At 37.6% G+C, this 288,358-nt stretch overlaps 1 protein-coding gene and 1 pseudogene across 2 annotated transcripts; both read left to right on the top strand.

Moving 5' to 3' along the window:
* Nucleotides 1-111,910: 111,910 nt before the first annotated feature.
* GABRA3 (gamma-aminobutyric acid type A receptor subunit alpha3) lies at nt 111,911-266,634 on the top strand. Of its 2 annotated transcripts, XM_027097958.1 has the most exons (9): nt 111,911-112,117; nt 139,828-139,949; nt 179,138-179,205; nt 188,944-189,164; nt 207,693-207,775; nt 229,011-229,154; nt 246,303-246,455; nt 250,295-250,506; nt 265,234-266,634. In XM_027097958.1, the coding sequence occupies exons 1-9, from the start codon at nt 111,939-111,941 to the stop codon at nt 265,567-265,569; spliced, it is 1,518 nt and encodes a 505-aa protein (XP_026953759.1). In that variant the 5' UTR covers nt 111,911-111,938; the 3' UTR covers nt 265,570-266,634. The 2 variants fall into 2 exon arrangements, with proteins under 2 accessions (XP_026953759.1, XP_026953760.1); XM_027097959.1 differs by lacking the exon at nt 246,303-246,455 and having other exon boundaries at nt 111,957-112,117; nt 265,234-265,576.
* Nucleotides 195,679-195,779, top strand: LOC113615541 (uncharacterized; annotated as a pseudogene).
* Nucleotides 266,635-288,358: the final 21,724 nt, after the last annotated feature.

Raw genomic sequence — 288,358 nt, 5'->3', positions numbered from 1 at the left:
TATGCATACAGTGAAAACCACATGCCTTTAATAAACAAAACGATGAATTTTGACAAAAGGATACATTCATGTAACCATCACCCAGATTGAGATAAAGAACATTCCATGATCCCTGAATATTCCCTTGTGCCCCTTCCAGTCACTGTCCCTCCTACGTCATTATTCTAACTTCTCTTATTATAAATAGTTTTGCCTGTTCCTGCACTTCATATAAATGGAATAGTAGATTGTGTACTCCTCTTTGATCTCACTTCTTTTGTTCAGCATCACATTTTTTGAGATCTATGCAGGTTGCTGTATTTATTAGTAGTTTGTTCTTTTTAATACTAACTAGAACACCATTGTATGACTGTACCATAGTTTGTTTATCCAGTTATTGCTATGGACTTTGTTTTTTCCCCATTTTTTAGCTATTATGAATAAAGCTGCTATGAACTTTCTTATATAACTTTTTTGTGAACATGATTTCCTTTCTATTGGTTATATACCTATGAGTAGAATTGCTTGACTGTAGGTATAGTTGTATGTTAAAATCTATGAGAAACTGCCAAAGAGTTTCTTAAAGTGGTTGCACCATTTTAAACTTTCACCATTCATGTGTGAGAGTTTTGCTTCACATTCTTGACAAGAGTGAATATAAATTAATCTTTTATCCATTCTAGTGAATGTGTAGTGATACTTATTATAGTGTTAATCTGACATTCTACAATGACTAATAATGCAACTTTTTCAGCACCTATTGGCCATTTGTGTATCTTTATAGATCCTCTTTTGTGCAGTGTCTATTAAAATATTTTGCCATTTTTGTTACTTATAAATCATTTTAAACTCTAGTATAAATGTTAAAAAAAAGTATAACTACAATAATTGTTTAATGGATGCACAATGTAAAAAAATGTAAATTGTGACATTGAGAATATAAAATGTGTGTGGTGGAGAAAAAGGCTAGAGTTTTTATATGCAAGAGAAGTTAAGTTGTTATTGGGTTAAAATAGGCTATTATAACCATAATAAGTTTTATGTAAGTCTCATGGTAACCACAAAGTGAAAACCCACAGAAGATACACAAGAGATAAAGAGAAAGAAATCAATGCATACCACTACATAAATCATTAAATCATAAAGGAAGATAGTTGGAGATGAAGAATGGAATAGTGGAACTCCAAAATAGCCAGAAAACAGTTAAGAAGATGGCAATATTAAGTTCTTCCATATCAATAATTACACAAATGGATTAAATTCTCAAATCAAAAGACACAGAGTTGCTGAATGGAAAAAAATCCGAGACTCAACTCTACACCACCTGTAAGAGATTCACTTCAGCTTTAATGATACACATAGGCTCAAAGTGAAAGGATAGAAATAGATATCCATGGAAATGGTAACCAAAAGAGAGCAGAAGTGGCTATATTTATATCAGATAAAATAGACTTTCAGACAAAATTGTTCACAAGAGACAAAGAAGGTCACTATATAGTGGTGAAAGAGTAAATTCATGAAGAGGATATAACAATTATAAGTATATATGTACAGTAAGTCCCCTACATACAAACTTCAAGTTGCAAACTTTCAAAGATGTGAACGTGCATTTGCATGTCCAATCACGTAAGTTAGTTCACATGTCTGGCGTACATTGTCATGTGTGTGCATCCTCTACAAGTGGTTGTCCTTTTGTGTACTTTACTGTACAGTACTGTATAGAGTACAGTAGTACAGTATCTTTATTTCAAGCCCAGGCTATCTGGAAGCAAGTGTAAAAGCAGTGGTGATGTAGCTGGTACTGCTCAGAAGCGCCAAGGGATAATGATGGAATTGGAGGCCCAGAGAAAGGATGAAGAGAGACAAGAGAAAGGAGAAGTAACTGCAGAACTGAAGAGATTCACAACGCAGGAAATGGCAGGGGGATTTTCTTTATTTGAGGAGGCACTGTTAGTTTTTGAGGCACAGGACCCACAGGACCCAAACATAGAATGGTACATGAAGGTTGCAGTAGCCATTCAGAATGCAATCCAGTGCTACCATGTCCATCTATGATAAGAAAAAAAGAGCTACTACCCAGACAGCACTGGATCATTTTTTCAAGAGGGTACATAGAATTGAATCTAGCAAGGAACCAGAACCTGTGCCATCAATGTCAGGCATGAGTGACATTGCAGCTTGCCCTCTTTCTCCTATTTCTAATGATCCTTCACCTCTACCATCTCCCACCTCCTCTCCCTCCTCCAGTCAGTAACTCTTCTTGTCTGTTCCTTCGATGCCAGCCCCTGGATGCCAGCTGTTGTACTGTACTACTGTACTTTTCAAGGAACTGTACTGTAAGATTAAAAATATTTTCATTATTTTTTGTGCTTGTTTTTTTATGTATTATTTGTGTGAAAAGTATCATAAACCTATTACAGTACAGTACTATATAGCCGACTGTGTTAGTTGGATACCTGGGCTAACTTTGTTGGACTTAATGAACAAATTGGACTTACAAACACGCTCTCAGAACAGAATTTGCTTATATGTAGGGGACTTACTGTACCCAACACTGGAGTGGTTGAATGTTTAAAACAAATATTAACAGAACTGAAGGGAGAAATAGCAAGAAAATGACAGGACTTCAATACTCCACTTTCAACATTGAACAGATCATCCTGACAGAAAATCAATAAGGAAACAGCAGACTTGAATTACACTGTAGAACAAATGAACCTAACAGACATATCCAGAACATTCCATCCAACAGCAGCAGAATGCTCATTCTTCTCAAGTGCACATGGAACATTCTCTAGTATAGATCATATGTTGCACCACAGAGCAAGTCTCAACAAATTTAAGATGATTGAAATCATATCAATATTGTTTATGTCCACAGTAGTATGAAACTGGAAATCAATAATAGCAAGAAAACTGGAAAACTCACAAATGTGTGAAAAATAAACAACACACTCCTGAAAAGCCAATAGGTCAAAGAAGAAATCAAAAGGAAAATCAGAAAGTATCTAGAGACAAAAGAAAATGGAAACACAACATACCAAAATATATGGGATGCAGCAAAGGCAGTTTTAAGAGGGAAGTTAATAGTGATAAACACCTACATTAAGAAAGAGAGATCTCAAATAAACAACCTAATTTTACACCTCAGGGAACTAGAAAAAGAAGAACAAACTAAACCCAAAGTTAGCATAAGGAAGGATATAATAAAAATGAGAGCAGAAATAAAAACAGTAGAGACCAGAAAGGGAGAAATAAAAACAATAGAGACCAAAAAAATCAGTAAGCCCAAGAGTTAGTTTTTTGAAAAGATAAACAAAATTGACAAATATTTATGTAGATTAAATGAGGGGGGGAGGAGACTCAAATAAACACAATTATAAATGAAAGAGGAGACAGTAAATATTGTGACTGATACTACAAAAATATATACAAAGTATCATACTGTAATGAATAATTAGATACCAACAAATTGAATAACATAAAAGAAATGGATAAAGTCCTAGAAATATACAACCTACCAAGACTGAATCATGAAGAAATAGAAAATTGGAACAGAACAATAATGAGGTGGAGATTACAGCATTAATTCACTGAATCTTAACAAATATGTAAGGAAGGATTAAGGCCAATCCTTCTAAAATTCTTCCAAAAAATTGAAGAGGAAGGAACACACCAAACATTTTTAGACCAGTAATACCATGATGCCATTGCCAGATAATTAGACTTCAAAAAAAGCAAACTATAAACCAATATCTCTGATGAATATAGATACAAATATTTCAACAAAATACTAACAAACCTAATTCAACAGCACGTTAAAAGGATCATACACTGTGATCAAGTTGGATTTATCCCTGGTAGGCAATGATGATTCAACATATGCAAATCAATAAATGTGATAACCACATTAATAAAATGAAGGGTAAAAATCATGTGATTATGTCAACAAATGCAGAAAAATCACTTGAAATAATTCAACATCCTTTTACAATAAAAACTCCCAATAAATTGGGTGTAGAAGGAATGTACCTTAACATAATCAAATCCATGTATGAGAGACCCACAGCTAACATAATACTCAATGGTGAAAGATTGAAGGCTTTTTCTCTAAGATTGGGATAAGTGTGCCCACTCTCACCATTCCTATTCAATATCGTACTGTAAATCCTATCCAGAGCAACTAGGCAAGAAAAAGAAATAAAAGGCATCCAAATCAACAAGGAAGAAGTTAAATTTTCTCTGTTTGCAGATGACATAATCTTATATATAGAAAATGCTAAAATTTCCACAAAAAATTATTAGGACTAATAAATGAATTAAGCAAAGTTGTAGGATACAAAATCAACAAAGATCAGTTATATTTCTGAACCCTAAAAATGAACTATCTGAAAAAGTAATTTAGAAAACAATCCCATTCACAATAGCATCAAAAACAATAATATTCTTAGGAATAAATTTAACCAAGGAGGTGAAAGGTTTATATACTGAAAACAATAAGACATTGATGAAAGAAATTGAAGAAACACAAACACAAATAAATGGAAAGATATCCCATATATATGGATCAGAAGAATTAATATTGTTAAAATGTCCATATGACTCAAAGCTATCTATAGATTCAATGCAATCCTTATCAAAATTTTAATGGCATTTTCACACAAATAGAAAAAAATTCTAAAATCCGTATGGAATCATCAAAGTCTCTGATTCACCAAAACAATCCTGAGAAAGAATATCAAAGATGGAGGCATCACACGTCCTGATTTGAAACTATATTACAAAGCTATAGTAATCAAATCAGTATGGTACTGGCATAAAAACAGACACATAGACCAATGAAACAGAACTGAGAGCCCCAGACATAAACCTATGCGTATATGGTCAACTTATATTTGACAAGGGAGCCAAGAATACTCAATGGGGAAAGGATAGTCTTTTCAATAAATGGTGTTGGAAAACCATGTATTTCATGCAAAAGAGTGAAAGTGGACCCCTATCTTACACCACTCATAAACATTAACTTGAAGTGGATTAAATCTTAAATGTAAAATCTGAAACCATAAAAGTTCTAGAAGAAAACAGAGGGAAAAATCTTCTGGACATTGGGGTTGGCAATGAATTTTTTGGATATGACACCAAAGCACAAACAGCAAATCAGAAGTCAACAAATGGCAACACATCAAACTAAAAAGCTTCTGCACAGCAAAAGAAACAATAAACACAATGAAAGGCAGCCTACAGAATGGGAGAAAATATTTACAAACCATAATATATCTGATGAGGGGTTAAAATCTAAAACATTAAAAAAAGCTTATAGTACTCAATAGTAAAAACAAAACAAATAATCCAGTTAATCGTGGGCAAAGGACCTGAATAGACATTTTTACAAAGAAGACATACAAATGGCTAACAGGTACATGAAAAGGTGTTCAACATAAAAAATCTTTAGGGAAATGCCAATCAAAATTACAATGAGATATCAGCTCACACTTGTTAGAATGGCTTTTATCAAAAACCAAGAGATAACCAGTTTTGGCAAGAATGTGGAGAAAAGGGAACTGTTGTGCACTGTTGATGGGACTGTAAATAGGTGTAGCCATCATGGTAAACAGTATGGCAGTTCCTCAAAAAATTAAAAATAGAACTACCATATGATTCATCAGTTCCACCTCTGGGTACATATTTGAAGGAAGTGACATTAGTAACTTCAAGAGATATCTGCACCCTAATGTCCATTGCAGCATTATTCACAATAACCAAGACATGGAAACAACCTAAGTGTCTATTGACGAATGAATGGTTAAAGAAAATGTGGTGTATATATGCAATGGAATATTACTAAGCCATAAAAAAGAAGGAAATCCTGATATTTATGACAACATGAACGAACTGTAAGGTCATTATGCTCAGTGAAATAATCAGGCAGAGAAAGACAAATTCTTGTATGACCTCACTTATATGTGGAATCTAAAAAAGGTGAACTCATTGAAACTGAGGGTAGATTGGTGTTTGCCAGGGGCTGAGCAAAAATTGAAAAGGAGAGAACACTCCTAAACTCGTTTTGTAAGGCCAGCCAGATAAGCACACTACAAGGAAAAAAACTGTAGACCAATATCCCTGATGAATATATTGATAGATGCAAAAATTCTCAACAAAATATTAGCAAACTGAATTCAACAGTGCAATGAAAGGATCACACACCATGACCAACTGGGATTTATCCCTGGGCTGCAAGAATGGTTCAACATACACAAATCAATAATTGTGATAAACCACATTAATAGAATGAAAGACAAAAATGATATGATCATCTCAATAGATACAGGAAAAGCATCCTTTCATGATAAAAATCCTCAACAAATTGGGTATAGAAGGAATGTACCTCAACGTAATAAAGGTCATATATGACAAACCCTCAGCTAACATCGTACTCAACAGTGAAAGATTAAAAGCTTTCCCTAAGATTAGGAACAAGACAAGGGTGCCCACTCTCACCACTCTTATTCAACATAGTACTAGATAGAAGTCCTAGCTAGAGCAATCAAACAAGACAAAGAAATAAAAAACATCCAAAAAGGAAAAGAAGAAGCAAATTGTCATTATTTGCAGATGATATAATCTTATGTATAGAAAGTCCTAAAGACTCAACCAAAAAACTTTTGGAACTAATCAAAAAGTTCAGTAAAGTTTCAGGATATAAAAATCAGTTGTATTTCTATAAACTAACAACATAATATCTGAAAAAGAAATAAAGAAAACTATCCCATTCACAATAGCATCAAAACCAGTAATATACTTAGGAATAAACTTAATCAAGGAAATGAAAGGTCTGTACAATGAAAACTAAAGGACTTTGATCAAAGAAATTGAATAAGACACAAACAAATGGAAAAATATCCTTTGTTCATGGATGGGAAGAATTAATATTGTAAAAATGTCTATACTACCCAAAGCCATACATGGATGCAATGCAATCCCTACCAAAATTCCAATGGCATTTTTCACAAAATAGTAAAACAATCCTAAAATTGCATGGAAACTCAAAAGACCCTGAATATCCAAAGCAATCCTGAGAAAGAAGAACAAAGCCAGAGGCACCACACTTCCTGATTTCAAACTATACTACAAAGTTGTAATTAAAACAAGATTTTTTTCTTTATCTTTGATTTTCTGTAGTGTGAAAATGATATGCCTAGGTACAGTTTTTTAACATTTTTCATGTGTGTTGTTCTCTGAACTCCCACATCTGCGGTTTGGTGTCTGACAATATTTTGGGGAAATTATCAGTCATTATTGTTTCAAATATTTCTTCTCTTCCTCTCTTACTTCTCCATCTGGTACTCCCATTATGCATATGTTACAATTTTTATAGTTGTCTCAAATCCTTGGATATTCTGTTCTACTTTTTTCAGTCTTTGCTTTTCAGTTTTGGACAAAATTTTATGTTGATATATCCTCTAGCTCAGTTTTTTTTCTTATCTGTGGCCAGTCTACCAATAAGCCCATCAAAGGCATTCTCCACTTCTGTTACGATGTTTTTGATCTCTAGCATTTATTTTCGGTTCTTTCTTAGAATTTCCATCTCTTTGCTTATATTGCCCATGTGTTCTTGCATGCTGTCTACTTTATCCATGAGAGCCCTTACATATTAATCATAGTTGTTTTAAATTCCTGGTCTGATAATTCCAACATCTTTTTCATGCCTGTTTGTAATGCTTGCTCTGTCTCTTCAAATTGTGTTTTTTACCTTTTGGCATGCCTTATAATCTTTTCTTGATTGTTGGATGTGATACACTGGATATAAGGAACTGCTGCATATAAGCCTGTAGAATTGTTGTGGTGAGATATGGGGGGGAAGGGAAGTACTATACATTCCTATGATTAGGTCTCAGCCTTTAGTAAGCCTATGTCTCTGCACTGTGAACTTCACAAATGCTTCTCAGTATTTTTCACCCCGCTTAGTTGTGTCAGGATGGCTAGAGTGTGATGGATTTGGGTATTTTTCTTTTTACACATAAAAGACCAGAGATGAGTAAAGTTGGATATTTCTCTTTCCCCAGGTCAGTTAGGCTTTGATAATCCTCCAGCAGGTTGGGCTCTGGTTAACTACATTCTCCTAAGGGCAGGCCTTATTAAGAACAGAGTACTCTGGTGTATTTCAAAATGGTTCCTTTGCCCCTCCTCCTGGTAGAGGAAGCAGGAGGGACTTTTTCTCCAATATTTATTGTGAGAACATGATTAAGTTCCTAGAGGTAAATTTCACAATATTGTGGAGGCTCCCCTATTACTGGGTGCCCCTGGAATTTTTAATTCTCATACTTGTCCACACTGAGCCTCCAGCAATTCATCAATTAACCCAGCATTGGATCCCCTGGCAGTTTCAGCTAGTGAGTCTCTACTGTGGTAAGCTTTAACTCCTTGTATTCGCCTCTCTGTCTCTCCAGTCTTGGAGGCAGAAGTTTGCCTTGTGTCCTCACCTTTCTTATGTATCCAAGAGGTATTGTTTTTTCATTTTGTTCAAGGTTTACTTTCTGTTAGGATGGAGTGATGACTACCAAATTCCCTACATGGAGAACGGGAAATTGGAGGTCCACCTTAACTTTTCAAAGTTTGCTTAGAGTCAGTGTTGCTGGATGTATTGATAGATCTTTTCCCTTAAATTTCAGCACTTTAAAGGTACCTTTTTTTCTGATGAGAAGTCAATGGTGGATTATATTATTGTTCCTCAGGCTGTTATTTTTTTCTGGATTATTTCAAGATTTTCCCTTAATATTTGGTTTTCGTGTAGCTTGACTATGATGTACCTGGGTATTCTGCTTGGGGTTCACTGAGCTCCTTGAATCTGTAAATTTATGTTTCATTATATTTGGAACTAGTTCAGGCATTATTTTTCAAATATTTTTCCTTCTTCTTCTTCTGTTTTTTGCCTTCTGGGACTCCAATTACATTTATGTTAGAACTTTGATATTATCTAACAGATCACTGAGTCTCAATCTTTTTCAATCTTTTCTGTGTACTTCAGATTGAATAATATCTATTAATTTGCCTTCAAGTTAATTTACTCTTCTTTCATTTTCAATCTACTATTAAGCCCACCCCATGACCTTTACTTTAGATTTTTAATTTTCAGTTCTAGAATTGGCATCTGTTGTTTCTTTTTAATTGTTTCTATACCTCTGATATAATTTTCTATTTGTTCATTAAAACTGTGTTTTCCTTTATTTCCATTAGTGTAGTTATGATAGATGACTTAAAATCCTTTTCTGCTAATTTCAACATCTGGTGCATCTTAGGGCTGGTCTCCACTAACTGCCTTTTCTCTTGAGTATAGGTAATATTTTCCTGTTTCTTTTTCTCCCCTAGCAATTTTGGAGTATACCCTAAATTTTGTGAATGATATATATATAGGATATCTATAGTCTCTTTCATTTCTCTATAGAGTATTGCTTTTTTTGTTTGTTTTAGTAGGCAATTAATGTGGCTGAACTGAAACACAAAACTCTCCTTTGTGGTGGGCAGCACTGAAAATTCTGTTTAATTTTTTCAGCTTTATTTAGGCTCTTTGGAATCTGTCACCACATGTATCATTTATGGCTCCATCAGCGATTTGGGCAGTTTATACACAGAATTGGGGTCTCCCACTCTGTAGTTCTCTCCATTATTGGATTTCTCTCATCGTTTTCCAGCTTCAGTTGTCATCCTGAACTCTGTCTTCTGGTTCTGCAAGCCACAAGGACTGTGAGCAGTTGTGTTACGTAGCCAAATATCACTGGCTTGTCAGAGCCAACTCTGCACCTCTCCTCTCAATTTCATGTTGATAGAATTGGCCAGGGTGGGAATATTTACACTATGGAAATTGGGAAATACTATGAATCAGGCTTTTATTTATTTTTTCCTGGAGATCCAGTTGTTAAACATTTAACAGCTGCAACACCTACTAGTAGTTTCTCTAGAATTTTAGTTATTGCTTTGGCCTGGGGCCTGCCCTCAGGCAGACATTTTTAAAAAAGGGCAAACTCACTTAGTATTGCTCCTTTCTTTCAATTGTCAACTCTTCCAATTTGTGACTACTTATGATTAATTTCCAATGCATTTGCATTATTGTTTTTTTGTCCAGAGTTTATTATTGCTATGTGCAGCATAATTGGTTTCATAGAAACTGCTCCACCACTACCAGAAGTGGTTCTAGTAAAATTTCTCTGTGGTTTGCAGTGAACTGAGAACATTTATGAAAATGCTATTAATTTTTAAGCTATTAATACAGCTAAAATTGTATGATTTAAATTATAATTTTTGTTATGAGAGTATCCTCATCTAACTTATTTGAATTAAAATATCTTTTCTTTTAAAAATGATGGTGCCCTAGATGGTTTATTTGTTTAGTATCTTTATCTGCCAAAAGCAAAACTTTGCCACTGTAGTGGGTTGAATAGTGTCTCCCAAAAATTCATGTCCACTCAGAACCTAAGGATGTGATCTTATTTGGATGTGTAGTCTGCAGAAGTAATTAGTTAAATATCTTGAGGAGAAATCATCCTGGGTTTAGGCTGGGACCTAAATCCTATGACTGCTGTCTTTATAAGGGAAAAAACAGGGAAATTTGGTCACACAGAGACAGAGGAGAAGACAATTTGAAGACGGAGGCAGAGATTGGAGTGATGCTTCTATAAGCCAAGGAATTCCAGGAGCCACCAGAAGCTGGAAGAGTCAAGGAAAGATTCTCCTCTAGAGCTTTTAGGGAAAGTGAGGCCCTGCTAACACCTTAATGTCAGACTTCTGGCCTCCAGAATTATGAGACAATAAACTTCTGTTGTTTTAAGCCACCAAATTTATGGTAATTTGTTATGGCAACCCTATGAAATAATACAGCAACCTATGACAGTTCATAATATTTCCTTTTGCCATTTCGCTAATCCAAATTCAATGGGCATTTATGCAAACAAATGTACAAAAAAATACGTACCTCTGCAGGAAGGAGTGTGCATAGTTATGTGCCCACATACACTTGTTTTATGTATAACTTACATGTTGCTTTGGTAGACAAAAATACTGTACCTGGGGTCAGCAGTCTGGGTGAGGGTCTTGGTTCTGTCACTAATTCACTATGACGTTGTGTGAGCTATATTTTTTCTTCAGGCCAGCTTCTCTTTTTGAAAAATGAGATGGTTATCTTTTTTTAAATTATTTTTTATTGCAGTGTAGTTGCTTTACAATGTTGTGTTAGTTTCTGCTGTACAGCAAAGTGAATCAGCTATACGTATACATATATCCCCTCTTTTTGGATTTCCTTCCCATTTAGGTCACCACAGAGCACTGAGCAGAGTTCCCTGTGCTATACAGTAGGTTCTCATTAGTTAGCTATTTTATACATAGTAGTGTATATATGTCAATCCCAATCTCCCAAGTCATCCCACCCCCCATTCCTCCCCTGGTATCCATATGTCTGTTCTCTACATCTGTGTCTCTATTTCTGCTTTGCAAATAAGTTCATCTGTATCATTTTTCCAGATTCCACATATAAGCGATATTATACAATATTTGTTTTTCTCTTTCTGACTTACTTCACTTTGTATGACAGTCTCTAGGTCCATCCACGTCTCTGCAGATTGCACAATTCAAAAAGATACATGCACCCCAATGTTCATTGCAGCACTATTTACAATAGGCAGGACATGGAAGCAATGTAAATGTCCATCAACAGAAGAATGGATAAGAAGATGTGGTACATATATACAATGGAATATTACCCAGCCATAAAAAGGAACGAGATGGTTATCTTTATGGGTCCTTCCAGCTCAGTGACTGAGCCTATGGATCCCTATCTCTCTATATACTCAGTATATGGGTATATGCATGTAGTCAGAGTGGAGCATGTGTGCCTCAATGAACAGAAGTAGAGAGTATTAGGATTTTTTTTTGGGGGGGGGACCAAACAGGATAGTGGTTTAGATAGAAATAGCACAACATGGGAAACATTTTAACTGCCTTCCATGTCCCAGTCACTACATACATATTGAGGTCAGTACACTAAACACACATAATAAAACACATGTTCAATCAGATGCCCTAAAGGACCATTTTGATTCTCTGACTAAATGGGCTGAAAAACCACAGTATGAGGGGTTTGATTAAGAAAACTTTTATGCTAATCATTATATATAGGTAGAAGCTGAATTTTTTGTTAGGAGCAGCTCTTTACACATATGTTCCTATTCATATTGCTCCTGAAATGCTCAAAAGGGAATGTTGTGTCAGTGTGATTTGGGGTCCCATTTGGGGACTCACCTTTTAAATTTGGTAGTCTATATTTCACTCTTCACAGATCAACAACTTCACCCGGAATTTTCCTGTCTTAGAGCCTAGATTGTTAGGTGTGAAAGGGTCTTTCAAGATCATGCACATCCATTGCCATTCATTTTACCATTGAGGATAATGAGGGCCAGATTGAAGAAGTGACTTGTCAAAGGTAATAGTCAAGTAATTTTCAGAGGCAGGACTGAAACCTAAGTTCCTTTATTTTATTCTCAGTCTAGGTCTTTTTCTTCCCCCTGTTGCATTGTTACTATACTTTACCCAGGTTTTTTCCCCCAGTGGGAATATAATTCTTTTATACTTTGAGTTAATTCATCTCCTTCCCTCTCTTCTTCCTCCTTGTGCAAACTCACACACTTACATACACCTATATTCCCTTCAGAGGTTTTTGAAAGGAAAGCATTGTGATTCTGCTGCTTGTCTGTTTTGCCTGGAGGTAAGCTCCAGCTGACAGTTCTGTTTTGGGTCTACACTTCTACTTAGTTGGGGGTGGGGGTGGCAGTTAGGTCATTGGCAGATCAATGTGGCCGAACCCTTTCTTCTTAGTGAAGTGGGAATGGCAACCTCTTTGATGTAATTTTTTTTAGCTCATTATCGTCCTCAGAGATGTATGTGAACAGACAGATTTGTCAAACCTTTATTTGGAGCCTGGGCTAAGAAGGCGCACCCAAAGGGATGTAAGGGAGACAGACCACTCATCTTCCGTCTTGGAGCAGCTAGCTAGTAAGCATCACATGTCAACTATGGTAATCCATACTTCCTTTATCCTCCTATTCGCTCTAACCCTTTTGCTCTCTTTCCCTTCCCTTTGCTCCCTCTGCTCTTCCCCTTCTCTCCGAGTTTCCCTCTATTTCTCTGCTGGATACCTTAAAGAATAAAATACTACTTTAGTCTTTCCTAAAAAAACACAGATCCAAACCTTTGCAGCGCTGTTTTCTGAGCCCCAGCACAGCCGCGTGCTCAGCACCAAGCAGTGGTGATTCCAAAACCAGCAAAGGGGGAGGGGAAGAGGGAAGGGAGGGGGGTGAGAGAGAGGAAGGGAGGGAGAGGGGGAGAGAGGGAGAGGGAGAAGCAGAGGGAGAGGGAGGGGGGAGAGAGAGCGAGAGAGAGAGCGTGAGCGCGCGCAAGCTAGCGAGCAAACCAGAGAGAGAGAAGAGAGAGAGACCCAGAGAAAGAGAAGAGGAAGCCGAGCTCTGTGAGGGCTGAACGTCCAACTTGTTTCAGTTCATTCATCCTTCTCTTCTCTCCGCTTCGGGGAAGTGACTGTGGCGTTTGGTAAGAAACATAGCTTTCCCTACTTCCCCCTCCCCCAAGCTCAGGTCTCCTTTAGCGATAGCATCTCTCCCCCGTTCTGAGAGTCTCCTTGGGTTGGCCAGCGAGGCGAGACACGCTCTGCAGCTGTGATGCTATCCTGGGTTCCCCAGTGGGGCTGGTGGAAACCCAGAGTCGGCATCTGGGCAGGGAGGCACAGGGGTAAAACCTGATTTGAGGAAGGGGGGTTGCGATGTGTTGTATGCGCTATTTGCTTCATTGTCAGTGAATTGTTTTGTTCCTCTTTGGAAGCAGGTCAGCATTGACCTTGCAAATTGCTTGGGGGGCCGGCAGCTGCTGCAGAAAGCCACTGAGTGGCCCCTAGCCAGAGCAGAAAGCACTGTCATGACCCCCCAGACAGCCCTAGGCACAGGGATGGGGTAATGGCTGGAGCTTCCTTTCTCCTTTAACTCTTTCTCTGCAGCTGCTTCTCATTGCTGGAAATGAGAAAGAAGGAGAATACCATACAGCCTCTTTCCCCATCTCCCTATTATAACTCCCCCAGATGCAAGTGAGTAGAAAGTTGTAAATAACTGTTTCCTTTGAAAGCAGGTTGAGACCTCCCCCCTTCCTTTAAGAGGCTCATTGTAGGGTTGGGCCTGAGTTCCTTCACAAACTTGGGAGGCTTCCCTTGCTTCTCTGTGGGAAGCCCCCATTGCCTGTCCACTCCCCATTCCAGGTAGATGAGCTGACAGACTAGACCAGGGATTCAGATATCCCACCCCATCCTACTGGCAGGCGTGGTATTAGGTCCAGCTGTGTCCTTGGGAGGGAAGAAACACCTGATGGTTTGTTTGGAACTGGATTTCCAGTTTGCTGCTCCTCTGGCTGTGGCTGTGGCTGGCATAGGCAGGAGGACTGGGGGAGGGGTGGCTCTTAGATTGAGAAAAAGAGAGAGAGAGAGAGAGAGAGAGAGAGAGAGAGGGAGAGAGAGGGAGAGAGAGAGAGAGAGAGCAGGGTGAAGAGCCAGGATTCCTGGTGTGAATGGTATGATTTATTGAGGGTCAGCAGGTTCTGGATGTCTGTAGCTATGCAAGGGTTGGCTAAAGCTCTTGTACTATAGCCCCTCTGAACTGTCAGGGGTAGAGATCTGGTTGCTTGATGGGGGCTTTTGTGAGTTGGCAACACTGCCATACCCATGGTTCTAATTATAACACCCACAATACCAATTGCTAACATTGTTGAGTGCTTAGAATGTTTTGGATCTTGGGCTGAGGGTTTAATATGAATTATTCTTACATTAACCCTATGAATCAGATACTATTTTTATCCTTGGTTTACTGATGAGGAAACTGAGGCACAGAGAGGTTAAGCAATTAAATGTCCTGACTGGGAATTAAAACACGGGCAACCTGGTTCCAGAATGCATGGTCTTGACCATTAAGCAGTACTGCCTCCTTGGGGAGAATTTTGCATCCTTGTACGTTAGGCAAGTGTAAGTATGGTAGGAAGGGTGCTGCTTGGCAATTTTTTTTGAAAGTAGTAGAATCCTTTGTGTAAAGTAACAGGAACTTAAGAGTGCAGCATAGTGGAGCCAGGCCTCATCTGGGTTTCCTGGAAGGGCTGGGTTTCCTTGGACAGCCTGCTTTCCTTGAAAAGAATGCCAGGAAAGACTTCATATTTCCACTGTCATAGCCTCATCCATTTCACATCCAGCAAAAGACTTCTTTGGGGACCAGATCTTTTTTTTTTAACATCTTTACTGGAGTATAATTGCTTTACAATGGTGTGTTAGTTTCTGCTGTATAACAAAGTGAATCAGTTATACATATACATATGTTCCCATATCTCTTCCCTCTTGCGTCTCCCTCCCTCCCACCCTCCCTATCCCACCCCTCTAGGTGGTCACAAAGCACCAAGCTGGTCTCCCTGTGCTATGCGGCTGCTTCCCACTAGCTATCTATTTTACATTTGGTAATGTATATATGTCCTTGCCACTCTCTCACTTCGACCCAGCTTACCCTTCCCCCTCCCCGTGTCCTCAAGTCCATTGTCTACATCTGTGTCTTTATTCCTGTCCCGCCCCGAGGTTCTTCAGAATCTTTTTTTTTAGATTCCATATATATGTGTTTTCATACGGCATTTGTTTTTCTCTTTCTGACTTACTTTACTCTGTATGACGGACTCTAGGTCCATTCACCTCACTACAAATAATTTCATTTCTTTTTATGGCTGAGTAATATTCCATTGTATGTATGTGCCACATCTTCTTTATCCATTCATCTGTCAATGGACACTTAGGTTGCTTCCATGTGGGACCAGATCTTTCTCTTATTTTCTGAGAGCTTAGAGTCACCTTGTTCTGAAAATTTTAGCATACTAAAACCTTGGAACTGGAAGGATCCCTAAAGTTTATTAAGCTTTACTTCTCCAACCAGTTCTTGAATTTGTCCTAAGCATCCAATTCATTGACTAATTTCTATTTGAACTCCCTGCAGTGACAGAGAGCTCATTAGGTGGCTCTTTCTATATTTAAGCAATGCTGATTGTCAGGAAGTAATCCCCATTATAGGCCAAGATCTGTCTCCCTGTAACTTCTATTCATTGGTTCTTTAGGACTATCTAGAACAAATTTGCTTCTTAATAATAGCTCCTCAGATAGTTGAAGACAGCCGTCTCTCTCCCCTCAAGGCTTGAATCTGAAGGGACCACAAGGAAGGGACCATCATTTGCCTCATTTTGGGGACTAGACTTTTATTAATATCGCCTATTATCCCATCCTCTTGGTTGTCAGCCACAAACTGGTCATACTGAGTTTTCTAAAGCAGCCTTGATATTGTATGTTCTCTTCCTTGGAAAAGCTTGCTATCTGGTATCAGGTGGACTGATGGAAACAAAAGAGGTCTCTGTTCTTTTCCTAAAAACCAGAAATCAGTGCTATTTCTTCTGAAGCCCCAGAATGTCCATATAGCAGCCAGGTAATAGGCATGTGGGAAGATTTGGGAAGAAAGGGTTAGGGGAAATTTTAAAGGAAAAACTTGAAATCATCATGATTCAAGGTTCACAGTATATAAAAGGTAGAAGAATAAATTGTTATATCGGAAAGTATCTTAGAAACAATGACATCACTGAGGGGATGGTACAGACTGGGATTGGGTGGAATAGAAGTGAGCATGCAGTGTGCTAGAGTGGAAAACTGACCTGGGTATTAGGAAAGTTGAGTTCTATTGCTAGCTCTGAAAAATTGCCATTTACCTTGGACACATGATTTTCTCTGCATGGATCTCAGCTTTTCCATCTATAAAATGATGAGGTAGACTTTATCACCAAGGGTTTCTTAGAGCTGCAATTCTCTATCTGAAGTAAATTGTAATACCTCAGGGCTCTAAGGGACTTCAGAAATCATCTAGGGTGAAATTTAATGTGCAAAAGAATGTGCAAAAGAATCCCCTGAGGATCTTGTTAAAATGTTAATTCTGATTCAGAGGGTCTGGGGTGGGACCTGAGTTTTGCATTTTAACAAGCCGACAGGTAATCCTTAACCTGCTGTTCCAGTGCTTTTCAAACTATCTTGGTGAAGGACCAGTTTTTAAAATTTTTCCAATCCATCACAGATAGTTACTTCAGTAAAATACATTAACTATGAATTGCTAGAAAAATAAAAGACATATAAAATATAAGCTCACATTTTATTGTTAGATTCAACAGACATAAAATTAATTTTTTTTCAAGTTGAGTTGCTACAACATTTTGTAAGTACATATTCTCAATTTCTGCCCTTGTATGTTTCTCAATTTCTGTACTTAAGTCATTGTTGCCTGGTAATAAAAGTTCATAGATAAGCACTGATCCTTGGACCACACTTTGAGCAGCACTGGTCTAGGCTACCTGCCCATCTAATTTAAGAGACCCGGATTGGGCCCAGTTATAATTTCTAAATCATCCCTGCCAGATGATCTTTCACCCTCAGGTTAAGTATCTCCTTTGATGGAAAACTTAATATCCTCACAAAGTAATATTACTTGGGTGTTGTGACTGCAATAAAGGTTTTTTAAAGCTTCTATAAATTCCACTCTTAGATTATATATTCCAAGCAAGTAGGGGGCTGTGTCAGTCTGGTTTATTGTAACATCAGCCACTATCCTAGTATATGGCATAGAGTAGGTGCTTAATAAGTGTTTGTTAAGTTAAAGGAACAGACCGGTTGGTGTTAGTTATGCCTTTTGGGGCCATATATTTATTTTTTAAAAAGGTACTTTTGTTTTCCTTCCAACATTTGGGGGGCAATATTCATCCTATTTTACAAATTTCTTATGTTGAATAGAAGGCAAGCTCACCTGTCCCAGATAGCTACCTGGCATCGCAATTTTACTTTGAATTATAGGAGGCCAGGGAAATATTTTTTACATTTTAAGTCTCAAGTTTTTACCTTTAACACAGTCATTCATCAGTTCAGTCGTTCAAACATGGTACTTGCTTATTTGGAGCTTATAGTTTAATGGGGAAGAGGTCATAAATCAGATAATCACACAACTGTGTTATTTTGGTCAGCAATAAATGTTATGAAGGAAAAGTACGGGGGGTAGGGCTATGAAAGTATATAACAGAGGAAATCTGATCTAGCTTGGGGTTTAAGAAAAGCTTCCTTGAGGAAGTAATATTAAGGCCGAGTAGAGACATGGGGGTGGGTCGGGGGTGATGGAGGGGGTGGAGCAGTTTTCTAGATGAAGGGAAGAGCATGCATGAGGGCCATGAGATAAGAGAAGCATAGTGAATTTGGAAAATTGAACAAAAGCTGGGGTGGCTAGAATGAGACACTGTAATGATTTTTGTCTTTATTCCAGAAACAAGGGGACTGATTAAAGGCTTTTCAGCAGGGTGACTGATATGACCTAAATCGAATACATTCAGTATAAGATTATTAAGTGCACACTATGGACCAAAGGCAATGTGGGAGATACAGACTTATTTAGGAATAGCTTCTGCCCTCCAAGATGACACAGTCAAGTAGGAGAGAGAAGAAATATACAAATAACTATAATACTATGAGAATGAGATCCACACTCATAAAAGAGAGGGAAAGGGCTTCCAGCCAAGCAAGAGTTTGGGGGATGGGAAAGGTGTTCTAGGCAGAGTCCAGAAAAGCAGAAGGCATGTATTGGGAACAGTTAGTTCAGTTGCACTGGAGAATGGTAAGTATGTGATAAATGTTTTGTGAGATAGTTGGAGGGCTTGACTATGAATAATATTGAATGCTAGCTTGGAAACTTAGGACTATGCTCTATATGTAGTGGAGAGGCAACGCCCTCATTTTATGTATGAGCAAACTGATCCTGGGAGGTGGAGTGACTTGATTTGACTGAGGTCACGCAGGTAGTGCTACTGCTATAGTCCGCCAAGAGGTGCTGGGTACAGTTGGAAAAAAATATTGGATTGGAGCTCTGGAAAGAAGTTAGCTGGAGAGAGTGATTTGAGAGTCATTGGTAAAGAAGCAGTACTTGAAGTAGAAAGAAGGGGTCTAAGGATTTCTTCTTTGGGGAATGCTTATCTTTAGGATATGGGAAAACAAAGATGAGCTTGTGTGAAGGCTACAAAGGCGGAGAGGTCAGACGTGGAAGGAAAATTAGGAGAGTACAGTATTATGAAAGAACCAAGAGAGGAGAGGCCTCATTCATTGATAGGACAAATATTTAGTATATACATATGATTGACTAAACATGGAACATATAATAGTGAGAAAAATAGACATGGTCATTGTCTCCTTGGGGCTCACAGTTTAGATGTGGAGATAGATATTATTCTATAAACTGTTGAGCTATATAATTATAAATTGCAATTAGTGTGTAGAGGAAAATGTACTGCTTTAAGAATGAAGGTGGTCAACATTGTTAGACTTTTCACCAAAGTTGACTACTGAAAAATGACACCCAGTACTAACAGTCTTCTCCCACTTTGATGCTCACAGTGCTTACTAACAGTTAATATTGGGTGATGCATATCCCTTTTGCAGATGTTCAACAGATGATAGTGCTGTAAGGAAAGGTTATATGTCATGTTGTTTAACTGAAACTCTCAATGAGCTGGTACTCCTCCCAGATCCCCCAACTTTCCCCATTAAACAAATTAGAGAAAGAGGCCCTTGATAAGAAAAAAAGTTATGAAGAATTAGATATTAAAGATCTCTCTTAAAATAGGATTTCAGATAGCCTAGTCTAGATTCTAGCCCTGACATGGCTGCTGACTTAGGTTCTTGTGACAAATCACTTGTCTTGTTTGGGTCTCAGTTTTCATAACTGTAAAATGAGGAGGGTTGGATTAGACCTGGATGATTTATAAAGACCCTCCCAGCTGTAAGTTTCTATGATTCATGCTCTATTCTATACTACATTCTCATGGTCCTGTGTAGGTAGTTCAGGCTCAGTCACTTATTTAAACAACACTAAGGATTTTATATGGAATTCTGAAGGTTGCTAATTTTGGTGGAATAATTCACAGGGTTTGGAAGAGTTCACAGGAAGGCCCTTTCCTTGTTCCATTCATGAGATTGCTGAAATCATGACTGTTCTGATAGCTAAGGAAAGAAATGACTGTATTCTAAAATCTGTAGTAAATCTGGGTATTGGATGATATTTCCACTATTGCTGGTTTGAAATAAACTAAGAGCACTGAAAAAAAAATGGTACAGGATACTGTGAAATAGAGGCAAGGTGATTATCTTATGTTCTTAAATGTAATGGTCCAGGAAGTCTCTTCCTAGGGGGAACATATATGGTGAAGGGAAATATTGGTTGGTAATAGAAAAACATTTTTTATATTTCAAACATGATTAAAGTATTGATGTTTGTACACAGTATGTCTCCTCACCATACACAGAAGGAAGAATAAAAACCTCCAGGATATGTATTTTGAAGGGTGTTTTTCTCTTTAAAAATGATTTCTTAAAAGAAATCAAGTATTACATAGATTTTTTGAAGGGAAGGGGAGGTGGATGGGGATGGAATTATGTAAGTGATCATAGCATAAAATAACTTTTTAAAATAGTATAAGAGGAGCTCATATGACATATATTTTGAGTATTTTCTATATGAGATACTTCAGTTTTCAGTATCACCCTTAATACATAATATCCAAATCTGGACCCAGTACTCAAGGCATGGCTGACCAGCACCACCATTAAAAACATTTTGCACATTTATTAATCTACCTTAAGGCTGTAATATCTACATTAAACTGCTTTTTTTTTTCTGGATATAACAATAGAACAGTCTCATAATAGAAAATTTGGAAAATGGAGAGAAGTTAACACAAATCACCTCTGAATACCTAGCCCCAAAATAACTTGCTCTACCTCCTTCCAGATGTTTCCATGTTTACATAATTGGGATCGTACCTTATATGTACTATTTTATATGTGACTTCTCCATTGGTATAATATTGTGAACATTTCCGCATGTGATTCAACAACCTTCAAACAATTTTTAACAGCTACTGTACATAATTTTCAGTTGTATAATTTATACCAAAATTATTTAACAGATCCCATATTGGTCATTTAAATTATTTTCAATTGTAAGTTATTGTGAATAGCCCTGCAATGTATCCTTTTCTACATAAATCTTTGATTCTTTGAACCTCACCTCATTCATGTCTTTATTCAATGTCACCTCTGCGTGGTCTTCTATAACAACTGTACATAAAAATGCAAACCCTTCTCCCTTAAAACTTACTATTTTCCTTTCTTGCCTTATTTTTTCTCTCTGGTCTGTATCATCACCTAACAAACTACATATTTTATTTATTTACTATCTTACTCCTTGTTTTAAAATGTAAGCCCTTCAAGTACAGGGATTCTTTTTTTCTATTTTGTGTATTGTTGTATCTCCCAGTACCTAGAACAATGTCTGACACATTGTAGATTCTTACTGAATACTTGTTGAATGGATGATTTTCTTAAGACGGGTTTTTATAAGGGGCATTACTGTGCCTAAGGCTATTAAATTTTTAAAGGTTCTTGATACATGTGTGAAGTTGTCTCACTGTATAAAATGGCCAATTTCTGCTAGTAACCCTATGCCAGTACAGGGTATCGTTAGTCTTTAAAAATCTTTGCCAATCAGACAGAATCAAAATGGTATCTTAAAATTTTAATATATTTCTTTTATTATAGTGAGCATGGATACTTTCTTGTGTTTCTTGGTCACTTTGTTTCCTTCCTACGAATGTATATTCATGAGCTGTGTACATTTTTCTTTTGAGAACTTCAGTGTTTCTCATTCATTTGTGTGGACAGATGTATACATTTAGTAGACATTAGACCTTTCTTCTGTGATATATGTGGAATATATTTTCCAAGTTTGTGTTTTAAATTAACTTTTATGCACAAATTAACTTTTATGTAATTATTTCTCTCTCTCTCTCATTTGTAATTGTTTCTGATAAGTTAATGTTTAAGAAGTTTTTCCTCATCCAAAAGGGAATAAGTGCTTAAATGGATTGTGTTTTCATTTTTCCTGCTTATGTTTAATTGTTTAATCCCCCTGGAATTTATTGTGGTGTGAGGTAATTTTCTAAATTGTTTTCCTCTTCAACTGTTTCACAATACGAAATATTTAATAAATCATTTTTCCCACTGTTGTGTGATGCCACATTTAATATATATAAATTGTTATATATAGTAGGTTCTCTTTGGGTTTTACCTGTTTTTTTCTTCTAGTTTGTCTCTTCTTGTCCTAGTTGCAAAGTTTAAACCTTATTGCAGTTGCAATTTTTATTACCTCAGTCCTACTTACTGTGTGGTCTCTAAGCCTCAATTTGTCTAACTGTATAGAGTGTATAATAGCAGTAACATTTATTTTATGCTTTTAATTTTGTGAAGGGGATCTCTCTATCTTTATTTCTGCTAATTGGTTATGGCTGGTATACAGGGAAGATGCTATTTATAATTTTAACTTATTTCTTCACTTTACTCAAATTTATTATTATAAATTTTATTTACATGTTTATTTTCTTTTATTTTTTAATTTTGAAGAATTTAAAATATTTACAAGGAAACTCAGAGAAGTATCTAAAACAATGAGCAAATAACCACATATACACTGCTCAGAATGAACAAGTGTCAGCATTTTGTCATTTCTGCTTCAGATATGTCTTAATGAAATAATGAAATAAATAAAACATTATAGATAAACTTTATCTTCCCTTTGAGTCTAGGCCCAGCTTCATTTCATTCTACATCCTTCCAAAATATAACATGCAGAGCCACCCACATTTGCTTATTTTTCTGTTTGGTCACTTTTTACTAACTGATTTGTAAGAATTCTTATATATTCTGAATACTATTTGTCAGTTATATATGTTGCATATATCTGCCTCTAGTATGTCACCTTGGCTTTCTAGTTTGTTTATGGGGGCCTTTATAATAAAGAAGTTTTAGATTTTCATTATAAATTTATCAATCTTTCCCTTCATGAATTGTGATTTTTGTGTCATATTTTCTTATCCCATGATTAAAAAAGATTTTCTCCAAATGTTCTTTAAAATTAAAAAAAATGTGCTTTACACTTACTTTTTTTTTTTTTTTTTGCGGTACGCGGGCCCCTCAGTGTTGTGGCCTCTCCTGTTGCGGAACACAGGTTCCGGACGCAGAGGCTCAGCAGCCATGGCTCACGGGCTTAGCCGCGCCGCAGCATGTGGGATCTTCCCGTACCGGGGCACGAACCTGTGTCCCCTTCATCAGCAGGCAGACTCTCAACCACTGCGCCACCAGGGAAGCCCTACACTTACTTTTTAAAACCGTCTGGATTTTACTTTTACATGTCATGTGAAATGTGGGTTGATTTTTTTCTATGTAAAATACCATTTGCTTCAATATAATTTATACACAACTGGTTTAGAATGCAGAGTCCATCATATAACTTAATTTCCATAGATACTTGCATCTATTTCTAGGCTGTCTACATGCTCCATTAATCCATTTGTCTACACTTGTGCTGCTTTAATTATGAATGCTTTATAATCAATGTTGATATTTGTAAGATCAACTTACTTTTCACTCTCTGCAGTTACCCACACCCACACCACTTTTCATGTTCTTTCTGAATTGTTTTATTTTTCGCCCTTTGGTCCCTTTAAATTAATTTTTAAAATAAGATTTTCAAATTCCAATAAAATCATGATGATTTTTCTTGGAATTTTATTGACTATGTAGAATGATTTGGAAAAGAATTGACAACTTTTTGATAAAGAGATTTACTATTTATGAATATTATATCATTATTATTTAAAGTCTATTTTTATAATCTTTGATAGAGATTTGTAATTACAAATACTCTTACATATAAGATATAGTCTTAGGCATCTTTAATTTTTCTATTCAGATTTATTAAGACATACTTCACGTGAAATAAAATTTACCCTTGAAAGTATACAATTCAAAGAATTTTAACAAATGTATATGATCATATAAGCATGACCACCACCACAATAAAGATACAGAAAATTTCCCTCACGTCAGAAGACTCAGTTGTGCCCATTTGCAGGCAATTATCTCCTACCACCTACAACCCTGGAAAAACTTTGATCTGTCTTTATAGTTTTGCTTCTTCTATAATATCATATAAATTGAATCATATAGTATGTAGTCTTTTGTATCTGGCTTCTTTCACTTATCTCATGTTTTTAATTTCATCCATGTTATTATATGCATCAGCAGTTTGTTCTTTTTTTTAAACATCTTTATTGGAGTATAATTGCTTTACAATGGTGTGTTAGTTTCTGCTTTATAACAAAGTGAATCAGCTATACATATACGTATATCCCCATATCTCCTCCCTCTTGCATCTCCCTCCCATCCTCCCTATCCCACCCGTCTAGGTGGTCACAAAGCACTGAGCTGATCTCCCTGTGCTATGCGGCTGCTTCCCACTAGCTGTTTTACATTTGGCAGTATATATAAGTCCATGCCACTCTCTCACTTCATCCCAGCTTACCCTTCCCCCTCCCTGTGTCCTCAAGTCCATTCTCTACGTCTGCGTCTTTATTCCTATCCTGCCCCTAGGTTCTTCAAGAACCTTTTTTTTTTTAGATTCCATATATATGTGTTAGCATACAGTACTTGTTTTTCTCTTTCTGACTTATTTCACCCTGTATGACACATTCTAGGTCCATCCACCTCACTACAAATAACTCAATTTCATTTCTTTTTATGGCTGAGTAATATTCCATTGTATATATGTGCCACATCTTCTTTATCCATTCATCTGTCGATGGGCATTTAGGTTGCTTCCATGACCTGGCTATTGTAAATAGTGCTGCAATGAAGATTGGGGTGCATGTGTCTTTTAGAACTATGGTTTTCTCTGGGTATATGTCCAGTAGTGGGATTGCTGGATCATATGGTAGTTCTATTTTTACTTTTTTAAGGAACCTCCGTACTGTTCTCCATAGTGGCTGTATCAATTTACATTCACACCAACAGTGCAAGATGGTTCCCTTTTCTCCACACCCTCTCCAGCATTTATTGTTTGTAGATTTTTTGATGATGCCCATTCTGACTGGTGTGAGGTGATACCTCATTCCAGTTTGATTTGCATTTCTCTAATGATTAGTGCTGTTGAGTATTCTTTCATGTGTTTGTTGGCAATCTGTATATCTTCTTTGAAGAAATGTCTATTTAGGTCTTCTGCCCATTTTTGGATTGGGTTGTTTGTTTTTTTGATATTGAGTTGCATGAGCTGTTTGTAAATTTTGGAGGTTAATCCTTTCTCAGTTGCTTCATTTGCAAATATTTTCTCCCATTTTGAGGGTTCTCTTTTCATCTTGTTAATGGTTGCCTTTGCTGTGCAAAAGCTTTTAAGTTTCATTAGGTCCCATTTATTTATTTTTGTTTTTATCTCCATTTCTCTAGGAGGTGGGTCAAAAAGGATCTTGCTGTGATTTATGTCATAGAGTCTTCTGCCTATGTTTTCCTCTAAGATTTTGATAGTGTCTGGCCTTACATTTAGGTCTTTAATCCATTTTGAGTTTACTTTTGTATATGGTGTTAGGGAGTGTTCTAATTTCACTCTTTTACCTGTAGCTGTCCAGTTTTCCCAGCACCATTTATTGAAGAGGCTCTCTTTCCTCCATTGTATATTCTTGCCTCCTTTATGAAAGATAAGGTGACCATATGTGTGTGAGTTTATCTCTGGGCTTTCTATCCTGTTCCATTGATCAATATTTCTGTTTTTGTGCCAGTGCCATACTGTCTTGGTTACTGTAGCTTTGCAGTAGGGTCTGAAGTCCAGGAGCCTAATTCCTCCAGCTCCATTTTTCTTTCTCAAGTTTGCTTTGGTTACTCGGGATCTTTTGTTTTTCCATACAAATTGTGAAATTTTTTGTTCTAGTTCTGTGAAAAATGCCATTGGTAGTTTGATAGGGATTGCATTGAATCTGTCAATTGCTTTGGGTAGTAGAGTCATTTTCACAGTGTTGATTCTTCCAATCCAAAAGCATGGTATATCTCTCCATCTGTTTGCATCATGTTTAATTTCTTTCATCAATATCCTATAGTTTTCTGCATACAGGTCTTTTGTCTCCTTAGGTAGGTTTATTCCTAGGTATTTTATTCTTTTTGTTGCAATGGTAAATGGGAGTGTTTCCTTAATTGCTCTTTCAGATTTTTCATCATTAGTGTATAGGAATGCAAGAGATTTCTGTGCATTACTTTTGTATCCTGCTACTTTACCAAATTCATTGATTAGCTCTAGTAGTTTTCTGGTAGCATCTTTAGCATTCTCTCTATATAGTATCATGTCACCTGCAAACAGTGACAGCTTTACTTCTTCTTTTCTGATTTGGATTCCTTTTATTTCCTTTTCTTCTCTGATTGCTGTGGCTAAAACTTCCAAAACTATGTTGAATAACAGTGGTGAGAGTGGGCAACCTTGTCTTTTTCCTGATCTTAGTAGAAATGCTTTCAGTTTTTCACCATTGAGGATGATGTTGGCTGTGGATTTGTCATATGTGGCCTTTATTATGTTGAGGAAAGTTCCATCTATGCCTACTTTCTGCAGGGTTTTTATCATAAATGGGTGTTGAATTTTGTCAAAAGCTTTCTCTGCATCTATTTAGATGATCATATGGTTTTTCTCCTTCAGTTTGTTAATATGGTGTATCACATTGATTGATTTGTGTATATTGAAGAATCCTTGCATTCCTGGGATAAACCCCACTTGATCATGGTGTATGATCCTTTTAATGTGCTGTTGGATTCTGTTTGGTAGTATTTTGTTGAGAATTTTTGCATCTATGTTCATCAGTGATATTGGCCTGTAGTTTTCTTTCTTTGTGACATCTTTGTCTGGTTTTGGTATCAGGGTGATGGTGGCCTCGTAGAATGAATTTGGGAGTGTTCCTCCCTCTGGTATATTTTGGAAGAGTTTGAGAAAGATAGGTGTTATCTCCTCTCTAAATGTTTGATAGAATTCGCCTGTGAAGCCATCTGGTCCTGGGCTTTTGTTTGTGGAAGATTTTTAATCACAGTTTCAATTTTAGTGCCTGTGATTTGTCTGTTTAGATTTTCTATTTCATCCTGGTTCAGTCTTGGAAGGTTGTGCATTTGTAAGAATTTGTCCATTTCTTCCAAGTTGTCCATTTTATTGGCATATAGTTTCTTGTAGTAATCTCTCATGATCCTGTGTATTTCTGCAGTGTCAGTTGTTACTTCTCCTTTTTCATTTCTAATTCTATTGATTTGAGTCTTCTCCCTTTTTTCTTGATGAGTCTGGCTAACGGGTTATCAATTTTGTTTATCTTCTCAAAGAACCAGCTTTTAGTTTTATTGATATTTGTTATTGTTTTCTTCATTCCTTAGCAGTTTGTTCTTTATTATTGTTGAGTCGTGTACCCATTCACTAGTTGATGGACATTTGGATTTTTTCTACATTTTGGCTATGATAAGTAATGCTGTAGTAAATGTTCTTGTACAATTTTTTGTTTGTACATATATTTACATTTAAATTCCCTATGACGGGAATTTCTAGGTTGTATAGTAATTGAATATCTGAAGTTATAATAAACTGTCAAACTGTTCTTCAAATTAGCTATACGACTTTGTATTCCTACTAGAGAGTCCTAGTTGCTCAACATTCCCAGAACCACGTGGCATTTTCAGTCATTTTTATTTAATAAACTTTACTTTTAGAAAAGTTTTAGATTTACAAAAAGGCTGATGAAAAAGTATGGAGAGTTACTTTATACCCCCGTCACTTTCCCCTTTTACTAACATCTTGCATTAATATGGTACATTTGTTACAGTTGATGAACTGACATTGATATAGTCATTAAGTGAAGTCCATAGTTTGAATTTGGGCTGATTCTTTGTGTTCCTCAGTTATATGAATTTTGACGAATGTATGTCATGTATTATAGTATCATACAGAATATTTCACTGCCCTAAATATCCTCTCTGTTCCACCTATTCATCCCTCCCTGTCTCCTGAACCCCTGGCAACCACTGATCTTTTTACTGTCTCTATAGCGTTGCCTTTTCCAGAATGTGATATTGTTGGAATCTTATAGTATATAACCTTTTCAGACTGGTTTCTTTCACTTAGCAATGTGTATTTAAGGAACTTCCATGTATTTTCAAGGCTTTGTAACTCATTTCTCTTTATTGAAAAATAATATTCCATTGTCTGGATGTACCATAGTCTTTTTTTCCCATTTATCATAGAAGGACATTGTGGTTGCTTCCAAGTTTTGGCGGTTATGAATGAAGCTGCTATAAACATCTGTGTGTAGGTTTTTGTGCAGATATGTTTTCAACTCATTCGGGTAAATACTAAGGGGCACAATTGTTGGATCACATGGTAAGACTATGTTTAGCTTTGTAGGAAGCTGCCAAATTGTCTTCCAAAGTGGCTGCACTGTTTTGCATTCCCGTCAGCAATGAATGAGAGTTCCTGTCACTCCATATTTTCATCAGCAATTGATGTTGTCAGTGTTTTGTTTAGCTGCTCTAATGGTTTTGTAGTGGCATCTCGTTGCTTTACTTTGCAGTTCCCTAGTGACATATGAGTTGAATATCTTTTCATATGCTTATTTGCCATTCATATATATTCTTTGCTGAGGTGTCTGTTCAGATCTTTTGCCTATTTATAACTGGGTTGTTTGTTTTCTTATTTTTGAATTTTAAGAGTTCTTAGAATATTTTGGATACAAATTCTTTATCATATATGTGTTTTACCAACATTTTCTCCAGTCAGTGTCTTGTGTTTTCATTCTCATAACAGTGCCTTTCTCAAAGCAAACATTTTTTATTTTAATGAAGTTCAATTTATCATTTTTTCTTTCATGGATCATGTTTTGGGTATTAAATCTAAAAATTCATCACCAAAACAAAGGTCACCTAGATTTTCTCCTTTGTTATCTTCTAGAAATTTTACATTTATGTCTGTGATCCATTTTGAATTAATTTTTATGAAAGGTGTGAAGTCTGGATCTAGATTCATTTTTGTGTTTGTGGATATCCAGTTGCCCAGCACCATTTATTGAAAAGAGTATTCTTTTTCCAGTGAATTGCCTTTGCTCATTTGTCAGAGATCAGTTGACTATATTTGTGGATCTATTTCTGGACTCTCTATTCTTTTCCATTGATCTGTTTGTGTATTCTTTCACCAATACCAGATTCTCTTGATTACTATAGCTTTATAGTAATTCTTGCCATTGTGTTGAGTCAGTCCTTTGATTGTATTCCTCTTCAGTATTCCTCTTCTTCAGTATTGCTTGAGTATTGTGGGTCTTTTGCCTTTCCATATAAACTTTAGAATTAGTTTGTTGATATCCACAAAATAACTTGCTGGGATTTGGATTGGGATTGTGCCAAATCTATAGATCAAGTTGGCAAGAACTGAACTGAACAATATTATATCTTCCTATGCATGAACATGTAATATCTCTCCATTTATTTAGATCTTCTTTGATTTCTTTCATCAAAGTTTTGTGGTTTCCTCATATAGATCTTATACGTATTTTTAAAAAATTTTATACCTATTTCATCTTTTGGTATTAATGTAAATAGTGCTGTTTTTAATTTCAAATTTCAATTCTTCATTGCTGGTATATAAGGAATTGACTTTTGTATATTAACTTTATATCTTGCCTCATCAGTCTTTTAATTTTAGCCATTCTAGTGAGTGTGTAGTGGTAGCTCATTGTGGTTTAATTTGCAGAACCCTATGACTCATGATACTGAACACTTTTCATATGCTTATTGGCCATCTCTATGTCTTTTTTGGAGAAATGTCCACTCAAATTTTTTGCCCAATTTAAAATTGGGATGTTTATACTCCTATTACTGAGTTGTAAGATATATATATATATATATATACACACACACACATACATATGTATATATATATATGACAATCCTTTAAAATATGTGTTCTGAAAATATTTTCTCCCATTATGTGACTTATCTTTTTATTTTCTACATGACCTTTCTATATGACTGACTTTTTGTATTCTGAGAAGTCTTTGCCTTAACTAGGTTCATAATCATCCTCTCATTTGTTTTCTTCCAGAATTTTATAGTTTTAGTTCTTTCATTTATGTCTTTGATGCATGTTTAGATGATTTTTGTCTTTGGAGCAAGATAAAGTTTGTTTTTGTAGTTTTCATTATATAGGTTTGAATATATTTTGTTAATTTTATTCTAAGTATTATATTTTTATGGTATTATAAATGACACATTTTCAACTTTTTAAGTATTTATTTAACTATAGTTGATTTACAATACTGTGTTAGTTTCAGTTGTACAGCTTCAGATTTTTTCCACTATAGGTTATTAAAAGATACTGAATATAGTTCCATACTATACAGTAAATCCTTGTTGTTTATCCATTTTATATGTAGTGGTGTGTATCTGTCAATCCCATATGCCTAACTTATCCCTCCCCCTCCCCTTTCCCCTTTGGTAACCATAACTTTGTTTTCTATCTCTGTGAGTCTGTTTCTGTTTTGTAGATAAGTTCATTTGTATCATATTTTGGATTCCACATGTAAGTGATATCATATGATATTTGTCTTTCTCTGTCTGACTTATTTCACTTAGTATGATAATCTCTAGGGTCATCCATGTTTCTGCAAATGGCATTATTTCATTCTTTTTTATGGCTGAGTGGTATTCCATTGTGTATATATACCACATCTTCTTTATTCATCTGTTGAGGGAAATTTAGGTTGCTTCCATGTCTTGGCTATTGTAAATAGTGTGTCTATGAACACTGGGGTGCATGTATCTTTTTGAATTGGAGTTTTCTCTGGATATATGCCCAGGAGTGGGATTGCAGAATCAAATGGTAGATCTATTTTTAGTTTATAAGGACCCTCCATACTGTTTCATAGTAGCTGTACCGATTTACATTCCCACCATCAGTGTAGGAAGATCCCTTTTCTCTACACTCTCTCTAGCATTTATTCTTTGCAGACTTTTTGATGATGGCCACATATTCTGACCCGTGTGAGGTGATACCTCATTGTAGTTTTGATTTGCATTTCTCTAATAAGAAACAATGTGGAACATCTTTTCATGTGCCTGTTAGCCATCTGTGTGTCTTCTTTGGAGAAATGTCTATTTAGGTCTTCTGCCCAATTTTTGATTGGGTTGTTTGTTTTTTGATATTGAGTTGTATAGCTGTCTGTATATTTTGGAAATTAAGCCCTTGTTGGTCTCATCATTTGCAAATATTTTCTCCCAATCCATAGATTTTCTTTTCATTTTCTTTGTGGTCTCTTTTGCTCTGCAAAAGCTTATAAGTTTGATTAGCTCCCATTTGTTTATTTTTGCTTTTATTTCTTTTGCCTTGGGAGACTGATCTAAGAAAATTTTGCTACGATTTATGCCCAAGAACGTTTTGCCTATGTTCTCTTCAAGAAGTTTTATGGTATCATGTCTTATATTTAAGTCTTTAAGCCATTTTGAGTTTATCTTTGTTATGGTGTAAGGGAGTATCCTAACTACATAGATTTACATGCAGCAGTCCAGCTTTCCCAACACCACTTGCAGAAGAGACTATCTTTTCTCCATCATATGTTCTTGCCTCCTTTGTTGAAGATTGACTATAGGTATGTGGGCTTATTTCTGGGCTTTCTATTCTGTTCCATTGATCTATGTGTCTGTTTTTGCACCAATACCATGCTATTTTGATTACTGTAGCTTTGTAGTATTCTCTAAAGTCTGGGAGGGTTACACCTTCCACTTTCTCTTTTTCCTCAGAATTGCTTTGGCAATTCTGAGTCTTTTGTGTTTCCATATAAATTTTATGATTATTTGTTCTAAGTTTGTGAAAAATACCATGGGTAATTTGATAGGGATCACATTAAATCTGTAGATTGCTTTGGGTAGTATGGCCATTTTAGCAATATTAATTCTTCCAATCCAAGAACATGGGATGTCTTTTCATTTCTTTGTATCATCTCCAATTTCCTTTCTCTGTTTTATAGTTCTCAGTGTATAGGTCTTTCACATCCTTTGTTAGGTTTATTCCTAGTTATTTTTTGACACGATTTTAAATGGGATCATTTTTTACTTTCTCTTTCTGATATTTGATTGTTTGTGTAACTAAATGCAACAGATTTCTGTATATTGATCTTTTATCCTGCTACCTTGCTGAATTCATTTATTAGTTCTAATAGTTTTTATGTGGAGTCTTTAGGGTTGTCTATATAGGGTATCATGCCATCTGCATACAATGAAAATTTTACCTCTTCTCTTTCAATTTGGATACCATTTATTTATTTTTCTTGTCTGATTGCTGTGACTAGGACTTCCAATATTATATTGAATAGAAGTGGTGAGAGTGGGCATCCTTGTTTTGTTCCAGAATTTAGTGGGAAGTCTCAGCTTTTCACTGTTGAGTGTTATACTGACTGTGGGTTTGTCATAAATGGCTTTTATTATGTTGAGATATGTTTCCTCTATACCCATTTTGGTGAGAGTTTTTATCATGAATAGTTGTTGAATTTTATCAAATGCTCTTTCTGCATCTATTGAGATGATTGTGTGTTTTTTGTCTTTTCTTTTGTTGATGTGGTATATCACATTGATTGATTTGTGTATGTTGAACCATCCTTGTGACCCTGAAATGCATCCAACTTGATCAAGGTGTATGATATTTTTATGTATTGTTGGATTCAATTTGCTAATATTTTGCTGACAATTTTTGGATGTATGTTCATCAAAGATATTGGCCTGCAGTTTTCTTTTTTGGTAGTGTCTTTGTCTTGTTTTGGTATCAGGGTGATGGTGGCTTCATAGAATATCTTTGGGAGTGTTCCTTCCTCTTCAGTCTTTTGGAAGAGTTTGAGAAGGATTGGTATGAGTTCCTCTTTGTATGTTTTGTAGAATTCCCCAGTGAAGCCATCTGGTCCTTTTGTTTGAGGGAGGTGTTTTTTTGTTTTGTTTTGTTTTATTTTACAAATTCTATTTCACTTCCAGTGATAGGTCTGCTTAAATTACCTGTTTCTTCTTGATTCAGTTTTGGCAGGCTGTATGTTTGTAGAAACTTGTCCATTTCTTCTAGGCTATCTATTTTGTAGTCATGTAACTGTTCATAGTAATTTCTTATGATTTTTTGAATTTCTGTGGTATTGGTTTTATTTCTCCTCTTTCATTTCTTAATTTGTTTGTTTGTGTCCTCTCTCTTTTCTTGTTGGTGAGCCTGGCCAGAGGTTTATCAATCTTGTTTAACCTTTCAGTAAACCAGCTCTTGACTCTATTAATTTTTTCTATTGTTTTATTTAAAAAAATTTTATTTTTAAAATTTGTATTGGAGTATATTTTCCTTTACAATGTTCTGTTAGTTTCTGCTGTACAACAAAGTGAATCAGTTAAATGTATACATATATCCCCTCTTTTATAGATTTCCTTCCCATTTAGGTCACCACAGAGCACTAAGTAGAGTTCCCTGTGCTCTACAGTATGTTCTCATTAGTTACCTATTTTATACATAGTAGTGTATATATGTCAATCCAAATCTCCCAGTTCACCCCACACCCCCTCCCCTCCTTGGTATCCATAAGTTTGTTCTCTACATCTGTGTCTCTATTTCTGCTTTGCAAATAAGTTCATCTGTATATTTTTCTAGATTCCACATATAAACAATATTATATGATATTTGTTTTCCTCTTTCTGACTTCTTTCACCCTGTATGACAGTCTCTAGGTCTATCCATGTTCTGCAAATGGCACTATTTCGTTCCTTTTTATGGCTGAGTAATATTCCATTATATATATATATACACCATATCTTCTTTATCCATTTATCTGTCGATGGACACTTAGGTTGCTTCCATGTCCTGGCTATTGTGAATAGTGCTGCAGTGAACATTGGGGTGCATGTATCTTTTCAAATTTTGGTTTTCTCCAGATATATGCCCAGGAGCAGGATTGCTGGATCATATGGTAGCTCTATTTTTAGTTTTCTGGGGAACCTCCATAGTGTTCTCTATAGTGGCCATATCAGTTTACATTCCCACCAAGAGTGTAGGAGGGTTCCCTTTTCTCCACACCTTCTCCAGCATTTATTATCTGTAGACTTTTTGATGATGGCCATTTTGACTGGTGTGAGGTGATACCTCATTGTAGTTTTGATTTGCATTTCTCTAATAATTAGCGATGTTGAGCATCTTTCATGTGCCTTTTGGCCATCTGTATGTTTTCTTTGGAGAAATGTCTGTTTAGATCTTCTGCCCATTTTTTTATTGGGTTGGTTAGTTGTTCGTTATTGAGTTTTATGAGCTGTTTGTGTATTTTGGAGATTAATCCCTTGTTGGTTGCATTGTTTGCAAATATTTTCTCCCATTCTGTAGGTTTCCATTACTCTAGGAGGTGGATCCAAAAAAGTATTGCTGCAATTTATGTCAGAGTGTTCTGCCTATGTTTTCCTCTAGGAGTTTTATAGTATCTGGTCTTACATTTAGGTCTTCAATCCATTTTGAGTTTATTTTTGCAAATGATGTTAGAGAATGTTCTAATTTCATTCTTTTACATGTAGCTGTCCAATTTTCTCAGTACCACTTATTGAAGAGACTGTCTTTTCTCCAGTGTATATTCTTATCTCTGTTGTCAACCTTTTTAAAAGTTTTTTTTAATTGAGATATAATTAACATATATTATTTTGTAAATTTAAGGTGTACAATGTGATGGTTTTATACATGTACATATTGTGAAATATTTACCAGAATAATATTAGTTAACACATCCTTCACCTCACAAAATTACCATTTTGTTGTTGTTGTTGTTATGGTGAGAATATTAAAGCTCTCCTTTCATAGCAACTTGTTAACTATAGTCACCATGCTGTATCTTAGATCCCAAAACTTATCCATATTATAACTGAAACTTTGACCAACATCTCCCCAATTCCCCTGCCTTTAGTCCTAGCCAAACCACAATTCCACTCTCTGTTTCTATTAGTGCAATGATTTAGATTACACATATAAATCCTATCATATAGCATTTGTCTTTGTCTGCCTTATTTTACTTAGCATGATGCCCTCAGGGTCTGCTCATGTTGTTGCCAATAGAAGAATTTCCTTCATTTTTATGGCTGAATAATATCCCATTTTATGTATATACCATATATTCTTTATCAATTCATTTGTTGATAGATACTTAGGTAGTTTCCATATCTTGGCTATTGTGACTAATGCTGCAAATGAACATGGGAGTGCAGTTATCTCTTTGAGAGTAATTTCATTCCATTGGATATATATGCAGAAGTCAGATTGCTGGATCATATGGTAGTTCTATTTTAATTTTTTGAGGAACCTCCATACTGCTTTCCATAGTGGTGAACCAATTGACATTTTCACTAATAGTTCATAAAAGTTCATTTTTCTCCACATCCATGACAGCATTTGTCTTTCTTGTCTTTTTGATGATACCTTTACAGATGTGAAATGATGTCTCCTTGCGTTTTTTTAATAACTGTCATTTATTGAGTATCTAATATGTGTTTTACATGTTTAATCTCATGTAATCCCCATAAAGACTCTTTAAAGTATGTTATTTTACAGATGCAGAAACACACGTGTAAAGAGGTGATTTCACCTCTTTCCCAAGGTCACACAGCTAGTTGGACTCAAGGTCATGTTTTAGTCCTAGTCCTATCTGCTTTTTGCCAAAGCCATGATTTAATCACGCTCCTCCTTCATGCCCCTTGTCTACCCCAACTCTAGCCACTCAACTCCTTGTGGTTTTGATTTTGCATTTCCTTAATGATTAGTGATGTTGAGCATCTTTTCATGTACCTTTTGGCCATTTTCCTATCTTCTTTGGAGAAATGTCTATTCAAGTTCTCTACCCATTTTTTTTTTTTTTGCGGTACGCGGGCCTCTCACTGCTGTGGCCCCTCCCGTTGCAGAGCACAGGCTCCGGATGTGCAGGCTCAGCGGCCATGGCTAATGGGCCCAGCTGCTCCGCGGCATGTGGGATCTTCCCGGACCGGGGCACGAACCCATGTCCCCTGCATCGGCAGGCGGACTCTCAACCACTGCACCACCAGGGAAGCCCCATCTACCCATTTTTTTATTGGACGTTTTTTCTTTTGCTATTGAGTTTTATGGGTTCCTTATATATTTTGGACATTAATTCCATATCAGATATACAATTTGTAAATATTTTCTCCCATTCTGAAGTTTGCCTTTTAATTTTGTTGAATATTTCTTCTGATGTGTAGAAGCTTTTTAGTTTGATGGAATACGACTTGCTCATTTTTGCTTTTGTTGCTTGTGCTTTTGGTGACATATCAAAAAAATCATTGCCAAGACCCATGTCAATGAGCTTTTTCCCTATTTTTTTTTCTAGGAGTTTATCGGTTTCAGGCCTTTTGTTTAAATCCTCAATCCATTTTGAGTTAATTTTGGGGAGTGGTGTAAGATAGTGGCTCAATTTTTCTGCATGTGTTTATCATTTCCCCACTGAGTATTCTTAGCTCCCTTGTCAAATATTTGTTGACCATGTATGTGTGGGTTTATGTTTACTTTTATGATTACTAAAGCTTTGTCCCTAGCCATCTCTATATATCTTAACTTTGCCAGTCTGGGTGGGGTGAAGTCAAGTGGGTCCTTCATGCAGTGCTCCAGAGACTGGAAGGTGGTCACTCACCCCACTCTCCCTTTTCCACAGAGGGGAACTCTTTCTTGCTGGGGAGCTCCCTCTTGGAACTGAGTAGTGCCAGCCTGGAGGACAGGATGATGCCAATAAAATGAAGCTGTTCATCCTTCCCTTTTGTACAGTTATTCCCTGGTTTTTTGTTCTATTTGTTGCTGGTTTCTTAAATTGACTCCTGAGCTCTCCCAGAGTCATTTTTGTTTATGGATAGCTATCTAATTGTTGATCTTTGTGGTGAGATGGAGCCTGGGGTTTCCTATTTTGCCATCTTGATGATGTCCTTAAAAGGGTTTTAAGTTACAGTTTCAATTTCTTTAATATTGTGTACTGTTCTGATTTTCTATTTAACTTGAATCCATTTTGGTAAGTTGTACGTTGCTAGCAATTTATACCATTTAATTATATTTTCAAATTAATGACATAAATTTTTTCATAATATCTTATATTTTAAGTATCTGTAGGATCTGTAGTTTATATCCTTTTTACATTCCACACTTTATTTGTGCTTTCTCTTTTTTTCTTCATTGGTCTTTCTAGAGTTTTATCAAATTTGTTATTCTTTTTAAGGAAACAATGTTTGGTTTTGTTGATCCCTTTGATTGTTTTCTGTTTCGTTTATTTCTGGTCTTATTTAATTCCTTCTGCTTTCTTTGGGTTTAATTTGCTTTCTTGTTTCAGCTTAATGAGATGATGCTTAGCAGGTGATTTTCAACTTTTCTTCTTTGTTAATATATGCTTTTAGGGTCACAAATGTTCCTCTAAGCATGACTTTAGCTGTAGCCCACAAGCTTTTGTATGTATTATTTTCAACAATAATTTGGTTTAAATATTGTCTAATTTTTAATGTGATTTTCCCATAGAACCAGGGTTATTTAGAAGTGTATTTCTTTTTTTCCCCATTTTTAACAGCTTTATTGAAGCTAAATTGGTATACAATAAACTACACATGCACAATTTGATATGTTTTAACATACTTATATACCCAAGATCAAGATAATAAACAACAATCAACATAATGAACACATTATATCCCCCAAAGTTTCCTCCTGTAACCCCTTTCCTCCCAAATCTAAAATTAAGTGTATTTCTTAATTTTCAAATGATGGAGCTTTTCTAATTGTCATTCAATTATTTATTTCTTGCTTAATTGCACTGTGGTCAGAGAGCATACTCTAGAATTTTCCACTGTTTGAAATTTGTTGAGAGTTGCTTCTTGGTCTACAACAGAAGTCAGCAAATTATGGTCTACATGCCAAATCTTGCTTATAGAATGTTTTTGTATGGCCCTCAATCTAAAAATGTTTTTTACACATTTAAGAGGTGGTTAAAAAAGAAAAATATACGATTGTGATCTCATGAGGCTCACAAAGCCTAAAGTATTTATTATCTAGCACTTTACAAAAAGCTTGCTGATCTCTGGCCTAAAATATGTTCAGTGCATGTAAATGTTTCATGTGTTTATGAGAAGAATATGTATCTGCAGTTGTTGAGTATAGTTTCCACATATGCCAGTTAGGTTCAATTTGTTAATGTTATTCAATGTGGTGTATCCTTACTGATGTTATTTTTTTCTCCTATTCCATCAGTTATTGAGAAAGATGTATTAAAATATCCCGCTATGATCTTGTATTTGTCTATTTCTGATTGTGGTTTTGTCTAGTTTTTCTTCGTCTCATATCTTACCTCATATCTTTTGATGCAATATTAGTTGCATACAAATTTAGAATTGTATATTTCTGGTGAATAGAATCTTTTATCATTCTGAAGCATCTCTTTTTATTGCTGGTAATGATTTTTGCCTTAATGTCTACTTTGTCTGATATTGATTTAGCCACACCAGCTTTCTTTTGATTGATTTTGTTTGGTGTATCTTTTTCCATTCTTCTATTTTCAACCTTTCTGCATTCTTATATTTTAGATGTGTATCTTGTATGTAACATATAGTCTTTGTACATTCAGTATGATAATATTTGCCTTTAATCAGAACACTTAAACAGTTTATATTGAATGTAACTATTAGTATATTTGATTACAAATGCACATTATTATAGAATGCTTTCTATTTGTTCTGATTTTTTAAGAGTTTACTAGGAAAAGGGATATTGAGTTTATGGGGATATGATGTCTATGCAAGATAGACAACATGGTGCATTGTGGGATCAGAAAGGAGGACCATGTAGCTTGAGATTGGTAGATGTGGTCCTGATGTGAATATAGGGCTGAAGAAGTAGTTCGGACCTGACCATGAAGTTAATTTGTGCCTAGGTTAATAATTTTAAATTTCCTTAAGATTACTCTGAAGGCTTTGAGGTATTTAAAGTGGTGAGGGAGCTACTGACAAAATGAGATTTTTGAAATGCTAAACTTGGCTGCAGTGTGTAGAATGGGTGAGGAGACAAAAGTAGATTCCAGGAAACCAGTTAGCATGATATCAGATATAAAGTAGATGCTTAGCAAATATTTCTTGTGTGAATGAGGCTTTAGCAGTGGTCAAGAGTGAGTTCATGACAGCTTGCACTAGGGTTGTGGTGGAACGTGTGAAGAGAAATAAATGTTTCTGAAAGGGGCTTAAGGGGTAAAATTGGTAGAACTTTAGGTACAGTAATATGGGTATGTTGAAGAGGGAGATGTGAAAGATGACGTCTAGGTTTCTGATTCTGCAGTTGGATGAATGATGGTACCATTTATCGAGATAGGGAATAATGGAAAAGCATTTGGTTTTGGAAGAATGCTGGGACACAGAGAAAATGAATTCAGTTACATGGTTCAAAAATAAAATAAAATAATGATATACAAAAGAAATTTTGCTCCTATCACAGTCCTTAGCAATTCTGTTCTCTTCCCCCAATCTTACAACAGCTAACTTTTAAATTAATGTATTAGTTATTCTTCCATAGTTTTAAAATGCAAATATCTTATTGTTTTACAGTGTATTTCTTTGATTACTCTTGAGGTTGAATATATGTCTATATGTTTATTATCCATTTGTAATATTCTGTGAATTTTTTATGCATATCCTTTGCTCAATTTTATATTTTGTTTCATTCTTTACTTACTGATTCATATTAGCTCCTTATGTGTCAGAAATATTAATATTTTGTTTCTAAATCTTAGTCTGTTATTTATCTCTAACCTTATTGATGAGATCTTTTTGCTACAGAGAAGTTTAAAATTAATACATACTTAAATCTCTTTCTTTTTATGGCTTATGAGTTTTAGGCTTTACTTAGCAAGCTCTTTCCCACCTGAAGAGTACATTCAGTATTTGTTAATTATGTGTAGTAGCATTATATTCCATTGTGCACAACGGGTCTCACATTTTTTCTAAATGGATAGCCATTTGTCCAGTGCAATTTATTGAACAGTACATAATTTCCTCAGTGGTCATAAACTGTTCCTTCATCTTACACTAAATTCCTATAAATACATGGATCTGTTTTTGGATCTCTCTGTTTAATTACAGTGATTCTTTTTTTCTATTTTTGCCCCAGTACTAAGCTTTAATTTTTTTAAAATTTGTTTTTTAAATAAGTACCTCATATGCAAAGGTCATAATCCAAAGGGTAAAAAGTGGTATATATTGAAAAATAAATCTCCTTCTCATTCTTACCCAAACAGCCACCCAGGTTTCCTCCCAGGAGGCAATTCCTGTTACCAGTGTTTTGGTGCATGTACATATCAACATGAAAATATTCTAGTACTACAATATTTTGTTAGATTTATAGTATGTTTGCTCTTCATTAGGTCAAATGACCTGTTATACTTTTTTTTTAAAGGTAGTTGCAAGCAATTCCTTACAAACTTTAAAATAAAATTGACAAGTTTTATTTTAAGGAAATGGTGTTGAGACTTTTATTAGGATTACACTGAATTATAAATAAACTTGGAAACATTGGTATCTTTAGCTAATTAGCACTCCCCAGCCAGAAACATGCTATGTTGCCATTAATTCAGGTCTCTTCAGTAATTTTTTTTGGTTTAAAGTAAGCTTTTTGATTAAAATATAACATACATAGGGAAAAAAAGCAAAATCATAAGTGTACAAATCAATGAATGTTTTTCAAAGGTACAAACCTGTGTACCACCATCTGGATCAGGAAATACAAAGAAATAACATCCCAAACCACGCCTTCATGCCTTTTCTAAGTCACTGTCCATACTCCCCTCCCCCAAAATAACTAATATCTTGATTTCTTATGCTACAGATTAGTTTCACCTGTTTTTGAACTTTATCTATAAGTGGGATAATATAGTATATACTCCCTTGTACATGGCTAGTAGCACTCAACATAATGTTTTTGACATTCATTTATGTTGTTATGCTAGCTATAGTTCATTAATTTTCAGTGCTGTATAGTAGTCCATTCTATAAATAAACCACAACTTATATATCCATTCTACTGTTGATGATGGAATTTTGATTGTGTCCAGTGTTACAATATAATGAGTAATATTTAGTAAGATATTTGTTTACAATTTGTTGCTGAACATATGTCTTCATTTCTGTTGTTTATATAACTAGGAATGGGATTGCTGGACCATAGGGTATGCATGCATTCAACTTATTAGAAACTGCCAAGGAGTTTTACAAAATTTTGCACCAATTTACACGTCTACCAGCAGTGTACAAGGGTTGCAATGACTCTCCATTCTTTTCAGCACTTAGTACTGTTAAACTTTGAAGATTTAGCCATCAAAATATGCATATTTTAGAATCTCATAGTAGTTTAAATTTGCATTTCTTTAACTGAAGTATAGTTGATGTATAATATTATATAAGTTAGAGTTGTACAATACAGTGATTCACAATTTTTAAAGGCTATATTCCATTTATAATTTTTATAAATATTGACTCTATTCCCTGTGTTGTACAATATATCTTTATAGCTTATTTTATACATAATAGTTTGTACCTCTTAATCCCTGACCCCTATATTGCCCCTACCCCTTCCTTCTCCCCACGAGTAACCACTAGTTTGTTATCTATATTTGTGTCTGCTTCTTTTTTGTTACACTCACTAGTTTGTTGTATATTTTAGATTCCACATATAAGTGATGTCATACAATATTTGTCTTTCTCTGTATGGCTTATTTCACTAGCATAATGCCCTCCAAGTCTATCCATGTTTCTGCAAATGGCAACATTTTGTTCTTCTTTATAGCAGAGTAGTATTCCATTGTATATATATACACCACATCTGTTTTTTCTACTATGCATTTTTTAATTGAAGTATAGTTAATTTATAATGTTTAGTTTCAAATATACAGCAAAGTGATTCAGATATATATATGTATATGTATATATATATATATATATATATATACTTTTTCAGATTCTTTTCCACTGTAGGTTATTACAAGATATGACTATAGTTCCTTGTGCTGTAATTAGGTCATTGTTGTTTACCTAAATATATATAATAGTGTGTATATGCTAATCCCAAACTCCTAAGCTATCTACCCCCCAATCCCACTATCCCCTTTGGTAACCATAAGTTTGTTTTCTATGTCTGTGAGGCTATTTCTGTTTTGTAAATAAATTCATATGTATCTTTTTTGTTAGACTTCACATACAAGTGATATTATATGATATTTGTCTTTCTCTAACTTACAGAGACTTAATATGATAATATGGTAATCTCTAGGTCTATACATGTTGCTGCAAATGGCATTATTTCATTTGTTTTATGGCTGAATAATATTCCATTGTATATATATATATATATACCACATATTCTTTATCCATTCATCTGTTGATGGACATTTATGTTGCTTCTGTGTCTTAGCTATTTCAAATAGTGCTGCTATGAACACTGGGATACATGTATCTTTTCAAATTAGAGTTTGCACCTTTTCCAGATGTATGCCCAGGAGTAGGTCTGCTGGATCATATGGTAGCATTATTATTAGTTTTTGAGAAACCTCCATAATGTTTTCCACAGCAGCTACACCAATTTACATTCCCATCAAGAGTGTATGAAGTTTCGATTTTCTCCACACCCTTGCCAATAATTTGTTATTTGTTTTCTAATTGATGATAGCCATTCTGACAGGTGTGAGGTGACAACTAATTGTGTGTTTTTTTAAAATTTGTATTAGAGTATAGTTGATTTATAATGTTGTGTTAGTTTCAGGTGTACAGTAAAGTGAATCAGTTATACATATACATATATCCACTCTTTTTTAGATTCTTTTCCCATAGAGGTCATTACAGAGTATTCTTTTTTTAACAACTTTACTGGAGTATAATAGCTTTACAATGTTGTGTTAGTTTCTGCAGTAAAACAAAGTGAATCAGTGATACGTACACATATATCCCCTTCATCTTGTATCTCCCTCACACCCTCCCTATCCCACCCGTCTACATGGTCACAAAGCACTGAGCTGATCTCCCTGTGCTATGCGTCTGCTTCCCACTACCTATTTATTTTACATTGGGTAGTGTATATATGTCAGTGCCACTCTCTCACTTCGTCCCAGCTTACCTTTCCCCCTCCCGGTGTCCTCAAGTCCATTATCTACGTCTGCGTCTTTATTCCTGTCCAGACCCTAGGTTCTTCAGAAACTTTTTATTTTTTTTTAGATTCCATATATATGTGTTAGCATACAGTATTTTTTTTTTTCTCTTTCTGACTTACTTCACTCTGTATGGCAGACTCTAGGTCCATCCACCTCACTACAAAAACTCAATTTCGTTTCTTTTTATGGCTGAATAATTTTCCATTGTATATATGTGCCACATCTTCTTTATCCACTCATCTGTCAATGGACACTTAGGTTGCTTCCATGTCCTGGCTATTGTAAATAGTGCTACAATGAACACTGTGGTACATGACTTTTCGAATTATGGTTTTCTCAGGGTATATGCCCAGTAGTGGGATTGCTAGGTCATATGATAGTTCTAGTTTTAGTTTTTTGAGGAACCTCCAGTGTTTTCCATAGTGGCTGTATCAATTTACATCCCCACCAACAGTGCAAGAGGATTCCCTTTTCTCCACACCCTCTCCAGCATTTAATGTTTGTAGATTTTTTGATGATGGCCATTCTGACCAGTGTGAGGTGATACCTCATTGTAGTTTTGATTTGCATTTCTCTAATAATTAGTGATGTTGAGCATCCTTTCATGTGTTTGTGGGCAATCTGTATATCTTCTTTGGAGAAATATCTGTTTAGGTCTTCTGCCCATTTTTGGATTGGATTGTTTGATTTTTTGATATTGAGCTGTATGAGCTGCTTGTATATTTTGGAGATTAATCCTTTGTCACCTGATTCATTTGCAAATATTTCCTCCCATTCTGAGGGTTGTCTTTTCATGTTGTTCATGGTTTCCTTTGCTGTGCAAAAGGTTTTAAGTTTCATTAGGTCCCATATTTTTATTTTTGTTTTTATTTCCATTTCTCTAGGAGGTGGGTCTAAAAGGATCTTGCTGTGATTTATGTCATAGAGTGTTCTGCCTATGTTTTCCTCTAAGAGTTTTATAGTGCCTGGTCTTACATTTAGGTCTTTAATCTATTTTAAATTTATTTTTGTGTATGGTGTTAGGGAGTGTTCTAATTTCATTCTTTTACATATAGCTGTTCATTTAATCCAGTACCACTTATTGAAGAGGCTAGCTTTTCTCCATTGTATATTCTTGCCTACTTTATGAAAGATAAGGTGACCATATGTGCATGAGTTTATCTCTGAGCTTTCTATCCTGTTCCATTGATCTATATTTCTGTTTTTGTGCCAGTACCATATTGTCTTCATTACTGTAGCTTTGTAGTATAGTCTGAAGCCACCAAGCCTGATTCCTCCAGCTTCGTTTCTCCTTCTCAAGATTGCTTTGGCTATTCGGGGTCGTTTGTGTTTCCATACAAATGGTGAAATTTTTTGTTGTAGTTCTGTGAAAAATGCCATTGGTAGTTTGATAGGGATTACATTGAAACTGTAGATTGCTTTGGGTAGTATAGTCATTTTCACAATGTTGATTCTTCCAATCCAAGAACATGGTATATCTCTCCATCTGTTTGTATCATCTTTAATTTCTTTCATCAGTGTTTTATAGTTTTCTGCATACAGGTCTTTTGTCTCCTTAGGTAGATTTATTTCTGGGTATTTTATTCTTTTTGTTGCAATGGTAAATGCTTTTGTTTCCCTAATTTCTCTTTCAGATTTTTCATCATTAGTGTTTAGGAATGCAAGAGATTTCTGTGCATTAACTTTCTATCCTACTGTACCAAGTTCGTTGACTAGCTCTAGTAGTTTTCTGGTAGCATCTTTAGGATTCTCTATATATACTATCATGTCATCTGCAAAACAGTGAGAGTTTTACTTCTTCTTTTCTGATTTGGATTCCTTTTTTTTCTTTTTCTTCTGTGATTGCTGTGGCTAAAACTTCCAACACTATGTTCAGTAATGGTGAGAGTGGGCAACTTTGTCTTATTCCTGATCTTATGGGAAATGGTTTCAGCTTTTCAGCATTGAGAACGATTTTGACTGTGGGTTTGTCATATATGGGCTTTATTATTTTGAGGTAAGTTCCCTCTATGCCTACTTTATGTATAGTTTTTATCATATATGGGTGTTGAATTTTGTTGAAAGCTTTTTCTGCATCTATTTAGATTAGCATATGGTTTTTATCCTTCAATTTGTTAATATGGTGTATCACATTGTTTGATTTGCATATATTGAAGAATCCTTGCATTCCTGGGATAAACCCCACTTGATCATGGTGTATGATCCTTTTAATGTGCTGTTGGATTCTGTTTGTTAATATTTTGTTGAGTAATTTTGCATCTGTTTTCATCAGTGATATTGGCCTGTAGTTTTCTTTGTCTGGTTTTGGTATCAGGGTGATGGTGGGCTCGTAGAATTAGTTTGGGAATGTTCTTCCCTCTGTTATATTTTGGAACAGTTTGAGAAGCATAGGTGTTAGCTCTTCCCTTAATGTTTGATAGAATTTGCCTGTGAAGCCACCTGGTCCTGAGCTTTTGTTTGTTGGAAGATTCTTAATCATAGTTTCAATTTCAGTGCTTGTGATTGGTCTGTTTATATTTTCTATTTTTTCCTGGTTCAGTCTTGGAAGGCTGTGCTTTTCTAAGAATTTGTCCATTTCTACCAGGTTGTCCATTTTATTGGCAGAGAGTTGCTTGTAGTAATCTCTCATGATCCTTTGTGTTTCTTCGTTGTCAATTGTTACGTCTCCCTTTTCATTTCTAATTCTGTTGATTTGAGTCTTACCCCTTTTTTTCTTGATGAGTCTGGCTAATGGTTTATCAATTTTGTTTATCTTCTCAAAGAACCAGCTTTTAGTTTTATTAATCTTTGCTCTTATTTCCTTCATTTGTTTTTCATTTATTTCAGATCTGATCTTTATGATTTCTTTCCTTCTGCTATGGGTCCTTTTTGTTCTTCTTTCTCTAATTTCTTTAGGTATAAGTTTAGGTTGTTTATTTGAGATGTTTCTTGTTTCTTGGGGTAGGATTGTATTGCTGTAAACGTCCCTCTTAGAACTGCTGTGGCTGCATTCCATAGCTTTTGTGCCTTTGTGTCTTCATTGTCATTTGTTTCTACGTATTTTTTGATCTCCTCTTTGATTTCTTCAGTGATCTCTTGGTTATTTAGTAGTGTATTGTTCAGCCTGCATGTGTTTGTATTTTTTACGTTTTTTTCCCTGTAGTTGTTATCTAGTCTCATAGCACTGTGGTCGGAAAAGGTAGTTGATCAAATTTCAATTTTTAAACTTTACCAAGGCTTGATTTGTTACCCAAGATATGATGTATCATGGAGAATGTTCCATGAGCACTTTAGAAGAAAGTGTATTCTGTTGTTTTTGGATGGAATGTCCTATAAATATCAATTAAGTCCATCTCATTTAATGTGTCATTAAAGCTTATGTTTCCTTATTTATTTTCATTTTGGATGATCTGTCCATTGGTGAAAGTGGGGTGTTCCAGTCCCCTACTATTATTGTGTTACTGTCAATTTCCCCTTTTATGGCTGTTAGCATTTGCCTTATTTATTGAGGTGCTCCTATGTTGGGTGCATAAATATATATTTTTTTTAGTATCAAGGGTTATTTTGTTTTGTTTATTTATTTATTTATGGCTGCGTTGGGTCTTTGTTTCTCTGCGAGGGCTTTCTCTAGTTGTGGCAAGCAGGGGCCACTCTTCATCACAGTGCACGGGCCTCTCACTATCGCGGCCTCTCTTGTTGTGGAGCACAGGCTCCAGACACGCAGGCTCAGTAATTGTTGCTCACAGGCCCAGTTGCTCCATGGCATGTGTAATCCTCCCAGACCAGGGCTCGAATCCGTGTCCCCTGCATTGGCAGTCAGATTCCCAACCACTGTGCCACCAGGGAAGCCCGGCTTCATAATTATTTACAACTGTGATATCTTCTTCTTGGATTGATCCCTTGATCATTATGTTGTGTCCTTGTTTGTCTCCTGTAATAGTCTTTATTTTAAAGTTTACTTTGTCTGATATGAGAATTGCTACTCCATCTGTCTTTTGATTTCCATTTGTACAGAATATCTTTTTCTATTCCCTCACTTTCAGTCTGTATGTGTCCCTTGGTCTGCAGTGGGTCTCTTTTAGACAGTATATATATGGGTCTTGTTTTTGTTTCAGCCCGTCTATATCTTTTAGTTAGAGCATTTAACCCATTTACATTTAAGGTAATTATCAATATGTATGTCCTTATTACCATTTTCTTAATTCGTCTGGGTTTGTTATTGTAGATCTTTTCCTTCTCTTGTGTTTCCTGCCTAGAGAAGTTCCTTTAGCATTTGTTGTAAATGTGGTTTGGTTGTGCGGAATTCTCTTAGCTTTTGCTTTTCTGTAAAGGTTTTAATTTCTCTGTCAAATCTGAATGAGATCCTTGCTGTGTAGAGTAATCTTGGTTGTAGGTTTTTCCCTTTCATCACTTTAATGCTGGAGAGGGTGTGGAGAAAGGGAACACTTTTGCACTCCTGGTGGGAATGTGAATTGGTACAGCCACTATGGAGAACAGTATGGAGGTTCCTTAAAAAACTACAAATAGAACTACCATATGACCCAGCAATCCCACTACTGGGCATATACCCTGAGAAAACCATAATTCAAAATGAGTCATGTACCAAAATGTTCATTGCAGCTCTATTTACAATAGCCCGCAGATGGGAACAACCTAAGTGTCCATCATTGGATGAATGGATAAAGAAGATGTGGCACATATATACAATGGAATATTACTCAGCCATAAAAAGAAACACAATTGAGCTATTTGTAATGAGGTGGATGGACCTAGAGTCTGTCATACAGAGTGAAGTAAGTCAGAAGGAGAAAGACAAATACCATATGCTAACACATATATACATGGAATTTAAGAAAAAAAATGTCATGAAGAACCTAGGGGTAAGACGGGAATAAATACACAGACCTACTGGAGAATGGACTTGAGGGTATGGGGAGGGGGAAGGGTAAGCTGGGACAAAGTGAGAGAGTGGCATGTACACATATACACTACCAAATGTAAAATAGATAGCTAGTGGGAAGCAGCTGCATAGCCCAGGGAGATCAGCTCGGTGCTTTGTGTCCACCTAGAGGGGTGGGATAGAGAGGATGGGAGGGAGATGCAAGAGGGAGGAGATATGGGGATATATGTATATGTATAGCTGATTCACTTTGTTATAAAGCAGAAACTAACACACCATTGTAAAGCAATTATACTCTAATAAAGATGTAAAAAAAAAAAAAACAAGATATGTCCTGCCAGTACCTTCTGGCTTGCAGAATTTCTGCTGAAAGATCAGCTGTTAACCTTATGGGGATTCCCTTGTATGTTATTTGTTGCTTTTCCCTTGCTGAGTTTAATATTTTTTCTTTGTATTTAATTTTTGATAGATTGATTAATATGTGTCTTGGCGTGTTTCTCTTTGGATTTATCCTGTGTGGTACTCTCTGCACTTCATGTACTTGATTAACTGTTTCCTTTCCCATATTAGGGAAGTTTTCAACTATAATCTCTTCAAATATTTTCTCAGTCCCTTTCTTTTTCTCTTCTTCTTCTGGAACCCTATAATTCGAATGTTGGTGCATTTAATGTTGTCCCAGAGGTCTCTGAGACTGTCCTCAGTTCTTTTCATTCTTTTTTCTTTATTCTGCTCTGCAGTAGTTATTTCCACTATTTTATCTTCCAGGTCACTTATCTGTTCTTCTGCCTCAGTTATTCTGCTATTGATTCCTTCTAAAGAATTTTTAATTTCATTTATTGTGTTGTTCATCATTGTTTCTTTGCTCTTTAGTTCTTCTAGGTCTTGTTAAACGTTTCTTGTATTTTGTCCCTTCTATTTCCATGATTTTGGATCATCTTTACTATCATTACTCTGAATTATTTTTCAGGTAGATTGCCTATTTCCTCTTCATTTGTTTGGTCTGGTGGGTTTTTACCTTTCTCTGTCTTCTCATTTTTCTTAACTTACTGTGTTTGTAGTCTCCTTTTCTCAGGCTGCTTGTTCATAGATCCTGTTGTTTTTGGTGTCTGCCCCCAGTGGGTAAGGTTGTTTCAGTTGGTTGTATAGGCTTCCTGGTGGAGGGGACTGGTGCCTATGTTCTGGTGGTTAAGGCTGGATCTTATCTTTCTTGTGGGAAGCACCACATCCAGTGGTGTGTTTTGGTGTGTCTGTGAACTTATGATTTTAGGCAGCCTCTCTGCTAATGGGTGAGGTTGTGTTCCTGTCTCTTTATTTGTTTGGCATAGGGTAGGGTGTCCAGCACTGTAGCTGGCTCATCATTGAGGGGAGCTGGATCTTAGCGTTGAGACGGAGATCTCTGGGAAAGCTCTCGCTGATTGATATTACATGGGGTGGGGAGGTCTCTGGTGGTCCAGTGTCCTGAACTCGGCTCTCCCATCTCAGAGGCTCAGGCCTGACACCCGCCTGGAGCACCAGGACCCCAGGTATGTGGGGAGTTTCTTTTTTGTCTTTGGGAAATCTGAAGTCTTCTGCCTGTATTTGGTAGGTGTTATGTAGGAGTTGTTCCACATATAGATGTATTTTTGATGTATTTGTGGGGAGAAAGGTGATCATGTCTTACTCCTCCACCATCTTGGAGGTCCTCTCATTACAGAGTATTGAGAAAAGTTCCGTGTGCTACAAGTTGGTCCTCATTAGTTACCTATTTTATATATAGTAGTGTGTATCTGCCAATCCCAGTCTCCCAAATTATCCCTTCCCTCACTGCTTTCCCCCCTGGTAACCATATGTTTGTTTTCTACATCTGTGACTGTATTTCTCTTTTGTAAATATGTTCATTTGTACCATGTTTTAGATTGTATGAATAAGTAACATCATATTATATCTGTCTTTTTCTGTCTGACTTATTTCACTCACTATGACAATCTCTAGGTCCATCCATGTTGCCACAAATGGCATTATTTCATTCTTTTTTATGGCTGAGTAATATTCCATTATGTGTATGTCATGTATGTGTGTGTGTGTGTGTATATATATATATATATATATATATATATATATCACATCTTCTTTATCCATTCCTCCATTGATGGACATTTATGTTGCTTCCATGTCCTGGCTATTGTAAATTGTGCTGCAGTGAACATTGGGGTACGTGTATGTTTTTGAATTTTGGTTTTCTCCAGATGTATGCCCAGGAGTGGGGTTTCAGGGCCATATGGTAGGTCTACTTTTAGTTTTTTATGGAACCTCCATACTGTTCTCCTTAGTGGCTGTATGAGTTTACATTCCCACCAACAGTGTAGGAGGGTTCCCTTTTCTCCACACCCTCTCCAGCATTTATTGTTTGAGTACTTTTTGATGATTGCCATTCTGACTGGTGTGAGGTGATACCTCATTGTAGTTTTGCTTTGCATTTCTCTACTAATTAGTGATGTTGAGCATCTTATCATGTGCTTGTTGGTCATCTGTATGTCTTTTTTGGAGAAATGTCCATTTAGATCTTTCACCCATTTTTTGCTTGGGTTGTTTGTTTTTTTCATGCATTTTACTGATGATTAGTGATGTTGAGCATCTTTCCATGTGCCTGTTGGCCGTCTGCATGTCCTCTTTGGGAAAATGTCTATTCAGGTCTTCTGCCCATTTTTTAATTGGGTTTTCTGTTTTGTGTTTTTTTATGTTGAGTTGTATGGGCTGTTTGTATATTTAGGATATTAACCTCTTTTTGGTCATATTATTTGCAAGTATTTTCTCCCATTCAGTAGATTGTCATTTTGTTTCATTGATGGCTTCCTTTGCTGTGCAAAAACTTTTAACTTTAACTAGGTCCATTTGTTTATATTTGATTTTATTTTCATTGCTTTAGGATATAGATCCAAAAAATTGCTACAATTTATTTCAAAAGATGTTCTGCCTATGTTTTCCTATAGGAGTTTTATGTTTTCTGGTCTTACATTTAGGTCTTTCATCCATTTTGAGTTTATATTTGTACATGGTTTTAGAGAATGTTCTAATTTCATTGTTTTACTTGTAGCTGTCCAGTTTTCTCAGCACCATTATCGAAGAGACTGTCTTTTCTCCATTTTTTCTTCTTGCCTCCTTTGTGGTAGATTTACTGACCATAAATGTGTGGGTTTATTTCTGGGCTCTGTATCCTATTCTATTTATCAGTGTGTCTCTTTTTGTGCCAGTACCACACAGTTTTGATTATTGCAGCTTTGTAGTAAAGTGTGAAGTCAGGGAGCATGATTCTTCCAGCTCAGTTCTTCTTTCTTAAGATTATTTTGCCTATTAAGGGCCTTTTGTGTTTCCATACAATTTTTAAAATTATTTGTGCTAGTTCTGTGAAAAATGCCATTGATATCTTGATAGGGATTGCATTGAATCTGTAGATTGCCTTGGGTAGTGTGGTCATTTTAATAATACTGATTCTTTCAATCCAGGAACATGGTATATCTTTCAATGTGTTTGTGTCATATTCAATTTCTTTCATCAGTGTCTTATAGCTTTTTGAATAGAGGTCTTTTACCTCCTAAGGTAGCTTTATTCCTAGGTATTCTTTTTAATGCAGTGGTGAATGGGAGTGTTTCTTTAATTTCTCTTTCTGATAGTTCGTTGTTAGTGTATACAAAGGCAGAGGATTTGTGTATATTAATTTTGTATCCTTTAAGTTTACCAAATTCATTCAACTACATTCATTCTAGTAGTTTTCTGGTGGTGTCTTTAGGATTTTCTATGTATAGTATCATGTCATCTTCAAACAGTGGCAGTTTTACTTCTTTTCTAATTTGGGTTCCTTTTATTTCTTTTTCTTTTCTGATTGCTGTGGCTAAGACTTCCATTACTATGTTGAATAGAAGTGGCGAGAGTGGACATCCTTGTATTTTTCCTGATATTAGAGGAAATGCTTTCAGCTTTTCACCATTGAGTATGATGTCAACTTTGGGTTTGTCATATGTAGCCTTTATTATGTTGAGGGATGTTGCTTCTATACCCATTTATTGAGAGTTTATTGTTTAGCCTCCAATTGTTTGTGTTTTTTTTTTTTTTCTGTGGTATGTGAGCCTCTCACTGTTGTGGCCTCTCCCATTGCGGAGCACAGGCTCCGGACGTGCAGGCTTAGTGGCCATGGCTCACGGGCCCAGCCGCTCCACAGCATGTGGGATCTTTTTGGACCGGGGCATGAACCCATGTCCCCTGCATCAGCAGGCAGACTCTCAACCACTGCGCCACCAGGGAAGCCTGTGTTTGTGTTTTTTGCATTTTTTCCCCTAGTATTTGATATCTAGTCTCAGTGTTGTGGTCGGAAAAGATGCTTGATATGATTTCAGTTTTCTTAAATTTACTGAGGCTTGTTTTGTGACCTTGTGTGTGATCTATCCTAGGGAATGTTCCATGTTCACTTGGAAAGAATGTGTATTCTGCTGCATTTGGATGGAATGTTCTACATATGTCAATTAAGTCCATCTAGTCAAATATGTCATTTAAGACCAGCGTTACCATCTTGATTTTCTTTCTGGATTATGTGTCCATTGATGTAAGTGGGATGTTAAGGTCCCCTACTATTATTGTGTTACTGTATATTTCTTCCTTTATGTCTGTTAATATTTGCTTTATATATTTAGATGCACCTATGTTGGGTACATATGTACTTACAATTGTTATGTCTTCTTGGATTGATCCCTTGATCATTACGTAGTGTTATTCTTTGTATCTTGTAACAGTCTTTATTTTAAAGTCTATTTTGTCTGATATAAGTATTGCTACCCCAGCTTTCTTTTGATTTCCATTTTCATGAAATACATTTTTCTATCCCCTCACTCTCAGTCTATGTGTGTCTTTAGACCTAAAGTGAGTCTCTTGTAGGCAGCATATATATGGGTCTTGTTTTTGTGTTCATTCAGCCACTTTATATCTTTTGATTGGAGTATTTAGTCCACTTACATTTAAGGTAATTATTGATACATGTGTTCTTTCCATTTTGTTAATTGTTTTGGATTTAGTTTTCTAGGTCTGTCTGTCTTTCTTTCTCTCTTTCTTTTTCTTTCTTTCTTTCTTTCTTTCTGTCTTCCTTCCTTCCTTCCTTCCTTCCTTTCTTTCTTTCCTTCTTTCCTTCTTTCTTCTTTTCTTCTCTTCTCTTGTGATTTGGTTACTATCTTTAGTGCTATGTTTGGATTCCTTTTTCTTCTTTGTGGGTATATCTATTATAGAGTTTTGGTTTATGGTTACCATGAGGTTTTTATATAGCAATCTCAAAATATACCTTGTTTTCAGTTGCTGATCTCTTAATTTCTAATGCATTTTAACAACCCTTCTTTTGTACTTTCCTCCCCACATGATTACTGTTTTTGATATCATATTTTACATCTAATTGTTTTGTGAATCCCCTTACTGCTTACTGTGGATATAGATGATTTTGCTCCTTTTGTCTTTTAACCTGCGTACTAGATTTGTGTGTAGATGATTTCCTACTTTTATTGTATGTTTGACTTTACTGATGGACTTTTTCATTTCATAATTTTCATGTTTATATTTGTGGCCTTTTCTTTTTTGCTTAGAGAATTTCCTTTAACACATCTTGTAAAGCTGGTCTGGTGATTCAGAACTCTTTTAGCTTTTGCTTGTCTGTAAAACTTTCGATCTCTCCATCCAGTCTGAACAAGGGTCTTGCTGGGTAAAGTATTCTAGGTTGTAGGTTTTTCCTTTTCATCACTTTAAATATGTCAAGCTACTCCCCTCTGGCCTACAGAGCTTCTGCTGAAAAATCAGCTGATAACTTTATAGGAGTTCCCTTGTATGTTATTTGTTGCTTTTCACTTGCTGCTTTTAATATTCTCTGTTTATCTTTTATTTTGTCATTTTAATTACAATGTCATGGTGTGTTCCTCTTTGGGTTTATTCTGTATGGGACTTTCTATGCTTCCTGGACTTGGGTGACTCTTTCCCAGTTTAGGGAAATTTTCAGCTATTTTATCTTCAAACATGTTCTCAACCCCTTTCTCTCTCTCTTCTCCTTCTGAGACCCCTATAATATGAATCTTTGTATGCGTGATGTTGTCCCAGAGGACTCTTAAACGGTCCTCATTTCTTTTAATTCTTTTTTTCATTTTTCTGTTCAGCATCAGTGATTTCCACTATAGTGTCTTCCAGCTTGCTGATCCATTCCTCTGTATAATTTAGGCTACTGTTGATTCCTTCTAGTGTATTTTTCATTTCAGTAATTGTATTTTTCATCTCTGTTTGGTTGTTCTTTATATTTTTAAACTCTTGTTAACAAACTTCTAACTTCTCTGTGCATCCATTTTTCTCCCAAGTTACTTGCTCATTTTTACAGTCACTACCCTGAACTCTTTCTCAAGTAGATTGCCTATCTCCACTTCACTTAGTTCTTCTGGGGTTTTATCTTTTTCCTTCACCTGGAACATGTTCCTCTGCTGCTTCATTTTGCCTAAATTGCTGTTTGTATTCTTATGTATCTGGTAGGTTAGTTACATTTTCCCCCCTTGGAGAAGTTACCTTGTGTAGGAGACATCCTGTGTGTTTCAGCTGTGCATTCACCTCTCGTCATCCAACCTATATGCTCTAGGGGTTCCCCCTATGAGGGCTCCATGGGTCCTTCTGTTGTGGCACACTGACTATGTGGGCAGTCTTATAGGCCTGATTGTTACCTTGCCTGGTTTGTTTCCAGGCACTGCTTTGTGGAGGTTTCCAGCTACTTGTTTTCAGGACTGGGTCATGAGGCAGCTGGACAGCTGACTTCAGAACCCCAGGGGGACCCAGGGTTAGTTCTGGCTCACTTCTTGGTGGAGTCAGAGTCCAAAAGATTCCAGGGCTGTTGCCTGTCCACTTGTGGGGTTAGTGCTGGACTACTACCAGACAGAACTGGTTCCTAGAATCTGGATGCAGGGTCCAGGGATCCCAAAGTTGGTGTCAGACTATTGGTGGGGGGACTGATTCCTGACATAGTTGAATTTGGGTTCCACAGTGTTCCAAAACTTGTGTTGGCCTGCTAGTGGGCCCTGGGACTGGTGCTTGCTCACTGGTGGATGGAGCTGGGTCCTGAATCCTCTGGCGGGCAGGGCCGAGTCCAGAGAAGGCTGTGGTCTCAGGAGGTATTTAGGCAGCCTGTCTCCTTATGAGTGGGGCTGTGTCCCCACCCAGTTGCCTGAGGCATCCCAGCACTTTTGTCTACAGGCTGTTGGGGGGGGGCCAAGTTGTGGTACTAATGAACTAGGGGGAGAATTCCACAATGGTGCCCACCAGCACCAGCATCAATTCAGTAGAAGGAGCTCTGAAGAAGCTGCTGCCAGTGTCTTTGTCCCCAGAGTGAGCTGCAGCTTCCCCTTACCTCTCCAGGAGACTCTCGAAGACCAGCAGGTAGGTCTGGTCTAGGTTCCTATCAAATTACAGCTTTTCCCTAAATCCCAGAGTGTGTGTTTTTGTGTGCAACCTTTAAGACTAAAATCTCTATTTCCCCCAATACTATGGGCCTCCTGAGATTAAGCCCCACTGGCCTTCAAACCAAGTGTTCTGGGAGCTCATCTTCCCAGTGCAAGACCCCTGGGCTGGAGAGCCTGATGTGGGGCTCAGAGCTCTTACTCCTGTGGGAGAATCTCAGTTTGTGAGTCACCCACCTGGGGGTATGGGACTTGACTATATCGTGAATTCACCCCTCCGACTTGTCTCATTATGGTTCTTTCTTTATGTATTTAGTTGTAAAAGATCTTTTCTGGTAGATTCTGGTCTTTTCATCAGTGGTTGTCCTGAAAATAGTTGTGGTTTTGGTGTGCTTGTGAGAGGAGGTGAGCTCAAGGTCTTTCTACTCCACCATCTTGGCTGATTCTATACTACATTTTCTTAATCCATTCATCTGTCAGTGGACACTTAGATTGTTTCCATGTCTTGGCTATTGTAAATAATGCTGCAGTGAACGTGGAGGTACATGTCTTTTTGAGTTAGTGTTTTTGTTTTCTTCTGATAAATATCCAGAAGTAAAATTACTGGATCATATGGTAGTTCTATGTTTAATTTTTTAGGGAACCTCCAAATTGTTTTCCAAAGTGGCTGTACCAATTTACATTCCCACCAAGAGTGCTCAAGGATTCTCTTTTGTCCAGATCCTCACCAATACTTTTTATTTCTTGTCTTTTTGATAATAGCTATTCTAAGAGGCATAAAGTGATATCTCATTGTGGTTGTTATTTGCATTTTCTTGATGATTAGTGATGTTGAGCATCACTTCATGTACCTGTTGGCCTTCTGTATGTCTTTGGGAAAATGTATATTCAGATTCTCTGCCCATTTTAAAATCAGGTTGTTTTTATTTTTGCTGTTGAGTTATATGAGTTCTTTATATATTTTGGATATTAACACCTTATTTGATATATAATTTGAAAATATTTTCTCCCATTCAGTAGGTTGTCTTTGCTTTTGTTGATATGCAGAAGCTACTTAGTTGGATGTATGTAATCCCTCTTGTTTATTTTAGCTTTTGTTGCCTTTGCTTTTGGTGTCAAATATGAAAAACCATTGCTGAGAAAGATGTCAGGGATTTACTGCCTCTGTCGTCTCCTAAGAATTTCATTGTTTTGCGTCTTACCTTCGAGTCTAATCCATTTTAAGTTAATTATTGTGAGTGGTGTAGCTAATGGTCCAGTTTTATTCTTTTTGCATGTAGCTGCCCAATTTTCCCATCACCATTTATTGAAGAGACTGTCATTTCCCCCCCTTATATATTCTTGGCTCCTTTGTCATAAATTAATTGACCATATATGCATAGGTTTATTTCTGGGGTCTCTATTCCATTCCATTGATCTATGTGTCTTTTTTTATGCCAGTACCATAATGTTTTGATTACTGTAGCATTGTAACATAGTTTGAAATCAGGAAGAATGATACCTGCAGATTTATTCTTTCTCAAGGTTCCTTTGGCTACTTGGGGTCTTTTGTGGTCCCACGTAAATTTTAGGATATTTTGTTCTATTTCTGTGTAAAATGCCATTGGAATTTTGATTGAGATTACATTAAATCTGTAGATTACTTTGAGTAGTATGGACATTAAACAATATTAATTATTCTAATCCATGAGCATGGATTATCTTTCCATTTATTTGTGTCTTCTTTACATTCTTTCATCCATGCCTTGTAGTTTTCAATGTGTAGGTCTTTCAGCCCCTTAGTTAAGTTTATTCCTGGGTATTTTATTCTATTTTAAATAATTTTTATTGGAGTATAGTTGATTTACAGTGTGTGTTAGTTTCAGGTGTACAGCAAAGTGAATCAGTTATACATATATTCACTCTTTTTTAGATTCTTTTCCCACATAGGCCATTACAGAGTATTGAGTAGAGTTCCCTGTGCTATACAGTAGGTCCTTATTTGTTATCTATTTTATGTATAGTAGTGTGTATATGTCAATCCCAATCTCCCAATTTATCCCCCTTTGGTAACCATAAGTTTGTTTTCTACATCTGTAGCTCTATTTCTGTTTTGTAGATAAGTTAATTTGTACCCTTTTGTTTAGATTCCACATATAAGTGATATCATATGATATTTGTCTTTCTCTGTCTGACTTACTTCACTCAGTATGACAATCTTTAGGTCCATCCATGTTGTTGCAAATGGCATTATTTCATTCTTTTTAATGGCTGAGTAATATTCCCTTGTATATATGTACCATATCTTCTTTTTCCATTCCTCTGTTGATGGACATTTAGGCTGCTTCCATGTCCTAGCTATTGTAAATAGTGCTACAATGAATATTGGGGTGTGTGTATCTTTTTGAATTATGGTTTCCTCTGTATATATGCCCAGGATTGGGATTGCTGGATCATATGGTAACTCTATTTTTAGTTTTTAAGGAACCTCCATACTGTTCTCCATAGTGGCTATACCAGTTTACCTTCCCACCAACAATGTAGGAGGGTTCCCTTTTCTCCACACCCCTTCCTTAGTTACATTTATCCCTGGCTATTTTATTCTTTTTGATGAAATTGTAAATGGTATTGCTTTCTTAATTTCTCTTTCTGATAGTGTATTAACTATAGAAACACAACAGATTTCTGTATATTGAATTTTTATCTTGCAACTTTACTGAATTTATTTATTAGCTCTAAAATATTTGGTGTAGTCTTTAATGTTTTTTATATACAATATTATGTCATCTGCAAATAATGACATTTTTACTTTTTCCTTTCCAATTTTGATTCTTTAAAATTTTTTTCTTGTCTAATTGCTCTAGCTAAGACTTCCAATATTATGTTGAATATAAGTGGTGATAGTGGGCATTCTTGTCTTTTTCGTGATCTTAGAGAAAAACCTTTCAGTTTTACCATTGAGTATGATGTTATCTGTGGGCTTGTCATATGTGGTCTTTATTATGTTGAAGTATGTTCCTCACTGGACCTTTAATACAACCAACTTTTGACTTTGCTGGACCTCCTTATTATAGATGTTTTATTTTATTACATTCTGATTATATATATTTTTTTCTTCTTTCTACTTTTAATTTGCTTTTATTTTACTATTTCAGAAGGAAAATTAGATTATAGACTTAGATCCTTTTTTTTCTTTTCAAATGTATGCATAAAAGGCTATAAATTTTTGATGGTAATAACTGTTATATCCTAGTTGTTTTCTTTGATGTATTTTTATTTTCATGCAGTGCAAAATATTTTCTAACTTAATTTGAGTTTTTTATTTCACCCATGCATTATTTACAAGTGAACTGCTTAATTTCCAAATTGTGGTGATTTTATAGTTATCTTCTTTATTAAAGATGTCTAAATTAAGCTGTTGTCAGAGGTCAAATAATATATTCTGATTTCAATACTTTTATATGAATTTAGGTTTGCTTCATGGCCCATTTGACTTAAATATATATATTTAGGTTAAGTAATTTAGGTTAAGTTTGCTAATCATTTCATTGAAATATTACATATATCTTTATTGAATTCTGATAGCCTAAAATATCAGTTATAGTTATTACCTCCTAAAATTCAGTCATTACATTTTTTTCAGTTCTAGAATATCTGTTCATTTTATAGATTCCAGTATTGTGTGAAATTTTCCATTGTATCTATTTTCTTAGAGTTAATCATTATCTTATAGTATGTTCTGGCATTTCCAGTATGAGGATTGCATCTGGGACTTTTTTAAAGTAAGTTTTTCTTTGTGAGTTTTAGCTCATCTCATTCATGATAATTTTTTGTTTGCATGCTGGGCATTTTAAGTGAAAATGGAAAAGGGCTTGGTTGATGCTATCTTTTAAAAACCTTTTTATTTTAAATAAAATTATAAATTCATGGGAAGATGCATAAATAGTATATAGAGCCCTCTGAAACTTTTAGACAGCTTCCACCAATGGGAGTTCTAATATGATTATAGTGCAATATTAGCTAGACTACAGGCCTCATTAGCATTATTGCAATTATATAAGCATTATAAGCATTATTGCAATCATATAAGCATATTTTGCATGTAATCATGTGTGTATGTATTTATGTAGTTCTATGCAGTTTAATCCCATGTGTAAATTTGTGTAACCACCACCACAATCAAGATACAGAACTAGAGTCCCTCCCATCAGGAAACATACACAAGCCTCTTAGATAGCCTCATCCACCAGAGGGAAGAAAGCAGAAGCAAGAAAACTACAATCCTGCAGCCTGTGGAACAAAAACCACATTCACAAAATGATAGACAAGATGAAAAGGCAGAGGGCTATGTACCAGATGAATGAACAAGATAAAACCCCAGATAAACAACTAAATGAAGTGGAGATAGGCAAGCTTCCAGGAAAATAATTCAGAATAATGATAATGAAGATGATCCAGGACCTCAGAAAAAGAATGGAGGCAAAGATTGAAAAGATGCAAGAAATGTTTAACAAAGACCTAGAAGAATTAAAGAACAAACAAACAGAGATGAACAATATAGTAACTGAAATGAAAACTACACTAGAATGATTCAATAGCAGAATAACTGAGGCAAGAACGGATAAGTGACCTGGAAGACAGAATGGTGGAATTCACTGCTGCAGAACAGAATAAAGACAGAAGAATGAAAAGAAACGAAGACAGCCTAAGAGACCTTTGGGACAACATTAAATGCAAGAACATTCACATTATAGGGGTCCCAGAAGGAGAAGAGAGAGAGAAAGGACCCGAGAAAATATTTGAAGAGATTATAGTAAAAAATTTTCCTAACATGGAAAAGGAAATAGCCACCCAAGTCTAGGAAGTGCAGAGAGTCCAATAAACTCAAGGAGAAACACACTGAGACACATAGTAATCAGACTGGCAAAAATTAAAGACAAAGAAAAATTATTGAAAGAAGCAAGGGAAAAACAAAAAATAACATACACAGGAACTCGCATAAGGTTAACAGCTGATTTCTTAGCAGAAACTCTACAAGCCAGAAGGGAGTGGCATGATATACTTAAAGTGATGAAAGGGAAAAACTTACAACCAAAATTACTCTACCCAGCAAGGATCTCATTCAGATTCGATGGAGGAATCAAAAGCTTTACAGACAAGCAAAAGCCAAGAGAATTCAGCACCACCAAACCAGCTCTACAACAAATGCTAAAGGAACTTCTCTAAGTGGGAAACACAAGAGAAGAAACGGACCTACAGAAACAAACCCAAAACAATTAAGAAAATGGTCATAGGAACATACATATCGATAAGTACCTTAAATGTGAATGCATTAAATGGTCCAACCAAAAGACACAGGCTTGCTGAATGGATACAAAAACAAGACCCATATATATGCTGTCTACAAGAGACCCAATTCAGACCTAGGGACACATACAGACTGAAAGGAAGGGGATGGAGAAAGATATTCCATTCAAATGGAAATCAAAAGAAAGCTGGAGTAGCCATTCTCATATCAGATAAAATAGACTTTGAAATAAAGAATGTTACAAGAGACAAGGAAGGACACTATATAATGATCAAGGGATCGATCCAAGAAGAAGATATAACAATTATAAATATATATGCACCCAACATAGGAGCACCTCAATACATGAGGCAACTGCTAGCAGCTATAAAAGAGGAAATCAACAGTAACACAATAATAGTGGGGGACTTTAACACCTCACTTACACCAATGGACAGATCACCCAAAATGAAAATAAATAAGGAAACAGAAGCTTTAAATGACACAATAGACCAGATAGATTTAATTGATATTTATAGGACATTCCATCCAAAAACAGCAGATTACACTTTCTTCTCAAGTGCACATGGAACATTCTCCAGGATAGATCACATCTTGGGTCACAAATCAAGCCTCAGTAGATTTAAGAAAATTGAAATCATATCAAGCATCTTTTCTGAACATAACGCTATGAGATTAGAAATGAATTACAGGGAAAAAAAACCCGTAAAAAACAAACACATGGAGGCTAAACAATACATTACTAAGCAACCAAGAGATCACTGAAGAAATCAAAGAGGAAATCAAAAAATACCTGGAGACAAATGACAATGAAAACACGATGATCCAAAACCTATGGGATGCAGCAAAAGCAGTTCTAAGAGGGAAGTTTATAGCTATGCAAGCCTACCTCAAGAAATAAGAAAATCTCAAGTAAACAATCTAACCTTACAACTAAAGGAACTTCAGAAAGAACAAACAAAACCCAAATTTAGCAGAAGGAAAGAAACCATGAAGATCAGAGCAGAAATAAATGAAATATAAATAAAGAAAAAAATAGCCAAGATCAATAAAACTAAAAGCTGGTTCTTGGAGAAGATAAACAAAATTGATAAACTATTAGCAAGACTCATCAAGAGAAAGAGGGAGAGGACTCAAATCAATAAAATTAGAAATGAAAAAGGAGAACTTACAACAGAGAGCGCAGAAATACAAAACATCCTAAGAGACTACTACAAGCAACTCTATGCCAATAAAATGGAAAACCTGAAAGAAATGGACAAATTCTTAAAAAGGTATAGCCTTCCAAGTCTGAACCAGGAAGAAACAGAAAATATGAACAGACCAAACACAAGTAATGAAATTGAAACTGTGATTAAAAATCTTCCAACAAACAAATGTCCAGTGCCAGATGGCTTCTCAGGTGAATTCTATCAAACATTTAGAGAAGAGCTAACACCCATCCTTCTGAAAGTCTTCCAAAAAATTGCAGAGCAAGGAACACTCCCAAACTCATTCTATGAGGCCACCATCACCCTGATACCAAAACCAGACAAGGATACTACAATAAAAGAAAATTAAAGACCAATATCACTGATGAATATAGATGCAAAAATCCTGAACAAAATACTAGCAAACAGAATCCAACAACCCATTGAAAAGATCATACACCATGATCAAGTGGGATTTATCCCAGGGATGCAAGGATTCTTCAATATATGCAAATCAATCAATGTGATACACCATATTAACAAATTGAGGAATAAAAACCATATGATCATCTCAATAGATGCAGAAAAAGCTTTTGACAAAATTCAACACCGATTTATGATAAAAACTCTCCAGAAAGTGGACATAGAGGGAACCAACCTCAACATAATAAAGGCCATATACGACAAACCCACAGCAAACATCATTCTCAATGGTGAAAAACTGAAAACATTTCCTCTAAGATCAGGAAAAAGACAAGGTTGCCCACTCTCACCACTATTCAACATAGTTTTGGAAGTTTTAGCCACAGCAATCAGAGAAGAAAAAGAAATAAAAGGAATCCAAACTGGAAAAGAAGAAGTAAAACTGTCACTGTTTGCAGATGACATGATACTATACATAGAGAATCCTAAATATGCCACCAGAAAACTACTAGTGCTAATCAATGAATTAGGTAAAGTTTCAGAATACAAAATTAATGCACAAAAATCTCCTGCATTCCTATACACTAATGATGAAAAGTCTGAAAGAGAAATTATGGAAGCACTTCCATTTACCATTGCAACATAAAGAATAAAATACCTAGGAATAAACCTAGCTAGGGAGACAAAAGACCTGTATGCAGAAAACTATAAGACATTGATGAAAGAAAATAAAGATGATACCAACATATGGAGAGATATACCATGTTCTTGGATTGGAAGAATCAGTATTGTGAAAATGAATATACTACCTAAAGCAATCTACAGATTCAATGCAATCTCTATCAAATTACCAATGGCATTTTTTATGGAACTAGAACAAATCATCTTAAAATTTGTATGGAGACACAAAAGACCCCAAATAGCCAAAGCAGTCTTGGGCGAAAAGTATGGAGCTGGAGGAATCAGACTCCCTGACTTCAGACTATACTACAAAGCTACAGTAATCAAGACAATATGGTACTGGCACAAAAATAGAAACAAAGATCAATGGAACAAGATTGAAAGCCCAGAGATAAACCCACGCACCTATGGTCAACTAATCTATGACAAAGGAGGCAAGGATATACAATGGAGAAAAGGCAATCTCTTCAATAAGTGCTGCTGGGAAAACTGGACAGCTACACATAAAAGAATGAAATTAGAACACTCCCTAACACCATAGACAAATGTAAACTCAAAATGGATTCGAGACCTGAATGTAAGACAGGACACTATAAAACTCTTAGAGGGAAACATAGGAAGAACACTCTTTGACATAAATCACAGCAAAATCTTTTTTGATCCACCTCCTGGAGTAATGGAAATAAAAACAATAATAAATAAATGGGACCTAATGAAACTTCAAAGCTTTTGCACAGCAAAGGAAACCATAAACAAGATGAAAAGACAAACCTCAGAATGGGAGAAAATATTTGCAAATGAATCAACAGACAAAGGATTAATCTCCAAAATATATAAACAGCTCATGCAGCTCAATACTAAATAAACAAACGACCCAATCCAAAAATGGACAGAAGACCTAAATAGACGTTTCTCCAAAGAAGACATACAGATGGCCAAGAAGCACATGAAAAGCTGCTCAACATCACTAATTAGAGAAATGCAAATCAAAACTACCATGAGGTGTCACTTCACACCAGTTAGAATGGGCATTGTCAGAAAATCTACAAACAATAAATGCTTTAGAGGGTGTGGAGAAAAGGGAACCCTCTTTCACTGTTGGTGGGAATGTAAATTGATACAGCCACTATGGAGAACAGTATGAATGTTCCTTCAAAAAGTAAAAATAGAACTACCATATGATCCAGCAATCCCGCTACTGGGCATATACCCAGAGAAAACCGTAGTTCCAAAAGACACATGCACCCCAATGTTCATTGCAGCACTATCTACAATAGTCAGGTCATGGAAGCAACCTAAATGCCCTTCGACAGACGAATGGATAAAGAAGATTTGGTGTATATATACAATGGAATATTGCTCAGCCAAAAAAGGAATGAAATTGGGTCATTTCTAAAGACATGGATGGACCTGGAGTGTGTCATACAGAGTGAAGTAAGTCAGAAAGAGAAAACCAAATATCATATATTAACGCATGTATGTGGAACCTAGAGAAATGGTACAGATGAACTGGTTTGCAGGGCAGAAATTGAGACACAGATGTCGAGAACAAACATATGGACACCAAGGGGGGAAAACCGTGGTGGGATAGGGATGGTGGTGTGCTGAATTGGGCGATTGGGATTGACATGTATACACTGATGTGTATAAAACTGTTGACTAATAAGAACCTGCAGTATAAACAAACAAACAAACAAAAATGAATACTAAACTTTCTTTTGGTTATTTGTATGGAAATATGTTAATATAAATGTTTCAGACATTACATGAAAAAAAAAAGATACAGAACTGTTCAATTGCTGCAGAGAAACTCCTTCTTGTTACCTCTTTATTGTAGCACCCACTATTTTCCACCTGTCTCTTTCCCCAGAAACCATTAATGTGCTCTCCATCTCTGTAGTTTTTTCAGTTTGAAAATATAAAAATATGTTTGTATACCATGTAAACTTTTGGGGATTGGCTTTTTAAAAATTAATGGACTTTATTTTGTAGAGAAGTTTTAGGTTTACAGAAAAATTGAGCAGAAAGTACAATGAGTTCCTATGTACCCTTTCCCCCTCCCCCACCAATTTCCCCTATCATTAACATCTTAGATTAGTGTGGTACATTTGTTACAATTGATGAACAACTATTGATACATTATTATTAACTAAAGTCCATAATTTTCATTTAGGTTCTCTCTTTGTGTTTTACAGTTCTATGAGTTTTGATAAATGTATAATGTCATGTATCCACCATTACGCTGTCACGCAGAATAGTTTCACTTCCCTAAAAACCCTCTGCATTTCACCTATTCATCTCACCCTCTCTCCTCCCTGAACCCCTGGCAACCATTGATCTTTTTAATCTTTATATCGTTGCCTTTTCAAGAATGTCATGCCATTGGAATCATACAGTATGTAGCCTTTTCAGACTGGCTTATTTTACTTTGCAGTATGCATTTATGGTTCCTCCATGGCTTGAGAGTTCATTTCTTTTCACTGAATAATGTTGCATTGTATCGATGTTCCATTATTTGTTTATCCACTCATCTGTTGATAGACATCTTCATTGCTTTCAATTTTTAGCAATTATGAGTATCGTTGCTATCAATATTCATGTGTGTACTTTTGTGTCTACATAAATTTTCAACTCATTTGGGTAGATACCATGGAGCACAATTGTTGGATCACATAGTAAGACTATGTTTAGCTTTGTAAATACCTGTCACAATGTCTTCCAAAGTGGCTGTACCATTTTGCATTCCCACCAGAATGAGTGAGAGTTCCTGTTGCTCCACATCCTTTTTTCAGCATTTGGTGTTGTCAATAGTTTGATTTTTAGCCATTCTAACAGATGGTAGTGGTATTTTATTGTTTTAATCTGCAACTTCCTAATGATATATGATCTTGAGAATCTTTTCATATACTTTTTATTATCTATATGTTTTCTTTGCTGAAAGACTGACATTTTGACTAAACATGATACACTTGAGATCCACCCAAGTTGTTGAATGATCAATAGTTGGTTCCTTTTTATTGCTGAGTAGTATTCTGTAGTATGGATGGGATGTACCAGAATTTGTTTAGCAGTTCACCAGTTGAAAGACTTTTGTGTTGTCTCCAATTTGGGGTTATTATGTATAAAGATGCTGTGAACATGAGAATATAGGTTTTCGTGTGCACATAAAATTTCATTTATTTAAGATATGCGATTGATAGTTTTTATGGTACATGCACGTTTACTTTCTAAAGAAACTACCCAACAGTTTTCCATAGTGCTTAAACTATTTTGTGTTTCAACCAGAATTGATTTTTAATTTTGTTTTCCATACTTTTAGGTAGCATATAAAGCTGCTAGCATTGCAACTTTTTAGAATCACAAATGGCTGTTGGATTTTGTGAAATTATTTTTCTGCATCAATTGACATGATCATATGCTTTTGCTTCTTTAGCATGTAGTTATTGACTGATATTCAAATGAACCAGCTTTGCATAACTGGAATAAATCTTATTCAATGTTCATGAATACTATCAGCCTGTAGTTTCCTTCCTTCCTTCCTTCCTTCCTTCCTTCCTTCCTTCCTTCCCTCCTTCCCTCCTTCCCTTCTTCCTTCCTTCCTTCCCTCCCTCTGTCCCTCCCTCCCTCATTTGTTAGTTTGTTTGTAATGCCTTTGTCCTTCGTTTGGTTTTGTGATTAGGACAATACTGGTCTCATGAAATGAGTTTGTTACTTTCTCTCCTCTTCTAATTCTAGAAGAGAATTTGTCAAATTTGTTCCATATCTTCTTTAAGTATTTGGTAAATTCTCTGGTGAAACCATCTGGCTAGGATTTCTTTATTCAAGGTTTTTTGATGAAAAATCAACTGATGATCTTATTGTGGATCCCTTACATGTGATGAATCACTTCTTTCTTGATGCTTTCAAGATCTTCTCTTTGTCTTTCAACAATTTGATTACAATGTGTCTTGGGGTGGATTGCTTTGAATTTAACCAACTTGGCATTTGTTGAGGCTCCTGGATGCATAGATTCATGTCTGTCTTTATATTTGGGAATATTTTGGCCATTATTTCTTCAAATGTTCTTTCTGCTCCTTGCTGTCTCTCTCCTCTTTATCTGGGACAATATTATGCAAATATCCCACAGGTCTCTTAGACTCACTTATTTATTTATTACCATTTTAAAGTGTACACCTCAGTGGCAATTAGTACATTCACATTGTTGTGCAACCATCACACTACTAGGTCCAATATATTATGTCACCTCCGTAGGAAAGCCCATACCTTGTGCTTCCTATTCTCCCTTTTCCCAGCTCCTAACATCCACTAATCTGCTTTCTGTGTCTATGGATTTACCTATTCCTGATATTTCATATCAATCAAATCATACAGAATGGTCTTTGTGTCTGTTTCCTTTCACTTAGCATGACATCGTTAAGGTTGGTACAGCATTTATCACTATTTCATTTCTACCTATGGCAATTTCTTTGTATGACAATGCCACATTTTATTTATCCATTCATCTGTTGATAGACATTTGGTTTGTTTTCATCTTTTGTCTATTGTGAATAGTGCTGCTGTGACCATTCATGTACAATTTTTTACTTACACCCTGATTTTGAATTCTTTTATTTGTATTCCCAGGAGTGTAATTGCTGAGTCTATACTAATTTTATGTTTACTGATTTCTACAGCAGCTTAATCTTTTTGCATTCCCAACAACAATATATGAGGGTTCCAATTTCCCCACATCCTTAAAAACAATTGTTATTTTATCTTCTTTTTCTTTATAGACATCTTAGTGGGTGTGAGATATTATCTAATTTGGTTTTGATTTACATTTTCCTAATGACTGTTTTCATGTATTTGTTGGTCATTTGTATATCTTCTTTGGAGAAAGAGCTATTCAGTTTCTTTGCCCATTTAAAAAAATTTGATAGAAAGCAGGAAGCTTTATGTGATCCTTTCTTAAACAGTTTTATTGAGATATAATTCACGTACCATAAAATATACACTTTGACCATGTTTTAATCAGGTTGCTTTTCTTTCTTATTGAGTTGTAAGAGTCCTTTTTATATTTTGCAGATACTAGATTCGTTTTTGTGTGTCAGCATGTCCACTTCTATTTATTCTTTTTTTAAAATTAGTTTTTATTGGAGTACGGTTGCCTTACAATGTTGTGTTATCCTCCACTGCACAACAAAATGAATCAGCCATACACATACAGATATCCCTCCCTTTTGGACTTCCCTCCCATTTAGGTTACCACAGTGCATTAGGTAGAGTTCCCTGTGCTATAAAATATGTTCCCATCAGTCATCTGTTTTATACATAGTATCAATGATCTATATGTGTCAATTCCAGTCTCCCAATTCCTCCCTCCCCATGCCTTTCCCCCTTGGTATCCATACATTTATTCTCTATGTCTATGTCTCTATTTCTGCTTTGCAAATAAGATCACCTATACCATTTTTCTAGATTCCACATATATGCATTATTATACAATATTTGCTTTTCTCTCTCTGACTTACTTCACTCTGTATGACACACTCCAGGTCCATCCATGTCTTTAGAAATGACCCAATTTCATTCCTTTTTATGGCTGAGTAATATTCCATTATATATATGTACCACATCTTCTTTATCCATTCCTCTGTTGATGGACATTTAGGTTGCTTCCATGTCTTGACTATTGTAAATAGTACTGCTATGAACATTGGGGTGCATGTGTTTTTTGAATTATGGTTTTCTCTGGGTATATATCCAGTAGTGGGATTGTTGGGTCATATGGTGTTCTATTTTGAGCTTTTTGAGCAACCTCTATACTGTTTTCCATAGTGGATGTATCAATTTACATTCCCAACAACAGTGTATGAGGGTTCCCTTTTCTCCACACCCCCTCCAGCATTTATTGTTTGTAAACTTTTTGATGATGGCCATTCTGACCGGTGTGAGATGATATCTCATTGTAGTTTTGATTTGCCTTTCTCTAATGATTAATGATGTTGAGCATCCTTTCATGTGTTTGTTGGCAGTCTGTATCTCTTCTTTGGAGAAATGTCTATTTAGGTCTCCCGCCCATTTTTTGATTGGGTTGTTTGTTTCTTTGATATTGAGCTATATGAGCTGCTTGTAAATTTTGGAGATTAATCCTTTGTCAGTTGCTTCATTTGCAAATATTTTCTCCCATTCTGCAGGTTGTCTTTTGGTCTTGTTTATGGTTTCCTTTGCTGTGCAAAAGCTTTTAAGTTTCATTAGGTCCCATTTGTTTATTTTTGTTTTAATTTTTATTACTCTAGGAGGTGGGTCATAAAAGTTGTTGCTGTGATTTATGTCAAAGTGTGTTTGGCCTGTTTTCCTCTAAGAGTTTGATAATGTCTGGCCTTACATTTAGGTCTTTAATCCATTTTGAGTTTATTTTTGTGTATCGTGTTAGGAAGTGTTCTAATTTCATTCTTTCACATGTAGCTGTCCAGTTTTCCAGCACCACTTATTGAAGAGGCTGTCTTTTCTCCATTGTATATTCTTACCTCCTTTGTTATGGATTAGGTGACCATAGGTGCATGGCTTTATCTCTGGGCTTTCTATCCTGTTTCGTTGATCTATATTTCTGTTTTTGTGTCAGTACCATACTGTCTTGATTACTGTAGCTTTGTAGTATAGTCTGAAGTCCAGGAGCCTGATTCCTCCAGCTCCATTTTTCTTTCTCAAGCTTGCTTTTGCTATTCGGGGTGTTTTGTGTTTCTATACAAATTGTGAAATTTTGTTCTAGTTCTGTGAGAAATTCCATTGATTGTTTAGGGATTGCATTGAATCTGTAGATTGCTTTGGGTAGTATAGCCATTTTCACAATATTGATTCTTCCAATCCAAGAACAACATGGTATATCTCTCCATCTGTTTATGTAATCTTTGATTTCTTTCATCAGTATTTTTTATTTTTCTCACTACATGTCTTTTGCCTCCTTAGGTAGGTTTATTTCTGGGTATTTTATTCTTTTTGTTGCAGTGGTAAATGGGATTGTTTCCTTAATTTCTCTTTCTGCCCTTTCATTGTTAGTGTATAGGAATGCAAGAGATTTCTGTGTATTAATTTTGAGGATACTAGATTCTTTTTTTTTAAGATTCTTATAAGATATATTATTAGCAAATATTTTCTCTCATTTGTCGATTGTCTTTCATTCTCTTGGTTGTGTCATTTGATGAGCAAATGATTTTAATTTTGATGGAGTCCAATTTATCTTTTTTTTCTCTTTTGTTCCATGTGATTTTGGTATTTCAAAGAAACCATTGCCTAATCCATGTTTGTGAAGACTTAATCCTAGTTTTTCTTCTAAGCATTTTATAGTTTTAACTCATATATAGGTCTTTAATCCTGTTTGGATTAATTTTTATATATGCTGAGTGGAAAGGATGCAACATTCGTCTTTTGTATGTGGATATCTGGATATCCAGTTATTCCAGAATGACTGTGTTCAATTTTCTTCATTCTTTTTGTTTTTTTATTTTTTGTCTTCAGGTAAGATAAACTTAATTGAACTATCTTCAAGTTTGATGATTCTTTTTTTCTGCTGGTCAAATATACTGTTGAAACTCTCTAGTGAATTTTTCATTCCAGTTATTGTATTTTTCAACTTCAGAATTTATAATTTTTATTTCTTTATTGATATTTCTCTCTTTGGTGACACATTGTTCTCCTGATTTTCGTTAGTTCTTTGAGCAGTTGATTTGAAGTCTCTGTCTAGTAAGAGCAATGTCTAGGCCTCATCTAGGACAGTTTCTGTTAATTTCCTTTTTTCCTGTGAATGAGCCATACTTTCTTGTATCTTTTCATTCCTTGTGGGTTTTTTTTTTGGTAAAGTGGACATTTTGAATATTATACTGTGTTGACTCTGAAGATCTTGTTCTTCTCTCTCCCCATGGTTTGGTTTTGCTTTTTGTGGGTTATAGTCTTTTTATTTGTTTAGTGGCTCTCGTAAACAATTTTCTAAAGACTGTATTCTTTATCCTTATGGTCACAGAAGTCTTTGTTTTGTTAGCTAGTTAGCTATTAACTTCACAGAAATTTACTTAAACATTGAGAACAAAAAATGTAATATGTTCTAGCTCTCCAGATTACCCCAGATTTGGAATCCAGACTCCCTACTCAGCTACTGCTAGTGCCCTGTCCATAGAAAAGGGGATCATCGTGTCATACTTCTTGTACTGCTGGATAGATTTGCGAGTTCTGACTTCTTACTTGGTTTCCCCTGCCCCTCACTGCTGGTCGTGGAGTGTTTGTAGAGGTTGGCTAGGGTAGGGCAGGTATTGTCAGTAAGTTTTCTTTATTGCTAGGCTGTCCCTTTTCTTGGTCCTTTGTCTAGAGAGAGCAGGCTTTTCTTAGGGCTTTTTTGGGGTCTACTTCTGTTGGTGGTTCTTGTTTGCAGGCTTTTCTAGTGCCTAGTTTGGAATAATTGGGAGGTAAAAAGAAAATGCAGGGACTCACTGTCATGTTGTTCCATAAGTCCCAAGATCCCTAGACAGTCTGCCTTTTTCTTTCCAAATCTCAGCATCCTCAAATGATTTTCTGTTGTATTAATGTCTAGTGTTTTAATTGTAATGATGTGGGAGAAATAGGTAGAAATGAATCTATTTTTGTCTGGTAACAGAAATCCTCTGTTATATTTTTTTAGAGTATTTACTTTAGTATTTACATTCTTGCATACAATTAAAGTGGAAGCAGATTACCTTAATCCAATCAAAGATTGAGATACTTCAAGGTGAGGTTTCTTTTTGTTTGTTTGTTTTTGCTGGTGGTTTGTTGCTTGTTTGTTTGTTTTGGTAAGGCGTGTATCTTTGTGACTCACCCTTACTCTTTGTGTAGTCCTTAAGCATCCTAGCTGAAATTTTGGGGGTTTATCAGGGACTCTTCACCTTCGTGGGCCTCAAGCTCCAAGAAAGTACTAATAACTCTGTTTAGCTTGTCATCATTTTAACATCCCTTTTCTGCTTGTGTTCTTCAGCATAGCCATTTGGAAATCAGTAATTACCTCCATGGAAAAATTTGGCTCAGATTATCAGACCCAATTTCTCTGCTCTTTTCCTTTCTCCTAAATCTTGTTTTTTAAATCTAAGTTGCTTGAATCCCTGAACTTTGATTTTTGTCTCACCATCTCAATGAGACTGTGGAAAGTTCTGTTAAGCTTCTTTATCTATCTCTTAGTAGCTACTTTCTGCCTAATTTTTAAATGTCTCTTAATTTTTTAGTGTCTCTCTTATTTAGCAGTCAGCTAATTCCTACAGGGGCTAAGAGGTGTAGTATGTGGGGCTCATGTCAGTGAGTTTCCCTTCACTCCAAGATCTTTGCCCCTCAGATTCTGTTTGCCTTGGTAGCTCTCTGATGGAATAACACACACACACACATATTTTACCACAATTTTCTAGATTTTCTCGGTGGGTGAGTTGGTCTGTTGTATAAAGTTGTTCCTCACAGTCATAAGAAGTTCTTAGTAAATTTTTATAGTTTTCTTTAATTAGATTTAAACATTTATTTTGTTATATGTATTTCTCAGTTTTTATAGCTTTGTTGCTAATATGAATTGTCCTTTTTACCTATTATATTTTCTAACTGGTTATTGCTGGTATTTACAAAAGATGTTGACTAAGTGTACCTGGATCTACAACTGGCCCATCTTATAATAAATTCTTTATTTATTCCATTGCAAACTGATAGTTTTTTCTTTTCTTTTCTAATATTTATTCATTTTTTCCTTAGCTTAATTCATTGCTATGATTTTATAATAATATACTAAAATAGTAGTAATGGTAACAGTTAGTTTTCTCTCCTTCCTCACTTTATTGAAAATCCTTTTAATGTTTCATTATAAAGTATGAAGTTTTCTGTAGACTTCATGTGAATATCTTTTATTGAATTGGGATTTTTCAAAAAAAATTCCTTCTTAAGACAAGTTATTTCTTTTAACAGGTCTAAGTATTAACTCTTGTAAACATCCCATTTCTTCTTGAAATCTCTTTCAAGTTTTCACTAAAATAAAACCTTCCTTCTTCAATTTTATACTTTGTTCTTTTCAAATCATGATTAATTTCTCCTTCTCCAATTGGCTAACAGCACAGTGGTTATGATGTTTTTTCAGTTATTTAGTTCTTCCTAAAGTAAATGTTAGTTATTTTTGTTTATACCCTTGAGACTTTGTGTCTTTTAAAATATATGTATCCCCATTCTTGGTACAGTATCTGTCCCATGCTATATAGTCAATGATTTTTATAGAATTAATTATCTCAATATTTTTGTCATGCTATTTGACTGTCCACATTCTTGTATTCCTTTGCTATTACCGAAGAATTGGTAGGGTTGGGGATTTCTAGTCCTAAGCAATGTTTAGACCTAGGGAAAGAAATATAAATATGGACCCAATGCTGCTTATGTTCCTGCGTTGTCCTCAGTTGATATTTCTCTGAACTGAATATTAGATCCAGAAGTTTAGTCATCATCTAGCTCAATCCATTCATATTACAATTAGGAAACTGAGACCCAGTATAGGAAGTCAGTTGCCCCAAACTCAGAGCTAATATAAAATCTATTCTATAAATTTATCTGTGTAGCAAAAAGAGATGGCATCATACAGACATTATCTTGTCTTTGCTCTGTGGTAATTGCTATGAATTCCCTACTGTCATTCCTCCTCTTGACATGTAGACAGTGTGCAATGGATGGGTAAAGATCAACATGTGCTTCAGGCATCTGCACATTCTACAGGAGAGAAAAAAGAGGTTTACTTTCATCAGCTTCTGGAATAGCAGATTCTGCCTTGGTTCACTATTTATATGTGTATGAACAGTATTCCTTAGTGGAATCCTGTACTATTGTGTTTATGAATTTGAACATGTAAGAGTACCTTGGCTAGACTTGCTTTTGTTCCTGCAGTTGCTTTCTAGCTTCACATATCATACTGGATTTATATCTGAGATTCTTGAACTTTGAAATAAAGCTGAATTTTAGAGCTTTTGGGAGGGTTTTGCAAGTGAGCTGAAGAAGCAGGAAGCAGAGAGGATTAATGGATTTGGCTGAAACCAGAACACTCTGGGTTTAAGAACAACACGGTTTTTGCACTTCAGACAGCTATATCAGATTTCTAAATCCCTAACTGCTGATTTCCACACAGCCTTATCCAAACCTCTATATCCTATAGTCTCCACTGCTCCCTTAAAGTGGTTCCCAAGTAGACCCATTGTGAAAATATGTTTCTTGTAAATACTCAGGATTCATTCCTAGAGCATAGGCCAACCCTGTGCTACATCGGAGGCATCAAAAACTTGGCCAAAAAGTACTTCCCATTATCCCAATAGCATAACTGAATTCTCACCATCATAGTAACTCCTTTAGGAAGTATTCATTTTTTAACTAAGCTATGGAAATAACACTTAACCAAGAGTCAGAAGTTTTGGATTCAGTCCCTCTCTGACTCTTATTAGTTACTGGTTTGTGACCAAGTAAAAACCTCTTCGTGTTTTTTTCTTTTTAACATCTTTATTGGAGTATAATTGCTTTTAAATGATGTGTTAGTTTCTGCTTTATAACAAAGTGAATCAGTTATACATATACATATATCCCCGTATCTCTTCCCTCTTTGTCTCCCTCCCTCTCACCCTATCACACCCCTCTAGGTGGTCACAAAGCATCGAGGTGATCTACCTGTGCTATGCGACTGCTTCCCACTAGCTATCTATTTTACATTTGGTAGTGTATATTTCTCCATGCCACTCTCTCACTTTGCCCCAGCTTACCACTCCCCCTCCCTGTATCCTCAAGTCCATTCCCTAGTAGGTCTGCCTCTTTATTTCCGACTTGCCCCTGGGTTCTTCATGACTTTTTTATTAGATTCCATATATATGTGTTAGCATATGGTATTTGTTTTTCTCTTTCTGACATACTTTACTCTGTATGGCAGACTCTAGGTCCATTCACCTCACTACAAATAACTCAATTTTGTTACATTTTATGGCTGAGTAATATTCCATTGTATATATGTGCCACATCTTTATCCATTCATCTCTTGATGGACACTTAGGTTGCTTCCATGTCCTGGCTATTGTAAATAGAGCTGCAATGAATATTGTGGTACATGACTTTTTTGAATTATGGTTTTCTCACAGTATATGCCCAGTAGTGGGATTGCTGGGTTGTATGGTAGTTCTATTTTTAGTTTTTTAAGGAACCTCCATACTGTTCTCCATAGTGGCTGTATCAATTTACATTCCCATAAAGAGTGCAAGAGGATTCCCTTTTCTCCACACCCTCTCCAGCATTTATTGTTTGTAGATTTTTTGATGATGGCCATTCTGACTGGTGTGAGATGATATCTCATTGTAGTTTTGATTTGCATTTCTCTAATGATTAATGATGTTGAGCATTCTTTCATGTGTTTGTTGGCAATCTGCATCTCTTCTTTGGAGAAATGTCTATTTAGGTCTTCTGACCATTATTGGGTTGGGTTGTTTGCTTTTTTGATATGAGCTGCATGAGCTGCTTGTAAATTTTGGAGATTAATCCTTTGTCAGTTGCTTCGTTTGCAAATATTTCCTCCCATTCTGAGGCTTGTCTTTTGGTCTTGTTTATGGTTTCCTTTGCTGTGCAAAAGCTTTTAAGTTTCATTAGGTCCCATTTGTTTATTTTTGTTTTTTTTTCCATTTCTCTAGGAGGTGGGTCAAAAAGGATCTTGCTGTGATTTATGTCATAGTGTTCTGCCTATGTTTTCCTCTAAGAGTTTGATAGTGTCTGGCCTTACATTTAGGTCTTTAATCCATTTTGAGTTTATTTTTGTGTATTGTGTTAGGAAGTGTTCTAATTTCATAGTTTTACATGTACCTGTCCAGTTTTCCTAGCACCACTTATTGAAGAGGCTGTCTTTTCTCCACCGTATATTCTTGCCTCCTTTGTCAAAGATAAGCAGACCATATGTGTGTGGGTTTATCTCTGGGCTTTCTATCCTGTTCCATTGATCTGTATTTCTGTTTTTGTGCCGTATCATACTGTCTTGATTACTGTAGCTTTGTAGTATAGTCTGAAGTCAGGGAGCCTGATTCCTCCAGCTCTGTTTTTCTTTCTCAAGATTGCTTTGGCTATTCGGGGTCTTCTGTGTTTCCATAGAAATTGTGAAATTTTTGTTCTAGTTCTGTGAAAAATGTCAGTGGTAGTTTGATAGGGATTGCATTGAATCTGTAGATTGCTTTGGGTAGTATAGCCATTTTCACAATATTGATTCTTCCAATTCAATAACATGGTATATCTCTCCATCTATTTGTATCAACTTTAAATTCTTACATCAGTGTCTTATAATTTTCTGCATACAGGTCTTTAGTGTCCTTAGGCAGGTTTATTCCTAGATATTTTCTTTGTTTTGCAATGGTAAATGGGAGTGTTTCCTTAATTTCACTTTCAGATTTTTCATCATTAGTGTATAGGAATGTAAGAGATTTCTGTGCATTAATTTTGTATCCTGCTACTTTACCAAATTCATTGATTTGCTCTAGTAGTTTTCTGGTAGCAACTTTACGATTCTCTATGTATAGTATCATGTCATCTGCAAACAGTGACAGCTTTACTTCTTCTTTTCTGATTTGGATTCCCTTTACTTCTTTTTCTTCTCTGATTGCTATGGCTAAAATTTCCAAAACTATGTTGAATAATAGTGGTGAGAGTGGGCAACCTTGTCTTCTTCCTGACCTTAGTGGAAATGGTTTCATATTTTCACCATTCAGGATGATGTTGGCTGTGGGTTTGTCATATATGGCCTTTATTATGTTGAGGTAAGTTCCCTCTATGACCACTTTCTGGAGGGTTTTTTTTCTTATCATAAATGGGTGTTGAATTTTGTCAGAAGCTTTCTCTGCGTCTATTGAGATGATCATATGGTTTTTATTCTTCAGTTTGTTAATATGGTGTATCACATTGTTCGATTTGCATATATTGAAGAATCCTTTCATTCCTGTGGTAAACTCCACTTGATCATGGTGTATGATCCTTTTAATGTGCTGTTGGATTTTGTTTGCTAGTATTTTGTTGAGGATTTTTGCATCTATGTTCATCAGTGATATTGGCCTGTAGTTTTCTTTCTTTGTGACATCTTTGTGTAGTTTTGGTATCAGCATGATGGTGGCCTCATAGAATGAGTTTGGGAGTGTTCCTCCCCCTTCTATATTTTGGAAGAGTTTGAGAAGGATAGGTGTTATCTCCTCTCTTAATGTGTGATAGAATTCGCCTGTGAAGCCATCTGGTCCTGGGCTTTTGTTTGTTGGAAGATTTTTCAGCACAGTTTCGCTTTCAGCACTTGTGATTGGTGTGTTCATATTTTCTGTTTCTTCCTGATGCAGTCTTGGCAGGTTGTGCTTTCTAAGAATTTGTCCATTTCTTCCAGGTTGTCCATTATATTGGCATAGATTTGCTTGTAGTACTTTATCATGATCCTTTGTATTTCTGCTGTGTTAGCTGTTACTTCTTTTTCGTTTCTAATTCTATTGATATGCGTCTTCTCCCTTATTTCTTGATGAGTCTGGCTAATGGTTTATCAATTTTGTTTATATTCTCAAAGAACCAGCTTTTAATTTTATTGATCTTTGCTATCATTTCCTTCATTTCTTTTTCATTTATTTCTGTTTTGACCTTTATGATTTCTTTCTTTCTGTTGACTTTGGGGTGTTTTTATTCCTCTTTCTCTAATTGCTTTAGGTGCAAGGTTAGGTTGTTTATTTGAGATGTTTCTTGTTTCTTAAGGTAGGATTGTATTGCTGTAAACTTCCCTGTTAGAATTGCTTTTGCTTTATCCCATAGGTTTTGGGTCATCGTATTTTCATTGTCATTTGTTTTTAGGTATTTTTTGATTTCCTCTTTGATTTCTTCAGTGACCTCTTGGTTATTAAGTAGTGTATTGTTTAGCCTCCATGTGTTTTTATATTCTACAGATTTTTCCTGTAATTCACATCTAGTCTCATAGCATTGTGGTTGGAGAAGATACTTGATATGATTTCAGTTTTCTCAAATGTACCAAGGCTTGATTTGTGACCCAAGATGTGATCTATCCTGGAAAATGTTCCATGAGCACTTGAGAAGAAAGTGTATTCTGTCGTTTTTGGATGGAATGTCCTATAAATATCAATTAAGTCCATCTTGTTTAATGTATCATTTAAAGCTTGTGTTTCTTTATTAATTTTCATTTTGGATGATCTGTCCATTGGTGAAAGTGGGGTGTTAAAGTCCCCTACTATGATTGTGTTACTGTTGATTTCCCCTTTTATGGCTGTTAGTATTTGCCTTATGTATTGAGGTACTCCTATGTTGGGTGCATAAATATTTACAGTTGTTATATCTTCTTCTTGGATTGATCCCTTGATCATTATGTAGTGTCCTTCTTTGTCTCCTGAAATGGTCTTTGTTTCAAAGTCTATTTTGTCTGAAATCAGAATTGCTACTCTAGCTTTCTTTTGATCTCATTTGCATGGAATATCTTTTTCCATCCCCTCACTTTCAGTCTGTATGTGTCCCTAGGTCTGAAGTGGGTCTCTTGTAGACAGCATATATATGGGTCTTGTTTTTGTATCCATTCTGCAGGTCTGTGTCTTTTGGTTGGAGCATTTAATCCATTTACATTTAAGGTAACTATTAATATGTATGTTCGTATTATCATTTTCTTAATTGTTTTGGGTTTGTTATTGTAGGTCTTTTCCTTCTCTTGTGTTTCCTGCCTAGAGAAGTAAGTTTAGCATTTGTTGTAAAGCTGGTTTGGTGGTGCTGATTTCTCTTAGCTTTGGCTTGTCTGTAAAGGTTTTAATTTCTCCATCAAATCTGAATGAGATCCTTGCTGGGTAGAGTAATCTTGGTTGTATGTTTTTCCCTTTCATCACTTTAAATATGTCCTGCCACTCCCTTCTGGCTTGCAGAGTTTCTGCTGAAAGATCAGCTGTTAACCTTATGGGGATTCCCGTGTATGTTATTTGTTGTTTTTCCATTGCTGCTTTTAATATTTCTTCTTTGTATTTAATTTTTGATAGTTTGATTAATATGTGTCTTGGCGTGTTTCTCCTTGGATTTATCCTGTATGGGAATCTCTGTGCCTCCTGGACTTGATTAACTATTTCCTTTCCCATATTAGGAAAGTTTTCAACTGTAATCTCTTCAAATATTTTCTCTGTCCCTTTCTTTTTCTCTTCTTCTGGGACCCCTATAATTTGAATGTTGGTGCATTTAATATTGTCCCAGAGGTGTCTGAGACTTTCCTCAATTCTTTTCATTCTTTTTTCTTTATTCTGCTCTTCAGTAGTTATTTCCACTATTTTATCTTTCAGGTCACTTATCCATTCTTCTGCCTCAGTTATTCTGCTATTGATCCCTTCAAGAGAATTTTAAATTTCATTTATTTTGTTGTTCATCACTGTTTGCTCTTTATTTCTTCTAGGTTCTTGTTAAACGTTTCTTGTATTTTCTCCATTCTATTTCCACGATTTTGGATAATCTTTACTATCATTATTCTCAGTTCATTTTCAGGTAGACTGCCTATTTCCTCTTCATTTGTTTGGTCTGGTGGGCTTTTACCTTGCTCCTTCATCTGCTGTGTGTTTTTCTATCTTCTCATTTTGCTTATCTTACTGTTTTTGGGGTCTCCTTTTTGAAGGCTGCAGGTTCTTAGTTACCATTGTTTTTGGTGTCTGTCCCCAGTGGCTAAAGTTGGTTCAGTGGGTTGTGTAGGCTTCCTGGTGGAGGGGACTAGTGCCTGTGTTCTGATGGGTGAGGCTGGATCTTGTCTTTCTGGTGGGCAGGTCCACATCTGGTGGTGTTATTTGGGGTATCTGCCTTATTATGATTTTAGGCAGCCTCTCTGCTAATGGATGGGGTTGTGTTCCTGTCTTGCTAGTTGTTTGGCATAGGGTGTCCAGCACTGTAGCTTGCTGGTCGTTGAGTGAAGCTGGGTCTTTGCATTGAGATGGAGATGTCTGGGGGATTTTCGCCATTTGCTGTTACATGGAGCTAGGAGGTCTCTTGTTTACCAACGTCCTGAACTTGGCACTCCCACCTCAGAAACACAGCCCTGACGCCTGGCTGGAGCACCAAGAACGTGTCATCCACATGACTCAGAAGAAAAGGGAGAAAAAATAGAAAGAATGAAAGAAGGTAAAATAAAATAAAAGAAAGTTATTAAAATAGAAAATAATTATTTAAAAAAGATTTAAAAAAAGGAAGAAAGAAAGAAGAGAGCAACCAAACCAAAATAGAAATCCACCGATGATAACAAGCACTAAAAACTATAGTATACAAAGAAACAAACAAAAAAGGACTGACAGAACTATCGGACAAATGGTAAAAGCAAAGCTATACAGACAAAATCACACAGAGAAACATACACACTCAGAAAAAGAGAAAAAGGGAAAAAATTATATATCATTGCTCTCAAAGTCTACCTCTTCAATTTGGGATGATTTGTGGTCTATTCAGGTATTCCACAGATGCAGAGTACATCCAGTTGATTGTGGAGATTTAATCTGCTGCCCCTGAGGCTGCTTGGTGACATTTCCCTTTCTCTTCTTTGTTCACGCAGCTCGTGGGGTTCAGCTTTGGACTTGGCCCTGCCTCTGCGTGTAGGTCACCTGAGGGCATCTGTTCTTCGCTCAGACAGGACGGGGTTAAAGGAGCAGCTGATTCGGGGGCTCTGGTTCACTCAGGCCGGGGGGAGGGAGGGGTACGGATGCGGGGTGAGCCTGCGGTGGCAGGGGCCTGCGTAACGTTGCACCTGCCTGAGGTGCGCCGTGCATTCTCCCGGGGAAGTTGTCCCTGGATTACGGGACCCTGGCAGTGGCGGGCTGCACAGGCTCCCAGGAGGGGATGTGTGGATAGTGACCTGTGCTGGCACACAGGCTTCTTGGTGGCTGCAGCAGTAGCCTTAGCATCTCGTGCCCGTCCCTGGGGTGCACAGTGATAGCCGCGGCTCGCGCCCGTCTCTGGAGCTCCTTTAAGCAGTGCTCTTAATCCCCTCTCCTCGCATACCAGGAAACAAAGAGGGAAGAAAAAGTCTCTTGCCACTTCAGCAGGTCCAGACTTTTCCCCGGACTCCCTCCCGGCCAGCCGTGGCGCACTAACCCCCTGCAGGCTGTGTTCATGCCGCCAACCCCAGTCCTCTCCCTGCGCTCCGCCCAAAGCCCGAGCCTCAGCTCCCAGCCCCCACCCGCCCCGGCGGGTGAGCAGACAAGCCTCTTGGGCTGGTGAGTGCTGGTCGGCCCTGATCCTCTGTGCGGGAATCTCCTCACTTTGCCCTCTGCACCCCTGTTGCTGTGCTCTCCTCCGTGGCTCCGAAGCTCCCCCCTCTGCCACCCACAGTCTCTGCCCGCAAAGGGGCTTTCTAGTGTGTGGAAACCTTTCCTCCTTCACAGCTTCCTCCCACTGGAGCAGGTCCCATCCCTATTCTTTTGTTTCTGTTTTTTTCTTTTTTCTTTTGCCCTACGCAGGTACGTGGGGAGTTTCTTGCCTTTTGGGAGGTCTGAGGTCTTCTGCCAGCATTCAGTAGGTGTTCTGTAGTGGTTGTTCCACATGTAGATGTATTTCTGATGTATTTGTGGGGAGGAAGGTGATCTCCATGTCTTACTCTCCCGCCATCTTGAAGCTCCTCTCCTTCTTTGTGTTTTAGATTCTTATTCATTATATAAGTTGGAAAATTCTTAACCGGCTTACCTATAAGGGTTGTGATAAGGTAAAATCTGGTAATGAATGGTAAAATGTATCATAAGTGTACAGATAGAATTTACTATTAATATAACATCACTTGCAACTATTTATTGGATGCCCATTATATGCTGTATAAATATGCTATTTATGCTTATAAATGAATTCTGTCTCTCATTTTATATATAGATTTTATAAATATATATATTATACTTATATATATAATTTTCTCATTAAATCAGCACTCAATCCAAAAGAAACAGCTATTATTATCCTCCGCTTAGATAGAAGAAACTAAGTATATTAGTTTCTATTGCTGATGTAACAAACTGCTACAAATCTAACAGTTTAAAACAACAGGGACTTCCCTGGTGGTCCAGTGCTTAAGACTTTGCCTTCCAATGCAGGGAGTGTGGTTCGATCCCTGGTCAGAGAACTAAGATCCCACATGCCTTGCAGCCAAAACATAAAACAGAAGCAGTATTATAGCAAATTCAATAAAAACTTTAAAAAATACATTTTTTTTTTGGTCTCACGATTCTGTACGTCATTAGTTTAGTTGATTGAGCTGGGTCCTTAACTTAAAGAGCCTGACAAGGCTGAAATAGAAATGTTGTCAGGACTGCATTTCTTTTTTTGGAGGCTCTGAGAATTAATCTGCTTCCAAGCTCACTCAGATTATCAACCAGTTTCAGTTCCACGTGGTTGTAGAACTGACATCCCCATTTCTTTGATGGCCAGAGGTCTTTCTCGGCTTCTTAACTAGTTCCATCTATAAAGTCTCTTTGACCATGTAACATTATCATATTCACAGGTATAATTTCGAGGGGTGAAGATCACAGGGACCAAAGTCTTGCTACAACACTAAGAGAGTCACTTTTATTTCATTTTAATGTCTATATTCTTAACCAGACAACTAATAATCATATTAATAAAGCAAATTAATGAATGTGAGTAAATATTTCATACACTTCAACGTGATGTGTGTATACACGTACGTTTGTATATATCTCCTCTCCCCTCAAGGGGAGAGATCTTCCCTTACCCAACTTCTCTGCCCCAGATTCTTACTTGCAGTGTTGAGGTTCCCACTGTATGGTATTCGTTTTAGCTCTCCTATGTAAAGATCTTGATTCCTACTACAGAAGATAGCATTGGGCTGTTTAATGATTTAGTTGTCAAATAAGTTAGCCACCAGTGTTCACTTGGATTATAGATGTAGGGGTTCTCAGAAGAGCTTCAAAACTATTCCTGTAGAATTTCACTGTCTTCCTCCCAGCTGTTCCAGAATTACTGCACCACATTTGATTCCAACTTCTTTCTCCATTTACCAACATCAATTTTGCTTTCTTACTCCGTTTTACCCTTTTAGAGCCCAATCTGCACCCAGCAAGCAGAATTCTCTAATATGCAGATATGTTTGTGTTACAACATCCTTCAGTGATTTCTCTTTGCTCTAAATATCAAACCCAAGCCCTTTGTAGTCGTTTGCAAGACCATGCATGAACTGATCTCTGCTTACATCTCTGGCCTTATTTCTAGCGCCTCTCCTCCTTTCTTTCCTTGTTCCAGAAGTACTGAACTACTTTCATTTTTCCAGCAGAGCTTGTTATTTCACCGTTTTTGTTCTTCATGTGTGATAGAAAATTCTTCCTCTTTTTTTTGTTCCACTCTGAGCTTCATGAGTTCATCATTTAGGTTTCTGTTTAAATGTTACTTCTTCTGTGATATCTTCCTTTATTCCCCAAATCTCATTTTAAATGTCTTTTCTTTTTTTTTAAATGTATTTTATTGAAGTATTGTTGATTTACAGCATTGTGTTGATTTCTGCTGTACAGCAAAGTGACTCAGTTATACATACATACATATATATATATATATATATATATATATACACATATACTCTTTTTCATATTCTTTTCCATTACGGTTTATCATAGGATATTGAATAATACAGTAGGACCTTGTTGTTTATCCATTCTATATGTAATAGTTTGTAAAATGTCTTTTCTATATTTTCACAGCACTCTGTATTTTCCCTATCATTGTATTTTTTTATCATACTTTACTATAATTTCCAGTTCTCCAGTAAACTGTTTTTCTTCCAGTAAACTATCAACTCCTTGAAGGTGAGCATCATGTCTATTTTGTTGAATGTTGTGTTGTCAGAACTTAGCACAACTGAAATATTTTGTTCCGAACATGAATAAATGAATAAAACTTGTGTCTGCTCAAGCATTTTCTCTCCTAGTCTGAGTGGGTGTGATGGTACATCTCTACTTTCTTAAGATACAAGAATTGGGACTGGGGTTAACCCTTCATAATCTGTCTGTTGTCCCTGCTCTGATTTGGATGGTCTTTACTAGACTAGGAAGTTGGCCTCTTGGGAACTGTGCTATAATATGACCAAATTCTCGTTCTCTCCAAACCAGCATTCAAACTTTTCTTGTGCCTTCTGAGACTTAAAAATTTTTCCCCTTGCCGGGTGACTATATATTGGTATATCATGACTGTCTTCACAAGTGTCTCACATATAGTTTCCTATACCATGGTTCTTCACTTCTTTTCTATGTTCTTTACTGTGGTCATCTGATCCCCTTCCATGTTTATTTGCTTGTGCACTGTGGTATTCTGAGCAGACAGCATAATTGTATGCTTTTATACTTAGGACCACCTACTCCCACCATTTGCTCATGCATCATCACTGTCTAAACATGTCTTTTCATATATTTTGACCTCCTGCTTATGAATCTCTGGTTTATTAAAAAATATGTTATGATCATTTACTTCCACCTAAGGACTATCTGCTCCAATACCATGTTTGTTTGCTTCTGCATTATGGCTCTCTCTGTGGAATTGTGGACTTAGGTTCATGTATGATGATTGCTTCATTATAATTATCTGATTCTGCACCTTTACTATGGCCTTTGGTTCCTGCTTCATTGTCTTCAGCTTTTTTTTAAAAAAACCATGGTTACTGTTAACAGTGACTTTAATGTTCCTGAAGCATGGACATCAAAACAAACAAATGGCATGTTTGGTTGCATAACATGGTCAACTGCTAATATGTTATAGTCATTTGAGCATTCGCTATAGCCACCTACTCCTGCACCATAGGCACCTTCTTCAGCAGCAAGGTGATCGGTGCATATGCTGAGGTTTATGTGTCATGGTGGTCTGAACTTAATCATAGTATAAGTTCCTATACCAAGGCATACTATGACTTGAGCACATACCATGATCATCTTGGCATAAATCATAGGAAAATGATCCTATATTTAAATTATATCTGTGGTTTCCTTCCCCTGCAGTATGGTTTTGCCACTCTAATGTGAGTTTCTATACTTCAGGCATCCAAGCAAGCACCACAGTCTTCTGTTCCTGAATCATTAGTATCTCTTCCTATATAGTAAGAGCTTATGCACATGGATCTGAACCATGATCATGATGTCATTATCATGATTTTTAAGCATATGTCAGTTATGTCTGCCCATGTATCATGGTTATTTTAGCGCTTACCATGGTCATTTCTTGATATCATGATTCTTTGAGTAAAGCCAGGGCCTATAGCTTTCATGTGTACAACTTACATTGTTTATAATTTACCTTATGTTCACCATGACATTGTATAATTATACAGGAATATTAGGCCACTGTCATATGATTACTAGCTCATGAATCATTATTTTCTTGACATGCTACATTAAACTTATATGTCAATGCAGTCTTCGCATATACAATGTTAACTACAGTCACAAGATAGATACTTGTAAATGACTACTCTCTACTTCTGACAGATGACTGTCAGCACATTGTACTGTGGCTATCTACTCATATAATGTGGCTGAGTGATAATATTTGAAGGTTTTCTGAGTGTGCATTTTGTTCAAGTGGTAAAACTACAGAGAGACATATTTATATATAATACAGTCATTTAAGCATGCACCATGACTTCTTTTTTTGCAATAATACCATTTCTATTAGTTTTCTAGGGCTTCCGTAAGAAAGGGTGGCAAACTGGGTAGTTTAAAACACAAAGAAATTTATTTTCTCACAGTTCTAGAAGCTAGATAGTCCAAAATCAAGCTGTTGGCAGGGCTGTATTCCCTCTGAAGGCTCCAGGAAAGGATTCACCCTTGCTTCTTCCAGTTTCTGGTAATTGCAGGTATTCCTTGGCTTGTGGCATCATTATGCCAATCTCTACCTCCATCATCACATGTCATTCTCTCCTTTTCTGTTTGTGTCTAAATTTCCCCCTTCTTATAAGGACACCAGCCATTGGATTTAGGGCCCACCCTAATTCACTATGACCTCATGTTAACTTGATTACACCTGCGAAATCCTATTTCCAAATAAGGTCACATCCGCAGGTACCAGGAATTGGAACTTCAATGTCTCTTTTTTGGGGGGACATAATTAAACCCATAAGAGTATCTATACTTGAAGATGTTTGCTTTCCAAAAAACTTTTCAATAATATTTATAATTTACTTAAAAATACTCTAAAATTTTTAGACATAATGAAGCACTAAATAGAATTTTCAAAAGTACCAAAATTGATACAATGGTGCAATCTAGACTTAGAGTCCATCTTGCTGTAAGATGTGATGTACCTACTAAAGTGAGAAAACAATATTTTGGAAAATATAATGATTAAGACAATGAAATTCCAATCACTATCAACTAATATTCAACTGTTTCAACATTTGTTTTTATACTATGGCTTTTTAATTAGGCATTATGTCCATCTGATTAAGCACCACAGTTTGTTTGTTCATATACTCCTGATGTTTGAGCTTCATCTGTGTCATAATTGTCATATTGGGCAGCATTGTTACTAACTCATGTATCACTCACATCTGCCTCTATTTCAGCATTGCTTTTTGCTCCTATACCATGTCCACCTGCCCCTGTATTTTTTTTAACATCTTTATTGGAGTATAATTGCTTTACAATGTTGTGTTAGTTTCTGCTTTATAACAAAGTGAATCAGTTATACATATACATATGTTCCCATATCTCTTGCATCTCCCTCCCTCCCACCCTCCCTATCCCACCCCTCTAGGTGGTCACAAAGCACCGAGCTGATCTCGCTGTGCCATGCGGCTGCTTCCCACTAGCTATCTATTTTACGTTTGGTAGTGTATATATGTCCATGCCACTCTCTCACTTTGTCACAGCCTACCCTTCCCCTTCCCCATATCCTCAAGTCCATTCTCTAGTAGGTCTGTGTCTTTATTCCCGTCTTGCCCTTAGGTTCTTCATGACCATTATTTTTTCTTAGACTCCATATATATGTGTTAGCATATGGTATTTGTTTTACTCTTTCTGACTTACTTCACTCTATGACAGACTCTAGGTCCATCCACCTCACTACAAATAACTCAATTTCATTTCTTTTTATGGCTGAGTAATATTCCATTGTATATATGTGCCTCATCTTCTTTATCTATTCATCTGTTGATGGACACTTGGGACAGCTACATGTACAAGAATGAAATCAGAGCACTCCCTAACACCATACACAAAAATAAACTCAAAATGGATTAAAGACCTAAATGTAAGGCCAGACACTATCAAACTCTTAGAGGAAAACATAGGCAGAACACTCTATGACATAAATCACAGCAAGATCCTTTTTGACTCACCTCTTAGAGAAATGGAAATAGAAACAAAAATAAACAAATGGGACTTAATGAAACTTAAAGGCTTTTGCACAACAAAGGAAACCATAAACAAGATGAGAAGACAACCCTCAGAATGGGAGAAAATATTTGCAAATGAAGAAACTGACAAAGGATTAATCTCCAAAATTTACAAGCAGCTCATGCAGCTCAATATCAAAAAAACAAACAACCCAATCCAAAAATGGGCAGAAGACCTAAATAGACATTTCTCAAAAAAAGACATACAGATTGCCAACAAACACATGAAAGAATGCTCAACATCATTAATCATTAGAGAAATGCAAAGCAAAACTGCAATGAGATATCATCTCACACCAGTCAGAATGGCCATCATCAAAAAATCTAGAAACAATAAATGCTGGAGAGGGTGTGGAGAAAAGGGAACCCTCTTGCACTGTTGCTGGGAATGTAAATTGATGCAGGCCCTGTATTTTTTATATTTTCTTGTGATATGTCCTATATCATCATTCATGCCTCATATTTTGGGGTTATCAGAATATACATCATGATCAAATGCTCAAACACAAGAGGTGGCTGTTCATGTATAATAGCCATCTGAGCATATGTCCTGGGGTCTTATTTTGCACCATTGTCATCTTATCCTTGACTGCAAGAACTTGATTCTATATTGTGGATATTGGATCATGATGTGCATCTGAATAAATCGCTCAATGTTTATTTGCTCCTGTCCAGCTGTTTGTGTATTGTATGTGTTTATATATATATATATATATATATATATATATATATACACACATACACACACACACACACACACACACACACATATATATATATATATATATGAGATGGATGTTGCTCATCCATCATGAGTATGTAAAAAAGAAGCAGCATGATCTTATGTGTAGGGAATGACGACTTCTATAACATGGATGTTAGCTCTTGGATTGTGGTCATTAGCTCCTGCACAATGATTGCTTCTTCCATATTTGCTGTCTGCTCCTGTACCATGTCTGCTAAATGTATCACAGCTGTTAGTTCATATAATGGCATAGTTTGAGTGTATAATGGGATAAAATAGGAATTCTGGTTATTCACCATGATTATTTAAAATAAGGCATTATGTCCATCTGAGTCTCCTTTTGTACCATTGTCATCTCCCAGACCAAAGTCATTCATTATTTGTATCGTGATTTTTATTACATACCATATCTATTTGAGTAAGAATTATATCATGACTTATTTCTACACCATGTACATCTGCACCTGTATCATAATTGACAACTTATGTCCTATAGGCATGTGGGTGTGATCTGCTCTTGGACCAATGCCATACATTCTGATAATTCAGAACAGTCATCTGAGTAGTTTTTCACGCCGTGGTTCTTTCCTTGTGTACCATACCAGTGCCCTCTTTCATATATGAATTGACTCATCCTTCATGATAGTCTAAACATGTATAATGGATTTCTGTTCATATAATGTTTGAAGTTGTACTATAGATTTCCACTTAAAATACTATGCTTGTGTGATAATACACTATCAGTCTGCTCTTGTACTAAGAATACTTTGTACCATGTATATTAGTTTGTGCACCATGGTTTGCTATTGCAATGAATTTTCTCTCCTTTGTCTTCACTGTCTACTCCTATAATTTGGGTGTGAGCTCATGTTGCAGGATCTTCTGTGTGTGCATCATGGTCAAATGCTCAGACTCCTTGGTGGCTGCTTATGCACCACGGATGTTTGAGCATGTGCTATGGTGTCTACTGTTGCAACATTGCCATCTGCTTCTGGAATAAAGCCATTCATTATTCTGTTTTTAATGTATATCAGAAGAATCAAAGAATATTGTCATTTATTGTACTATTTAAGAGAATGGATAGTGGAGCCAAAATGACTGGATTTGGATCTTGAATTATCTACTTACAAGATGTGAGATCTTGGACATATCAGTTTGCATCTCCATGTTTCATATTCTTGCAAAATGATAAAAATAACACCTCATAAGATTATTTTGAGAATTATATGAGTTATTATACATAAACATTTCAAATACTGCCTATCATGTAGTAAGATATATGTGGTGCTGATAATGATGATAATACTGTATCCCTTGATTCTGTATCATGATGTCAGCTCAAATTCTGGGGTTCTCTAGGTGTGCATCATGGTAAACTGCTCATATATTTGTGATAGTGTTTTACAAAAACATGATATGAGCATATGCCATGGGGTTTCCCTTTGAATCATTGCCATCTGCACTGTCCTATTAGCTCCTGCACTACCATTTCTTTTCTTCCATCATCACTATCTTTTCTAATATACTTGTTCATCTGCCCCTATATTGTTGTTATCAGCTCATTTTCTTGGAATGTCTGGGTGTACGTCACAGTAAAATGCTCAAACGTTGGTAGTTCTTCATGTACCATGACTGTCTTACATGTGCCATGTTACCCCCTCTAGCATTATTACCATATACTGCTGGCCTAAAGAAAATGTATTCAGGTATTATGTTTCCTTTATTCATATGCCCAGTCCATTTGAGCATATTCCATGACATGTCTTTTTGTTCCTGTATCACATCCACATTTTTTTGTATTATAGGTTTTTGCTCATGCACCATGCTTGTCTGACCATGCAGCATGCTTGTCTGCTCATACTCCATGGTTCCTGAGCAGGAACTGTCATTGCTTACTGCTCTACAGGCAAATGGTGTCTTGTGCATCATGTATATCAGTTTGTGTTTTATGGTAATTTGCTCCTATTCCATGGCTCTCTACTCTTCAATCACTCCTGCCTTTTCCTGCACCTTGTCTGTATATTCCAAAATGATAGCTTTTAATCTTATGCCATTGGTTTGCCTGAGTGTGCATCACAGTCAAATGCTCAGCCTCCTAGTGTGGCTGTTCATGCATCTGATTGTTTAAGCATGTACTGTGACTTCACCTCTTTCATCATTGCCTTCTGCTCCTAAACTAAAGGAATGTGTTGTGTCTTTTAAATTACCAACAATATCCATTTCAGGAAGTATAGTGGCATGTCTACCTGCTTTTGTGTCTTCATTTTCAATTCATGTCATGGAGTTGTATAGGTAAGCATCATAATCAAATGCTCAAATATTAGTTGTGGCTGTTAATGCAACATGGTCATATAAATACTTGGTGTCAGGTTTCATTTGGCATACCTGACATCTACTCATGGACAAAGCTATTCACTCCTTACCATGACTTTTTCTGTAAGGCACAATACCTAACTGAGTAGCAGATATGAGCAGTACAACACGGTTTTCTTCTCAGAAAACAAGTTTGTGTACCATATCCTGTCTCATAGCTCCTGTGTCTTGACCACTATGACATATTGTAGTGTTTTTGTTTACTTGCGTACAGCATGATCAAATGATCAAACACTACTGATGGCTTTCATCAACTGTTGTTATCTGAGCGTGTTCCATGATTTCTCTGTTGCTATCTGCTTCGGAAACAATCATTCATGTATTGAGATGATTTGATCATGTACCATATCCCTCTGTGATGTTTCCACTCATGGTTATTTTTTACTCTACCTTGTCTCTTGGCTCTAAATTGGTGTTGGCTCATTATCCATGGTAGTATGAATGTGCATAATACATTTTACTATTTTACTGTGTTTGAAATTTTACTACAGTCTTCTATTCATTCATCATGTGTGTGAAAATGCACATCATTGTCTGCTTTGTAATAAGAATGGAAATTTCTGTACCATGAATATCATTTTGTATACCATGATTATTTGTTACTTCAATGTGTTTGCTTCCTCCTTCGTCTTTAGTATCTACTCCTATACGCTGGATGTCAGCTCATGTTGCAGGACCTTCTGAGTGTGCATCGTAGTCAAATGCTCAGACTCCTGTGGTGGCTGCTCATGCACCACGGATGTTTGAGCATGTGCTACGGTGTCTACTTTTGCTACATTGCCGTCTACTTCTGGACCAAAGCCATTTGTTCCTGTACTCTGTGTTTTTAATCTTGTACCACGTTCATCTGAGGAAGCATGGTGCCATCAGTGTATATGCAAAGTGCTGACTCTGAAGTTAGAATGCTTGTATTTAATCCCACTTTGCCATTTAAGCTTGATGTCTTTGAGCAAGTCATTCCACCCCTTTGTGTCTGTCTCTGTTTTCTCAACTGCAAAATAATGATAATAATACCTACCTCATAGGGTTGTTGTGAGGATTCAAAGAATTAAATGTAAAATGCTTAGGTTAGTGCCCGTCATGTGATAAATGCTAAGTATTTGTTGATAATATTAAATTACTATGTCTCTTTGTTCTTTATCGTGATTGTCAGCTTGCATTCTGAGATTAGTTGTGCATCTCATTCCCATGCTAAATTACTGGGGGTGGCTGTCCTTTTAACATGATGCCTTGATTTCTCCTTTTGCAATAGTGTCTCTACTTCAACAAAGCCATTCATTGCTGTGTTGTATTCTTCATTACTCATCCATTACATCTCCCCTAGCAAGAATAGCATAATAATTGACAGTACCATTTCTACCTGTACCTGTATCATAATTGATACCTCACATTTCAAGGTATATTAGTGTGTATGTATCATGTTCAAATACTCAAACACCTTTAATTTTTTTTGTATTGTGGTCATCTGAGTATATATCATGGTGTCTCCCATCATTACCATCTGCTCCTGGAACAAGTAATTCCTTCGCATATTGTGCTTTTCGATCATATATTGTGACTATCTGTGCAATTTCCACTATGTGATTGTTTTCTTTGTACCATTCTGTCTTCTCTTACATATAGGTTTTGGCTCATTTTTCCATGGTAGTCTGGACATGCATAAGGAATTTATGTTCATATACAGTGTATTGGGTTATACTACAGATTTATGCTCATACACTATGATTCTGTGAAAATTAAGTCATTGTCTACTTCTGAATTGAGAATATAATCTTCTGTATCATGAATAACAGTTTATTAATTGTGACAGCATTGAGTTTGCCTATATCTCCATCATCCTGGATATCAGCTCATGTTTCCTGGATTATGCCTTGTGGTCAAATATTCTGACTACCATGGTAGATGCTCATGTACCACAGATTTTTGATAGTGGGCTATGTATCTACTTATGCAACAGTGCTTGCTATGTGTATCAGCAATATAGCCATTAGTTACTTTGCTGTGTGTGTGTCTTTTTTGGTCTCCTACCATGTCCATCAGAGGTAGCATAGCACCACTTATGTATATAGTGAGGTTAGATGTACAAGTCACTTCCTATCTTTCTGCCTTAGTTTCCTCAATCCTAAAATAATGATTGTTATGAGAGTAAAATTACTATATGTAAATATAATATGCTTGTTGTGAGAGTAAAATAGTTATTATAAGTAAAGTTCTCAGTTGCTCGCATACAGTAAGTACTAAGTAAGTATACATTTATTATTATCATCATCACGGTCATTATTATTATACTAGTACTGTTTTCTTTTGTTCTCTATCCTGAGCGATAGGCTGTGTTCTGAGATTATCTTGGTTTACATTATAGTCAAATGATTAAGCACTGGCGGTATCTTTACAACACACAAATGTAGTCTGAGCATTTGCCATGATGTCACTTATGGGGTCATTGCCATGTGCTCCTAGACCACTCCATGTTATCTTATTTTATAATTTCCTAAATATTGTACCATGTTAGTAAGTATTATTCTATGGCTTTCTCTACCTACCATTTCTAACTGCTCTTATAACATACTTATGTGTGCCTTAACCATGTTATCTGTTATGCTCACATACCATGGTTTTCTGCATATGACAATGGAGACACGATGACCCAAAACCTATGGGATGCAGCAAAAGCAGTTCTAAGACGGAAGTTTATAGCAATACAATCCTACCTTAAGAAACAGGAAACATCTCCAATAAACAACCTAACCTTGCACCGAAAGCAATTAGAGAAAGAAGAACAAAAAAACCCCAAAGTTAGCAGGAGGAAAGAAATCATAAAGAACAGATCAGAAATAAATGAAAAAGAAATGAAGGAAATGATAGCAGAGATCAATAAAACTAAAAGCTGGTTCTTTGAGAAGATAAACAAAATTGATAAACCATTAGCCAGACTCATCAAGAAAAAAAGGGAGAAGACTCAAATCAACAGAATTAGAAATGAAAAAGGAGAAGTAACAACTGACACTGCAGAAATACAAACGATCATGAGATTACTACAAGCAACTCTATGCCAATAAAATAGACAACCTGGAAGAAATGAACAAATTCTTAGAAATGCACAACCTTTTGAGACTGAACCAGGAAGAAATAGAAAACATGAACAGACCAATCAATCACAAGCACTGAAATTGAAACTGTGATTAAAAATCTTCCAACAAACAAAAGCCCAGGACCAGATGCTTCACAGGCGAATTCTATCAAACATTTAGCGAAGAGCTAAAACCTATCCTTCTCAAACTCTTCCAAAATATAGCAGAAGGAGGAACACTCCCCAACTCATTCTATGAGGCCACCATCACCCTGATATCAAAACCAGACAAAGATGTCACAAAGAAAGAAAATTACAGGCCAATATCACTGATGAACATAGATGCCAAAATCCTCAAAAAAATACTAGCAAACAGAATCCAACAGCACATTAAAAGGATCATACACCATGATCAAGTGGGGTTTATCCCAGGAATGCAATATACGCAAATCAATATACGCAATTCAATATACGCAAATCAATCAATGTGATACACCATATTAACAAATTGAAGGAGAAAAACCATATGATCATCTCAATAGATGCAGAGAAAGTGTTCGACAAAATTCAACACCCATTTATGGTAAAAAGCCTGCAGAAAGTAGGCATAGAGGGAACTTTCCTCAACATAATAAAGGCCATATATGACAGACCCACAGCCAACATCATCCTCAATGGTGAAAAACTGAAAGCATTTCCACTAAGATCAGGAACAAGACAAGGTTGCCCACTCTCACCACTCTTATTCAACATAGTTTTGGAAGTTTTAGCCACAGCAATCAGAGAAGAAAAAGAAAAGGAATCCAAATCGGAAAAGAAGTAAAGCTGTCATTGTTTGCAGATGACATGATACTATACATAGAGAATCCTAAAGATGCTACCAGAAAACTACTAGTGCACATGACATAATCATGTCTACTGTTATAATGCGATTGCCATTTCCCATGTTATAGAAATAAGTTTATGTAGCAAATTTATTTCATTTTGAACCCCCTTTTTATAGTTTCCCATTGTTTCTGTCAGTTTCTCTATCATATCCTTTTGCTCTCAGCATGTATTTTGAAGTTATTTGATTGTACATTAGAAACTCAAATACCAGTGATATTTGTTCAAACCCCATTGCTATTTCAAAATATATTGTGTTGTTTTCCTCTTTACAGTATTTCCATGTGCTTTTGCCTCCAGATATTTCTTCCTGTATTGTAGTTCTTTAATTTTTATTTTATATTGGAGTATAGTTGATTAACAATGTTGTGTTAGTTTCAGGTGTACAGCAAAGAGATTCAGTTATACATATACATGTATCTGTATTGTAGGTTGTTTTTCTATCTTATACCATATCCATGTTGAACAAGCTCTAAACCATGTTTCTCTGCTCCTTTAAGTTTTTGATCATTCATGATGCTTTTCTGTGCATAGTCCATATAATATCACAGTTTTCTTAGCATGAACTATTAGAGTTAGATTCTGTACTAAGAATACCATCTTCTATATCTTAGACCATGCATTAGCTTATGCATGCTGTTTTCAGATCCTGCACTGAGGTGTTCTTTCCCTCCATCACTGATGTCTACTCCTATACCAGCTACCTATATCATGGCAAAAAGGTCATTTTGCAGAGTTGTCCGAGGGTGCGTTGTGATCATATGGTATTCGTGGTCTCTTTGTGCATCATTGTCATCTGTTCTATCCCTTCATCTATCAATTACTGCCTGCACTTGTGACATCTGCTCTATCCCTTCATCTATCAGTTACTGCCTGCACTTGGGCCATATGGAATCTCTTGAATCATTGTTCCTCCTATATAATGACTGTCAGCTCATGTTGCAGGGCTTTTTGATTGTGTATCATAGTCAAATGCTCAGACTCCAGTAGTACCTCTTCATCATGCACTGTGGTCATTTGGGCATATTTTTTTACAGGCTTTTTATTCATGCTGCCAGATTGTTTTCAAGGAAGGTTGCATAGTTTTATGCTCTCATCAACAGATACACACACACACACACACACACACACACACACACACACACACATATATATCTAGGATTCCTGTCTTGTCCTATCTTCAACCGAATTGTTTAGCATTTAAAAACATCTTTTTTTCATTTGATAGATGGAGTGGTGCCTCATTGCTTTAATTACATTTCTTGAATCAATATTAAGACTAAATTTTTAGAGAAATATATCAATATAATCAACATTCTGAAATTTGTAGCATTTAACTGGCATAGTACTTATTTTTCTGAATTTTAAAAATATGAGATATAATATATATATATATAGAAATATCATATAATGATACACACCGTTTAAGAATAATTATAATTATTATAAGTATAAAGTGCACATCTGTACAACCACTATCCAAATCAAGATCTACAACATTGTGGGTACTCCTGAAGCCTGTAATGAAACTATTTCTTATCTCAACCTTTTCTTTCCCCACCAGAAGTAATGACTATCCTGGATCTTACTTGTTTTTCTTTATAGCTTTATCATGTATATCCAAATGTAGTTTAGTTTAGCCTCTTTTTGAATTTTATATGAATAAAACCATACTGTGTTCCTTGCTCTGTTTGCTTAACATTAGGTTTGTGATATGTATCCAAGTTGATGCATGTAATTGTACTTCTTTCTATTTCATTGTTATATGGTACTCCATTGTATGAATATACCATGATTTATCCATTTTATTTTAAGGTGGACACTCAGGTTGTTTCCAGTTCTTTTTTTAGAACAGTGCTGCCATGAAAATTCTTTTACATTTACAATTATCCTAGTGCATTTGCACATAAGTTTTTTAAGGTATACATCTAACAGTGGAAATGGTGGATCATGGGTATATGTATCATCAACTTTACAATCTAATGCCAAACTGCTCTCCAAGGAGGCTGTAACATTTTATACTCCCATCAGCAGTGTAGGAAAATCCCTGTTGCTTCATATCCTTGCCAAACTTGGTGTTATGAGACTTTAAAATTTTTGGCAACCAATGAAGGTGTAATGAAAACTTATTGTGGCTCTAATTTTCCTTTCCATGATTACTAATGAATTAAGCATCTTTTCTTAAGGTAATGACAATTTGGAGTTCCTCTTTTGTGAAGTACCTCTTCAAATCTTTTGTCCATTTTTGCTATTGGATTTTCTCTCTTTTTCTTATTGTGTTGTAGGAATTCTTCATATATTTTGAATAATGTTTCTTTAAGAGATATATGTGTGGTGTGTGACAAGACTATACCATTCTATGCTTGTTCTTTACTCTTTTTCTTGCATCTTTTGATGAACAGAATTTTGAATTTTAATATACTCTAACAATTGCTTCCTTCATGGTTAGCGCTTTATATATGTTTAAGAAATACTTTCTCCAACTTTGTGAAGTTCATTCTGTTATGTAGTCTTTATAGTTTGGGCTTTCATATTTAGGTTTTCAACCCACCTGTAATAAATTTTTGTATGCTATGGGTAAGACTCTAATTTAATTGTTGTATAAGGTATGAAAATAACCAATTGTCCTACAACAATTTATTGAAAATCCTGTGTTTACCAGACAATTCTTCAGTGCTAACTCAGTCATAAATCAAGTGTTCATATATGCATGGATTTGTTTTTGAACTCTCCATTCAATTCCCTTTGTTTTTTTTTTCCTGGCATTAATACACTTCTACCCCAATTAAAATTTTTAAAAGCAGTCGTCTTATCGGTGGATCAAATCCTTTAATCTTATTCTTCTTCAAGAATTCAAAAAACTATTCTTGGTTCTTTGTATTTCCATATAAATTTTAGAATAAGCTTGTCAAGGCTGACCAATTAATCAGTCAAAAAATAAATTGAGCAGTATTGACATCTTGAAAATACTGTATTTAAAGTTATATTTCTGAATAAAATTCTATACTTCTATCACGTGGAGGCTTTGTACATCATTTGTTAGATTTATTCCTAGACCTAGGTACTTAATTTTATGCTACTGTATGTATAATTTTTAAAATTCAGTATATAATTATTTGTCTTTAGAATTTTATTGATTTCTGTATATTAATTTTATATCTAACTATCTTGATAAACTCTCTTACAAATTCTAATAATTTATCTGTTGATTATCTAGGATTTTCTAAATAGACATTCATATCATATCCAGGTAATGAAAGTTTTATTCCTTCTTTTCCAAACTTTATCTCTTTTCTTCTTATTGTTTTACTCTACTACCTGAAACTTTCAATAGAATGTAGAATAGGAGTTGAATCACGTTCCTGATCTCAAAGGTACGGTTTTCATAATTTATCCCTTGGGTATTTTGCTTTCTATAGGTTGTTTTGTAGATACCTTTCATCAGATCAAATAAATTACCTTTTACTCTTACTTATATTGGTATAACTTAAAAAAATCTGTTGATGTAGATTATATTAGTTATATTAATAGATATTCTCATATTCAACTAACCTTGAATACCTAAGATAAAAACAATTTGACCATGATGTATTATTCATTTTAAATATTGGATATAATTTACTAAGTTTCTTCTGAATTTTTGCCAGTAATTTTCTTTCCTCATGCTGTCATTGTAAGGTTTTGGTATTAAGGTTATGCTAATTTAGTGACATGAATTAGGGATGTTGTATCTTTTATTATCTTGTGGATGAATTTACAAATAATTTACATTATTTCTTTCTTGAATGCTCAGAAAAACTTACTGGTAAAGCTATCCTGGCCCTGGGTTTTCTTTTTGGGTAGATTTTGGACTACTATTTCAATTTCTTTACTGCTTATAGGACTATTCATTTTCTCTAATTTCTTCTTGATTCGGTTTTAGTATATTTTTTAGACATTTGCTCATAAAGTTGTTCAACTACACTCTTATGATCTGTCTAATGTTAGTTATTTCAAAGAATCAACTTTTGGCTTTCTTAATCATCTCTTTTATAAGTTATTTTCCTTTTTAAAAATTGATGCTCATGTCTTTATTAGCATGTTCCTTCTCCATGGGCTTACTTTGATCTTCATTTTCTAAGTTATTGGGATATGTGCTTAGCTAATTGTTTTTTTTTCTTTTTAAAATACATATATAAGGCCACATGTTTTTCCTAAAGTACTGCGAGCTGCTTGCCATAAGTTTTATTTTTTTTAAATATCTTTATTGAAGTATAACTGCTTTACAATGGTGTGTTAGTTTCTGCTTTATAACAAAGTGAATCAGCTATACATATACATATATCCCCACGTCTCCTCCCTCTTGCGTCTCCCTCCCACCCTCCCTATCCCACCACTCTAGGTGGTCACAAAGCACCAAGCTGATCTCCCTGTGCTATGCGGCTGCTTCCCACTAGCTATCGGTTTTACATTTGGTAGTGTATATATGTCCATGCCACTCTTTCACTTTGTCCCAGCTTACCCTTCCCCCGCCCCATGTCCTCAAGTCCATTCTCTAGTAGGTCTGTGTCTTTATTCCCGTCCTGCCCCTAGGTTCTTCATGATCATTTTTTTTATATTCCATATATATGTGTTAGCATATGGTATTTGTTTTTCTCTTTCTGACTTACTTCACTCTGTATGACACACTCTAGGTCCATCCACCTCACTACAAATAATTCAATGTCATTTCTTTTTATGGCTGAGTAATATTCCATTGTATATATGTGCCACATCTTCTTTATCCATTCATCTGTCAATGGACACTTAGGTTGCTTCCATGTCCTGGCTATTGTAAATAGAGCTGCAATGAACATTGTGGTACATGACTCTTTTTGAATTATGGTTTTCTCAGGGTATATGCCCAGTAGTGGGATTGCTGGATCGTATGGTAGTTTTATTTTTAGTTTTTTAAGGAACAGTGATTTTGCTATTATATACTAAAGATGTTCTAATTTGTATTTTATTTTACCATGAGTTATATATATCCTATATTATTTCAGTCATTTGAAATTTGTTGTGATTTGCTTTATATTCTTATAAATTTTTGTAAATATATCTAGTGAGATTAAGTATAATGTTTATTTTTGCCACCAGTGAGTACAATATTCTCTATATTTCTACTTGGTCAGTTTTCTTACTTATCTTGTTCAAACCTTCTATATCTGTCCTGATTTTTAAAATCTGTCTAATCTGTCAGTTTATGAAGTGGCTATTGTAAAGTCTCCCATTATTATCATAGATATGTCTATGTTTCTTTGTAGTTCTGTCAATTTTTGCTTTACACATTTTGAAGCTGTGTTATTAGGTGCTTAGACCTTTATTCTACTTCTTGGTAAGTTGAATCTTTTATTATATGGAGTTTTCCTCTTTATATCTAGTAAAACATTTGAATTAAAGTTGTTTCCTGGAATTCCCAGGCAGTCCAGTCGTTAGGACTCTGTGCTTCCACTGCAGGGGACATGGGTTTTATCCCTGGTTGGGGAACTATGATCCTGCAAGCCACATGGCATGTCCAAAAAAAAAAGTTATTATTTCCTGAATATTAAAAGTAATATTATAGTTAATATTTGTACAGCATATCTTTTTGTTTTTACTTTCAACTTTTATTTCTCTTGTGTTTTAGATATGACTCATAAATAACATGCAGTTAATTAATTTTATTATTGTAATCTAGTCTGATATCCTTTATATTTGAACTAGGGTCTTTAGGTCATTCACATATAATAAAATTGCTGATAGATAAATATCTGAGTTTAAAACTATCATTTTCTTTTTATTTAGCTTTTATTTATGCTTTTTATTTAGACTGCCTAGTTTATGTTTATTTTTCATTCATTTCTTCCTTATTTGGATTGATATTTCTTAAATAATTTTATGTTTTCCTTCTCTTCTAATGTAAAAGATATACAAGCTGTTTCTATCTATATTAAGTGCATGTCCTAATAAAATACACACTTTACTTTTCAAAGTCTTTTTATTTACAGAAGTTGTATTTGGTTCTTTTTCAAGTCTTCTAGTTTATTGTTCATAATATCCTGTTCTCTGCAGATATTTTAAGCTTTTTATGTGGAGGTCATAGTTCGTTTATCGTATGTGTCTGATAATTCAAAATATGCAGTATGTGGGGCTTAGTTTCTCTTCTAATTGTTTCTGTTGTTTCTTTTTCATAATTCGTAGACTTTTTGTGTTCTTGGTTATCTTTTATACCTATCAGTGCCTCTGAAAATATTGTTTGTGGGGGTTCCAGAAAACCAAATTTGAATGTATTATTTTCCAGAGATATTTATGTTTGCTTTTGTAGGTCACCTTGTGCATATTTTGCAGCCACGTAAAAGTAAATTCATGATGAGTTTTCTTGAATGAAACATTAATGTGAATTTAGGTTGCAAACCTGAGAGAGAAGCTTCCTGTGGTTTAAAACCTTTGGGGAGAAGAATCTTTCTGTCTTTATTTCTCCATGTTCAGTTCAAACTGAAGCAACGCTCCTGTAGTCTCCTGAGTGTTGGAGATTAGACACAGACTTACTTCTGATTCATTGATACTCTGAAATTTTGGCTCTTGGAGCATCTGAGCTCATGTGAGTGAGTGAGTGAGTGTGTGTGTGTGTGTGTCTGTCCATATGTATGTAGTCAAAGTCCCCATCATTGGAAACTTTTGTTTTGGTTTATACCTGCCTACTGTATGATATAGTCAAAACCACAACTTGTTTTTTTTAATTTTATTTTTTTCTCTAACTTTTCCTCTGGCAATTGTTTTTATTTTATTTTCTTGAGATATTCTTCATTCTGTTTTGTGTAATTAAAGGTGTTGAAGAATGTTGGTTTATGTATTTATCTGAACTCTGGGTTTAATGAACTCTGGGTTCATTCCCCCCAAAATAAAGTTTTATTTTGTAATTTTAGTTTTTTAATTTTCCTTGAGATGGGGCTTGAAAAGAAGTACTATTATGTGTTATTTAGAGTAGAAATGTCAGTTTATGTTTGTCAGTTGTATTAATTATGGTGTTTGATTTGTCTTCATCTTTGTCAGCTTAATCTGTTGCAAACTGAGTAGTATGTTAATTTACCTCAACAACGCAATATCTTTCCTTTATCTTTTAGTTGTAAGTTCTTGTTTTATGTATCCTGAAGTAGTGTTATTGAAAGTAGAAAGTCTTATGAGTTGCCACTACTGGTAGGGATGAGGAAGAATAGCATCTATACCTGTATATGCTTCAAAGAACATTACAGTACAAGATACATTATACCACCACATACATTTTTAGCTAATTCAGCCTTTAGGTTTCTAAGTTATGGTATTTGTGTGACATTATCTTGTCTTTCCTAACAGCTTTTGGGTCTATATATTCTGTTTTAAAAGATGGAACATGTGTCATGTAGTTTATCTTAATTCATTCTTAACAGCAATGTGTACCATTAAATTTCCTTTTAAGACATTGAATTTTGTCTGTTTTCCATTACTTTTGACAATAAGACTTCTCTCCCCTCACTGGTTCTTGTTGCTATCTCTTCTAATGAGAAGTTGAGAAGACATATCTTGAATTGTACTAATTCAGAACCAGGGAGCCCCAAATTTTAGAGGTATCCAAATAGAAGCCTACAAAGGAGATGGACTAGAAATGAACAAAGTTGTAGTATAACTAGGATGGTAACATGGAGTCCAAGGAATTTTAGAGGAAGAAGTTGTGGTCAGTGCTATCAAAAAGAAAAAAAAAAGAATAAAAGAAAAGAAAAAGAGAAAGAAAGGAAGTTCAATCTAATTGGTGCTCTTAAGTGTGGGTTATATTTTTAGTACCAACATTACTGGTGATCACTGACATAGTACATAGTTTCAGTGAAATGATCAGGGAAGAAAGCAGAATGTAGTTGTTAAAAGAATGAATAGAAGACAAATAAGGTGGATTTAACAATTACAAATTACTCATGCAAGAAACTTGATTGATGAAGAAAGGAAAGAAGATAACTAGAAAAGAGCATATCAATAGAATATTTTTTTAGATGGGAGAAACTTGATTATGTTTACAGTCTAAGAGAAAGGAGTCATTAGAGAAGAGAGATCTAAGATACAGGTGAGTAGGAGAGTCGATGGAGGGAAAAGGAGTTGATGAGATCAGGATCTTGGGTTGATGGATTATCCTTAAAGTGGACAGGTTAACCTTGCTTTATGAAATGAATAGAAGAGAAATTAAGGGTAAATATAAAAGTGAATGTTTTTTGTAGGTTGGGGCAGGGATGATGTCTTAAATTCGGTTCCACAGAAACAGACTCTGAGATTAGGATTCATGTGAAAGTAGTTTATTAGGAAGTAATCCCATGAAAAACCAGAGGAGTGGAAAGTAAGGCAAGGAAGGGAAGGAGGGCAAGCAAGGATAGTATGTCAAGCAAAGTATCATGGAGACAGTGTGGGTCACACCTCAACGTTGTCCCCATCAGGGAGCTGCAGTATTTGTACCTCTGCACCTGTTAATACCATTTAAGGGCTACCCAGGTTTGGAGAGAAGGCACAGCAAAGTCAGTATAGAAGAAACTGATAAAAAAGATACAAGGGGATATGGGTGAAACGCTGTTAGTATGTGCTATGGATGTTTTGTCTTTCCTGAGCATCTTGACTTTTTCTTAAGAACGTTGTAAATTTCCTTGAATAGGCAACTTGAGATGAATGACAAGTTTAGAGCAAACAGTTGAGAGGAGTAGTGGAGAGGGCTGATTTATGACAAATCAAAGAATTGAATGGTTCTGGCCTTGGAGACTGATTTGTTGTGGGGCTGCTTTGCATGACGTGAAATTTTCTTCAGCAACATTCACCAGTCTAAGAGAACACAAATTTTTTTTTTTGTTTTGGTTTATTGGTCCAAGAAAGTATTTCTGAGCAAATACGGTGGAAGGTCGTATATGCAAGGTTCTGGTGAAGGAGTAATTCAAATGATTTACTATTGGCTCCAGCCTTGAAATGAAAGGAAGTAGCACTAAGCAAGCCTAAGAGAATAGGAGATAATGGAAGGATCAATAGACAGAAGCTCTAATTTCAAAGAGCAAGTGGAGTAGAAGTAATAGTTTAAAAACTAGAAGAATAACATAATAAAGACAGAAATTAAAGATACTGGAGTTTAAGATTTTTGATGCAGTTATGGAGCAATTATGTATAAGATAAAGAGAATGTGGCTCTGAGCATAGATTGATAAAGTGGAATATACAGATACATTATCAACACCAACAATGAAATACTGAAGATGATGGAACGACATAAAAAGTGTGAGTTGAGCACTGTTTTTGAATCAATGTGGGGAGGCTATAAGGAGGTTGGTGTAAGACTAATGAGGGCAGAGGGTGATACAGATAGATGGCACGAACCTCAAATGACAAGGAGTGTATGCACACAGGAGAAGAATAGTTTCAAAGTGGCATTAAAGAGATGAGATAATTCTGATCCTGTCTCTCAGTTGCATAATGTGTGGGACTATGCACATGCTACACTTCAGAGGAAAGTTAATGAAGTAATGTCTTTGACGTAAACCCAACTTACTTAAAGCAGGGAGAAGGGGAGATTTTTCTGTTAAGAGGTTGAGGACACAGGAACATTTGTTTCCCATAAAATGAAGGATTGAAAGGCATGGGGGAAAGGTAGTCTTCAGAATATATCTCTGAGAAGGAAAGGATCCCTAGAATAGTGTGGGCATGAATGCAGAAAGCATTCTTTTTTCCAACAAATATTTTACTGAGTAGCTACCATATGCCAGGCACTGTTCTGTGGCTTGGAAATAGAGATAAGGTCTCTGTTCTAATGAAACATACCTAGTGGGGTAAACAGAAAATAAACAAGTAAATATATGATGTAATTTTAGGTAGTGCTATATTCTATAAGAAAAATGGTACTGGGTAAGGGGATAGAGAGAGATGAGAAAGGAGCATGCAGTTTTAGATAACAGTGATCGAGGAAAGTTTCTCTGAAGCAGGGGCACAGAACTAGAATCCTAAAGAAAGTAAAGGAGTGAGCCAAAATGATTTATGGAAGAAGAGCATTTATGACAGAGAAGAGCAAGTGCAAAGCCCCTAAGGCAGGAGCATGCTGGATGCTTTCAAGGAACAGTAGGAAAATCAGTTTAACCTGATATGAGTAGTGGAGAGGGAAAGTAGAAAGAGGTGAGATTCAGAGGTAGCCAGTGGTCAAATCAAGTAGGTCCTTATAGGTCATGACAAGTACTTTGGATCCAATGAAAATCCACTGGAAAAATTTGAGAATGGAGTGTTATAATCAGACTTATATTTTTAAAAACTCACTCTGGCTGCTGTGCAGGTAATGGACTGTAGGGGACAGGAAAGGAAGGAGCAAGACAAGTTATGAGGTCATTCACTGCAGTCATGGTGGTGAGAGATGATGGTTTAGATAAGCTTGTGGGCATTGGAGGTAGTGAGAAGTGGTTAGAGTCTGAATCTGTTTTGAAGTCAACAGGATAAGCTGATAGTTTGGATATATGGTGTAGAAGAGAGAAATCAAGGTGTAGATGTGGTTTGGGTATGGGTGGATTTGATGTGAGGTGTGAGAGAGAAGAGTTCTTGGTCTAGTGTTGTTTTCACTTCATTGATTCCCTTTTACTCTGTTTTGTTCACTGCTGTACTCCCAGCACCTAGAACCTGGTAAGTAGATGGTGCTTCATAAGTTTTGAATGAATGAATGAATAGTGAGTGGTTTAGGTGGAGTGATAGGTGAAAATACTTGATTGGTATAAGGGGAATCAGAAAATGAGAAGTGAAGAAGTTGACATAGTGATATCAAAAATTATTGAACTGAATTACGATAAATGGAAGCAGAGAAATTAGGAAAGAGGTGGAGGGGGATGTCAGGTCAAGGGAGGGCTGCTTTTTTTTTTGATCATGGATGATAATTACATCATTTTTTTATGCTGCAGGAAATGAGCCAGTAGATAGGGAAAAAATGACAAGTGTGGGAGAGAGAAGAAAATCACTGAATTAAAATCCTTGAGCAGGAGACAGGGAATAGGATCCAGGGCACTTGTACAAGGGATAGCATAAGATAAGACTAGACACCTCTTGTAACAAGGGAAAGGTAGAGTATATACCTGAGATTCAGGTAGATTGTAATAATTGATATTATGAGGATAAAATCTTCTGATTGTTTTATTTTTCCTGGAAAATAAGAAGCAAAGCCATCTGTTAAGAGTCTGGGAGAAGAGCTACTGGAGAATTAAGGAGAGAAAAGAAAGTAAAAAATAGTTGTTTCAGAAAGTGGGAGAGTAAATTGGTTTGGCAAATGTAAAAGGATCATGGGACATTTGAAGTATGTTGGGGAAAATTTAAAGAGAGACCAGTCAGGAATAATTATGGATTTTTCTCCAGCTATATTTAGCTGCTTAGTTGCAGGCAAAGAGATGGATTTAACCAGGGCTTATATTTTTTCCAGGCAGTCACAACAGAGTAAGGGAAAGGCAAGTGTGTTGAGGGTTCACAGCAGAGAATGATTATAATGATTTTAATTATGTACTATGTATGTAATCCAAGTAGGATAAGAAAGTAAGAACACCAAGGTGATGATGGGAAATTTAAAGGTGGTAAGATCAAGGGATTAGAGATAGGAGGGTAGAAGGGTTGACAGTATAAAGGTACTGGATGAAAAGGGTTGGAAATATATGATCAGATAGTTATTTGAGACCATAGATTGGTAATGACAAGATTTAGGCTATGACCATGGGAGTGAGTGGCTAAATTAGGATGGAGCTGAGGCTTGTTGGAGGGCAAGAGATCAAGGAATTTATTTGTAGGTTACAGTGACCAAGGATTATTATATATCAAACATAATGCTTAATTCTGTACATGAATTGCACCATTTAATTCTTATAACACTCCTATGTGTCAGTAGTACCATTATCAACATTTTATAGATGAGAATATTGAGTCAAATCACTCACCCAATGTCAGATTTCTATGTGGTAAATCAAGGATTGGAACTAGGATCTTTCTTACTCCAAAACGTTTAATAGTGACAGTGACCTGAGGCTGGGTAGAATTAGATGGCCTTAAATGAAACTCTGGTGACAAATTGAGGCAAAGAAATGGCAGATTTGGCTTCATAGTATCTGGGTAGCAGCACTTGGGATACCTCTGTTCAGGTAAAGTTCTGGCAGATAGTGCCTCATAGCATCCAAGCAGGGGAGTTGGTGGGCAGAGTGTTGGTATCTAGTACTTTCTAAGCACTAAGGTAAAGGAGTTTTAGGAATTCTTATAGAAGAATGTACTGTATCGGTGCCTTGTACAAAGTGGATGCTCAAATGTTTGTGATAAAATGAATTTATATTTGGACAGGATATAACAGCTGACTCATCCTGGTAACAGGTCTTTAGCCAGGCATTTTATGTATGTTATATTATTTAATCTTTAGAATTCTTAGAGGATGAGTATTATTACCCCCATTTTATGTTAAAGAATGAGGTCTTTAAAGCCTAACATGACTAATATTTGGTAATTCCAAGTAGTCTCTTAATCTAGTGTGTTCCAAAGCCCATCCTACACCCTATCCTTTACACTATCTTACCTCATTTAGGGATGTGACTTTTTCAAAATAACATTCATTAGCTATTTATTAAGTATGCATTATTTATCAAGCACTTTTCTATGCATTGGACATATATCTATGGATAAACCAAGCAAAATTCCTTGTCCCCATTGAGCTTATATTCTACTGGGGAAAGAGATGATAACAAAAAACATAAAATATATGCTAGAAGTGCTAAAAGGGAAAATAGAGCAGGCAACTGCATAGGAAGTATCTGGGATGTGTAGAAGGATTGAATTTTTAGATAGGGTGGTCAGGGAAGGCCTCAATGAGAAAGGTGATATTTGGATAAAAACCTAAAGTGAAGGAATGAACAAACTATCTGGAAATTGGATGGAAGAATATTCCAGGTAGAGGCAATAGCAGATGCAAAGGCTCTAGAGCTGGAGCATGCCTGGCATATCCAATGAGTGGCAAGGAGGCAATATGGCTGAAATGGAGTGAGTAAGAGAGGAGGGTAGTAGAGGTTAGCCAGCTATTTGGGGATAAGATCATGTAGGTTCTTGTAGGTCATAATAAGGCTTTTTGAAATGGGAAGCGATTGGATGGTTTTGAACAGAGGAGAGACATGATCTGACTTAACACTTTATAATTTCACTCTGTCTGCTGTTTAAAGAACAGACTGTAAGGGAGCAAGGGCACAGGCAGCAAGACCAGTTAAGAGGCTTTTATAATGATCTCAGCAAGAGATGACAAGCCAGAGTATCAGCAGAGGTGATGACCAGTGGTTTTATTCTGGATATGTTTCCTTTCTAATGGAATGCCCATGAGACTTGTTTATGGATTGAATGTGGGGTGTGAGAGTAAAAGTGGAATCAAGAATGACATCAGAGTTTTTACTGAGCAGATGGAAGGGTGGGGTTACTATTACCTGAAATGAGAAAGACTGCAGGAGGACCAGGTCTGTGTGTGTGTGTGTGTGTGTGTGTGTGTGTGTGTGTGTGTGTGTAGGTGGATATTTGAATGTGTTAGGTTTAAGATGCTTCTCAGACATCTAAGTGCAGATATGGGTTGCAGGAGAGATCTAGGATGGAGATATTAATTTGTAAGTTATCAGCTAATAGAGATTTCCCTCTGGTTAGTTCCTTGTACCTTCCTTTAGTTCTTGAGCAGAGTGAATTGATTGAGTAACCATTGTTATTTTGGCTATGCAATTACATATTATGGTGACTTGAGCATGTGTCATGATTGTGTGTTCCTGTACCATAGATAATACATTCTAATACCAAGATTATCTGAGCCTGCACAAGGGTTGTTACCTCCTATATTATAGCCAATCTGCCCCTACCAGAGGGATCTGCCATTGTGACCATGGTTATCTGAATACACTCATTGGTTTTAAGCTCATGTGTCATCGGTGTTTATTCATTTGCTGTACTTATATGAGCATACATCATGGTTGTCTACTTTTACAGTGTACACCGGCTTCTTTATACTAACTTTAAAACTAGTATTAGGTTTTACATTCTGCTCATGCAACATAGTTGTTTGAATATTCATGTCATTATATGATGTTCCTTTGCTGTAATTTTCAGTATATTCATCATGGGTATGTGTAGTATTATATTTGTTTGTTTATGTTATAAATAGCAATTTATTCACCGTGGTCATCATTACTTGAAAGATATCAATTCTTCATTATGGTCACTTGCATCTATACCTTACCTCTCAGCTCCAGTGGAAAAATTTGAGCATGTCAACCTACTCTTGGACCATGGCTCCTGTTCCTGCATCATGGCAGTCTAGCATGGCCATCTACCCCTAAACCATGTCACTTAATTCTTGTATCATGGTTGCCATGATACACACATTGTGTATGCACACATCGTGGTTAAGGACTAATATACCAAATACTTCTTCACATTCATCATGGTTGTTTAAGCATATATCATAGTTGTCTCCAGCTAGATAGATGCTTTATCATGTTTGAAGGCTCTTTGTTCAAGTGTCATGGTTTATGCACTACGGTCACTTGAAAATTCAGCAAGGTTGTTAGAATAATTTTGAGTGTCTGCTCTTCTACTGTCCTTCTCTGTACTGTTTGATGATCATCTGAGCATGTACATGGATTTATGTTCATTTAATGCTAATATATTCTAATGTGCCATATTTCTCTGTACATATATCAGGGTTGGGTCTGTTTTATAGATATTTGCTAACTTGCTAAGACTCTGCCTCTTCCAGTGGCATGTTGTTTTTTAATTAAAACATTAATTCTGGGCTTCCCTGGTGGCGCAGTTGTTGAGGGTCCGCCTGCCGATGCAGGGGACACGGGTTCGTGCCCCGGTCCAAGAAGATCCCACATGCCGTGGAGCGGCTGGGCCTGTGAGCCATGGCCGCTGAGCCTGCGTGTCCGGAGCCTGTGCTCTGCAACGGGAGAGGCCACAACAGTGAGAGGCCCGCGTACCGCAAACAAACAAACAAACAAACAAAAAAACATTAATTCTGGTTAAAAAAAAAACACATGACAAACAATCAACCATTTTAACTGTACAGTTTAGTGTTGTTAAGTATATTCACATTGTTGTACAGCAGTCTAGTGGCATTCTTTTGATCACGTGCAATGTCTTAATGAAATGTGTACCAAGGCCCTCTTCTCTTGTTCAGTGGTTAGTAGGCTTATGTGCTATGGTTTTCTGACATATATCATAGCCAAATGGTTTTATATCATAAATGTGTTCACATGAATAATAATATTGTTTGCTAGCAAGTGTCATGGTAGTTGGAGGGCATGTATTATGTCTAACCTCTTTTATATATAATGGATGTCTTCTCATGCATAATGGTTATTTGAACATGTATCTTAGTCATGAGTTTATATAACATTGTTGTCTTCTTATGCATCATAGTTTTCTCCTTCCAAATCATGGGCATTTGTTTCTGTGTCATTGGCATCTATGCTTAGTGTGAAGATTTGCTCCTTGTTTACCATGATCATTTGAACATAAGCCATAGTTATATACTAGAATAGCATAGTTGAACATACACTATGAGTATCTTTGCTCATGCAGCATGGCCATCTTCTAAACCCAGGATTGTTACTCAGGCACTCATGTTTTTTAAGCATGCATCATAGTTCTGTCCTATATTCCATGTATTATTTCTACAATTTAGACTTCATATCCTGTACCAAGTCTCTTTGTTCCTGTAGAGTAATTGTCAATCATGATTATATGAGCATTAACCTTTGTCATGTGATTTTCAACCTTAGGGTCTTCTAAAGCCCTGTGGATGTTTGAGCATATGTCAGAGAGTTATTGCCCATACTACAGCTGTTTCTCTTGCCCCAGAATTGTCTGTTTATGTACCATATTTTCTTACTCATATGCTATGGTTTTCTTAACTGTACTGTTTCTGTTGATTTCTGTAAAATAGCCATCAACTCTTGTACAGCTCATGAGTCATGAATGTCACAGCACATATTAAATTGAGCATAAGAAATTGCTGTTTTGTGAAAGAAAAATTGTCAAATTGGCAAATTTATGTGATACAGCCGAATACTATGACTATTTCTATCTATAATGTGGACATTTTCTCATGTCAGAAATCCATCTTTTCCTGTATCATAGTTTTCTATGCCTGTATCAGATTCAAGAAGACAATCTAATATAGAACCTAGTGGCTGCCTTGGGGCGGGGGTGGGGTGGAGTGGTTAGGATCAATTTAGAAAGATTTTGTTCTTCATCTTCTCATCTACCAGAATAGCTCTTCAGCATGTATCTGTTTTACATATTAGTGTCTTGTATAAACTTTCCTTAGGAAAAACATTTCATCTCCTTCTATGCCCTCTGAAAATTAAACCACCTATATGACTGTAAAAGAGTATGGTGCTGGGTAAGAATTAGGTTTCCTTCAAGTGGTCAGTGTCTCAAATTCAAAGAAGCCATAAGGTTTAGAGGTAACAAGCAAGTGCCTCTTTACACTGTTTTCTTAACCCCATGTCCTGGGTAAACCTCCACCAATCCAGAGTTCATAAAACAGCCTTGCATATAGGCAACTCAAAATTGCATAATTCTATCATCAGTATAGTTTGCTGACCACGTAGGGACTTCTGTACCAGGAGACTAGGCTTGGATTTCTTTATGTTGTGGCCCCTATATGGGACTGGTTTTGCCCTCAAATATCTCTTTATGGGAAAACATTGCATTCCTATTCAGGAATCATGGTGTCTCATCATTCAGCATTTTCTCAACCCGATTCAGAGGATACAGTCCATCTTCTCCAGGCCCTTTGATATTTTGGAAACCTGCTTAACTGTATCAAGATGAGAATCAATCCCAAAAATTCTATAAAGAGACTCCAGGTCTTAATATTCTATGATTTTCTACAGTATTATACAGTTATTCATGGAAAAGGCATTTGTGATAGTAAAAAATCAAACAGGATGGGGGAAAAATAAAGTGAAGACATGAGAGATTATTTTAAGATCTCAGATTATAAGAGGTAACTGAGGCTAGGAGAAGTTCTGTGACTCACCTAGTTAAAAGAAGACAGGGAAAAAGATGGCGTTGTAACCTAAGTCTTCCAATTACTGATTTAGAGTCTTTATACTACCCTCTATTGGTTAGGCTCTGGTATAATCAAGAGAGGGATATGCCAGGAGTGAATTTTGGTGGCATTGATGAACTGCAGAAGGAGGACTGTAACAGTAAGCATTTAGTAGCTGTATATTCTGGAAGTTAAATGGCTCTAATAGAGTTGAATAAAATATTTTTTTTCACCACTTCTTCCTCCTTCCCTTTGTCTTCTACTCCTTTCCCCTTCCTCTTTCCCTGAACATGGAACTCACAGGTCTCTCCAAGTTGGTGCCTAAGAAGATGATAATCACACAAATAAGTCAGTTCTACATGACTAGCCTTGGGGTTCTCTTCCTGATTAATATTATCCCTGGAACAACTGGCCAAGGGGAATCAAGGCGACAAGAACCTGGGGACTTTGTAAAGCACGATATTGGCGGGTAAGTACTCTTAACTCCTAGAACAAAAGAAGACTGTGATAAATTATTGCCTTTGACCAGAGCTTTTTTTTTTTAATTGAAGAATAGTTGAGTTACAATATTGTGTTAATTTCAGGTGTAGAGCAAACTGATTCAGTTATATAAATATTCTTTTTTTCAGATTATTTTCCATTATTGGTTGTTACAAGATATTGAATATTGTTCCCTGTGATATACAGTAAATACTTGTTGCTTATCTGTTTTATATATAGTAGTGTGTATCTGTTAAGTCCATACTCCTAATTTATCCCTCCCCCTCCCTTTCCCCTTTGGTAACCATGAGTTTGTTTTCTATCTCTGTGAGTCTGTTTCTGTTGCATATGTAGATTCATTTGTTAAGGAGGGAAACTTGTAAGAAGTAAGGGAAGTGAGATAGGGAAGGAGCAAAAGTAAAACAAAGGTGTGATTTCACTTGAAGTGTAGCTTCCATTTGACCCCATGGGGAGATACGGAGCATGAATGGCTTTTGTAGCTTCATCTCAGTCAGTCATTGTCCTCCCAGGCATTTTACAGTGAGATGGTTCCCTTCAGCTGATGGTAATACCCTGAAGTAGCTGGGGGATGGTTTTACTGGCATAGTAAAAGAAATCTTGACGTAGTAGTAACAGTAAATTCTATATTTGGTTTCTTCATGCTTTTATGGCTATGCTTTCTACCCTTCACTTTACAGATTCAATCAATCCCTAAGATCTGTCATTTCTTCCTCCCACATTCCTTGGATTCATCTACTTTTTTCCAACTTTCCTGCTACCACCCTAGTTTAATCCGATGTTGTCTTCCACTTGGACTACTGCAAGAGTCTCTAATTGGTTTTACTTCCTAAAGTATGTAGCCAGTGTTTCTTCCACAATGCATGTTGCATTATATCTGTCCTATTTAGAGTTACTTAATGACTTTCTATTATCCCTAAAGTCCCAACTCCTTAATATGATTTTATAAGACCCAGTATGACCCAGCCTCCACCCATTTGTCACCCTTATTTTTAGTCCTCCTGTCACCAAACTTTATGTTCTTCAGCTATTTTGAACTTCTTTTGACTTTAAAAGTCAACCTCATTCAGAGAATATCATTACTAGAAATCACCCCCTTAGCCTCTACATATTTCAATATTACGGAGGATATTTTATTCTTTGGTAGTGTTTGTTGTTGTTTTACGTTTGGCTATTGTCCCATATACTTGGAAGCATTAGGACTTGTTCCTAATTATTTTTGCAGAGTTGATTATCTTAATGTACTCTGAGTCTTTCCATCTTCTATCAGCATTTTCAACAATAATCTCTGGGGCTGAGGGCTACACAACTGGACTGATATGTCCTTAGAAACATGGCCCATGTGGCCCTTTTTGTTCTTTATCCCAGTATGGGAAAAAAAAGACTAATTCTGTCTTATTAACTTCTCATGTATGTGATTTCATTGGGCATGATAGATGTTCTAAATAAGATGGAAATTCTAAATAAATGAATCTTACCTCTTCAAATGTTAAAGGCTTTTTAATTTTTTTTTTTTTTTTTTTTGCGGTACGCGGGCCTCTCACTGTTGCGGCCTCTCCCGTTGCGGAGCACAGGCTCCGGACGCGCAGGCTCAGCGGCCATGGCTCACGGGCCCAGCCGCTCCGTGGCATGTGGGATCTTCCCGGACTGGGGCATGAACCCATGTCCCCTGCATTGGCAGGCGGACTCTCAACCACTGCGCCACCAGGGAAGCCCAGGCTTTTTAATTTTAACTCTGAGAATTAAAGTTCTCTAAAAATGTATTGCATGCTATCTAATAATCCTAAACAAGGATTTTGAACAGAATAGTCCCACTTCTTGGTGACTCTCTGATCATCATAAAGAGCATTCATTGTGTTTATCCTATATGTGCTATTTTTCTTTTTGTGTCTCCATCCTCAGTGTCAGTTGTCACCTCTCCTGTTTACATCAGTTTGTTTATGTCCTGTTGGTGCTTAGAAAATCAAATAATCAAGCCTTTCAATAATTATATTAAAGAGAAGGCCAAAACATCCTGCTTGAAAAAGCAGAGACTGTTGAGGAGTACTGGTTTATTGACCAGTACTTTGTTCTAACATATTCTAATCATGTTCTAAATGCAATGGTTCTCAATGTTTGGTATGTGTAAGCAAGGAAGCAGGCTCCACACGTGGAGAATTTGATTTAGTAGCTCTGGGTATAGTGCCTAAAATTTGCATTTTTATCAAGTGCCCCACATGATTCTGATGTAAGGAATCTTTGAACAATACTTTGGGGACACAGTCCTTGTTTTCAAAGAACTTACAGTATAGTTAGGAATATGGGATTCTGAAATTTTAGAATAGCAGACATGGGAAAATGCATAGAGAGCATCTAGTCTGATTCCTCATTTTGTGCATGAAGAAATTGAGTTCCAGAAAAGGAAATTTATTTTTCTAAGACTTTACAGAAAATTAATAGTAGAGCTAGGTCTAGAACACCAGTCTCTGATTCCAAGTCCCATATTTTTAAAGAAAAGCTACAGGGAACAATTTCAGCTTCATGTAATAAAGGAATTTCTTATACTTCTGCTTCCTCGTTTGACCATTAACAAATGAGAACTATATGTGTGAACAGTGTTAGGTTGGAGCATTATGAAAATGTCATTTCTCTGGGTCAAAATGGTTGAATATAAGCAATTTCATGATGGGTCAACCTCAGTAGCAAGTAAATGCCAAATGGATATTCTGTCCAGGTCTGACTGAGATTTGTTGAAACTTGAGATGTGTATCAGACAGGATCCCAAAGAATACAGATGGTACATTTCAAATAAGACTATTTGAGGAGGGTACATTTGCAAAGGACCTAACAGTAAAGGTATGGTCTGGGTGTAGATACACCCCCAACAGATACAGCAAGAACCTAAGGCCAGCAGTAGGTATGTCATGTAAAACAAGTTTACTTAAGAGGTGAAGAGATCTTTAGTGGAGGAGATTTCACAGGGAGAGAGCCAAGAGATTACATACCCAGACTTTCCCTTCTTTTTCCCTCTGTCTTCTGAAGCCAGAGGCTGTGGCAGCCCTGCTGATATAGTTCATATAGTTTACCGTTATAAGAAAGAGAACAGGGTGAAGAGTGTATAATATATCTGGAAGGGGAAATGAAAGACACTGGGCACAAGGCTGTACATTTACATGACACCATATCACCACTTTTTCTGCAACAAGATTACATAGTGCTGGCAGTGGTGAGAGCAGATACTGTGAATTTAAGAGGAAATGGTTGAACTGTTGATTCATTGTCTCTTTGTCACATTCATAGTCTGACTTGGTGCCATGTTCCATAGGTCCTTGTAAGTGTCTGCTTTCATTGTGAAATATATTTTCTCAGTTCTCTTAATCTCAGAATAAACTGGCACCTGTGGCCACACATGTAAATACTAAGTTACTAAGAGAAACATAAAGGACTTGGTTTTTATTTTACTTTAACTCAGTGAATAATGTGGACAGGCATGGCACATGTTGAGTGGGAATGTCTCAAGCTAATTTTGACTTGAATTATAAGTATGCAAAGTCTAATCTCTTCTATGTGTATATAATCTCTATTATGGAATCAATACATTAATACTTTTACCATTCAATCACCAAATCTTAAAATTTAAGAATCAGATGTGGGACCTGAGAAGCTCTAAGTCCTAAGCTCCTACCCTGATCAAGAATCCCTCTTGCATTATGCTTTATGATTGACCTACCAGTTTGAATCCCTCCAGTAGTAAACTGCATTATTACCATGGGCATATAGCTCTAGGGATTGGAAAGTGCTTCCTATATTGAGCAGAAGTCCACCTTCCTCTAATGCCTACCAGTTTTAGGCCCCTGTGGCACTTGCTTCCTTTTCCACATAACAGGTCTCAGAGCTACTCCATGCTTTCTTGTCTAACTCTTATTACTTTCAACTCTTATTACTTTCAACTCTTATTGAAACTCTTATTACTTTCAACTATTCTCCTGACATGATATGATTTTCCAGACATTGCTTAAAACTGAACACTCTCCTTTGTTCTCTAATTAGATTTTTTTGAAACTTAGTTCAATACTTTATTCTTATTTATAGTTTTCATATCCTATCCTGTTACTTTAAAACTTATGTTTAAATAACTCTTACTATGTACCAAGCACTATTCTAAGTGCTTTACATAGGTTAATCCATATAATCCTTATAACAGACCTTCTACCTAGGTGCTGCTATTATTCCTGTTTCACAGATAAAATATGGAGACACGGAGAGGTCAAGTAACTTGCCAAAGCTCACACAGTTAAAAAGTGGCAGAGCCAGGACTGAAACCCAGACAGTCTGGCTCCAGAGTACATGCTATTAATTGCTACAATGTATTGGTTTTCATGTGTTTGGTCAATTTTAAGTATGAATTAGGCACATGTCCATTTATTTTGTGTACGTGAGCATCTACTTATGTATAGTAATACCTCAATCTCTGAATACTTAATATCTCAGCCACATGACTGCCTAGCCTGTGCTAAAATGGGGCAAGTGTAATTTTCTTATAGGACCTAGAGGAATAAGAAATACCATTTTCCATTTTGAAGTAGAAGTGTAGAATTTGTAACACAGGGCAGAGCTGGACATTTGAAGGCAGGATCAAGAATATTTGGTAGATGACACTATGACTTCCTATTGTATCATGTCAGGAGGCAAGGTCATCTCAGTATTACTGATGCTAAATGTGATCTCTTGGTTAAGGTGATGACTGTCAGGACTCTCCATTGTAAGGATACTAGTCACTAGGATTGATTGAGAGACTTGAGGCCATGACCAGCTCATTGCTTTGGTCATGGCCATGGTTGTGGGGTAGAGAGTAAATAATAGTGGGGAAGAGAATATGCCTAGTACTGTAGTTTCCCTTCTTTTGTGTCATAATTCTTTTCTCCACATTGGCAGTGTTATAAATGGTTCTCAGGCTGGCCTATGAAAGTCCACTTAATGAGAAATGTTGCTGAAATAGTGCTCATGCATTGGCAATTACAATCATTCAGATAAATTATGAGAAATAAAGACTTGTGTAGCCTTGCCTGGAAAAGTAGCTACCCTTTATGGCATTGTTTCAAAGGAAGAATGTGCCTTTAATTCTTTGCAAACTTTGGAATACAACCCATTTTAAGTTAGGGTACACCTGCTGATGTTCACATATGAAATCATATCTCTAAGGTTAGTACCTTGTCATTTAATCATTCACAAGATACAGTAGTCAGATCTTCTCGTGTGTTTCTGTGAAGCAGTGGCTTTTAGTTACTAAGAAGGTATGAAGGACTTGGTTTTTATTTTACTTTAATTCTGCAAATAGTGTGAACAGGTGGACCACATAGCGAATGGGTGTGTCTTAAGCTAATACTTCTTTAGTTTCATAACCAGTCTATAGAAGCCATTTAAGAAAAAGACAGTTGTCTTTTTGAGATATATTGGACATATTCTAGTCAAAAATCAGTTTATTCTTTTTTCTTTAAGTGGCTTCTGTAAAAACATTAGAATGTATGTTATTGAATTCCAGGTGTTTCTCATTCCCTTCCCAGTATATAACTGGTATCCCTAGTGCTGAATTTTTAGCTAGACCTTTCCACTTATTGGAATGACTGGACTCGGAAAATGAAAACATGGGGAGTATTGGGAAATGGTGAATAATCTAATATGGCTATGATTTCTGGTCAGAAAGAGAAGTAGTGGAATGTACACCTGTAAAAGTATATTGGGAATAGATTGCAGATTCACAGAAAGCCATGAATATCAGTCCAAGGAGTTGGATTTTATTTGGTAACCACGAAGACTTATGAAAGGTCTGTGAACATTGCAGATACATGATCTGAAAAGGAATTTTTAAAAATACTTTTTAAAATTGAGATATAATTGACATATAACATTGTGTAAGTTTAAGGTGAAAAATGTTTTGGTTTGATACATTTATATATTGCAATACGATTATAGTAGAGTTAGCTAATGCCTTTATGATGTCACATATTTATCATTTCTTTTGTGTTGAGAACAGTTAAGATTTAGTCTCTTAGTAACCTTGAAGTTTATAATATAGTATTGTTTACTATAATCACTATGTTGTATATTAGAGCTCCAGAACTTGTTTATCTACTACTTGTAAGTTTGTACCTTTAAACAACAGCTCCCCATTTCCTCACCAACCCTAACCTCTGGTAACTACCATTCTACTATCATTTGCACAAGTTCAGTTGTTTTAGATTCCACATATAAGTGATATCATACAGTATTTGTCCTTCTCTAACTTATCTCAATTAGCACAATGCCTTCAAGGTCCATCCATGTTGTCACAAATGGCAGGATTGACTTCTTTCTCATACACATGCCATATTCTCTTGTATATGTGTGTGTGTTTGTGTGTGTATGTGTATATCTCACATTTTCTTTTCCATTGGTGGATACTTAGGTTGTTTCCGTACCTTTGCTATTGTGAATAATGCTGCAGTGAACATGGGGATGCAGATATCCCTGTGCAACACTGATTTTAATTCCTCCAGATATATACCGAGAAGTGGAATTTCTGGATAATATAGTAGTACAATATTTACTTTTTGAGTAATAACCATACTGTTTTCCATAATAGCTATACCAATTTACATTCCCACAAAGAGTGCACAAGGGTTCCTATTTCTCCACATCCTTGCCAACATTTGTTATCTCTTGTCTTTTGGATAAAAAGCCATCATAGCAGGCAAGTTGATGTCTCATTGTGGTTTTGATTTGCATTTCCCTGATGATTAGTGATGTTGAACACATTTTCACACACCTGATGGCCATTTGTATGTCTTCTTTGGAAAAATGCCTACACAGGTCCTTTGCCCATTTTTTAATTGGATTATTTTCCCTTTTGCTATTGAGTTGTATGAGTTCTTTATATATTATGAATATCAATTCCTAATCAGATATATGGTTTGGGAGTATTTCCTCCCATTCTGTAGGTTTTCTTTTCCATTTATTGCTTGTTTCCTTAGCTGTTCAGAAGCTTTTTAGTTTAATGTAGCCCAGCTTGTTTATTTTAATTTTTGTTGCCTGTGCTATTGGTGACTTATCCAAGAAATTATTGCCAAGACCAATGTCAAGGCTCTTTTCCCCTATGTTTTCTTCAAGGAGATTTACAGTTTCAGGTATTACATTTAAATCTTTGGTCCATTTCAAGTTAATTTTATGTGAGTGGTGTAAGGTAGGGGTTCAGTTTTATTCTTTTTCAAGTGGATATCCAGTTTTCCCAATATCTTTTATTGAAGAGACTGTCCTTTCCCCAATGTGTGTTCTTGGCTCCATCATCAAAAATTAGTCGAGAATATTTGTGAGGTTTTATGTCTGGGGTCTTTATTTTGTTCCACTGATCTATGTGCCTATTTTTATGCCAGTAACATACTGTTTTGATTACTATAGCTTTGTAATATAGCTTGAAATCAGGTATTGTTATACCTCCAGCTTTGCCCTTCTTTCTCAAGATTGCTTTGGCTATTCAGGGTCTTTTGTGGTCTGAAACAAATTGTAGAATAATTTTTCCTATTTCTGTGAATAGGAATGTCTTTGGAATTTTGACTGGGATTACATTGAATCTGTAGATCACTATGGGTAGTATGGACATATTTACAGTATTAATCTTCAGATCCAGGAACCTGAGATATCTTTTTATTTATTTGTGTCTTCTTTAATCTCTTTCAATCAATGTCTTATAATTTACAGTGTACAGGTCTTTCACCTCCTTGGTTAAATTTATTCCTCAATATTTCATCATTTTCAATGCTATTGTAAATGGGATTGCTTTCTTAACTTCTCTTTCAGATAATTCATTGTTAGTGTATAGAAATGCAACTGATTTCTGTGTCTTGATTTTGTATCCTAAAACTTTACTGAATTCATTTATTTGTTCTAACGGTTTTTTAGTGGAGTCTTCAAGGTTTTCTACATGTAAGATTATATCATCTGCAAACAGAAATGATTTTACTTCTCCTTTCTGATGTGGGTGTTTTTATTTCTTTTTCTTGCCTAATTGCTCTGGCTAGAACTTTTATTATTATGTTGAATACAAATGGTAAGAATGGGCATCTCTGTATTGATCTTACAGGAAAGAGTTTTAACTTATTACCACTGAGTATGATGTTATTTGTGGGCTTGTCATAGATGACCTTTATTATGCTAAGAATATTCCTTCTATACCCAATTTGATGAACATTTTCATCATGAAATGATGTTGTATTTGTCAAATACTTTTTCTGCCTCTGTTGAGATGATTATATCATATTTATCTTTCATTCTATTAATGTGGTGTATTACATTTGTTGTTTTTCATGTGTTAAACCATCCTTGCATCCCAGGGATAAATCTCACTTGATCAAGGTGAATGATTTTTTTTTTACATCTTTATTGGAGTATAATTGCTTTACAATGGTGTGTTAGTTTCTGCTTTATAACAAAGTGAATCAGTTATACATATACATATGTTCCCGTATCTCTTCCCTCTTGCGTCTCCCTCCCTCCCACCCTCCCTATCCCACCCCTCCAGGTGGTCACAAAGCACCGAGCTGGTCTCCCTGTGCTGTGCTCATTGCAGCTCTATTTACAATAGCCCGGAGAAGGAAACAACCTAAGTGTCCATCATCAGATGAATGGATAAAGAAGATGTGGCACATATATACAATGGAATATTACTCAGCCATAAAAAGAAACGAAATTGAGCTATTTGTAATGAGGTGGTGAATGATATTTTTAATGTGCTTTTGAAAACAGTTTGCTAATATTTTGTTGAGAATTTTTACATCTTTATCAGGGATATTTGTCTGTAATTTTATTTTCTTGTGGTGTCTTATTTGGCTTTGATATCAGGGTAATGCTGGCTGCATAAAATGAATTTGGGAGTGTTCCCTCCTCTTCAGATGTTTGCAACAGTTTGAGAAGGATTGGTGTTAATTCCTCTTTAAATGTTTGGTAGAATTCACTGGTGAAACCATCTGATCCTTTGCTTTTCTGTGTTTGGGAGTTTTCTGATTACTGATTCAATCTCCTTAATTGTTAAGGGTTTCTTTAGATTTTCTGTTTATTCATGATTCATTTTTTGGTGGGTCATATGTTTCTAGGAATTTATCCATTTCTTCTCAGTTATCCAGTTTGTTGACATATAATTGTAGTCTCTCATAATTTTTTATATTTCTGTGCTATAGTTGTAATGTCTCCTCTTTCATTTCTAGTTTTATTTATTTGTGTCTTCTTTCTTGTTTTCTTAGTTAATCTGGCTAAAGCCTTGCCAATTTTGTTTATCTTTTCAAAGAGCCAGCACTTAGTTTCATTGATCTTTTCTATTGTTTTCCTGGTCTCTATTTCATTTATTTCTGCTCTGATCTTTTTTTTTAAGTCTATTTTGTCTGATATGAGAATTGCTACTTCAGCTTTCTTTTGGTTTCCATTTGCATGAAATATCTTTTTCCATCCCGTTACTTTCAGTCTGTAGGTGTCTCTAGGTCTGAAGTGGGTCTCTTGAAGACAGCAAATATATGCATCTTGTTTTTGTATCCATTCAGCCAATCTGTGTCTTTTGGTGGGAGCATTTAGTCCATTTACATTTAAGGTAATTATTGATATGTATGTTCCCATTCCCATTTTCTTAATTGTTTTGGGTTCGTTATTGTAGGTCTTTTCCTTCTCTTGTGTTTCTTGCCTAGAGAAGTTCCTTTAGCAGTTGTTGTAGAGCTGGTTTGGTGGTGCTGATCTCTCTCAGCTTTTGCTTGTCTGTAAAGGTTTTAATTTCTCCATCAAATCTGAATGAGATCCTTGCTGGGTAGAGTAATCTTGGTTGCAGGTTTTTCTCCTTCAACACTTTCAATATGTCCTGCCACTCCCTTCTGGCTTGCAGAGTTTCTGCTGAAAGATCAGCTGTTAACCTTATGGGGATTCCCTTGTGTGTTATTTGTTGTTTTTCCCTTGCTGCTTTTAATATGTTTTCTTTGTATTTAATTTTTGATAGTTTGATTAATATGTGTCTTGGCATGTTTCTCCTTGGATTTATCCTGTATGGGACTCTCTGTGCTTCCTGGACTTGATTAACTATTTCCTTTCCCATATTAGGGAAGTTTTCAACTATAATCTCTTCAAATATTTTCTCAGTCCCTTTCTTTTTCTCTTATTCTTCTGGAACCCCTATAATTCGAATGTTGGTGCGTTTAATGTTGTCCCAGAGGTCTCTGAGACTGTCCTCAGTTCTTTTCATTCTTTTTTCTTTATTCTGCTCTGCAGTAGTTATTTCCACTATTTTATCTTCCAGGTCACTTATCCATTCTTCTGCCTCAGTAATTCTGCTATTGATCTCATCTAGAGTATTTTTCATTTCATTTATTGTGTTGTTGATCATTGTTTGTTTCATCTTTAGTTCTTCTAGGTCATTGTTAAATGTTTCTTGCATTTTGTCTATTCTATTTCCAAGATTTTGGATCATCTTTACTATCATTATTCTGAATTCTTTTTCAGGTAGACTGCCTATTTCCTCCTCATTTGTTAGGTCTGGTGGATTTTTATCTTGCTCCTTCATCTGTTGTGTGTTTTTCTGTCTTCTCATTTTGCTTATCTTACTGTGTTTGGGGTCTCCTTTTTGCAGGCTGCAGGTTCGTAGTTCCCGTTGTTTTTTGTGTCTGTCCCCAGTGGCTAAGGTTGGTTCAGTGGGTTGTGTAGGCTTCCTGGTGGAGGGGACTAGTGCCTGTGTTCTGGTGGGTGAGGCTGGATCTTGTCTTTCTGGTGGGCAGGTCCATGTTTGGTGGTGTGTTTTGGGGTGTCTGTGGCCTTATTATGATTTTAGGCAGCCTCTCTGCTAATGGGTGGGGTTGTGTTCCTGTCTTGCTAGTTTTTTGGCATAGGATGTCCAGCACTGTAGCTTGCTGGTCATTGAGTGAAGCTGGGTGCTGGTGTTAAGATGGAGATCTCTGGGGGATTTTCACCATTTGATATTATGTGGAGCTGGGAGAGCTCTTGTGGCCCAGTGTCCTGAAGTTGGCTCTCCCACCTCAGAGGCACAGCACTGACTCCTGGCTGTAGCACCAAGAGCCTTTCATCCACATGGCTTAGAATAAAAGGGAGAAAAAGTAGAAAGAAAGAATTAGTAGAAGTAGAATGAAAGAAAGAAAGAAAGAAAGAAAGAAAGAAAGAAAGAAAGAAAGAAAGAAAGGAGGGAGGAAGGAAGGAGGGAAGGAAGGAAAAAAGAAAGAAAGAAGATAAAGTAACATAAAATAAGATAAAATATAATAAAGTTATTAAAATAAAAAAATAATTATTAAGAAAAAAAAGAAAAGAAATAAAAAAATTAAAAAAAAAAACGGACGGATAGAACCCTAGGACAAATGGTGGAAGCAAAGCTATTCAGGCAAAATCTCACATAGAAGCATACACATACACACTCACAAAAAGAGGAAAAGGGGAAAAAAATCATAAATCTTGCTCTCAAAGTCCACCTCCTCAATTTGGGATGATTCGTTGTCTAAAGGAGGGAAGGAAGGAAGGGAGGGAGGGAGGGAGGGAGGGAGGAAGGAAAGAAAGAAGATAAAGTAAAATAAAATAAAGTTATTAAAATAAAAAATAATTATTAAGAAAAAAAATTTAAAACAACAACAACAACAAAGAAAAAACGGACAGATAGAACCCTAGGACAAATGGTGGAAGCAAAGCTCTACAGACAAAATCTCACCCAGAAGCATACACATACACACTCACAAAACGAGGAAAAGGGGAAAAAATCATAAATCTTGCTCTCAAAGTCCACCTCCTCAATTTGGGATGATTCGTTGTCTATTCATGTATTCCACATATGCAGAGTACATCAAGTTGATTGTGGAGCTTTAATCCACTGTTTCTGAGGCTGCTGGGAGACACTTCCCTTTCTCTTCTTTGTTCTCACAGCTCCCAGGGGCTCAGCTTTGGATCTGGCACCGCCTCTGCGTGTAGGTCGTCAGAGGGCGACTGTTCTTCGCTCAGACAGGACAGGGTTAAAGGAGCCGCTGATTCGGGGGTTCTGGCTCACTCAGGCCAGGGGGAGGGCGGGGCACGAAGTGCGGGATGAGCCTGTGGTGGCGGAGGCCAGCGTGACATTGCACCAGCCTGAGGTGCACCGTGCGTTCTCCCGGGGAAGTTGTCCCTGTATCCCGGGACCCTGGCAGTGGCAGGCTGCACAGGCTCCCGGAAGGCGGGTGTGGACAGTGACCTGTGCTCGCACACAGGCTTTTTGGTGGCAGCAGCAGCAGCCTTAGTGTCTCCTGCCCGTCTCTGGGGTTCGCGCTTTTAGCTGCGGCTCGAGCCTGTCTCTGGAGCTCCTTTAAGCAGCGCTCTGAATCCCCTCTCCTCGTGCACCAGGAAACAAAGAGGGAAGGAAAAGTCTCTTGCCTCTTCGGCAGGTCCAGACTTTTCCCCGGACTCCCTCCCAGCTAGCCATGGTGCACTAACCCCCTGCAGGCTGTGTTCACGCCGCCAACCCCAGTCCTCTCCCAGCGCTCTGACTGAAGCCCGAGCCTCAGCTCCCAGCCCCGCCCGCCCCGGCGGGTGAGCAGACAAGCCTCTTGGGCTGGTGAGTGCTGGTCGGCCCTGATTCTCTGTGTGGGAATCTCTCCCCGCTTTGCCCCCCACACCCCTGTTGCTGTGCTCTCCTCCGTGGCTTCGCAGCTTCCCCCTCCGCCACCCACCATCTCCGCCCGCGAAGGGGCTTCCTAGTGTGTGGAAACCTTTCCTGCTTCACAGCTCCCTCCCACTGGTGCAGGTCCCGTGTCCCTATCCTTTTGTCTCTGTTTATTCTTTTTTCTTTTGCCCTACCCAGGTACGTGGGGGGGTTTCTTGCCTTTTGGGAGGTCTGAGGTCTTCTGCCAGTGTTCAGTAGGTGTTCTGTAGAAGTTGTTCCACGTGTAGTTGTATTTCTGTTGTATCTGTGGGGAGGAAGGTGATCTCCGTGTCTTACTCTTCCGCCATCTTCCTGGAAGCTCTGTGCTCTGATCTTTGATAATTCCTTTCTTCTGTGAACTTTCAGCTTAGTTTGTTCTTCTATTTCTAGCTTATTTGAGATCTTTCTTGTTTCTTAATGTAGGCATTTATTGCTATACATGTCCCTCTGGGAACTGCTTTTGCAGCATCCCACATGTTTTGATATGTTGTCCTTCCATTTTCATTTGTTTCAAAATATTTCTTGATTTCCGTGTTGATTTCTTCTTTAACCCATTTGTTGTTCAGGAGCATGTTGTTCAATTCCACATATTTTCAATTTTCCAGCATTCCTCCTGTTATTGATTTCTAGTTTCATATTTCTGTGGTTGGAAAACATAGTTTTTATGATTTCAATCTTCTTAAATTTGCTAAGACATGTTTTATGATATATTACATGAACCATCCTGGAGAATGTTCTGTGTGTGCTAGAGAAAATGTGTATTCTGCTGCTGTTGGATGGAATGTTCTGTAAATGTCTGTTTGGTTTATTTGGTCCAAGGTATCATTCAGATCCATTATTTCCTTATTCATTTTCTATTTGAATGATGGATCAATTATTGAAAGTGTGGTATTGAAGTCCCCTACTGTTATTTCATTGCTGTCTATTTTTCCCTTCAGATCCATTGATAACTGTTTAATATATTTACGTGCTACAACATTGAGTGTGCATGAGTTTACAGTTGTTATATCCTTGTGATGAATTGACCCTTTTATCATTATATAATGACCTTCTTGTATCCTGTTACAGTTTTTTACTTAAAGTATCTTTTGTCTGATATAAATATGGCTACCCCTGCTCTCTTTTCATTTCCATTTGCTTGAAATACCTTCATCCCTTCACTTTCAGCCTGTGAGTGTGCTTAAGGCTTAAGTGAGCCTCTTATAGGCAGCATATAGATGGGCCTTGGTATTTGTTGTTGTTGTTGTTTTTATCCATTTAGCTTCTTTGTGTCTTTTAATTGAAGAATTTAAAACATTTATATTTAAAGACATGATTGGATAAAGACTTACTATCACTAAATTTTAATAATGATTTCTGATTGTTTTGAAGTTCCTTAGTTTCCTTCCTCCTCTCTTGCTGTCTTTCTTTGTTAGTTGATGATTGTTTTAGTGGGTTGCTTTGATTCTTTTCTCTACATTGTTTGTGTATCTAACTTTTGCTCTGTGGTTACCATGAGGCTTTCATAATGTATCTTATAATCTTCTATTTTAAGCTGATAACAACTTCAATTGCATAAGAAAGTTTTACACATTTACTTGCCCCCACAGTTTATATTGATGCCTCACTTTTCATCTTTTTATGTTATGTATCTATCAACATAATATTATAGCTGTAACTATTTTTTTTCCTGTTAGACAAAATGTATTTTATTTTTTTATGCTTCTTCTTCAAGATTAACTTCTTTTTTATTAAAATTTTTTTTATTGAAATATGGTTGATTTATAATGTGTTAGTTTCAGGTATACAGCTCAGTAACTCCTATATGTATAACTGAGTTTTTTATATATATATATTCTTTTTTATAATATCTTCCATTATAGGTCATTACAAGATATTGAATATAGTTCCCTATGCTATACAGTAGGTCCTTGTTGGTTATCTATTTTATATAGAGTAGTAGGTATATTTTAATCCCAAACTCCTAATTTATCCCTCCCCCCTTCCCCTTTGGTAACCATAAGTTTGTTTTCTATGTCTGTGAGTCTGCTTCTGTTTTGTAAATAAGTTCATTTGTATCATTTTTTTAGATTCCACATATAAGTGATATCATATTATATTTGTCTTTCTCTGTCTGACTTACTTCACTTAGTATAATCTCTTGGTCCTACCATATTGCTGCAAGTGGCATTATTTCATTCTTTTCATGGCTGAGAAATATTCCATTGGTGTGTGTATGTATGTGTATATGCATGTATGTGTGTGTGTGTGTATATATATATATATATATATTTCACACCTTCTTTATACATTCATCTGTCGATGAAAAACTTAGGTTGCTTCCATGTCTTGGCTACTGTAAATAGTGCTAAAGTGAACAGTGAGGTGCATGTATCTTTGCAAGTTATGGTTTTCTCCAGATATATGCCCCAGAGTGGGATTGTAGGATCAATAATATGGTAGCTGTATTTTTAGTTTATTAAGGAACCTCCATACTGTTCTCCATAGTGGCTGTACCAATTTACATTCCCACCAACAGTGTAGGAATGTTCCTTTTTCTCCACACTCTCCCCAGCATTTATTATTTGTAGATATTTTGATGTTGGTCATTCTGACTGGTGTGAGGTGATACTGGTGTGGTGTATTATATTTTGATTTGCATTTCCCTAATACTTAGCAGTGTCGTGCATCTTTTTATGTGCCTTTCCACCAACTGTATGTCTTCTTTGGAGAAATGTCTTTTTAGACCTTCTGTCCATTTTTTGATTAGGTTGTTTTTTTTTTTTGATATTGAGCTGTATGAGCTGTTTGTATATGTTGAAAATTAATCCCTTTCAATCATATCATTTGCAAATATTTTCTTCCATTCTGTAGGTTGGCTTTTTGTTTTGTTTATGGTTTCCTTTGCTGTGCAAAAGCTTTCTGGTTTAATTAGGTCCCATTTGTTTATTTCTGTTTTTATTTCCATTACTCTAGGAGACGGATCCAAAAAGGTATTGCTGCAATTTATGTCAAAGAGTATTCTGCCTAAGTTTTCCTCTAGGAGTTTTATAGTATCTGGTCTTATTTTTAGGTCTTTAATCCATTTTGAGTTTATTTTTGTGTATAGTGTGAGTAGTCTAACTTCATTGATTTACATGTGGCGGTCCAATGTTCCCCTGCCACTTGCTGAAGAGACTCTCTTTTCTGCAGTGTATATTCCTGCCTACTTTTTCATAGATTAATTGACCATATGTGCATGAGTTTATTTCTGGGCTTTCTATCGTGTTCCATTGACCTATGTCTGTTTTAAATGCCAGTGTACTGTTTTGATTACTGTAGCTTTGTAGTATAGTCTGAAGTCAGGGAACCTGATTCCTCCAGCTCCGTTTTTGTTTCTCAAGAGTGCCTTGGCTATTCAGGGTCTTTTGTGTTTCCATAAAAATTAAAAATTTTTTTGTTCCAGTTCTGTGAAAAATGCCATTTGTAATTTGATAAGGATTGCATTGAATCTGTAGATTGCCTTGTGTGGTATAGTCATTTTGACAATATTAATTCTTCCAATCCAAGAACATGGTTTATCTTTCCATCTGTCTGTGTTGTCTTCGATTTCTTTCATCAGCATCTTATAGTTTTGGGAGTACAGGTCTTTTGCTTCCTTTGGTAGGTTTATTCCTAGGTATTTTATTCTTTTTGATGCAATGGTAAATGGGATTGTTTCCTTAATTTCTCTTTCTGACCTTACATTGTTAGTGTATAGAAATACAACAGATTTCTGTGTATTAATTTTGTACCCTGCAACTTTACCAAAATCATTGATGAACTCTAGTAGTTTTCTTGTAGCATCTTTAGGACTTTCTATGTATAGTATCCTGTTATCTGCAAACAGTGACAGTTTTACTTCTTCTTTTCCAATTTGTATTCCTTTTATTTCTCTTTCTTCTCTGATTTCCATGGCTAAGACTTCCAAAACTATGTTGAATGAAAGTGGTGAGAGTGGACCTCCTTGTCTTTCTCCTGATCTTAGAGGAAATGCTTTCAGCTTTTCACCATTGAGTATGATATTACCTGTGGGTTTGTCATATATGGCCTTTATTATGTTAAGGTATGTTACCTCTCTGTCCACTTTCTGCAGAGTTGTTATCATAAATAGATGTTGAATTTTATCAAAACCTTTTTCTGCATCTATTGAGATGATCAGAAGTTTTTTATTCTTTGATTTGTTAATGTGGTATATCATACTGATTGATTTGTGAATATTGAAAAATCCTTGCATCCCTGAGATAAATCCCACTTGATCATGTATATGACCCTCTTAATGTATCATTGGATTTGGTTTGCTAGTATTTTGTTGAGGATTTTTGCATCAATGTTCATCAGTGATATTGGCCTGTAATTTTCTTTTTTTGTGATATCTTTGTCTGGCTTTGGTATCAGGGTGATGGTGGCCTCATGGAATGAGTTTGTAAGTATTCTTTCCTCTGCAACTTTTTGAAGTAGTTTCAGAAGCATAGGTGTTAATTCTTCTCTAAATGTTTGATAGAATTTGCCTGTGAAGCCATCTGGTCCTGGACTTTTGTTTGTTGAGAGTTTTTAAATCACAGGTTCAATTTCAGTACTTGTAATTGTTCTGTTCACATTTTCTATTTCTTCCTGGTTCAGTCTTGGGAGATTGTACCTTTCTAAGAATTTGTTCATTTCTTCTGTGTTGTCCATTTTATTGGCATATAGGTGCTTGTAGTAGTCTTTTACGGTCCTTTGTATTTCTGTGGTGTTGGTTGTAACTTCTTTTTCATTTATAATTTTATTGATTTGGGCCCTCTCCCTTTTTTTCTTGATAAGTCTGGCTAAAGGTTTATCAATTTTGTTTTTCCTTTCAAAGAACCAGCTTTTAGTTTCATTGACCTTTTCTATTGTTTTTTAGTCTATTTCATTTATTTCTGCTCTGATCTTTATGGTTTGTTTACTTATACTAACTTTGAGTTTTGTTTATTCTTTTTTCTCTAGTTGCTTCAGGTGTAACGTTAGGTTGTTCATTTGAAATTTTTCTTGTTTCCAGAGGTAAGCTTGTATCTCTATTAACTTCCCTCTTAGAACTGTTTTGTTGCACCCCATAAGTTTTGGATCATCATGTTTTCATTTTCATTTGTCTCTAGGTATTTTTTTATTTCCTCTTTGATTTCTTCAATGATCCATTGGTTGTTTCATAACATATTGTTTAACCTCCACCTGTTTGTATTTTTTGAAGTTTTTTCTTGTAGTTGATTTCTAGCTTCATAATGTTGTGGTTAGAAAAGATGCTTGATATGATTTCAGTTTTCTTAAATTTACTGAGGCTGCTTTTCGGGCCAGCATGTGATCTATCCTGGAGAATGTTCCATGTGCACTTGAAAAGAATGTGTATTCTGCTGCTTTTGGATGAAACACTCTAGATATCAATTAAGTCCATATGGTTTAATGCATCATTTAAGGCCTGTTTTCCTTACTGATTTCCTGTCTGGATCATCTGTCCATTGATGTAAGTGGAGTGTTAAAATCTCCCAGTATTATTGTGTTACTGTCGATTTCTCCCTTTATGTCTGTTAACATTTGCCTTCTATATTGAGGTGCTCCGACATTGGGTGCATATATATTTACAATTGTTACATCTTCTTCTTGGATTGATCCCTTGATTATGTAGTGTCCTTTGTCTCTTGTCTTTCTTTGTCTCTTTAAAGACTTTAGTCTTTAAAGTCTATTTTGTCTGATATAAGTATTACTCCTCCAGCTTTCTTTTGACTTCCATTTGCATGGAATACTTTTCCATCCCCTCACTTTCAGTCTGTATGTGTCTCTAGGTCTGAAGTGGGTCTCTTGTACACAGCGTTTATACAGGTCTTGTTTTTGTATCCATTCAGCCAGTCTGTGTCTTTTTGTTGGAGCATTTAATCCATTTAAATTTAGGTAATTATTGATATGTATATTCTTACTGCTATTTTGTTAATTGTTTTGGATTTGTTTTTGTAGGTCTTTTTTCTTCCTTTCCTCTTTTGTTCTCTTGTGATTTGTTGACTATTTTAGTGTTGTGTTTGGATTACTGTTTCTTATTTGTGTATATATCTATTATATATTTTTGGTTTGTGTTTACCATGAGGTTTTGATATAACAGTCTACATATATGCATGCTTGTTTTAAATTGCTGATCTCTTAATTTCAAATGTATTGGAAATATCCAGCATTTGTACTCTCCTCCTCTCACAATTACTGGTTTAGATATCATATTTGTGTGTGGATGATTTCCTACCTTTATTGTATGTTTGCCTTTATTAGTGTGCTTTCCCATTTCATAATTTTCTTGTTTCTAGTTGTGGCCTTTTCTTTTCTGCCTACAGAAGTTCCTTTAGCATTTGTTGTAAAGCTAGTTTGGTGGTGCTGAATTCTTTTAGCTTTTGCTTGTCTGTAAAGCTTTTGATGTCTCCATCGAATCTGAATGAGAGCCTTGCTGGGTAGAGTATTTTTGGTTGTAGGTTTTTCCCTTTCATCACTTAAAATATATCATGCCACTCCTTTCTGGCCTGCAGAGTTTCTGCTGAAAAATCAGCTGATAACCTTATGGGGTTTCCCTTGTATGTTATTTGTTGCTTTTAAAATTTTCTCTTTATCTTAATTTTTGTCAGTTTGATTACTATGTGTCTCAGCCAGTTCCTCCTTTGCTTGATCCTGTATGGTACTCTCTGTGATTCCTGGACTTGGGTGACTGCTTCCTTTCCCATGTTAGGGATGTTTTCAGCTATTCCCTTTTCAAATATCTTCTCAGGTCCTTTCTCTCTCTTTACTCTTTCTGGGATCCCTATAATGTGAATATTGCTGCATTTGACATTGTCCCAGAAATCTCTTAAACTGTCCTCATTTTTTTCATTCTTTTTTCTTTATTCTGTTCCATGGCAGTTATTTCCACCACTCTGTCTTCCAGCTCATGTATCTCTTCTTCTGCCTCATTTATTCTACTATTGATTCCTTCTAGTGTATTTTTCATTTCAGTTATTGTATTCTTCAACTGTTCAGTTCTTTATTTTTTCTAATTCTTTGTTAAAAACTTCTTGTAACTTCTTGCTCTGTGCATCCACTATTTTCACAGGATCTTGGATCATCTTTATGATCATTACTTTGAATTCTTTATCTGGTAAATTGGCTACCTCCATGTCACTTAGTCGTTCTTTTGGGGTTTTATCTTATTCCTTCATCTGCAACATATTCCTCTGCTGTCTCACTTTTTCTAAACCTTCTATTTGGGTTTTTATGTATGTGGAAGGTTAGCTATGTTTCTCCAGCTTGGAGAAGTGGCCATCTGTATGGGATGTGCTATATGCCCCAGTAGTACTCTCTCATCACCCACGGGCCAGGGACCAGCTGGCCCCAAGGTAGATTCTGAGCTGTGTTTGTGAACTCAGTTCCACAGGCTGTGGGACTGTATATTTCTTGCTTCTGGTGTCTGCCCCCTGGTGGGTGAGGTGGGTCTAGAGGTTCCTGCAGGCTTCCTGGTGGGAGGGACTGGTGCCTGCCCACTGGTGTGTGGAGGTGTGTCTTGGCCCTCTGGTGGGCAGTGCCATGTCAAGGGGAGTGTCTAGATATGGCTGTGAGCTCAGGAAGTCTTTAGGCAGCCTGTCTGTTGATGGATGGGACTGTGTTCCTGCCCCGTTGGCTGTTTGACCCGAAATGTCCCAGCACTGGAGTCTAGAGGCTGTTGAATTGGGCCAGGTCTTGGTGCTAATGTCCAAGCAAGATGTCAGCCTTCAGATGGGTACTCCCAGGTGTGTTCACCTCCAGCTTTTATGTCCCAAGAAAACCACAGTTGCCCTCTGCCTCCTCAGGAGACCCTCGAAGACCAGCAAGTAGGTCTGCCCCAGGCTCCTATGAAGTCACTGCTTTTGCCCTGTGTCCCGATGCATGCAAGACCTTGTGTGTGTCCTCCAAGAGTAAAGTCTCTGTTTCCCTTCTGTTTTTTAAATTTTGTTTTATATTGGTGTATAGCTGGTTAACAATGTTGTGTTAGTTTTGGGTGTACAGCAAAGTGATTCAGTTATACATATACCTGTATCTATTCTTTTTAAAGTTCTTTTCCCATTGAGGTTATTACAAAATATTGAGCTATACAGCACTTTTTTCATTCTAATTTCTAATTTGTTTTGTTTAATTCTCCTCTGACTGGATAATATCAAACTATCTGTCTTCAAGCTCACAGATTCTTTCTTCTGCCTGATTGAGCATACTGTTGAAGCTGTCTATTGCATTTTTCATTTTATCCATTGTATTCATCTTCAGAACTTCTGTTTGGTTCATTTTTTAAAAATTTCTGTTTCTTTGTTGAGTTTCTCATTTTGTTCATGTATTATTTTCCTGAGTACATTGATTTGTCTATCTGTGTTCACTTGAATCTCATTGAGCATCCTTACAATTATTATTATTAATTATACACACAAAAATTCGGGCTGGTTGTTACCTATAGGGGAACAGGAGGGGCTGGGTTGGATTAGAAAAGTACGCACAGGGGCTTTTGGGGTTCTGGTTATTTGGTTACATAGAGGTTCACTTTATAATAATTGAACACTATGCAGATATGCATTTTTATACTTTACTCAATGTACAGTTCACAACTGTCTAAAATATAAAACTTTTATGAGTTTTAAAATTGTACAATGATGTCAAATTATACATATCCTTTTGAAGCCCAATGTTATTCAGATTTTTGATTTGGGGCTTTATCTGGCTTAATACATGTCAATCTAATTTACTCATTTTCATTGCTGTCTAGGATCATATGCAAAAGCCAGAGTTTACACTTTCATTCTCTAACTGAGCAAGCGTTATTCCATATTTATGTTTTGCAATTAAAACAGTACAGTATGGGCTTCCCTGGTGGCACAGTGGTTGAGAGTCCGCCTGCTGATGCAGGGGACACGGGTTCGTGCCCCGGTCCAGGAAGATCCCACATGCTGTGGAGCGGCTGGGCCCATGAACCATGGCCGTTGAGCCTGCGCATCCAGAGCCTGTGCTCCGCAACGGGAGAGGCCACAACAGTGAGAGGCCCACATACTGCAAAAAACAAAACAAAACCAAAAGAACAGTACAGTAGAGAAAACTTGCTACTTTCCTCCTTATGCTCAGGCAAGGAGGTTTCTAGTAGAGTCCAATGGACTTGAAATTGCTGAGTCACAAGGACTGTACATCTTCAACTCCGTTAGATCCTGTCAAATTGCTCCTGGAAGTAATTGCATCATCTGACCCTCAGAATAATTCCTGGTTCCTACATGTTCCCCAGTATTTGCTATTACCAAACTTTTCAGCCTTTGCACGTATGCTGGCTATGAGATGAATCCCCTTGGTGTTTTAACTTGCATCTTCCCAGTTACTAGTAACGTTGAGCATCTTTTCTTGTGTGTCTTGACATTTCTGGATCCTCTTTCATGAACCATGTGTTCTTATCCCTTGCCCATTTTCAATTGAGCTGTTTCTCTTTTTCTAATTGGCATGTAGGAGTTCTTTATATTTTGAACTCTTTTTCAGATAACTCACAGATCTCCATTTCTTTGGGGTCAGTTATTGGAGTATTATTTTGTTCCTTTAGTGGTATCACATTTCCTTACATTTTCATTTTTATGATTGGTTTGTATTGATGTCTGTGCATTTAAGGGTGCACTCACCTCTTCCATTCTTTTTGGACTGGCTACAGTAGTGAAAGACTTTCACTTGGAGGTAGCTTTAAAAGGCACCAGCTGGGTGGGATGCAGCATCCTTGGTTCCTGGTGAGGCACAGTGGTGTAGTCTCCATGCTGCTCCATTGGCAGACATTGCCATTGGCCAGACTGTGGGTGTCTTCTGTGGCCAAGGCTGCAGAGGACCTGCAGGTGGCAATGGCAGATAGGGCTATTGGAATCTTCAGAGGCTAAGGCTACTGGGGTCTTTCTGTTCTCACCCCTTATTTTTTTGCCCATGGGAGGGTGTTCTACCTGAGGAGATCCTTCTCAATGCCTGGTCTGGCATGCTGACACATAGAACCCTCAGAGCTAATGCCCGAGGATCCAGTGCACATGGAACTAACACAGCACCTGGGTCCTGAAGCACAGGTGCACTTGCTGCAGCTATATCACTGGTTTTTAGGATGTGGGCATGTGTAGATATCCCATGGAACCAGTACCTGGGTCTCAGGGGCTCACCGCTGTGACTCTGGCTGGTAGGGAGAGGGCAGAATGCAGCAGTTCCACAAGCCATGGGATGACAAGGTACAATGGTGGCTTGAGCCCAGGGGCCAGGGTACAGTAGTAGCATAGCCTGGGGATGGTGGGTCAAAGTTTCAACTCTGGCCCCAGGGGGAAGTTGCAGGAAAGCAGTAACATAACTCTGGTAGTAGTCTGTTAAAGCTATGTGTTGGGATCCAGGGACCTGGGCACAGGGCAGTGGCAGCACAGTGCTGGCAATGATGGTCAGAGCTGTGACCTGGAACCCAGGGGATGGGGCTCAGGGAAGTGGCTACCTAGTCCCAGCTATCATGTGTCAGAGCCCTAACCTGAAACCTGAGGGGAGAGCTCAGGTCAGTGGTAACACACCTGGGAATGATGTTTCAAAGCGTTGATCTGGGATGGGGGTTGGTGGAGAGCTCAGGGTAGAGGTAGCCTGGTTTCAGCAGTGATGGGCCAGAGACACAACCTGGAATCCAGAGTTCAGGGTTCAGGGCAGTGGAGTCCACCTCAGCAATGACAGTTCAGAGTCTTGACCTCGGATTGGGATGTGTGGCCCAGGGCAGCAGCCACATCCCATGCAATGAAGACCCAGAGCCACAACCTGGAATGCAGTGGGTGGGTCCCAGATGGCAGCATCAGGACCCTGATAATGGAGGTCTAAGAGTGACTTGGGACCCAAGAGGTGGGGCTTAGGGCAATTTTAGCACCACTGGCAATGATGATTCAGAGCCTTGTCCTGGAACCTGGTGGGTGGGACTCAGGGCAGCAGCAGCAAAGCCTGGATAATGGCAGCCATAGTGTGACTTATAACCAAGGAGGCTAGACCAGGGCAGAAGAGGCTTTCCTGGTGAAGGTGGGACAAAGCCTTGACTGTGGCCAGGGGAGAGTGAAGAGCAGAGGCAGCTCCAATCTCGTATATGGCAAGATGCTGTGGCATCTGATTTCTAAGAGTGGGGCACAGCAGCAGCTGGGGACCCTGAGGGCAAGTCTCACCTCAGTGACAGCTCCAGGGAGTAGAGATGTAGAGGGGGCCACTCCATTTCATCAACTGACATCAGAATCAAGAAAGACTGTGGGAGACCTCTGTAGCAAAAGCTGCAAATGTCCACAGTGGTGAGGCTTTTTGCTGGGGTTCTCCTGCCCTCCTTCTCCCTGTGTGGTGAACTTCCTCAGAGGTGATTCTTCCAGGTGCAGAGCAGGTCCTGACTGGGAGATGAGGTGACATAGGTAGCATGCTTCCTGTACTTTTCTATGTGGCCATCCTTGATTTTTGAGCTCCTCAGGTTTTTGCTACTGCTTCTTTGTTTTCTAGAGCTTTCCCTTAGCTGTTTTCTTCAGTTTGTAGTTATTTATTGTTCTTATGGATTTGTGTGTGTGTGTGTGTGTGTGTGTGTGTGTGTAAGGGGGAGATGAGCTTTGAGACCTCTCCATCTTGTTGACACTACCTTCTGCATAGTAATTTTGGATTTTCTTTATTTTTAAAATCTGTTCTCCCCCAGGAGATAATACAGTATTAGGGAAAATGCCATCCTTTTAATGAAGTAAATTTATCCTCTCTTTAGGTTGTTTTATGAACTGTATCAGCAACTCCACATCTGTGCCTCTTCTGCTTCCCCCTGACATAAACACATCAGGGTCCTTTCTCAATGTAGTTGAACTAATACTTATTACTTACCCTGAACTTAATCACTTGGTGAGCTTAACTTTTCCCATAGCATAGAAGTGCATATCTTTCAAAGGTGTCTCATTACATCTTCAGGAGTTTGGGGGAAAAGGAATGATCAACCTCAATGTATGTTGAGCTTTACCATTTACAAAGCAATTTTATGGTTTATTATCTTATTTACTTATTTCTTCCGAAAGCATTATAAGTTGGGGAATTATCTCTGTGTCACATGTAAGGAAATAGTTCACATGATCAGTTAGTGGCAGATTCAGGACTAAAACTCTGTTCATTTGACCCTAGTTCTTTGGATTTACCACTATTCCATTTTTAAGACTAAAAAGATGACTAAACTTGCCTAACCTATAGATACTGTATTAGTAACATCATTTTCATTTTAAATGATGCATTATTAATATCATATTTAGTCCAGCCAGTAATGACAGATATAAGGCAAAACAAGCATGGTTATTGCATCAGTCTCATCAACTTAATAAGCATGTGGCTTTAAACAATCCCTTTCTTTTGTTGGTGTCTTAGGTTGTCAATCTGTAAAATGAAGAGAAATAATTATATGGTCTCTAAGGTCCTCCATAATCCTGACATACTATGATTCTTTGTTGTTTCCCCAGACTATTTTGGATGGGTACAAACTACAGAATCTTCAGCTTGTTGCACTTCAGTTATTTAAGAAGAGAGAGTTCTAACTTGTGTTCTAGATTAAACAAGATTCCAGCTCCCCCTGCAATAATTGACCACATAAGAAGAAAAATTTATCAGGAATCAAGTGCAAAATCATAGAGAAATCTATTGAAAATTGTTTTGGAATGATATTTTGCATTAATTTTTGACTTAAAATTTATTAGTGAAGAATGCTGCTATCAGCACAGAGTCAGAAAGGGATGGAAATGCATCATCAAGGAAATTATTATTTCAGTAAGAGAGGCAGCACAGTATATTGGCTTTATATTCAGGAATTCTGGATCCAAATTTTAACTTTTCCATTAACAGTCAGTGTGGTTAAAACTTATGTTCAGGGACTTTACAATTTCCATCTATAAATCCACCTGGAGTAGATATCTCTGAAGCCCTTTATAGCTTGCTATGACTCTGTGAGGATTCTACTTTTTATCCCCTTCCAGTAATAAAAAAATTGGCTTTTCATTCAATTCATAGACCTATTTCCCAGAAATCAAACTAGGCTAACCAGGGTCAAGATTCCCCACAGTGAGAGTTAAGGGAAAATGAGAAAGAGGTTTTCACAAAATCAATTGAGCTCCTGTAGCCTCTCTCCCCACAGCCCATGTAAGATGGATTCAGAACATTGGTGATTAAGTTAAATGTGAGCCAAGACCTGACAGGGTGTCTGTTTTTATCTCTTCAGCATATTGATGTCAGTTAGCTCTGCACTACAGTTTCCTTCTTTCTTCCCCCTTCCAAATGAGGTATCTGTATCACTTGTGGTACTCTTCACTAAACCAGCCAATCACCTCTAGTCTTCACTGGTTTCCAGTGCTTTTTGACCAAAGCTTTCCTTATGGCTTTGGCTGATGGGGGTGCCAATATTTTGTTGTGACTATTTACATTTGAATTATGCATTCAAGTACATAAGCTACTATTTTACAAAAGAGAAAACAAACTTTGAATACTTCTAGATATTAAGTATTAAGTCTGGAAATTTTAATGCATTATTTAATATTGATACAACATATCAGTGAAGTTATTTTAATTTTAAAGATGAGAAGGCTATTAGTAGAGGTGTTATGTGACTTGCTTAAGGTCACTCAACTAATAAATTCAAATTCATGTCTCCAGACTTTTTAGGCCTAGGTACCTTTTTCATTCCACGTGTATCTATTTTATCATTTGAGTGTCTCAGAACACCTGTAAGCAGAGGAGCGATTACCTTTACCTTTTTTCTGCTCTGTTTTTTTTCTATAGACACACAGTTGATGCTCATTAAAGATGCATTGAACGATTATGTGAATTGAATTCGGTTTATGAACTAAGGAATTTGGGTTCAAAATGACTTTTCAAAGTTTATCAGCCAGGGAGTGGCAGTTTAGAGTAAGAACTATTCAATTCAGATGTGCCTACTATTTTGGTGGGAAGACATATTGACTGCCTCTCAAGATTCCTTCTAACTGTTAACCTGTCTCTTATTGCCCCGATTAACTGGATGCTATGAATAGTTATTATATATCTATTAATGGCGACCTTCTGGGTCCAAAGTAAGAATGGGTAAAACTGAGACCTATAGGACTATAATTTGCTTAATTGTCTACTCCAAATCACGAATACAGCTGGTACTAGGATGTAGGATTCCTGACTTCTAGATTATTACTTGATTCTACACCATGCTTCTTGACCCTTGGCAACAGCCATTTCCTTCACTATATCTCTCTTTCCCCAAAACTACCCAGGGCCTTTCTTTATTTCTAGTCCCGTCAAACCACACCAAGCCCCTCCTCATAAAGTGAAAGCATTAGTCACAGCCTCGGCCTGATTAGGTGATTAGTAAAGTGCCCACTGCTTGGAAAGGCTTGCAGAAGGCATCCACACTGGATAAACAGAAGGTAGCTGAGGGTCTCTAGAAAATCAGAAAATTTGGATTATAGTTCTATCTCTGACCCTCACTAGCAATACGACTGTGGGCAAATTTGGTGTTCTCTCTGAGCTTATTTCCCCATGTATGAAATGAAAGAGATTAGGAATCTCTTAAGCGTTCTGGTAGCTTTAACATTTAATGGACTGCTATTGCTTTGTTGCCTTATCTCCATAGGGTGAGAGATAGGTAGATTACATGTAATTCAAAGGTCTTTCTGGGTCTGTTGTCCTGTGAACCTGTGTTTCTCTAGGCTAGAAAAGGGGTAAGTTAACAAAATTTTCCTTTTTTTTTTTGGAGGCCCTTTTGTTCATGAAACAAAATGTGATAAATCAACTTTATGCCATGTATTATTCCCACAGATATCCTGTCCAAGATTTCTACTGGTGTTTCTCCACTGCTGGGTTGGGGCTGGACTGTATGTTTGGCTCATGCCAAAGTGCTTGCTGGTTTGGTTGTGGTACAAAGCTATTTAATTGGCCCAGTCTACTGATTGACATTTTCTTGAATTAAAGTGTTAGACATTTAATTGTTTGCTATTAAGAACTATTATTTTGTGTCTCTTTTTCTTCCACTGCCTCAGACTCTCTCCGAAGCATGCTCCAGATATTCCTGATGACAGCACCGACAACATCACTATATTCACCAGAATCTTGGATCGTCTTCTGGATGGCTATGACAACCGGCTGCGACCTGGGCTTGGAGGTCAGTTATTGTTTCAAGATCTTCTTGGCTATTGTCATCTAAAAAGATTCTTAAGGTACCTTCAATAGTGTCTTGATCAATGAGGTTAGTGTAAAGCTGAGTTTCTTCCCTCTGAGCACTGGAAATTAATTCTAATCCTTCATTTCAATGGTCAATCTCTCTGGTCTGGTTTTGGAAGGTTCCAAATTTCACTTAGGTAAATGCATATAGGGTATTAAACCACAACATTTGGTCACACCCGTTTCTGGTAATAAAATACCAATCCCTGCCTGGATGGCAGGTGTGTCCCAGGAACAGCTGGGAAACATGTCTTTGTTCTAAAAACCCTGAGCACATATCAGCCTGATATTCCAAAGAGGAGAAATCTGATGGCTAGATGGGATCTCAGTTTAGTATGATCAGCAATATGATCGCAATGAAGTAAATGCATTATAATACCTCATGGACCATATTGAAAGGGCAAGTATACCAATGTATTTATGTTTTTTTCCTGAACCATTTGAGAATTAGATGCAGATATCATAACCCTTTATCCCTAAATACTTCAGTGTGTATTTTCTTAGAACAAAGAAGTTATTTTATAAAATTACAATGAAATTATAAATTCAGAAAATGTGACCTAATACTATTTACTAATCTGTAGTCCATATTCAACTTTTGCCAATTATCTACATTTATTATATGATATTCTATTGTAATAAAACCCTTTCCTTCTCTTTAGTTAATTAGGTAACTATCAGCATGAACAGATGGATTCTTATTTTATTGAATGAAATGTAATCCATTAATATTATTATATATTATTATCTATTTTGATTACAATGTTTGTTCATAATTCCCTGTGTTTGCTTGGTGGGAGCTTATTCAAGCTGACTTTTGATATATTCTCATTTTTGAGCACTTTTTGGCATAACAGTATATTACAGACTTAACTTGTACTCTCCCTCATTCAGCCTTATAATCAATCATTTTTTCCAAGAAGAAACAGCATCTTTTTTTGTGGGAAATTATATTTAAAATCCAACTTCTGTGTGCTAGATATTTTCATTGCTACTGGGTGTCATTTGCATCTAGGACCTTTCAGTGGACAGAATTGAGAAAATAGAAAATTACATATATACATATACACACACCTGTATATATTCGTATATATATATACATATAGATATATAAACAAATATGTGTATAAATGTAGACATATGTGTATGTGCATGTGTAATGAGTCTATACTGATACCACTAATTCCAATTGAACAAATTATTCTTCACTGATTTACTAATTTGTTTTATTCTACAATATACATAAAATAGTGAATAGTGTTGGAATTACTATACCTATACCACTATAATAAACTCACTTATTAATTAAAGTTAAAGATATGTTTGCATGGTCTTTTTTTGGGGTTGTTTGTTTTTAGATGAAGGCTATATGGCTCTTGCTTTAGTATAAATAATAGATTGGAACAGGGCAGTATTGGAGGAAGAGAAGACCAGTCAGAAATTGATTTCAGTTGTCCAGAATGAAGGTGATGATTGTGGGAATGTAGAGAATTTGGTGACTGATTAAATTATGGGATTAGGGGAAAGGGAGGAGAAAATGATAACCTCTAAGTTCCTGGTTTAGATGACTGAGTGGTGCCATTTTCTAAAATAAGGAATATTGGAGGAGGAACAGTAGTATTTTGTTTTATTATGTTTCTTTTGGAGTTTGGTTGGAACAAAGAAGGTAGGGGAAGGAGGCGGAAATTAGTTGTAGACATTAAGAGTTTGAGTACCCATGAAAAATATGCATGGAGCCTTTTGCTCTGGCTAACATGGAGTAACAGGAACCAGATTTATCTTCTTAAAAGACAACTAAGAAATGAACAAACATAGTATATAGTAGTTATCAGAAATTGAACAAAGGCAGCACAGGACAGTGATTCTTGAAAGAAGTGAAACAAACAAGCTGAGCCATAGGATTATATCACCTTACTGCCTCAATAAATTTCAGGCTGCAGTGTAGGGAGGGAGAATCCACATAGTGCCTGGTGGACTCCCTTAGTTGATGAGAAAGAGTTTTGAATTTGGGGTGGCCAAGATGGCTAAAATTTGTAGGGCAGAGAAGAAGCAAGAGGTGCATGGAGAAGTGAGAGTTGTGCAGAGGGAAAGATCCAGAAATCTGCTGAGAATTTCCCTCAAGTTTTCAGGTAAGTACTGCTCAGCTCATGCATATAAGGAAACAGCCCAAGGTTGAGGAAAGGACCACTGGACAACAGCAGATGGAATAATAGGGTTGGGAATAACTTGTGTTGCTACCAACCAGAGTGGAAAAACTTGCAACATATGGGGTTAGGGTAGGGTACTCAGAAGAATATGGCTTCAGTGGCATGGCAAAACCATCCCCAAACAAAGGCTGTTCTGGTCCCAACTAACAAAGCTTAAAAGCAAGCTTGAAAAGTAAATATCAAAATGTTTTCAGAACATTATCTCAGAACAAAGTTTAAGAATATTTGCACAAGGTGAATGTACAATGGCTGGTATGTAGTCAAAAATTACCAGACATGTAAAGAAGCAAGAAAATACAACCCCAAAAGGCAGAATAACCAATCAATAAAAACAGATGCATAAATGACACAAATGAATTAGTAGATAAGTATATTAAAATAGATATGTCTAAATTCCATATGTTCAAAAGTAGAGGAAAATATGAGCATGTTGAGTAGAGACATGTAAGTTAAAAAAACAAAAACAAATTGAACTTCTAGGTATAAAAAACACAATATCTGAGGTGAAATGCATACCAGATGAGACTAACAACAGATTAGACACTGAGGAAGAAAAGATTGATGAGCTTGAAGACACAGCAATGGTAGCTAGCAAAAATGAAACACAGAGGGAAGAAAAGACTGAAAAAGTGAACAGGACATCAGTGCACTGTGGGATAGCTTCAAGTGGCCTAATATAAGTGTAACTGGATTATCTGAAGGGAGAGGCAGAAAATGTCTTTGAAGAAAATCTAGTCAAAAAATATTCTAAATTTGATGAAAATTATAATCTGCCCAAACCAAGTTCAACAAACAAGAAACATGAAGAAAATTACACCAAGGGAAATTATCAAATTGCTTAGAACTAATGATAAAGAGAAAATCTTAAAAGCAAACATAGTGAAACAGAACATTTATATACACAGGGAAAATTTTAGAAAGACAGCAGGCTTCTTGTCAGAAACAGGGAAGCAAGAAGGTAGTTAGCAACAGCTTTAAAATACTAAAAATGTCAATCTAGAATTCTATACCAGAGATAATATATTTTAAAAACATAGGTAAAATAAATACATTTTCTGACATATAGAGGCTAAAAATTTCATCACCAGCAGGTCTGTACTGCAAGAAATGTTAAGGGAAATGTGTCAGGCAGAAGGAAAATGATGCTAGATAGAAATATGGATCTATAGGACTTCCCTGTTAGTCCAGTGGTTAAAACTCCATGCTCCCAATGCAGGGTGCCCAGGTTCAATACTGGGTCAGGGAACTAGATCCCTCATGCCACAACTAAGAGCACATATGCCAGAACTAAGACTCAGTGCAGCCGAATAGAATAGAATAGAACAAAATTAAAAATAAATAAATAAATAAAATTAAAATGGATGTATAAAAAGGAAGGAAGAGCAACAAAAATGGAAAATATGTGGGTAAATATGTCTCTTTTTTTCCTAAATATCTTTAATAAATAACTACCTAAAGCAAAAATAATAACATTGTATTGTGTGGTTTATAATGTATATGTGAGGAAAATGTATGACAACAATAGCACAAAGGCCAGAAGATGAAATGGAAATACACTGCACATGATGTGATATGATATTATTACTTGTAGGTAGATTGTAATAAATTAAGAATGTGCACTGTAGAACTTAAAAATTATAGCTAATAAAGCAAGAAAGTTTATAAAATCAATAGGAAGGCAGAAAAAGAGAAAAATGTAACAAAGAATAGATGAAACACATGGAAAACCAATAGCAACCATATTAATCATCACATTAAATATAAATAACCTAAACTTCTATTTTAAAAGGCAGAGATGGTCAAAATAGATAAAAAGAAAGACCCACAATTGGTCCCTGAGAGAAACCCACTTTAAAGATAGACAGAGAAAGACAAATATATGATATCGCTTATATGCAGAATCTTAAAAAAATGATACAAATGAACTTATTTACAAAACAGAAACAGACTCACAGACTTACAGAACAAACTTAAGGTTTTGTACCGGGGGAAAGGGTGGGGGAGAGGGATAGATTGGGAGTTTGGGATTGACATGTACACACTACTATATGTAAAATAGATAACCAATGAGGACCTACTGTATAGCACAGGGAACTCTGCTCAATATTCTGCAATAAATGAAATGGGAAAAGAATTTGAAAAAGAATAGATACATGTATATGTATAACTGAATCACCTTGCTGTACACCTGAAACTAACACAACATTGTTAATAAACTATGCTCCAACATAAAGAGAAAGAAAAGAGTACATAACAATCCTAAGTATTTATGCACCTAATCATAGACATGAAGCAAAAACAGGAAACTGAAAGGAAAAAGAGATGATCTATAATTATAGTTAGAGATTTTAACACTCCTCTCTCAATAAACAATATAACGAGTAGACAGAAAATAAGTAAATGTAGCAGGAAGAGGAACCATTGTCAACCAACTTGACTTAATTGTCATTTGTAGAACACTCCAACAAACAGCAGCAGAATACACCTCCTTTTCAGCTGAACCTACAACATTTACCAAGATAGACCATATTCCTTGTTGTAAAAAATTAAAAGAATTCACAGTATACAAAGTATGTTCTCTGGCCAAAAGGAATAAAATTAGAAATTAAAAACAGATATATCTGGAAAATCTCCAAGTACTTGCGAACTAAATAATATACTTCTAAATAAAATATAAGTCAAAGAAGAACTCAAAAGAAAAATTTAAAACCTTTTCAATTAAACAAAATTAAAAACATGGTATAAAGTAGTGCTAAATTAAAGAAACTTATAATACTAGATAACTGTTTTAGAAAAGACTAACCTTAAATCAAGTCCCCATGCCTGGGGTTGACAGCAGCTCCAGGTCTCCTCAGCTTGCCTTTTCCAGCATGGACCACTGCCCCATGAACCAGATCAAGGACACTTCAGGGCACAGTAACCTCAGCAGTGCCATGCCCAAGTTAGAGTCTAGATTCCATGAATGGGGGCTGGGAGGATGAAGGGATTTCCTACCTCTCAGCCAAACTTGCCCAGAATTTAGCCATAACAATAGGTAGCTTGCTCTAGGATGAGAAATGCTGGTGTCTTGCCCCTCCCAGGAAGGTAGCCCTCTAAGTGGGAGCTGGGAGAAGAGAGAGCCCTGTGTTCTTTCTGGGCTGCACCAGTCTGGAGTACAGTTTCCTTCAGACTGATCTGGGAAGGGGGAGGGTGGGAACAATTCTTGTTTTAAATAGTCTGGACTCTTGATTTCCTTACTGAGTTTTAGTAGATTTTCTTTAATAAATAGTTTACTTTTCTTTTGTTGTATGCCCTTAGGACCATTTCCAGAAACTTTAAATTGTAGTTTTTAAAATACATTTTGCAAGTTTCACTGAGGAGCAAGTCTGCAGAGCTCGTCATGCTTTCATGCCAGAAATGGAATTTCTAGTAACATTTTTTAAAGATTTCATCAGATTATATACCTAGATGATTATGTCATATGAGAAGAAAGTTTTAATTCTTCCTGTGCTATATGGATGCACTGGTTTTCTTCTCTTGTTTTAGTGCACTGACTAGACCTCGCATATAATGTTGAACAGAAAAGATGAAAACAGACACCATTGTCTGTTTTTGATCTTACAGAGAAAGCTTCCAGTCTTTCACCATAAAGTATGATGTTAGGTGTAAGTTTTTCTTAGATGCATTTTATCAAGTTCAGGAAGTTCTCTTCTACTCTGGTTTTGAAAATTTTTAATGAGAATGAATATTGCAATTTTTCAAATGGTCTTACTGTGTCTATTGAGTTGATTCTATGACTTTTAAAAAATTTTGTTAATATGGTGAATTACATTGATTTTCAAATGTTTAAACCAACCTTCATTCTCATGATAAATGCCACTTGTATATTAATTACTTTATATTATAGATAGGTTTGAGGTCTGGTAGTATAAGTCCTCCGGCTTTGTTCTTCTTAAAGATTGTCTTGGCTATTTTTGGCCCTTTGCATTTCTAGATAACTTTTAGAATCAGCTTATCATTTTCTAATAAAATCTGGAATTGACTTTGCCTTGAGTCTATAGGTTAACTTGAGGAATTTAAAAAATTATAATACTAAACCTTCTAAATGATGAACATGATATATTTCTCCATTCATTTTGTTCTCCTTTAATTTCTCTCAATAATGTTTTGACATTTTCATTTTAGAGGTCTTGCATATTTTTGATTAATCAATGCCTTGAGACTTGATTTTTATTTATTTATTTATTCTTTTTTTTATTTTTTATTTTTCGCGGTACGCGGGCCTCTCACTGTTGTGGCCTCTCCCGTTGCGGAGCACAGGCTCCGGACGTGCAGGCTCAGTGGCCATGTCTCACGGGCCCAGCCGCTCCGCGGCATGTGGGATCTTCCTGGACCGGGGCACGAACTCATGTCCCCTGCATCGGACTCTCAACCGCTGTGCCACCAGGGAAGCCCCTTGATTTTTATTTTTAAATTTTGTTACTGCTGTGTAGAAATATGATTGGTTTTATTATTTTTTAAAATTAATTTATTTTATTTATTTTTGGCTGCATTGGGTCTTTGTTGCTGTGCGTGGGCTTTCTCTAGTTGTGGTGAGTGGAGGCTACTCTTCGTTGTGGTGCTCAGTCTTCTCATTGTGGTGGCTTCTCTTGTTGCGGAGCATGGGCTCTAGGCACCTGGGCTTCAGTAGTTGTGGCATGCAGGCTCAGTAGTTGTGGCTCTCGGGCTGTAGAGCGCAGGCTCAGTAGTTGTGGCACACAGGCTTTGTGGCTCCGTGGCACGTGGGATCTTCCCAGATGAGGGCTCGAACCTGTGTCCCCTGCATTGGCAGGGAGATTTGTAACCACTGCACCACCAGGGAAGCCCATGATTGGTTTTATATTTGCCTTTCTATCCAGAGACCTTGTTGTATTGACTTATTGATTTTAATAGTTTTCTATTGTTTCTTTTACATTCTCTTAATACATATTTATATCATTTAGCTTCACTTAGGTTTTTAATGCAGGACTACACAAATTCCTTGATATGTTAATGATAATTATGAATATATAGGATGAAGTTTTAGTATGTAGTCTTTGGTGACCATGGGACGTTTCTTCCCCCAAAACACCTATTAAGATCTCAGTTGGAATGTAAGTAACATATAGACCAGATTGGGAAATGCTGCTCTGGAGACCTCCCTGGTTTATTAATATCCAACCTAAAGTGTGCTTTCTAGAAGTGAGCATAATACTCTAGATATGTTCTAGTTACCTCATGGTAAAACAGGGATTAATGTAGCCTAAAACAGAATTAGCCTACTTGGTGATGACATTACCCCCTTGGATTACTCTGAGCTTTTTATCAAGTAAAATCCACCAGATCTTTTTCTCATGACTATTGACCAGCCAATTGCCTCAATCCGACGTACTATGGCATTTATTTTTAAACATTAATGCATGATTTCCCCTATTTATCCTTATTAAATTTCATTCTATATGTTTAACTCTAATCATTTCAACCTACATAAAACTTTTGAAATCCTAAAAGTTCAGTGTATTACTATCACTTTTAGTTTTTTATTTTATTTTATTTTTTAACATCTTTATTGGAGTATAATTGCTTTACAATGGTGAGTTAGTTTCTGCTTTATAACAAAATGAATCAGTTATACATATACATATATCCCCATATCTCTTCCCTCTTGTGTCTCCCTCCCTCCCACCCTGCGTATCCCAACCCTCTGCATGGTCACAAAGAATCGAGCTGACCTCCCTGTGCTATGTGGCTGCTTCCCACTAGCTCTCAATTTTACATTTGGTAGTGTATATTTCTCCATGCCACTCTCACACTTTGTCCCAGCTTACCCTTCACCCTACCCATACCCTCAAGTCCATTCTCTAGTAGGTCTGTGTCTATTCCCATCTAACCCCTAGGTTCTTCATGACCTTTTTTTTTTTTTTTTTAGATTCCATATATTTGTGTTAGCATACGGTATTTGTTCTTCTCTTTCTGACTCACTTCACTCTGTATGACAGACTCTAGGTCCATCCACCTCACTACAAATAACTCAATTTCATTTCTTTTTATGGCTGAGTAATATTCCATTGTATATATGTGCCACATCTTCTTTATCCATTCATCTGTTGATGGACACTTAGGTTGCTTCCATGTCCTGGCTATTGTAAATAGAGGCGCAATGAACATTGTGGTACATGACTCTTTTTGAATTATGTTTTTCTCAGGGTATATGCCCAGTAGTGGGATTGCTGGGTTGTATGGTAGTTCTATTTTTAGTTTTTTAAGGAACCTCCATGCTGTTCTCCATAGTGGCTGTATCAATTTACATTCCCAACAACAGTGCAAGAGGGTTCCTTTTACTCCACACCCTCTCCAGCATTTATTGTTTGTAGATTTTTTGATGATGGCCATTCTGACTGGTGTGAGATGATATCTCATTGTAGTTTTGATTTGCATTTCTCTAATGATTAATGATGTTGAACATTCTTTCATGTGTTTGTTGGCAATCTGTATCTCTTCTTTGGAGAAATGTCTATTTAGGTCTTCTGCCCATTTTTGGATTGGGTTGTTTGTTTTTTTATTATTGAGCTGCATGAGCTGCTTGTAAATTTTTGAGGTAAGTCCTTTGTCAGTTGCTTCATTTTCAAATATTTCCTCCCATTCTGAGGCTTGTCTTTTGGTCTTGTTTATGGTTTCCTTTGCTGTGCAAAAGCTTTTAAGTTTCATTAGGTCCCATTTGTTTATTTTTGTTTTTATTTCCATTTCTCTAGGAGGTGGGTCAAAAAGGATCTTGCTGTGATTTATGTCATAGAGTGTTCTGCCTATGTTTTCCTCTAGGAGTTTGATAGTTTCTGGCCTTACATTTAGGTCTTTAATCCATTTTGAGTTTATTTTTGTGTATGGTGTTAGGGAGTGTTCCAATTTCATTCTTTTACATGTAGCTGTCTAGTTTTCCCAGCACCACTTACTGAAGAGGCTGTCTTTTCTCCACTGTATATTCTTGCCTCCTTTATCAAAGATAAGGTGACCATATGTGTGTGGGTTTATCTCTGGGATTTCTATCCTGTTCCATTGATCTATATTTCTGATTTTGTGCCAGTACCATACTGTCTTGATTATTGTAGCTTTGTAGTGTAGTCTGAAGTCAGGGAGCCTGATACCTCCAGCTCCGTTTTACTTTCTGAAGATTGCTTTGGCTATTTGGGGTCTTTTGTGTTTCCATACAAATTGTGAAATTTTTAGTTCTAGTTCTGTGAAAAATGCCAGTGGTAGTTTGAAAGTGAAATAAGAAAACACTCCCATTTACCATTGCAACAAAATGAATAAAATATCTAAGAATAAACCTACCTAAGGAGATAAAAGACCTGTATGCAGAAAATTATAAGACACTGATGAAAGAAATTAAAGATGATACAAACAGATGGAGAGATATACCATGTTCTTGGATTGGAAGACTCAACATTGTGAAAATGACTATACCACCCAAAGCAATCTACAGATTCAATGCAATCCCTGTCAAACTACCACTGGCATTTTTCACAGAACTAGTACTATCACTTTTTTTTTTTTTTTTTTTTTTAGTACTATCACTTTTAGCTTCATGCTCTCTCCATACTTGAATCAGCATGCCTCTTATGTTTTTAGATTTTATTGAGGTATAATTAACAAATAAAATTGTAGGATTTAAGTATACCACATGATGGTTTGATATGTGTATACAGTGAGAAAGGATACCCCTCAGCAAGTCAACATATCCATTACCTCATATATTTGTTTTTTTTGTGGGGGTGAGAATATTAAATTCTACTCTCTTAATAAATGTCTTTTTTATGTGAAGAAACTTTTAAAAAATTGAATTATTGCCAATTTACAATTTTATATTATTGTTTCAGGTTTACCAAATCATGATTCAATATTTTTGTTAATTACACTCCATTTATTATAAAATATTGGCTTTATTCCCTGTGCTATACAATATATCCTTACAGGTTTTTTTATTTTATACATAGTAGCTTCTACTTCTTAATCCCTTACACCATCTTGACATTTCCCCCTTCCCTCTCCCCACTGGTAACCACTAGTTCTCTATATCTTGGAGTCTGTTTCTGTTTTGTTATATACATTTGTTTATTATATTTTTTAGATCCCACGTATAGTGATAACATAGACGACTTGTCTCTGCCTGACTTACTTCACTAAGCATAATGCCCTCCAGGTCCATCCATGTTGTTGCAAATGGAAAAATTTCATTCTGTTTTATGGCTGAGTAGTAATCCAGTGTATGCATGTGCATGTGTGTGTGTGTGTGTGTGTGTGCACGCGTGCATAGGTATATATATATGTATATATAGTGTATACATATATATGTACACATACCACATCTTCTTTATCCATTTATCTGTTGATGGACACTTAGGTTATTTCCATATATTGGCTATTGTAAATAATGCTACTATGAACATTGGGGTACATATATCTTCTCAAATCAGTATTTTCGCTTTCTAAGTGTATATACCAAGGAGTGGAATTTCTGGATTATATGGTTGTTCTATTTTAGTTTTTTTTTTTTTGAGGTACTTCCATACTGTTTTCTACAGTTGCTACACCAATTTATATTCCCACCAATGGTGTAGGAGAGTTCCCGTTTCTGCACATCCTTACAAACATTTGTTAATTGTGGTCTTTTTGATGATAGCCATTCTGATAGGTGTGAAATAATATCTCATTGTGGTTTTGATTTGCATTTCTCTGATGTTTAGCAAAGTTGAGCATCTTTTCAAGTGCCTATTGGCCACCTGTATGTCTTCTTTGGGAAAATGTCTGTTCAGGTCTTCTGCCCATTTTATAATTGAGGGTTTTTTTTTGTTTGATACTGAGCTTTTAAGAACTGTTTGTATATTTGTGATATTAACCCCTTGTTGGTCATATAATTTGCAAATGTTTTCTGCCATTCAGTAACCTGTCTTTCATTTTGTTAATAGTTTCTCTTGCTGTGCTAAAGCTTTAAAGTTTAATCGTCCCATTTATTAATTTTTGCTTTTGTTTCCTTTGCCTGAGGAAGCAGATCAAAAAAATATTTCTATAATTTATGTCAAAGACTGTTCTGCCTATGTTCTCTCCTGGGAGTTTTATGGTTCAGGTCTTACATTTAGGTCTTTAACTCACTTTGGGTTTATTTTTGCATATTATTTGAGAAAAATATTCTAATGTCATTCTTTTACATGTTTCTGTCCAGTTTTCCCAGCACCACTTATTGAAGAGACTGTATCTTCCCCAATGTATATTTTTGCCTGTTTGGTCATAGGTTAATTGACCATAAGTGTGTGGGTTTATTTCTGGGCTCTCTGTTCTATTCCATTGATCTAGTTGTCTGTTTTTATGCCACTACAATACTGTTTTGATTACTGTAGCTTTGTAGTATAGTTTGAAGTCAGGGAACATGATACCTCCAGCTTTGTTCTTTGTTATCAAGATTGCTTTGACTATTCAGGGTCTTTTGGTATTCTATATAAATTTTAGGATTATTTGTCCTAGTTTGTGCATTCTGATAGGGATTGCATTAAATCTATAGATTGTTTGGGGTAGTATGGATATTTTAACAATATTAATTATTCTAATCAATGATCATGGGATATCTTTCCATTTCTTTGTATCATCTTCAATTTCTTTCATCAGTGTTTTATAGTTTTCAAAGTATAGGTCTTTCACCTCCTTGGTTAAGTTTATTATTATTATTTTTTGGTGTGATTTTTAAAGGGGATTGTTTTCTTGCTTTCTCTTTCTGATATTTCTTTATTAGAAAAGTAACAGATTTCTGTTTATTAATCTTGTATCCTGCAAATTTACTGAATTAATTTATTGATTCTCATGTTTTTTTTGTGGAGACATTAGCATTTTCTATGTATAGTATCATGTCATCTGCAAATAGTGACAGTTTCACATCTTTGCTTCCAATTTGGTTGTCTTTTATTTCTTTTCTTGTCTGCTTGCTATGGCTAGGACTTCCAATACTAAGTTAAATAGAAGTGGCGAGAGTGGGCATCCTTGTCATGTTCCTTAGTTTAAAGGAAAAGCTTTCAGTTGAGCATGACGTTAGCTGTGGGCTTCTCATAAGTGGCCTTTATTATATTGAGATATATCCCCTCTATACCAACTTTAATGAGAGTTTTTAGCATGAATGTATGTTGAATTTTGTCAAATTCTATTTCTGCATCTATTGAGATGATAATGTGATTTTTATCATTTTGTTAATGTGATATATCATATTGACTGATTTATGGATATTGAATCATCCTTATATCCTTGAAATAAATCACATTTGATCATGGTGTCTGATCCTTTTCACGAATTGTTGAATTTGCTTTGCTAATATTTTGTTGAGGATGTTTGCATCTATATTCATCAGATTTATAGGCCTTTAATTTTCTTTTTTTGTAGTGTTTCATGATAATGGTGGCCTCATATAATGAGTTTTGGAGTGTTCCCTCCTCTTCAATTTTTGGGAATAATTTGAGAAGAATAGGTATTACCTTTTCTTTACATGTTTGAAAGAATTCCCCTGTGAAGCTGTCAGTTCTTAGAATTTTGTTTTATGGAAGTTTTTGATTACTAATTCAATTTCAATACTAGTGATCAGTCTATTCAGATTGTCAATTTCTTCCTGATTCAGTCTTGTAAGATTGTATGTTCCTAGAAATTTGTCCTTTTCTTCTGGGTTGTCCAATTTGTTGGTACATAACTGCTCATAGTATTCTCTTATGATATTTTGTGTCTTTGAGACATAAGGTATAATTTCTCCTCTGTCATTTCTAGTTTTGTTTATTTGAGTCCTTTCTCTATTTTTCTTAATGAGCCTGGCTAAAATGCATATCAATTTTGTTTATTTTTTCAAAATAACAGCTCTTGGTTTCATTGATCTTTTCTTGTATTTTTTGGTCTCTCTTTTATTTATTTCCATTCTGATCTTTATTATTTCCTTCCTTCTGCTGACTTTGGGCTTTATTCTTCCTTTTCTAATTACTTTATATGGTAGGTTATGTTGTTTATTTGAAATTTTTCTTCTTTCTTGAGGTAGGCCTGTACTGCTATAAATTTCCCTCTTAGAACTGCTTTTGGTGCTTTCCATAGATTTTAGAAAGATGTGTTTTTATTTTTATTTTTCTCCAAGTATTTTCTCATTTCCTCTTTGATTTCTTTGTTGACCCATTAGTTCTTTAGTAACATGTTTAGTCTCTACTTGTTTATGTTTTTCCCATTTTTTTCCTGTAATTGATTTCTAGTTTCATACAGTTGTGGTCAGAAAAAAATGCTTGATATAATTTCTATCCTCTTAAGTTTGTTGAGACTTGTTTTGTGGCATGTGATCTATCCTAGTAATCTTCCAAGTGTACTTGAAAAGAAAGAATATTCTGCTATTTTTAGATGGAAGGTCCTGTATATATCTAAGTCCAACTGGACTAATATATCACTTAAGGCAACTGTTTCCTTATTGGTTTTCTGTCTGGATGATCAGTCCATTGATGTAAGTGGGGTGTTACCATTATTGTATAATTTTCAGTTTCTCCCTTTATGTCTGTTAGTATTTGCTTTATATATTTAGGTGCTCCTATATTAGGTGAATATATGTTAACAAATGTTACAGTCTCTTTTTGTAGTGACACCTTTATCATTATATAATGCCATCCTTTGTCCTTTGTTATAGACTTTGTTTTAAATCTACTTTGTCTGATATTAGTATTGCTACCCCAGGTTTCTTTTCACCTCTGTTTGCATGGAATATCATTTTACATCCCCTCACTTTCAGTCTCCGTGTGTCTTTAGCTCTGAAGTGTGTCTCTTATAGGCAGCAAATAGATGGGTTTTGTTCTTATGTCCAATTGGCCCGGCCACCCTATGTCTTTGATTGGAGCATTTAGTTCATTGACATTTAAAATGAAGATTGATAGGTATGTACTTACTGCCATTTTGTTACTTGTTTTCTGATTGTGTTTGTAGTTCTTTTCTGTTCTTATTTTAGTCTCTTTTCTTGTGGTTTGATGATTTTCTTTAGTGGTAGCTTGTGTTCCTTTCTAGTTTTTGTGAAGGTTTTAAATTTCTGTTTACCATACAGTTCATATGTGTTGACTTATATCTACATGTTTTAAACTGATAATCATTTAATTTCAAACACATTCTAAAAAATCTATATTTTTTACTCCCCTCCCCATGTTTTGTGTTTTTGACGTCATATTTTACATCTTCATGTTTATCCGTTAACAGTATTTTTGTAGTTATATTTAATTTTACAATATTTGGCTTTTAATCTTCATACTAGCTTATTTAAGTGGTTGATCCATAGCCTTTACTATTTATTTGCCTTTAGTATTCGGATATTCTTTCCTGTAAATTCTTACTTCTTGTAGCTTTACCTTTCCCACTTAGAGAAGACCTTTTAACATTTCTTTTAAGGTTGGTTTAGTAGTGATGAACTCTTAGTTTTTGCCTATCCAGGAAATTCTTTATCTTTCCTTCAATTCTGAATGATAACCTTGCTAGTTAGAGTATCCTAGTTTGTAGGGTTTTTGTTTTTGTTTGTTTTTTTTTTGCGGTATGCAGGCCTCTCACCACTGTGGCCTCTCCTGTTGCGGAGCACAGGCTCCGGATGCGCAGGCCCAGTGGCCATGGCTCACGGGCCCAGCTGCTCCGCGGCATGCGGGATCCCCCCAGACTGGGGCATGAACCCGTGTCCCCCACATTGGCAGGCAGACCCTCAACCACTGTGCCACCAGGGAAGCCCTGTAGGGGCTTCAACTTCTTTTAGAAGTTGAAATATATCATGCCACTCCCTTCTGGTCTGCAAAGTTTCTGCTGAAAAATCAGCTTATGGCCTTATGTGGGTTCCCTTGTATGTGACTCTTTGTTTTTCTCTTGCTGCCTTTAAAATTCTCTCCATATATTTAGCTTTTGCCCTTTTAATTATGATATGTCTTTTGTGTGTCTCTTGGGTTCATCTTGTTTGGGACTCTGTGCGTCCTTTACCTGGATATCTGTTTCCTCTTCAGGTTAGAGAAATTTTCAGCCATGATTTCATCAAATACATTTTCTACCCCTTTATCTCTCTCTCCTTCTTCTGGGAACCCTATAATGTAAATGTTAGTATGCTTGATGTTGTCCCAGATGTGCCTTAAGCTATCCTCATTTTCTTTTCTTTTTATTTTTTCTTTTTTTTTTTTGCGGTACGCAGGCCTCTCACTGTTGTGGCCTCTCCCATTGCGGAGCACAGGCTCCAGACGTGCTGACTCAGCTCAGTGGCCATGACTCACGGGCCCAGCCGCTCCGCGGCATGTAGGATCTTCCCGGACCGGGGCATGAACCCGTGTCCCCTGCATTGGCAGGCGGACTCTCAACCACTGCGCCACCAGGGAAGACCCTATCCTCATTTTCTCAAATATGTTTTTCTTTTTGCTGTTCTGATTGGGTGATTTCCACTGTTCTACCTTCCAGATCAATTATGCTTTCTTCTGTATCACCAAGTCTGCTGTCAATTCCTTCTAGTGTGTTTTTCCTTTCAGTTACTGTATTATTCAGCTCTGACTGGTTCTTTTTTATATTTTCCAGTTTTTGTTGAAGATCTCACTCTGGTCATGTATTCTTTTTCAAGTTCAGTTAGCATTCTTATTACTATTGGTTTGAACTGTTTATCAGGTAAATTATTTATCTCTGTTTCATTAGGGTTTTCTTTTTTCAGGGTTTTATCTTGTTCTTTCATTTGAAACATATTCCACTATCTTCTCATTTTGTTTAACTTTCTTTGTTTGTCTCTACGAAATTAGGTGAAACAGTTACCTATCCCAGTCTTGAATGTGTATCCTTGTGTGGGAGCATCCTTATGCAGTCTGTGTATGCTCAGTGGCTTTGGTGTGAATGGTGGACATGTGATGAGCACAGGCTGCATGTTCGCCTGGGGTGCACTATCAGCTACTGCCTTGGTGGAAGGTAGGGCTGGATTTGGAGTGCCTGGAGCCAGAGCTAGGTGTGAACTGGGGATTCTCCTAGGCTTAGTGGTAGTGGTACTATTGGGGGTGGGGCTGGGGCCCAAGGGGCTGGGGCATGAATCCTGAGGGAGTTGGGCTTCTCCCAAGTATGATAGCAGTCTCTGTCTTTATTGGGGGTGTGGCAAGGATCTGAGGACTTGGACCTGCACTTCTGAGCTGATTCCACTTTTTCCCCAGTGTGTGTACCTAGGTTAGAGGCTGGGTTGAGGCAGGAAGGGTTGTAGCTCCACTACTGAGCTGCTTCCACTCCTTTCCCAGTGTGCTCACACACGTACGTGCTAGCAGTGGTGGTCTCTGCCCAAGCCAGAGGCAGAGTCAGGAACTGCGCTGGTTCTGTTCCCTCACAAGTGTCCACGCGTGCATATACACACACACACACAAACACACACACAAACACACACACACACTGGCAATGGCTGTCTCTACCTTGGACAGAGGCAGGGCTGAGGCCTGAGATGGCTCTGTTCCCTCCAGGAATGCATGCTCCACCTTAGCAAGGAGCAGTGCTGGAGCAGGATGGGCTGGAGCAGGAGCCTGGTGCAGTCTGGGGTGTGTGCTGGGGCAGTCCTGGCTGGCCAGCCAGATCGCAATTCAATTTTCAATCTGATGCCTCTGTGCTAGGACTGGGAGCAAGCAAGTGGTGTGTATGTGCTCTTGAATAGTGGAGTCTTCGTTTCATACAGTCCTCCAGTAAGTCATACTGATTTCCAAACCAGCTAAGGGGGCTCTTTTTCCCGGTGTTGGTCCTCAAGGTTGGGGTTGCCTAATACATGACTTGAACCCCTTGCTCTCCAGGGAGAATCCCTAAGCCTGTGATTTCCCCCTGTTCTTCTGGGTCACCCATTGTGGGTGCATGACCCAACCAGCTTGCTACTTTTCCCTTCCTACCAGACTGAGTGTGGTTCTTTCTTTACAGCTTTGATTGTAGAAGAGCCATTCTACTAGTTTTTGAGTCATTCTCAGTGAGTGTTGCTCTATATGTAGTTGTAGTTTTGATATATATCTGAGGGGAGGTGAGTCCAGGGTCTTTCTACTCCACTGTCTTGATCCTCTATAAAATCCATTTTTAAATTCAACTTTACAATAATAGCTCTTGTAATTGCTTGCCATTTCTATAAATAAGTTATCTTCAGTTATCTTTTATAGTCTTTCTTTTAATGGATCTGAGACCTACCGGTTACTACAAATTTGCTCCTAATATAGAACCTTCCTGCTATAACTCTTCTCTAGACCATTTCTTTCCTGGGATCCTATTAGTGTGGAGAAGTAGAGAGCTACCAACCAGTGTTAAAGAAGGCATGGGTCTAGATAGTTGGAATATACCTAAGGTAGGACTGCAGATATTGAATTCTATCTCTGACTTTAGCACCAAGTTATCACATAACATCAAATAAGTGCCTTATCTTATAGCACAGCAGTTTCCCAACTTATCACATTAATAGCAAAAATACATAATTAACTTAAAATTCACTTTTAAATAACCAGAACAATGTTTCCATGTCATGGTGGTCATTTAGGATGTCCAGATAGTCACCACTATCTCTGAAAACATGACAGGACGGAATAACTACAGGAGGCATTAAGATAGACCCTGGGAAGAACTTTTGAAGTATCAGGATATTACCCTTTATGCCCCTCTAATGAGGTTATATAGACATAGTTAGCATTAATTTATTAGTCAAACTCTGGTGGGATTTCCCAGTGGGATTTAATCAGACCTATCTTGCTTTCTCTCACTGGAATTCTTTGGCTTTAGCTACAAATAGTCAGCCATCTGGAAGCCTTCACACTGAAAGAGGAGGCATGAGGCAAAGCAATGAGTGGACAGAGTCTCTCCTGTCATCCAATCCAAACTACCATCTTTTCAAGTCAGTATAACAGATTTTGGAAGTGATTTCTAAGAGAAGTAGTGCTAGCTACAGAGTGGACAATAACATGGTTCTGTGCTCTGTCTCCTTTGTTCTTCCCCTTCCTCAGCAAGTTACTTGAAGGCAGACACTGTGTCCTGTTAATTGCTCTCTTCCCCTGGAGTACTGAGCACAGAGTTTTGCCCATAGAAGAGGTATAGGGAAAACCAGGAATGGGATATAATTGATGTGATCCCATAGGCCTTGATTTTTGTCTCTGCTTTCTTTTCTCCTGATTCATATCTTTTGGTTGGGCACAAAGTTATTATACAGATAGTTCTCTCTTTTTTCTTTTGTGGCATCAACTTCCCATTATGCCTCACTTACCAAGGGTTGAAAACAGATTTCTTGTACCTGACCCCTCGCTGCTTTCTGTCTTGGATGCTTCGTCATTTCACTGTGTGAACTGTGGGTGGCAAGGTTCCAAATCAGCAGGAATACCTGCTTTGACTAGTTCCTATTCACTTTGCTCAACTTTCTTCAAGAGCTCAGTATAAAATTGTGATCTCTCACTCTTTTGTCTGATCTCCTGTTTGTGCTAGTGTCTTTCATTTGATTATCATCTTTTGATTTCATGCTTAATTCTTTTGCCTTCTTTCTCTTAGTCATTAATCTCTCTGTTCCTCTGCTTTGAGTGCTTCAGCACTCATCATAGAAGCCTCCCTATGTTTTGGTCTAGTAGAAGTGCCATCAGCAGTTTAGAAGCCCATTCAGGTCTTATTCTTTCGTCAAAACTTAAATACCATTTCCATCATGAATTCTTCAAGCATGGGCTAGAAGACCTGAATTTATAACTTTATTTTGGCTCATTCTAGTTGAGTGACCTTAAGAAAGTCATTTGACCTCTCTAAGTCATCATGTCCCACCTTTGACAACAAAATGAGGGTAACCAGCACACATGATAGCTGCTCAGGAAACTTAACTCCTCTTCCAAATCCAATCCAGTAACAAATTCTGCCATCAAAACATCCAAAAATCTGACCAGTTCCCATCACCTCTATTGCTACCAGCTTGGTGTGAGCCACCATCATCTATCACCTGAATTATTACACAAGCCTCCTCTTGCTCGGGTGGCACCTGCTCAATGAGGCCTTTTTTTGCAATTGTATTTAAAATTTCTCATCCAAATTCCAGTTTTATTTTCCCTATAGCAACTATTGCATTACCATAGTTTACAAATATTTTATCTACTTTCCCCCACTTGAATGTAAGTTTTAGGAGTGCGGGGATTTTTTGACTCTTCGATTCACTGCCGAATTGCCAAATACTACCTAGTCCATAGTAAGTCCTCAATATTTGTTTAATGAATGAATACTTACCTCACAGGTTTATTGTGAGAAGCAAATGAAATAATATATACAAAAGTGTTTTCTAAAATTAAACACTGTAAACATGAGTTATCATTTTTATTGTTTCCCTCAGTAGGAATTGACCACTGCTTATCCAAACCTCATGTCTTTAGTAGGATCTGTGTAGCATTTACTTCTTTGCCTTTGGCAGGGGGGTTAGTTATTTAGGTGTCTGTATCATGGTTTTTCTCTCTCTGGAAAAAGTGAGGGCTCAGTGTTTCAAACTCAGGCTGGAATTCTTGGTGTCAAAGCTAGGTGGGGAATGACTAACTTTAGGGCTGCTGAATGTGCAGATAAGAAATATCTGAAAGAAAATACTCAGCAGTGAAATTGGCAGTGAGAGCCCAAGCAGACAATCCAACTGGTGCAGACTATGCCAAGAGTAATAAACTAGTTACCAGGCAACAGTATGGAAATCATAAGAGCAGTGCAAGAAAAGTAGATTTGCTGAGTGAGAAAAGAAGGAAAGGTAGAATATAGAACCTGGAGAGTTTTCTGAGTTATTGTTGCAAAGCTACACAGATATACTATATATTACCTTCGGCCTTGCCTATGGGAGCTATTCACCGTTCTAAGCTGGTTCAGTACCACCTCTCTAACCCTTGCCATAGGTGGAATAAGACCGTTGTTTCCCTGGGGACACTAAATGGAAGGCTTGGATAGTCTTTGGTACATTCTGAAGGTGGGAGACATAGCACTGTGATGGCTTTTCTGGATGTATTCCACTGAACCAGGTATCAGAGCTGTTGAAGGCATTGTGTGTTTAACAACTCCTTTAAAAGATACTCCACTTTTCTGGATTATCCCAACTGATTCCTGAGAAAGAGACAAAATCTAGAAGAAAATAATGAAGAGTGGAAATGCCTGCAAGTCAGATGTAGAGTCAGAAGGCAACTAGATTGATGATTACTGTAATCCTGAAGGGCACAAGGGAATTAATTGTCATCCAGCTTTGAGCACTGAGCTGAAATTTGGGCTGGTAATTCGTATCTATTGAAAGGAGGACCAAGTGTCATCTTGTGCCTTCTCAAGTCCAGTATTGGTCAATATACTCCTTATCCTAACCACTAGTCCAGCAGATATAATGAAAGTTCTTCTGGGAAACCTGGCTTGCTAAGGGAATGACCAGCTATCAGAATGCCACTTGTGGTAGTCATTGTGAGGAAAGCTACTGTTTTTATGGAAAGGTGTCTTTTGTCTGGAAGAGTGTAGGAATGTAAATTGATCAGTGGCAATATCACTGGGAGGTATAAGAAGTGTTGCAATTCTCAGAGACCCAGCTGATATGCTCAAAGCTAAGAGGAGGGGCTTCCCTGGTGGCGCAGTGGTTGAGAGTCCACCTGCTGACGCAGGGGACATTGGTTCGTGCCCCGGTCCAGGAAGATCCCACATGCCGCGGAGCGGCTGGGCCTGTGAGCCATGGCCGCTGAGCCTGCGCGTCCGGAGCCTGTGCTCTGCAATGGGAGAGGCCACAGCAGTGAGAGGCCTGTGTAACACAAAAAAAAAAAAAAAAAAAAGAAAGAAAACTCAGAGGAGAGTGCAGACAGAAATGAGGTAGCTTGGTTGTCCGTGGAGGTAGAAGAGCACTTTCACAAACAGGATAAGAGTAAGCAGCAATGAGTGATGTCTTACCCCATTGGAATAAGAGGTCAGAGATTAAATCCAATAATGCTCAGGGAATATTGAGGGTTAGGGAAGGTTGCAATAAACTCTCAGGCCACAAAGGTGCCATAGATAGTGATATACTGTAAGGTGATGTTTCTGATTTGGGGCCACCAAAAGTCCCTGAGAGCCATACTCATTGTTATAAATGAGATTATTTGACTCAATAGAGTGGCATTGTGAAATGCCTAGATATAGGCTTTCTCTTTTAGAATATACATTGTTTGACGTTTTTGTTTTTGGTTTTTTTTGCACTCTATGCCTCCAAGTACTGTCTCTTATGTAAACCTGAGTATTTAGGTGATTCCACTGTGCATTGGTATGCCTCCTATGCATGCTAGACTACTTTAAGTAGACATGCAGGGTTAATACCAAATTTTCTATGACTACATAACAATCTGTCTCATCATCTTCAAGATTCTAGGAGAGGACGTCATGAAGATTGTTAGTGGAGAAAATTGAAGATTAAACCATCCATCAACAGTATTGATCAAACCCAAGAATTGCTGAGTATATTTAATTGAATGTGGATAGAAAGCCCTCACTGCAGAATTACTGACATCTTGTTCAACATCACACAGAACCCATGACAGATAAGATGTGGCTCAGAAATTCCATCTCAGGACTAACAAATATGTATTTCTTCTGGTTGGCCCAGAGAAGATGCTGACATAAGTAGTTAAAAATAATTTAAATCAGGTATTCAAGGGATTTTGAGTTTTAAATGACAAACAGGAAGCTGTTCAAATATACTATTGTATCAAGAGGCATTTTTTTAAAAATATGGAGTCTATCAAGGTTAGAAAACAGCTGGGGTGTTACACAGATTCTTATTAGCATACTCCTCTTGGTGAAGATCTATCGGGAAAACTGCCTTCCAATCATCACTTTTCCTCTTATGCATAAGAGGACAAGTGCATTGAGATCAAAGTTGGTCAAGGACAGTTCACTTTGGAGTTTCTACAGGAGATGAGGTCCGAGAAGTGTTAGCAGAAGTATAGTCACCTGCATATTCAGCATGGAGCCACTCACCATGGAGGTGGAAGGATATTGAACCCTGGGCCATAAATTTGGATATAGATCATTGCAGAGACCACTGGTTTCAGGAGTGAAGAAGTATATTCACCTGGCAGAAAGTTGAGCCTAAGATGCCAAATCTACTGCTCAGTCTTATTTATGATGAGAATGGGGAAGTGAGAGGTAAGGAAAGTCAGGAAGCAGTTTCTCTGCTTCCAAATCTCTTAACACCTCTTTTTAATGGTATATTGGTCTAGAATCCTTTGCAGTAGGATAATAGGCAGAGCTGACCTAGCATGGGAACTTTGGCAGCAGAAACCCAAAGTGAATTCGAGTGGTATAGGTCTTCTGGTACCTGCAGCCATAAAAGGCCAGGACCAAGAATAAATGCAGACATCAAATGACAAATAATAGCAGCCTCCCAACATTATTATTGTTTTATTTGGTCATTTCCTCATCCTTTAATGGGGATGGCTATCAGCAATATCTACTAGGGAGGTAACCTTAGATCAGGTGGGGAACAGGGACAAGGTTTAGTCAATGAAGCTTGTTGGTATCTCTGAGTCTATCATTGATTTTACCTGACTCAAAACTCCATACTCAAGATCCTATACTATGAGTGCCCCTTTACAATTTCCAAGTACTTTTTTCACATCTAGCATCTGTTATCTAATTTAATTCTCACAATGGAACTGTGAGGGGAGATATCGATATCTCTATTTCGCAGTGGTGGAACCTAAGACTAAAATGATTAAGGTAGTTTATTAGTCAATAAACAGTAGAGCCAGGGCCCAATCTCAGGGCCATTGGTTCCAAGTACAAGGTTCTTTGTTTCTCATCACTGCTATGTTTGAGAGAAATAGTGAAGCAGGGTAAAAATGAACAGCACACCCTCACAGCCCCAGTCTGCCAATCTGTGAATGTCAGGGTTTGGTGGGAGACAGTATGTTTTCTAACAAAGGGTACTGAAACAAGCCATAACTATTTCAAAGCTGGATGTCAACTTAGAGGATCGCCCCTTATAAGAAAATAAAAAAGAGCAGGTTCTGGCTAATACTGATGTAAGAGGGAAAATATGAGAGTTTTCTGGTTTAACACTAAGATTAAGGAAGGACGGCTTGGCAGACAGTGTGTCTGGAAGATAAAATTCTTCTTAGTGGGGTCAAAAGGATAGGAAAACTGTAACCAAAACATGGGAGGAAAAATTGCTCATTTGAGTTGCAAAGTGAAGAAGTCTGATTCCAGGTAGAAAGACTGGGTTCTGCTCAGCTTAGCCAGGACCAACACATTAATTTATTCCACAACAAAGGGAATGAGACTACATCTCACTTGTAACACATTAATCTACAGTGATTGCAAAGGAGTCCCTATTGGAGATTTCTGAGGGAAATAAAGAATTTTATTCACTGAAAGATGCCTATTACAATACCATTAAGTCTAAATAGAACCACATTTCAAACACCGAATGGACATGCTTGCACATGTCTCTTTGTGCACATGTGTAAGGATTTCTTTTGAATATAGATCTATGAGTGGAATAAATGGGTTATAAGATATACACATCTCAACTTCAGCAAATATTTCCAAATTGCTCTCCAAAATGGTTTTACCAATTTACACTTCCTCCTAGCAGTGTATGAGAGTTCTCTTTGTTTCAGTTCTTAACCAGTACTCGGTACTCTCATGATCTTAAATTTTTGCTGGGCTGATAGCTGTGAATGGTACCTCTTTTTAATTTGCATTTCCCTCATTATCTAGTGATGTTGGATATCTTACATTCATTGGTTATTCAGATTCTTTCTTTCATGAATTACATTTCCTATTTAGGTTAGTACACTTGAAATTAATATTTATATGTGGTATGAGGTAGCAATGTACTTTTTATATATGGGTAACCTGTAGTCTGGCACATCTTTCAATAGTACATGTTTTTCTCACTGATATATAATACCTGTCCTGCCATACATCAAGACTTCATGTATCCATAGGACAGTTTCTGGGTGTACTGTTCTGTTTCATTAGTTTTGATGTATAGACTCATTTCATTTCATTTCATTTATTTATTTATTTATTTTAACATCTTTATTGGAGTATAATTGCTTTACAATGGTATGCTAGTTTCTGCTTTATAACAAAGTGAATCAGTTATACCTATACATACGTTCCCATATCTCTTCCCTCTTGCGTCTCCCTCCCTCCCACCCTCCCTATCCCACCCCTCTAGGTGGTCACAAAGCATCGACCTGATCTCCTTGTGCTATGCAGCTGCTTCCCACTAGCTATCTATTTTACATTTGGTAGTGTATATATGTCCATACCACTCTCTCACTTTGTCACAGCTTACCCTTCCCCCTCCCCATATCCTCAAGTCCATTCTCTAGTAGGTCTGCGTCTTTATTCCCGTTTTACCCCTAGGTTCTTCATGACCATTTTTTGTTTGTTTTTTAGATTCCATATATATGTGTTAGCATACGGTATTTGTTTTTCTCTTTCTGGCTTACTTCACTCTGTATGACAGACTCTAGGTCCATCCGCCTCACTACAAATAACTCAATTTCATTTCTTTTTATGCTGAGTAATATTCCATTGTATATATGTGCCATATCTTCTTTATCCATTCATCTGTTGATGGACACTTAGGACAGCTACATGTACAAGAATGAAATCAGAGCACTCCCTAACACCATACACAAAAATAAACTCAAAATGGATTAAAGACCTAAATGTAAGGCCAGACACTATCAAACTCTTAGAGGAGAACATAGGCAGAACACTCTATGACATAAATCACAGCAAGATCCTTTTTGACCCACCTCCTAGAGAAATGGAAATAAAAACAAAAATAAACAAATGGGACCTAATGAAACTTAAAAGCTTTTGCACAGCAAAGGAAACCATAAACAAGACGAAAGAACAACCCTCAGAATGGGAGAAAATATTTGCAAGTGAAGCAACTGACAAAGGATTAATCTCCAAAATTTACAAGCAGCTCATGCAGCTCAATATCAAAAAAATAAACAATCCAATCCAAAACTGGGCAGAAGACCTAAATAGACATTTTTTCAAAGAAGAAATACAGATTGCCAACAAACACATGAAAGAATGCTCAACATCATTAATCATTTGCAAATCAAAACTACAATGAGATATCATCTCATACCTGTCAGAATGGCCATCACCAAAAAATGTACAAACAATAAATGCTAGAGAGGGTGTGGAGAAAAGGGAACCCTCTTGCACTGCTGGTGGGAATGTAAATTGATACAGCCACTATGGAGAACAGTATGGAGGTTCCTTAAAAAACTAAAAATAGAACTACCACACGACCGAGCAATCCCACTACTGGGCATATACCCTGAGAAAACCATAATTCAAGAAGAGTCATGTACCACAATGTTCATTGCAGCTCTATTTACAATAGCCAGGACATGGAAGCAATATAGACTCATTTTAAATGGGAGTCTTTATGCTTTTTTTCAGTTTGTGTAATTTGGGTCAAATTTTATATTTTTAAAAATTAATATGCAACTTACATACAGTATAATTCACTCTTTGTGGTGTACTATCATGTAACTAGCAATACAACCCAGATACAGAATACTTCTAGCAACTGGAAAAATCCCCTCACAGCTCTTCTGATAGGCTACTAATGATATCATATTGTGGTTATAAATTGCATTTCCTGATTGCATATCTTCATGTGTTGATTTGCCACCAGTCTATTTTCTTGGGTGAAATATCTGTTTAGATCCTTTGCAAGAAAAATTTTTGGCTTGTTTTATCACTTACTAGTGAATTTTGAAAGTTCTTTATATATTCTTTATGCAAGTCCTTTGTTAGAAGTTTGAAATGAAAATATTTCTTCCAGTCTTTGGCTTGTGCTTTTATTCTTTTAACAGTGTCTTTGAAAAAGAGAAGTTTTAAATTTTGATCAATCTAACTCAACAATTTGTTCTTGTTTAGTTTGTGACTTTTATGTCATATCTAAAAACGATTTTGCTTGACCCAAAGTCACGGACATTTTCTCCTATGTTTTCTTCTAGAAATTTTATAGTCTTAGGTTTTACATTTAGGTCTATGATCTATTCTGAGTTAATTTTTGTATAAGGTGTGAAGTAAGGGTTGGAGTAGCATGTTTTAGCATATGTCTATCTAATTGTTCTAGCACAATTTTTTGAAAAAGCTATATTTTCTACACTGCATTATCACCATGGTTGAAAATCAATTGACCATATATGTCTGGGCATATTTTTTAACTCTCCATTCTGTTCCATTGATTGATGTATAAATATTTGCAAACGAAGCAACTGACAAAGGATTAATCTCCAAAATGTACAAGCAGCTCATGACGCTCAATATCAAAAAAACAAAAAACCCAATCCAAAAACAGGTAAAAGACCTAAATAGACATTTCTCCAAAGAAGTTATACAGATTGCCAACAAACACATGAAAAGATGCTGAACTTCACTAATCATTAGGGAAATGCAAATCAAAACTACAATGAGGTATCACCTCACACCAGTCAGAATGGCCAGCATCAAAAAATCTAGAAACAATAAATGCTGTAGAGGGTGTGGATAAAAGGGAACACTCTTACACTGTTGGTGGGAATGTAAATTGGTGCAGCCACTATGGAGAACAGTATGGAGGTTCCTTAGAAAACTCAAATATTCTTTTACTGTTTTGATCGATGTACTTTTATAGTAAATCTTGAAACATTGAAATCCTATAATAGAGTTCTCCAAATTAAGAATGCATTAAAAATTTTGTTTTGGCTATTTAGCTCTTTTGCCTTTCCATACAAATTTCAGAATCCATGAATTTCTACCAAAAAACCCTTAGATTTTATTTAGGACTGTGTTTAATCTGTAGAATTGTTTAGGAAGAATTGACTCTGCCTTAGCTTCCACTTCCCCTTTATAGTAAGATCTGAAATTCAGCCAGATGTGAAAGTTTAGGTTCTTCTCAAGCCTTTTCTGAGCATATGTCAAGCCCTGGGCATGTGCGTGGACTTATCAATCCCTTGGTATATGTTGGAAGTTTATAAAAATCCTTATTCACCCAAGTATCTCCTTTTCTAAACTTTTTCTTCTCAGGCTTTTCAGTCTGTCTATTGCTTGTCCCAGCTCTTATCCCTAGCCCCAGGCTGCTGCTGTCAATATTTTTGTCTTTAAATGCTTTTGACAATGCCTCTCAGGAAGCAGCCCCAACACTAGGAATGATCCCATTTGAGTGAAACAAAGTCAAGCCATTGCATCCCTCTTTCAAAAAGGGGTTAAGGGTTTCGACCTGCCATTCAGAATAAGATTTATATTGCTCTTTCTGGCAATGGGAACCTGTAACAGGAGTGTGGGCTGACATCTTTATGGCTGCTGCCGCTCTGGGGGTTGTGGGATATAGGTGGGTGAAGTACCTTTTTTTTTCATCACATATTCCCCTGGTGGATATAAGTTTTTGACTAGATTCTAGAGTTCTGTAAAATTTGATTCTGACAGTTTTTCCAAGCTTATTAGTTGTTTTTATGGAGAGAGAGAGCCCTAGATTTCCTTACTCTGCCACTTTTGGTGACATTACTCTTCTATTTTTCCTGATATTCATAGATTTTGTCTTTTTGTTGTTTGGTCAGTCTGACTAGAGGTTTGTCAATTTTTTTCAAGGAACCAGTTTTTAATTTCACTGATTTCCTCTATCGTTTTTCTATTTTTAATTCTACTTTCTTTTAAATGTGTTTCTTTTTTTATATTTCTAGTTATTGAGATGGAAGCTTAGATTATGGACTTTTTGAGTCTTCTTTTTTCCTAAAGTAGATATTTAATGCTATACATTTCCCTCTATGTATTTCTTTATGAGCATCCCACAGCTTTGATGTGTTGTATTTTTATTTTTATTGAGTTCACTATATTTTGAAACATCACTTATGACTTCTTTCTTGATCCATGGGTTATTTAGAAGAGTGTTCTTTAATGTCCAAATATTAGGAAAGGTATTTTTCTGTATTAATTACTATTTTTATTCTTTTATGGTTACTGATCATAGTTTATATGACTTTAGTTCTTTTAAATTTGTTAAGGTTTGTTTTATGGGCTATCTTGGTGAATGTCCCAATGTACTTGAAAAAATTGGATATTCTTCTGTTGGGGGTAGAGTGTTCTATAAATGTCAATTAGGTGACACTGGTTGATAATATTGTTCAGGTCTTCCATACATTTACTAATTTTGTCTGTACACATTCTATCAATTGTTGAAAGAGGAATATTGAAGTATCCAACAATAATTTTGGAGTTTTAAATTTCCTATTTGAATTCCATCAGTTTCTGTGTCATATATTTTGAAGTTCCATTGTTGGATATCACATTTAGCCTTGTAATATCTTACTTGTGATTTAATTATGTAAATCCCTCTTCATCTTTGGTAATTTTCCTTGTTCTACAGTATAGTTCTTTGATTTTAATATAGCCACCATATCTCTCTTTTGATTAGTGTTTACATTATATATATTTTCCATTCTTTTAATATATTTATATCTTTATATTTATAGTGGGCGTCGTATACACAGAATATGTTTGGCTCTTTTTTTTCCAATCTGACAATCTCTGGCTTTGTATGTTTAGACCACCTACAATTAATATATTTATTGACATGGTTATGTTTAGATTCATCATTTTATTATTTGTTTGTTTGTCCCCTCTGTTTTTATGTTAATCTATTTTCCTTTTACTGAATATTTTTGAAATATTTGAACATCTTTATTTTATCTATTGCCTCTTTAGAAATATTTCTTTATGAGATTCATTGGTTGCTATAGGGATTACCATTTTCACAGCTAAGGTTTCACAGTCTTCTTGGAGTTAATATTGTTCCACTTCCAGTAAAGTGTAGAAAGTAGTCTTGTAACAATATCAGTCCATTGCCCATCCAAAGTACCTTTATGTTATGGGTGTCTTAACTATTATATCAACATTCATTAAAACCCACATGAGACAATGTTTGAATTTTTTATTTCAGCAGTCATAACTATTTTAAAGAACGTAAGAAAGAACAATTTTTTTAACATATATCCAAAATTTCCATATCTGTTGTTCTTCCTTTATTCCTGACAATCTAATTTCCCCCCAGCATTACTTCCCTTAAGCCTGAAGAACTTCTGTAGAATTTCTTATAGAATAACTCTGCTGGTAACAAATTCCCTTGTCTTTTTAAATCTCAGAATGTCTCCTGAAGCTTTTTTTTTACATCTTTATTGGCATATAATTGCTTTACAATGTTCTGTTACATTTTGCTGTATAACAAGGTGAATCAGCTATATGTATACATACATCCCCATATCCCCTCCCTCTTTAGCCTCCCTCCCACCCTCCCTGTCCCATCCCTGTAAGTGGTCACAAAGCACCGAGCTGATCTCCCTGTGCTATGCAGCTGCTTCCTACTAGCTAGCTATTTTACATTTGGTAGTGTATATGTCAATGCTACTCTCTCACTTCGTCCCAGCTTCCCCTCCCCCACTGTGTCCTCAAGTCCATTCTCTATGTCTGTGTCTGTATTCCTGTCCTGCCCCTAGGTTCATCAGAACCATTTTATTTTAGATTCCATATATATGTGTTAGCATACGGTATTTGTTTTTCTCTTTCTGACTGACTTCACTCTGTATGACAGACTCCAGGTCCATCCACCTCACTACAAATAACTCAATTTCATTTTTTATGGCTGTAATATTCTGTTGTATATATGTGCCACATCTTCTTTATCCATTCATCTGTCAATGGACACTTAAGTTGCTGAAGCATATTTTTATTGGGTATAGAGTTCTGAGGTTAACAGTTCTTTTCTTTAAGCATATTAAAGATTCTGTTTCACTATTGTCTGTGAATTGATGATATAGCTTCAGTCTTTCAAGTAGTTGTTCCCCTTCATAGACTGTGTGATTTTCCAATACCTTCTTTCAAGATTTTCCTTCATCTTTGGTATTTAGCAGTTTGATTATTCTATGTCTAGGCAATCATTTCTTCTTCTTTTTTTTTCTTTTCTGTTTAGGGCCTGTAGAATGGCTTGATTCTGTAAACTTATGTGTTCTACCAAACTTGGAAAGTTTCTGAGCACTATTTCTTCAGATACATTTTTTCTTTACTAATTTCTTTCCCCTCTCTTTCTGGAATTCCAATGCTCTATGTGTTGGACATTATCATATCATTCAGCATAGCCCTGAGTTTCTGTTGATATTTTTTCAGACATTTTTGTTGCTATTCTTCACATTGGATAATTTCTGTCAATCACCAATTTCACTGACTCTTTCCTTTGTCATCTCCATTCTGCTATTGAGACCATCCAGTGAATTTTTTATTTTGGTAATTGCATTTTTTATTGCTAAATTTTCAAATTGGTTATTTTTATATTTCCTAATTTTTCTGTGAAAACTTCATTTTTCTGTTTATTTTAAATGTATTTTCATTTACCTCATGGAGCTTAGTTATAATAACCATTTAAAAATCTTTGACTGAAATTTTCAACATTTGAATCATGTTACAGTTGACATTTGTTGATTGTCTTTTCCCTTGAGAATTGGTAACATTTTTCTGGTTCTTTCTAAGTAAAATAATACTGAATTGTATTCTGGACATTTTGACTATTATGTGGAGTCTTAGTCCTGTTATAATGCTTTGGAGAATGTTGAATTTTTTTTTCTTATTTGTTTTAGCAGACAATCAACTTGGTTAAAAAGCAAGGTCTGCCTTGCTTTCTCTGGGTGGTGATGCCCATCTCTTTCAGTTTTCAAAGCCTTTGCTATGATGCATTTGGTTTATGTCACACACGTATCACTGAGGGGATAGCCCTAAGGCTTGGTCCGTGGTTTACATATTAATTCATAGTTCAATTATCAAAATCTTTGCTATGTGGTTTTGAGTCTGTCCTATACTTGTGCTATTCAGGATTAGTGTGAAATTTAGGTGGTGGTTTAAATCATAGTGTACTTCTCAAAGCCTTTGGCATGCTGCCTTGAGTCTGTCCTAGGCATGTGCTTAAGGGTAAACCTATGATTTGTGAGGGTTCATATAAAGAATTAGTGGATCCTCTTCTTTAACCCTCTATACTCTGGGATTCCCCACACTCTGTGGTGTACAGTGGTCTTTTCCCCTAGTTTTCTGGCAAGACAGATTTTTAAAATCAGAGTTTTAGCTGTTCGTGCCACTGTCCCACTATGCAGCTTTGCCTTTAAGGCAGAACTGCAAGAGAAAAGAAGAAGAAAAAAGAAAAACAGGAAACATATTTCCCTGTGGGTTGCTTCTCCAAGTCTTGATGCCCCTCTATAATCTACCTGTTCTTTTTTACTTTGCAGAGTCCTTGGGTAGTTGCTTTTATATCTCGTCCAGAGATTTTCATTTATAATCATTGGGAGAGAAAGGCTGTAATGCACTTATTCCACCATGCCAGAAACCAGTTTAGTTTTATTTTAAGTTTAGTTTTTCACCCTCTTTTTCTTACTGTCCTGTGGTTTTTTAGTTTGCTTCTACTCTGATCCCTGTTCCAAACTGGACTTATAACAGTATTTTTGAAGTTTCTTCTCCATTGTGATATTGCTGATCCATTCCTGGTCCAACAAGCCACTTAGATCAATTTCTAATCCCAAGACTATGTCTTTGTAGATTATGTCATCCCCACCCCCACCCCCAGCCCATGCCTGCTGCCTCAAACAGAGTCATACCCTGGGCATCAGTTCATCTTCACTTTTTCTAGCCTCTCTACAAGGAGAGCCCCAGCTCTGACCAACGAGTACTCAGCCTGCTTCTATTCTCCTCTTTTGTACAGAGAAATATTTTAGTTTCTTTTACTTTACTTCTTATTTTCAGACCCAGATCTCTGGCTTCAGTATTACTTACAACTTTGATTTGTGTCTGTTCCATGATATTTTGATCTTTTAGTTGGAACAATTATATCTTTTTTATTATATCATTTATATTTTATCTCTCATTATAATGTGTTTATTACCTGTGCCATCTTATCTGGAAGTTCCAAACATTTCTTAAGAATGACAGTGTATGTGCCTCTGGTAGCCTCTTCTAATCTATTATGGCCAATATTTTTAATGTTGGAATCATAACAAAATGGATTCCCTTTTTTACAGATAAAGAAATTAAGGTATAGTTAACTTGAGGTAGGACCAGGATTAACCCAAGTCTCCAGAGTCCTATACCAAAGTTTTTTCCACTTATTAATTTTATGTCTAAGCTAAAAATCAGCAGACCCTGGAAAAATACCAGAGCATCCTTGTAACATTTTAGAATATTTCAGCTGTTTTAAAGATTCTATTGCTTTTCCCCTGACTTTCAGCTTGTTCTGGCTCAAGGATGTGCCTTTAGAGTGGAGAAGACATTGTGTAGTTGGCCTCCAACTTATTTCTTGGTCATTATTTGAGCACTGCTTCAAATTCCCTCTCTAATTTTGTTATAATATTGCCCCAAGGAAATCCTACTAGCTCTTGGAAGTGACCTCTATTTTCCACACATCTGCCCATCATTTTCTCTGGAGCTACAAATCCTAATATTGCCTTTGATCCCCATCACAAGGAAGGGATGTCTCTAGAAAGGTCTGAGGGCAAAGATATTCTAGGAAGGCCCTTCTGTAGACCTATATTAATGCCACTAGAAGCACTGAGCACAGCAACCTGTTCTGAGAAAAGCCTGGTTATTATTACTTTTTTCCTACCTCTTTACTACATTAATGCTTATTTCTTGTTTTTGCCACTGCCCTATCTCTTCTTCAGTTCTAATTTAGTGCGTCTGATCTACTCTGGGCTTAGAAACCACAAGACCAAAGAAACAGAGCATAGTTTTTGAAATGGATTTTAGGGATCTCTGTGCCGAAACTTCATATTCTAGTTAAGGAAACCTAGGCTCAAGGAGATAACAGTCTCATTCACGATCATAGTAGCTTGTCAGTATCACTACTTGACCTGTACCAAGATCTTCTGAAATCAGGTTCAATGCTTTTTCCACTACACGCTGGGTAAGTATTGAGCTAGGTAACAAATAATAGGTGTACAGGAAAGGGAAAAGGAAAAGTTGGAGGAGGGAAACATCTAGAATGAGTGACAGACAAATGATACCATTTGAACTGACACTTGAAATATGTGTTGGTACTTTACAAATTAAATGTTAAATGCCAGATTAAAGAATGAGATAATGGTGAGGAAGATGAAATGCTGAGGATGATAGCCCAGGAATCAGTGTTTTTGTGGAACCGGTGAATGAAGTGGAGTGATCTGAATGGTGTGTACTGCCCACCAACTGTAACTGGCTTGGGACTGAAAGATGAATTTTGGGGGTGCATTAAGACTGAACTTCTTGCTGGTGTTTTGTTATAAACATATGTTTCATGTAGCTAGCTATTAAGATTTGCTGTACATTCCAGGTGCCAGACACTAGATGAAGTAGCATAAACACAGTGCTAGACCTCTAGCCTACCAAATGTCAAAAGTTATGAGCTTTGCCCAGACAGCCTGCAAAAGGGGGTATGAGTCAATTGCAGAGCTTAGATTAGAACTTAGGACCTCTAATGCAGAGTTTTGTCATATCTGCTTCCTTAAGCCATCTGTCTGTGATTCCTCTGAAGAGCTTATCTGTGATTAATGCTATGGTGTGTGTGTGTCACTGAGTACTTACAGTATCTCAGTCCCCAAGGTTTGTAAAAGACAAATGAAAAGGCCATTAACAGAACAGAGTACTCCAGCTCTCAGATCTCCGAGAGGTTCTCCATAAGTCATTGTAGCCCACTCCCTAAATCCATGTTGCTAGCAGACCCAGCGAGTCACATGGAAGCTCATTTCTAGTAGCTTAGTCTCTCTTCAAGATGAAAAGTGTACACAATAACAAACACTTATTCTCTAAAATTCCCAGTGATATGGAAGTAGGAAAACATAAACGTCAGGACTTTGTTCTTTTAGTCAAAGTCCCAATCCTTAAAACCTCACTATTGTCAGGAAGACTGTTATTGGGAAGGATTGAAGAGTCCGTCACAGCCTGTAATGAGATAACGGGGTATGGTTGGCTTTTGTTCATATCATTCATCTTATGATCCTGTCTAATAGCACTGTGACAAAGTTTCATCACAAAACATATTTCAGAGTGCCAGTAAAAAATTCAGACCCAATCCAGAGGAAAGTGAATGTGGGATAGTGAGGTTGCTTAAAACCATGTCAAAAGAGGGGAGACACAAAGGAAGTCAGGATATTTAATCTGGAAAGGAACAAGAAGAGAAGACTTAGGTGTACCATGATCACTTTCCTTCAATCTTTGAACGTCTTTAACTCTCAAAAGAACAAGAAGCAGATTTTGTTGTGTGGATCCAAAGGGCACTACTAAGACCGATGTTTATGTGTGTGCTGGAGTGGAGAAGCTAGAGTTGGGGAAACTACTCTGGTTTCTGCTCAGAGGAGAAAATTCATAGCTTCTTGGGGATCTATTTTAATTCAAACTAGAAAATACAGTTTGTATGAGCAACATAGTCAATATAAACACAGTGATCACTTGCTGATTGGCGTATCTTTACTCTTTCAGATCAAAAGCAAGCTGGAATGACATTAGGAACTGGTTGATAAGTTCCCCACCAATGGGAGTCCCACTGAGGGCTAAGGACATGTGTGTTTAGCTTCCAATACCACAGTAAATTTGCAAAAGGAAAAGATAATTCTATTCACCTTTGGTTTCAGAAGGTAATATTGGAAGGAAATTGGATCTCCAAAGTAAATAAAAAAGAACCAAGGAGCATTGGAAAATATTTGTTAAAAAAAGAAAAAGGAAAAAAAACCTCATTTCCAAATTAAATCATTTTTCACATTTGAAAAATGAGAAGGCTGTGAACAAGGGCTAGACTATGAACTGTAGCCCTAACCAGTTTTAGTCTAATTCACTGGTCTTTTCATTTAATTAAATGAAATAGCAAACTTCTAATCATTCCTTCACACAGAGGAGCTAGAGTGGTGGGTGGATACTCTCTTCTTTGTCTGGGACTGAGGACCTTAGACTTCTGGGTGAGTTCTGTCCACTTGGCCTTATGGGTATCTCATATGGTCTTGCCTCTGGAATAGTATTAAGCAGCAGCAGCAGGTAACATATATTGAAAACTGGATTTATTCTAACTATTGGTCTCAATACTGTCTCCTTAAATCCTCAGAGCAATTCTGAGGTACGTGCTATCATTATCCCAATTTTCCAGATGAATAAACAGGCATAGAGAAGTTAAGTGACAAAAGGCGCACAAAGTGTAAATGGCAGAACCTAAATTCAAACTCAGTTAGTCATGCTTTCAATCACTGTACATTACTTCTGCAGGGTACTTCTGTGTGTTGTCACATACCCTGCTCCAAGGCAGCTGGATTTCCTAGTCAAAAAATGGGATTTAGTCATTGGGGCTTTGTGGTCCCTGTGTGCAACACTGGGGGAATGTCAATATACACTACCAATGTAAAGAGATAGCTAGTGGGAAGCAGCCACATAGCACAGGGAGATGAGCTTGGTGCTTTGTGTCCACCTAGAGGGGTGGGATAGGGAGGGTGGGAGGGAGATGCAAGAGAGAGGAGATATGGGGATATATGTTTATGTATAGCTGATTTACTTTGTTATACAGCAGAAACTAATACACAATTGTAAAGCAGTTATACTCCAATAAAGATGTTAAAAATTTTTTTTGATGTGGACCATTTTCTTAAAGTCTTTATTGAATTTGTTACAATATTGCTTCTGTTTTATGTTTTGGGTTTTTTGGCTGCAAGGCTTGTGGGATCTTAGCTCCCCAACCAGGGAACGAACCCACACCCCCTGCATTGGAAGGTGAGGTCTTAACCACTGGATCCCCAGGGAAGTCCCAATGGGTGTCTTTTAAATGACAGTGAACAGTTGAGAGAGAGGAGGAATACCTTATTTGCATTAAACCTTGTTGGGTTGCACCCTCCAGACCTGCAAGCCCTGTACTTTCCCAGCCTCGAGACCAAAGAAAGAGCCTGGAGTCAGCGACAGAGACATCAATGGTTTCATGGATAAGGTGAATCTTCCTTGTCTGAACCAAGGTCCTGGAGTGACACCCCACCATGTGCAGCAGAGGTGGGCAGGATTTGGTGGCAGTCTTCACTCCCAGGTGGGATGGGGAGGGAGGTTACCAGTTACAGGAGTATTGACTTTAGGTCGGTGCTTATTGGTTGCCAGGGAAACCAGTAGAGGGGTTCACCCCTCACTGCCCCTTTGATAAATCATCATAGTGGAGATAATTCTGATCTAAAGATTAGATCATTAGCTGGGGCCAGAGACAAGTACATAGGCATTTACTGATTAGGCCCTATGATTGAGGGAAGGTCAGTCATGTGAGTGGGTGTAGGTGAAGCAGGGACTGGTGGAGCAGGGGATGTACAGAGAGCAAGAGAACAGCCACATTGGGTGGCCTGATCATACAAACCTCCTACCTTCCTCAGGCAGCAGAGAAAACTTGCCTTTTACTACCATTGGGCACCTTTAGTCAGATGCTTTTTGCTTGGCCCTGCGTTCAGAGTTCCTAGTTAGAGCAGAGAGAAAATTCAGATTTGTTTGATACCAAACCCTCATTGTACAAGAGAAAAGCCAAAAGAAGAAAAGTCTTAAGGCATTCAGCAAGTCGGACAGAGATCCAGAATGCAAGCCTTCCCATCCCAGTCAAAGACTCTTCCTTTTCTACCTACAGTGACTCCATTCTCCTCTTAGAGCTAGAGCAGTCTCCTGACTTTATCACCACTATCTCTCTTCTTTTTCTCCTATAGTCTGGGTCCCCTGTTTTGTTTTTGTTTTTGTTTTGGCTGTGCCAAGTGGCATGTGGGATCTTAGTTATCCAACCAGAGATCGAACCCACATCCCCTGCAGTGGAAGAACAGAGTCGTAACCACTGGACTGCCAGGGAAGTCCCTGAGCCCCCTGTTTTGAATCTGCATAGGTATCTTACAGTTTTACAGTTAAATTGGTTTAGAAAGTTGTTCTGTATCTAACTATGTCCTGCCTGGAATATTGGATTCAAATGTAATTGTGGTCTCTCCCATTAATTAATTAATTTTGTTTTATGTACTTTGGGGTATGGCAATGTTTCCCCAGCCAATGAATCTGGTAGTGTATCTGAAGAGACAAGTGTTTAGGGGGCATGTTCTGCATTCTGAAGTGTTGTCTCTTGTCCTTGAAGCACAGAAATATCTCTGAGGGAAGACTGTGCTCTAGATGAGAGCCCAAATATTTAAAACACAACTCTAGCTTCAGAGACATGTTATTTGCTGATTAAGCTTGGAAGTAGATAGATTGTGTGTTTTGGTGAATTGACTACAGTGTCGATTATTATTAAATGATACTCATAGTCTCTTTTGAAAATGGAATGTTTGTGGATGTGTACAGTGGCCTTAAGTATACTTTGTGCCTGTGTAGGGGAATAATGTATTAAGAGCCTAAGAGATGGCTCTGGAAAATGTGAAGTCAATAAGACATAAAGTACATCTGGGCTAGGACCCAGGACTGGATGAATATAGTGGATATGCTATGAATGGAGTATGTGTGTCCATTACCTCTCCATGGGAAAAAAGAAATAGTGTAATGTATAGCACAGGGAATATAACCAATATTTTACAATAACTTTAAATGGAGCATAATCTATAAAAATGTCAAATCACAATATTGTACCCTTAAAACTAATATAATGTTTTAAATCAACTATACTTCAATTAAAAAGGAAATATAAAATTTAAAAATTAAAAAAATACTGCCATAGACTGCAGTAACCAGCCTCATTATAGTATACATATATCAAGTCCTATGTGGGCTTTATTGGTATTAGCTGCGTTACTTGTGTGCTCTACTGGGGTCAGGTGTGCTGGGCTGGAGTGGATCTTGTTTGAATTTAGTGTAATGATGAGGTGTTTGGTAGGCTGTAATTGACTTTGCTAAGCTGAGGTAGGCTACCCTGTACTCTGAGGTATGCTTGAGTGGGTGAGCTAGTCTGAGCTGCAATGGGGTAAACAGGGATGACAGAAGGAGGAAAAGAGAAACTTAGCAGTGCAATAACTTCACTTCTCTGAGTATCATTTTCCAACTTGGCAAATATATATGTGATGAGATTCATCCATTAATACCGAAAATGTTCAGTGAGCACCATCTCAATAACAGGCTCCTTTTCTATGTACTGAGGATACAGAGATAACAAAACAGGGACACTGCCCTTCAGGAGCTCTTGGGTTATGTGGCAAGGCAGATGAGTAAATACACAGTTGCAATAGAAAAAAATGCAAAGAGAGTGTATCAGGTGATATCAATCATCTCCAAATCTCAGCCACTTAACCCAACAAAAGTACTTCTCATTGATGCAAAGTCTATTGTGGATCCAGGCAACTCTCCAGTGCCGTTGTCCTCCAAGTGTTGGGTCATCATTCCAGGCTGTTTCAATCTTATAGTAGCTCCATATTAACATATGTTTCCATGGTGACCATGGCAGGTAGGGTCTTGCATTGGACATTAATTGTTGCAGCCAGGGAGGGACACATATTACTTCCTCCTACAACCAAAACCAGTCACACATCCCTTCCGTACTTTAGGAGTACAATCATCCTACATTCCTGAAAGTGGAAAAGGGTTGGCTCTTGGAACATTTGTAACCTACCACAGGTAGGGATAATCCCAGTGTGAGAGCCCAGCAGGTGTGAATGTTAGAGATCTCGAAGGGCTCTCACTAAGCTTTGGAGTTTGGAGGTTCTGCCGCCATTCTCAATGTTACCTAAAGGGATGGATTTTGTTCCTGTGCCTAGCATATTCTCTGTGAAGAAATAGTACAAGTGAGAGTTTTTTAAGGGGTTTTCCTATGATTGTACCAAGTATCCTTTCTTAGAAGTAACAAGTTTGCTATCATTTGGAGTACTGCCCTGGACTCTCTCTGAGCTAAGGCAACAGTCTTTCATAACACTCTGCTTTTCTACTTTCTTTCAACCAGATGCAGTGACTGAAGTTAAGACTGACATCTACGTGACCAGTTTTGGCCCTGTGTCAGACACTGACATGGTAAGTATAGTTTCTGCAAAGGTAAAAGTGAAAGATGATGCAACAGATCAAAGAAAATAAATTGAGGTTTTCCTATGGCAGGGCCTTGGAGCTATATTCTAAGGAGAAGTCTTGTCTCATGAATGCCCTACCCTCATCATCCTACATTTAGCTAAATCCATCTTTTGCCCTGCTCTTCCCACCTATTCACATATCAAGCATATATCCCCCACCAGGAGTACCTTTCCCTTCTATAACATCTCTTTCAAAATTCAGCTTTTCTCCCTATCCTCAATTAAACTTTGTCTGACCTCACACTTCACATTTCAGTACCACACGCATATCAGCACATATAGGTCATGTGAGGAGTGCACATGGTGGGGACTCTCAGTCTAGCAACTGGTAGTGTCATTCAAGAAGTCCATCCCCCCAAAAAAAAGTAGAAGTCCATTCCTTGCAAACAAGCCCTATTCAATGGGGAAGTGGATAGACCATGGTGATGTAAAGTGTTTGGAGGAAGAGTCAAACCTACTAGAAACAGGTCCTTCTACAGATGTGAGGATGAAGAGAGCATCAGAACAGATTCAAGGAATAGGGTAGTGCACAGCAGAACTAGCAAGGGGATGACTCATGAGACATCTACAAGGACTTCCCCTTCTCCTACCATTCTCCCTTTCTGCCAAAGCAAGGCATGCAGTGGAGAGTTGAGGCAGGAGACCCTGTCCTAATGGGGCATCTGATCAATATCTACTTCAGATACCAAATATCGTCATTTGAAAAATTATCATGAAGGGACACAAAGAAGCTATTATCTGCTCAGTATGTCAGACAGTGATTAGATGCTCCAAAAAGGTTTGTTGAATGAGTGACTTTGTGTTTAAAATCTTAGAATCAGAAAAACTATGTTCAAAAATATGAAATATCCATGCTCACTACATAGATTTTTTTCTTTATCTTCAGTGGGACTACTACTTAGCAGGGGACAAAGCTTATTTAGATCTGTTGGGTAACTACAAGCAGTTGTGTAGTGTCATGATAGAGTTTTTTCCTATAGGTAATACAGAGTCATTGAGTGGGTTAGACTAGGGCAGTAAAAATATACATGTGTTGTTTTAGAATGATTGATCTGGCAGTCTGTACAGCATGAACTACAAGGGGGAGCAGACTGGAGGCTGAGAGTTGGTTTAGGTATGTTGATTTTACATGGCTTTTATTTCAATCAGGCAAGGTGTAGGAGTCAGTTGGAGAAACAAGCTAATTCTCAGGAGAGGAAGTCATGAGTGGTTGTGATGCCAGGCAGGGGGAAGGTAGAGTCCTGAACTTTGTCTTTTAAGTGTGGAATAAAGAAAGGGATACAGAGATATAGTAAATTCCCTGTGAACTCCTTAAAGGCAAGTACCAAGTACTCCATGGCTTCCCTGGCACTTCATAGAGTACTTGACACATAGGGAGAGCTCAGTGAGGGACATGTTTGATGTAAGACGGATGGAGGATGTGAGTCTCTCTTAGTGGCAACAGGAAAGCCTGTATGTCTAGATTGCCCCCTCTCAACCTGTTGACCATTAATGCCCACAGCTTCAGATCCAGGTATGAATTAAAACTGTTGACATTTGCTCATTCAACAAGTACTCCTTAGAGGCCCAACTCTGCATTAAGGGGCTCTAGGGAATCCATATTCAGAGAGCTCATAGTCCACTGGGGATAACCAAACTCACCAGGGAGGTGAAGCTCTCTTTGTATTGCTGGGAATTAGTGATTGATTAAGATTTTCATAAGAAAGCAACTGAAGCTACTCTTTGGACACACACACACCCACACACCCACACATACTCATTCACTCTCACTTATGAATGAACACCCATAAATATATTCAGACAAAATAAGAAAATATATACAGAATAAAACAAAACAGCCTACACACCATCCCAGGCACTCCATAGACACACATGTGCAAACAGATAACCAAATTCAGGGATACTACAGAAACATACACATAGCTCCTGCCCAAACCAGCTCATTTCCCTTCTCTTTTCCCACCCAAGCAGGCACACATGGATGTGCAGAGACTCTGGAGACATTTCAAACAATCCAGATGTTTTATCTCTTCTGAAGTTTCATCTTCCAGTTGCTTGTTTGTCTTCTCCCTCATGATTAAGCAGAAGCAGCAGAATGTCTCTTTCCTGACAGGGCAGGCTTTGGTCAAATAAATTTCAGGGTATTTTTAGCTGAACTTCCATTGTGTCACAAGGAAGAATAGTTATGATCACTCTGGCTGGGAAACAAATTTCTGGTTTTAATCAATGAATTTGGTAAAGTTGCAGGATACAAAAGTAATGCACAGAAATCTCTTGCATTCCTATACACTAATGATGAAAAATCTGAAACAGAAATTAAGGAAACACTCCCATTTACCATTGCAACAAAAAGAATAAAATACCTAAGAATAAACCTACCTAGGGAGACAAAAGACCTGTATGCAGAAAACTATAAGACAGTGATGAAAGATGATACCAACAGATGGAGAGATATACCATGTTCTTGGATTGGAAGAATCAATATTGTGAAAATGACTATACTACCCAAAGCAATCTACAGATTCAATGCAATCCCTTTCATATTACCAATGGCATTTTTTATGGAACTAGAACAAAAAATCTTAAAATTTGTATGGAGACACAAAAGACCCCGAATAGCCAAAGAAGTCTTGAGGGAAATAAAACAGAGCTAGAGGAATCAGACTCCCTGACTTCAGACTATACTACAAAGCTACAGTAATCAAGACAGTGTGGTACTGGCACAAAAACAGAAACATAGATCAATGGAACAAGATAGAAAGCCCAGAGATAAACCCACACACCTATGGTCAACTAATCTATGACAAAGGAGGCAGGGATATACAATGGAGAAAAGACAGTCTCTTCAGTAAGTGGTGCTGGGAAAACTGGACAGCTACATGTAAAAAATGAAATTAGAACAATCCCTAACACCATACACAAAAATAAACTCAAAATGGATTAGAGACTTAAATGTAAGACCAGACACTCTAAAACTCCTAGAGGAAAACATAGGAAGAACACTCTATGACATAAATCACAGCAAGATCTTTTTTGATCCACCTCCTAGAGTAATGGAAATAAAAACAAAAATAAACAAATAGGACCTAATGAAACTTAAAAGTTTTTGCACAGCAAAGGAAACCATAAATAAGACGAAAAGACAACCCTCAGAATGGGGGAAAATATTTGCAAATGAAGCAACTGACAAAGGATTAATCTCCAAAATATATAAACAGCTCCTGCAGCTCAATATTAAAGAAACAAACAGCCCAATCCAAAAATGGGCAGAAGACCTAAATAGACATTTCTCCTGAGAAGACATACAGATGGCCAAGAAGCACATGAAAAGCTGCTCAACATCACTAATTATTAGAGAAATGCAAATCAAAACTACAATGAGGTATCACCTCACACCAGTTAGAATGGGCATCATCAGAAAATCTACAAACAACAAATGCTGGAGAGGGTGTGGGGAAAAGGGAACCCTCTTGCATTGTTGGTGGGAATGTAAATTGATACAGCCACTATGGAGAACAGTATGGAGGTTCCTTAAAAAACTAAAAATAGAATTACCATATGATCCAGCAATCCCACTACTAGGCATATACCCAGAGAAAGCCATAATTCAAAAAGACACATGCACCCCAGTGTTCATTGCAGCACTATTTACAATAGCCAGGTCATGGAAGCAACCTAAATGCCCATCAACAGACGAATGGATAAAGAAGATGTGGTACATATATACAATGGAATGTTACTCAGCCATAAAAAGAACGAAATTGGGTCATTTGTTGAGACATGGATGGATCTAGAGACTGTCATACAGTGTGAAGTAAGTCAGAAAGAGAAAAACAAATATTGTGAATTAACACATATATGTGGAACCTAGAAAAATGGTACAGATGAACCAGTTTGCATGGCAGAAATTGAGACACAGATGTAGAGAACAAATGTATGGACACCAAGGGGGGAAAGCTGTGGGGGGTGGGGGTGGGGGTGTGATGAATGGGTAATTGGGATTGACATGTATACACTGATGTGTATAAAATTGATGACTAATAAGGACCTTCTGTATAAAAAAATAAATAAAATGAAATTCAAAAATTAAAAAAAAATCTGTTATTCATGGTTCTTGTATCTATGTTCATAGGTGTTCTCATATTAAACCACTTATCACCTGAACTGCTACTATTCTGGCTCAGACCACCATTGTCTCTGGCATATCAAACTGTAATAAGCCCCTGATTTCCTTCTATCTACTCTCAGTTCCCTACAATCTATTATCTACAGGCTGGCAGTGACTATATATATGATACACACACACACACACACACACACACACACACACACACACACACAACCCCCAAAGTAGAGAAAATGGTTTAATGGAACCTCATGTATCCATCACCCAGCTTCAAAAATTATCAACTTGCTTTGCCCAATTTTATTTAATCTATATTTCTACCCCTCACCCCAAATTTTCCCACATTTTCTTGCTTTTTCTTGATTAAACTTATTGTCAGTTTTCTATATCGTTTGTGTGTCAAAGCCACCCGTTTTGGATTTTGTGCATCATCTGTATTATTTTGTTGTTGTTTTCTGTTTCACTGATTTTTCCTTTTGTGTAGATCATTTTTCTCTTTACTTTTCTTGGGAAATTCTGTGTTCCTGGTTTCTTGAGGCAGATTAGCTTATGGTTTTCCCTTTTTTAAAGACCATCTTTAAGACTTCTTTATGGCTATCAATTTCCTTCTAAGCAGCACTTGAGGAGTTGAATACAAGATTTCATTTATAAACATTTTCACTGTTGTTCAGTTCTAAGTATTTTCTAATATCCTTTATGGTTTCTTCTTTGTTTTCTTAAAAAAATTTAGCGGGTTTTCTAATTTTCAAATGTAAAACTTTATTATTAATTTCTAACTTAATGCCTCATATTGAAACAAGATGGTCTATAGGATATGAAATCTTTTTGTGTTTCTTGAGATTTGCTTTATGGCTTAACATATGATCATCTATTTTTGGTAAAAAAAAATACTGTTTGTTTACTAAGTGTTAAGTCTATGTGTATTCCTTACTTTATGCTTGTCAAAAGGATTCTTCACTTATTTTATCATACAAATTATTGGTTCTATTGGTCTTTCATTTACTGAGAATCTATGGGTTTGTCATTTTCTCCTTGTAATTCAATTTTTGCCTTACATATTTTGAGTCCATGTTATCCATACATAAAAATTAAGAATTTTTTTCACTTGATATACTCCATTTTTTAGTGTAATATTTCATCCTGAACAAAAGTGTTAGTCTTATAGTCCCTGCTGTCTGTATTTTATAGTTCTATGACTTTATTTTGCTGTCTGTATTTTATAGTTCTATGACTTTATTTTGATTAGGATTTATCCATACATATGTTTCCATCGCTTCATTTTCAACTTGTGTTTTCATGTGCCCTTAAGGTGTGACTCTTGTATACACATAACATACAGTTACATTGTTTATTTATCATTAGATTATATTGTTTTTTTCTACTATCTTATTTTATATATCCTTTTCCCCCATGTTTTTATATGCTTTATTTTTTCTTGCCTTCTATGGGATTGAGGCATTTTCTATATTCCCCTTGGTTTTTTCTCTACTCTTTTGTAAGTTTTGCATTTTATTTCTAGTATATTCTTAATGGTTACCTTAAATGTTGATATATATACTTGATGTTAAATTTAATATCTCCACTCTCCTCCCAAATAGTACAAGAATATATTAATCCATGTATCCCTACTCCCTCCTTCCATGTGGCTTACTGTAGTTATTTATTCCACTTTGTTTTTATAGTCCTTAATATCATTTGTAGAGAGCCATTATTTGTTTAATTTACCCATAAGTTTGTCAACACTTGTGCTCACCATTCCTTCTTGAATCTTCCTGCTGGTTTCATTTTCAACTATATGAAAAACTTCTTTTAGTAGTTCCTTTCCTGAGGATTCATTCAATCATTTTTTAATTCAAAAATATTTATAAACCAGCTACTATTGGTCAGGTAGGATTTTACGTGCTAGGAATATAGCAGTGAACTGAAGAAAATCTCTGCTCTCATGCAGCATCCAGGCTAGTGGAATGAAAGGAAGAGTAAGCAAATAAAAATACATTTTGTCAGAGCTATCTGACAAAATAATGCATGAAGAAAAATAATGCATGGTAAGGGGAAGAGGGATTACTATTTATGATAGGGTGGTCAAAGAATGCTTTTCTGATATGGAGACTTCTGAATGAGGCCTGAATACTGTACATGCCCCAGCCATGGGAAAATATTATCTTATTTATCTAAACTCATCTTTATTTTGAAACCACTCTCAAATGATAATCTAGTTGGCTATAGAATTCTTTTGGCTTCTATTGTTTTTTTCAAGAAGTCTGCTATCAAACTGCTGTTTCTTTGTAGATAATATGTCTTTTCTATTTTGTTGTTTTTAAGATCTCCTCTTTGGTATTTTTCAAATCCACTATGGTTGGCTTGGATATATTTTTTTATACTGAGCTTGCAAGTGATTAAGGTTCTTGAAGCTAAGGATGCTTATATTCAACAATTCTGAGAAACTGTCATCCATTAGTACTTTATTATTTTCCCCCCATTTTCTCTATTCTCCCACTTTAGAACTTTGTTAGAAATATACACTGAACAAGTTTTCTTCACATGTATTTTCCAGTTCACTAATCTCTCTTTAATAATATCTAATCTTCTGTGTAACATATCCATTGAGTTTTTATTTTCAGTGACTATTTTTCTTTCACAGAATATCTAATTCAAATAGACCTTTTTAAAATCTGTTTTTTCTTGCTTTTACCCCATAATGTTTGGATCTATTCTCATGTTCTCAATCTCCTTTGATACTTTTATCATTTTAATTATAGTTCCATTATAATATCTATTTGATTATTCTGTTATGTGAGGTTCTTGGAAGGGGTATAATTCAGCTACATGTTGTATCAGCTGACTCTTGCTTATTACCATTTCCTTAGGTGTTTCGTTGTTGTGGATTGTGAACTTCTTTTCAGAAAGCATTTATTTATGGCCATGTCTCTTTAGAGTGTTTGCTTTTGTAAGTCAATATAGAGGTATCCCCATCCTGAGACCTATTTTTATGTTAATTTCTTAGCTTTTAAGCCCCAAACCAAGTGTACATTTAAATATTGATCTCATATAAGATTAGGCTTGAAGTTGCTAAATCTCAGTAGAAATGCTTCCCCTAAACTCCTGTCCATTTCAGAATTCATGCTTGGATAGACAAGTTTCCTTTCTGAATTTTCATGTTGTTGACTGGTTTTATCTAGTTTCTTTTATGTAATTCACCCTTCTCCTGAGGTTGGAGCCCTTCAGGGTCTTGCTTTTATGTGGGAGTCTAATTCCAGATTTAAACCTGGCATAGTCCTGGCTTACACATGTTGTCCTGATATATAACTGTTGATAAAGCCTCCTCTCTCAAAAGTGTTCCAGTTTAGACAATAAATTATATAATCTTCTAATCCTTAGGCAGGGGTATTCTTGGTGTGCTGGAGGAGAAGAAAAGCCAGACTGGCTAATTTGTAGAGCTACAGGTGGTTGGAGAAGAGCTTAGAGAAGAAGACAAGGGTCAGTTTATGAAGTACTTTCTAAGTAAGAGAAAGGTATTAGAATTTATTCCAGGTATAACTGGAAACTATTAAGGAATTTTAAGCCAAAGGACTTTAAGTAGCTTCTGGCTGCTTCTTTGTTTTACCTGACTACCTAGATGTGTCCCCCATGCCTTGTGTAGTTTAGTCGTCAGTCAAAGCAGAGTTTCTACTCAGATTTTGGGACTTCCCTCTCAGTGGTTTTGTTTTTCTCCAAGGCTTCCCCCTGCATTTTCAGCTCTTTGGCCAGCTTTGAGCTCTGTCTTCTGAGGTATTAAGCCAATAATTTTTCTGATTTCTGCCTAACTCACAAACATCACCCACCACAGTTTTGTCATCTATCATTTAGTGGAAGACTCCCCTATTGTTTCTGCCTGCATTTTTTTCCATAGCCTCAGAGTTTTCACTATGTATGTAGTGGTCAGCCAGGTTTTGGGGTGAAGTATATACTCAGATTTGGGGTCCTATCCCCTCTGTGACTCTCTTGCTTCCAAGACTCCCACTCCTAAATTTCCATATTATTGGCCACTTTGAGCCATTAAGGCTGTGGTATCTGCCACAGAAATTCTAGGTTTGGGAGAGGACCTTTAGAAAAGAAAAGCCACAAACACAATTTTAACCTGTTGCTGCTGCCATCTTTTTTCTTTGTTTTAAAAAACCATCTCTCTTTTATTGAAAACACAGCAAGATGAAAGAATAAAATGGATTTGAATACATCCCTTCCACACAGATTTTTTGTGGGCATGGTACTAAGGATACAGTAGTGAATAAGACGCAGTCCCTGCCCTCAAACGTGCTAAAGTTTAGACATGAAACATGTCAGTTCTTCCCCCTCTTCTCTACACTCCTACCCTCTCCTGAAGGAAACCTAGGGCTGTCATCAAATCTCTGGTTGGCTTTTTCCAAAAGCTCCAATATCCCAAGGTTTCAGATGGGTGGGGCTGAGACTCTTTAGGAGCTAAAGTGAATTCAAGAGATTGCCTAAAAGTGAAAGTTCCTCTAGTCTCAGCATTCTCAGGTTTTTGTACTATAAATCATTATCCTACCTATTTATTATCTAGCTCCCAAGCTGTTAGCATATATAGTGCCTTTTTGCAGATAAGGAAATGTATCCCCTCTAGACAAATTACATAAATTTGGCTCCTCTGTGGACCAATTAGGGAAAGGCTCCCTTCCTACAGGCTTCAGCCCTTCATCAGGGTATGCAGTGCCTTGAGCACATGTGCTGCCATCTTTCAAGACTAAACTTTCTTCAAGTTTTTGTCTGCTTTCAATCATTCCCCATTGGTTTCAAATAGTCTGTATATCTATCTAGCTATATGTCCATAATTTTTAGTTCAAACTTTATAATTAATAGCTATAGGAATGTATATCCAAATGATTTAGTCTGCTGTTACCAAAACCTGGAACATTTATTGTAACTTTAATTTATGTTTAGATGAACAGCAATTTTGAAAATGTTCTTCATGTTTATTAGCAATTTTTATCCATTTCATGAATTTTCTGTTCATGTCATTTACCCATTTTTCTATTTGTGTGTTTGTTTTTATCTTATCTGTAAGAGTTCCTTATTTATTGAAGACAATAAGATATTAACTCATTAGACATATTGTTAGAGAATCAAATGAATGTGTTTTAAAATTTAAGGTTTTAGTTTTATGGTAATTGTTATATTGGCCTTTGATGTTCATATGGGATCATTTAGTAGAAGAGATAAGGTAAGGAGTTTGCCCTTATTAGAGATGCCACTGCATAGAGAAGGGAGCTCTTTCCTTTTCATAAGGCAAAGTCTTGTGTTCAGCTTGCATGATGTGCAGGGCAGTGTTGGCAGTGATCTTCCTAAGCAAAATCTTGTCAAACATATTATCTATGTACTTACTGATCACCAAGACATTTTTTCTCAATCATAATCATTTGCCCTACTTACTAGTAACTACTGTTAATAGACTGCTGCTTCTCTGCAGCAGAGGAAATACTGCAAAGTAATTAATATTTGCTAAGGGCACTGTGGGTCACTACCAGAACTCAACTGAAACATTGTTCTCTCTCTTTTTGTCCTTAGGAGTACACCATTGATGTATTTTTTCGACAGACATGGCATGACGAAAGACTGAAATTTGATGGACCCATGAAGATCCTTCCACTGAATAATCTCCTGGCTAGTAAGATCTGGACCCCTGACACCTTCTTCCACAATGGCAAGAAATCAGTGGCCCATAACATGACCACACCTAACAAGCTGCTCAGACTGGTGGACAATGGAACCCTCCTCTACACCATGAGGTCAGAGAGTGGTGCAGCTCATCTAAAGTATACTGGGGTAGGACCAGGATTGAAATCAGCATGTTTTAAGCTATCCATTGAAAATTCTGTCAAGGTTACAGATTAGAAATGCACATATAGGCATATACTTCCTAACACATTTGCAGGTATGCACACTTGCAGACGTATATATTATAGACACAAGTATAGAGAGTTGGCCAACAGGCACATGAAAAGCTGCTCATCATCACTAATTATTAGAGAAATGCAAATCAAAACCACATGAGGTATTACCTCACACTGATAAGAATGGCTATCATTAAAAAGTCTACAAATAATAAGTTCTGGAGAGGGTGTGGAGAAAAGGGAACCCTCCTACACTGTTGGTGGGAATGTAAATTGGTACAGCCACTATGAGAACAGTATGGAGGTTCCTTAAAAAACTGAAAATAGAGCTAACATATAATACATCAATCTCACTCCTGGGCATATACCCAGAAAAAACAAAAACTCTAATTTGAAAAGATAATGTGCACACCAATGTTCATAGCAGCACTATTTATAATAGCCAAGACATGGAAACAATACAAGTACCCATCAATAGATGATTGCTTTAAGAAGATGTGATACACACACACACACACACACACACACACACACACACACACAATGGAATATTACCACACACACAATGGAATATTACTCAGCCATAAAAAGGAATGAAATATTGCCATTTGCAGCAGCATGGATGGACCTAGAAAATATCATACTAAGTGAAATAAGTCAGGCAGAGAAAGACAAATATTATATGCTATCACTTATACATGGAATCTAAAAAATAATACAAATGAGTCTCTATACAAAACAGAAATAGACTCACAGACTTAGAAAACAAACTTATGTTTACCAAAAGGGGAAAGGGAAAGGGAGGGGGGAGGGATAAATTAGAAGTGTGGGGTTAACATATACACACTACTATATATAAAATAGATAAACAACAAGGACGTACTGTTATAGCACAAGAAACTATATTCAATATCTTATAATAACCTATAATAGAAAATAATCTGAAATATTTATATGTATATAGGTGTACGTGTGTATATATATATATATATATATGTATATATATATATATATATAAATGGAATCACTTTGCTATATACCTGAAACTAACACAATATTGCAAATCAACTATATTTCAATAAAAAATAGAGTTGGCCATATGAACATTTTCAGACACACAGAGATGTACATTCACAGTGTATAAATGTTTATGCATACTCAGAGACATGTGTAGACCAATACACAGGTATATACATAGTCAAGGGCATTTAAATACACAGAATTACAGCCATATACACAGGCATGAACACTGTGACAGTCAGAATAGCCTAGGTTTAACTGCAGCAACAAACTATCCATATGATGCAGAATTGTGAGAATCAAGTGAGATAATGAAACGTACAATGTTACATATATAAATACAAAATTATAGCAACATATATTTTATGCCACATTGTGTGGAAATGCTGAGGAGTTTCATATAAGTGCATTTCCACACAACTTAAGAATATAACTTTTAATATATATATGAATATATATTATATATAATGTATTTCATACTTTTCTGCTCCCAAAGCATAAAACCATCACAGTTTTATGTTTTTCATGACTCATTATCATTAGAGATTTTAGATATGTAAATTTTGCTTTTAAAAGAATAATTTTGAACACATTTCCAGTTCAGTAAGATTCTTTGCCCCAACATTAAAAACTTTCTTGGCTCTTGCTGTCAGTTGTCACTTCCTGAAGCTGCCTTCCACATTAATGAGTGATCTTTTGGTGCAGGTTCTGTGCATTTGTTATTATACACAATGAAACTCAAATAATGCATACCTGGTAAATATGTGATGAATACATGAAGTGTGCTTGCCTGTATGCTAGTCCTTCATTACTTTAAATTTACTATTTATTGATGTGCTTCTGAAAGAATTTGGGAGACAAGAAGATGGCCAAGGAAAAATGGATAGCAAGTCAATTGTTAGAAGTTGAATTAAAGAGGAGGAGCTGAGAGAGTAGAGGAAAGAATGATGGAGAAAAAGGAAGTGGATAGAACTGGGAAGAATAATGTGGAGAAGAGATCAATAAAATTAACATATATATTTATTTTATTGGTCTATTCCCAGAACTTTTATACACGCACACACAGATGAATTGATCAAGGAGAAATGGGTAGAGGAAAGAGAGACTATGAGAGGAGAGAAAAAGAATAGAAAATTTGAGAAGATAAGGCAGAAGATGAAATAAAAGTAAAAGGCTAGATATTAGAATATCCTAAAAGAAAAAGGAGAAATTGGAGTAAAGTATGCAGTAAATGGGAAGAAAGAAAAGAAGACATATAGAAGTAGGGAAAGGGACACTGGAGGGAGAGAAATTATAGATGGAAGAAAGATTAGTATTTTTCATCCATTCATTTATTCATTCACCAAACATGTTTTGAATTCCTAATACATACATGGCCCTGGACTAGGTTCTGGCTATGCAAACATTAAGAAGATATGGTCTTTGTCCTTAAGACAGTCACAATATAATACGGGGAAAAGGCTAATAGATAACCACAAAAAATTAACTGAAATGATAAAGTTATGAGTAATTATGAAAGAATAGAAAAGGGTCATCTAACTCATTCTTCTGGATCATGTTGAGCAAAGAGTCCCTGGATGAGGCAACACCTAAGTTCCTGATTATTAGTATTGGCATTAATTTTTGCTTTATTAGATAAGTAGAATGTGGTCAAGAAAATTGTATGTGGAAAGTGGAGGGAAGAGAGGAAGGACATTCCGGGTAGAGAAAACCAACTGAGCAGTTGCAGGAAATTGAATGGTATATTATAAGCAAGATAAGGAAGTGGTCAATTTTTTTAATGTTATATATGGCATCCTAGTTACTGTGTAAAGAATGCATTTGTAGGGAACAAGACTGGAAATAGGAAAGCTGATTAGGAGACAGATTAAATAGTCTAGATGAGGAGTGGTGAAGTTCTAATTCAGAGCAGTGGATTAAGATGGAGATGGGGAGATACACTGAGGAAATAGACAGTGAAAACAACCAATGTCAGAATGAGAGCAAAGAGGAGGAATTAAGGTAGAAGGCACCCAAGTAAAATGGGTGACTGATGGTATTACGAACTGGGGTAGATCATATGAGATTTAGGAAAAATTTAGATAGAATAAATCTGTGAGGTTAATTTTGGACAAGATAAGTTTAAGAAGATTGTAGATTATCCAGGGACAGAAGTCTAACAGTAGTTGGATATTCAAGTCATAAGGTCAGGAGAGAGACACAAGCAAGAGATGTAAAGTTTGGTATTGTCAGTATGGTGGGACAACCATGTGAATGCATATGATCACTTCAGGAAAGTATGTAGAGTGAGAGGAAAATCATGCCAAGCATCCAGTCATGTAGCATCACTATCATTAAAGCAGAAGGGAAGAAAGAGGAACCTATGATGGAGACCGAAAAGGAAAAGAAAGGAAGGTGTTAATAGAACCACTAGTGTGTAGTATCTTGAAAGCTAAGTGTGGTAGTCAATACTGCTACTTCCAATATTTCCAGTTCACTTCCCTCTGGGTATATGTTAGTATTTCACTTCCATAGAGCCTTAGACAAATGAATTGCTTTGGCCAACCAAATGTGAGTGGAAATAACATGTGTGATTTCTGAGGGAGGATTGGAAATTTTATTTATTTATTGCTTTTTTAACATGTACATTTCTTTATTTTCATCTCTGTGCAAAAATTTTACAGTTAGTGGAATCTATTATAACTGCTTCCATATCAGTACCTTCTGGAAACACAGTGATCACTCAGGAACCAGAATATTGTTCTTTTTAATTCATAAAATTAAGTATCATTTTACTCAGGATGAATTTGCAGCACTGGTCATAAAGTTCATTTATCTTTTTTTAAAAAGTATAGTTGATTTACAATGTTGTGTTAGTTTCAGGTATACAGCAAAGTGATTCAGTTATATATATTTTTTCAGATTCTTTGACATTATAGGTTATTACAGGATATTGAATATAGTCTCCTGTGCTCTACAGTGGGTCTTGTTGTTTATCTATTTTGTATATAGTAGTATGTATCTGTTAAGGATTAGAAACTCTTAAGAGCCAGTACATGATTTTCCATGTTCCTCTCCCCTGGCCACAGTGAGTAGCATTATGCCAGGTGGCCTTGGCTCTATCATTCTGTGTCCCTTATTAAAGATAACATAGAAAAGAACATCCCTCCCACAACCTGAGATAGACAAATAGTGTGAATGAGAAAGAAACCTTTGTGGTTTTAGGACACTGATATTTTAGGATTGTTACTGAATATTGATTGAACACATTTTGGCTAATATATTGAAAGGTAAAGGTTTTCAAAAAGATGAGAGTGATCAATAATAATAATACAATAATAGCATAATAAGTACAATAGTTGCCATCAATATAGTACTTACAATGTGCCATGCATTTTTATAATCATTCTACTTTTATGATCTTCATAACAAGTCTATGAGATAGATACAATTACAGGTGAGGAATCTGAGACACAGAGTGAGTAACATTTTCTAAGATCACCTAGGTAGTAAATGGTCAAGCATTCATACTCTGGCAGCTTGCCTGCAATTTTATGCTCTTTACTATTACTTATACATCTTTACAATATTGTTGGCTATTACAAAGATATCTACTAATATAGAGAATTGAAAGTATGTATTAGGTTTGGTAACATGGAAAACACTGGTGTTCTTCACGTACACTCTTTCAATGGAGTGATTAGTGCAATGAGGAGTTTTTATGAGTTGGCATAGAGGTAGTGGAGATAGTGAACATAGAAAATACTTTCTGGGAACTTGCTTGAAAATGAAAGGGATGGGTATATAATAGATATATTCAGGGGTAAAGGAAATAGTTATTTGTTTTGAATGGAGAGACTGGCACATATTTGTGAGATAGCTGGAAGGGGCTAGTAGAAAGGTAAAGGTTGAAGATACAGTAGAAATAGGGTTTTTCTGACATCAGGTTCCCAGAGAAAACTGTCAGGAGATGGTATCCAAACTACAGGGAAAGTTTTACTTGTAAAGGAAGAGGGATACCTGTTCTGACACTGCATGGAAGGACATGAAATTAGACATAAATGTTGAAAAGGAGGTGGGGAGGATAGGGCAGAGTAGAAGTCTGAATGGTTATAATGTATGAAGGAGAATTTGAAGAGACTAGAGCATAAGTGGAGGAATAGGTAGAATAGAGATATACTTGTAATAAAGTACATAAAGAGAAGAGTTTGAAGAGGAGATGACAGTGTACACAACTGTGGAAAGAATGGAGTGGAGTAGATATAAACAGAAGAGAGGATGTATGGAATGAGGTGGTTGGAGGGAAGTGTGATGGGCAGAAAAGGAACACATAGAGACTGAGAATAATAGAGGGAAAGAAACAGAGTGAATGAGGAGAACAGGATAGTGGAGAAACTGAATAATAAAAGGAAAAGAGAATAGAGGATAGGTTTAAGTTTTGGAGGAGGAATAGAAAAGAGAGAAGAAAGGAGATGGGAGGATGGGAATGTTGAAATATGAAGAAGAGAGGATGCAGACTGAGGAGGGCAGAAGATTAGTCACCTGAAAATAGAGTTGGATGAATGGGAAGATGACCATTAGGTCCTTCATTCTAGTCTGAATTGGACAAGAAAGTGGAGTTCGATAAGATAGAAGTCTATGCAGAATGCCCTTGTGCTTATTCTGAAGGACAGAACAGAGGAGGTACAGAAGTTCAGGAGCATGATGAAGCTATTGGTTCCCTTACACAGTAAATGCTTCACTGTTGACCCAGGAAGGTGGATCCAGAGGGAAACCTAGGTTCAAAACTTAAAATAAGAGCTTGACTCTATTTATCACCCCATAATTTATTTGTCTGGTGACCTTTTGCAAGACACAAATTATCTGCTTTCTCATTTTGATAATAATGTGGCTGCTGCCTGTCTTGTAGACACATGAAAAGCACAAATTGGATAAAGTCTGAAGAATACTTAGAATTTTTCAGGAAATGTCATTCTACAGCATTCCTCTCATTATTTTGACCCTTAGAGGTAGTATCTGGGGGCTTCCCTGATGGCGCAGTGGTTGAGAGTCCGCCTGCCGATGCAGGGGACACAGGTTCGTGCCCCGGTCCGGGAGGATCCCACATGCCACAGAGCGGCTAGGCCCGTGAGCCATGGCCGCTGAGCCTGTGCGTCTGGAGCCTGTGCTCTGCAACAGGAGAGGCCACGGCAGTGAGAGGCCCGTGTACCGCAAAAAAAAAAAAAAAAAAGAAAAAGAGATAGTATCTGAATTCCATAGGAAAATTAAAGAAGGACAACTTTTTAGAAAAATATGACCAAGCATTGCATGGCTGTATAACTAGGACACTTTAGAATCAAGCCTTCCCTTGCTTCATCTTGTGACCTCAAGACAACCGTAAAAATGCAGGCCAAAGCTCATTACCTGCTGTTTGCTTCAGCAGCACACATAGTAAAATTGAAACAATACAGAAAAGATGAACAGAGTCCAGGTCAAGATGATATACACATTTATGAGGTATTTTCCATTTTTTCAGACATGGATATAGGGAACTTTATTTCTATTAATGACATCTTATTTATTAATGAAGATATGGGGAAATACGTTCATTGTTGTGTTCTTTATACTTATTATATATAAATGTTGCATAATATATAATACAATAAAAAATGTTCCAGTGAGTATTTGAATAGGAGGGAAAAGTACTTTTTGAATTTAGCTAGATTTTATCTCATTCACTTGAATCATTCATTCAACATATTTATGAGTGCTATTGTGTTTAAGGCTTTGGGATATATGCTGAACTACAGAGATAAATAAGACACAGCTCATGCTCTTAGTGACTTTACTGTCTAGTAGTTAAAGAAAACATATGCACAGATAGCTGCACAATAATATAAAAGTCCTTAAATAGAGGCAGGTACAAAATATGATGGAATTACAGGGTAAAAAGCATCTAAAATCATGTGGAGACTTAAGCAGTAGGTGTATTTAGGTTAAAGCAGTTGAATTATGTTAAATGTTGCTTACACCACATTACATTGAACACTGTTTGGTTGCATTGTTGAAAGACATGCTTTTTTGTGAAACTTAATATAGGAGCTGTGTCTACAATTAAAAGTGAAACATTTGGAAAAAAAATCATGTGGAGACACCAAGGAAAGTTGTGAAAAGGAGATAATACTTATCCTGTATCTTGAATTTTAAAGGAAATATAGGTAACTATTAAACAGATGAGGGACAGGGTGAGGTATAGGAGGGTATTCCAGGGAGGGAAAATAGCATACACAAATGCAGGTATTTATGAGTTGACAACATGCATCAGAAAATTCATGTCTGTTGTTAGAACTTTTATTTGTTAATTATTCCAAAAATATTTCTTGAGGGCTTAATCAGACCCAAAGAGTATTCTGGGCACTAGGGATAAAGTGGTGGGCAAAAATAGATGTGGGTTCTGCTCTCATATAACTACATTCTATTGGGGAAAACAGTTAAACCATGATGAAAATGTAGAATATGTGCTATGATGAGGGAAGCACAGAGTGAAATATGCTTTATGAGCATCTAGCAGGGACAATGAAGTGAGTCTATGGGGAATATCTACAATGAATTCCAGAGGAAATAACTTTTAAACTGCAACTTAAAAGATGTGTAGAAGTAAATTATAATAAAAGATAGGGAAGAAATGTTCCAGAGAGAGAGAGTACAGCAGATATGAAGGCCAGAAGAATGAGCAGGGGAGGTAGTGATGATACAATAAAGAAACTTAAAAAAAGTTCATTGTGACTGAACTGTCACCTAATGCAATTTTGTGTGCCCAACACACAGTGAGGCCAAACAAACCAAACCATTGGAATTTTGTGCAGATAAAGGTTTACTGCAGGACCAAGCAAGAAGAATGGGTGGCTCATGCTCAAAAAACCCAAGTCTCCCCATTCTGATGGTTTTGGGGGAGAAGTTTTTAATAGGCAAAATTTGGGGTGATAGTTGTGGGATGTGTGACTTTTTTCTAATTAGTTGGTGGTAAGGTAACAGGGCAGTGGCTGATGGCTTGGTGTCTGGCAACATTCCTTATTTATTGGAATGACAGACAACATTCTTTGTCTACACTTGGAGTAAATGTGATAAGCCATGTGAATTGCTTGACATATGTCCTGCCACATGCCCACTGTGTGGAGGTTTTTGTGTTAATATCCCCATTTTTATAATTACTAAACTGAAGTTTCAATAGAACAACAGTCACACCATTAATAACTGGCAGAGCTGGTACAGAATCTCAAGTCACTCTTATGTTAAAGCAAACTGTTTTTCCCTACTACATCCCACTACTTCCTCTAAGAAGGGAATGTAGGGGATATCAGTTTTAAGCATAATGAGTTTGAGGTGGACATGACAAGCTGCAGCTGGAAATGCACGTCTGTCACCCAGAACTTTGACACAATGGGATTTTATAAAATTAAATACATTGCACAAAGTGTCCTCTATATATTAGGCCACAGACTAATAGTGTCCTATGTTTAGGTACAAATTAAACAAAATAAGCACTCATTTCTCCATGTTTGCATCATCAAGAAGAAAATGGTATTTTTTGACCAATTAAGAGAGACTTATTATCATATTCAGACCTGCATGCCTTCCTTTATCCTTTGTCTGATTGGGTCAGTTTTGCTCCTGTACTTGGGATGTTCCAAAGACAAATTATTTGAAAGATAAATTGTGCATGATACCTGAACTTTCCCCACCAACACACATGGAAATGTTAATAATAAAGCTCCTCTCCTCCTGCTTTAGATGTAAATAGCTTGCATTTGAGTCTTCATTACAGAGACTTCCTCTGAAATGGCCAGGAACCAGGGAAGGCATTTGGGTCACATTGTTAGTTGTATAGGACTTAATGTAATCAAATCAACCAAGCATTGATAGCTTTGTTTCACACAGTCCTTTTTTGTAATGGCTTTTGCTCTAGGGGATTCCATCTGTAGTTCCTTATTCATTAAGCTAGAAACTGACTCACAGAACCACACTTAGTGTGTTTCACTCTGATGAACAGAAGAGCATAGAAGAGATAGAGTGGCTCACTTTGGACCCTGAGAAAGCTTACAATGAGGTGAGAAGCAAGTAATATTACAAGTCCCAGTTAATCACAAATTATGCTGTGGACTCTGTGTGGTGATATCAACCCCTACCCTCCAAGAATTCACATCTTAGCAGGAAAGATAGGACACATAATTTACTGTACTATAAGGCATAATGGAAGCTTCACAAAAAGCCAACAATGAGGTGCTATAAGCTAAAAATTATAGGTTTCATTACAGCTTGGAGACATGGGCCCAGATGTGGGAAAGCACCACATGGGAACTAGCATTTAAGGGAGGGAAGGAAAAATGTATTCCCAAGAGGTCTTCTCACATTTGTTTCATTTTTGCCAAATGCAAGAGGAAATCAGGGCCTTGAAATAACAAGAATTGCGTTTATTCTCAAAAGCAAGAAGCTGAACCTCAGGCAGATTGAGTCTGTTAAAAAGAACTGATTCACTTTGTTATAAAGCAGAAACTAACACACCATTGTAAAGCAATTATACCCCAATAAAGATGTTAAAAAAAGGAAAGATCATTCTAACACAAGGGGGATTTACAGATCATCAGAAGGGTCCCTCTGGTTCCAAAGAACCCAACTATTTTAGATGCTACTGTTTTCGAATGCAAGTTAGTGTGTCCAATGCCCAGTGAGGCCAAACAAATGGAAACATTGGGGTTTGGAGCAGAGAAAGCTTTATTGCAGGGCCGTGCAAGGAGAAGAGGTAGATCATGCTCAAAAAACCCAAATTCCCCAGTGGAGAAACAGGGGATTTGTACCTGGGAGGGCCCCACAGGGTCCTGCTCAGTTTCACTACCCCTAGACAGAGTATGTATGTTATAGTGAAATGAACTTTAGGAATTAGGAGCTCTAAGTGTGAGTCCTAACTCTGGCCCAGATCAGCAGTGTAACCATGGACAAGGCATTTCTGTTTTCTGGACCTCAGTTTCTTCTTCTGGGAAATGGGGCTGAAAATGACTGCTCTGTCTATCTTGCAGAAATATTTATTAAATCAAGAAGCATTTACTGACTATGTGCTATGTGCCAATCACCGTACTATGCATCAGATTAGAATAATATGTAGAGACCCTTCTCTCAAGTTTCTCACACTTACTTGCAGAAGACAGACACATAAACAGACTGGATATACTGTGTTTCCGTCAAGTAGAGCATTTATAGGGACATGAAAGTCATCTAACTTTTTGTTTTTTGATGTGGCACCCCAGGCAGGAGTGGCTCCATCTTGAGCCTAGAAAGTTATTTCAACAGTGTTAAGCACTAAGCTACTTGTACAAAGTGCTCTGGGATTTCTGTGAGCTGGAGAACTCACTATGCCTATAGGGCACATACAAAGTTATCACAGAAGAGGTAATATTTGAGCATGGACTTGAATGGAATTTGTTCCACATATAAAGAGGAAAGGGCATTCCTGGCAGGACAAAAAATAACCCAGCAATTTGTAGAAAGGCACAAAAGCATGAGAGCTTTGTTTGGCAAAATCACAAGTATTGGCAGATGGCTGGAGAGTGGGGGAAAAGTGTGAATATCAGAAAATGAGGATGGAGCAACACATCTGAGGTAATTGTTAAAACCTAGATGTGCTCCATATAAGGGCTAAATGCAGTAGTGAAGCTCTGGTATTCCAATTAGGAAGCCCAAGGTCTTCCAGTGTACTGAAGCCTTTTGCCTATAGCTTGAGGATTTAATGGGAAACTTGCAGAAAACTGGGATTCTTTTTTTTTTAGGTTTTATTGGAGTATACTTGATTTACAATGTTTTGTTAGTTTCAGGTGTACAGCAAAGTGAATCAGTTATACATATACATATATCCACTCTTTTTTTTTAATGATTCTTTTCCCATATAGTCCATTACAGAGTACTGAGTAGAGTTCCCCGAGCTATACAGCAGCTTCTTAGTAGTTATCTATTTTATATATAGTAGTGTGTATATGTCAATCCCAATCTCCCCATTTATCCCCCTGCCTTATCCCTTGGTGACCATAAGTTTGTTTTCTACATTCGTGATTCTACTTCTGTTTTGTAAATAAGTTCATTTGTACCCTTTTTTTTTAGATTCCACATATAAGCAGTATCATATGATATTTGTCTCTCTCATTATGACTTCACTCAGTATGACAATCTCTAGGTCCATCCATGTTGCTCTGAAGGGAACCCTCCTACACTGTTGGTGGGAATGTAAATTGGTGCAGCCACTGTGGAGAACAGTCTGGAGGTTCCTTAAAATCTAAAAATAGAACTACCATATGACCCAGCAATCCCACCCCTGGGCATATACCCAGAAGAAACCATAATTCAAAAAGACACATGCACCGCAATGTTCATTGCAGCACTATTTACAATAGCTAGGACATGGAAGTAACCTAAATGTCCATCCACAGAGGAATGGATAAAGAAAATGTGGTACATATATACAATGGAATATTACTCAGCCATAAAAAGGAACGAAGTTGTGCCATTAGCAGAGACGTGGATGGACCTAGAGACTGTTGTACAGAGTGAAGTAAGTCAGAAAGAGAAAAACAAATATTGTATAATATTGCTATATATGGAATCTAGAAAAACAATGCAGATGAACTTATTTGCAAAGCAGAAATAGAGACACAGACGTAGAGAGCAAACGTACGGACACCACAGTGGGGAGGTGGGGTGGGATGAATTGGGAGATTGGGATTGACATATATACACTACCATGTGTAAAATAGATAACTAATGAGAACCTACTGTATAGCACAGGAAACTACTCAGTGCTCTGTGGTGACCTAAAAGGGAAGGAAATCCAAAAGAAGAGTGGATATATGTATACGTATAGTGGATTCACTTTACTGTACAGCAGAAACTAACACAACATAGTAAAGCAACTATGCCCCAATAAAAATTAATAAAAAAAGAAGATGTGATACATATATACAATGGAATACTCAGCCATTAAAAAGAACAAAGCAATGCCATTTGCAGAAAACTGGCATTCTTATGACTAATATACTGCTTGGTTTGGGTGTTTAGTGGTGATATATTTCAAGTGACTCATCCTCTACTAATAATGGCTATTAAAGATTTTACTATCTTTTCTATTTCAACATTAATGTCAGATCCTGCCCTTTACTCCATGATAATAGAAATAGCCTGCCTGACACCTCAACCACTCCTGAAGAGTGTTTTTGTTTACTTGAGGTATAATTGATGTACAGTATTATATAGGTTTCAGGTGTACAAGTGATTCACAATTTTTAAAGGTTATACTCCACTTAAAGTTATTATAAAATATTGGCTATATTCGCTGTGTTCTACAATATATTCTTGTAGCTTATTTATTTTAACATAGTGCATTGTACCTCTTAATCTGCAACCCCTATCTTTTCCCTTCCCCTTTCCCTTCTCTCTCCGCACTGGTAACCACTAGTTTCCTCTTTGAATTCATCTTCTATTAATCTTCCCCCTTGGTCTCTCCACTACAGCCACAGTGGCATAGTTGCTATTTTTGGAACACATTGGTCACATTTCTACCTCAGGGCCTTTGCATTTTCTGCTCCCTCTACTTTGAATGTTCTTTTTCCAGGTGTCCATAAGGTTCACTCTCATTACCTTCAGGTTTGTTGCTTAAATGTCACCTACTCTGTGAGGTATTCCCTGAACACGCTATTGAAAATTGCAATGCCTCGTCAATAGTTTCTACTCACATCTTATTTTTTTTTTCCTGAGACATATTGCCTTTTAACACATTATATAGTTTACTTATTTTACTTGTTTCTTTTTTGTCTTCCCTGTACTCAAATGTAAGCTTCAAGATGGTAACAACCTTGGTATGTTTGCTGATGTACTTATATTGCTTAGAATAATACCTGGCATATAGTACATGATCAAAAATTATTTGTTGGGCTTCCCTGGTGGCGCAGTGGTTGAGAGTCTGCCTGCCCATGCAGGGGACACGGGTTCGTGCCCCGGTCCGGGAAGATCCCACATGCCGCGGAGCAGCTAGGCCCGTGAGCCATGGCCGCTGAGCCTGCACGTCCGGAGCCTGTGCTCCACAACGGGAGAGGCCACAACAGTGAGAGGCCCACGTTCCGCAAAAAAAAAAAAAAAAAAAAAAAATTATTTGTTGAGTGAAACAATTAGAAAACTTTTAGTCAGCTCTATCCCAGACTTGTTGGGTTATTTGAGAAATGTTCTTCCCTTCTGCTTTATCATATGTCAAATATATGATGGGATAAAACTGGATGCTTTCTATAAGGGTCTTTCAGTTCTGAAATTCTAGGAAAGAGGCTAGATGACCACTAAGTATAGGTTGAGATATTATGCTATTAAGGAATCATATTAAGATGCTATTTGCCTGTTGGTGCTTTGCGATGACCTAGAGGGGTGGGATAGGGAGGATGGGAGGGAGACTCAAGAGGGAGGGGATATGGGGACATGTGTATGCATATGGCTGATCACTTTATTGTGCAACAGAAACTGACATGGTATTGTGAAGCAATTATACTCCAATAAAGTTCTATTAAAAAAATCAAAAAAAGAAAAGAAAGAAAGATGCTATTTGCCTGGAACCCTCGGAATACCTGAACCCTATATTGCCCGATCTATACCTCGCGTCTGCAAGGTCCCCACAGAAATACATGTTTTTAGGAAAGAAAAATCATTCGTTAGTTAATTGATTCAATAGATATGTATTGAACACCTACAATGTGCTAGGTACTGTGCTATGCTCCTGGCACACATCAAAGAAGATCCAAGACAAAAATCCATAGCTCTACAGTAAGGAGAAAAAAATGATGATAAATAGAAAAAATTAATTACATGGCATGTTATAAGTTAGGTACTATGGGAAAAGAAAGCGCATGGTAAAGTTTACTAACCATAGTATGGATAGTAAACTGAATGGAGGTTGGGGTAGGCCTCATTTACAAGATAATAAGAAAAAAAACAAGATAGTTAAGCAAAGACTTGAAAGAGACATGAAAGCATACCAAATGCAAGGGCTATGATGTAAGAGAGACTGGCATGTTGAAAGAGCAGCAAGGAAGCCAGAGTGGCTGGAACAGAGTGAGCAAGGGAGGGCATAGTAGAAGATAAGCCAGAGAGGAACAGAAGATAAGATCATGTAAGACCCTGTAAGCCATAGCAAGAACTTTGGCTTTTACTCTGTATAAGATGAGGAAATACTAGACGGCTATCCTGTAGAGAATATATAGGGTTGGCCAAAAAGTTTGTTCAGGTTTTTTGTAAGATGTTATGGAAAAACACGAGCGAACTTTTTGGCCAACCCAATACTATAAGGAGAAAGGGTAAAAGTAGAGATACAAGTTAGGGTGCTATGGAAGCAATAAAACTTTAACTTATTACTGTGGTGGAATAAAAACCAGCTGTTGAGAAGCAAAGGGTGGGATGACAAGGGAGCCAGGGTGCTACAAAACATAGGGAACAGTGAAATGAGGGCAGTACCTGAGGAGGGTGTGGGTATGTGTGTGCATGTATGAAGGGCTAAAAAGTACCTCCTTCCCATCTGTATTCCCATCTGTGTCTTTCATCCCCAAAGAAGGGAATTTCCTATATTACCTTTTACTGCTGGTCTTTGCATAGGAATCAAAACAGGTTAAAACCTGGCTGGGACTGAGGTCCTATGATCTGATTATCACATTTTGAGGGGTCTTGGACCTTCTTTGAAAAGCTAACTGAAGACTACTTGCTGTACAGTAGATCTCTAAGACTCCTTCATCTTGTATAACTGAAATTTATTACCCTTTCACTAATACCTCCACTTTCACTCCAGTTCCTGGCAACCACCATTCTATTCTCTGCTTTATGAGTTTGACTATTTTAGATTCCACATATAAGTGAAATCCTACAGTATTTGTCTTTGTTTGGCTTATTTCACTTAGCATAATGTCCTCCAAGTTCATCAGTGTGGTTGCAAATGGTAAGATTTCCTTCTTTTTTAAGGCTGGATAATATTATATTGTATGTATATACATGTTCTTATCCATTCATCTGTTGATGGACACTTAGTTTGCTTACATGTCTTTGCTATTGTGAATAATTTTGCAATAAACATGGGAGAGCAGACATCTCTTTGAGATCCTGATTTCAATTCCTTTGGCTATATATACCCAGAAGTAGGATTGCTGGATCCTATGGTAGTTCTATTTTTAATTTTTGAGGAGCCTCCATGCTATTTTCCATAGGAGCTGCACCAATTTATATTCTCACCAAGAGTGCACTAGGGTTCCCTTTTCTCCATATCCTCACCAACACTTGTTATCTCTTATCTTTCTTGATAATAGCCATTCTAACAGATGTGAGGTGATACCTCATTATGGTTTTGATCTGCATTTCCCTGATGAGTAGTGATGTTAAGCACCTTTTCATACCTGTGGCCATTTGTATATCTTCTTTGGAGTAATGTCTATTCCAGCCAATTAAAAATACTGTGTTGCATATATATGGAATTTAAGAAAAAAAAATGTCATGAAGAACCTAGGGGTAAAGCAGGAATAAAGACGCAGACCTCCTAGAGAACGGACTTGAGGTTATGGGGAGGGGGAAGGGTGAGCTGTGACAGGGCGAGAGAGAGTCATGGGCATATACACACTAACAAACGCAGTAAGGTAGATAGCTAGTGGGAAGCAGCCGCATGGCACAGGGATATTGGCTCGGTGCTTTGTGACAGCCTGGAGGGGTGGGATAGGGAGGGTGGGAGGGAGGGAGACGCAACAGGGAAGACATATGGGAACATATGTTTATGTATGACTGATTCACTTTGTTATAAAGCAGAAACTAACACACCATTGTAAAGCAATTATACCCCAATAAAGATGTTAAAAAAAAAATACTGTGTTGAATACTTAAAACTTACTAAGTGGGCAGATTTTATGTTAAGTGTTTTTGTCACAAAAATCATAATAATTTAATAACAATAAAATAAAAGAGGGTGGAAGGAAAGTTTTGAAGGGGATGGATCTGTTTATGGCATAGATTGTGGTGATGAGTCTATTAGCCTGAGTGTAGTCAGGATGCTTTCTGCTGCAGAAAAAGCTTGAAGGGTCTTGAAAGTTGTAACAAGGAGGAGGGAAGGCAAGAAGAGAAGACAGTATGATGCAGTTGTTCAGAGAGCATTAGGATGCATTTAAGAACCAAGGAAAAGAGCATAGCATAATTTGGCTTGTGAAGTACCCCACCCCAACCAACATCTGCCTTCTCATCACTGCTCTATGCTTAGGTGGATGGGAAGGAAGATAGGAAAGTTATTATGAATCAGTTCTGCTCCTAAGCAGAAATCAATACCTTTTGCACCTTGCTTTGATTATCTATTTGTTGTGGTTTTATTTGCCATGTCCCTAGGACAGCTGGGTAGACATAAAGTAATTTCCCCTTGGCATTACTCATAAGACGCAGTATCTTGGAAATACTAATATAAGTGGAGAGAAGGAACACAATTTTCTTTATTAAACCCTCATGAAATCTTTTAATTCTCAAACAGGAGCAAGCTTCTCAGTGAAAGACATTTCTCTTATATCAGATTCTTTGAGTCATGAAACCCCCTATTTATGCCTTAAGAATAAAGGGTAGATTGGTAGGGTATTGCAGGCTGACTTGGGAATAGAGCTTTTGTCCAAGACACATGGGAATTTTTATAAATATCTAAGGGATTAGTTAGAGCTGCAAGGACACTTGCCATCTACTTCCCACCTGTTACTATTTAGATAAGGAAATGGAAAATAAGATATGGGTAAATATTTGCTGAAGGGCACACACTTGGCTTCTGCCTTCCAGCCTAGGGTTCTTGCTAATAAACACTTGAGCATGTTTGCTTTAGTCAGCCTGCTTTGAGCAATATCTACTACTGCCACTCTGATCACTTATGAGGTGTCACACATTTATCATGCTTAAGAATTAGCCAGGGGCTTCCCTGGTGGCGCAGTGGTTGAGAGTCCGCCTGCCGATGCAGGGGACACGGGTTCGTGCCCCGGTCCGGGAAGATCCCACACGCCGCAGAGTGGCTGGGCCCGCGAGCCATGGCCGCTGAGCCTGCGCGTCCGGAGCCTGTGCTCCGCAACGGGAGAGGCCACAACAGTGAGAGGCCCGCGTACCGCCAAAAAAAAAAAAAAAAAAAAAAAAAAAAAAAGAATTAACCAGGATTGGAGATTCTTGCCAGTTGGCCACCTAAAGCTCCAAGAGAATAGCAGAGATTGAATCCAATATAACCAGGAGGTATACAGGTTAGCTAGAAATAGCTCATCAGAGTTAGGTGTCAAATAATTCTGAATTTTTGCTGTGTGAGTCCCATTTACACATAGCAGGCTACTTTCTAGGCCAAAGAAAGTTGAGGCTCAAAAATATCTGCAGGAAAACAGAGGGGAAGCTTTGGAATCGATTATTTAGACAGACTGATGCAGAAGAATGAGTATGTGGGCATGGCAAGTCGTACCCTATCCAGATTTCCACTGAGGGATCCATGAACAGTCTCTCCAATATGTTGTCCCTATTAAGAGAACATGAGCTCTTCAGACTTGACCTCTGAGGTTTTTGATGTCCTCCATAAACTTTGTATTTTTTTTCTGGCCAGCTACTGTGTGTGTGTGTGTACATGTACAAGTGTGTGTATGTATTCTCGAAGAACCATCTTCTTAAACAAAGCTATAGCAGTTGCTGTAAGCAGCAGAGCCATCTTTTGTGCTTGTTTATTATCAGGTTAAAGATATTCTTTCTAGGGACTTCCCTGGTGGTGCAGTGGTTAAGACTCCACGCTCCCGTTGCAGGGGGCCCGGGTTCAATCCCTGGTCAGGGAACTAGATCCCACATGCATACTGCAACTAAGAGTTCACATGCCACAACTAAGGAACCCACGAACTGCAACTAAGGATCCTGCCTACTGCAACTAAGATCCGGCGCAATCAAATAAATAAATATAAAAAGAAAGATATTCTTTCTATACATCTCTCCTCTCCAGTGCAATCTCTAAATTATTTAACTCACATGATAGCCTGATGAGGAGAATTATTTTGGAAATAATTAAACTGCTATCAGGAGTGAATGAGTCAGTACCTGGTGTTTCCAGACTTCTCTGGTGGTGAAGTAGCTAAGGGAGCTCAGTTAGGATAGACAAATGATATTTGTTTTCCTAAAGGTGGGATTTATATCTGATCTAAAAATCTAATATTGAATGCTACCTTGAGAGGCTATCTAGTTCATTTAATCCATCCCTTGTGTTCATAAAGTCTTGGATCTCAGTGAACCTAAACAAATAAAATCCCATTATTCTTAGCAGCACTCCATTGCTGGTGAACGAGAACTCAGCTCCATGTTTAATATCATTCATTTTAGCTTTATTTCATGTTCTGTTGTTCTTCCTTTTAGGTTAACAATTCATGCCGAGTGTCCCATGCATTTGGAAGATTTTCCTATGGATGTGCATGCCTGCCCACTGAAGTTTGGCAGCTGTATGTATTTTCTCACTTTCTGTTTGCCTGATCTTTTTCCAAAAGAAACAGAATATTTCCTATTCTGTCCCTTAGTAGTTTCAAAAGCTGAGACCTTTAATTCAGGCTGGTATGTGAGTGAGGAAGGGGAGTGGGGTGGAGTAGTACTAACTGATCTGGAGGAGATTTAACCTTTAATAGTTTTCCTTCTAGACAGGAAACCTTATTTCACCATTTTAAACTAATTTGCCTTTCATTATATTGCAACATTAACATCTGTTTCCTAAATTATCCAGAAGACAAACTAAGATAGAACTAATATAAAGTACAGTAGTAGCTTCCTAAAGGCAAGATCCCTCAAACAGAATGTGTTTGTATTTTTGAAATGCTTATTCTACCTGCATCCTCATATACTGTAGTTCTATCTAATTCCCTACAGTAAATGGTAGACGGGAAGAGACTCTAGAAATTTCCTCATTTTTAGAGAGTACTGCCTTTGCCAGTAGCTGTAAATCTGGCAGAGAAATGAATAGATACATAGCCTATTTTCAAATGAATTAGAAAAATCAAAATTGAATAGAATTAGAGTGAGTTTCTGACTAAGAATTTCAGAGTAAGTTTCATTTGGGAGTCATCAGAGCAATATATCAAGGTCTGTGTTGATCATCTCTAAATTAGATTTATCTCTGTATTTTGAAGTAGAAAGTGCGTTTGAAAAGACCCAAGTAATTGTGTGTGACATATTTTTTTCAATCATTGTCAAATATTTACAGATTGTCTCCCATGGGCCAGGCTCTGTTCTAGGAGCTTGGAATGTATCCATGAATAAAACAAAGACGTGCCCGTATGGAGCTTACACTGTAGAGGACAGAGTGATGGCAAAAGAGAAAACAAACACTATATGAAAAAGTAAAGTATGTTGTAAAATGAGAAGCACCATGAGAAGACATAAAAGTACTACAGAATAAGGTGGGGTCAGTCATGTCTAGGTGGAAGATGAGCATTGCCATTGAAATTTAAAATAGAGTAATCAGCATAGGCCTCTTTGAAAAAGTGATATTTGGGCAGAAATTTTGATGAGGTAAAAGGTTTAACAAGGCAGATATTTGAGTAAATAATACTCTAGTTAGAGGGAACAGCCAGGGAGTCAGATAAGTATATCAGATATGAGATCAAAGAGGGGATCAGGTCATCTAAGTCTTGAAGAACATTAAAAGGCTTTGAATTTTATTCTGAGGGAAAATGGGGAGTGATTGGAATATTTTGAAGAAAATAATTATGTTATCTGATTTATGGTTTTTAAAGAATCATTATGGATACTCTGTTAAAAATATAAGTATGAGAAAGGTAGAAGCAGGAAGTCCAGTTAAGAGGTTATTGCAGTATTTCAGATGAGAGATGATAATGGCTCAGGTAAGAGTGCTAGTGGCATAAGTGGTAAGAAGTAATTTGATTCTGGATATATTATGAAGGACAATCCCAGAGGATCCTCCAATGAATTAGTTGTGGAATATTAGAGAAAGAGAGAACTCAAGGGTGACTTGTACATTTCTGTCCTAATGGATTTACTATCAAGTTAGATGAGTATTACTTCCACTCTGGGTAGGATAGAGTTGTTTGTGGATAAACAATGCTCCCCTCATGAACAATTAGGAGACCCAGAACTGTTGAGCAATAAGGATTGAAGAGACTAAAATTCTGGAGAAAGGGTAGAACCTCTCACAGATGAATCTGTGACCTGTAGCTTCTTCATTCTTGGTGGTACTTGCCAATTCTGGCCATGGATTGCAACTTGGAATTCAAGTTTGGCCCTGGGCATAGGGCTGCTGCTGGATGATATATTAAAAAAAAGTAGGGCTTCCCTGGTGGCGCAGTGGTTGAGAGTCCGCCTGCTGATGCAGGGGACATGGGTTCGTGCCCCGGTCCGGGAAGATCCCACATATCGCGGAGCGGCTGGACCCGTGAGCCATGGCCGCTGAGCCTGCGCGTCTGGAGCCTGTGCTCCGCAAGGGGAGAGGCCACAACAGTGAGAGGCCCACGTACCGCAAAAAAAAAAAAAAAAAAAAAAAAAAGTAATAATTCTGATGGTCACACAACACTAAAGTGATAAAAGTAGAGATCTAAGAGATCTCAGCCTCTTGACTGATACCCCTCTCAATACAGTTGCTGAATTTTGAATTTGCACAAAGTATAATAACTAACATGAAAACCTTTGGAAAGTAGAGCTGGCTTTCCTACAGTATCCCAATGCTATAAAAAAGATGACATGCTAGGCTATCCATTTAAAATCCTGGAGAAGCTATGTCCTAAATATAAGGGAATATCAGAGACAGACTAAGTTTAACCAAAACCATGACACAGCTCAGTGCCTTATGGGATTAAGGTGATAATTATCCCACACTATCTGCCTAACAAAGGAAAGAATGAAGTCTCTCTCGTGGAAGTCAACATCATCTGAAAACTCTATATTTTTATTACACAACGTCTGGAATCCAATAAAAAATCATTAGGCATACCAATAGGCAGAATAATGTGATCTAAAACCAAGATCCAAAACCAAAACCAGAATATGAAAACAGACCTACAAGTGATTCAGATATCAGATTGTAGATAAGGACTTTTAAAAACTATGGTTAGGGCTTCCCTGGTGGCGCAGTGGTTGAGAGTCCGCCTGCCGAGGCAGGGGACACGGGTTTGTGCCCCAGTCCGGGAAGATCCCACATGCCGCAGAGTGGCTGGGCCCGTGAGCCATGGCTGCTGAGCCTGTGCATCCGGAGCCTGTGCTCTGCAACGGGAGAGGCCATAACAGTGAGAGGCCCGTGTACCATAAAAAAAAAAAAAAAAACTATGGTTAATATGTTCAAGAAAAAAGGGAAAAGATGAATAAAATAGATAAAAGATAGGGAATTTCAACAGAAAATTGGGATCTATAAAGGAGAATAAATTAGAAATTAGTTATGGAAAAGTACAATATCAAAAATTCAGAATTCAAAGGGTGGATTTAATAAGTAGAAGACAGGATTAGAGATCTTAGAAATAGTTAAATAGAAAATGGCAAAACTGAAGTACAGAGAGACAAAAACACAGAAAAGAGTAAATGAATATGTGGGACACAGTAAAATATATTGTCATGTGTAATTTTGTAGAAGAAAAACAGGAAGAGAAATGAGCAAAAGCAATCATTAAGTGGCTAAAGGTCAGTCATTCTTAAAACTGATGGAAGTTATCAATCCAAAGATTCAAGAAATTGGTAAACACCAAGCAGGATAAATACAAAGAAAACAACACTGATTCTAAAGTTTAAATAGAAATATAAGAGTGCCAAAAATAGCTAAGACAATCTTGAAAAAGACAAAGCTGGAGAGTTTACAATCAGAGTTTACAATCAAATCAAATCCAATACCAGATAAGAAGACTTATTTTAAAGTGTTAAAGCTTTGGTATACTTTAAAGCAATATGTATTATTGTTGCAAAGATAGAAAAATAGACTAATGGGGCATAGCAGAAAGTACACACACACACACACACACACACACACACACACACACAGAGGTGGGGGGTGCTTTATCTCTCTCATACACAAAAATAAATTCCAGATGGGTTACAAATCTAAATGTGAAAAGGTGAAAGGTAAAACAATAAAGCTTTTAGAAGAAAACATAAGAGAATATCTTTATGATATTAGAAGAGATATAAATTACTTAAACAGGACATAGAATAGCACTAACCACAAAGGTAAAAGAGGATGACTTGGAATATGTTAAAAATTAAGAGATTCTCTTTATCAAAAGATAATGGTGAAAAGGCAAGCCATAGAGTGGGAAAAATATTTGCATTGCATGTACATGACAAATTACTCAAATCCATAATTATTGATATCCCCTACAAGTCTATAAGTAGTAGTCAGAAACCTCAATAGAAAAAAAAAAGGCCAAAGTGTTGAACAGTCACCTTATAAAACAGGGTTTTCCAATCACCCACATAAAGTGATCAATTACATTAGTCAGCAGGGAAATGCAAATTGCAGTCCAGAGAATATTACTCCACACCCACTAGGATAACTAAAGTGAATTGCTGATAGGAATGTAAATTTGTACAAAGGTTTTGGGATGTTGTTTGGTGGTATCTACTAGTGCTGGACATACATGTATCATATAGCCTAGCATCTCTAGTCCTGAGTAATTTCCAAACATAAATCAGTACTTATGTCTACCAAAGGCATATAATGAATGTTCATAGCAGAGCTAATTTTAGTAGACTTGATACTACCCTAATGTCCATCAAAATGGATTAAAAATCTGTGACAAAGAAATTAATACAACATTGTAAATCAACTATATGTCAATAAAAATATCTGTGACATATTCATAAAATGGAATACTATATAAGAATGACAAGTATATTATACTCAACAACTCAATCTGAATGAGGTCACAGGTTTAATGCTGAGTGAAAGCCAGACACATCTATGTATATAGTGCATGATTCCATTTATGTCATATATAAAAATAGGCAAAACTAATCTGTGGTGTTAGAAGTCTTTAATATTTCATCCGTCATTGCTGTTGGTAGTATTTCCAAATTTCTATCATATTAAACTATGGAAATCAGGAATAAGAGTTGGAATTCCCAAGAATTTCATAAATTAAATGTTATTCATAAAACACTTCAGACTTTCATGCTCTTTGCTCATTATTATGCATATACAACTTTTTAAAATAAGAAATAACAGGTTTAGAAGTATTAGCAAATGCCAGTAACATTACTGTAGAAGATACTCAAACACTGGAAAACACCAGCAAACCTTATTGGGTAGTATTTGAATTAAAACATTTGGATCTCTTAGCAAGGTAACAGAACTATACAAAATCAAATGTCAAAATTGCCAGTTTAAGGGTTTATTTTGCTTCTCAAACTTGCTATATCTTGAAAAGACACTCACAGGGTTTGTATATTGTATACTATGCATATAGACTTAATATCTAATTTGCAAGAATGACTTGCTGTTAGCAGCATACAGGACTACAAAGATACACTTATAATAAGCAAAATCAACTGATCCGATCAACATGTACTCCTGTGTTGATATTTAGAATTTCAATACTTTTGACTCAGTGTGCCAGCATTTCCTGTTCTTGCTTTTCACTTGACATTAGTAGATTTCTTTAAGCCAGTCATGCGTCTGTGTCTATTGTTAAGCTTTAATTCTTATAGTAGAATTATAATACTTTTTCCATTTTGCTGATTTCTCAACTATTTTTCTCAATATTTGAAATTCAGAAAAAATATATAAATTTCCCAACAAATGCCAGGAAGGAATTTACACATAGAAACAATAGTCAGGATAATGGTTACACCTGATGGGGGTCATGCTTGATAAGGGACACAACTAGTGCTTCTGGGTGCTGATTATATGGAATGTAAGTCTGGTGTTCAGAAAAGATATCTGGACTGGAGATTTAATTCAGGTTTCATACATATAGATGATATTTAAAGCCATAAGGCTGGAGAAGTCATCTACAACATTTAGAGGCTAAAGAGAAGAGAATAACTCAGTAAATGTGAAGGATAGGATAGCTGAAGCATGAGGAAACTTCAGGGAACATATTGTCCAGGAAACCAAATAAAGTACATTAAGAAGGAGAGAGTGGTTTAAATTCTTAAGTGGGCAGTTAAAGTTAACCTTAAAATCTCTAATAAGGAAGCAATTCTGGAGTGGTGAAGTGAGAACTTCTGAAAATCCACTCTTCCATAAAAGCAACAAGAACATTTTCAAAAATTGGCAAAATAAACTTTCTCTCCAAACTCTAACCAAAGGCTCACAACAATCTGAGGAGTGTTAGTCAAGAAAAATGGCTGATTCTCAGTAAGGCCAGAGAACTCTGTTCCCATCCTCTTTACCCCTACTCTGTAGAAGCCTGGAAGATTTTATAATGACAAAATGGTCAATCCATCAGGAAGATATAACAATTATAAAGATATATGCACCTAATCATAGAACCCCGAAATACATGGAGTAAAACTGACAAGAATTGAAAGGAGAAATAGACAATTCAACAATAAAAACTGAATATTTTAATATTCCACTTCCAATAGAACAACTAGACAGAACATCAACATAGAACTAGCAGACTTGAACACACTACAAACCAACTAGATCTAGTAAACATTTATATTGCGCTCTACCAAACAATATCAGAACACATTATTCTCGAGTGCACATGGAACATTTTCTGTTTTAGACTATATGTTAGGCCATAAAACAAGATGCAATCAGTTTAAAAGTATTAGAACCATACAAAGTGTGTTATCTAACCTCAATTGAATGAAATTAGACATCGATAACAGAAGGGAATTTGGGAAATTCACAAATATGTTGAAATTAAATAACACACTCCTAAATAAACAATGGCTCAAAGAAGAAATCACAAGGGAAATTAGAAAATATTTTGAAATTGGTGAAAATTATGCACAATGTGAAAACAGCCTAAAGCAGTGTTCAGAGAGAAATTTATAACTGTAAAGCCTGTATTAAAAAGAAGAACCTGACCTTCCACCTTAAGAAACTAGAAAGAGAAGAGCAAACTAAACCCAAAAGAAGCAGAAGGAAGAAAATAATAAATATTAGAGTGAAATTAAATAAAATAGAAAAACATTAAAGAAAATCAAATAATCTAAAAGTTGGCACTTTGAAAAGATCAGTAAAACTGATGAACCTTTAGCTAGACTGACTAAGGGCTGTGGGGAACACAAAACACACACACACACACACACACACACACAAAAAAAACAAGAGAATAATCATATTACTAAAATTATGAAAGAGGGGACATCACTACTGACCTTACAGAAATAAATAGGATTATATAAATACAGAATTTATATATTTAAATTTATTTAAATATATAAATATTATATATTTAATAAATATATATATATTATAATTATATATTATAAATATATAATAAATTATATATATTATAATTTATTTATTTAAATACAGATTAAATAAATACAGAAATAAGTAGGATTATACAGGAAAACTATGAGCTGCAAATTATAGGTCAACAAATTATATAGCTTAGATGAAATGGAAAAATTACTAGTAACACACAAACTACTGAAACTGACTGAGGAAAAAAAATAGAAATTTTTATTGGACCTATAACAGGAGACTTAATTAGTAATTTTATAACTTCCCGCAAGGAAAAACCCAGGTCCAGGTGGTTTCACCATTGATTTTACCAGACAGTTAAAGAAGAATGAATACTAAGTCTTCACAAAGTCTTGTAAAATACAGAAGAGGAGGTGACAGTCAGGTCAGTATCACTATGCTACCAAAACCAAAGATCACAAGAAAAGAAAAGCAAAGACAAACATTCTTTATGAATATAAACACAAAGATCTTCAACAAAATACTAGTAAACCAAATTAAAAAAACTTATAAATGGATTATCCACTATCTTTAAGTGGGATATATCCCAGGAATATAAAGTTGGCTTAACATCCAAAAATCAATCAATGTAATACACCATATCAATAGAATAAAGGACAAAAACCACTTGATCATTTCAATAAATGCATAAACACATATAATTCATGCCAGAAATCCAAATTTGTCCTGATTTGCCAGTAACTAGTGCCTATAACTTACCCTGTAACTTTGGATAATTTAAAATCCTGACTAAGTATTTGAATTAGTTATAAACGTATACAGTGTTTGTTTCCATTTGGTTTTATATGTATGCCAACCTTAGGATGTAGTTGTTATGTTCATCAGAACTCTTGTACTTTTACTGAATATGCCCAAACCAAACTGATTATTTTTTTTTCCTCTAAAACCTTCTTTTGTGTTCCCTGCCTTGGCTTAGATCCTGTATTTAGGTTGTTGTTTATCTCTTCAACCTCATCTCGTATCTCTTTCCCCTTTACATCAGCCTTCTGCCAGTTCCTAGAACACTGCAACACTGCAAGATGTTTCCCACTTAGAAGACTTTGCACTTTCTGTTTTTTTGTGGTTGTTTGTTTGTTTGTGGCCTGAAATATTCTCCAGCAAGCTCTGGCTTTTGCTTATTTTCCATTTTCCTGCTTAAAAGCCACCCCCTCAAAGGGGTTTTCTGTGATCACTGTATCTAATGAAACCCCTCCCCACTTCATAAACTCTGTTTTATTTTTTATAGCACTTATCACTGTATGATATTATCTTTATTTATTTACTTATATATTTTCTGTCTTTTTCCACTAGACTATAAGCTCAATGAAAGGATGGGACCTCAAATGTCTTATGATCTCTGTACATTAACTGTCTAATATAATGTCTTAGTATTTGTTGAATGAGTGACTGACTTAATCAATCAAGCAAGCTAGCAATCATTCTCTGACAGTATGAGTTCAAAGGGAATGCCTTCTCATTGGTGTTATCATGGCAGGACTGATATTTACTTCCCATATCCCTGAGGCTGGCACATACCAAGGCTCGAGTAACAGAAGGAGGCATTTGGCAAAGCAACTAAAGGCAAAGAGATGCTAGTGCCATCATAACCAATACAATATACGTTGAGGGGGCCATTCTGGGAATGCTGTAGTTCTGATTGTCTGATAGATAGCCTTTCTGCAGTATCCATTTCCCAAGCCACTCTACCCCTGCTCCTCCATGAAAAAAAATGAAACTGAGGAGAAGGGGTAGGACTCTACGTGAGGGAATTTGAGGGCTTACAGGAGCCCAAAGTTCAGGGAGGAAGGAGAGAAGAAAGAGAAGGCCTAAAGGGGAAGAGTTCTGTTCCCCAGTGGGTGAATGAATTCCATCATTAGCCAAGTACTTGCAAAAGTTACAAACTCTGTGTCATCTAGAATCCTTCCATAGACTTCCTCCTTTTCTTTCTTAACCATCATGAAAAGCCACCAGTTATATTCTGCCACTGAGATCTCCTCCCTATTCCACTTAATTCATCCCACTGTCTAATACTCTATATTGTGTCCTAAATGTCATTCACACCAAACATTGTGATGGCCTTTTAACTTCTGTCTTGGCTTTAGCTTCACTCTTTCTAACCAGGCATCCATTTTGCAGGTTGAGCAATCTTTCCAAATTATACATCTGGCCATATCATCTCCCTATTTCAGGCATGTCCACAAGAACTTATAGCCTATGGACTAAAACCCTTATTTCATTTTTAAAAATTTAAGTATAGTTAATTTAAAATATTATATTAGTTTCAGGTATACAACATAGTGATTCAATATTTTAATACATTATACTTCATTTAAAGTTATTATAAATTATTCGCTATATTCCCTGTGCTGTACAGTATATCCCTGTATTTTACTTATTTTATACATAATATAGTTTGTGTCTCTTAATCCCCTACCCCAATCTTGCCCTCCCGCAAGTCCCCTTCCCACTGGTAAGAACTAGTTTGTTCTCTATATCTGGGAGTCTGTTTCTGTTTTCTTATATTCATTAGTTTGTTGTAATATTTAGATTCTGTATATAAGTGATAACATACAGTATGTGTCTTTCCTTGTCTGACTTATTTCACTGAGCGTAATACCCTTCAAGTCCATCCATGTTGCTGTTGCAAATATCAAAACTTCATTCTTTTTTATGGTTGAGTAACATCCCATTTTACCCCTCCACACACACGCACACAAACACACACAATATATTGTCTTTATCCATTCATCTGTTGATGGACACTTAGCTTGCTTCCATATCTTGGCTATTGCAAATAATGCTGCTTTGAACCTTGGGGTGCAGATAATCTTTGCAAATTAATATTTTCATTTTATGCATATATACACCCAGGAGTAGAATTTCTAGATCATATGGTAGTTCTATTTTTAGTTTTTTGAGGAACCTCCATACTGTTTTCCATAGTGGCTGCACCAACTTACATTCCCACTAACATTGTACTAGTGTACTAGGTTTCCCTTTTCTCCATATCCTTGCCAAGTTTGTTATTTGTGGTCTTTTTGATGACAGCCATTATAATACATGTGAGGTGATATCTCATTGTGGTTTTGATTTGCATTTCCATGATGGTTAGGAATATTGAGCATCTTTTCATGTGACTGTTGACCATCTGTATGTCTTTGGGAAAATGTCTGTTCAGGTCTTCTCCCTCTTTTTTAATCAAGGTTTTTGGGTTGTTTTTGATATTGAGTTATATGAACTGTTTATATATTTTGGATATTAACCCCTTATTGAATGTATCATTTGCAAATATTTTCTCCCATTCAGTAGGTTGTCTTTTTGTTTTGCTGATGGTTTCCTTTGCTGCACAAACGCTTTTAAGTTTAGTTAGGTCCCATTTGTTTACTTATCCTTTTGTTTCCTTTGCTTAAAGGGACAATCCAAAAATATACTGCTAACACTTATGTCAAAGAGTGCTCTGCCTATGTTTTCTTCTAGGAATTTTATGGTTTCCAGTCTTACATTTAGGTCTTTAATCCATTTTGAGTTTATTTTTGTATATGGTATGAGGGAGTGTTTGAATTTCATTCTTTGACATGTAGGTAGCTGTTTTCCCAGCAACATTTATTGAAGAGGCTGTCTTTTCTCCATTGTATATTCTTGCCTCCTTTGTCATAGTTTAATTGGCCATAAGTATGTGGGTTTATTTCTGGGCTTTCTATCCTGTTCTATTGATCTATATTTCTGTTTTTGTGCTAGTACCATACTGTTTTGATTACTGTAGCTTTGTAATACAGTCTGAAGTCAGGGATCATGACTTCCAGCTTTGTTGTTTTTTCTCAAGATTGCTTTGGCTCTTTGGGGTCTTTTGCACTCCCATACAAATTTTAGGATTATTTGTGCTAGTTCTGTGAAAAATGTCATGGATATTTTGATAGGGATTGTATTAAATCTGTGGATTGCTTTGAGTAGTATGGACATTTTAACAATATTAAACAATTTAACTATTTTAATTCTTCCAATCTGTAAACATGGGATATCTTTCCATTTGTTTGTATCATCTTCCATTTCCTTCATCAATGACTTACAGTTTTCAGAATATAGGTCCTTCGCTTCCTTGGTTAAATTTATCCCTTCTTATTTTATTCTTTCTAATACAATTGTAAATGGGATCGTTTTCTTGTTTCCTTTTTCTGATAGTTTATTATTAGTGTATAGAACAGCAACAGATTTCTGTATATTAATCTTGAATCCTACAACTTTACTGAATTAATTTATTAATTCTAATAGTTTTTTGGTGGAGACTTTAGCATTTTCTATGTATAGTGTCATGTCATCTGCAAAGAGTGACTGTTTTACCTCTTTCCTTCTAATATGGATGCCTTTTTTTTTCTTGTTTTATTGCTGTGGCTAGGACTTCCAATACTATGTTAAACAGAAATGGCAAGAGTGGGCATTCTTGTCTTGTTCCTGATTTTAGAGGAAAAGCTTTCAGCTTTTCACCATTGAAAACACAATGTTAGCTGTGGGTTTGTCATAGTTGGCCTTTATTATTTTGAGATATCTTCCCTCTATGCCCACTTTCTGGAGAGTTTTTATTATAAATGGATGTTGAATTTTGTAGAATGCTTTTTCTGCATCTATTGAGATGATCATGTGGTTTTTGTCTTTCCTTTTGTTAATGTGGTATACCATGCTGATTGATTTGTGGATATTGAACCACTATTGGATCCTAGAATAATTTCCACTTGATCATGGTATATAATTCTTTTTATATATTGTTGGATTTGGTTTGCTAGTATTTTCTTGAGGATTTGTGCATCTATATTCATCAGAGATATTGGCCTGTAATTTTCTTTTCTTGTATTGTCTTTGGTTGGGTATCATGGTAATAATGGCCTCATAGAATGAATTTGGGGATGTTCCCTCCTCTTCAATGTTCTGGAATAGTTTGAGAAGGATAGGTATTAATTCTTCTTTGTATACTTAGTATAATTCCTCTGTGAAGCTGTCTAGTCCTGGACTTTTGTTTTTTGGGAGTTTTTTGATTACTAATTCAATTTCACTACTAGTGATCAGTCTGTTCAGATCGTCTAGTTCTTTCTGACTCCACTGTGGAAGAGTGTATGTTTCTAGGAATTTATCCATTCCTTCTAGGTTGTCCAATTTGTTGGCATATATTCATAGTATTCTCTTATGATTTTTTGTAGCTCTGTAATATTCATTGTAATTTCTCCTCTTTCATTTCTTATTTTGTTTATTTGCATCCTCTCTCTTGTTTTTCTTAATAAGCATAGCTTAAAGTCTTGTCAATTTTATTTATCTTTTCAAAAACCCAGCTCTTGGTTTCATTGATCTTTTCTATTGTTGTGGGTGGTTTTTCTTTTTGATCTCCACTTCATTTTTTTCCCCCCTGATCTTTATAATTTCCTTCCTTCTGCTGACTCTGGACTTTCTTTGTTCTTCTTTTTCTAATTCCTTTAGATGGTAGGTTAGGTTGTTTATTTGAGATTTTTCTTGTTTCCTGACATAAGCTTGTATTGCCATAAACTTCCCTCTCAGAACTGCATTTGCTGCATCCCATAGCTTTTTGAATGTTGTGCTTTCATTTCATTTGTTTCAAGGTATTTTCTGATTTCCTCTCTGATTTTTTTCGTTAGCCCATTGGTTTTTTAGTAGCATGATGTTTAGCATCTACGTGTTTGTGTTTTCTCCATTTTTCTTCCTATAATTGATTTCTAGTTTCATATTTTGTGGTCAGAAAAGATGCTTGATATAATATCGATCTTCTTAAATTTATTGAGACTTGCTTTGTGGCCAGAATGTGATCTATCCTGGAGAACTTCCATGTGCACAGAAAAGAATGTATATTCGGATGTTTTTGGACAGAATGTCCTTTAAATATCTATTAAGTCCAATGGGTCTAATGTGTCATTTAAGGCCATAAAACCCTTATTTCTTGGTGTGGGCAATTAAGCTATTTTATAATATAACCTCAGCTTCCTTTTAGCCTGTAAGTCCAGGGATACCATTAATTCCCTTAACACTCCATGCTCTCATATGGATTTTTGCCTTTGCTGTGTTGTTCTTTGGCTAGGAAAGTCCTTCTATCACCTACTAAATGTGACCTCATCTTCTGAGTATCACCCAGTTTATGAATCCTTCTCTAACACTACACTCTAAGCAGAATCAATAAAGCCTCCTTCTGGTTTCACTTAACACTTGTTTTTGTTTCATTAGTGTGCATACATCTAATGTTTAGGCTTGTGCTATAACTATTGTGCAATGTCTGTCTCCCTCAATAGATTGTGGGCATACTGGTGGTGCTCACTGTGCCTTATTAACCTTTTTTACAAATATGGGGTCAGGCTGTGAGCAGACAATCAAGTAGTTTTCAATTTGTTTTTTGAATATATTTCTCCCTCTTCCTTCTCTTCCTTTAGTAGTTTTTGCCTTTCTTGATTTGACCTCCAACAAATGAGAAGAAAATCCTTTTTCCTCCTTTTGATTATTATCAAAGAAATGAAACCATTGCTTTTTGCATAAAACAAGTTGCCACTCTGGGCCCAGTGAAGTTTCTAAGGAACTGGTAGCTGCACAATTTATTGTCACATCTGTATTAGAACAGGCTAGGATTCTTAGGGCTAATATTCAGGATTGTATGCTCAAGGTACTCAGTTTAAGTTAAGAGGTTCAGCAAGAAATTCCTTTTCTTTCCTGGGGGTGGATAATATCTTCCATCACCTACCCCTTCACAGAAGGACCTGCTCTAATTTCCATTGTCAAACTCTTGGGTATATTGGGCAGAACACTGCTTTGTCCTTTAACCATAGGGAGTTACAACCACTTGAATGGCAAAGATAAGAAGACATATACAGAAACAAGAAGAACTACAATCCTGTAGCCTGTGGAACAAAAACCATATTCACAGAAAGATAGAGAAAATGAAAAGGCAGAGGGCTACGTAACAGATGAAGGAACAAGATAAAACCCCAGAAAAACAACTAAATGAAGTGGAGATAGGCGACCTTCCAGAAAAAGAATTCAGAATAATGATAGTGAAGATGATCCAGGACCTCAAAAAATGAATGGAGGAAAAGATCGAGAAGATGCAAGAAATGTTTAACAAAGACCTAGAAGAATTAAAGAACAAACAAACAGAGATGAACAATACAATAACTGAAATGAAAACTACACTAGAAGGAATCAATAGCAGAATAACTGAGGCAGAAGAACAGATAAGTGACCTGGAAGACAGAATGGTGGAATTCACTGCTGCGGAACAGAATAAAGAAAAAAGAATGAAAACAAATGAAGACAGCCTGAGAGACCTCTGGGACAACATTAAACATAACAATATTTGCATTATAGGGGTACCAGAAGGAGAAGAGAGAGAGAAAGGACCTGAGAAAAAATTTGAAGAGATTATAGTCGAAAATTTCCCTAACATGGGAAAGGAAATAGCCACCCAAGTCCAGGAAATGCAGCGAGTCCCATACAGGATAAACCCAAGGAGAAACACACTGAGACACATAGTAATCAAACTGGCAAAAATAAAAATTATTGAAAGCAGCCAGGGAAAAACGACGAATAACATACAAGGGAATTCCCATAAGGTTAACAGCTGATTTCTCAGCAGAAACTCTATAAGCCAGAAGGGAGTGGCATGATATACTTAAAGTGATGAAAGGGAAGAACCTACAACCAAGATTACTCTAGCCAGCAAGGATCTCATTCAGATTCAATGGAGAAATCAAAAGCTTTACAGACAAGCAGAAGCTAAGAGAATTCAGCACCACCAAACCAGCTCTACCACAAATGCTAAAGGAATGTCTCTAAGTGGGAAACATAAGAGAAGAAAAGGACCTACAAAAACAAACCCCCCAAAATTAAGAAAATGGTCATAGGAATATACATATTGATAATTACCTTAAACGTGAATGGATTAAATGCTCCAACGAAAAGACACAGGTTTGCCGAATGGAAACAAAACCAAGACCCATAAATATGCTGTCTACAAGAGAGCCACTTCAGACCTAGGGACACATACAGACTGAAAGTGAGGGGATGGAAAAAGATATTCTATGCAAATGGAAATCAAAAGAAAGCTGTAGTAGCAATACTCATATCAGATAAAATAGACTTTAAAATAAAGTATGTTGCAAGAGACAAGGAAGGGCACTACATAATGATCAAGAGATCAATCCAAGAAGAAGATATAACAATTATAAATATATATGCACCCAACATAGGAGCACCTCAATATATAAGGCAACTGCTAACAGCTGTAAAAGAGGAAATCAACAGTAACACAATAATAGTGGGGGACTTTAACACCTGACTTACACCAATGGACAGATCAACCAAAATGAAAATAAATAAGGAAACAGAAGCTTTAAATGACATGATAGACCAGATAGATTTAATTGATATTTATAGGACATTCCATCCCAAAACAGCAGATGACACTTTCTTCTAAGTGCGCATGGAACATTCTCCAGGATAGATCACATCTTGTGTCACAAATCAAGCCTCAGTAAATTGAAGAAAATTGAAAACATATCAAGCATCTTTTCTGACCACAACACTATGAGATTAGAAATGAAGTACAGGGGAAAAAACGTAAAAAACACAAACACATGGAAGCTAAACAATACGTTACTAAATAACCAAGAGAACACTGAAGAACTCAAAGAGGAAATCAAAAAATACCTAGAGACAAATGACAATGAAAACATGACAATCCAAAAGGGAAGTTTATAGCTATACAAGCCTACCTCAAGAAACAAGAAAAATCTCAAATAAACAATCTCACCTTACACCTAAAGGAACTAGAGAAAGAAGAACAAACAAAACCCAAAATTAGCAGAAGGAAAGAAATCATAAAGATCAGAGCAGAAATAAATGAAATACAAACAAAGAAACCAGTAGCAAAGATCAATAAAACTAAAAGCTGGTTCTTTGAGAAGATAAACAAAATTGATAAACCATTAGCCAGACTCATCAAGAAAAAGAAGGAGAGGACTCAAATCAATAAAATTAGAAATGAAAAAGGAGAAGTTACAACAGACACCGCAGAAATACAAAGCATCCTAAGGGACTACTACAAGCACCTCTATGCCAATAAAATGGACAACCTGGAAGAAATGGAAAAATTCTTAGAAAGGTATAACATTCCAAGACTGAACCAGGAAGAAATAGAAAATATGAACAGGCCAATCACATGTAATGGAATTGAAACTGTGATTAAAAATCTTCCAACAAGCAAAAGTCCAGGACCAGATGGCTTCACAGGTGAATTCTATCAAACATTTAGAGAAGAGTTAACACCCATCCTTCTCAAACTCTTCCAAAAAATTGCAGAGGAAGGAACACTCCCAAATTCATTCTATGAGGCCACCATCACCCTGATACCAATACCAGACAAAGATACTACAAAAAGAGAAAATTACAGAGCAATATCACTGATGAATATAGATGCAAAAATACTGAACAACATACTAGCAAACAGAATCCAACAACACATTAAAAGGATCATACACCATGATCAAGTGGGATTTATCCCAGGGATGCAAGGATTCTTCAATATATGCAAATCAATCAATGTGATACACCATATTAACAAATTGAAGAATAAAAACCATATGATCATCTCAATAGATTCAGGAAAAGTTTTTGAAAAAATTCAACAGCCATTTAAGATAAAAACCCTCCAGAAAGTGGGCATAGAGGGAACCTACCTCAACATAATAAAGGCCATATATGACAAACCCACAGCAAACATCATTCTCAATGGTGAAAAACTGAAAGCATTTCCTCTAAGATCAGGAACAAGACAAGGATGTCCACTCTCAACAGTATTATTCAACATAGTTTTGGAAGTCCTAGTCATGGCAATCAGAGAAGAAAAAGAAATAAAAGGAATACAAATTGGAAAAGAAGAAGTAAAACTGTCACTGTTTGCAGATGACATGATACTATACATAGAGAATCCTAAAAATGCCACCAGAAAACTACTAGAGCTAATCAATGAATTTGGTAAGTTGCAGGATACAAAATTAATGCACAGAACTCTCTTGCATTCCTATACACTAATGATGAATTATCTGAAAGAGAAATTAAGGAAACACTCCCATTTACCATTGCAACAAAAAGAATAAAATATCTAGGAATAAACCTAGCTAGGGAGACAAAAGACCTGTATGCAGAAAACTATAAGACACTGATGAAAGAAATTAAAGATTATACCAACAGTTGGAGACATATACCATGTTCTTGGATTGGAAGAATCAATATTGTGGAAATGACTATACTACCCAAAACAATCTACAGATTCAATGCAATCCCTTTCAAATTGCCAATGGCATTTTTTATGGAACTAGAAGAAAAAGTCTTAAAATTTATATGGAGACACAAAAGACCCCAAATAGCCAAAGAAGTCTTGAGGGAAAAAAACGGAGCTGGAGGAATCAGACTCCCTGACTTCGGACTATACTGCAAAGCTACAGTAATCAAGACAGTATGGTACTGGCACAAAAACAGAAACATAGATCAATGGAACAAGATAGGAAGCCCAGAGGTAAACCCACGCACCTATGGTCAACTAATCTGTGACAAAGGAGGCAAGGATATACAATTGAGAAAAGACAGTCTCTTCAGTAAGTGGTGCTGGGAAAACTGGACAGCTACATGTAAAAGAATTAAATTAGTACACTCCCTAACACCATACACGAAAGTAAACTCAAAATGGATTAGAGACTTAAATGTAAGACCGAACACTATAAAACTCTTAGAGGAAAACATAGGAAGAACACTCTTTGACATAAATCACAAAATCTTTTTTGATCCACCTCCTAGAGTAATGGAAATAAAAACAAAAATAAACAAATAGGACCTAATGAAACTTAAATGTTTCTGCACAGCAAAGGAAACCATAAATAAGACGAACAGACAACCCTCAGAACGGGAGAAAATATTTGCGAACGAAGCAACTGACAAAGGATTAATCTCCAAAATATATAAACAGCCCCTGCAGCTCAATATTAAAGAAACAAACAGCCCAATACAAAAATGGGCAGAAAACCTAAATAGACATTTCTCCAAAGAAGACATACAGATGGCCAAGAAGCACGTGAAAAGCTGCTCAACATCACTAATTATTAGAGAAATGCAAATCAAAACTACAATGAGGTATCACCTCACACCAGTTATAATGGGCATCATCAGAAAATCTACAAACAACAAATGGTGGAGAGGGTGCAGAGAAAAGGGAATCCTCTTGCACTGTTGGTTGGGATGTAAATTGATACAACCACTATGGAGAACAGTATGGAGGTTCTTAAAAAACTAAAAATAGAATTACCATATGATCCAGCAATCCCACTACTGGGTATATACCCAGAGAAAATCATAATTCCAAAAGACACATGCACCCCAATGTTCATTGCAGCACTATTTACAATAGCCAGGTCATGGAAGTAACCTAAATGCCCATCAACAGACGAATGGATAAAGAAGATGTGGTACATATATACAATGGAGTATTACTCAGCCATAAAAAGGAACGAAATTGGGTCATTTGTTGAGACGTGGATGGATCTAGACACTGTCATACAGCGTGAAGTAAGTCAGAAAGAGAAAAACAAATATTGTATATTAACGCATGTATGTGGAACCTAGAACTATGGTACAGATGAACCGGTTTTCAGGGCAGACATTGAGACACAGATGTAGAGAACAAATGTATGGACACCATGGGGGGAAAGCTGCCAGGGGCTGGGGATGGTGGTGTGATGAATTGGGTGATTGTGATTGACATGTATACACTGATGTGTATAAAATTGATGACTAATAAGAAACTGCTGTATAAAAAAATAAAAATAAACAAAAGAAGACATATACAGGTAATTATATGTTTAGGCATAGTAGAACCCAAACATATATATTAAGGTTAGAAGGCACTGGGGAAAATGAGAGGACAAGGACCTTGTGAAATCACATTTTATTAATAGCCTTGTGATAGTCCTCACTTAATAGTCTTAGTATAAGTTTTAGGTAAGTGTGTGAGAAGAGTCCTGAGGAGATGATATCCCTTTCTTCTTGGTGATTGTAGTTTAAAGATCTCAATTTTAGTTGGGAGCCCTAGATACCCCATAGGCAGCAGAGGATGCTTTGTTTCCAAAACAGAATCACAAAAGACCACAGCCATCCATAGGGGAAAACCTCTAGACAAGAGGTTACAAGTTGGTGGTTTGCAGATGTCATTTATTTGATCTATACAGTGTTAGTAACCTTCAAAATTATCCTCCAAGATTTGAAATTTGGGAGATGTCATACAAAATTCCAGATTGTTTATTATTTTATGAAATCAGAAGATTGGACTCAAATCCCCACCTGGCCACAAACAGCTGGGGCTGAGTAGTGGCTGTCCCTTGTATGTGGGCACTTTCTGCTCTCTCCCTGAAAACAAGGTCTAATGTCAGTTGCCATTAATCAACTCACTTAATTGATAGATTTAAGAGCTCCTAGTTGAATTAAGAGGAAAGTGACATAGTTCTTGTACCCATAGCTGTAAAAATTTAAAATAAATAAATTAAAGATAGACTGAAAGGACTATTTCAAAAAAGGTGGCAAGTTTGCATTTCCTAATAAAAATGAAGACTATTTATACACTGTTTCTATGCATACACAGTATGCTTTTGTTGAAAAATAAAACTTCAGATATCAACATTATGCAATCCATTATAAGAACCATAATTGATATATTAAAAAAGATGTACAATGAAAATCTTAATTTTATTAAATAGACTGAAAGTTCAACAGGTTTGTATTTGAATATATACATTAAGTGTTGCTGCTGGGAAAAGCAGTTATGCATTAATTAAGCAATATACCTTCACAGGCATCAAAATATTTTATAGACACAAGATTCATTGCAGTAGAAATTATACATTGAACCAGAAGTATTTTTGTCAGTGAGTTGAAGAAATGACTGAGACCATATACAGGGCACATTATGTTTAAAAGTTAGATTTCCTGTGGCATTTTCTTTTGTCACTTATGATAGTTATGTGTATTTTCTCATAATTTCAATGAGAATTTTGATGTGAATGAACAACTTTTGGGCATGTTGTCCGTTATAAGCAAATCAGAAAATGGTTTACTTGAATATATTGAAAAAAGTCCTAAAAAATGTAACATAAGCAGATCACAATTAATATATGTAAGTGTTAATGTCAGACTTTTATGAAATACATATCCAGCATTGCAAAGTTTTGTAGGGATACAGAATTTATGTTCGTTCATTGGTAGATTGACTAGCAATTATTTGCTTTGTGGTAAAAGGTTTAAGTAGAGCATATTATGGACATAATAGCTGCCACCATGAGCTGGATACCTCCCAATGACTTGAACAATAAACAGCTCAAAAATGAATGAAGAGGAGCAGTATAAGCAGTATGGTTGTCAGTTTCCCTATGAGCCTAGATATCTGAGTTAGGGCAAAGTGCTCACCCCAAATATAAAACCCACTGTGCAAAGAGTTAATCTGTGTCTGGAAAGAAAGCAACTCTATTCTTTTAAGATACTGACTAAAACTAAATAACCTTACTCCTCATTCCCTCACCGTTTCCTTACCCACACCCCTGTTAAAATTAATCTGTACTAAATTCTGTACTCAACATTGGAATTCCAAATACAAGACCTGACATTAATACCCTGATGCAGAAGAAATGGTGGCAGGTTTCTGGTTTGCAAAATTAAAGTGGTAATACATTTCAAAATAAAACTGTAATCATTAATTATTGCTTTTTTAATTTGTAATTTTTCATTTTTAATTTAAAACATCCCCAGTATGATATTTTACATTATTTCATATGTTCACCCCATAATTAGTTAAAGAAAATTGTATTACATTTCTAGCAGTTTATTTTTCCTACAACTAGCCTGATTTGGTCATTTAAGATACCTCTCTAGTTCCTGTGGGCATTTGAATTTGTGACATCTGCATTAGGTAATATTTTAACCATTCCTCCCCTTGCCCCTACTCTCTATCCTCCAAGAGAAGGAAAAGTTTAACAATTTATTGGCAGTCCAGAAGACTGTGAGTCATTGAAGCAAGTGACCACTTTGGGTTTATTTCTGTGTGTCCAGCATAAACTGTTAGTAATTGTTCAACAAGTACTTAATACATGCATGGATAAATGTACTTCAGTTGAAGATATACCACATACCTAAAACTCTTTTGGGATGGAAGTTGTATTTCAATCTCATGCAAGTTTAGTATCAAAAATAATCATTTTCCTTTCCCTTCACTTCTCCTTCTTGACTTTTTTCTGCCTTAGATGCCTATACAACAGCCGAAGTAGTTTACTCTTGGACTCTTGGGAAGAACAAATCTGTGGAAGTGGCACAGGATGGCTCTCGACTGAATCAGTATGACCTGCTGGGCCATGTTGTTGGGACAGAAATAATCCGGTCTAGTACAGGTATTTATTTATTTTATTTAGCAAGCATTTTTGTAACCTGTACCACATACCAGTCACTGTTTTAAGTGCTTATAATAACTTATGTTAATAAAACAGTCTTGTGAGGTAGGTACTATTATCTTAAGGAAACTGAGGCATACAGATGTTTAGTAATTTGTTCCATGTCACAGTTATGTAATGTCAGAGCCAAGATCTGAACCCAGGCAGATTGGCTTCCAAGATCATGCTTTTAACCATGATGCCCTGCTGTCTCTTCGTGAGTTAGGTCGAGGTCATTAGGGCTGGACTGTGGTAGAAGACAAAGCAGAGGGAAGCCATGATAGTGGGAGAGCTAAACTTTGATCCTAAAGTTTTCATGAAGATATTTGCTTAACTCTGCCAATACAGAGGTGGCAATGTAATAACCCCAGGAGGGTCCAGAACACAGCCAGGAGGTCCAGGAATGAGCCATGGAATTATTTTCTTAAATGAATCACCCATTTCAGAAACAAGTGTGTCTGGCAAACATTGCCAGGTCCTCTCAATGGCTCTTCCTTGGATATTGATAAGTGGTATTTAGAGGCTTGTTCTGTAGCCTTAAGTCCTATCTATTTGGAAACTGACCAGTTGTAGGGGCCTGAGGAAGGACACACCCTGAATCCCAACTAACTTTAGGGTATTTGACAAAATGGAGTATATCTTAGGGGCCCACATATCTTACAATATTTTTTGCCATGAAAGGGTGGGAACTTTCAACACTTGTCTCCATGGAAGATCTCTGAATCCACAATTATAAATGACGTAGGGTACTCTTGTCCTTTTTTTCATTAGCTGGACACTGCTGTTCCCTCTCATAGTGTTACAGTATGTCTGTGGTCTGTTCTCCCTCCATCCTAGGACCAGGGGCTAGAATGTAAAAAAAAGCAGCATTTGAAATGGATTTAAAGGACAACAGGATTTAGAGATTTGGAACTTGGTGTGGGGAAAGGCTATTCTTTTTTTTTTTTTTTTTTTTTTGTGCGGTACGCGGGCCTCTCACTGTTGTGGCCTCTCTCGTTGCGGAGCACAGGCTCCGGATGCGCAGGCTCAGCGGCCGTGGCTCACGGGCCCAGCTGCTACGCGGCATGTGGCATTTTCCTGGACCGGGGCACGAACCCGTGTCCCCTGCATTGGCAGGCGGACTCTCAACCACTGCGCCACCAGGGAAGCCCGAAAGGCTATTCTTGAGAATGGCAATACAGAGTTTCAAAAGACCAGAGGTTTGTGAGAACATGATCTCTTGGAGAAGGTCAGCTGATCTGTGGGGGTGAGGGGAAAGTACCCACCTGGCCAGTTCTGTTCTCTCCAAGCAGGTAGAGGGAGGAGGACCTTTAGTGCCTGCATGTACAAAGTGTATTTTTACTGTCCTACTGTGACCCTTGCATTTTTGAGCAGAAGCCACCTCCTGCTGTGGGGTGCCGCTGCTGCTGCAAATGACCTCCCATCTGAGATCAGACCCTCCCCTCCCTCCCACCCCAGCCTGTAAGCAAAGAGTATCCAGGCTCCTGATGAAGGCTCTGTGCATCCCAGCACAGCAAGGCAGACCCCTAGAGACCAAGGGTAACCCAGGGGCCCTGGAGGTCCACTCCGTAGAAGGGAGAGAATTCCTGGGGCTATAGCATCTGTTCACTCTCCTGACTTCCCCATCCCTCCTTAGCACTGCTCACCTGGTATCAACTTTTGAGACCCATCATTAGCAATTCAAGCAGCCCCATTTCATTTGGTTAAGCCACTGTTTGTTTAGTCTTTATCACACGTTCATGATAGAAAAATTAGAAATATCAGAGGAACAAAAAATGTAAATTAAAATATTCTTTAATTCCACCATCTAGAAAAAAACTTTTTAGAAGAATTTTGTGCATTAACTGATTATTATACATTTTGGTGTGTAACCTTTAAGAAGGTTCTCTTTGCACTTTTAATATAAATATGTTTTTATATAAATGGGGCCATAATATTGATACTGTTTTATAAGCTGTTTTTTATGTAATTTTATATTGTAAGCATGTTTTCTTGTTACTAAGTGTACAGGATCCAAATAAAATGTACACACAAGCTAGTGATATATTTTTATTATTAATTAATTTATTTATTTTTGCTGTGTTGGGTCTTCGTTTCTGTGCGAGGGCTTTCTCTAGTTGCGGCAAGTGGGGGCCACTCTTCATCGCGGTGCGCGGGCCTCTCACTATCACGGCCTCTCTTGTTGCAGAGCACAGGCTCCAGACGCGCAGGCTCAGTAGTTGTGGCTCACGGGCCTAGTTGCTCCGCGGCATGTGGGATCCTCCCAGACCAGGGCTCGAACCCGTGTCCCCTGAATTTGCAGGCAGATTCTCAACCACTGTGCCACCAGGGAAGCCCAGTGATATATTTTTATTCAGATATAATTGACATTAGTTTCAGGTGTACAACATTATGATTCAATATTTGTATGTATTATGAAATGATCACCACAGGAAGTCTAGTTAACGTCCATCACTATACATAGTTATAGAATTTTTTTCTTGTGATGAAAACTTTTAAGATCTACTCTTAACAACTTTCAAATGTGTAGTATAGTATTCTAACTATAGTTACCATGTTGTACATAACACGCCAAGGACTTATTTACTTTACAGCTGGAAGTTTGTACCTTCTGTTTCCTTTCACCCATTTCACCTAACACCTACCCTTGGCTTCTGGCAACCAGTAATCTATTCTTTGTATCTATGAGCTTGGTTTTTTGTTCATTTTGTTTTGTTTTTTGGATTCCACATGTAAGTGAGATACAATATTTGTCTTGCTCTGTCTGACTTATTTCACTTAGCATAATGTCCCCAAGGTCCATCCATGTTGTTGCAAATTGCAAAAATTCTTTCTTTTTATGGTTGAATAATATTCCATTGTATCTGTATATACCACATCTTCTTTATCCATTCATCCATGGAGAGACACTTTGGTTGTTTCCATGTCTTGGCTATTGTAAATAATGCTGCAGTGAAGATGGAGGTGTATATATCTTTTTAAGCCAGTGTTCTCATTTTCTTCAGATAAATACCCATAAGTGGAATTGCTGGATCGTATAGGAGTTCCATTTTTATTTTTTAAAAAATATTTATTTATTTATTTATCTATTTATTTATTTATTTGGCTGCACCAGGTCTTAGTTGTGGCATGCAGGATCTTTTAGTTGCAGCATGTGAACTCTTAGTTTTCTTGTTTGTTTGTTTTTGAGTTTTTTTTGCAGTACACAGGCATCTCACTGCTGTGGCCTCTCCCATTGCGGAGCACAGGCTCTGGACGCGCAGGCTCAGCGGCCATGGCTCATGGGCCCAGCTGCTCCACGGCATGTGGGAACTTCCTGGACCGGGGCACAAACCCGTGTCCCCTGCATCGGCAGGCGGACTCTCAACCACTGTGCCACCAGGGAAGCCCACAGACTCTTAGTTTTGACATGTGGTATCTAGTTCCCTGACCAGGGATTGAAACCGGGCCCCCTGAATTGGGAGCGTGGAGTCTTAGCTACTGGACCACCAGGGAAGTCCCCCAGTTTTAATTTTTTGAGGAAACTCCATACTGTTTTCCATAGTAGTTGCACCAGTATACATTCCCACCAAGAGTACATGAGGGTTTCCATTTCCACACATCCTCACCAACAATTGTTTTTTGTTGTTAGTTCTAAGTAGTTAGTAATAATATTTTAACAATTAGAATGGGCATATATTAATTATTACCTGTTTTAGTTTTACTCTAAATTTAAAAAGAAAATTAAAAGGCCATCATCTGAGGCCACAGCCAGCCTTCTTGACAATGATAAGTGTTGCTATCAGTGGGAAGCATAGCATTTCATTGTGAAACTCAATAATATCTTCATCTTACTGGATCATAATCCATTTAACCAATTACCTATGATTATTTTCCGTTTTAATGCTATAAAGAACACTGCAAAGACCTTCTTTTTCCACATAGCATTTTGTTCCTATGTAATTACCTGCCTAGGATAAAAACAAAATATTGAGATTGCTCTTTCAGAAAGTAGACACATTTAAAAATTTTTAAATACATATTGACAAATTGCCATTCTAAAAGGTGAAACAGTTCACACTCTCATTATCAGTGTATGAGCATTCCAGTTTCCCTTCACTCTTGGCAATGCAGATGTTATGGATTGAATTATGTCTCCCCAAAAGATATGTTGAAATCCTGCACCCTAGTGCCTCAGAATGTGACCTTATTTGAAAGTAGGGTTATTGCAGATATTAGATTATAATAGCAAATTAGTTTTGTAAACATGATACAATGTATATCAGTAAACTATGCAGGTGTAAGAAGGAATGAGGAAGTTCAATGGGAATATCTTCAGGATATACTGTTGAGTGAAAATAGCAAATATAAAACCACCAAAGACTATAAGGATATATATTAGTATAGGAATAGTATTTCTAGAATATACACAAGAAGCTGTTAATTGTAGTTAAAGGAAGGAGAAATGAAATGGTTTGAAGGAGGTGGACTTTTTGCTGTATATTATTTGACACTCTTTGGTTTAGAAACCATATAAATATTACCTCACATAAATGTATATTGTTTTCATGTGACTATAAATTATGGGCATTCCTTTCTGAATTCTGGTATGCTCCTCTATGTGGGGTCCAACATACTAATGGGAAGTTGGGCCAGAGAAAATCCCACAATCTGTGGGTGTTTTGTTTTGTATGAGTGGTTTTCTCTCTGAAAGCTGTCAGTACTCAGCATGAAGTAGTTCTAAGCAGAGAGCTCCTGCTCTTTGCTCCAGATTCAAACATGTGTTAAATAAATGAATGAAATTTCTCTAAATTGGTGGCTAGTTCTTCACACTGTTCCCTACTTCAGCACTGACTCCATTTCCCCTTATTTGCAATATTTACATTAATTTTCTAAGAGGAGCCTGATCTTATTTTTGCATCTTTCCTAGAAATTTGACCATTTGTTAGAAAAACTCTCATTACTGTCATTGTGTATATTATTTGTTTAGACTTGGAACATAGGTAAGTGAAGACAAATCAGAAAATAAGAGCAGCGTGGCAGGTGTGTTTTGACCCACCTGCAGATGCCATTCTGTGGGCAGGGGGGGGGGGCGCCAAAACCCCATGACTGCTTAGCCAGAGCAGCAGTTGACCCCTGAGGTCACCATTTTGGTGCAGTGAGGCAACAGCCACCAAGGGACGTGGCCCTATTGCGTGGCTCACTGCCACTGGAAGAGGGCTCTGCTAGAGTTCTGCAGTTGGCTTGAGCTCTGCTGTTGGGCGGGGCTTTTGTATTTACTCCTCTGTATGCCAGAGCTGTGGGCTGCTCTCAGAGGTTGGGTTCCCTTGCAGTTGAATTTAGACTGCTGACTGTACTTTTGATCAGGCGATGCTGCTGGCAGGGGACCTGATACCACCTCCAAGATTCGCACAATGTTGGCTATAAGGTATGCCATATTCCTTTGTGCTAGCTGACCCCAAATTATCTGGCCCTGCCAATTCCCAGAGCGTTCCCCATGAGGCAAAGCAGAAGTGGGCCTCCAGAGGAATGCCCAGGAAACCTGGATATCTGCCTTGGGTTCTCATTTCCCTACTGGAGAAACCATAGACTCAGAGGTACCCTCTAGGTGCTGCACTGAGCTGGCCTGGGGGAAGGAAGAAGGCGACAAATTGATACCACTTCTGTTATCCTTCTAATGTCACTTTTCTTGGTTTTCATGCCCCAGATGGGTGCTGCTTCAGCTTTACTTCTTAGATCTGGGATTTTCACAAAGGTGTTCTCTTCTGTGGGTAGCTGCTAAACCATATTTTTGTGACAGGGTACTAGAGCTGGGGCTGTCCTATTCCACCACCTTCCTGATCTTAAATCACTCTCTTTGCTTCTTTGGAAGAGAAACAACAAAATAGAAATTGAAGGAAAGAAGGATAGAAAAGGAGAGGCTTAAGAAAATATATTCAGTTATTTAAAACAATGGCTAATTTGATAAGCTCTTGAAAAGTCCACTTGCTTTCCTTTCAGATCTACAGAATATAACTTATATAAAATATATAATAAATATTCATAAATATTAAATATTTTACATGATCAGATATAGGATTAATAGACAGGAAGGAATTCAGGGGTGTGAGACTAATATGCGGAAGGGGAGGAAATTCCCCAAGCTAATCAAAGTCCAACTATTGTTAAAAATAAATCTTCAGTACCTCCTCAGCTGAGAAAAAGAGTGAACAGGACAGGGAAAGAAAGCAGTTGAAATGTACACAGATAGGAGAGAGGGGGAGAAGGAGGAGAGAGGGGGAGGGGGTGGGGAAACAAAGAAATAAAAGGATTGAAAAAGCCGCAGAGAGAAAAAAAGCAATCCCAATGTTGTAATGAAGAAATTCTATAATTTTGTATGATAGTTCTTTGCTAAATTAAAACTAAGCCTACTTGTATTTTTCATGTTCACATAAACAAGCTAGAATGTGAATACACACACAATATGGATTGTATATTGAGCTTTGGCTAACCAGATGGTGCTTCCTAGGCTTAGGTACAAGGGAGTGGGTGAGGTAGGAAAGTGGAAAATTGACTCATTTGGGAGACATACTGAAACCAAATGGGGGGGGAGAGAGAGAGAGAGAGAGAGGGAGAGAGAGAGAGAGAGGTGAAAAATAAGACGCTCTAACAAGAAAGGTAGTAGAGCAATCAGATTGCATGGACCTTTGGAGACTCTTTGGGGAAATTTGCCTTTTACTCTTTGAGAGATGGGAAACTATTGGGGAGCCTTAAGCAAAAGAAAGACTGAATCTGACTTTTATTATAATAGACTCATTTTGGCTGGTATGCTAAGAATGCATTGAAGGGGACAAGTACAGAGGCAAGGCACATTAGGAAGCTATTACAGTACTCTAAGTAAGAGATGATGGTAGCTTAGTCCAAAGTGGTAACAGCGGAAGTGGTGAGAAATGCTCAAATTATAAATATATTTTGAAGAACTGTCAATGTATCTGTGCCCGTGTCTGCATTTGTGTATGCACACATGGAAACATGTACGAGGGAAGGAGAGGGAGTGGTCGATGATGTTAAAGATTTGGAAGAATTTTGATTTGTGCTCCTGAGAGCTACCATTTACTGAGATAGGAAAATCTGTTGGAAGGGATAGTTTGGAGGGGGTAGGAAATGGAGACAGTAAGAGCTAAGATTTGGACATGTTAGGTCAAGATACCTATTAGATCCCCAAGTGGTGATATCTAATGGGTAATGGAATATATAGGTGTAGAGCATTATAGGGAACCCTAGGTTTGCCATATCAAAGTACCATAAACTGAATGGCTTAAAACAACAGAGATTTATGTCTCCTAGTTCTGGAGGCTAGAAGTCTGAAGCGAAGGTGCTGGCTGGGTTGGTTGCTTCTGGAGGCTCCTTTTATACAGTAGAGGGAGAGGGGGAGGGGTCCACTGTAGTGCTGACCAATGACTGAGCAGGACCACTGACGGGTCGCTCATTGACAGTTGCTCACCTGGGGGAGGGGCCCACTGCAACACTGACCAATGGCTGAGCGGGGCTGCTATAGCTCACGCCTGCCCCACCACTATTACAATTCCCCACTGTCAATGTCCATTCCACAATCTTGTGGGAAAAGGGGTGACGATTTTTCTGGCTACTTCCCACTGAACAGGGGAGATGAGGGGGTGATTGTGAAATGGAATTGATCAGTTTTGGGTCGAGAATATTCCTTAAAAATGTTAGTAAGCAATACAATTCTTTTTATCTACAACCATTTGAACCTGATGAAATTCCTTCTACAATGAAATTTTAATCTCAATACTTACTTTTTTTTTTTTTTTTGCAGTACGTGGGCCTCTCACCATTGTGGCCCCTCCCGTTGCGGAGCACAGGCTCCGGACGCGCAGGCTCAGCGGCCACGGCTCACGGGCCCAGCCGCTCCGCGGCATATGGGATCCTCCCGGACCGGGGCACGAACCCGTGTCCCCTGCATTGGCAGGTGGACTCTCAACCACTGCGCCACCAGGGAAGCCCAATACTTACTCTTTTTGAAGAGCAATCTTAAGTCTTCTAAGGGTTCATAAACCCATTGCTCTCTAGGCCTGTCAGGAGTTGGGTCATTTTCTGATGACAGTGGTGCTGCTTTAACCCGAGTGTGATGAATCCATGGCTTTACTCCAGCTAACTTGACAGATGAGTGTGTGATAAGTAATACCACATGTGGTCCTGTCCACCTTGCGATCAGCTGGTGCTCAGTCCCTTGTTCCCTCCAGGTTTTAAGGAGGACTCAGTTTCTGGGCTGGAAAGGATGTAACGTTACATCAGTTGTATGGGCACACCTGCTGGCAACAAACTCATGAACAGAGGTTAGTATAGTGCCCAGAGCTTTAACATAATTGGCAACTGCTAGATCTTTCAGAGCATTTATAGATTCTCCCACCTGGGCAGACACCTGGAATGGCCTACCATACAATATTTCAAAGGGTCTCAATTTAAGCCTGCTTCTGGGAGCCACTCTGATCCATAGCAGGGCAACTGGCAAGGCCTTATCCCAAGTTAAATTAGTCTCTTGACATATTTTAGCAATGCTCCTTTTTAATGTATAATTCATTCTCTCGTTTTTTCCTGTTGATTGTAGTCTCCAGGATGAATGTATCTTCCAATTCATTTGCAGTGCTTTAGCCACTTGTTGGGTTACCCTAGAGACAAAAGCAGGCCCATTATCACTTTGAAGGGAGTTAGGCACTCCAGATCAGGGGATAATGTCCTTAAGGAGGACTCTAACCACTTTGGAGGCTTTTTCTGTCCTGGGGCAATATGCCTCCACCCTTCCTGAAAAAGTGTCCATAAATACTAGCAGGTACCTGAAATTTCCTGTGGCTCAAGGCATTTGAGTAAAGTCTATTTGCCAGTCCTCGGTGGGGTAGGTTCCTCTGTGCTGAGTCCCCATCTGGGGAAGTGTGACAGCAGTCTTTGTGTTATTTTTAGCATAAATCATGCAATTCTGAGTGACTTGCTGGATGGCCCTTTGTAGGTTAGGCCCCATTATATATATTTGAATCTGTTGTACTTTACATTTCTAGCCAAGTGAGGTATGATCGAGAGTGAATCCCCACTCTTTGGCTCTCTCCTTCTCCTTCTCCTTTCCTGAATACACTGACTGGTATCTTGACAAGTCGATCTGTGGGAGAAGTGACCCTATCATGGATTGTTAACCCCATTCCTTTGCTGCTTTCTTTGCAGCTAGGTCAGCTAACTGACTGCCCTTTATTATATGAGTCTCACCCTTCTGGTGGCCTGGGCAGTGCATTACAGCCACTTGTGAGGGCTTATGGACTGCTTCTAATAGTGACAGGATTTCAGAAGCATGTTTTATGTCTTTATTGTTTGAAGTGAGAAGCCCCCTTTCTTTCCAGTTCACCCCGTGGGCATGCACCACAGAGAATGCATAGTGAGAGTCTGTGTATATATTTACTTGCTTCCCTTTAGCGAGGAGCGGGGGGGGGGGGGGGGGGGGGGGGGCTCTTGTCAGAGCAATGATTTCTGCCTTCCCAGCTGAGCTCCCTGGGGGCAGGGCTTCTGCTTCAACAATCCTTTCAAGGGTTACCATCACATACCTAGTGCATCACCTACCTTGGTCCATGAAGCTGCTTCCATCGGTGAACAATTTCATATCTGGTTCAGCCAAGGTCTGCTAGAATACACTAGCTTGATGATTTCTAGGCAGTCGTGCTCTGGGGATTGTGCAACATCAATCCGGAGAGATGTGGCTGGATTTAGGGCTGAAGTGACCTGAAGTCTTACGTTGGGATTGTCCAGGAGAATGGCTTGGACTTTCCCATTCTCCCCGAAGTCAGCCAATAGCCCCCTTTCTGCTCCAGTAAAGAAAGGACATGGTGAGGAACATACACAGTGGTGGGTTGCCCCAGGGTAAACTTCTCAGCTTCCTGAAATATGTCACAAGTAGCTGCTACAGCTCGAAGGCAGAGGGGTCATCCCTTAACAGTCTGTTCTAGCCTGTCTTGAGAAGCAGGCAATAGGTTGAGGGCTATTCCCCGGAGTTTGAATTAACACCCCAAGACTTATGCCTTATCTCTCATGGACATACAATTTGAAAGGTTTCTTTAAGTCTGGTTGTTCCAAAGCCAGGGCTGAGACTGACTTTGTTTTTATTGTTTCAAAGGCTGTTTGGCATCCTGTAGTCCAAGTAAGGGCCTCAAAATCATGTCCCTTTAAAGCCTCACAGAGGGGCTTTACTATGAGCCCATAGTTTGGGATCCAAACCTGACAGAACCCTGCCATTCCCAGAAACCCCCTCAGTTGTCTGCAAGTCTTGAGTGTTCCCAAGCCTGCAATTTCCCGTTTTCTGTTACTCAAAAGACCCCACTGTCCTTGGGAAAGGACAAAGCCCAGATACGTGACTTGTTGCTTACATATTTGGGCTTTTTTCTGGGAGACCTTATATCCACAATTGGCCAAATAGTTTAGGGTTCTAATGGTATTTTATAGACACTTATCATATGTAGGGCCTGCTATAAGCAAATTGTCCCATATTGGAGTATAAGTCCTTCATCCAATATTAAGTTTCTAAGGTCCCTAGCCAACATTTCCCCAAACAAGGTAGGGGAATTCTTAAATCCTTGAGACAGGACTGTCCAACAATACTGTTAGACTACCTGTATTTCTGGGTCCTGCCATTCAAAAGCAAACAGTTGCTGTGATTCTTCTGCAATAGGAATGCAGAAAAAAGCATCCTTCAAGTCCAAAACTGAGAACCAGCTGTATTCTCCCAGAATAGTTGTAAGCAGAGTGTATGGATTAGGTACCACAGGGTGCAGATCTTGGACTATATCATTAATAGCCCTCAAGTCTTGGACAAAGCAATACCCGGCTGAGTTTGGCTTTTTGACCAGGAAAATAAGGCTGTTATATGGGGACAAGGTTTATTCAGTCCTATTTTCAAAAACTTTTCGAGAATTGGCTGAATTTCCTTTTGGGCCTCTTGCCTCAGAGGGTATTGTTTTAGATTAGGTGTCCCAGCATCCCTTTTCAATGGGATTTGTATCGGCCATGTGTTTTTGGCCTTCCCTGGGGTGCCATCAGTCCATACTTGTGGCCTCACCTTTTCATAGACCTCAGGGGGAAAGAGCTCTGTCTCCTTTTCTGGGACATCCATAAGTGCCATCTGTAGGCTTATAGCGTACTGTGGTGGGACCCTGATGTCAAGCTGTCCTGGCGAAAAAGTTAAGTTACTAGAGCATTTAATTTACAAAGGAGATCTCGGCCCAGAAGAGTGACTGGACACACTGGCATATATAAGAAACTGTGTTTCAGGGTGAGGTGCCCTAATTGGCATTCTAGAGGTTGTAAGAAAACGATTTTGTACTTCTCCAGAAACTCCTGTGACCAGGATGGATTGAGATGTTTTCTGTGCCACCTTGGTGTTTACCACAGAGTATGTTGCACCTGTATCTATCAGAAAGTCAGTCGACTTGGCCCCCACTGTCAAAGTTACCTGGGGCTCCTGTGGGGAAATTGAAATTGGACGCCTCAAGTCCAAGGGAGCCCCGGGCCTCTTCATTCATTATCAGAATGTTCCTCCCTTTCTACCATATGAGAGGCTCCTATCTTTCTTTTATTGTTTTCTTTCTTATTCTTCAGCCTAGGGCAATCTTTTTTCCAATGCCCTTCCTCCTTGCAGTAAGCGCGTTGTTCTCTCCCCAGTGGTGGCTTACCTCTCTCCGGGTTAGTAGCCTTCCGGAAATCCAATGCTGCTGCCAGCAAAGCGGCGTTCCATCTTGCATCCTCTTGCTTCTGTCGTTGTGCCCTGCTGTTGAACACGTTAAAAGCAACGTCTACCAATTGAGAAGGGTTCATTCCAAGTGCACCATCAAACTTTTGTAATTTTCTTCTTATACCTGGGGCACTTTGCCCAATGAATGTCACATTTACCATTCTCATATTTTGGGGGGCCTCAGGGTCTGCATCAGTGTAGCACCTATAAGCCTGATAAATTCTTTCTAGAAATTCTGATGGATCCTCATTTGGTTTTTGGTGTATCTCCTGAATTTTGTCTAAGCTCTTTTGCCTGGGTACTCCCTTTCTAAGACTCACTAAGACACATTTCCTATAATGTTCTAGAAGCGGCATGCCCCCATTATTAGGATCCCAGTCAGGCTCAGCAATACGAACTGCCAGATTTGCTTCTGGAGCTTCATCTGGATCTGGTAGATGGAGCTGGTGTGATTCCTTTCTAGCCTTGTCAACAACCATCCTTCTTTCAACCCCAGTAAGCATCATATTCATAGGAGTGTGAATGTCTGCCCAAGAGGGATGGTGAGTGGCAAAGATAGAAGTGAGAAGTTCAGTCATATGGAGGGGGTCCTCTTGGTATGTAGGGTTATGGTTTTTCCAATTAATCTGAAGTTGAGAATGGCTTGTGCATCCATAGAAACACAGTTTGTTGGCCATCTGCACTAAGGCTTCCTATGGGATATTGGCACAAGGGAAATTGCCCTGCTCCGAAAGTGGCTCCCAGTCCAAATTGGGTGGCCTGTTGGGTCTTAGATGGTGACACCAAACCAGGCCCCTGTGCCACGAGGGTTAACATAGAAACTTCTAATTGATCCCCATAAGTAGGGGAAACAGGGGGCCATGAATATGTTGGTGGCATGGGGGTTGTCGGAACAAGTGCTGTTGCAGTCTGCTCGGCCAGTGGAGGAGCCAGGTTGGCCAGAGGGGGTTTTAAGTTTTGAAATAACATGTCCTCACTCTCACTTTCCCCCTCTCCCTTTTGTAGAACAGGTTTTCCCTTAGTTTTCCTTTCAGACAGCTGTACCATAAGGTGGCAGCTATCTGACTTCTTTCCCTCCTGATTCAATAGCATAAATACTTCTACATATGGAATCTCATCATTTTTACATGCTCTTTCACAAAGCAATTGTAATTGCAAGATTGTATAATAATTAAGTGATCCATTCAAGGGCCATCACTCTCCTGATCCTAACGTATATTGGGACCACACACTATTACTATAGAATATCATCTCTTCCTTAGTCATAGGCCCATAGCTGTATTTTGCCCATTTATTTAAGATACACCCCAAGGGGCTTTCCTTAGGGACAGATGGAGTATTTCCCATATATATAAGTTCAAGAATAACGAAACACAAAAAGCACAGGCAAATTCCAATACCAAAGACACAAACAGATTCCATCATGAATGAACGCAAAACAAAAGCAAATGGGGCTTCCCTGGTGGCACAGTGGTTGAGAGTCCGCCTGCCGATGCAGGGGACACGGGTTCGTGCCCCAGTCCGGGAAGATCCCACATGCCGCGGAGCGGCTGGGCCCGTGAGCCATGGCCACTGAGCCTGCACATCCAGAGCCTGTGCTCCGCAACGGGAGAGGCCACAACAGTGAGAGACCCGCGTACCACAAAAACAAACAAACAAACAAACAAAAAAGCAAATGAACACAAAACAAAAGCAAATAAATCAGTTCACAAATCAGGTAGAGTCCAACAGCGATTTCCCTCTCCAACAGGGTACCCCAATCAAATGAACAAATTGGCTTGTCCCTTAGAGCAAAAGCCCAAATTGAGAGGGGAAAATGTTCCCTGTTGTACACACCAGAGTGACTTACCCTACTATATGGAGCCCATCGGCTCCCAAATGTTGGTTCCTTGCTCCAACTACCAAGCGCTGGGGCAGCCGGTGCCACTTCAGGGAATTTTGAAGGGAAGATCCTCAGGACAAGTGGACCCAGCAGCTGCTAGGGCCTTACCCGAAAATTCCCCAACCTGGGCTGGCTGGCCACAAGCAGAAAGGCTCCTGGCTAGCTTTGCCAAAAATTTGTTACCAAGCCCAAGCTCATTCTGCTTGCCACACAACAGGCCAATAAATCAGATCAGTTGTTGGAGCAAGGAATAACAACCAGTGGTTGAGTGGGACCACTAACGGTAGTTTGTTGACAGTTGATTGCTAACGGTTGCTTGCTTGGGGGAGGAGCCCACTGTGACACCAACCAATGGCTGAGCGGGGCTGCTCTAGCTCGTACCTGCCCCACCCCTATTACAGTCTCTGCCTCTGTCATCACACATCTCCCTGTGTCTCTCTCTTCTTTTGAAAAGAGAGCATCAGTCATAGTGTATTAGGTCCCATCCTACTCCAGTATGACCTCATCTTAACTAGTTATATCTGCAACAAGCCTCTTTCTAAAGAAGGTCACATTTTGAGGTATTCAGGGTTACGAATTCACCATATCTTTCCAGGAGACATAGTTCAACCCATAACAAGTAGGAAGCCCAGGCAGAAAATATACATTGGGGCATTATCAAAATTGAAGATATTATTTAAAGATACAGGCCTGGATAAGAATGCCAAGGGAGTGAGACAGAAAAGAGTACTGAGTCATGACAATCTCAAATGTTGAGAATTTAAAGGAACCAGCAAAGGAGATTGGACAGGTCATGATGTAGGAGGGAAACCAGAAGAGCAACATGGCCTGGGAGTTTGGTGAAGAGATTCATTCCAGGAGGATGGAGTGCTCAATATGTAAAATGCTTCTGACAAATCCAGCATAATTTTATAATTAACTGATAATTAACTATTGGATTACAGAGTTGATGGGAGGGTATAAAGTTAATACTCCAAAAACACTCAAAGTTGTTTGGTATATAGTAAGAGCTTAACATGTGTTCACTCTTATTTTGAAGAGGGGTGATGTAGGCCAGCCCATATTCTGCTATGTGAACTTTAGGTTTTAACCCAATAAATCCATTCAAACAGTAGAGCATAGTGGTTAGAAAGCATAAGCTGTGGAGCCAACCCATCTGGAGTTGAATTCAGGCTCTCCTACTTACTAGCTGGGTAATCTGCAAATTGCTCAGTCTCTCTTTGCCTCAGTTTATTGACCCATAAATGAGTATAACAATAGTACCGACCTCATAGGGTTTTTGTGAAGATTAAATACTTTAAGAATGTTACATAGCAAATGCTATAGAAGAGATTATTTTTAATTATTATTTACATGAGGACATTAATATATTTGAATGAACTCGTGTCAAAATTGCTCTGAGAAAGCTGTGTTGGTACACTGCTAAGCATATATTTTTGTAATAGGGACAGTGCGGGCACACTAATGGTCCCATTCCACCAACAGTCAGTGTCACACTGATCCCCACAGTGGCAGTTTCCCTGGGTCATTTTCCTCAGGACTGGCCTCGTTTATGCGCTCTCCCCATTTGCCCCAGCAGTTGCCGCCCAAGGCCTGGAAGAGCAGTGCGCTGCAGCAGCCTCAGGCACACACACACATTGCAGCTTGTCGTCTTGGGTGAGTCTGAGTCTGGGGTGTTTCAGGTCTCCATGCAGGCACACTGACAGGTAGACCAGCAGACCAGTGGAGATGGCAATGTTGTGACTGTGAATTTGGGAGACCCTCTGCTGGTGTGAAATGCCAGTTGAAGGTGCTGCGGCTGGAACATTGTGACCTTGTGATAGGGATGGTCGCTCATCGCATCTGACGTGCAAGGCCCCAGCACAGGCATTGTGGGGGCGCCTCTGGCAGCAAGGGGAGGCCAGGAAGCTGGGGTGTTTGCCCTCCCCAAGGTCAGGGAGGACAGGAAATGGCCCCGGAGGAAATAATGCAGCTGCCTGGCCTGCCTGCTCCTACCAAGTCCTCCCCGAGGTAGGGCAGTGCAAGCCTGGACAGACGGGCCGGCCGGGACTACCACACTAGGATACAGGATTTGACACGCTCCCCAAATGGTCCCTCCACGCCAGTACAGGGGACATTTGGTGCCCGGGCCCGGGGCCCAAGATGCCGGCCTCTGCCCACCCACATGCCAGACATCTGTTACTGGATGGTGTGAACCCCTCAGCTCAGGTGCTGTCCACGCCCCTGCAGTGCCCTCCTAGGATGTAACAAGGGCAGGGCAGGTGTGCAGTGGTTAGCATGAGACCCTTGCCATGGGGTTCAGAGGGCCCACTCAGACAACAGTCAGCTCACAGGGGTCCTCGAGTCAGAGAGTGTGGTGAGAGTGTGGATGGCGGCCCTCTCCCCAGGCCCTCCAGGCTTTCTGGCCTCAGGGCGGTGGGTGAACTGGGGGGCCTGGCAGGTAAGCTGGGGGGCCTGGGGACAGGCTGAGGGCTGTGTCCCACAGAGCTCCAGAGCCCCCTCTACCACTGCCCACTGGCCAGGCTCAGGCCTTGAAGCAGCAGTGAACCTCTCCCCCTTCCCCGCCTCAGCAACGTAATGGTGGTGGCAGTCTCCATTCGTCACAGTCCATGGAAGCGTCAGATTCTCTCCAGTTTAAATAAAGCCTGAGGGCCAGCTGGGTCCTGGGCGCCTGGCTCTGTCAGTGATGATGGCTGGGCAGGGTCCGGGGACCTGGCCCTGCAGGCACCACCAGCTGAGACCTGCCTTTTCAGCTGGGCCTGGGCACTAGTGGGAGGACCCAGACTGGGTGCTGGATGAACATTCCCAGACAGGGTGACCGGCCTGCAGAGTGCCCCCTCCTCTTAGCTAGGACCTGACCTCGGAGCCTTGGAACCTTGAACATGTAAATTGAGCGGTAATGACATTGCTTTGCTTATGGGATTTGTTAAAAGCTGCAAGGAGGCATGGAGACCGAAATAAATGCCTCCCCTTCCTTTTCTTGTCAGGACAGAGAATAACATTTATTTTGGTGGAGGTTTACAGGAACATCATGACCTGACCATGACCTGACCTCAAGAACAAAGGATCTGACACCAAGAAGTTTGCAACAACTAACCACATCCCTCCCTCACCTTTCCTATAAAAGGGCTTTGTGGAAAGCTTTTGGGGAGTTCGGGGTTTTTAAGGCGTGAGCCTCCCATCTCCTTGCATGGCCCTGCAATAATTCTTTCTCTGCTCCAGACTCCGATGTGTTTCAGTATTGTTTGGCGTCACTGTGCATTGGGCACACAGACTTGCGTTTGGTAACATTTTCACCAAAAAATAAAAAAACCCACCTCTGTACTACTTCATGATTATTAAAGAGATCTGGTTACATGTACCTGAGAGGTGCTGCAATGTCTTGTTTTGAGTATAAGGTTAAGGAGCTTTGTGAACTGAATTGGGGCCCACCTTGATCCAGCAATGTTTATTTGGCTGCATAATGTCTAATTTTACTCTCCAGGAGAATATGTCGTCATGACAACCCACTTCCATCTCAAGCGAAAAATTGGCTACTTTGTGATCCAGACCTACTTGCCATGTATCATGACTGTCATTCTGTCACAAGTGTCTTTCTGGCTCAACAGAGAGTCTGTCCCTGCCCGCACGGTCTTTGGTGAGTGTTGTTTTATGGAGAATGTGGCAGGGGCAGGGGTGAGGAAGGTGGAAGAACCATTACTGGAGTGAATGTGAGGAACACCTGAGCCCAGCATTAGTAACTAAGTCACTGGATCTTGGTGTTTCTAGCAACTGAATTCTTTAAAGGCAGTGGTAATAAGAGTGTTGGAGTATTAAGATTTACTGAAATGCTTCCTGTCTCAGTCAGGTTTGCTTCAGGAGCTGGAGAGGGACGGAGCCTTCAGTGAAAAGGAGAGGAAATTAGTGGGCAGAGCTGGAGAAAGTGAAGGGTGGGAAACTAAGCTGGCAACAGAGAAGTAGATTGGGGCTTTCTTATGACCCATTTTTTTTTATAGGACCATCTGACTTTGCTGCTTCTCCTCTAGCCTTTTGAAAGTATGAATTATCTGATATTCAGTAAGAGCTATACAGAGTTTGAAGGTTTTTAAAATAGTACTTAAAATTAGAGAAATTTTCTTCAATAGGAATTTACTGTTGTCTAGGAAGAGATTTGCATGTCATTAGCACTTTTCCCTGGGGGACTTAAAGCACATAAAACATTTTCTGCCTGTTTTTCCCACTGTAAGATTGTTTTTTAGGAGATAAACATTAATTAACTCTTTTAATCTACTAAACTGTCTCCATATACTTGGATACACTGAGTACTCACAAAGAAGACTTTTCTACCGATATTTCCTACTGATATCCCGAAGCTTTACTGTGTAGTTAGAGAGTAAATGATGTTGTTTCAGAAAGAAGAAGCATTTTAGGTCAGGTAGAAGAGGAGACAGTAGTGGAGGACCTGTAAAGTAAGAAAAAAGAAAAAAAATTAGAAGGGTGTGATATCATGGAAGTCAAGAGAGGTGAGTGTTTCAAGAAGAAGGGAGTAATCCTCTGGGGTGAATTCTGTGTGTTTAGGTAAAATGTAGATAAAAACTGTTGGGTATCATGATATGCTTGGGTGCTAATGATTTGAAAAGAACAGTTCTAGTGGAGTTGGGGGAGCAGAATCTATATAGGAGTAGATTAAAGATGCCCAATTTTTGGAAATATTACAAACTAGATACCCTGAAAAATCTTCCTCTACAAAATCCTAAGAAAAGCAGATAAAATATAGAAAATACTCTTTTTTAATATCTGAACTCATAAGAAATGAAAGAAAATACTCAGTGGCCCAAATGGAAGAAGGAAGTGAAAACTGGAATGTTAATCACATGAGCTTATACTGTTGTAGCAGGAAAATGGATGGATAGATGGACTACTAGTCTTGGTAGATAAGAATTTGAGTTTTAAGGTTACACAAGAAAGACTTTTAGCCTGAGTGAAATTAAGGGTTAGAACTAGGGCTGTCGTAGGCTTAATAATGGCCCCCAGTGATACCCATGTCCTAATCTCTGGAATTTGTGAATGTTAGCTTAAAGGGCAAGAAGGACTCTACAGATCCGAACTAAGTTAAGGATTTTGAGATGGGGAGAATATCTTGCATTATCTCAAGCAACTTTAGTTGAGTGGGACAGACATTCATTATCAAAGAAGCATATTAGACTTTTAGAAGTGCTCAAAGGAAGTGAGGAGGGCAGTCACAAAAAGACTTTGTAGAAGAGTCTTGAAAGAGAAGCACTGGGTGGCAGGCCTGGACCTCTTTTAAAATGCCAAACTTCTTTGTCCATCCATGAAGTGCACCAAATGCTTGATTGAGGGTCCTACCAGCTCTGACTAGCTAAGAGCTCTTCACAAGATGACAGTTTTAATTAAGCCTTAGAGACTAGAGTTCTAAACATCTCTACTGAGATATGGCACATAAATACTTGTGTTGCAATATAGTTCCCGCCATCCATGCTTTGGCACTGCTATAAATGCGCGAGTGTGGACAATTGCATTTGCTGATAACCATAAATGAGATAATTTGTTTCTTCTGTGAATCACTTCTTGCTCAGTGTGATCAGAGGGTTACTGAGCCTTAGATCCATTCTCAGAATTTACCAGGCTACAAATTCAGATAGTTTGTTATGAGGTGCTAGCTGTATGGCTAATTCCTGACAGGGCTTAAAATGTGTTTTTTCTAACTCTCTGCCTAGTTTGTGCAAAGGTGCTCCTTTAGAATCTGTCTGCTGAAACTGTATTAAGTCTTTTCCAGTCTGGATTTTCATTTATATAGTAAATATGTAAGTAAGGTACTCAAGGAATCAAGATATGAAAAGAAGGTCCAGAGGCTGCAGCACACATGGCTGTCTCTCTGGGTAGAGTTAATAGTTAATAGGCCATATCTGCTTGCTTCTCTGTGTAATATCTCTCACCCCATTACGACTACCTTCCATGCCCTACTTGACCCAGGCTCATGAGGGTCACATTCCCCGTCTTCTTGAGGAATCAGAAGGAGGTTCTGACTATTCCTTCTTCCTCAATTCTGGATGATTTTGGGTACACAACTGCACCATCAAAATTCTGGGAGAGACAGTAGGGAATATTCATAGATGGGGAGAAAAAGGCAAGGAGAGATTAAAGAAATTGCCCAAGATACAAAGCAAGTAAGTGGCAGAACTGAGGACTTCCTGCTTCTAGTGTAGATATTCAAGACTAGAATACTCTTGCTAACAATTATAAAATTACTATTGTTAAAATGTGATTATAATTAGACTACTATAATTAATTATATAATTATGGCAATACTATTGTTAATAACAAGAGTAAAAATAAGAGTGATGTTAATTATAGAAGCTGCTATTTATTGAGTACTCTGTGCCAGATATTGTGCTGTGGGCTTTATGAACATCATCTATCTCATTTGATTCCCCAACAAATCTCTGAGTCTGGTATCATCACACACATTTTACATATGACAAAACTTAGAGGGGTAAAACACCTTGTTCAAGGTCATATTACAAGTAAGTGGGATTGCCAGAATTTGAGTCTATTTCAGTTTGACTCTAAAGCTCATATTGTTAACCACAACACTATATAGCTCATATGTATATCTAATATATGAACAGATTAGAAATAAATTTTTAATAGAATTTAAAAGTGAATAAAAGAAAGCCTTAAATTTAGGTTAATAAACACCACCAAGAAAAAGAATCAATCCATTTAAAAGCAAGCTGTGGTTTGGCAAAACTCATAAGAAACAGATGTTAGAATAGTTTTAGTTGTTCACAAATTCAATAGGACCTAGACTGTGATGCAGCTGAAGAACAATTTTCCACAATAGTTTGTTGTGTTATTAGGAGAATAGTGTTCACAATAAGGGAAATGAAACTCCTACTAAGCTCAGACTATGTCCTGAGTCTTGGGCTCAGTTCTGGTCTGTTCAGAAGATAACTTACCAGAATGGGGAAGGAAGAGAAATGAAAGAAGGAACTGGCCATGTTCTGGAGATGAACAGACACACAAGGAACTATGGCCACCCTCTCCAACTCTCTGAAGTCCTGTCCCAGAAATGAAGAAGCAGACTTTTCTTTCTTGTGTCGCCAGAGAGAGCTCTGAGATCAGTCAGTGTGTCAGGAGTTAGAGAAAGGCAGGTTTCAGTTCATAAGGTAGATTTTTCTAATTAGAAAGCTCTCTTACAATGAAATAGGTTACCTACTTTTCAATGGAAATGTTTAAGCAGAGGTTAGAGGACAACTTTTAAGTGCTATACTGGAGATTCCTATTCCTGTGATAATTGGGATGGGGTGGTTACTAGGCAGAACCATTCTGTTTTGACATTCTCTGGTTTTTACTTTAAAGGGGCCATTTTGGGTGGGGTGTAGCTCCTCCTTTCAAGCAGGAAGTTGGTGATATCATCAGATATACTCTAAATGTCTTTCACTGGCAACTGGTTGTCATTTTCTCTCTCCCCAGGTGTCACCACTGTTCTCACCATGACCACCTTGAGTATCAGTGCCAGAAACTCCTTACCTAAAGTGGCATATGCGACGGCCATGGATTGGTTCATAGCCGTCTGTTATGCCTTTGTATTTTCTGCGCTGATTGAATTTGCCACTGTCAACTACTTCACAAAGCGGAGTTGGGCTTGGGAAGGCAAGAAGGTGCCAGAGGCCCTGGAAATGAAGGTAAGATACAGGAAGGGTGGGGGCTGGGAAGCACTCCCTGAGAGAACTGTATTGGAACCAGGAGTGGGCAGCCTGCAGCCTGTGGGAACTGGCCAGGGCTGTGTGCTATTCACTGGGGTCATCAATCCAATTCTCAACTGGAGTGCTTCTTGGCAGTGTGGAGTGTTTGCTGGGGGCAAAGAAAAGAGGGTAGGTATCATGGAGGGCTGATGTCTTGTGGTGAGGGATCAAACATAAGTGTGATACTGCTGAACCCAAGGGGAACCTGTTGTACCCAGAAGAGTGGACTTTATCTTCAACCCAGAAAACAGTCTCTAGGGCCACTTCTGCCCCTCACTTTTCCAGTATGTTCCCATTACCATCAAACAAAAGTGATCATCATTCCTTCTATGTCTTTGCTTATTTTTTACTCTCTACCTGGAATGTTCTTTTCTTATTTTCCTGCCTGATAAAGACCTGCTTAGTCTTTAAGACCCAGATGAAGTGCTATTTTCTCCGTAGAATAGTTCCAGAATCATGCAGATACCTTTAGCTTTTCTTGAGGTGGGGGGAGGGTGCTCATGATATTAAGAGCATTTATTTGTATTAGAGTTATTTGTCTGCTTCCTCACTAGACTGAACTTCTTGAGGGCAGGGGCTTGTCTGCATTCTTTTTAACTAGCTAGTATCCTTGCACAGCATCTGACTCAGTAAAAGCTGAATAAATGTTAATTGGATTAGTGGATGGGAAGGAAGAAAAAAGAGAGAGAAAATGCCAGTAAACCACCTGGAATTGGTAAAAATAAAAACATGAATACAGTGAAATCAAGATTGTTGTCCTTGGCTACTTTAAAAGAGCTCAGATCTCTAGCTCTAGATGAAGACTAACCCAAGATGCTAAAAAGAACTGGCAGATATGGTCCCAGAACCATTCTAGTACTCTTTGAAGAATCATGGAGAAGAGAAAACATAATGAAGACTTTTCAAACCGGAGGAATAGATTCCATAGAATATAGACTGGTGAGTTGGAAAAATTTTAGAATAGATTTTAACTATTTATTTAGATAGAATTTATTAACTCCTTGCTATAAATTATGAAGAAATAACCAGTCCCTGTCATCTCCCAACTTTTATTTGTTATACTACTTTTTCTGCATTGTCAAGTTTTATAGCATTTACATGCTTTTATGCAGCCATAATTTCTATAGTTGCTTAGTCATAGTTTTACATTTATATAGGCTCTTTTCTCAAAATAGTCCTTTTATCCATTTTTTTGTTCATTGCTTAGTTATCTCAAGGCTGTCCTCTGGAAGTTTCTTTAAGAAGGGTTCATGGGAACCATATTTCTTACCATCTTACATGTGTAAAATTATCTGTCAATTGTGTTTATACTTAAATTATATTTGGGCTGTTGTACAATTTGTGGGTCACATTCTCTTTCTCTGATGTCCACATAGACATTGGCTGCTATATTCAGTTCTAGCACTGAATGTTGGTGTGAAGAAATTTAAAACCTGCCTGAGAATCTCTCACATAATGGGGGAGGGGTGATTTTATGGCCTAGAAACCCATATGAATGTGTCTTTTATTTACAAATACCAGTTACTTTACAAGGATATATCTTTTTTTTTTTTTTTTTTTTTTTTGCGGTACGTGGGCCTCTCACTGTTGTGGCCTCTCCCGTTGTGGAGCACAGGCTCCAGACGCACAGGCTCAGCAGCCATGGCTCACGGGCCCAGCCGCTCTGCGGCATGTGGGATCTTCCCGGACCGGGACACGAACCTGTGTCCCCTGCATCGGCAGGCGGACGCTCAACCACTGCGCCACCAGGGAAGCCCTACAAGGATATATCTTGATCTATCTTTATGAATTTTTCCTAGGACAGCATGTTGCCCTTTAAGCCTATGGATTCACAAGTGTCTTTGTTTCAGGAAAGCTTTCCTGAAACATATCTTTGATCTGTTATCTTCCTAGAAGTGCAGATTATACATATAATAGAACTTTGTCCTCCATATCTACCATTTTTCTCTAGTAATTTGTAACTGTTATTTTCCATTTCATTTTTCTCATTTTTCTCAAGTGTGTCTTCCATGTCTCTGAACATTTTCACCCATGCCTATTCTCCTTCATTTCTATAGCAGTATTATTTTTCCTTATATTCATTTTATGATTTCTGCTGACTTAGCTTTTCATGTATTCTATGTTTGTTTTGTGTGTTGTTACACAGTCCTTTATTGGTTATTTCTTCTCCTTGTAACATATTTTGCATCAATACCATATTATTGTTTTTCAATTGTTACTTGAAGTTGTATTAGAGGAGTTCTTTACTAGCACTGCTATGTGTGAAAGTATCATTTTGGGGAGGGACTGAGAGAATGAGTAGGATGGTAGTGAGTAGTTGAGAGTATGTAGTTGAAAGTGAGTAGTTTGACCATGATCTGTTATCTATATAAATTCTTATAAATAACTCACAAGAAAGTCCTCTATGTATGGTGTAGTGTGTGTGTGTGTGTGTGTGTGTGTGTGTGTGTGAGAGTGTGTGCACGCGCATATGTGTAGTATTGTATCCTCTAATTTTTCCAGTCTCTACCTCCTCTCTACTCTGTGGTGGTCAAACAGTATTCCAGGATGTTCTCACTACCAGCCTTAAAACCATTTTGTTTCAAAACAAGGGTCATTTGTTTTCTCACTCAGGTCCTGCCACCCACCTTTAGGACTCTATTCTTGGCCTGAAATCCAGAACAGTAGGCATCCTCAGTGTCTTCTTCATCCTGATACAATTTTTAGTGCATTTGTGTCTTCTTCACCCTGATACAATTTTTACTGCATTTGGGAGCCCTTACTTTTTGGGATGAGAAAATGCTTTCAATTTTCATCAAAGGTAGAGTTTTGGTTTCTATATCTCATTTTTCTTATAATTTTGATTGGTTACAGAGAAGAAAAGGGAGCAAAGATGTCCTTACTCTGACATATTAAACTGAAAATTCCCTAGAATATATTATTATACAGATGTTTTAAGAGCAGTTAGCACTAACTATTGATAGCCAGTCTGAGTTCACTAAGAAGAAATTATGCCAAACTAACCTTAAGAAAATTCATGAAAAGACATCTGACTAACTTTTTAAAATTATGTCTTCATGAAGAAGAAACAGCAGTAGAAAAAGTAATACAATTATGCTGATGTAGTTGGTTGACCAACTGAAGTCAAATATAATTCATTGATGGAGGGTCATCAACCTGAATGGACGTTCCTGTGATAAGCCACAGGGCTTTGTCCTTGACCCTTCCCTCTTAAATGCTGTCATCTGTGACTTAAATGAAGATATAGAATGTAGGAGATTCAAATTTGTAAACTGGCATTAATGAAGAGGAGTATCTTCTGAATTAGAATCAAAGAGAATTTCTGAAGTTTGAAAGAACAGGCTGAAATCAACAGATTAACATTTTATTTTCTTTTTAAATTTTTTTATGGGACCATAATTGCTTTACAATGCTGTGTTAGTTTCTGCTGTACAATGAAGTGAATCAGCCACATGTATACATATATGCCCTCCCTCTTGGACCTCCCTCCCACTTAACCCCCCATCCCACCCATCTTGGTCATCACAGAGCACCAAGCTGAGCTTCCTGTGCTTTATAGCAGGTTCCGATTAGCTAACTATTTTATACGTGGTAGTGTATATATTCTTACACATAGATTCTAAAAAAGTTAGTTCTAGGATAAAAAAACTTAACAAAAATTGTATATTATAAATAAGATGCTGGGATATAGGAAAATGGCAAATTTAATATAAGCCATCCATGTGGTATAACTCTTGAGAAGCCAAATTTTGTTTGAGTCTGAGTTAGAAGTTACCTAGACCAAGTGAGATGATAAGCCCCTTTTATTCTGTACAGGTTGGACCATGTTTAAAATATGCTGTTCCAGTTTGGTTACTACAGTGGAGAAGGGACAAATACATTAAGGGGATGATGATTGCTAATTTCAGATATCTGAAAGGCAGTCATGGATACCTTGTGAAAAATATGGTAGACTTTTTTTTGTGACTGGGAAGAGATGCAGTGGTGGTTTGAAGGTACAGAGAGCACTAGAATAGATTAAGAAACTGTAAATGTAGATGTCAAAAATGATAACTGTTTCTCTAATTCCAAGGAGTACTGAAAATGAAAAAAAGAGAACAAAAAGAATGATCTAAAAGTCTTCTGCAAAGATGGTGATCTCAGTCGTCCTCCTTAGTCCCTCTCCGTGGTCAATCTATTTAAGTTATTGAAAGGATGTTGATTATGAGATTTGAAAAAAAACCAATGGAATGTGTAAAAATGGATCTCTAATGTGAGGGTGCTGTGCTTTGTCTACACTGCTACAATATGAATGAACTAACAGTGAGAACCACTGACCCACAGGACAAAAAAATGAAGTGCATTAAAAGTAAAAATAGTGAAATTTAATCATAACTTATTCTGCTTTTTTCCTTCTTTAAAGAGACATATTAAACCTTATTTGCCTCACAAAGCTAGAATGGGTGAGCACAAAACTGTTTAAAACTAATAAAAATGATTCAAAAATCTATTTCTGATCTGTACTATGATCAAGGATTAGATAAAATGTGAGGGGAAAGATAAAGGAAAGGAAAAGAAGGGGTAGGTAGGAACAAAAATTCATTTTCAAATAAAGACAAATGACTAACGACTACCTTATAATAGCACTCTGCAAAATAGATGAACTCTGGGCTTCTGAGGAACAACTACATGTTTTATCACTGCTTCCTTTAAAAATTCCATTAAAATGAGGGTAAAGAAATAAAATAGGTTTAAACCCACAAGTACCAGGAGATCTGGAGAAGGATTTCAGTCAGACAAGAGACTGTAATGCATTTTTCAAGAAAAATGAATGGGGAAAGAGAGAATAAGAACTGATTTATCAAGCTGGAGTAAGATAGAACCCCAGAGAAACTCAGTATTCAAGGTGCTTGGTACAGCAGACAGTAAATCATGGGGCTGCAATTAGGGGGATTGGCTAAAAGTCTGTGTACAAAGTAGTCAAGACCCCAGAGCCTGCCCAACATGTAAAATGTCTACAGCCAGATGTATACTTTCCTGAAGAACAGCAGAAGCTTCTCTTCTAAAGAAGCTGAATGTCTCCAGAGAAAAGACCTCTACATAGTGACATTTTGGAGTACCCCATAAAATGACCTCCTTCCAAATAATCTTCTTAAATCATAGTTTGCAAATCAGCAAGCCCAGCTCAGGTACACTGAGCGTACAGACATCTTTTATGTTGCCAAATAAAACTGGGATACCAAGGATTACCAAAGTGAAATTTTCAACGTGAAAAAGAAAAGATTAAAAAAAACAAAAACAAAACTCATCTTGGCAGGAACAGAGATAATTCAGGGAATTAAAGAGAATTTAAGAAAAACAAAAGTAAATTTTATCTTATAGTTGTAAATACATACATAAAATAAGAATAGGATGCTAATATAAAAGGAAATCAGAGAATAAAGAAGAGCTTTTGAAATGAAAAATAACTGCCAAAATAAAAATTTCAATAGAGAGGTGGGAAAATAAACTGAAGAGAATCTCCCTACAAGTAGGGTAAAAAGGAAATAAATGGAGAATGTAAAAGAAAAGGTTAAGGGGCTTAGAGATGAATCCAGAAAATTCATCCAACTCAGAAGCTGCAGAATGAGTGAACAGAGAAACGAGAGCAAAGGAAATTAACAAAGAACAAGACATCTTTACAAATGGAAAGATATAAGCATCCAGATTGAAACTGTCCCCATAGGCCCACGTAAAGTGACATCATCTTGCAATTTTAGAAAACCAGGGATAAATGATAGTCTAAAGAGATTCTAGAAAGACAGTAAATGTTATCTACAAAGAAATGATTAGCAGAATGGCATCAGACTTCTCAGCTACATTGGATGCTGAAAGACAGTGGAGTTGTAAACCCTAAATCTGAGGATTTGAATCCTATGCCTAGCCAAAGTATCACTTAAGTGAAAAGGTAGAGTAGTTATTTTCAGACCTGCAGGAACTCAGAAATGTCACTTCCCATGCATTCCACCTTAGGAAAATACTGGAGGATATGTTCTACTAAAACAAGAGAACAGAACAAAAAAGGGAACGACATTGGATCCAGAGAAGAGGGTACCCTACAGAGGAGATAGATGAAGGGAATACGTAAGATGAAATCTATGCAGCAAGCACACCTGGAGAGGAACCAGTGCAGTTTGTAGCAAGAGGTTAGAGGTATTTATATAGTCATTTATAATGATATGATTTATTATTGATTGAACTAAAAATATTGTTATAATTGTATTGGAAGATGGAGGAAGGGTTGCATAAGTGAGGTAAATCATTATCATGAAAAGATGAATGGTTATGTGCAAAACAGATAGCAGTATAAGCATATTATTTAGAAATATATAAATAACTGTTAGAAGTATCAGCTAAGAGAATTAAAAATAATTATGAATTGCTGGACAAGGTTGGGATACATGGGGATAAGACTTTCCTGGTTTTCATTATAAGTCTTTACATTTATTTCTTTTTAACTAGGTGCATTATTACCTTGATTCAATTTTTTGAAAATTAAGAATAATCAAAGCAAATTAAGATGAAGAAATAAACCTCTGCTTTTAAAAAGAAGACAGTTATTATTCTTAGAACTGCTTTTAAAGTATTCATAAATTCTTACCTAAATTTTGGAAACACAGTAATTCTTATGTTTTTTTTTCTTATTTTCAGGTAAGTATATTTGAATGCTCTAGAATAATATTTTATCTTATTTTACATTAGAGAAAATGCTCAACTTCCATCCATAGTTTGGAAAAGTTTAGTTTCTTATCATTAATGGCTTTTAAAAATTTGTCTGATATGAGAATTGCTACTCCAGCTTTCTTTTGATTTCCATTTGTATGGAGTATCTTTTTCCATCCCCTCACTTTCAGTCTGTATGTATCCCTAGGTCTGAAGTGGGTCTCTTGTAGACAGAATATATATGGGTCTTGCTTTTGTATCCATTCAGCCAGTCCATGTCTTTTGGTGGAAGCATTTAATCCATTTACATTTAAGGTAATTATTGATATGTATGTTCCTATTACCATTTTCTTAATTGTTTTGGGTTTTTTATTGTAGGTCTTTTCCTTCTCTTGTGTTTCCTGCCTAGAGAAGTTCCTTTAGTATATGTTGTAAAGCTGGTTTGGTGGTGCTGAATTCTCTTAGCTTCTGCTTGTCTGTAAAGGTTTTAATTTCTCTGTCAAGTCTGAATGAGATCCCTGCTGGGTAGAGTAATCTTGGTTGTAGGTTCTTCCCTTTCATCACTTTAAATATGTCCTGCCACTCCCTTCTGTCTTGAAGAGTTTCTGCTGAAAGATCAGCTGTTAACCTTATGGGGATTCCCTTGTGTGTTATTTGTTGTTTTTCCCTTGCTGCTTTTAATATTTTTTCTTGTATTTAATTTTTGATAGTTTGATTAATATGTGTCTTGGCATGTTTCTCCTTGGATTTATCCTGTATGGGACTCTCTGCACTTCCTGGACTTGATTGACTATTTCCTTTCCCATATTAGGGAAGTTTTCAACTCTAATCTCTTCAAATATTTTCTCAGTCCCTTTCTTTTTCTCTTCTTCTTCTGGGACCTCTATAATTCGAATGTTGGTGTATTTAATGTTGTCCCAGTAAGTGAGAAAGAGAAAAACAAATACCACATGCTAACACATATATATGGAATCTAAAAAAAAAAAGGTTCTGAAGAACCTACGGGCAGGACAGGAATAAAGATGCAGATGTAGAGAATGGACTTGAGGACACGGGGAGGGGGAAGGGTAATCTCGAATGAACTGAGAGAGTGGCATGGACTTATAAATACTACCAAATGTAAAATAGATAGCTAGTGGGAAGCAGCCACATAGCACAGGGACATCAGCTCCGTGCTTTGTGACCACCTAGAGGGGTGGGATAGGGAGCGTCGGAGGGACGGAGATGCAAGAGGGAAGAGATATGGGAACACATGTATATGTATAGCTGATTCACTTTGTTATAAAGCAGAAACTAACACACCATTTTAAAGCAATTATATTCCAATAAAAATGTTAAAAAAAATTGGGGGCATTCCTGTAAAAATAGCCACAAATTGAGTCACCACTCGATATTTTCTCTCTGGGGTGAATGATATTCACTGTGGGTTAACTTGTATTCATAAACTGGTGGCCTTCCCACCCTTTTCTAAAGTAGGTGTAAATGCCCTGACAACAGTCACACTCTATCCCTGGTGAATCGATTGAAACAGAAACAAACAGGTGGATCAGCCAAGATGGCATAGTAGAAAGACCCTGAGCTCAACTCCTCTCATGGACACACCAAAATCACAACTATTTGCAGAAAAACCATTGATGAAAAAGACTGGAATGTACCAGAAAAGATCTTCTACAACTAATGTATGAGGAAGGAACCAAACAAGATGGATAGGAGGGGTGGAGTCGCAATATAGGCAAGTTCCATAAACCCAGGTGGACAATCCACAAACAGGAGGATAAGTACCATTGCAGAGGTTCTCCCCAAGGAGAGAGGGGTCTGACCCCATGTTGGGCTCCATAGCCTGTGGGTCATATACTGGGAAAACGAGCCCCCAGAGCATTTGGCTTTGAAGACCAGAAGGGCTTACTCTCTAGAGTCCCAGAGAGCTGTGGGAAGTAGAAACTGTACTCTTTGCTCCGGGATCCAGGGCAGAAGCAGTAATAGGAGCCTGGGTCAGAGCTACCTGCTGATCTGGAGAGTCTCCCAGAGAGGTAGGAGGCAACTGCAGCTCATCCTGGGGACACAGACACTGGTGGCAGCCATTTGGGGAGCTGATTCTACTATGAGGACACTGGTGCTGGTAAGCACCATTGTGAAATCCTCCCTCTAGCTTATAAGCCTCAGGACCCATCCCTGCCTGTAGGCAAAAGTGCTAAGACACCTCATGCCAAGCAACTAACTGGGCATGGGCACAGCCCCACCCACCAACAGACAGGCTGCCTTAAGATCCCCTGAGCCCACAGCTGCCCCTGGACATGGCCCTGTCCACCAGAGAGCACAGGATCTGCCCCACAAACCAGTGTGCAGGCACCAGACCAGGGACCTCCAGCCAGAGACCCTGGGACCCAGCTTCACCCACCAGTGGGCAGGCACCAGCCTCAGAACCCCCCAGGCTCTGGCCTCACTCTCCAGTGAGCCTGCTCTAGCTCTGGGACCAGCCTCACCCACCAGCAGACAAAAACAATTAACAAAATGGTAATAAGAACATACATATCAATAATTACTTTAAATGTAAATGGACTAAATGATACAATCAAAAGAGACAGAGTAGCTGAATGGATAAAAAAACAAGACCCATATATATGCTGCCTACAGGAGACACACTTCAGATCTAAAGACACACACACAGACTGAGGGGATGGAAAAAAAGTATTCCACGCAAATGGAAGTGAAAAGAAAGCCAGTGTAGCAATACTTATATCAGACAAAATAGACTTTAATAAAGACAGATAGAGGAGATGAGGAAGTATATTACATAATGATCAAGGGATCAATCCAAAAAGAAGATATAATAATTGTGAATATATATATGCACCCAACATAGGAGCACCTAAATACATAAAGCAAATATTAACAGACATAGAGGGAGAAATTGACAGTAACACAATAATAGTAGGGGACTTTAACACCCCACTTACATCAACAGGCAGATCATCCAGACAGAAAATTAATAGGGAAACACTGGTCTTAAATGACACATTAGACCAGATGGACTTAATTGATATTTATAGGTCATTTCATCTGAAAGCAACAGAATATACATTCTTTTCAAGTGCACATGGGACATTTTCCAGGAGGGGTAACATGCTAGGCCACAAAACAAGCCTCTGTAAATTTAGGGAAATTGAAATCATATCAAGCATCTTTTCTGACTGTAACACCATGTGAGCAGGAACCAACCACACACACACACACAAAAACTGCAAAACACACAAACATATGGAGGCTAAAATATATGCTACTAAACAACCAATGAATCACTGAAGAAATCAAAGAGGAAATTTAAAAATACCTGAAGACAAATGAAAATGAAATCACAGTGATCCAAAATCTTTGGGATACAGCAGAAGCAGTTCTAAGAGGGATGTTTATAGTAATACAAGCTTACCTCAGGAAACAAGAAAAATCTCAAATAAAGAACCTAATCTTACATTTAAAGGAGATAGAAAAAGAAGAACAAACAAAACCCTAAGTTAGTAGCAGGAAGGAAATCATAAAGATCCGAGCAAAAGTAAATGAAATAGAGACTAAAAAAACAATAGAAAAGATCAATGAAACTAAAAGTTGGTTCTTCGAAGAGATAAACAAAATTGATAAACCATAGATAGTATCTGAGTCTCATCTGCTCTTTCCTTAGCTGTGATCTGGCCCCAGGTACCTCCCCACATATGCTCTGGATATCTCCCACCCTCTCAGTAAACTGGTGCCAGTGATTACTTCTCTTCCACCTGCATTTTCTCCCCTTTCTATTGGCTTACTGACCTCTTCCTGATCCAGCATGCTCCCTTACTCTTTTGAATTCACTTGACTCAGCATTTGTGCCTTTCTGTATAATTCTTATGTTCTCCCTTATATTTTAGTTCTCTCTTATTTTAATTACTGTTCCTCATTAGACAGCCTAAAATTTACCATCTTAACCAATTTTAATAAGTATGTTCACAATGTACAGCCAACTTCCAGAACTTTTTCATCTTGCAAAACTGAAACTCTGTCCCCATGAAACCAGAAATTCCCATTCTCCCCTCCAGTCTCCCCCTGGCAACCACCATTCTACTTTCTGTCTCTATGAATCTGACTTCTCTCAGTGCCTCATATAAGTGGGATCACAGTATTTGTCTTTTTGTGACTGGCTTATTTCATGTAGCATAACGTCCTTAAGGTTCATTCATGTAACCTGTGTCAGAATTTCCTTCCTTTTAAAGGCTGAATAATATCCCACTGTATGGATGGACTTTCATTGCATTCATCTTTTGGCTATTGAGAATTATGCTGCTATGAACATGGGTGTACAAGTATCTCTTTAAGACCTTGCTTTAAATTTGCAGGGTATATACCCCAAAGTGGAATTGCTGGGTCATATTTTAATTCTATTTTTAATTTTTTGAGGATCTGACATACCATTTTTCATAGCGTCTGTACCATTTTACATTCCCAACAGTAAACAAGGGTTCAAATTTCTCCATATCCTTGTCTACACTTGTTATTTTCTTTTTTTATTTTATTGCTCTTATTGTTGATAGTAGGCACCCTAATGGGTGTAAGGTGGTATCTCACTGTGGTTTTGATTTGCATTTCCCTTATGACCAGTGATATTAAGGATCTTTTCACATGCTTATTAGCCAATTCTATATCTTCTTTGGAGAAGAAGATGTTTGAAGTCTATTCAAGTCCTTTGCCATTTAAAAAATTGGGTTGTTTGCATTTAAAAATTGGGTCTTTGTCTGATTTGTCTTTGAATCCAACATAGCATATATTCCATTACTTTGCCCCACTTCTGAAAACTGGGGTTCAGGAAAGCTGGATGAATGTTACGGGGTTAACACAGAGTCACAGGACCATATCTGCATATACTCTGAGGTCCTGGTCGTCTCGGGTACATTCAGGGCTTCAAATAACTCTCTAATTAGCACTTCTGGAAATAATAAACATGAGTGCCATCTGAGAAAAACTCATGAGTTGGACATGCATTGATCCATAAAAGTTTTCATTACCTCATTCCAAAATCCACATGAGGTGGCCTTCTAGAAAGAAAAGTGTCCTTGTCCTCAGGTCAAAATGCTTGGAGGAATTTGGAAGAGTCAATTTCATTTTGGTGGTATGGGAATTACTCCAGGATGAACTATAGAGATATGCTGTCTGTATAGGAGAGGTCAAGACTCAGGAGGAAAAATCTAGAAATCACATCAAGAATCTTTATTTGGGGGGTAATTTTTCATTCTGTAAACATCTATCATGTAGCTAAGAGCCTGGCATTGGCTAAGGAGGTAAGAACAGAATTGCATCTTGGTCAAAGTTAAGTCACTAGTTTGTATCTATCAGATTCCAGGGCATAGAGAATTATTAGAAAACTAGATGCAGAAATGGGAATTATTAACCATTAATCTCTGCCTCCTGCTTCTGTCTTCTCAGCACTACAACTTTGGCTTTGATTTCCCTTCTTTGACAATTTAGGTAAAAATTATAGTGGCTGATTAAAATGTGCCATGATGGAAAGGGCAAGGGAAATTAAAAGGTAATTTTCTTTTATTACTTAAAAAATCTGCGATTAAGTCAACTGCTGTTTCTCCACCTATAGAACACAAAGTGCCTACAGAGCTAAATAAAGTGTTTGCTGTTCAGAATGATTATTTCAGAGACTTGGTTGTAACCAGCTAATAAGATGACTAAATGAAATAATATATGTGAGTGTGAAAGCTTCTAGCAAAGTCAGGGTAGTGGTTTTTTTCTTTCCATTTTTTCCTTTTTTTCTTGTGTACCCATGAAAAAAAAAGAGATTACTAAGCAAATTAATAAGTAAGCAGGCAAACAAGTGAAGTGCTCCTTTATTTAATAGCAGAGGCATTTAGCAGCAGGACTGTATTCACAATGAATTTGCTAATTATAAATGAGTCCCATGCAGTATTTAAAGCATTTACGCAGTTCTTAGAAGCCTTAGAGTTCTGTCCCCCTCCACTTGTAGCAATGTGACTACAATCCTCAAGGAGAAAGAACAGTATTGCTTTTTAAATGTCCATTAGTCAGACTGCTCATTTACTTAAACCAGCACCCCCTTTTTTGTTCCCCTTCCCCTCCCTGATGAAAACCCTGAAGCCAGCACAGGCAGGCCTTTACCATGCACACTGTCATCCAACTACAGCAAACTACTTGTCATCCCTCAAATAAGCAGTGCCTTTGGCCTGTGCACTGGCCTTTGCTACATCTTCATCTGGTGAGCTCCTGCTCATCTTTTGCAACCCAGCTCACCATCCTCATTGCCTTCTCTGAGCCACCTTTTCCAGCACCTGTAGGTACTTTGCCCCTCCCTCTACTGAATTCCCATCACACTTTGTTCATATCTCTTAGAACTCTTATCACATTATATGGCAACGATGTGTTCACAAGGCTCTCTCCCTTGCTGGACTGTAAACTCCTAGAAAACAGGGACTGAAATTTTAACCTTCCTACATATCCCTAAACACCTAGCATAGTTCTTGGCCCAGTAAATATTCAGTAAATATTGGGCAGAAGTTATTATTAGGATCAGGAAGATAAATGGCAGTGTGGTCTAAAGAAAAAAAAAACGATAAAAATGGTGGGAACTCTGAAGTAAAGAAGTAAAGAAATAGAAATAGATTAGGAGAAAGGGGGTCAGTAAGAGAGGGTGGGAGTAGAGAAACCTAGGAAGGAAACGAGTAGGAAGTAAAGAAGTAAAACAGATGATGGGAAGCAAAGTAACATTAAGGGAACAATGTGAGGTGTGTGAAATCAGGGCAACATAATTAGTTGTCACTTTTTGTCAAATACTCCTGGGTATTTTCGAAGCTCATCTAGCTCCACTTTTTCCCTAGAAACAAAGAGAGATGGAAGGAAGAAAAGGCCAGAGAGGGAAGTGAGGCAACAAACACTATGAGCTCAGCACTCAGACTATGACCTCAGCCACTGTCTTTGTCCTCCCCTGTTCCTCAGCCTCTCTCTTCTGATCCAGGCCTGAGCTTTGTCTTCTTTTCTCTTTTCTACATGGAAGGTCCATGTATACACAAGTCATATATATGAGAACAAATGGGCACATGTGTCTATGTTTGTTTACCACTGAGTTTTTTTATAATCTGGAAAAAGAAAACAAAGTGTAGTGTCATAGCAAGCCCCCAGCATCCCTGCCTTTGTTGTGTCAGAGGGAAGCATTTGCATAACTCCCTGGGGAGGCTGTGGCTCCTGCCTGCAGCCTTGCAAGAGTGGACATTTACAGTGCATGAAGGGTGAGATACTGTTATAATGATGCATGTAAACATGCTATAGTATTTATGTGTCTTTAAGACGAAATGACTTTCAGACTCACCAAGCTCTCTTCCTCACAGGAGATGTGCCACTTGATGGTTGAAGCCTTTTGGAGTTATGTCTCGGGTAACCAAAAAGTGTCTCATACTTATAGAAAGCAGTACAGTGCAGCCCTGGATAAAAGTTGAGAGCCCAGGTGGCTAGTGTGGGCTCTGCCACTCAGTCTGAGGCTGAGTTTTCTCATCTGTCAAATGGGAGTAATCTCACATACTTACCTCACATGATTACTGTGAGGATCAAATCACATTATTGTACAGGACCCTACATGTGACCAAGATTTCACAGTTTTCCAGTTATTTATGCCACCAACTTTTAATCTGACCCTCTCAACAACCCTGAAAAATATTTTGATCCTCATTTTACAGAAGAAGAAACTAAAGCTCTAAGAGAAGTGACTTGGCCAAAGCCACATAGCTAGTAAACCAGGATGTTGCAAATTTTCTGTTTTCAAACTCATCTTCAATTATCCCCAGACACAAACCTGGCTACTCAGTGCTATTGGCTTCATAGCCCCTCTTTCCTAACTTCCCTCATGGTGCCTCCTCCCCACAGCCTCTGAAGGTGTTCTGTATAATGGATTAATTAGCTTTTGTTTTGTTCCCCCCCTTCTCCCCTACTTTTTCTGGCCCCTAGAAGAAAACACCAGCAGTCCCGACAAAGAAAACCAGCACCACCTTCAACATCGTGGGGACCACCTATCCCATCAACCTGGCCAAGGACACTGAGTTCTCCACCATCTCCAAGGGCGCTGCTCCTAGTGCCTCCTCAACCCCGACAATCATTGCTTCACCCAAGACCACCTACGTGCAGGATATCCCAACTGAGACCAAGACCTACAACAGTGTCAGCAAGGTTGACAAAATTTCCCGCATCATTTTTCCTGTGCTCTTTGCCATTTTCAATCTGGTCTATTGGGCCACATATGTCAATCGGGAGTCAGCTATCAAGGGCATGATCCGCAAACAGTAGATATTGGCGGTGCCGCAACCAGAGCACTGTATACCCTAGGAAGTGTCCATGCACCCAAACCCCAGGGCTCCCCTTCATGTGTTTCAGGATTCTTCTTTTTTAACCTTCTTACCAAGCCATGACTCTCAATTAATATTTATGAATCTCAATGAAGAAACAATAACAACAGAAAAAATTACTTTTCCCCATTGCTGAGTATATCCTCATTGGAGCCAAACACTGCCATTTGTCCTGTTGCTCATCTTAACCTGCCAGTCTCCCTCAGCTGAGGGCACAGCATGTATTTTATTGCACTCTGCCCACTAAAGAAAGAACAGGAGACTCTATGGCCTGTAGTGAGAGCCTTGGCTATTTGAAAGTTCCAGACTAAGGATGATTGTTGACTGGTCCAGATCAGATGATTCTGACTCACTAGGGAGCCAGGCTGCGTCCCATGTGGTCCTGCCTGCCACCTCCCCTGCCCACAGCAGGGCCCACTAGGCATAAGTACTGATAACAAAGGCAGGAGCCAGTGCTAATCTCTGAACATGGCCCACAACCCCTTTATTGGCTTGGAGGTTAATGTGGACAGTTAAGGCTTACCACTGTCTACCATGTATGGCCAAAACAGATAGAACCAACTGGGCCAGCCTGGCACCAACATGGCTGATGACCTGCCATGTCTAGCCCCTCAGGAAAATAGTACCCTCTTTGGTATACCTCTCCTCCAGAAAGCCCTTTTCTCTCAAGCCCTTTGAACCCCTTGCAGCCAGCTGGACACTGCTTAGCTTGGACTCATTACTGCCTGCAAACTCTTTAGGAAAAGGATCAAGTAATTTTTAAAATTTATACTAAAAAGGGACATATAGAACAAATTCTAGATCAAATGCCTAAATTTTTAAAAACATTAGAGAGACAGGAAAGTCACCTCCCTGCCAAGGCAGCTAGTCAAATACTGGATGGAGTAAGCGATTTGGGCTGGATGGTAGTTGAGGCTTGAAATCTGGCTCAAAAAAGAGGGCTACTGGCAGGTGAAAATCAAATTCTTCCTTCCACACCCTTCACACTCCAAACCGTAGGCCAAGCCCAAGAACTTTGCTCCTACTGTGTCAGGGACCACTGGTCCTCTGTTGATGCCAATTTTAAGAGGGATGAATTGGAGTTTAGTTGACTTTTGAGTCAACTAAATTATTAACCTTATTATCAGTTTGATAACGTATTATTTAGGGGATTTGATCTCATTTGTTCTTAATATGAGTAAAAGGGACAGTCATAATTGTAAAATATTTATAAGGTAGATAAACTCAGTTTCATGTGTTTGAATGACTTGCCTAGGCTCCTTACAAGTGTCTGTAATAGAGAACTGTCACGTGACCCTTTCCAAAGGCCAAAATGAAGACAGGGCTGAGAATCCAGGTCCACCTTGATCTCAGAATCAGCACAATCTCAACAGGCATGCTGCGTCCTGAATGCAGTTTGGTTGGACACCAAAAAGATTTTTAGAAAGTCACAGTGTGTCACCCAAGGAGACCACTTCTAATAGTCATGGCTCAAGGAAATGAGATTAAGATGGCAGTCCCAGCCACTAGTCCAAAGTATCCTAGAACCCCTAAGTAACACCACAGAGAGCACCAAAAGGAGATTCTCCCTGCCTACTCCCTGATCAATGCTCCTAAGGGGTCTATCATTAGCTGCTGGTTGCCTTTTCACCCATCCTTCCCCCATCCCCTGCTTCCTTGCCATTGCTGGGATAATGCATGCCAGTCCCATTATTCCTAAGACTGTGTCTGTATGTAAGTTCATGACTAAAAGAGTGTAGTGTCGTGGATATGTGGGGATGGGGGGTGGGATGGGGGGGTGGGGTGTGTGGGACTGTTAATGATTGTCCTGTTAATGATCATCTTAAGGAATTTAGAATGGAAGCCTGACCTTTGCCTCTGTAGAAATTGTGTTTCCAAATGCTTTGGTGCAATGTTTAGCGGCTGTTTATTAAACTCTTTCTGAATTGTACTCACTCGGGCTAGAGAACTTTTTTTGGTCACTCTTTGCCTAACACAGGCAGTACTCTGTTTTTGGCTTTCACTCCTATTCTCATGCCATCCTTACTTCTTAACACCATTGGAATATGCTGGAGAAAAGGTATCCCAAGAGCAAGAGACCTATTACAGTAATCCAAAATGGAACCCATGTGAAAACAGCTTTGATTGACTCAGGGGTCTCATTACCCAATATGACAGAGAAGGAAACACTTGTATTGCTTCCTCCACTAAATTCACCCACTCCCAGGAAGTAGAGAAAGTTATTTTCTTTGCAATTCTAAAGGCTTTTGTTCTTTTCTATTGATTATTATTTCCCTTAGGCAATAGTTCCCTTAGGTAATAGTTACTAGGCAGAGGGAGAGTGTCTGTCCAGTTGGTTAGTCCATGTGTTGGAAATGGATGATGACCCTTATTTGTTACAGAGTTTAAGAAAAATCTGGGAAGTAATCTTATGAGATGTGCTTGAGGAAATCACTGGGCTTCTAAAGGATGGGGAAGATCTCCTTGGGAGAGCATTTTGAATTATATAAAAGGTTTTCTTGTCTGAAATAAGATCAGGGACTTGAACAATTTGACCCTCGGTGCATGTTCCAGCCACGTGGTCATCTGATGGATGCCCTGATGCTGCAGCAATTTCATAATCCCTGACCAATTCAATCATACCACCAAAACAACCATGAGAGGCAGCCTCCATAGCAAAATTGCCCGATACTCATATTTAAGTGTTTCCTTGAGAAACTTCTAAAACCACTTTGCCTCTGAAAACTATTCCCCTAGTTTTAGGGGAAAGCTGAAGCTGTTCCCGTCAGTACTTCTGTTGCTGAGCTCCCCTAAAGTTTGAACTCCTACCCCAAACTGGGACCAGTCTTGCAGACTTAATTATTTTATGGTATTTAGAGCTTCAGAGACATATCCCTAGCAGTTCTAGAGGCTGCTGGAAGAATGTCTAACACAGTGTAGGCACTCAATTAATATTTGTGAATAAATGAATGCTAACCTAAATCAGAGCTACATGGAGGGGAGGGTTTCATCAGGGTGGTGTTGGAAAGGAGACTAGCTAAACCATGCTCAATGGAGACTAATGGAAGCAAATACATGCAATATGCAACATTCTAAAGCAGCTCTAAGCGCATCCAAGTGCTAATAAATGTGCTCTAAGTCATTTAAAATAACTTTTTTCCTACTTAATAATTGTTTGCTCCTATGAACTTTTAAATCTGAGGTGTTCATGTAATGAGCTATTAGTTCCTCATGCTAAAGTATAAAGTACTGCAAGCAAGAGAGCCAGGCATGACTGAGCACCAGGATGCATCTGTGTTATGACACTCTTCAGAGGGCTTCTCAGACTGAGCTTGGGAAGGAGGCCCTCTGGAACTCTGACTCCTTCCAAGAGGTCTGGCAGGACATGGAATGAATGAGAAGGGAAATGGAAGAGGAAGAAAGCATTGGGGAAAATTCTGTCAAACGGGCCTAGAATTAGAGGCAGGGACCTCTAGTATCGATAGCATCTAATTACACAAGCTCCCTTTCACCTGGAAATATTAATCACGTGACCACCCACTGGGGTGAGGCTAAAGGCACCTGCCCTTGTTGACTAAGCAAGCTACCCTCTGGAGCCCCCGGCCTTTTCCATCAGAGAGCACCTGGGCCTTTTCTACCTTTCTTTTGCCTCAGCTCCAACAATTTGATATTATGAGGAAAACATTGAGAAGAATGAACACCTGAATTTTAGTCAGGGCTCAATTCCATATCAGTTGCTATGTGATATCGCGCAGGTCCCTCCCCTGAGATGAGACTTTCCCTATTAGTAAACGGGGTTCTGATGAGAGCCAAGTCAACAAAACAGTACCCTGTCCAGCATCTGCCTTGGTGGTCCACTTTGTCCCAAGTGTTACCACATCCTGGGCCCCCCCACACCAGCCGACCCAGGAAACACAAACCCCAACCTTTGGTTGCCTGTCACGCAATGGATTGGCAGCTTCAAAAGAATTTGATTAAACACCAAATAAGGAAGCTAAGAGGCTAAACCTTGGAATGCAGGGGCCAAACTCTCAGGCCTAGTAGTGACCTCCTTACCACTACCACCCCCACTCTTATCCTTGGCCTGAGCTTCATGTGGCAGGGTCTTGTGTGGTGATGAACAGGACCATTAGTGGCCCAGCACCAGTCTCAGCATGGGCAAAGTTGGGTCCTAAATTGAGAAGATTAAGCAGGTGCTGGTACCAGGCAGGGGGTCCCTAAGTAAACTAAGAGTACAATTTGGGAACAAAACCACCTTCCTCTTTGTTTTTCCCCTCCAAAGTTTCCGCTTAGTGGAGGACAGAAACTCTCAGAAGGGAATTCCTTAAACTTCAACAGAGCTCATAGGATCTGCACACACCATCTCTCCCTTCCCTTCTGTGACAGGCAGAAGGTGGCCTTCCTTCCATCTGAGGCCAGCTCCTCTCTTCTAAAATAATTCTACATTTGTTATCTGCTCTCAGTGAAGCTGCCTTTGCTGAGTCACCACTGCTCTGGTTACTAAAACCTAAAGGCATTTTTTAGTTATGTTACTTGACCCGTCAGCAGCATTTGACACTGTTGACAATGACTTGATTCTTTGGTTTCCATGACACCAGTCTCCTGATAGCCTTGATTTTTCTCCCTGCTACTTTTCTGTTTCTTCTCACTCTATACACTCTCCCTGAATGATCTCATCTGTCCTGATACCCTCAGTAACCACATATTTCAAGTATCTTTTGCTATGTAACAAACCAGCCCCAAATGTAACAGCATAAACAATGACAATTTATTATTCCCGTGGGCCAGGAATGTGGACAGGGCAAATAAAGGATGGCTTGTCTCTACTCCATGATGCCTGGCACCTCAGATAGGAATACTCAAATAAGTGGGGGTGACTCAATTGACTGGAACATACGAGGATGGAGGATCTACTTTCAAGCTCCATGTAGCAGGGGATTCTGTGGTGAGATGAAGGCATGTTACCCAGCTCTAGTCCTGTTCAAGAGGGGAAATGTTGGGTCCTAAACTGAGAAGACGAGGGCATTTTGCATGCCAGTCTAGGGGGTTTGGTCCTTCACTCACATGTCTGGAACCTGGGCTGTGATGGTGAAAGGACAGGTTCAACTGGGACTGTTGACTAGAGCATCTATATATGGCCTTTCCTTATGGCTTCTCACAGCATCGGCAGCTGGGTCCTGAAAGGGAGCATCTCCAGAAGGGACCTCTGGAAAACAAGTGTTCTAAGAGAACCAGGTGGAAGCTGCATGGCTTTTACTGACCTAACATGGGAAGTAGCTGCATTCTGTTGGTTACATCAGAGACACGAAGGCCAGGCCTGATTCAAGAAGTTGGGCACAGACCTCATCTCTTAATGGGAGGAGTGTCAAAATTTTGCAGACATGCTTGCAAACCACCTCATCTACTTTATGCTGATGACTGCCAAATCAATATCTCTAGCCTAGTTCTTTCACTTCAAATTTAACCTGTTAAAAGCAGCACTCTTAACTCCTCAACCCACACAACTTTTCCCTTGGGCATTCCTTTATCAATAAATAAAAACATCATTCGCCCAGATGCTCAAGTCAAAAATTTAGGAGGAATTACTGAAACCTCTCTCTCATCCCCATATCCAGCACATCTGACAATCTTATGCACTCAGCCTCTAATTTAAATCCTGTATTGTACCTCCTCCTCTTCACTTCCACCACTAGAACTCCAGTCTAACCCTCCATCATGATCTCTCACCTGGATCACTATATAGCTAGCATTTTAAACTGTAAACCAGATCATGTCACTTGCTTGTTTAATACATTTCAATGGCACCCTGCTGCACCTAAAATAAAATCTAAACTCTAACCCAGGCTTTAAAAGTCCTGCTCAGCCTCCTGCTACCATAATGCCTACCTCATTCACAATGCATCAGCCATATCAACTGCACATCAAGTACTAATATGTTTTAGGGCCTTTATGCATGGTGTTTCCTCAGTCTAGAATGTTTCTTCCCTTCCTGCCTTGACCTGGCTGACTCCTACTCATCCTTCCGTTCTCACCTGAAAGGTCATGTCTCTCATGCCTTGTCCTCCATGATAAAAAAGCAGTGTGCTTGCTTCCACTCTACTCTGTATTGCTCTCACTATCCCAACGTTCACCACATTTCATTGCAATCTCCCACTACATTAAGCTCTGTGAGGAAGAGCTGCCCATTTACACCACTGTATAGGATCAACACCATAGTCTAAACTCGGAAAATACTGAATAAAATAACTTCTGAGCTGGACTTTAAAGGATGATTCAAAATTTGTCAGGCAAAGAGGAGAAGGGCATTCAACATGAATGTACAAAGACCCAGAAGTGAGAGAGACCATAATAGGGTATATGGCCAAATTTAGTTGTCCTAACTTTCCAGGCATTTTACTCATTAGGCTGGATGGTAAGTATAGTGGTTCTGGACCCAAGAGCTGGTTGTGGGGGGCCATAACCTATCATCTACCTGAGGACCTGGTTGCATGCCATCATCTTGCTGATTTGTGATCACAGAAAGTTGGCTTTTATAGACAAAGAAAGATAATAACACATGTGAGCTGCTTGGGGAATAGCTACTTGTTGGCCCCTAGGCTTGAAGTTCTAGGCCAACTTCCTAAAGACTCAGAGTCTTAGAGGTTCCCATCCTTGTAGCCACACTCCAGCCTTGCTGCACAGCAAGGACATTCAATCACACTATTTCAAAACCTACAGACCCTTTCTCAGATCATTAAAGGGTCACATGACATGAATATAAGTCCATGAAGGATAGTATTAACACTGCTAGGTCCTGTTTTAGGCCACTCAGATTTATCATAGTCTCAGGACAACTGTGGTGCAGCCTTCATGGGGGGTTAGGGCTCTGCATTCTAGTTGATGGAGTTTTATGCCTGCAGGTGTCATGTTTGATAAGGGCTCTATGATCTTTACACACTTTAAGCTGGTCCCTTCCTGAAATACATATCTAGCCTGGAATCATACCAGTCCTTCCCTTGCCTCTTAATGGGAGGAGAACAATGAAAGTTTAATGAACCTTTGTTGACAGAGAGCTAGTGAGCTCCTAGTAGAAACAGTATTAGCCAGAGAAATCCAAGGTCTTATTACTCACCACATTCTCTCCATACTGATGTGAGGAACAGATGCTACTGACCCTGAAATTGTCTAATCTCCTCGAGCCACATCCATGCTGAATCAGTCTCCTATGATGATCTACAACCAACTTTTCCAGGTTTCTGTGGCACTAGCAGGCCTCCTCCAGTTTAAAGTTAATAGGAAATGGTGCCCAAGACTGGTGCTCTAGTCAGTGGTACTTCAGCTGGGAATCTGTTCTCGGCACTTTGGTTTTTGGTCGTGTCCACACTACAATCCCCTTGAAGGAGCTATGATGACAGATGCAGCATGGCCTGAACCTTGGGAAGATGGTCATCTTCTCTTACAAGTATTAACATGTGGCCATGTGAGCGGCTTTGATTGGGACTGGTCCCCATTCAAATGCATGAGAAGAATGAGATACCAACATGGTTGTGGGGAAAGCTGCTAGTGGTTAGAACAAATGTGAATGGTAAAAGACATAGGAACTGGGAGGCAAGAATACTGAGTTCTAATCTGGGTTATACCATTGTCTTACCTGCATGACATTGGGCAAGTCACTTAACCTCTATATAACATAAATATAATAAGAAAACTATTCCAGGGAACACTGGGATTAAATGAGCTACTGCCCATGGAAGATTGTTGGAATCCTTAATTGCCACTCATATGTAGAGAATAAATCTTCTAATCCAAACACTGTTACTGAGAGTGAAGTCACCAAGATGGTAACATAGGTGTCATTCTTGTCTTTGCCCCCTCCCTGCAAGAAAAGCAACTAAAAACTATTTATGGAGACGACACCACTGAGAGAATCCTAGAACATAGCAGTGAGGGTGACCCCAATCTCTGCATCACAGAGGCCAAGACAGACTGCATTAGAAAGGTAAAAGGAGTGACTACATGCTGACTGCAACCCCCTCCCCCAGTGTAGCACCATGCAGAGAGATCCTCCATGAGCCTATAGTTTCTTCACTGAGAAGAGAGAGCCCAGAGGTGACCTCCAGCCTGCCCCAACATTGTGGGTTGCTTTGTGGGAGCCCCTACTCTGTTTTTTTTTCCCACAGAGATTGCAGTGGAATCTGTGGGGCTCAACCACTTGAAATATGATTGTGACAGAGAAGTGGGGAGGGACTTCCAAAAACCAGTACACAGATCTTGGCAAACTATATTCCTACCTGCAGAGACCAAGTAGTCCCAACCAGTGACTTTGCTCATCTGCAGAACCAAGCTGGTGGTGTAGTCTGAACAGGGAACTCAGTGGGGTGCAGGTCTGCTAGATCTGGGTTCTAAAATGAGGAGTTTTGTCAGCCCTGGAGCTGGGTCTGCCCACACTCAGGCAGGAGAGCAGCCCCCATCCCCATCTGATAGGAAAGGATGGCGAGAATACCTGAAGGCTGTGTAACAGTGTAACACAGCACTGCTCTAGCTGAGAGGAGGGTGGGCAAAGCTGATTGATCCAGAGCAAAGCCAGTGCTCCTGTTCAGTCAAGAAACTTAGGGCATGAGTCAGCTTAAGACCACAGAGAGCCTTGGTGGCCTTGGAGATGCTTCTCACACTGCACCAGGAAGGGAAACTAATTTTTAGTCCCACTTATTGCTGAATACAGCCTTCAGCCTGACTGACCAAGGAACCTAATCAGAGCACTTGGGAAGTTCTGATGCATAGCCCATCCAGCAACCCTGTGTATAGTGGCACTTGCACTGAGAGCACAGTCTGTGGCTTTCCCTGTCTGAAGAGAAAAATTAGTGTCCTTGCCTGACCAGGATATTCAGTCCCCATTCTTGCCTGATTTGGGTCCCCAAATAATGACCTTAACAGGCCCTGGGTCCTATCCTGCTGACCTGCTGGGGCAGGGAAGCTAATTCACAGCCTCACCTACTACTGAGTATAGTACTGTGTCCCAACTGTCTAGAAAGCTTGACCAGAGAATCCAGGCAACAACAGAACCCATTCTACAGACTCACTTGGGCAGGGAACCAAGCCAGCAGTCCTATTCAGGTGTTCTCATCTAGTGGCACAACCCTCTATCCCTAATCTCAGAGTTCAAACAGTTGCCTCATCCAAAAACAGACAGGCCCCACCTGCCCAAGGATGTTGCCAGCAGATGTGTTCAGAAATCCAAACTGAGCTGACTCATGAAGAACTATCTCTTCCAAAGTGAATCTGCAAAGTCTGGAAGATGAGACCACTTACTCAAATGCACAGATACCAACATAAGGAATCAAGAATCACAAAAAATCAGGTAACTATGACAGCATCAAAGTAAACTAATAAGCTCTAATAACTGGCCCTAAAGAAATGGAGGTCTGTGAAGTGTCAAAGAATTCAGAATAATCCCTTTAAAGAAGTTTAATGAACTACAAGAACACAAGTTTAATGAACTAAAAGAACAGACAGGCAACAAAATGAAATTAGAAAAACAATTCATGAACAAAACAATAAGTCTGATGAAGAAATAGAAACCATCAAAAACAAACAGAAATCCTAGAGCTGAAAAATACAATAACTAAACTGAAGAATTCTAGAGTTTTGAAAACAGACTCAACCATGCAGAAGAAAGAATCAGTGACCTGAAAGTTAGGACACTTCAAATTATCTTTTCAGAGGAGAAAGAACAAAAAGAATGAGAGAGGAAGAAAAGCAAACTGTCAGCCACAATACTATACCTGGTGAAACTTTCCTTCAGAAATGAAGGAGAGACTTCCGGGAAGATGGCAGAAGAGTAAGACGCGGAGATCACCTTCCTCTCCACAGATACACCAGAAATACATCTACGCATGGAACAACTCCTACAGAACACCTACTGAACGCTGGCAGAAGACCTCAGACCTCCCAAAAGGCAAGGAACCCCCCACGTACCTGGTTAGGGCAAAAGAAAAAACTAAACAGAGACAAAAGGATAGGGACGGGTCCTGCACCAGCGGGAGAGAGCTGTGAAGGAGGAAAAGTGTCCACACACTAGGAAGCCCCTTCGCGGGTGGAGACTTCGGGAGGCGGAGTGGGGGAGCTTGGGAGCCGCGGAGGAGAGCACAGCAACAGGGGTGCGGAGGGCAAAGCGGACAGATTCCAGCGCAGAGGATCGGGCCGACCGGCACTCACCAGCCGAGAGGCTTGTCTGCTCGCCCGCCGGGGCGGGCGGGACTGGGAGCTGAGGCTCCGGCTTTTGTCGGAGCGCCGGGAGAGGACTGAGGTTGGCAGCGTGAACATAGCCTGCAGGGCGTTGGTGCGCCGCGGCTGGCCGGGAGAGAGTCCGGGGAGGGGTCTGGACCTGCCGAAGAGGCAAGAGACTTTTACGTCCCTCTTTGTTTCCTGGTGCACGAGGAGAGGGGATTAAGAACGCTGCTTGAGAGAGCTCCAAGGACGGGCGCGAGCCGCGGCTAAGAGTGCGGAGCCCAGAGACGGACATGGGACGCTAAGGCCGCTGCTGCCGCCGCCAGGAGGCCTGTGTGCGAACACAGGTCACTAGCCACACGCCCTTCTGGGGAGCCTGTGCAGCCCGCCACTGCCAGGGTCCCGGGATCCAGGGACGGCTCCCCGGGAGAGCGCACGGCGCGCCTCAGGCTGCAGCGTCATGCCGGCCTCTGCCGCTGCAGGCCCGCCCCGCACTCCGTGACCCTCCCTACCCCCCGGCCTGGGTGAGCCAGAGCCTCCGAATCAGCGGCTCCTTTAACCTCGTCCTGTCTGAGCAAAGAACAGACGCCCTCCGGCGACCTACACGCACAGGCGGGGCCACATCCAAAGCTGAGCCCCTGGGAACTGTCAGAACAAAGAAGAGAAAGGGAAATCTCTCCCAGCAGCCTCAGAAGCAGCGGATTAAAGCTCCACAATCAACTTGATATACCCTGCATCTGTGGAATACCTGAATAGACAACGGATCATCCCAAATTAAGGAGCCCTGTGGATGAAAGGCTCTTGGTGCTGCAGCCAGGACTCAGTGCTGTGCCTCTGAGGTGGGAGAGCCAACTTCAGGACACTGGTCCACAAGAGGCCTCCCAGCTGCACATAATATCAAACAGCAAAAATCTCCGAGAGATCTCCATCTCAACGCCAGCACCCAGCTTCACTCAACGACCAGCAAGCTACAGTGCTGGACATCCTATGCCAAACAACTAGCAAGACAGGAACACAACCCCACCCATTAGCAGAGAGGCTGCCCAAAATCATAATAAGTCTACAGACACCCCAAAACACACCACCAGACGTGGACCCACCCACCAGAAAGACAAGATCCAGCCTCATACACCAGAACACAGGCACTAGTACCCTCCACCAGGAAGCCTACACAACCCACTGAACCAACCTTAGCCACTGGGGACAGACACAAAAAACAACAGGAACTACGAACCTTCAGCCTGCAAAAAAGGAGACCCCAAACACAGTAAGATAAGCAAAATGAAAAGACAGAAAAACACACAGCAGATGAAGGAGCAAGATAAAAACCCACCAGACCTAACAAATGAAGAGGAAATAGGCAGTCTACCTGAAAAAGAATTCAGAATAATGATAGTAAGGTTGATCCGAAATCTTGGAGATAGAATGGACAATAGAATGGACAAATTGCAAGAATCAGTTAACAAGGACCTAGAAGAACTAAAGATGAAGCAAGCAACGATGAACAACACAATAAATGAAATTAAAAGTACTCTAGATGGGATCAATAGCAGAATAACTGAGGCAGAAGAACGGATAAGTGACCTGGAAGATAAAATAGTGGAAATAACTACTGCAGAGCAGAATAAAGAAAAAAGAATGAAAAGAACTGAGGACAGTCTCAGAGACCTCTGGGACAACATTAAACGCACCAACATTCGAATTATAGGGGTTCCAGAAGAAGAAGAGAACAAGAAAGGGACTGAGAAAATATTTGAAGAGATTATAGTTGAAAACTTCCCTAATATGGGAAAAGAAATCATTAATCAAGTCCAGGAAGCACAGAGAGTCCCATACAGGATAAATCCAAGGAGAAATACGCCAAGACACATATTAATCAAATTGTCAAAAATTAAATACAAAGAAAACATATTAAAAGCAGCAAGGGAAAAACAACAAATAACACACAAGGGAATCCCCATAAGGTTAACAGCTGATCTTTCAGCAGAAACTCTGCAAGCCAGAAGGGAGTGGCAGGACATATTGAAAGTGTTGAAGGAGAAAAACCTGCAACCAAGATTACTCTACCCAGCAAGGATCTCATTCAGATTTGATGGAGAAATTAAAACCTTTACAGACAAGCAAAAGCTGAGAGAGTTCAGCACCACCAAACCAGCTCTACAACAACTGCTAAAGGAACTTCTCTAGGCAAGAAACACAAAAGAAGGAAAGGACCTACAATAACGAACCCAAAACAATTAAGAAAATGGGAATAGGAACACACATATCGATAATTACCTTAAATGTAAATGGACTAAATGCTCCCACCAAAAGACACAGATTGGCTGAATGGATACAAAAACAAGACCCATATATTTGCTGTCTACAAGAGACCCACTTCAGACCTAGAGACACATACAGACTGAAAGTAAGGGGATGGAAAAAGGTATTTCATGCAAATGGAAACCAAAAGAAAGCTGGAGTAGCAATTCTCATATCAGACAAAATAGACTTTAAAACAAAGACTATTAAAAGAGACAAAGAAGGACACTACATAATGATCAAGGGATCGATCCAAGAAGAAGATATAACAATTGTAAATATTTATGCACCCAACATAGGTGCACCTCAATACATAAGGCAAATACTGACAACCATAAAAGGGGAAATCGACAGTAACACATTCATAGTAGGGGACTTTAACACCCCACTTTCACCAATGGACAGATCATCCAAAATGAAAATAAATAAGGAAACACAAGCTTTAAATGATACATTAAACGAGATGGAGTTAATTGATATTTATAGGACATTCCATCCAAAAACAACAGAATACACATTTTTCTCAAGTGCTCATGGAACATTCTCCAGGATAGATCATATCTTGGGTCACAAATCAAGCCTTGGTAAATTTAAGAAAATTGAAATTGTATCAAGTATCTTTTCTGACCACAACGCCATGAGACTAGATATCAATTACAGGAAAAGATCTGTAAAAAATACAAACACATGGAGGCTAAACAATACACTACTTAATAATGAAGTGATCACTGAAGAAATCAAAGAGGAAATCAAAAAATACCTAGAAACAAATGACAATGGAGACACAACGACCCAAAACCTGTGGGATGCAGGAAAAGCAGTTCTAAGGGGGAAGTTTATAGCAATACAAGCCCACCTTAAGAAGCAGGAAACATCTCGAATAAACAACCTAACCTTGCACCTCAAGCAATTAGAGAAAGAAGAACAAAAAAACCCGAAAGCTAGCAGAAGGAAAGAAATCATAAAAATCAGATCAGAAATAAATGAAAAAGAAATGAAGGAAACAATAGCAAAGATCAATAAAACTAAAAGCTGGTTCTTTGAGAAGATAAACAAAATAGATAAACCACTAGCCAGACTCATCAAGAAAAAAAGGGAGAAGACTCAAATCAATAGAATTAGAAATGAAAAAGGAGAGGTAACAACTGACACTGCAGAAATAAAAGAGATCATGAGAGATTACTACAAGCAACTCTATGCCAATAAAATGGACAATCTGGAAGAAATGGACAAATTCTTAGAAATGCACAACCTGCCAAGACTGAATCAGGAAGAAATAGAAAATATGAACAGACCAATCACAAGCACTGAAATTGAAACTGTGATTAAAAATCTTCCAACAAAGAAAAGCCCAGGACCAGATGGCTTCACAGGCGAATTCTATCAAACATTTAGAGAAGAGCTAACACCTATCCTTCTCAAACTCTTCCAAAATATAGCAGAGGGAGGAACACTCCCAAACTCCTTCTACGAGGCCACCATCACCTTGATACCAAAACCAGACAAGGATGTCACAAAGAAAGAAAACTACAGGCCAATATCACTGATGAACATAGATGCAAAAATCCTCAACAAAATACTAGCAAATAGAATCCAACAGCACATTAAAAGGATCATACACCATGATCAAGTGGGGTTTATTCCAGGAATGCAAGGATTCTTCAATATATGCAAATCTATCAATGTGATAAACCATATTAACAAATTGAAGGAGAAAAACCATATGATCATCTCAATAGATGCAGAGAAAGCTTTTGACAAAATTCAACACCCATTTATGATAAAAACCCTGCAGAAAGTAGGCATAGAGGGAACTTTCCTCAACATAATAAAGGCCATATATGACAAGCCCACAGCAAACATCATCCTCAATGGCGAAAAACTGAAAGCATTTCCACTAAGATCAGGAACAAGACAAGGTTGCCCACTCTCACCACTCTTATTCAACATAGTTTTGGAAGTTTTAGCCACAGCAATCAGAGAAGAAAAGGAAATAAAAGGAAGCCAAATCGGAAAAGAAGAAGTAAAGCTGTCACTGTTTGCAGATGACATGATCCTATACATAGAGAACCCTAAAGATACTACCAGAAAACTACTAGAGCTCATCAATGAATTTGGTAAAGTGGCAGGATACAAAATTAATGCACAGAAATCTCTGGCATTCCTATATACTAATGATGAAAAATCTGAAAGTGAAATCAAGAAAACACTCCCATTTACCATTGCAACAAAAAGAATAAAATATCTAGGAATAAACCTACCTAAGGAGACAAAAGATCTGTATGCAGAAAATTATAAGACACTGATGAAAGAAATTAAAGATGATACAAATAGATGGAGAGATATACCATGTTCTTGGATTGGAAGAATCAACATTGTGAAAATGACGCTACTACCGAAAGCAATCTATAGATTCAATGCAATCCCTATCAAACTACCACTGGCATTTTTCACAGAACTAGAACAAAAAATTTTGCAATTTGTATGGAAACACAAAAGACCCCGAATAGCCAAAGCAATCTTGAGAACGAAAGAAGGAACTGGAGGAATCAGGCTCCCAGACTTCAGACTATACTACAAAGCTACAGTTATCAAAACGGTATGGTACTGGCACAAAAACAGAAAGATAGATCAATGGAACAGGATAGAAAGCCCAGAGATAAACCCACGCACATATGGTCACCTTATCTTTGACAAAGGAGGCAGAAATGTACCGTGGAGAAAGGACAGCCTATTCAATAAGTGGTGCTGGGAAAACTGGACAGCTACATGTAAAAGTATGAAGTTAGATCACTCCCTAACACCATACACAAAAATAAGCTCAAAATGGATTAAAGACCTAAATGTAAGGCCAGACACTATAAAACTCTTAGAGGAAAACATAGGCAGAACACTCTATGACATAAATCACAGCAAGATTCTTTCTGACCCACCTCCTAGAGTAATGGAAATAAAAACAAGAGTAAACAAATGGGACCTAATGAAACTTAAAAGCTTTTGCGCAGCAAAGGAAACCATAAAGAAGACCAAAAGACAACCCTCAGAATGGGAGAAAATATTTGCAAATGAAGCAACTGACAAATGATCGATCTCCAAAATTTATAAGCAGCTCATGCAGCTTAATAACAAAAAAACAAACAACCCAATCCAAAAATGGGCAGAAGACCTAAATAGACATTTCTCCAAAGAAGATATACAGAGTGCCAACAAACACATGAGAGAATGCTCAACATCACTAATCATGAGAGAAATGCAAATCAAAACTACAATGAGATATCATCTCACACCAGTCATAATGGCCATCATCAAGAAATCTAGAAACAATAAATGCTGGAGAGGGTGTGGAGAAAAGGGAACCCTCTTACACTGTTGGTGGGAATGTAAACTGATACAGCCACTGTGTAGAACAGTATGGAGGTTCCTTAAAAAGCTACAAATAGAACTACCATATGACCCAGCAATCCCACTACTGGGCACATACCCTGAGAAAACCATAATTCAAAAAGAGTCATGTACCAAAATGTTCATTGCAGCTCTATTTACAATAGCCCAGAGATGGAAACAACCTAAGTGTCCATCATCGGACGAATGGATAAAGAAGATGTGGCACATATATACAATGGAATATTACTCAGCCATAAAAAGAGACGAAATTGAGCTATTTGTAATGAGGTGGATAGACCTAGAGTCTGTCATACAGAGTGAAGTAAGTCAGAAAGAGAGAGACAAATACCGTATGCTAACACATATATATGGAATTTAAAAAAAAAATGTCATGAAAAACCTAGGGGTGAAACAGGAATAAAGACACAGACTTACTAGAGAATGGACTTGAGGCTATGGGGAGGGGGAAGTGTAAACGGTGACAAAGCGATAAAGAGGCATGGACATATATACACTACCAAACGTAAGGTAGATAGCTAGTGGGAAGCAGCCGCATAGCACAGGGAGATCAGCTCGGTGCTTTGTGACCACCTGGAGGGGTGGGATAGGGAGGGTGGGAGGGAGGGAGACGCAAGCGGGAAGAGATATGGGAATATATGTATATATATAACTGATTCATTTTGTTGTGAAGCTGAAACTAACATACCATTGTAAAGCAATTATACTCCAATAAAGATGTTAAAATAAATAAATAAATAAATAAATAAAATAAAAAAAATAAAAAAAAAAAGAAATGAAGGAGAGATAAAGACTTTCCTGAACAAAGAAAAGTTGAGTGAATTCATCACCATTAGACCTGCTTTATGAAAAAACGCTAAAAGGAGCTCTTTGAGTGGAAATTAATGGATGCTAATCAACATCATAAAAACACAAGAAGGCAGTGTAAAACTCACTGGCAATGGTATAGTCAAAGTTAGATTCTATAATATGGTAATGGTGGTGCATAGTTTACTTACAACTCTAGTTTAAAAGTTAAAAAACAAATGTGGTAAAAAATAACCATGACTATAACAATCTGTTATTGTTTACACAGTATAAGAAATATGTAAGTCGTAACAGCAATAACCTAAATGAGAGGGGGAGGAGAAGTAAAAGTATAAAGCTTAAGCATTCTATTGAAGTTAATTTGTTATTAGTTTAAAATAGGGTGTATAATTTTAAGATATTTTATGTAAGCCTCATGATAACCACAAAGGAAAAACCTGTAGTAATTACACAAAAGAACATGATAAAGAAGTCAAGACATCAAAACACAAAAAAAAGATAGAGGGATAAGGAACAAGGAACAGTGGGTCTACAAATAAATCAGTTAACCAATTGTTAACTAATTATTAACAACTATTAAGATGGCAATAGTACATCCTTACTTATCAATAATTACTTTTAATGTAAATGGATTAAATTCTCCAAACAAAAAATATAGAATGGCCGAATGTATAAAAAAACAAGATCCAACAATATGTTGCCTACAAGCAACTCATTTTAGCCTTAAAGACACACATAGGGGTTTCCCTGGTGGCACAGTGGCTGGGAGTCTGCCTGCCGATGCAGGGGACACGGGTTCGTGCCCTGGTCTGGGAAAATCCCACATGCCGTGGAGCAGCTGGGCCTGTGAGCCATGGCCGCTGAGCCTGCACATCCAGAGCCTGTGCTCCACAATGGGAGAGGCCACAACAGTGAGAGGCCCATGTACTGCAAAAAAAACCCCAAAAACAAAAAAACCCCACACAGACTGAGGGTGAAGGAATGGAAAAAGACATTTCAAGTAAGTGGTAACCAAAAAAAAAAAAAAAAAAAAAATGAGGGGTAGGTATATTTATGTCAAACAAAAACAGACTTTAAACTACAAATGGTTAAAAGAAACAAAAAGTCATTGTATAATAGTAAAGTGGTCAACCCATCAAAAAGATATAACATCTGCAAATATCTATGCACTCAACATTGGATCACCTAAATATATAAAGCAAATACAAACAGAGAAAGAAGGAGAAATAAACAGTAATATAATAATAGTCAGGGACTCTAATATCACACTCTCAACAATGGAGAGACCATCCAGAGAGGGAATCCATAAGGAAACAGTGGATTTGAACAACACTGTAGACCAAATAGACCTAAAAGATATCTATCTATCTATCTATCTATCTATCTATCTATCTATCTATCTAAAGAGAGAGAGAACATTCTATCTGATGACAGCAGAATACATATTCTTCTCAGGGGCACATGGAACATTTTCTAGGATAGACCATATTTTAGGCCACAAAACAAGTCTTAGCAAATTCAAGAACATTGAAATCATAGCAAGTATCTTCTCTGACCACAATGGTATGAAACTATAGTCAATAACAGAGAAAAACTGAAAAATTCATGAATCCATAGAAATTAAACAATAACCTCCTGAACAACCAAGATCAAAGAAGAAATTAAAGGGTAAATTAAAAAGTGTTTTGGGACAAACAAAAAGGTGATACAACATACTGAAACCTATGAGATCCAGCAAAAGTAATTCAAAGAGGGAAGTTCATAGCAATAAACACCTACATTAAGAAGCAAGAAATATCCCGAGTAAACAACCTAACTCCGTGACTTAAGGAATTAGAAAAAAGAACAAACTGAATCAAAGTTAGCAGAAGAAAGGAAATAATAAAGATTAGAGCAAAATAAATGAAATAGAGAAGAGAAAAATAATAGGAAAGATTATACAAAATAAGAATTCGTTCTTTGAAAAGTTAAACAAAATTGACAAACCTTTAGCTAGACTAAGAAAAAGAGAGGATCCAAATCAACAAAATTATAAATGAAAAAAGAGACACACAATCGATGCCACCAAAATATGAAGGATCGTAGGAGGCTACTGTGAACAACTATACACCAAGAAACTGGACAACCAAGAAGAAATGGAAAAATTCTTAGAAACATAACAAAACCAAAACTGAATCAGGAAGAAATAGAAAGTCTGAGTAGATCAATTACTAGAAAGGAGACTGAATCAATAATAAAAATTTTTCCAATGAAGAAAAGCCCAGGACCAGAGGACTCCACTGGTGAATTTTACCAAACATTCCAAATTAAACCCAATCCTTCTTAAATTCTTACAAAAAATCAAAGAGGAAGGAAAACTTCCAAACTCATTTCACAAGGCCAGTATTACTCTGATATCGAAGCCAGAAAAGGACATGGGGAGGGGGAAGGGTAAGCTGGGACAAAGTGAGAGAGTGGCATGGACATATGTACACTACCAAATGTAAAATAGATAACTAGTGGGAAGCAGCCGCATAGCACAGGGAGATCAGCTTGGTACTTTGTGACCACCTAGAGGGGTGGGATAGGGAAGGTGGGAGGGAGGGAGACACAAGAGGGAAGAGATATGGGGATATATGTATATGTATAGCTGATTCACTTTGTTATAAAGCAGAAAATAACACACCATAGTGAAACAATTATACTCCAATAAAGATGCTAAAAAAAAAACTTTTACCAGGAAAAAAAAGAAAAGGACATTACCAGAAAAGAAAACTGTAGACCAATATCCCTGATAAATATACATGCAAATATTCTCAATAAAATACTAGCAAACCAAATTCAGCAGCGCATTAAAAGGATCATTCATCATGATCAAGTGTCATTTACACCTGGGATACAAGGATGTTTTAACATACGTGAATCAATCAATGTGATATATTTCATTAATAGAATGAAAGAAAAAATCATATGATCATCTCAATAGAGGCAGAAAAAGCATTTAACAAAATTCAACATTGGAACATGGTAAAAACTCTTGACAAATTAGGTATAGAAGGAATATACCTCAACAAAATAAAGGCCATATATGATAAGCCCACAGCTAATACCATACTCAATGGTGAAAAGTTGAAAGCTATTCCTCTAAGATCAGGAAAAATGCAAGGGTGTCCACTCTCACCACTCCTATTTAACATAGTACTGGAAGTCTTTGCCAGAGAAATCAGGCAAAAAAAAGAAATAAAAGGCATCAGAATTGGAACAGAAGAAGTAAAATTATCTCTATTTGCAGATGCCATGATATTATAAATAGAAAATCCTAAGACTCAAAAAAAAAACCCTAAGACTCTACCAAAAAACTATTAGATATAATCAATGAATTCAGTAAAGGTGCAGGATACAAAATTAACATACAAAAATCAGTAGCGTTTCTATACACTAACAACAAGTTATCTGAAAAAGAAATTTTAAAAATGATCCCATTTACAACAGCATCAAAAACAATAAAATACTTAATACTAAACTTAACCAAAAAGGTAGAAAGATCATTATTTTGAAAACTACAAGATATTGATGAGAGAAATCAAAGAAGATACAAATAAATGGAAAGGTTCATGTTCATGGATTGGATTCATGTTCATGTTCATGGATTGTCAATACTACCAAAAGCCATCTATAGATTCAGTGCAATCCCTGTCAAAATTCCAATGGGATTTTTCACATAAGTAGAAAAAACAATCCTAAAATTATATGGAACCACAAAAGGCCCAAAGAACCAAAGTGATCTTGATAAAGAAGAACAAAGCAGGAGGCATCATACCTCCTGATTTCAAGCTATACTATAAAGCTATAGTCATCAGAACAGTATGGTAGTGGCATAAAAACAGACACATAGATCTTTAGAACTAAATCAAGAGCCCAGAAATAAACCCAAGCATATATGGTCAACGAATATTTGAGAAAGGAGCCAAGAATACTCAATGGAGAAAATATAGTCTCTTCAATAAAGAGTGTTGGGAAAATTGGATATTCACATGTAAAAGAATGAAACTAGACCCCTTTCTCACACCACTCACAAAAATTGACTTGAACTGGATTAAAGACTTAAATGCAAACCTGAAACCATGAACACCCATAAGAATACATAGGAATTAAGCTCCCCAACACAGGTGTTGGCAATGATTTTTTGGCTACTACACCTAAAGCACAAGCAACAAAACCAAAAATAAACAAGTGGAACTAAAACAAACTAAAAAGCTCTGTACAGCAAAAGAAACAATCAACAAAATAAAACGACAACCTACAGAATGGGAAAACATATTTTCAAACTACATATCTGATAAGTGGTTAATATCTAAAATATATAAGAACACATACAACATAGCAAAAAAAAACCCCCAAACACCTAATAATCCAATTAAAAACTGGGCAAAAGACCTGAGTAGATCATATTTTCAAAGAAGATATATGAATAGTCAACAGATACATGAAAAGATGCTCAACATCACTAGTTACTAAGAAAATTCAAATCAAAACCCCAATGAGATTGTTAGAATGACCATCATCAAAAAGACAAGGGGGCTTCCCTGGTGGCGCAGTGGTTGAGAGTCCGCCTGCCAATGCAGGGGACACGGGTTCGTGCCCTGGTCCGGGAAGATCCCACATGCCGCGGAGCAGCTGGGACTGTGAGCCATGGCTGCTAAGCCTGCGTGTCCGGACCCTGTGCTCCACAACAGGAGAGGCCACAACAGTGAGAGGCCTGCAGACCACACACACACAAAAAAAAGACAAGGGATAACAAATGCTGATGAAGATATGGAGAAAACGTAACCCTTTGCACCTCTGGTAGGATTGTAAACTGGTACAGCCACTATAAAACAGTATGGAGGATCCTCAAAAAATTAAAAATAGAACTATTATATGATCCAACAATTCCACTTCTGGGAATATAGCCCCCCAACATGAAAACACTAACTCAAAAAGATATATTTTGTGCTGTGAACCACCACGTTCACAGCAGCATTATTTACAATAGCCAAGACATGGAAACAACCTAAGTGTTCATTGATGGATGAATGGATAAAGAAGATGTGATACACACACACGCACACACACACACACACAGTGGAATATTCTTCAGACGTTAAAAAACAAACAGACAAGGAAATCCTGCCATTTGTGACAACATAGATAGACCCTGAGGGCATTATGCTAAATGAAATGTCAGACAGAGAGAGACAAATACTGTATGATCTCACTTACATGAGGAAAAACAAACAAATTCACAAAAGGAGAGAACAGAGTTGTGGTTACCAGAGGCAGAACATGAAGGGAGGTGGAATTGGAGGAAAGTAGTCAAAAGTTACAAACTTCCAGTTATAAGATAAATAACTACTACATGACAACTGTATTTAACACTGCTATATGATATACATGAAAGTTATTAAGAGAGTAAATCCTGAATTCTCATTAGAAGGGAAAAATTATTTCTTTGCTTTTTCCTTTTATTGTAGCTATATGAGATGATAGATGCTAACTAAACATATTGTACTGATCACTTCATAATATATGTATGTCAAAGCATTATGCTGTACACCTTAAACTTATACAGTGATGTATGTCAATTACATCTCGATAAAACTAGGAAAAAACCCACTGTTACTGACTTAGGATAAGCCCTCCACATTTCTGGGTCTCAAATATTCCCCTATATAATGAGGGTCTTGAGCTATGTGATATTTAAGGGCCCTTCTGGGCCTGATAATCCAGGATACTAGCCAAACTGATTGGAGTTGAAGTCAATTGTGTCTGTGTATAAAGAGAGTCTAAAATAGTTTTTTTTTTTTTTTTTTTGCGGTATGCGGGCCTCTCACTTTTGTGGCCTCTTCCGTTGTGGAGCACAGGCTCTGGACGCGCAGGCTCAGCGGCCATGGCTCACGGGCCCAGCCGCTCCACGGCATGTGGGATCTTCCCGGACCGGGACACGAACCCGTGTCCCCTGCATCAGCAGGCGGACTCTCAACCACTGCGCCACCAGGGAAGCCCTAAAATAGTTT

Source organism: Aethalodelphis obliquidens, unplaced genomic scaffold, assembly GCF_003676395.1.
Source record: "Aethalodelphis obliquidens isolate GAN/ISIS:26980383/991018 unplaced genomic scaffold, ASM367639v1 scaffold118, whole genome shotgun sequence".
Taxonomy (NCBI): Eukaryota; Metazoa; Chordata; class Mammalia; order Artiodactyla; family Delphinidae; genus Aethalodelphis; species Aethalodelphis obliquidens.
The sequence above is the reverse complement of the archived record's forward strand: the minus strand, read 5'-3'. Positions and strand labels throughout refer to the sequence as shown.

Coding starts and splice junctions, on each gene's coding strand:
- GABRA3 (XM_027097958.1), top strand. CDS start 111,939: ATGGAACTCACAGGTCTCTCCAAGTTGGTGCCTAAGAAGATGATAATC. Junction 229,155..246,302: donor AATAATCCGGTCTAGTACAG/GTATTTATTTAT, acceptor TTTACTCTCCAG/GAGAATATGTCGTCATGACA. Junction 246,456..250,294: donor CCCTGCCCGCACGGTCTTTG/GTGAGTGTTGTT, acceptor CTCTCTCCCCAG/GTGTCACCACTGTTCTCACC.